The sequence below is a fragment of the Acinonyx jubatus genome, chromosome A1, assembly GCF_027475565.1.
Source record: "Acinonyx jubatus isolate Ajub_Pintada_27869175 chromosome A1, VMU_Ajub_asm_v1.0, whole genome shotgun sequence".
Lineage (NCBI taxonomy): Eukaryota > Metazoa > Chordata > Mammalia > Carnivora > Felidae > Acinonyx > Acinonyx jubatus.
In genome coordinates, this window is record NC_069380.1 from 168,794,036 (window position 1) to 169,082,393 (window position 288,358).

Consider the following 288,358-nt stretch of genomic DNA (forward strand, 5'->3'; position numbering starts at 1 on the left):
AGTGGCTTGAACAGAAATTTCTTGTCTTATAGTTCTAGAGGCTGGAAGTTCAAAGTCAAGGTTTCAGCAGGGTTGGTTTCTTTTGAGAGATGTGAGGAAGAATTTGTTCCATGAATCTCCCCTAGCTTCTGGTGGTCTACTGGCAACTTTTGGCATTCCTTGGCTTGTCGATGCATCACCTAGACCTCTACCTTCCTCCTCACACGACATTCTCCATGTATGCAAATCTGTGTCCAAATCTCCCCTTTCTATGAGAAACCAGTCATATTGAATCAGGGATCACCCTAATGACCTCATTTTAACTTGATTATCTCCATCCAAATTGATCATCTCCAAATAAGGTCACATTCTGACATACTAGGGTTCAAGTATAAAACATATCTTTTTTGGGAGGAACATAACTCAATCCATAAACAGCCACCATTAGGTTGAAAAGAGATTGTGCAGAGCATAGTAGCTAATAATTAAAACTAGATCTTAAGATTTAAATATATATAATAATATGTATTCAAATTTAATATATATTTATATGTAATATCTAAGTGAGTTCTTTGGGTACAATTCTCATGCTGGAAGTGATCAGATGGAAGACTAGAAGCCTATCAAGTATATGAGGAAACTCTTTACCACCAAAACCATAAACCTGGTCTACCAGAGCCCGACTATCTGAGCACAAAGCAAACTTAGGTAGCCAAACCTTCATCAGAAAAGAGCAAGATGTGAAAGTGTTTTTGTTTTTGTTTTTTTTAATTTTTTTTAAAGTTTATTTTGAGAGAGCAGAGGAGGGGCAGAGAGAGAGAGAGAGAGAGAGAGAGAGAGAGAGAGAGAGAATCCCAGGCATGCTCTGTGCTGTCAGTGCGGAGCCCTATGAGGGGCTCTAACCCACGAACCGTGGGATCATGACCTGAGCCAAAACCAAGGGTGGGACTCTTGACTGACTGAGCCAACCAGGTGCCCCGGATGTGGAAGTTTTATAGCCCCAAGAAAGGAAGACTCTCCGATGCCCAGGTCAGATGTGGTCCAGGAGTCTAATGGATAAGGAAGGACCTCCAAGAAAACAGAACCAGTAGTCATGGAGATGTGAAAGGAACCAGAGGCTTTTAGATAGGCTAACCTAGAAAATTATAGTAGTCTAGTACCAGGGCAGAGGTCCCTGAAATTCCCGCCCAGCATAATATTTTTATTATAGTTATCCTGGTCCTACTCTACCACTGGATAGTGTGTGTGTGTGTGTGTGTGTGTGTGTGTGTGTGGTGGTGGTGGTGGTGTCGTTGTTGTTGTTGAACATGGGGGGATAACTTACGTGCCACTTCTTGGGTCATGTGTCTACAGATAGCCAATCTGGGCTTGATGGAGAGGACTTTAAGTCATTCAGATATCCTGGCCTTTGAACTGGGTTCAATCTCTGGATGGAACTCTGAGGTCATAGCTCATAGGTAGGGTATGAATTATTCTGTTTGGGGAAAAGGGCGTTCACAGAGCTCAGGGATAAAATGGATAGTCTATGGCAGACTGCTAGCTGTCCTCCAATAGCTATTCTCCCCCTTTCTTTTAATCTATGGCAATAGAACCTCTGATTTTTTATCTGCACACAAGACAATATGAATAAAGACTATATTTACAAGCCTCCAAGTTCTGTTTATGAGTTAGTTTCTGCCAATCAGATGCTATCTTGAAATATTCAGAAGGCAAGAGGCAGTTAGAGGCAATGCACAGGTCTCCGCTTTGCCTGTAGTGGCTTCTTGATCAAGGAGGCTTTCCTGAACCTGGTGGAGGTAATGTAGTTTTACAGCTGGTAACCATAGCAGCAGCTTCCCAAATGGGCAGGTAGCTTCCTGAATATAGAAGAAGCAGTAGGTCCCATGGTGGCCCAGTTTTATGGTATAATCTCAGATTTGTTTTTGAGAGCTCAAACTATAACCTATTTTATCGGTCTTCCTTACAATTCTATAGGGCATTTCAGACTTTTCAGCAAATTCCTTGTATTTAAACTAGCAAAGAGATTATGTTACTGCAACTGAATGTGTCCAATACTGATTGAAATTTTATTTTTCTCATTTTATGGATGAAGAAACTAAGACTTAGAAACAATAGGAAACTGGTAAACCAGCTCTCTGTGGAGAAAGAAGTGCCCTCATTTGTAGCATTTGCCAGCATCTGTGGTAAACCACAGTAAACCACGACTGATTTCAAGTCTCTAAAACAAGTCTCTTAAAAACTTGTAGGCAAAACTGAAAATTTAACCATTGGCTTCCACAAGTGGGCTCCTGCTCGAACCAGCCACTGCTTATAGAATTTAAGTAACTTTCCCAAGGTACCAAATCAGTAAGTATTTAATGAAAAGATTTATTCCACCTGAAAAATCATTATATTTTATCGAGAGAATTTTGGGCTGCCAACTCAATACTAAACAGACATTTACAACACATGGTAGAAGTGGGTTCAATGTCTTCCCTTCAGACTTAGTTAATGAGCATTGAGACAGCAGTAGAGGAGTTTACAGTATTTTAAAAGCTTTTGATAGAATTTGGATGGGTAGTCATTACCAATACCATTACATGCACATGACAAAAAAATTAAACAACTTGAGACTGTCAAGGTTGCAGATGGGACTTCAGAGGGAGGGAAATAATTCATAAATTGATAAATTTAAAGTTGGTGCTCCTTAATCAAAACTACAATGAGATATCACCTCACACCTATCAGAATGGCTAAAATCAACCACGCAAGAAACAACGGGTGTTGGCAAGGATGTGGAAAAAGAGGAATACTCACACTGTTGCTGGGAATACAAACTGGCGCAGCCACTCTGAAAACAGTATGGAGTTTCCTCAAAAAGTTAAAACTAGAACTACCCTATGATCCAGCAATCGCACCACTAGGTATGTGCCCCAAAATAAAAAACACTAATTTAAAGGGATACACACACCCTGATGTTTATAGCAGCATTATCTTCAATAGCCAAATTATGGAAATACCCCAAGTGTCCGTGGACAGATGAATGGATAAAGAAGAAATGGCATAGATAGATAGATAGATAGTGAAATATTACTCAGCCATCAAAAAGAATGAAATCTTGCTGTTTGCAACAACATGAATGGAGCTAGAGAGTATTATGCTAAGTGAAATAAGTCAGTCAGAAAAGCAGATACCTTGTGATTTCATCGTATGTGAAATTTAAGAAACAAAACAAACAAGCAAAGGGGGGCAGAAGAGCGAGGCAAAGCAAGAAATAGACTTTTAATGATAAAGAACAAACTAGTTACCAGAAGGGAAATGGTGGGGAGGGAGGATGGGTTAAATAGGTGACCAGGATTAAGGAATGCGCTTGTGATGAGCAAGTGGGTGATATATGGAAGTGTTGAATCACTATATTGCACATGTGAAACGAATATTACGCTGTATGTTAACTAACTGCAGTTTAATAAAAGCTTTAAAAAATTGTTGGTGCTTCTTGACTCTTATGGGACTGAGTTTGTGGTTGAAGTAATTATACAACTAATCTACTAAAAATTTCCAGAAGACCACATGGTGACTGGAAGCCAGGTTTTCTTCAAGCACATTTTGATGATCATAGTATTGCTTTTTGACCTTAAATGAGAAGTAAAGAAACAGATAGTGTACTCGTTTTTTTTTTTTTGTTTTGTTTTGTTTTGTTTTGTTTTGTTTTTTTTAGGGAGTGTTGTGAGGAACTTTGGTGCTCAGTCTAATGAGCTGGACCTGGGCCTTTGGATGAAGCCTCCAGAGCTGTGATTGTGACAACTTGGCCAAGGCCAAGGCTTTTAGGGAAATGATCAAGAAAGAATTTAAAATGAGATGACCTATTTTATTTTTAAAAATTTGATAAAAGAGCTGAATCATCTGCTAAATTAAGAGATAAATTGTGTCAGTGTGCACAATAATGGATATTTCATACAGCTTAGCATTCCCAACATTGCAAGGTGAGAGTGGTAGGAAAGAGAAGTGGAAAGGAAAGGAGCTGGGATGAAGAAAGATGGGACTGGGAAGTTTAGACTTGGCTTTGTGTGTTCACTGAACACACCCGTCAAGCCCCTGCCCACTCCAGGCACTCAGGTAGAGGCACTGCAGGAGCCCACGGTCAGCTGGGTCCTCAAGGGTAATTGACAGGAAGGTGACTTCTCCTTCTCTGGGTCAAGTGACCCAATAGGTTTTGCTCTTAACCATTGCTAGCTAACAAATCAAAGTATAACAAGGTTACGGATAGGTCTCAAAATCTGTTGTTTCTTTATACGGTGAGGATATAATTCAAAAGGGCAAAACATTTTGAGGCTGAGAGAATTCCTTATAAAGTAATAGGGAGTTCTTTGAATCCTGTTCTCCCTTAGATATAATTGCCTAAGAAAATAGTTTCCCTAGTTTCCTCCTATCATCTATGAAGAAACCATTATTGAATGAGTAGAAAACATTACTGCTTGACAAGTGAGAACAAATGCTAAGAAAATGGATATTTTAAAGATAAATGTGAAGACAATTTTACCTAAAAATGCCACTACTTTAAAGATAGAGATTGAATTTCATTCTCACAAAATCGTCACTAAGTGTGATAGATTCTTTTGTTTTAATATTTCTTCCACCCATCCTGATGTCTCTGTTTCTTTGTCACCGCCAGAGCCTTATGTTTGTAGTATTGCATTTGAATCTTATTGGGATGGACCACATTTCCCTACTTCCAGTCCTTCTCAGCCCAAATCTATCCTCTCTACTACTTCCTGACTTACTTCCCTAAATCGCCGTTTTTATGAGGTCAATCCTCTTCTACAAACGAATGATCCACAATGTGATTTGTTAAAGCATTATGGAAATTTGTCCCAAATTTGATAGAACCGAGATGTCCAACAATAGAGGATTGTTAAATATAATTTGGTAGATCAATAAAATATTATGCAGTGATTATAGAAAATAATCATAGAAATGTTATAGAAAAACAATTATTGATCTGAAGAAATATTTGCACATTATTTAATATAAGGAAAAGCATGAAATAAGCTACCTATCAGTATGTACAAAGTCTATAAAAGAAAGTAAATACTATTTGACTCAAAATTTTTATTCCCTGTAATTTATCTAAGAAAGTAGAATGGGTGCAAAGATTCCAAGTTCATCTTCATCCAAGAATTGTTTTCAACAGTGCAAAAATCAAAAACAACCTACAAGTCCAAAAGCATGGGATTGAATTTCTGTTTGCAGTCAAGGTAGAGCAACAAAAGACATACAAAATATGTTCTCTGACCACTATGGAATTAAATTAGAAATCAATAACAGAGAGTTATGTGGACAAAATCTCAAATATATAAATTACATGCATTTACATAGCCCATGGGTCAAAAAAGAAATCAAAAAAGAAATTAGGAAAAATTTTAACTAAATAAAAATGAAAACATAGCATATGAAAATTTATGGTTACAGCCAAAGCAGTAATAAGAAAGAATATTTTTGCTCTCAATGCCTATTTTAAAAAGAAGAAAGATCTCGAGCCAATGACATCAATGTTCACCTTAAGAAACAAGGAAACTTTCAAATTCCCTAAAAGATACAAACTACCAAGATTATTCCAGAAGAAATAGACAATCCAAAGAGCCTTATGTCTTTTAAAGACATTGCATTTGGAGTTTTAAATCTTCCCACAAAGAAAATTCCATTCTCAGATGCATTTACTAGTGAATCCTCCCAAACATTTAAGGAAGAAAAAATATTTCAACACAAACTCTTCCAGAAAACTGAGTACTTCCCAGCTCAATCTATGAGGCCAGCATGACTATGATACCAGTACCTGAAAAATATGTTTTAAGAAAACTACAGAACAATATCGCTCATGAATGTGCAGATAACATTTCTTACCAAATTTTAACAAACCAAACCTAACACTATATTAAAATAATGCATCATGATCAAGTGGGGGTGTACCTCAGGGATACAAAGTTAGTTCAACATTTGAAAAACAAAACAATGTAAGTCACCATGTTAATAGACTAAACAACAATATGATCGTCTCAAAAGATGGAGAAAAATCATGTGACAAAATAACCAACATCTTATCCTGATTAAAAAAAAAAATCGCATACTGGAAATAGAAGAAATATCCTCAGCCTGGTGAAGAGCAGCTACAAAAACTACACCGTTAACATGATACTTAAAAGACAAAATTCTTTCCCCCAAGATGAGGAAACAAGCAAGGATGTCTGCTTTCACCATCTCTATTCAACATAGTCCTGGAGGTTTCAGCCAGTCATTCCAGGCAAGCAAGAGAAATAAAAGACACCCAGATGGGAGATGAAGAGGTAAAATTGTCTTTATTCACAAATGGCACAATCATCTATGTAGAAAATCTTGTGGAATCTATGTATTTACTAGAGCTAATAACTAATTTCAGCAAGTTTGGAAGGAGTGAGATCAATATACTGGCAACAAACAATTGGAAATTGAAATTAAAATAACAATACCATTTATGATACCATAAAAATATGAATTACCTAGAGATAAATATGAGAAAAAAATATGCAGGTCCCATACACTGCAAACTGCAAAACATACTGAGAGGAATTAAAGAACTCCTAAATAAATAGAGATAAATGCCATGGTTATGCATAAACACGGATAAAATATTAATTCTCCCCAATTTGATTTGATACTTATAATACAATCCCAATTAAAATCTCAACAGCCTTATTTGTACATTTTAATACTAATTCTAAAATGCATTTGGAAATGCAAAAGATATAGAATTGCCAAAACAACTCTGAAAAAGAACAAAGTTTGGCTAACCTCTGCTATCTGACTTCCAGTCTTAGTACAAAGTTACAATGATCAATATTGTGGTATTAGACAAGGGATACAGGAGTACTGATGCATAGGGGCACTTGTACCCCAATGTTTATAGCAGCACTCTCAACAATAGCCAAATTATGGAAAGAGCCTAAATGTCCATCAACTGATGAATGGATAAAGAAATTGTGGTTTATATATACAATGGAGTACTATGTGGCAATGAGAAAGAATGAAATATGGCCCTTTGTAGCAACGTGGATGGAACTGGAGAGTGTTATGCTAAGTGAAATAAGCCATACAGAGAAAGACAGATACCATATGGTTTCACTCTTATGTGGATCCTGAGAAACTTAACAGGAACCCATGGGGGAAGGGAAGGAAAAAAAAAGAGGTTAGAGTGGGAGAGAGCCAAAGCATAAGAGACTCTTAAAAACTGAGAACAAACTGAGGGTTGATGGGGGGCGGGAGGGAGGGGGGGTGGGCGATGGGTATTGAGGAGGGCACCTTTTGGGATGAGCACTGGGTGTTGTATGGAAACCAATTTGACAGTAAACTTCATATACTGAAAAAAAAAGTTTGTGGTATTAGAATCGAGAAAGACAAATAGATCAATACAATTGAGAGTCTAACTGAAGACCCACACATGTGTAGTTAATTGGTTTTCAACAAAGATGCAAAAGCAATTAAAAAATGTGAGATTGAGTAAATTATTTTGTAAAGGATGCAGTCATTAAATTTTGATGTAGAAATACATGTATCAGCATAACAAGATGTTCATGATATGTTAAGAGAAAACTTCAGGGTCTAAAACAGTTTGTAAATTATTATTCTATTTTTTTAATGGGCTCTATTTTTCCCAAAGGGATACATACATACATATACACACAAATATACACACACAATAAAAGTGATTGTTAATAATAGGAGCCTGGAATTGCTTATAATTTTACTTTTGCTTTCATGCTTCTATTTTATTTATTTATAATAGACATGTACAGTAATAAAAGGCAAAACCAAAACATTAGAATACTGTATATTCATTACATCAAATCCAATAACTTCTTTTTTTTTTAAAAATGTGTATGTGGTATAAAGACCGGAAGATATATTACAAATGTTACTAAAAGAGGTAAAGTTACAAATAGTCTTTTAGCTTTGCCTTTCTTGGTTTCCAATTATTCCACATTGGGCACACCTTGCCTTTGAAAAATTACAAAAGCCTTAAATATTATTTAAAAACTTCTCAATAATTCCCTATAACTACCTGACTCAAGATCTAAGTTCTTAATCTGCTGGTAAGATCCTCCATGGACAATTGGCCCAAACCGACCTTTCTGACTTTCCTCTCTTTCCTTGAACGTCCTCCTATTCCCCACTTTGTTCACCTGGTTCTGGTCGCTGCCCCCACCCTGCTTCATGTCCTCCATCGCATCACTGCCTCTGATCCTGCTGTCTCTTCTTACTCGGGCCATGCTCCCCCCCCCCCGCCCCTCCCCATGCCTTTCCACTTCACACCAACGTTTGAAGTTAAATTCCTGCTATCTCTGAAATTTCCGTAGAAATGCCTTTATCAAGTGCCAACCCTGGATTCCTATGGCACTCTGTCTTTCCCAAGCATTTGAAACTTAATCACAATCTAGTTAAAGGCATACCTAGCTTTACAGTAGTGGGGAGCCTCTCTGATTCCACAGTCCTATTGTACACATTTATCCTATGCTATATAGACTTAAGGTTCTGGAGCTGGACTGTTGGGCTTTAAATTTCGGCTTTACTGGTTAATAGGCGGTTGGTCTTGGGGAAAATTGTTCACTTCTCTTTATCTCCGTTTTCTCTTCTAAAAATTGGGTACAAGACAACTTAACTACATAGTTATTGTGGGGCCAATGAGTAGTTCTGAAAAGCATTAGAATATTGTCTGGAACATAGTAAGCACTCAGCAGATATTATTATTAAGGTGATTGTTATTATTGTCATCACAACCTCAGAATCAAGTCTCAGTTATATGTGTTGTTTCAGTAAACCCAGAAATATAAGGGCTTAGAAAGCATTATGAAATGACCCCTATATTTGGCCTTCTAATATTGAGTCTCTCCTTAATTTAAGATTTCTCATATTCTACCTGTCTCTAAGCCGTATTTAGATATAAAATAAAGTAAGGGAGGCATCTGGGTGGTTCAGTCGGTTAAACTTGGACTTCAGCTCAGGTTATGATCTCATGGTTCCTGAGTTCAAGCCCCACATCTGGTTCTGTGCTGACACCTTGGAGCCTGGAGCCTGCTTTGGATTCTATGTCTCCCTCTCTCTCTCTCTCTCTCTGTCCCTCCCCCACTCACATTCTGTCTGTCTCTCTCTCAAAAATAAACATAAAAAAAAAAAGAAAAGAAAATTAGAATTTAGAGCAAATGCTTAAAAATTAAAATCCTAACTGCAAAGCACAATTTTGGCCACTAGGTGGTGATAAAACACTATGGTTTTTTTAAAAAACCGGCAAGAAACTTCCACAAAGAAATGTTCTATATTTCACACTTACTTGCATTATTTCTAATTTTTCCCTCCTCAAATAGGGAGCAAGAAGAGAAATGGAACCAGGAGACAGAACTCTTTTTCTTAGAGACCAGGGCCTGGGTCCCAGGAGATAATCAGCATTTAGAATACCTCTCTAGTGGGCCGCACACCCACACAAGAAGCCTGGCAACAGTTATGTTCCATAAGAGGCACTGCTTGCCTAACCTGTGCACTCTAGACACAGGGAATTGATTTTTCCCCCACTGCATTGCTACCAAACAATAGGGGAAGATTTCAACTCCAACCTTCTTCTAAATAACTGTTCCGTGGGTAACAGCAATGCTGTGGTCTGATAGAGCAGGAAGACAAGGCAGAAGTGAGGTTTGATGCTGGATGTTGGGGAGACTATCAGTGACTCATCTGAGCAGCCTGTGCAAATTCAAGGAGAGGCCTATGTGCCTAGGGGTCAGTGCTCTAATTTACAAATACAAAATATTCCTAGTCTCTGTATCTGCAGGTCCTAAATTTTCAGATTTAAAGTTCAGAGGTTGTCCACCATATTTAAAGTTCTTGAATATATCCTCCCCGAGATGGCTGCCACCAGTCACTTCTTATAGCTCCTCTTTGTACTTACCAGAAGAATGTCTCTGTGGCTCTTGCTACTGCCTCTGCCTGCTATAGGTGTGGAGCGAGGGAGAGAATCACATTCTCTTCTCCTTTTATTAGCGGGGAGAGGGTGAAGGAAGAGTAACTTCCAGATTGAGGCCAAATCTTCAACTGGTCTAAACATGGACTCTATTCTTCTGTAACACTCTGAATGTTTTCTATGGAATTAACTTCTTAGGAGGATTACATTTTTTTTAATTGTGGTAAAACATACAAAACATTAAATTTGCCATTTTAATCATTTTTAGATATACAATCCAGTGGCATTAAGTAAGATTCCTCCAGGCTGGGGGAGAGAGAGTAGAAGAGCACAGGTGGGATTCTCAGAAGTGCGCCTAACTGCATCCTGTTGTTGCTGATGGCATAGAGATGGAAAATTTTCAAACACAAGTGCACAGAAGGTAGGGTGTAGGCAGAGAGGACTGTAGCCTCACATATGTAGCAAATATGGATAGATCTCCTCAAATATGTAGTAGAATGTGATGCTTCCAGCCCTTTGCCAGTGCTGTGTTCTCTGTCTGGGAAGGTTCTCCCTTCTTGACTTTCTATTGTCAGAGTAAAATTGCACCTGACAAAATTAAACAGGCAAAGGAGACTTATTCAAGACCATTAAACTGTACTCAAGGCAAGAAGGGAGAGAAACCAGAAGCTAGGCCTCAACTCCTCTCCACTGAAATAAAGGGTAGGAGGGATTTTGAGCATTGCACAGCTATTGGAAAAGTACTGGAGGACATTAGGGAGTGGTCGATCAGTGGGATGCGTCCAGCACATTGAGTCCTTGAGTTTGTGTTTTTCTCTGTGATTAGGCCACCTGTGTTTGCTAATTGGCACCAGGGAAGTTAGGATCCTACCTTCATAAAGAGACTGGGAGATAGGGGCTTTATTGTCATTGATGATTACATTTCAAAGAGGTGGTTCCCAGGTTCTTGAGAAAGACAGTCTTGGCCAAAAAACAAAAAACAAAACAAAACAAAAAACAACAACAAAAAAAAAATGGCAAGGGGATTTTAAGAAGATTTGTATCTCAAAGTGGTAGAGAAAGAACTTGCAGGTTTTCTAAAGTAAATGCTCTCAGAAAAGGAATCAGGGCCTAAAGTCATAGGCAAGTCTTTCTCAAGTTTAGCCAAGCTGAGGGGAAATATAAGGCCATCTCGGTCACTATTTATCTTTAAATTCCACTCTTTGTCACTGAAAATGCCACACATTTCCTGATTCTTTTTCTTTCCCCTATCCCAGTTTTTCACTCCAACATCTATAGAAATTCTGATTCTTGTTTGTACGTCCATCACATGGATATGGAACTGACCTGCAAGTATTGATTTATATATTTGAGTCAGGGGTAGCATCATTTTTCATCAGTTGGTATGATGATGATCACCTGGTTCTGGGAATACCAAATAAATAAATTAAAGTGAACTACATCTTACCATCTGGCACAGGCCATTCCAACCATTTTCACTGATTTGACCTTTCCATTAAACTGGCAAATTGCACGGCCAGTGCACTTGCTTTTCCTCTACCGATTCACCACATATGACTTGGTTTTTTGTTTGCTCGTTTTACTTTCCTTTTTGTTCATTTGAATACAGTGCACATGTCCTTACATTAAGTGACCAGAATTCTAATGTTATAACAATTGAGCACCGTTCAAAGACTGGATAATTTTTAGCCAAACTCACAGTTTGGGCAGTAAGTTTTCTACTTTCTCTATTAGTGACACTCATGGATGGTAAAACCAAAGGTGAACCTGATTTGATGGTCAACAAAAGGAAAAGAAAAATGAATTTGAGTAGCAAAATGGCCCTCAAATGCCCATCAGCTTAGAAACTGCCCCTCAGGTAGTTCTAACAGTGATTCTACATAGGCTGAGACTTTGTCTTTACACAGTGAGGGGAAGCCTTAAAGAAATGATTTGCACTGATGTCAAATTCTGTCTTCAAATGATTTTTCTAGTAAGAGGAAACATCGGTCTTTTGGTCTGAATTATCCAGAACTAGTGTCTGTTTTGATCAAATCTACCAGATAATTTCTAGTTAGCTCTTAGCAGTAATCCTATTTAGCCATCCAGATGGCTAAAAATGCCATGCCAATTGTCCTTTTACTTATTGTGTTGTTGACCAGACACAGCCTAACTATTACCTTGGATTTCAGTTGGCTCTCTCACACACAAAAACACGGAATATTACGTGTTTGTTGTTTTTACTGCAGCCAAGGGGTATGTCCTGCTCTGGACACTCACGTTAGACAGAGACAACTGTGGACCAACTGTTGGTGTTGGCCACTAGAGCAGCATTTTGTACACAGCACCACTAGGTTACTATATGGATCCCATTCACACGAAAGAGTTAATATGTTTCTAAAAATTCTTGGTTGCCAATTCACAGAAAGTTAATTATGTCCAGACCACCAGATGATAAGGAAATAATATCATGTACAAGTCTAATGATAAAGTGCATCCATACTTATTTTGCTCTGGCTAGAACATAAAAATTATCTGTAAATTAAAAGAGGATGGGATCTTTTGAGGTAAGCCATATTTCTTAAAATATGGGTCACTGTTTTGCAACTACCCCCACATCTCTCCATTTCTCCACTGCCTCATTTGTCTCAATTACAGTGTATTTTTCATATAATTATCTGATTTGTTCTCATGGATATTGACATGATATATATGCGAGGTTGAAAATCAGCTGCACAAGAAATACATATGAGAAGATGGACTCTCAACAAGGGAATATGAAAGATGGTTTTTCAGCACTTTTAGGGCTGAGGCTGGTGTAGTATATGCGAGAGGCTTGTTATTTATATTGGTTTTAAAAATATTTCCTCTTAAATATCTTCAGTATAGGGAAGAGAAAGAAGGGTACACATTTAGATGCTAAAAACCCCTCTGTCCTTAGGCAGCTGCCATTTTATTAATTTGGTGTGATCTTGGTCAGTAACGCGTTGCCACTAATACATTCTAAGTTTGTTTCATGATGTCTCATTTCTTTGGGTGTCCTTCATGTTTAAGATTTTTGTTTATACACATAGAGGTTGAGAATAATGTCATTAATAAATCTAGTTCTCTCATGAAAAAGGTCATGTCTCTGCAAGGCCATTGAATCAATTGATTACATTAGCTTTCTTTGCATTACATTCGATTCAGTTAAGGTAGCTCAAACTGCCACGCTTCTTTTCTCCTTCACAGGAGAAAGAATTATCTCAAGGAGATCATCATCATACTCTAGTTTTTCTCAAGGAGAAAGTTCATGGTACGCACATGGCAATCATTAAATAAAGGGGACAAAATTTAATACATTGGATATCAATCATAAAAAAAAATGTTAACAATAGCAATCTACTGTGAAAACAAAGTCCTTATTCATGGGTAAGAGAGCTAGTCTGGCTGAGAGATGTCACTTTTCTTTATGTCTGATTCCAGACAGATATATGAGAAAATCATTCCTCTTTTGAGCTGTGCCAGAATGGAAAGTTATTTCAAGACATTTGACCCATACTCATCAGTGCCCTCATCTATAAAATGGGAACAAAACCACTTCCCTCTTCAGGTTGATGTGAGAATTAAATGAGATTTTATATGAAGCACTTATGAAAAATGATTGCTGCATATTAAATTCTCAGTAAATACTAGCCATTATTACTCTTGTTATCAATTAAGAGCATGAGAAGAGAAATAAAATGTCCTTACACGATGCTTACTGGTGAACTATGGGAATCAGGGAACTGGGAAGGAGTTGTGGCTCCCTTAGCTCTCAAGGTGTCGGTGCATAATTTCTTCTTTCTTCTCCAGACATTCCCCCTTGGTTTTCCTCTTCTTGGAGAAACCCACAAAGGTGTTCCAACTTCTAAACCCCACTCTTATTTTCTTATTAAACACAAATCCCTAGCCCCCAGCCTGCTTTCCTCTTGGTAACTGCCCATTTTGTCCCTAGATGTTTTATTCCTTCTAATCTGCTAGAGTGCAGATATGGACTTGCCACCTCCTTCCTTCATTTCTGGCCTGAAAGAATGAGACACGTGCAATGATATGTAAGCATAGGAAGGACAGCATATGCAGGAAAATAAAAGTAGGTTAAAATGGCTTGCAGGAGAGTCGGGCAAGGGGAGAAGATAGAGGAGAGGGAAGGGGTCAGACCATGGAAGGCCTGCAAGGTTCTGCTAAGAAGCTGGGTTTTATCTTGAGAGCAACAGTGAGCCAATCAGGTATAATTTAATCCAGGAGGAACTGATCATATTTTCCTTTTATAATGAGGACTTGGGCGATAGCACTGAGAATGGGTTGGGAGGCCACATCATTTAAGAGAAATTATAAGAGCCTCTATAAAAGTTTTTGTAATGAGGATGAAGAAAAGAGACCATTACCATAAGATATTAAGAAGGCAGATTCACCAGGAGATCGTAACTTGTAGAAGGTAGAAAATAAGGGGCAGAGGGAGTCAAGGACTGCAGGGTTTCTGGCTTGGTTAGACTAAGTGAATGAGGGGCATAACACGAGGAGCCAGTTGTGGAGACAGAGAATAAGTTCAATTTGAGGTGCAGCTCATGGGTCAACCAGCAGTCATATCCTCTTGATGACCTCCTCCAACAATATCTAGTTTGAATTTGTGTCAAGAAATCTACTCTAAGACATTAATGATCTCGAAAGTCCTTAGGAAGCTTTGTCATACCTTGGGATATTGAGATTCCATTTATTTTTCCCAAATGTATTTGATTTTATTCCAATGAGAGTTGAAATGACAGGTTTGTAGAGCTGTAAGTCACCGTAAAGATCCCTTATTACCACCTTCACAGATGAGGAGATTGAGGCAGACAGAATCCCACAGCTGCTTTGTCAGACCTGGCTTCTGCCAGAAGTCGGTGCCTCCCTTCTCTTCCCTCTGTTCTTGCATGCTTTTCCTCTCTGGTTCCTAAAAGTGGAGAAATCTTCCTGACTGCTTGGGGGAACTTCTGCTAGGTCAGATGATCTTCTGGTAACATTGCCTGAAATCCAACACAATATATGCTTCCTGAATTTTCAGAATACTATATTTGGGGGGACAAGTATTATTCAAGTGAAGAGGTGAAGACTTCCAGCTGGATCTATAGGTCTGGAACTCAACTAAAAGTTATGAGCTGCAGGTGCTGGTTTGGGAATTATTAGTATATAAAGACAATAGAGGATAATGTGGAAGGGGAGCAGAAGGAAGTAAAAAGGAGGATCCTCGGAGGCACCAACGTTTCGAGGGAAAGGCAGAGCAAGAGGGAGAGCTGGAAACCAAGAGAGGAATGTTCACAAGCCATGGGATGAGATGATTTTAGGAAAGAAGGAGTGGTCATCCATGGTGAAAAGAATGGTTCTCATTTTGTCGAGAAACTTACACAGGTGTGGAAAATTAACAAAGATCATAGAGTAGGATATTGTGGAAGCTGATCTGTTTGAGGTTTTATTCAATTCAATACACATTTATTAGACCATTCCTCTCCTAACAGGGTGTTGGAGACAAATAAAATCTAGATATAGTTTCAGAGCTTGAGAAGCTTAAGATCTAAGATCAGACCCTGAAGTCAAATATAAATAAATGACTAATGAAAGATTCGTGTAAGAAAAAAATATATATTGGACTGAGCTCCTTGATTTTCATTTGAGAATTTATGTTTCTTTAGATAAAAGGCTCTGCTATGTCAAAAATATGACAAAAAGAGAGGAAAAATTAAATAGACTCTGCAATATCAATTTAGGAAAATAAAACAAGTCATGATATATTCCAGTCTGGGAATATAACACAATTTGATTTGTCATTTCATTATATAGTAGCAGATCTTGTGGACATTTAAATGCTTCCTCATTATGTGTATTAAAATGTTATATATAATTGTTATAATTTTTAAAGGGATTTTGAAAAAATTCTATAAACCAAACAATCTGTTTCTTCAGGGCCCATTTCTCTATTATTTATATTTCATCACATTTCTACAGTTTACACTGAAGAGCATTCAGATAGAAATCAAAGAACCCTATTATCAACTCAATTACCTCTTTGAAGAAACTGCTGAGGACATATACCAATTATTAGTACAGTGGGGAAGGAATGTAGAATCAAGAATTAGAAAACTGGGTTTTCAAAAAAAAAGAAAACTAGGTTTTCAGTCTCAACTCAATCACTTACTATTTGCATAATTTTGGGCAAGTCGCTCAACTGTACTGAATCTAAATGTTCTTATCTTATCTATAAAATGGTAATAATAGTAGAAATATTGTGTGGCTCTAATAAAGTATACAAAGCACTATATCAAATAAATATATGGGATTGCTTTTCGAACTATAAATTCCTGTACAAATATTTATCTTATTATCAATACTATTTCCTTGAGAGAAAGGTTAATATGAAAAAAATTTCTCTTTTAAATTTCTGCTTGAAGCTTAGAGATGCATATTTGTTTCAACGGTATTTCAATGGTGTATAAAATCACTGCAAGGGACACCTGGGTGGCTCAGTCGGTTAAGCATCCAACTTTGGCTCGGATCATATATCACGGTTCGTGAGTTCGAGCCCCGCATCAGGCTCTGTACTCACAACACAGCTCCAGATCCTCTGTCGCCCATTCTCTCTGCCCCCTCCCCCTGCCCCTTCATCACTTATTTGCATGCTCTCTCTTTCTCTCTCTCTCAAAAATAAATAAACATTGAACAACCAATCCCTCTTGGTAGTTAATGGAATAAAAATAGTCAATTAGAGCATTTTGCTGACCTTAGTGACCAGATATCACTCTTTGGCACTTGACTTTCATGGTAGATAAAAGAAATTAACTGACACTCAAATAAATCAGTTATATAACTGAGGTCTTGGAATTAAAAAAATGATTTCATATACAGGAATACATGAATATATGTACTGTACATATGAATATATGTCCTAGCTTAGATATATCTCTATATAGATAATATAGATGATATAGATAGGATATATTCTTATAGCATAATTACATCAATTTTCATCAATATTTTTTACCAGATCTTTTTGATTCAAGATAGCAATTGAAGAAAGAAACATGTGGATAAGAGAATAAAACTTTGAATAATTTTGAATATAGGCCACATATTTATCACAGAAGCACTGAATTGTGGAATTGGAAAGAATCTTAGATTTTGTATATTCATACCCTCCACAAGATTTCTTATCAGAAGTTTTCTGGCATCTGCTTGTGCATAGGAGAATAAGTATTCTGCAAGGTAACCTGTTCTTCTTTAAAAAATAATTTTTCTCTTCCATTTTTAAACAAAACTAGAGAAAATTCTTCTTTGTTCTAAGCTGAAATATCATCTTAATACCTCTCTAAATTTTTGTAGACACAGACACATTTTATGGGGCAAGAGCATCATTCATTCATTCATTGAACATTTTTTGCCAGTTATCAGCTGGCATTCATACAAATAGGCCCTGCTCTCAAGCCAGGTGCAGTCAAATTTGAGATAAAAGCAACTCAATTGTATGATTTTCTTCCAACACCAAATCCTCAACTTCATAGGAAAAGCTACAGAAAGATCTAATTGACTCTCCTCAAATACTTCTGAGTTGATTTTGCAATCAAGTCACTATCACATTTTCCTCTAACTTCCCCCAACCAAATATTGAGATAGCATAGGCATATCCAGAGGGTAGCAAGCAAACAAAATTTGTTATTCTTTCTCTTGGAGATTTTTCTCTAGCTGTCTATATACACAATAAAAAGTAAAATGGACAAAACCGTAATAATTGAAAATTCAGGAAGCATATATTGTGTCGTATTTCAGGCAATGTTACCAGAAGATCATCTGACCTAGCGGAAGTTCCCCCAAGCAGTCAGGAAGATTTCTCCACTTTTAGGAACCAGAGAGGAAAAGCATGCAAGAACAGAGGGAAGAGAAGGGAGGCACCGACTTCTGGCAGAAGCCAGGTCTGACAAAGCAGCTGTGAGATTTTGTCTGCCTCAATCTCCTCATCTGTGAAGGTGGTAATAAGGGATCTTTACGGTGACTTACAGCTCTACAAACCTGTCATTTCAACTCTCATTGGAATAAAATCAAATACATTTGGGAAAAATAAATGGAATCTCAATAGCCCAAGGTATGACAAAGCTTCCTAAGGACTTTCGAGATCATTAATGTCTTAGAGTAGATTTCTTGACACAAATTCAAACTAGATAATTGGAGCAGGTCTTGGAGAGGGCTGATTGCCAGAAGACCTGTGAGCTGCACCTGGGCATTGGGCGTTTGGAGGCTCCTCCCCCTCCCCTATGAAGACCGAACATTCTGCGCACCTTTCCCACAGTGGGAGCCATTTTCAAGGAGGCAGCCCGGAGACAGGAACGTGTTGTTGAGACCATGGGAATAGTAGATGTGACGGAACCCAACTGAGGACTCTATATAAACTTTGCACTTTAAAGTTCTGTCAGGCAAGTGCGGAGATTTACTCCTCTTGCCGCTGACCTACGCAGACGGTAAGTAAGCTCCCTTGCTTGATAACACGGCCACCTGCCAGTCTGGAGTGGCCTGCCCTTTTCCTTGCTCACTCCTTGCCCTGTGTGTACTAGAGGCTAGTTTACAAACCAATTCCGATTTCAGTTTTTACGGTGTATATTATACATGATTGCAACGTACAAGAAGCTGATAGTGTCCTTACACATTTGTTTCTCAGTTGATACAGAGTTGTGTTTGTTTTACTTATTAGCATATCTATGCTGTTTTATTATCTTGAGATTTTCAGTGACTTTGAGACTATGAGAAAAGCTAGAGAAAATATGGGAAAATGAGACATGTATTTGTGAAAGTACGTAATCACTGAATTAAAACTTACCATCCTATCTTTTGTGGTTATTTATCTTTAAAAAAAATGAGAAAAATATACTAAACCTTGTCTTCAGTCTTGAACATTTAACAATTTATGAAATGGTCTATTGGGTAAAAAAAAAATTTCCCTTGAGTTTTCATATTTAAGTGTATAAATGTTTACATAACCAATAAATAATTCACTGATGTGAAAGACTGAATTGCTTCTGTTATCTTTTTGGAGGACAATCATACAATTCTTTGAGGCTTTCAGGTCTTGAATCTTTTGTTACAATTTGTTAGTTTCCTTTTTATATCTGGGAGCTTTCATTAGCCAGCCAAGGACCAGCTTTCTGAATTTCTTTCCTTCTGACAACAGAGTTGGATCCGAAATCCTGCACAGTTTTGCCTGTTTGCTCATTGGCTGGGAAAACACATGGTCATAGACTGATTAAAACAAGACTTTTTGCAGAATGGGGTTGATTTTCCAAAGCGCAGTGATGCAGTTCCCCTCTGCTCCCCATCCCTACCATACTCTATTCGGGCTGGATTCATGAGAAGAAAATTATTCCGTAATTCTACACAGCACATGTTGAAGACATGAGCACTTATGGAAACAGCACGGCGGCAGGTGGGTGTAGTTTTTCCTTTTTTTCTTATTTTCTAAAATTTATTTTTTGGTAACGTTTATTTATTTTTTGAGAGAGAAAGAGAGCATGCACTAGCTGCTGGCGCAGGAGGGGCAGAGAGAGGGGGAGGTAGAATCCAAAGCAGGCTCCATGCTCTGAGCTGTCAGCACAGAGCCTGCTACAGGGCTCGAACTCACAAACTGTGAGATCATGACCTGAGCTGAAGTCAGACGCTTAACTGACTTAACTGACGCTTAACGCCACCCAGGTGCCTCTGTAGTTTTTTCTTCGTATCTCAGGCTTGCCAGTGACCTTGGGCAAGTCTCATAGCATCTTCGTTTCCATGTGGTTGAGCTTAACAGTATGAAGCTCCTTATGGTTCCTTCTTTTATTATGACTGGCCTATTTATTCAACTTTTGGTCATTTTCCCCAAAGAATAGCACTATTTTTAAATTTAACTTAGCTTCCAAAAATGATCATACAGTCAATTTGGCTTTTTTTTTCCTTTCGAAGTGGAATTTTATGAGATTTAACACCTGCGTAGATTCTTGTAACCACAACAGTGAGGAAACTGTACTATCCTATCATTCAAAAAATTCCCTTGAGCTGTCTTTTTATTCTCACACTCCCTAGCCTAGTCCCTGAAAATTGCTGTTGTGGTTTCTATCACTATAATTTTGTCTTTGAGAATGTCAGATAAGTAGAATCCTACAATGTAGTACCTTTTGAGAATGGCTTCTTTCACTCAGCATAATGCTTTTAAAATGTATTCAAGTTGTTATGTGTATCAGTAGTTTGTTTGGTCCTTGTCACTATCATAGTATCCTATTGTACGGATCTACCACAGTTTGTTTATGCCTGTGTTTGTGGGGAAATAGGTTCTACTTACATAAAAGGGTTAGAAAAAAGCTTAGGGCTTCTTATTTGCCCGAGGCTAGCTAGTGAGATATTGTAATGATATCACGAATAACTTGTTACATCACCTGCAGGAAATTACTTTCCATCTGGCACCAATGTACCTTGATCACAAACTCCACTTTCCCCCAGACCCTTTGCTTCTTACACACAGAAGTTCATGATTACTGTCTGATTGTTTTCTCCACGTTCATGTGTGTGAGATCTTGTTTTCTTGACATTCACTATGTAGGTAATATCTTGTGTGCTCAGTAAATACGGAGATGAAAGCCCTGTTTGGGGCTCTTGTCTCCTCCCAGACTTTAGCGCCTCTCATACTCAATTCTGTGTCTGGTCTCTTGCTGGACAAGAGAGAACTCCAGACCCAGTCTGAGACATGTGCTCATTGAAAAACATTGAGTAATTTCCAGTTATTAGCTGTTATAAATAAATCTATGAACAATGTTACAGGCTTTTGTGTGAATGTAAGTTTTTATTTCTGTAGGACAAATAGCAAGGAGTGGGGTTGCATGGTCAGTGGCAAGGGTATATTTAACTTTATATAAAACTCTGAAACCATTTTTCAGAATGGCTATACCATTTTGCATTCCTACAAGCAATATATGAAAGTTCTAGTTCTTTGTCACCACTTGGTGTTTTCAGTATTTTTTATTTTAGCCATTCTGATGGGTGTATCATGATGTCTAATTATGGTTTTGATTTGCATTTATCTAATGGCTGATGATGTTGAACATCTTTTCATGTGTTTATTTGCCATCCTTATATCCTCTTCGTTAAAGATTCTGTTCAAGTTCTTTGCACATTTTGTAATTGGGTGGTTTGCTTTCTTATGGCTGAGCTTTTGTAGTTTTTTTTTTTTTTATATATTCTGGATAAACAGCCTTTGTCAGATACATGATTTACAAATATTTCCTTACATCTATAACTTGTCTTTTCATTCTCTTGGCAGTTTCTTAAGCAGAGAAAAGTTTTTAATTTGAGGTCCAAACTATCAGTTTTCTTCTTTACAGACCCTATTTTGGTGTCCTTCGTAAGAACTCTTGGCCTAACACTAGGTCATTAAATTTTTCCCAAAGAAGATAACTTTAGAGAAATGAAATGCTATATGCATAAGGATATTCTTCGTGGCACACTGGTGAGTGGTGAGAATTAGAAATAATATCATAGTGCCACCAGAAAGCAATGGGCACATAAATTATGATGTCATCTGTGGCCCTTAGAAATACTTATGAAAACTGTGTAATACCACCACAGGGAAATAATTATGGTTTTAGTCAAAGTAAGACACAAATGGTGTGTGGCATATCCCACAGTTACAGAAAATAAACCAAACATTAATTAGAAAAGAGATAAAAAGGAAATACACTACAAATGTTAAAGATAGGTCAGAGTGACTCTGGGTAACTTCTTCAGTTCTTTCTACCTTTCTGTATTTCCTTGGTTTTCTTTAAATAGGTTTATGAAATACATCCAAAAATGAAACAATTTTAGTTAAAAATTAAGTCTTGACATTTTGTCTCTGGTGGGAGACCAAGCACTGTCGTTTACTGAATTGGACTGCTCTGCCCTGGAGGATCGGCCAACTGGCGGGGCAGATAGAAGCTTGAGGAGAAAGATCTTCTGGCCCTGGTTGGGGGGCAGTGGCCCCAGAGTTGAGGGGAGGGGATAGTAGGGGGAGGAGGAAGGGCGAGAAGAGAAGTTATGTTTTTTTGTTTTGTTTTCATTTGTTTTTTGTTTGTTGAGAGAGAGAGGGCACAAATGAATGAGAGGCAGAGAGAGAATCCCACAAGGGGGGGGGAGAGAGAGAGAAAGAGGGAGAGAGAGAGAAAGAGAGGGAGAGAGAGAGAAAGAGAGGGAGAGAGAGAGAAAGAGAGGGAGAGAGAGAGAAAGAGAGAGAGAGAGAGAGAAAGAGAGAGAGAGAGAGAAAGAGAGAGAGAGAGAGAAAGAGAGAGAGAGAGAGAGAGAGAGAGAGAGAGAAAGAGAGAGAGAGAGAAAGAGAGAGAGAGAGAGAGAGAGAAGAGAGAGAGAGAGAGAGAGAAAGAGAGAGAGAGAGAGAGAAAGAGAGAGAGAGAGAAAGAGAGAGAGAGAGAGAAAGAGAGAGAGAGAGAGAAAGAGAGAGAGAGAGAGAGAGAGAGAGAGAGAGAAAGAGAGAGAGAGAGAGAGAAAGAAGCAGGACTCGAGCTCACCTGAAGCGGAGCTAGAACTCAATCATGAGATCATCACCTGAGCCGAGGTCAGATGCTTAACGGTCTGAGCCACCCAGGTGCCCCAGAATCATGTTTGATAACACACGGGGACAGTGATTGTAGCCTGCATGCCAGCAAACTCCATTCTTACTTCTCTGTCCTATCTGCTGCCTAAATTTGCTATAAGCCAAGAGCTCTGGAAATAAGTGTAGATTCTTGTATGGATCATATTCAGCCACTTTTGAGGTCACTCTATGTGTCCGATCCTGTGCTTTGAAACACCAAGAGGAATAATGGACAGCCTCTGTGTCAGATACAGGACCTACCCTGTAGGCCCTCAAAATCCAATGATTCCATCTGCCATGGAACACAGGCGAGCCACTTGTACCACTGCAACAAAATAAGCCTTTCTCTGCTGGCGATGGCCTGCAGTTTTCAAAATTACCTTTCACTTAGTATCTTGCCTGATAGCCACATGACTCCCCTCTCCTCCTCTCCCTCCCTGAGCTGTAAAATTGTGGTGCGCTTTTTCTCTTAAACATGCTTGCTCCATTTCACTCCAGGGCACTGATGGTTCCCAAGGACATAGGTAATGACCATAGTGTTCTCCAGGAGGACGGGTGAAATCCTCATTGTGGATCAGGAACAGAACCCAGAGGCTTTATGGGCCTGTTTATCCCAGTGTTCCCCTCTCTACATGACAGTCTGAGCAAACTGAAAAGCCTCCATCCACCATGCCTGACAAAGTTAACTTGCTCTGAGTTCATCTTAAAATCATTAGAACTCACTTGAATACTTCACACAGGAAATGCAGACGCCACCTGCAGTGTCTAAGAGGAAGCAAAGCACAAAGGCACTGGAGCCAACAGGCAACCAAGTCTGTCACGATGGATTACAAGGTGCAGACCTCCCGCCAGAAGGAGGCACTCTGGGACATGACCTGTTGCTGCCTATACCCTGGTCCCTTGAACCTTGAAGATGGGCTGTGCTGACGAAAAAGGGAGGGACTTATTAGTTTTCTTTTCCATTCATGCTTGTTTTGAAAACATTACATGCCTTGCAGATTACATGATAATTATACTTAAGGGCTGCCAAGGCGCTTCAGGAATAATTATCATATGATTTGCAGGTTTTAGAGCTCATGGTAACACTTTAGTGCTGGGATGCTTTCTTTAGTCATTCACAGCAATTACCCTTCTCAAAAGTGCACTCACAATCTTAGATTGTTCCTTGAGCCCACTGAGAAGCCGAAGAGGCTAAATGAGATGTGTTCAAAGGAAGCAGGGGAATTTGGGGGACGTGATGCTCTACCATGGTCCTGACTGGAAGGCTGGCCAAATCCAAGCCTTTATGAGGGCCACGTGAAGTCCAAGATTTAATAAAAATGAACACCTGCTTGGGGGGGGGGGCGTTCTTAGAGTAGACACAAAAGTGCTTACTCCTTCCTTACTCTTCTATCACTATTCAAAGTGTGATTAAAAGTGGCAAGCCAGTGATTTTCACCATTTTACTGTAATTGTTCCCGATGTTTCTAACAAGGACCACCTAAGTGGTCAAGGCTTGAGAATTTTGCCCTCTCATCGGGTGAAGCTTTAGCTTATCATTCCTCTCCTGTGTGGCACCCTCTCCCCCTTTGGCACTGTAGACACCATCCTTCCCTGCTCGTGGTCCTATTTGTCTTTAATTTCTCTGCCACTTCCTTTTGAGCCATGCCAAGCTCCTGTGTGTGACATGTAGTAGGTGGTGGGTAGTTGTTTACTCTTATAGAATACTGCCCAGGAATTGTGCTGAAAGGGTATGCATTCATGCTCAAGAAGAGCGTGTGCCATGTTAGAGAATGGTGTCTGGTTACACGTAACTCATTTTTTCATCACCTAATCCCTACTTTACACCTGTTAAGTGACAGACGACAGGCTGGGCACTGGGGTCACAGCCAGGAACCAAATAAGTAGAAGCAGACAGAATTTCTGCCTTTGGGTAGCCTGGTCTAGTGGGAGATGCTGGTAAGTAAAAGACCATCAAAATAGAGCCTAGTAGGAGCTATTTCAGGGAAGCATAGGACCATGGGAGCACACGGGAGATGAACCAGCTCCTGCCTTGGAGGAGGAGAGTGGGCCTCCCCGACTTTGAGGCTGAGACTTGAAGGAAAATGAAGATTTGGAGAGGGTTATGAGGAAACAGTAAACATTTATGAAGAAAATTGCCTTCCAGTGAGCCTGGAGGTAAAAGCGAATTGGGAAGCTTTGAGGGAATGAAGGGGGAAAGCAAGGGAAGAGGCAAGTAAGGGGCAATGGATTCAGTGTCTTATGCATTTTTTTTTTTTAATGTTTGGGTGTTTATTTTGAGAGCGAGAAAATGCAAGTGGGGGAGGCATAGAGAGGAGGGAGAGAATCCCAAGCAGACTCTGTGCTGTCAGCACAGAGCCTGACAGGGGGCTTGAGCCCACGAACCCAGACGCCCCCAGGGTCTTGTGCTTTTAGGAGGGTTCGGGTGGATGTCCAAGCAGTGTGCAAGCAGTGTGTGTTCAGGACGCTTTGACAGGAAACTATAGGGTAACTTGTTATAGAAGGATCTCCTGGAATTGAGGAATGAATACACCAGTTCCGCCACGGTGAGGAGAGAGGAGAGTGTTTCTGGATGAGGTCTGATGAGTGAGGCTTTATAGAAAACACTGTGAATCTGCATAGTTGTGCCTTATGTGAGGCAACACGGTGGGGTAGATGTTTCCTTCCTTTGCAAGATCATTGATGAGATGCTCACAAGAGGGCGCCCTTGCAGAAGAAAGTCCTCTGTCATCCATTCACATCCTTTGTCCCAACTGACACCAGCAACCTGAGGAAATGAAGGCCCTCATAGGGGCCCCTCTGCAGGAACCGCCCCCCCCCGCCCCCGGATGACAACAGTGAATACACTGGCCCACTTAAATTCCTGTGCAGCTGAATCACAGGTGTGATTCCAAAACAAAAGATTCCTATTAGAAGCCCAGTGCTCTATTTTCTTACGTCCTATCATTTTTTAGGAGCCTCAGATTATTTATAATAGCTTTGATTAAATTCGTACTTACCACATAGGCAATGAGATACCTGTCTTTAGCATTTAGAAGGATTCAAGGTGAACCTTTTGGCTTCTTTCATTTTTACACCACACATATCACCATCAGGTCTTCTGTAAGACCAAGAAACTGTGTCTTATTTTAGGTGAAATACTACAGTCGCTTAGGCATCCCTAGTAATATGCCTGGCACCTTAAAGTCACTTGGTTTCTTAGTGATATAATCTTGGAATTTCAGCCCATTTCCTCAGGAAGTGCTATTAGCAGTACAGGATGCAGAATTTAGTCTAATGAGTAGATAACAATGTGGGTATTTTAAACCCAAGCCGTGTCTTGGAGGACTGCTTTAATATAAAACAATAAATGGACCGTTTTTTCCTTGCCTAGAGACCCCTTACTGGAAAGGCACTCCCCTGCCCCTAACAGGTGTGGACCTCGTAATACATGGTAGATATCATCTGACGTGGCCCCTCATGTGCACAGGCCCTTTCCAAGGCTCTAGGAGGGTCCTGGCAACTTTGTATTATAATTCTGTAATTTTTTTTCTTCAATGGGGCTCTCTAGATGATATAAATTTCAGGGTGTCCTGAAAAACCTTATTTCTATGAGGCCATTTTGATATCCATTCTTTCAGTGGCAGAGCACCTGTCAGCCCCTGTGGGATTGGACACATCCAGGACAATAGCGATTGTTTTAAATTGTACGCATTTCCACCAGCTTTTCTCCCCTGGTTGTTCTTTAAGGGGCTATTGTATCAAAGAGAAGGAAGGAAGTGACTAAGAAAAGGAAGTTATGCCGAAGTCATTTTAAAAGTGTATTTTTCAAATGATAAAAATTTTTCCCAAAGTAGGGGTTGCGGGCCACGCTACGGACAGTGTGGATGAAACGTGAATCTTTGAGGGGTTGAATTCCTTCTTGGCCCCACTCCTAGTCTTCGGCATACACGCTGCCCTTTGAGCTTTCATGAATTTTCCCAGTGTCCCCTCTGCATCCCCAAGCTCACTTAATTCATGGTCTGTCTGCCTCTCTCTTTCCTTTTTCCTCAGCCCCCAGAGATGTGCGTGCCTACTTTCTGCATTGCTGGCTTCATTTCCATCTTCGGCATGTGAGAGCCTCTGTGCTGGCTGCAGATATATTACCTCTGTTTTCCTGGAGTCCTTCCCATCCCTGCCTGTCTCGGACGGCTCCCTTCCACATTATTTTATTCTGTGTCATCAGCTAGCAAGGCTGATGGAGACAGTGAACTTAGCGTGCTTTTTGTCTATCCCCACCCAGAGAAATCACTTCCAATGGCATTTACTCTTTGCAGTGGGAAGGCAGGAAAGAATCCTGTTCTTCATGGTCTGAAGCCCACAGCCGCAGAAGCTGAGTTGTTATGAAAGTTCCAGCTTCAGGCAAAGAGGGGAAAGAGTGTAGGACACACCTAAATACAGGAATGCACACATGTGCACACACATTTAAACGTGCATCTGGTTTGCCCAGAAACTGATATGCACCTGGGTTCAAGCCCCAGGTTCAACCTCTTGCTACATGTTGGATATGTGCTTGTGAGGAGCCCATTTCCTTTTTTTTTTGACATTCAGTTAAGCTAAAAGCGAAAACAGCCATCTGTACTGCCTTTGATACAGTGGATTGCTAAAAGCTGTTCCCTGTCAGACCTCTTCTTCCAGCCTTGGCGAGGAGACACAGACACATAGGACACTTCTGTCATCCACATATGAAACACACAGATTTCAACAGTCATATGTCCCCTAAAAAATCAGGCTAAATGCTAAATTATCCCCAATGGCTGGCTTTTCTTCTGTGGCCATACCAGAGTGGAAGGCATAAATTTTACTTTCAGGTTTTGTGTTTTGTGTGTGTTTTGTTTTTCCCACTGAGGGCACCAGACATTCTCTCTGATCTTCAATTGTGTTCCATATTTTTTCATTAACACTTGCATTTAAGCAGCTCATTCTAATTCTTTCCGTTGTTCCTGTTCTGCGTGAACTATCTGCTGGCAGTTGCCATGCCAACTCCAAATCCTGGGGTCCTGCTGCTAGATCACAAGCTGCCATTAGCATATTTTTAATAGCACCTGATTGCCCTCCAAAGACCTTCTAGTAACTGAACTCCATTAGCTCAGAGTGTCACGAGACTTAACTGCGTATTTACGGACTGGATCAGGGAGAGAATATGCTGAGCTACACATCTAGTCTCCAAGCTTAGTTTCCATGAGTGCTAGGTTGGTTCCTTGGGCCTCATTCAAAAGGAAGATCATGTCAATTCGCGTCCATGTAGGTATCAACTTGCTTCCTGGAGCTGACTTTCCATAATATGGAATATCAGCATGACTCTCACACTTGTGGAAGCCTTCTCGCACTTACGTTGAGAAATCAGCTGCTCCCCACAGTTTAGGGACCTGGGCAGGGACGATGCTACCATCGTGTTCTTTCTAACTTAGACCAAACTGAATGGAGCAGGCAGTACTGATCAGAAATCAGTTTCTCTTCAAAAAAGAGTTAGAGAATAGTGAATTAGAAGTGTTTCAGTAATTAAGAGTTAAGGAGACAGATTATTTCAAAGTACATGGTTAAGAGCTTTTGAAATTAAGTTGCTTTGAAGTTCTGAAGACTCTCAGCAGCCAGTGAGCTAAGTAGAAGAATTTTGACACCTCAAGTGAAGACAAGAGGAAGTTTTGAATTGCTACTAAAATTTGAAGAAAGGAAAAAGGAGTTAAACTGTGGTTAAAAACGGTTTAGTGAAGAGGGACCTTGCAAACTCACGTGATTAGGGAGATGTGACAGATAAGGCAAATATATAAAGTGAGATGACTGGAAGATGAGGGAAGGGCAATGGGCACTTGGTATCCACACTGTAGAGATGTGTGACAAAGGACTGTGACAATCCAGGGTGCCCTGTCTAAAGTGAGTGCTTTCTCCTATAGGTGACCAGGAGGACCTTGTGTTGCCAAATCTTTAGGTAATTGAAGAAAAGTTAGTGATCTGCATTTTAGAGAGAGGGTGCAAGTGAGCGAGGGGCAGAAAGAGAGAGAGAAGTGGGGCTCACCCAAAGCAGGGCTTGCACTCACCCGATGTGGGACTTGAACTCACCAACCGTGAGATCATGACCTGAGCTGAAGTTAGATGCTTAACTGACTGAGCCACCCAGCCACCCCAGAAATATATATTTTTGATAAAATTTCCCATTTTGAAAATATCAAACGTGTAATAATCTGTCTTTAAAAACATTGGGCAATTCAACATGTATAGGGCAAAAATACCTCTTGTGTTGAATATAGTCCATGAGCTGCCAATTCACCACCCATTTAAAAAGAAGCCATTTTTTTAAAAAAAATTTTTTTTCAACGTTTATTTATTTTTGGGACAGAGAGAGACAGAGCATGAACGGGGGAGGGGCAGAGAGAGAGGGAGACACAGAATCGGAAACAGGCTCCAGGCTCTGAGCCATCAGCCCAGAGCCCGACGCGGGGCTCGAACCCATGGACCGTGAGATCGTGACCTGGCTGAAGCTAGACGCTTAACCGACTGCGCCACCCAGGTGCCCCAAAAGAAGCCATTTTTAATACTAGAACTAAGGTATTATTAAAATAATATGTCCAAATTACTAAGGAAATATACATATATACGTACGCATGTGTATACATATATATATAGTTTTTTTTTTTATGTTTATTTACTTTGAGAGAGAGTGTGTGCACACATGTGGCTGAGGGGCAGAAAGAGAGGGAGAGAGAGAATCCCAATGCAGGGCTTGATCTCTGAACCGAGAGATCATGACCTGAGCCAAAATCAAGAGTCAGATGCTTAACCACCTGAGCCATCCGGGCACCCTGAGGAACTCTATTTTGATGGGAATAATACTAAATGAGGTCCTATGTTAATCTGAATCCCCAGATAAGTTTTCATAAGTCTCAGTATTTAGTTCATATAATCAAGCATGTTGGAGGAATGGGAAGGACAGTGAGCACTGTTAGTTCAGAAGACAAAACATGGCTGGTACAGTCACAGAAGACTTCAAGGAAGAGGTAGAGTTTGATCTGTCTTTCAAAGGGTGGTTGGATTTGGAAAAACAGATGAGAGGGGACATTTTTCTGGGAAGAAGGCACAGTGGGACTATAAGTCCGAAGGAAGAAACTATGAGATGCTTTATTCTCTCCACTGAGCAGACAGAAACAGCACAGACCCAGTGCTGGGCACAATAAATAAATAAATACCAACTTGAAACAAAGAAAAACATTACTGCTTACTTAAAATCCTTAGCTTCCCATACTATGGATGAGAGGCATAAAAAATGGAATTTATCTTGGAATGTAGACTCAGGTATTTGAATAAGGTGCCTTAAAAACTGACAATCTGAACAGCATTGCATTAGTGCTCAGAGCACTTACTTAAATTATGTTCATGTGGATATAATTTCTCCCATTTTTTTTTTTAGAAGACTTGCATCTCTTCAGTTTTTTCATTCTATACACTGCCACTGTGTTCATAGGTCATAAGCCTAACTTTGAATTTCATTTGTAAGCCTGGGATCTCAAGCCTGGATTTTTTCCAAGAAGTTAAAAGTTTACTCGCCCCTGAGGTCAATTGGAGTTGCCTTCTTTGACACTTGTCACCTGTGGTCCTCAAAGGGCTTGGTGGTTTCAACATTAATTTGAGCAGATAAGATTAAATATTATAATAGTTTTACTACATAAGACCTTAGCTTTCTGTATAGTTTGATTACACATCTGTTGCTGCAGACCTACCTCCTACAGCCTTGCCGTGCAAAGTTACGGTGAGGGTGGGACTGTGCAGTTAGTTAATCTCCAATCAGGGCTGTCCAGAGGAGTCTGCAAGCGTGGGTGGGGGTTCTGCAAGGGTGCCAATGGAGGCTTGCCTAGGACTATCAGGAGACAGGAAGAAAGTTAATTAAAAGTCCAGTTAAGTTGACTCAAAAGATTAATAAATCAAAAAGTTCATCAGGCTGGAGGAGCTAAGTGGGACATGATCCAAAGGACCAAAGTGAGGGTCAGAAGTAGGATGACTGGAAACAAAGCCAACCCAGGAACTCACCCTGGGAATGCTGGGACAGTGCTCTGGCAACATCTTATGCACAGGTCAGTGAGCCCAGCTGGACAGAGCCCTTGCTCTGACAGCACCAGAGCCCGGATGGATCCTCATAATTTCTTGGGAAGGAAGCAGTATCGAGGCAAGTTTGAAGGCACCAGTTTTGAAGCATTGTTTTCCTGGTTTGTCAAGTGAGAGATGTGTGTTGATGTTCTCTTGTGTTTTTGTGAATGCTACTAACATTCTCTGACATCATCAGGATAAGGCACCTAAAGCATTAATCTTGTGTCTGTCCTGGAACCAGCCAGTTCTCCCTGAAACTTTGCAAATCTATCCCCAGTGAACATGCAGAACATCAATACTTATCTGCCAGGTGACATCTAAGGAGAGCTAACAGCTGGAGCCCAGCCCCCAAATACCTAATCCTTCCTTGACAGTGGAGGGCACCTTGGTCAGCACCTTCTGCAGGAAGGAAATGGCTGTGGAGAGTTCCTTTCCATATGCCCCCAGATCAGGCCCTCAAATCTGGGGAAATGCTTGCAACAGGAATGTGCCATCCAAAAAATCAAATACACCGATTAGACTAAAAGAAAGTGAGTATAGCACATGCCAAGTTTGCCTGTGGTCACATAAATGAGCCTTAGCTGTTTCCTGAAGATAGGAGCTGGAACTCTCATGGGTAAAGCTGACTGAGATCACACATTTCACCCTTGGCCTACTTTGTTTATCTCCAGACCACTGAAGCATTCAGTCTAGACCGTACAGTATTTCCAGTATCTCCTGTTACTTCTTTCCCAAGCATCTGGTTTTTCTCAGGCCCCACGTGACCCACCCTGCACAGCCTTGTGCTGGGATCCAAGAACTGACGAATGTCCCACTCGTGCTTGGGTCACTGAAGACATTTGTTGAAGTCTGTTGCCTGTCTTCTAAGGTGGCCCCTCACACGGCGGGTTTTCCTTCTGGACAGAGAATTTTGGGGTCCTTGGATATTCCTTTCTACTGACTTCAGAACTCAAGAAAGGGAATATCCAGGGAGCTCCTGTCCTAGGAACTCTGACTCCAGGCTTGACATCCTGGGAACTTCTTGGGTGAAAGCACTGAACCTCTTTGGGAAGGCCTCAGCTACCATACATATTGGCCTTCACATTGTTCATGTCCATTGTAGATGGAATGCATTATGTTCTTGCTTTTGTTCACTCTGCAGTGTTTAAAACCTTACCAATAAACAAGTATTTAATGAGCAGCTGCAATGTAACTGTGCTAAGTTAACTTCTTTAGTGAGAGCTTCTGATCTCAAGAAGCTTATCACCAAAGTGAAATGATAAAAATAATTCTTGTAAAGGAATATTGAGTAACATAAGGCAGAGTGTCATGAAGGCCCTAATTGTGAGTGGCGGACAAGGTCTGTGAACATGGAATTGAAAGGGAGAGCTATGGCTATGCTTTCAAGCAGAAACAGATTTATGGTAGGCTTATAGGATGGGTAGAAGCTGAACAGTGGATGGATAATGAAGACTTTTTATGCAAGAAAATTATCTGAATTCATTCAGATAGTAGAAAATAGTGAACTAGGTAAAGCATTGGACAATAGTCTAGGTTTATTTATTTATTATTTATTATTATTAGATTAGGTTTATTATGTTGCCTCACATCTTTTATTATCTTTTTATTTGGTACAAGAAAAGAAATAAGATTTCTATTTGATACAGATTCAAATAATCTAAGTCCCTATTTAACTCTGCCCTTTGGGTCCAAGGATGACATTCCTGATTCTCATGAACTTTGGCCAAAACACCATATGCTCCTTCAACATTACAACATTTTCTTTCAGCCAATAATTTTATATTATTGTGCTGGATGTTGTCTGCTTGTGATCAGATCCATTTCTACCCATGGCTTTTCCCAGTCCCTTTCATATAACTTTCATATAACATATGTTCCTTTTGTCTCATGAATGGTCTAGTCCGTTAAGATGCAATTCACATTCATATATGTAATTCACATTCATCTTGGGTTTCAAAAAGTCTTGGTGGCCTTTTATTAATCTATTTCAAAATATGAAACAATAAGCCACCAACAATTGACATCCAAAGGAGATATATTGGCAGCTTCAGGAGCTCCTGAGGCCAGAAACAGGCTCAGGAACTCCTTCACGGACCTATGAAGGGGCCAATGCAATCTCAGTGTTGAAGACAGGTGCCAAGAAAGATATCCATGATGGGAACAATGTCAGTATTTAGAACCAGACAGTGCTTCATATGGGTAATATAATCAGAACTGCAGGAGACAACACAGTTGGTCACAAGGAAGTTTGTGCAGACCTTTGCACTTGGACAATCTACCCTTAAAACATGTTTTGAGTTGTACCTGATGGTTCCAAGTTATGACCAAGCCTGTATCTCACACACGTTTGGGGTGAGTTCACTAAAGGATTAACACTGAGGCATGGCTATGAGAAAAGGGAAGAACAATTGTGTAAGTAAGCAACCATAGCTTTAACATGCCCAGTGGGGCTGTTTTTGGTTTTTGTTTTTGTTTTTTGTTGTTGTTGTTGTTGTTGTTTTATAAATAGAGGAGGATTTATTGGAAGGTGTTTGGAACTCCATTGTAGAGATACTGAATGTGCACAGTGGAACAGGATTTGGAGTTTGGAGTATGTATGAGAGCCAGATATTCTGGCCAAAGAGTGAGCAGTTTTGTCTCTCACAAGCAAAACAAATCCCATTGGGTACCATTTGTTCCTTGGCTACATTAGAAAATACTCCTAAAAGAGACAACACCTGAATTATTGGGACATTTATAGTATCCTTATTTTCACAAAGGGGGAAGCATGATTCTTTGATAAATGAACACAAATTTTATTTGATAAAATTTTAAAATGCTGGACCTGATTCTAGGAATGAGATATAAATGTCCTTTCAGTGTATATCCTGTTTAATTGCATTAAATGTTATTTAAGGTCTAGAACAAGTACACCCCCAAAGTGAGACATGTAAACCCCGAAAGTGAGTATCCTTTTGAGATGCAGCTTAGAGACTAGAAGACTTTGGGAGAGGTCTTCCTGGATAAGTAATACTGCCTTCATTCATTTGACTGCCAGGGATGAGTAGTGGAGAGAATAAGTAGTGGAGAGAATACACTGCATGGAATGAGTAGTGGAGAGAATAAGAAGCAAGGTGTACTTGATTCACTATATCAACAAGTATGTTTTGAGTCCTGCTATATGGTAGTCACTGTGATAGGGATTGAAGATACGGGGATGAGCAATCCTTGCTCTCAGCTTGCTCTCAGTGAATGGGTGGGAGGACAATAATTCAGAAAAGTACTTGTTTTGATATATATGATGAAGTGGAAATGCTTAGGAATGACTCTTCTGGAATTTGTGTAGCTATTGTGTGCGAGCTGTTGGGTTATGTCATAGGCCGTTTCCTTTAGGTAATGAACTCTAACTTATGAATTGAAGGAGGATTTAGAATTAGCCAAGGAATATTAAGGTATGGACTAAATTGCTCCACACTGCCTCAGACAATTTAGCATGCCACAGTTTCATGGATGGGAATAGACACGAGACTCCTAATTCAGAGACAAATGACTGTATGTTATTTTTGGCAGTAGCAGCAGTCAGAGTATCGGCATTGGCTCCTGTTACCTGAGTCCCAAATCTCTCAGGGCACCCTAAAAGGGGCAGGAGATACTTGTAACAGTGGACAGTTACTTTACAAGAGAGGAACCCCATATTTAGGAAACCAAATCTTTCATAATTGACATTACGTCCATCTGACTCTTACCCCAAAGGAAGACATTATCTTTATTATCCTGGATAGTTAACAGACTTGTCCTTCGCTCTGGATGGAGATACTATATCTTCTAAAGATGTTTGCAACACGATGTCCTTGAAAAGAAGGAAAAAAAAACCCACATTTGGAACAAAGGTAGTCAATGCCTTTGCTCACCAGATCAGCAGAAAAGTTAAATACATGGAGAATTATCTCTTAACATCTATCTCTGTCCTCTAGGGCAGGCATTGGCAAATTATGACCCACAGGCAAAATAACCCACCTCCTGTTTTTGTAAATAAAGTTTTATTGGCACACAGCTAAACACATTCATTTAAGTATTGTCTGTGGTGGCTTTAATGCTACAATGGCAGAGATAATTAGTTTCCATGCAGACCATATGACCTCTTCACAGAAAAAGTTTGCCAATCTCTGCTCTAGGATATGGTCATTCTCCACCTGACTGAAGTTGACTGGTGAGTACTACATCAACAATCCAGCTGTAGGGGGAGGGGAAAGAAGAAGAGCCAACAATTTATTTAAAGGATGTGACCCAGAAGTTGACTTCTATTCACTTCTCACTGGCCAGAACTTAGTTGCATGTTTTGTTAGGTGTCCCCAGACTTCTTGCTAGTGTTAGTGAGTCACTAGAAGTGTCAATAGGTCTCAGCATATAGCCTTATTCATGGCCAGGATTTATTACAATCAAAGCAGGTGTTCAGCATAACCCATATAAAATATATATAAAATATATATTAATATATATATTATAAAATATATATAATATATATAAAATTGCATTAAAATAATGCAATTTGGGCACAGTGAGCCACTCTTTACAGGGACTGGTGGCAACTCTCCTGACATCTGAGTTTCCAGATGCCAGCCAAGAGTCAGCTTACAGGGAGCCTTTCCAAGGGTAACTGACTTGGGTTCACACAAATGCCTACACTTGGGTGCAGTAGAAGCTGGGGAATATAGTCCAGATAAGATTCTGTGTGCCCAGCTAAAACTTGGGAGGTTTGATTACTGAAAGATGAAGAATAAATACCATAAATAATTAGTTTCTGTCACACAGTGGAAGAGGGGCCAAGTTAAAGTTCTCAGCCAGAGAACTGTTGACATTTTGGGCTGGATAATTCTTTATTGAGGGAGGCTGTCCTGTACGTGTCGGTGGTACCCCTCTCAATCCTGACAATCAAAAGTGTCTCCAAACGTTGCCAAATGTGCTTTGGGGTCAGAGACGTCTCAGTTCAGACAGATCCAAGCTAGTATGTGAAAGCCAGAGAGAGAGACACCAGGCCTTGTTCAGAAAAACTGTTACTTTGTTACAGTTTGAGAATAAATGAGAGATGGAAAGTAGCAAGAAAAAGGCTGAAGGTATAGGCTGGACCCAGGTAATAAAGAAGTTTGTGTGCCATAATAAGGGGTTTGGATTTTTTGAAGAATCACTGAAAGATTATGAAGAGCCACTGGAAGACATTTAAGCCAAGAATCATATTTGTATTTTCAGAAAACCAGTTTGACTTACATATGGAGAATTAATGAAAAGGCAAATAGTCTGGGATCAGAAAGACTAATGAGAAGGGTATTTCACTCACGCAGGTGAGAAATGTTGAGGAACGAAATGAAGTCATTGGCAGTTGAGAAGAATAAAAAGTGAAGGATCTGAGTGTGATAAGTAGAAGTTTTGCTTTGGGCCTCTGGGTAAGTAGATTACCATTCACAGAGCTAACAATGAAGATAAGAGAATAGTGGAAGGGGAGGAGTGATCAGATCTATTTTGGGTTTGCTGAGTTTGAAGTGACTGAATTTTCCAACAGAATAATCTGATATGATGGTCACTTAGTATATAGTGAATAGAATATACTGAGGAGATGAAACCTGCACATACAACCAACTGTTGTCAATATTTCTTTCCTACTGATTTTTTAAAACGCAAAGGCTTCCTTTCAAATGTACATAAAGTAACTCTTCTACTAAGCTTTTTAGATGAAGGGGGTGATTCCTTCATTCACAATTTATTCAGATGGGTTTCAAAATATTGCAAATTACTAGCTACCCAAACGTTTTCATTTCTTCCTGGACTAGGTGTCATTTCTTGGGCACAGTAAATATTTTGGCTTTAGTAACTTTTTGCTTTGAGAACTTGAATCTCCTGGCACTCGGTGTCTTCAAGTAGAAATAATCCTTGCAGAGACAGATATATAAAAACTTAGGTACAGATATAGAAACTACTATTCTGGGGTTAAAATGACTTAAGATGACATTTCGTACTAGTGACTACAATTTCCCCATCTTCAGTAGAAGGTATACTGTGTCTGGCAGAGTAGCTAAATTTGCATTCTCTCAGGCAAGACATGCACCATGTGATTGAAGAATTAGTTGGAGATTAGTTACTTTAATTAGTAATCAAGGCACAAGATACTGAACACAAGAGCACTGATTCTGAGCCCTTGCATACCTCAGTCCATAATAATAAGGGAAAGTTCTTCTGTACATTCCTTGCGGAGTTTAATATGAGAGTAAACAGTGGGATGAAATGCAGGTTCTAGTCTTTAATGACTTGAACACAGATGTTGCCGTTGACAGGAAAAGATATGTTGAGTGTTGTTTCTCCATTTGCTTAGCAAGATTTGACATGTGGTGAGCCAGAATAGAAATTTGAAGAGTTGAATCAAGATGTGTTGAGGGAACATTGGGTGAAAGCAGTGATGAGGGAAGCAAGTCTGGGTATAACAACATTATGCTGCAGACGGAAACTTTGTTTAAAAAAAAAAAAAACACAAAAAACTTCCCAGGATTGTCTGTTTGGATAAGCTAATTGGTAAATCCAGTTGCTCTTAGAAAAGAATTTTAAAAATCTATAGGATACATAGCCAGGATATCATAACTCTAAACAATGTCCATAGTCTATTTGTGTTTGTGTGTACAGTGATAAGTGCTTACAGATGGCTTACAGAAGTGCTTTAGCTGGGGGAAATAAAATCAGGTGATGGAGTATGGAGGAGGAGTTGTGCACTGGTCCCAAACTGCTAAGTTTTCTGAGGCTTTTTGATTCATAGTCCCTGTGGTTTCCAATACTGGCAAAGGCTAGGGAGTGTACCATAGGTTGGTTAACAAGTATAAGTATTCCATTCTATTAAGATAGGGATGGTAATATTTGTAGGTCTCTTCTTTGATCAAAGAAAATGGCCTGTTTAATAATGATACACGCATGGCACCATTTCAAGCATTAGAGTTTTGTCCCTAATATTGTCACATCTTAAGCATTCACCAGTTAGACTTTTTTTTTTTTTAACCTCCCCTAAGAGCCAGGATTTAATTTATTGCCATAAGATTCTCTTTTCCCACCAACCATCCTTGCTAATTCCTGAAGGTTTATTCATTACTTTTGAATTGTCTACCATGTCTTTCCCTCCTTTGTGGTTGTGTTCAAAACTAAAACAGGGTGAGGGCAGTGAAGTTTGATGCTCTTTGAGATCAGTCACCTGCCACTTAATGCAGTGGGGTGTGTTCATGCTGATACTTGCCAAAGCCAGTGCTCTGGACATCATGCCTGTCAAAATCCATATCCTGTTTTCAAATTAGCCTGTTGGATGGCATTTAAAAAACCTTATAAAGTCACTAAGCTACTAATAACTGATGTTCATGAGGTGGGTTACTCCTTTTCATATATATATATTCCTTTATTCTGTAAATAGTTATTAACCTTTATGCTAGGCATTGGGAACCTATGGATTTTGTCAGTCAGGGTCCTGAAGGGAAACAGATGGCACACTTAAGTTGGGTGATTTGAAGACAGTATCATAAAATGACTATTTACATATTATCAGTTGGATTGAGTTGAATCACAGAGAAAGGACATTGCAGCTTCCTGGGGCTGTTAATAGTGGTGGGCAAGTCATTGGCACCAGGAAGCAAGAAGAGGGGAGAGGAGACTGAGTCAGGGAGAGCTGTGGAGAGAAGGCCGATGTTAGGAAGCCATGACCTGCAGTAAAGGAATCTGACGGTCCTGATGACCTTGTGGGAACGGCATTGGGGAAAAATAAATGTCTCCCTCACCCTTTGAACGTTCATCTCCTTTTGGTGCCTTCTATCAGTTAAACCCCAGAGGACACTGCTGGTATTATCAATACAGATCAGCTTCTTAAGACACAGCGGTCTTGAGAATGCAGGGTTGTGGAGCTGGAGGGGCAAAGGAAGACACGTCACACACAAACGACAGGGATCTGTCCCAGGAGCCTACAACAGCACTTCCTACGCTTCAGCAGATCAGAGAATCACATGGAGACCTTGTTAAAATGCAGATTCTTGGGCCTTACCCTCCAGCATTTCCGATTCAGCAGATCTAGAGTGAGATGGGAAAATTAGCATTTCTAACACATTCCTGGTGTGGCCTGGGCCCCTATTCTATAGATCACATTTAGTGTAGCACTAATCGGACATTTTGAGGCAGGAAAATACCAAACCCTAACAAATGGATGTCTAATAGCAGAATGTCAGCTCTACTACAATAATTTAAAGATAATTTGCTACTTTTGTAGCACACTATTGTCAAATCTATTTTCAGGCAAGCTGATCTTGACTAGAAATCATCAAAGAAGAGCGTTTTGAATTTTCAAGTAGGAACGTAAGGATGGTCATGGGTTTAACTTTTCTCCTTATAGGTAAATCTTCCTCTCTAAAGAAGTTATTGCCTCATTCAGGATAAGCTCGAGACCTAGTATGCACAAATGCTAGCCTGTATAGGGACACCATAATTACTGTATACTGAATAGGTAGATATACTTTAAAACGTTTTAAGTAAAAGAGAATTGAAGTCAGATGACTTCATTTTTGACGTTCTGTAATTTTTGTAAGGGAACTTTCTAAGTTAAAAAAAAGAAAAAGAAAAAATCAAACAAAACTGCTCTAGTGAGTACATAGGACAAAACATGGGAAGTCCTCTTCCAAATATTCAAATTCCAAATAAAAGCCCAATTCTTTCTAATTTGCTACTCCTCCTTTAGCATTATTCCATGAAAGTAATGTATGGTTGACCAACAATGAGGGAAGTGGCTCTGAGATTAAATCATCAGGGAAGAGGAGCTGGCCTCTGACTACTGAGCAAGAGAGAATCAAAGCATTTGAATTGAAAATACCTGCTCAGATCAATCACTTAGAACATGCATAAACTGATGTTTCACTTCAAATGGTCTTCTTATTTCCCATGAGCTACTTCGAATTCTTCTCTGTATCAGTCAAGCTTTTTGTTAGAGTAGATTGAACTCATTGCCCTACTTCGTCATCTCCCATTTATTCTTGGCCCATTGACTTCTGATTCTCAACTCTTCCGAAACCTACATTGGCAGAAGTTAACTGTGCTCATCTGATCTCTCAGCAACACACAGGGCTGTGGACTGCTCCCTTGTGTCATTGGCTTCTGTGGCATTACTTTATCCTGTGTGCCTCCTACCTCCCTGATGATTCCTTCTTAAAATTCTGGTAAATCTGTCATGTCATGTTGCTCAGTCTCAATGCAGAGACTTTTCAGAGATGCCCAGAGCAACAGGTAAAAGCAACTTAGCCTTACATCCCTCAAAGAATATTAAAGGGAATCTGATTCACCACACTTACCAAAGACTCCTAGAATACTCATAAGTTTCCTTAAATCTTAAATCACACAGCTGATCTGGATCCTCTCATACCACAGTCTCCAAAATTCTCTTCTGGAGCTCTAGATGGGAGGTTCTTTTTCATCCATCTCTTTATTATATTGATTTGCTTGCCTTTTGTTTCTCTACTATTTTGGAAAGGGGAAGAAACAAGAAATGAGAGGCCAAATACAGGTTTCTTCTTAAAGCATGGATGAGAAATAGAGGAAAAGCCATGTAGAGGGGTGCTGACTCATACATGAGTACTTTTGTTCCACTACAGGCTTGTTCTCTTTAATTGACCCATCTTATCTGCCTTTCCCTGAAATGCTGGCATCCCCCCAAGTGTCCATGATTGCATTGCTTGTGATTCTAACTTTCTCTCTGAATGGGAATTGTAAACAGTTTTTCTCTTGTCCAGCAGATACTAGACATCTCCACTTGGATAAACTACAGACCCTTCAGTTCTCAGTGCAACTGCTGCTCCTTGATCAGTCCAGAGCAGTGGGCATCATGCTCAATCCACCCACCTCTCCCATATGCCATCTCAAATCAATCACTAAATCTTGGGGTATTCAGTTCTCAAAGTCTCTCAAATCCATTGTTTCTTCCTAGTCCCTAAGTTTTATCCTTACATATCTCCTGAACTGTTTCAGCAGTACCTTAAGCATTCTCCTGCCTGCAGACTAGCTCTCCTCAAACCAACTTCACTACTGACAAAGTGAAATATCTAAAATGCAAATCTTATTCTGTTATTTCATACTCACTATTTAAAGTGCAGTGTCTCCCTTTTACCTTTAAGATCTGGTCCTTTTTGATCTGAGCCCTACCTGCTTCTCTCTTTATGCTGCAGCTCTTCTGAAAGATTGGCACATTCCTCACCAACCATCTTCTATATTTTGGCTTGTTCCTTTCTCTCTGAACTGCCCTTTGCTCTCCATTAGTTAATGCTGGCTGATGACTTTACCCTATTAGACTGAACTAAGTGACCCACCTTGGTGTTCCTGATCCCACAGCATGGGAGTTATCACATAGTATTCTTATGTCTTTTTTGCCAATCTCTGAGGATGAATATCTCATAAGTGTTTTGAAGAATGTCAGAGGTGAAATCTAAGTTTGGTGAGAGGACAAATCACTGGAACTTAGGAGAACGTGGGCTCACATCCAAATTAATCATTAATCTGCTTTGAAATGTTGGACAAATCACTCCCCTTCACTGCTCCATCTTTCATAGAAGAAGCTTGGACCATATTATCATATCTACCATGCTGTCATTCCACTTTATACCTTCCCACATGTTTAGAGAGGATGTTCATTGATGTTCACACACTACCCTTTCTACTTTTCTCCTCATTGCTTTGCTTTCTTTTTTTTTAATTAATTTTTTTAATGTTCATTTTTGAGAAAGAGAGACAGAGCACGAGCAGAGGAAGGACAGAGAGTGAAGGAGACAGAATTGGAAGCAGGCTCCAGGCTCTGAGCTGTCAGTACAGAGCCCGATGCAGGGCTCGAACTCATGAGCCTTTGAGCTGTGCGATCATGACCTGAGTTGGAAGTTGGCCACTTAACCGACTGAGCCATCCAGGTGCCCTGACTTTGCTTTCTTTCTCCAGGTATTTATCTAAAATAGTTGTCTCAACCCTGGTTTCTCTGTGCCACTTTACAAGATGCAGATGGCTGGCCCTATCCCAAGGGATTCTGATTTTATTGGTCCAGTGTAGTACTCCAACATCAGTATTTTAAAAAAGCACTCTAGATAATTCCAATGGCAGTCAAGATTAGCAACTGTTAACATCATACAGTGGTTTTTTTTCCCCAAAGTTTGGTCCCTAGAGCAGTAGCATTAGCATCACTTGGAAAATTGTTAGAGATACAGATTCTCAGGCTCCTACTGAATTAGAAACTGTAGTATCTGTAGGTGATTCTGATAAACACAAAATCATGCTTCTCTTTGGATTCTTCCTTCCCATGCCCACTAAATAAGAGCTGGAGGTCACTACTGTAATTTCAGAGATAAATACCCCTGGTGTTCGTCTTTAAAGCTGTTCCACCAGACAACCAAAGTCAGCTTCAAAGGAGTTGTTTATGTCACCCTTACATCTTCCAAGGAGGGAGCCTTCTTGGCTGGATCAGAGTTAACATTTAAAAAATATATATGTTAGATTAGGGCATAGAGCAGAATGGAATTTATCTTCAGAGCAGTGAGACATATTTTTGGCTGAGATATAGGATGGGAGTAAAAATGAGGTGCAGATGTTGCCCAGAGAGGTAGGGCCCTTGGAAATAGGCCACCTGGAATTGGCTATGGTGTTGCCTTTCTCTCTCTCTCTGTCTCTCTCTCTCTCGTGTAAATCTCTAATTTTCAGCCCTTTCTCACAAGTCACCTGCAATGAAATATATGGTCTGGGTTGAGGTTACCAGTCAAACAACATCTAGAGAATTGAATATTTCTCCTAATTAATGTCCTAGGAAATAGAACACTGGTTTTAAAGCCACACAACTCGACTGCCTGAACTTGGATCAGCACTGATAATATTTCACTTTTTAAGTTTGTTTACACCATCCTTCTATCCTGTAAAGAGGGCTGCAGACAATGGCAGCAATGAACTAATTTCCTTACTGTCAATCCATTCAGTCCACATTACATGCAGTCACTCTCTTGTGGGGGCTAGATATCAATTCTATTCCTTTTTAATTTTCTTTTTTTAATTTTAGAGAGTATGAGCAGGAGAGAGGGGCAGGGAGAGGGGGTGGGGAGAGAGAGAAAGAGAAAGAGAGAGAGAACAAATATCCCAAGCAGGGTTCAAGGTCAGAGCATAGCCCAATGTGGGGCTCGATCCCATGACTGTGATCATGATCTCAGCTGAAACCCAGAGTTGGCCACTCAACCAACGAGCCACGGAGCCACCCCGAGATCAATTCCATTCTTAATTTTTACTTTTTATTTGTCCAAGCAATTGCTCATCCCTAAGTTATAGAGCTCTGGAAATGCATTTATTCAGAAATTAATTGGTTCTTGAACAAAATGTTTCTATTTGAAAGCAGCATATTTGTTTTATACTTATCACATTTTTAATTATACAGTTATTTATGTATTTATTTGTCTAACTTCCTTACGTAATGTAAGCTTCATTCAGGTAAGATCATGTCAGTTTGTTAACCACAGTATGGCCAGTATCTGGCACCTGGTAGGTACTCATTAAATATTTAATGAACTAAATACTGACTGGCTGCTTCAAGTGCAAAAGAGGGGAAGGAAAGGGTGCTTTTTAAGCAGACATGGCAGGCTCATAACCTATCCTGGTAAGGACAAATACAAATGAATAATAAGAGACTTAATCTTCCCTGTTGGAAATAAGGGAAGAAATTTTTGTGTCTTCCTTTTTCTCAGAGCATTTACCTTAGAAAAATTGTAATTATTTTCTCCTCTTTGAAATGTATATAAATTCTTAACAAAACAAAAACAAAAATTCTTTTTGAAAACTAGATAGGCCTGTTGTCAGCTTTATGACCAGGAATGTCTTTGTCAAGGACTTGGGATCCATCTCCTTGAAATGTACACATCAAGGGAGGTGGCACCCCAGTAGTCCAGTGTCTGTGGGAGGGTAGGAGCCTAATTTTGATGGGTGCTTTGTTCCAATTGCAAAACTGTTTCCCTTTATAAAGATATTAGAAATTTGTCTTTCGTCTGGATGAAGCCAATAGGCTAACACAGATGGTCACCCCACTTACAAGGTAAAGTTAGGGCTCACTCTGTGTGACAAATGGTGCTGTTCCCTTACTTGTGGACTAGTTATTATTTATCTTGAAAACATGTATTAATGGGTTGTATCTGCTTGGCTACCACAAGGATGAGAATTCTTCCTGTCCTTGTAGTCTCTTGGGGGATTGCCTGCGGTGCACATCACATTCTGGTTTAATGTTTCTTTAATAATAAAACTGTTTTCTGTCTCTGCTGCCTTTGTGAGGAGGTTTTCTAGGCTGTGAGAAGATTTTGTTTCCAGTGATAATTCCCCAACAGAGACAAGGGGCACCCAGTGGAGAATTTACAGGAGAGCAGGAATTATCTGTGTAGAAGAGGAAGAGTATTTCAGTCATGTGGAGAAGACCAGAGATGTCAGAAAGCACTAGTTGCAAGAGAGGTGCAGAGAAGAGCTAGGCACTGAAGAGCCTCTTAAGTTAGGTTAAGGGAGTTGGACTTTACCCTGAGGGAAATTGAATAATCAAGCTGGTGTCCTAATAGGATTTGCCTTTAGGAACCATAACTCTTGCTTGAAGAAGAGTTTGAAGAAAACGTGAAGAAAACATTGGAGAGAAGTATTCGTGAATATACGGAGATGAAGTTATGTGAGAGATTCAGTTATCAAGGTGGGTGATAATAAAACAGTAATAATAGTAATGATAATCTAGGTAACCACAACTAATACTTTCTTGAGCTAACCATGTGCTGGGCACTCTTTTCAGCCTTCACATGTATTGTCATTAATTGGTACAGCAACTCTGTGAGGCTTGTTGCATTACCATCTCTGTTTACAGTTGAGAAACATAAACAGATTAAATGACTTGCCCAAGGTAGCATGCGGTAGAGCTATAATGTAAACCCTGGCTCCAGGGACATTTCTCTTCTATTCTATACTCCTCCTGATGTCATAGTTTGGACAAGGATGGTGGCAGAATGAATATGTAAGGTGGATTGATTCAATATATATTTAGAAGATACAATAGACAGGACCTCAGTGTTAAATAGAGGCAGGGAATGGGCAAGTAGATGTTAAGGATGTCACCCAGTTTTTATTACAGTTGGTCTATTCACTGAGGCCAAAGTGCCAAAAACATGGCAGTTTGGGAAGAGAAGTTAAAGAATTTGAAGGGCATGCTGCATTGAGGAACCAGAGTGGAGATGTACAATGAAGCAGCTATTACAAAACTCTGAAACTCAGGGAAGACATCCCTGAGTACAAGGATGGCAACTGGGGTCATGAGAACAGACCAGAACACCTAAGGAGAGTGAGCCCAGTAAAGAGCCTGGATCAAATGCTTGTGGAACATCAAGAAGAGAAGAGTCACCCCCTTCGGAAATTAAGCAGATCTGTCAAAAGAGGTGTAGGAGAAACTATTTTGAGAGTGTGGTATTTTCACAACACAGAGAAAAAAGTCCCCAAAGGAGGTAGGGTCAGAAGTGTTAAGAACTGCCATAGAATCTGCTGTGGCTCAGAAAGAAATAAGTGAAGCTATGACCCTCCCTGCCAAACTTCAACCTGTCTGAACATGAATCTAACTCAGTTTTTGATGGAAGTTTCACATGGTAATGCTTCGATTCAATTTTTGCTTCATATGTGTAGACTGCTGTCATTTCCCCCCCAATGGTACACCATATTGCTTTCCTTCTGTGAGGCTAAGTATGCAAAATAAGACCTCACAAATCCTCCTGCTGCCTCAGGAGGAAAACACCAAAAATGAAGGCTGGCTCAGTAAGCAAACTGAGCGTTCCTTTCTATAAGAGCAAAACCCGCCGTTTTCACAGTCTCCCCCTAAAGGTCTGTAGAAGGATGCTATTCACTCTACAGCCTTCCGTTGTTTGTGACCCACATCTTTCTATTAATATAATTTCATTACTTAGCATTTTCCTTTGGAAGCAGGGTTAGGGTGATTTAATGATGTCTTCAGAGATTTTTTTAAAGTGGACCTGTGAATGGGATCCATGCTGAGTTGGGTTAGGCTAAGATGGAACCTATTATTTATGCCTGAAGATTTCAGGGAATGACTAAATAATGTTTTCATTCTGTGCGTCTGGGCAACTTAATTTCATTTTGTCCCCTGCCATTTGAAGATAGCTTTAGGGTTTTCTTTTCTTTTTCCCTCTATTCATTCTCTCCCAAAGTCTCCCCGCTCTCCTCCTACCCTCCCCACTATTGGATTGTTCATCTTTATTGGCTTGGAAACAGGGCTGCAATGTGATTTTCCACTTGGATTCTAGTGGAATGGAATTTTTAGAAGTTTTTCTATCTTCTGGCTACATGTGGGTGATGAGGAAAACTCTCTCCATCAAGGCTCAGAGGGCGTTACAATACTTAGCCGCCAGGAATAGTTGAGGTCTAGAGTTGAGGGCGCCTTAGCCAATATATAAAATAACACCAGAAATAAAAGAACAGACAAAATAAAAAAACTAGTGATGGGTCTTAAGGACTTGGAGACACCCTCTTTACCTCTTCCCTAGTTTGTCTTTATCAAGTCTTTCTTTATTGAGTCTTTATAGAAATGGACTAGTACTGGTTGGAATTCTGTGCAGGGCTCTGCCAATCCTATTTTAGCACTTGATGTGGGTAGTGATAGCTTGAGGTAAGATGTGAGATAATGAATGGGTTTTTCCTTAGTTTGATAACTTGGAGAAGTACCCGAGTTTGGTTGTAAATATCCATTCCCAGCTTTGCTATTGACTTGCTGAAATTTTAGTAAATTCTGTAGCCACTCTGAGTTTTGCTTTCTCCACCTCAGAGTACAAGCAGCATTCCCTCCTCTCCAGGGCACTGGCATGCTTTGAGTTGGTGGAAAGTAGAAGCTCTGTGTGCACGTTGGCTCTTGCATTTCCTTCCATTGCAGATTAGGCCCTAGCAAATATATTCTGTGAGAGAGAAATCTTGAAGGAGTGCAGGGAGTCATTGCTTCTAAATAAGTAACTGAGGAGAATTCCCCTTTAGCTAGAGAAGATGAAGAATTCTGAGATGTCCCTGAAGAGCTAGACTCAAGATGGCATTAAGGAGCGACAAGTAAGGCTTTCTGGAGATGAGTGGAATATGAGGTGGGGTAGAGGTACTCTAGGCTGTCTGGCTGTAGGACACTCATCTTCACTATATGCGAAGAGGGAAGGGAACCTACATTTCCTGAGCACTTTGTCCACACCAGGCACAGTGCTAGGCAGTTTTATGCACATGATCTGGTTTAAAAAGTGCTCAATGAGGCAAATACTATTACATAACTTTGCTTATGAGGAAACCAAAGCTCTGAAAGGTAATAAGACTTACTGATAGATACTTAGTTAATAAAGGACAGAGATGGAATTTGAACCTAAGTCTTTCTGAGTGTATAGTCCTTTTACTTTCCTGATATCCTGCTTCTGGCACCTGTTTCCTGCTCTGGCATTATAGGGTCAGGAAGGTCACTGCGGACCCTCCTCATCCTCTCCACACACTGGGCTCGGTTCTGACCCTGCTCCTGATCTCTGGAGGATGGGCACATGACCCAGGTCTGGCAGTGAGCCTCGGGAACCCTGTTGGCCACCATGATTAGATCAGGGTCAGACAGACAACACAATATAAAGCCAGCGAGTGTCAACTTCTAGGACTGAGAAAAAAGGTACCCTCTTTCTTTTGGAGTTGCTAAGCCTGTGGAACATAAACCTGGAGCTGCCGTTGAACACCTCTGCCAGCATGTAGAAACAGCCCATCTGAGAATCGTGTGAGCAGAGAGGAAAGAACAGAGGAGAGATGGATATTTGACATCAGCACCACCTGACCACCTCTTTTCTGCTGTGCCTGACCCTAGACCTACCCCAAAACTTTCCATTTGGTGAGCCAGTTTCCTGGCTTAAGAAAAACCTTACTAAGTTTTCTGTTGCTTGCAGCCAAAGAACCCTGACTAATGGGAGCATTAACAGAGGGAATTTTAAAAGGTACTTTCACTTTTTCTCATCTTTGGAAATGGGCAATATTGGGGAGATACTACACACCTTTGAAAGAGTTAAGTGGCCATGGAGCGCCATATTAGTTTCCTGTTGCTAACCTAACAGATTACCACAGACTTGGTGGCTAAAAACCAGATAACTTTATTGTGTTAGAGGTCTGTAGTTCAGAAGTTCAACACGGGACTCATGGGGCTTTTAAATTCAAGATGCCAACAGGGCTGTATTCCTTTCTGGAGGCTTTAGGGGAGAACCCATTCCCTTGTGTTGTCCAGTTTCTAGAGGTCACCTCCATTCTGTAGTGTGTGGTTCCCTTCCTCCATCTTCAAAGCCCACAACATTACTTCTGCAGTCACGCATCTTTCTCTGACTCTTCCCTTCTGCCTCTTTCCACTTTTAAGCACTCGGCAATCACATTGAACCCAAGATAAGGTCCCTATTTTAAGGTCGGCTGATGAGTAAACTTAATTTCACCTGTAATCTTATTTTCCCTGCTGCCATGCAAAGTAACATACAGGTTCTAGGCATTAGGATGTAGACATCTTTGGTGGAAGGCAGGGGGCATTATTCTGCCTACCACAGTGCATTCTCCTACCATAGCAAGCAACATGCTTTTTTGTGATTTCACATTTACTTGCCTGCTTTTCCAATAACCTGTGATCATTTCTTATTTCTGATTTTGTCCTAGTGCCTATCACAGAGCTTGTCCCATAGTCAGGGCCAATGAAAGTGTCTGGGTTTGGTTGCTGTAGAAAATCAAGGAAAGGGCAGTTAGACAAGGGGTAAAGAAAGGCTTTCTGGAAAATGATTTCTTTGTCATTGCTATATTTTTGGCATCCAACACTGTAGATTTTCAAAAAATATTTGGTGAGTGAATAAATAAATAAAGGTAGGATTTGAATTGGACCTTTTAAGATAGGTAGCAGTTGAGGCTTAGAATAAAAAATGTGTAAGGTGTGCCTGGGGCTCAGTGAAGGGAGGATGAAAGTAATAACTGGTGTAGTTATCGGGCAGAAGGAAAGACAGGGTGTTGGAACAGCCAGGGTCAGCCTGGGGAAGCAGCCTAAGGAGCAAAGGGCTTTTGTTCTCTGTATACACTGAGATATCCTCAGAGCCATTTCTCACCTTACCGGATGTCACATGCACTCCCTCCTTAGTGATCTCACTGGTCCCATCAATGCCATCAATATGCTAAGAGCTCCCAGATGTACATAATCTAGACCCAGCCTCTTGGACCTCCATATTCTCATATTCCAAGTGCCTATTTGACATTGCCATGCAACCTGAAAAGCATCTCAGAATTCACTTGTCCAGAAACAAATTCCTGATTTTCACCACTCCCACCCCAACATCAGCTTTCTTTCCCATCTTCCACATCTCAATAAATGAATATTCCAGTCTTTCAATTGCTTAGATGAAAGATGTTGGAGCCTGCTTTATCTCTCAGCCTACATTTAATTGATCAGTAGGTCCTACTGCTGTACCTTTAAGATATTTCCAAAATCTATTTCTCAATACCTCTGCCACTAAGCCTTAGTTTAGGCCATCATCATCTCTCAACCAGCACTACTGTAATGGCTTCCCCACTGGGCTCCCTTGTCTCACTATTTCCCCCTTATTCTCAATAAAGTAGCTAGAGTAATTCTTTTAAAATTCTAATGAGATCTCTGCTCCAAACCCCCCAGAGGTTCTGAGTCTCACTCTTGGAGTAAACACTAAAGGCCTTACAGCAGCCTACAAGAACCCACACTAGATGGCTTTGCCCTTTGCTCCTTCTCAGTCCCCATTGCCTACTGCCCTTTCATACACATCCAGCTACACTGGCCTCCTCGCTGATCCTGGAACACACCACATCTGCCTCTGCCTCAGGGCTTTGGTACCATTCAGTTCTCCCTACACACAGACTACTCCTTTCCCAGATATTCCCATGACTCATGCACACACTCATTCATTTCCTTCAAGTCTGCTACAATACTGACTTCCCAGGGGGGCATTCTTTCACAGCCCAATATACAATAGTAGTATTTCCTTCCTAGTGTTCCCTATTTCCCTGATCACAGGTTTTCATTCCCCACCCCCCACACCATTTGCCAACATCTGATTTGCTGTATATTTGTTTATATTGTGATCCCTCCACTAATAAATGTAACCTCCAAAATGGTACTGACTGCATTTTTTTTTCCAATTTATACTCAGTACCTAGAATAGTATCCAACACATAGTAGGAACTCAAAAAATACTTGTTGCCTGATAAAATATTTGTTTTTCCAAAAAACAGTGGAAAGTAGATGATGAAGAGTCACCTGGTCGTGGGCTTGGGAGAAAGAAGTTGGATATAGCCTGCAGGAGAATGAAAGAGAAGCCATGTTCTTGAATCTGGGAGTATGGGAAAGGAGAGACAGTGAAAGAGCTCCACAAATGGAAACCTCTTAGATGTGGTAGAATGAGTATAGGAAATGAAGGTGAAGGAAGTCTGATGACTTGATGAATTTTAGATTGGGAATTGGAAATGAGAGTGGGTACCCCTAAGAGAAAGATGTGTCTGGTACAGGGGGCCCTTTTGGAAGAGAACAGGAGGTCAGTTTCTGGCTAGGTTCCATTTGTCATGTCTACAAAACATTCCCATGGAGGCATCTCTCAGGAGAAAGGGCAGAGACTGGGCCTATATCTGCCTTTCTGCTGGGCTCCTCCCAGAAGCCCAAGGAGTCCGGCTTGTTGGAGGGGCAGGAGTCTCACGCGCTCCTTGTACCATAGTCTGATATTTGGGCAGCTGGATACCCAGCTTCATTTAGGGAATAACCAGAGGGGTGCCCTGCCTGAGGCAGCACACCTGGAGCTTGGCGTGCTGAGACAGACCAGACATGGGAGCTTCTAGTGAAGTGCCAAGAGGGAGGGCGGAAAAAACTAACCCAGCAAAGGCAGAATGAGAGTGTATGTTTAACTCTTTGTTTATTCATGTTGGTGAGAAAGTTTGGGATTTATCAGGATTTCTGAAGACAGGAAAGTACTATTTTATGGAAATTCCAACTGAATGATTGGAACCATCTGCAGTTTTCAGTCCACTGATACCTAGACTATGGTGGTAACCCTGACTGCTCAGGAATGTGCCACCTCATAAATCTTGCTTAAACACTTAATGCTCTCATGTTAGCCTAGCTGGGATTTCACTTAAGCTGTTTAACCAGTTAAATATTGGCAGAGTCCTGTTTTCCCTCCACTTGGTGAAGGAGATTAGTTGCCTCCTCCAGAGGGCTGGTGATATGAACAGAAAATTTCTGTCTCCCTGGGTGAGGACAACATGGCCTCCGCTAGGGAGGCTGTGGTGACTCAGGAGAAGGAGCTGGAACCCGAGGCCAGAGCAAGTCCTCGGATGCCAAGGAAAGACAAACCAATGAAGCAGAGCCCTGTCAGTTACCCAGTGAGCCTCACTGAGAGGATAACACTCCCCGGTGGCTTATCCCTTGACAGGTCATTGACTGACTTGCCAGTTCCCTTCAGGTACACTTTGGAAAATGGCAATGATTTATCCTTAACTTGGCACCTCTGAACCAACAGCTAAGAAAACCAAATTGCCTTCCTATTTAAAAGCACACACCTGTCTTCCTTCTTCGGTGCACTACATAGGAGGTGCTGGCTCTGATTTCTCTGCAGGGTGCCTCACACCTTTAGCCGCCTTTCTCTCCTTCAGTCCTGGAACAGGTGCTTGCTCTACCCTGGGTGGGTATGAATAGATTCCTAGTGTACATGTTGGCTTGTTCAGGTATTTACCCAAATTTCTGATTTTTTTTTTCCAGGAAAACAGAAGATTCTCATTTTTGCTTGATTGTTTTGCAGCCTCAAAGGGGAGATAACATAGCATCAATACCAGGGGATATGGCTTTCTTCCCTCCATTTGTCATGGTCACACTGACCACTGTGGTCTAAATCCTACTAAACTCTTAGATTTCTATTTCTATTTCTAACCCCTCTAACTTGCCCAGAGAGGTGAAACTGTGCTAAAGCAAGATAGCTGTGGCCTTTTGAGTCATACCTAGGACCGTATCCCTTTGAAGCCTTGCTTTCTATTGAGTCATTGCAATACACTGAACATGCTTCTCCATGACTCCAGTCTCATTCTCAGTCTTCGGTCATTTTCCTTTTCAGACTGATGTCTGTCAAAGGCATGCCCCTCCTGTCTCTCCCCTCCAGATACTAGCATCAGCTCTTTAACGAGAAGAAATACAGGAAAGAGATACAAATACAGGAAGAGCCCCTGCCCTCAAACAACCCAGAGGCAGTCCCTAAGACAAGGAGATACAAAGCCTGACAACCTTTTTAGCAAAGGAGAGATGGGAAAATATAGGGAGAAGCACTCAATTATCCTCACACAGGACAAAATCCACCTCTGCGTGTTACGTAGCCTCTTATAGATCATATCTCTACTACCCCATTTATAAGGTGGGGATCCCACAGGGTTGTTATAGGAGGTGAATATCATAGTTCCTCAAAGTGAAGAGGTCATTCTTCGTTCTTTCAAAAAATATTGAACAGCTATTTTATGATAAAGCACCAAGGAGAAAACAGTATGCTTGTATGGGATTGACATGCTAATTAGATGGTGAGCCTTTAGTAAAGAGAAGAAAGCATCCAGCCACATAGATTCAGGAGGAAGAGCATTTCTGGCAGAGGGCATAGCTAATGAACGCAAAGGCTTTAAGATGGAAACACGTTTTGCACCCCAGGAACGATAAAAGCTCCATTGTGACTGGAGCCTGTGGGTAAAAGTAAGAGTGGAGAGGGAAGCAGGGGTCAGCTCTTGTGAGACTTACAGGAGAAGGTAAATATTTGGACTTCACGTTAAATACCAAAGGAAGAGTAGCATGTTCTGGTTTACATTTTAAAAGATCACATTGTCTTCTTTATGTGAGGGATTGCGAGAGTGTCAGTAGGAAGATAGGATACGAAAATTGGAGTAAAAGACAGTCATTTAGGAATGGGGGCATGTGGCTTGGATTCTACATTTGGACTTTTCATTTCTGGACAGTAAAAGTTGAGTCTTAACTGGTTTCCAGTAGTGCGCTCAGAGTAAAGCATCTGCCCTTCTGGTCTCTATGAAGAGGTATTTGTGACCATTGTAAACATCCAATCTGTTTAGTCTGGATCACATAAGTCTGGTATCTTCATGGGTCTAAGTCATAGAAAAATTGTTTTCCAGAGCTGGTGAGAGGTCTCATGGTACATTCTTTGCCTCAGCCTGTCTACACTTAGACCCTTTCAGTCCAGGTGAATGGACCCTTTCAGTCCAGGTGAATTTAAAACAATGTAATAGCTTTATTGAGGTGTAACTTACATGCCACAAAATTTGCCTTTTTAAAGTGTAGAAGTCAGTGGTTTTTAGTATATTTACAGAGTCGTGCAGCCATCACCACAGTCTAATTTTAGAGTAGTTTCTATCCAAAAAGAAATCTTGTACCCATTAGTAGTCACTCTCCATTCCTCCTACTCTCTGCTCCAGACCTAGGCAACCGTCAACCTACTTTCTGTTTTCATTAATTTCTTTATTCTGTACATGTTATATGAAGGCAATCATAAAATATGTGGCCCTTCTGTGACTGGCTTCTTTCCCTTTGAACGATGTTTTCCAGGTTGATCCGTGTGGTTTGTATTGGTACTTCATTTCTTTTTATTGATGAATAACATTCTGTTGTATAGATACGCCACATGTTTGTTTATCCATTTGTCAGGTGATATTTGAATTGTTTCTATTATTTCTACTTTTTGACTATGATGAATAATGCTGCTATGAACATACGTGTACATGTTTTTGTGAGCGCATGTTTTCTCATGGGTGTATGTCTAGCAGTGGAATTGCTGGATCTTATGGTAATTCTGTGCTTAATTGCTTGAGGAACTACCAGACTGTTTTCCAAATGAATGTCTACTTTTGAAAATACTATATGCACAGTGCAAGGATGTCACCCTCGTCTCTAGTTGCATGGTTTTTTAACTTATTTCCTTGATCAGGAAGTTTTTCTTCACAATGAATCAAAAAACTTACTTTCTATATTTGAAAGTAATACCAAAAGCATCATCCTTTAGTTTCCTACAAATAAAGCAATACTGAATTCTTCAGCTTATTTTCTTCCCTTTAAATAATTTCTTATTTTGCCTAATTTTCTCCTCCTTTATAGATTCCTTCTTCATTTAAAATATAGAAATCAAGATCTGTGACCCTAACAAGAATCTTACCAGTGCCAGCAATTACAAAAAGATTGCTTTCATAGTAACAGCACGTACTGCTTTCTTGGTTACATATATAGTCTCTTTGACCCTCAGGTCTTTTTCTATCATACTTGTGTAGGTTGGGTTAATCTCTCTTCTATCTGTGGTTTTCCATATCTATGCATATGGCTTTACACGCCAGTGCTTGAAACTGGTGCTCATCTGGCCTCTGAAATTGAGGGTTTTTTTCTTGTCAACCTTAAACCTCTTACTCATTTCTCCATGTTGGTTTCATAGAACTAGCACGTATTTTTCAGAAGCTGGGAGAAGGGCCCCTTCCTCTAGACCCTACCTTGTCTTAAATTTTCAGCTCCTGGTGGGTTCTTCCCTCTTTTTAAAAAAAATTTATTATCATTATTATTATTTTTAGTGCTTATTCACTTTTGAGAGAGAGAGAGAGAGAGACAGCATGCGTGCACGCGCATGCAAGGTGGGGAGGGGCAGAGAGAAAGAGAGAGAGGGAGATACAGAATTCGAAGCAGGCTCCAGGCTCTGAGCAGCACGTAGCCCAACATGGGGCTCAAACTCATGAACCATGAGATCATGACCTGAGCCAAAGTCAGACGCTTAACCAACTGAGCCACCCAGGTGCCCTGGGTTCTTCCCTTTGAGATGAGGAAAACTGAATCTTACTATGTTGTTCAACATTGTAATTCTGCTTGGATCACAGCCCTTAATGAACAAATGCCTTCTATTTGGTCATCCATCCGTCATTCAATATATGGTTATTGAGAGTCGGGTACTGTTCTAGGTTCTGGGAAAATAGTAGTGAACAAAACAGACCAATACCTAGCACTCAAATAGTTTATATTCTAGTGAACGTTATATAATTTAAACATAGGCAAGCTTGATCCCTGAGATCTGGTCATTTAACAAGGAGTTTGTATTTTCTGTTGATATCCACCCCCTTTAAAAAAAAAAAAAAAAAAGGAAGCTGTAGAACAGAAGAATTACTTGTTCATAATCAGTCCCTGACAGGGCTAAAATAGATCCTAGGTCTTAGACTCCCAGTGTCCTTTGCACCACACGGTGCAAATGGAAAAAGTTTGAGGAGCCCCTTGAACTGACAAACATGCCATGAGTTAATGTGGCATTTCCTAGGTATGGAAACATTTATGAGATATTAGTAGAAATTTCTATAGACCTTAGAATTAAAGAACACAAGGAACATGAACATGAAGGATAGGAAAAATGAGAGGTGGTATTTGAAGACTTAAAAAAATTTTTTTTTTAATGTTTATTTATTTTTGAGAGAGACAGAGACAGAATGTGAGTGGGTTAGGGGCAGAGAGAGAGGGAGACACAGAATTGGAAGCAGGCTCCAGGCTCTGAGCTGGCAGCACAGAGTCTGATGTGGAGCTCGAACTCAGGAGCTGCGAGATCATGACCTGAGCTAAAGTTGGACGCTTCACCAACTGAGCCACCCAGGCACCTCTGAAAACTTTTTAAAACCAGACCCTCTTACTTGAGCAAGTTTCTGCAGTCAGATTTCCAAGTTACGGTAAACACTTTGAGCAAACATATATGACCCAGTGAATCTTACATGAACAGATTGCTTTTGTTTTCTTCAAGGGCCTGTGAAAGCTGCTTTCAGAGGGCAAGTCAGGCAGTGGCTTTTCCTGTTTTAATTTCAAGGTTCAGCATGTTATGTTCCCGGTGGCTTCCTATTTCTCCTTTCCCTCAGAGTTCAAGATTAACAGCAATTTTCCACCTTGAAAACAATGCAAACATTTCACCCCTATGGATTACAGTGAGGTTGGGTTCATTGAGCTGTGTGAACATCCGGGCTTTTATGAGGTAGTTTGGGCTTCTTCTCAAGGCTTCCCTTTAGATTGCACAAAGAGGTGGATTTTTCTCCTGCGGATGTGGGAAATAATTCCAAAATTATTTATTAGAAGCCCATGCTCAGAGTCAGACTCTCAAGGCTTCATATTTGGCAGCCTGGAACTCATTTTAATGTCTGCATTAAGATGACTTTGATGGCTGAGTATCATGAGACTTCCTTCATCCCTAAACCAAAAAATGTCATTGTTGGCTCCATGCTATTAAACTTGTGCCTCTGTCACTACGTCCTTTCCTTTCTAAACCTCAGAGAATGCACTGAGAAATCAATGGAGACAGAAAATACTAGAAAGAAGAATAATTATGTACCCTGAAAATGCAAGGTTTATTTTCTATGATAGAAAGAAACTAAAGGGGAAGCATCATGATGGTTTAAAAGTGAAACATTTACAAATTAAAGGCAAATTTGGAAATTTAAAAGACTGTTTGGAAAGAGATAAAAAAAAAATCTGGAGATCTTTATCCTTCCACCCTTTCCTAGAATACTTTTCTTTCCCAGTCACCTCACCTTCCTTTTCCGCCTGCACACACACCTCAACTTGCCAACAAATGCACTTACTAGTGGCAAGAAAGGATTCGGGCATTTCTCAAGTGAGGCAAAGGAAGATCTGGTCCTTTGTCTCTAGTATTTGATTCACAAGGTGTCCAAAAACTGAGGTGCTACAAATGGGAGCGTTTGTGAAATCCCTCTGTTTGCTTTTGTTTGCTTAGAGATGAAGCTTGTTACCTACAGCAATCCCAGCATTCAAAACCTCTGGTTTGAAGCTGTCACCCTGCTATACATGGCTTTTTGCTAGTTCTTCAAGCCATCTGGCAGCTATCTTCTTGTGGCCAATGAGATAATGTGAGATTCTTTTAAATTCTGTAAATATTTATTGAATACTTTGTGTTGGTTTTGTGCCTTTAGTGGCAACTTTTAAGAGATAAAAATATGTACTATGTTCTCTAACTTAAAGACACTCAGAGCTTTGGTCTTTTGAAAATGAACAGAAACGGGAACCCGATGAGTATTGGGACCTTACACTTATGGTCTCCATCAGAGACCATTAACTGATTAGAACATGGAGTTGTCAAAGGTAAACTATGTGTCTTTTACTAGGGACCAAGGGCCACCTGTGATAACTGTTAGATACCTGCACGTCCAATATGGGCTCTTCCCAACGGGCATAGTCAAATAAGCATCAGAATGTCTTAGGAACTTCCCAGGAGAATGGTGACTATTTTTCTTTGTTAGACTTGGAGGAACTAAGATGAATCAGAGTAGTTTTGGTATTATATCATGGTAAATACATGGCCATCACATGGTGATATCATGACTCTGCAAGAACCAAATTATATTCTCATCCATTACCCTTACTAGGCTCCTAGAGAAAAGCAGATTTACAATTAATAGGGGGGGGAAAACCTAACGCACAGCAGGTAATATAGAGAATAAAGCTGAGGCTCTATAGCCAGACTCTCTGGATTTGAATCCTGATTGTGCTACATACTAGCTGTAAGACCATGGACAGTTTTCTTAATCCATGCTATGCCTTGGTTATCTCATCTATAAAGCTAGAATTATAATGATGTCTGCCTCAGGGAGCTGTGAAGGTTAAATGAGTAAATACTTGGAAGTATTTTGAACAGTGTCTAGGCCATAGTAATGGCTTGATAAATGTTAGATCTTATTATAATAACTACCTTAAAAAAGTTAATTCAGGACCAATTAATGGAATATTACCCATGTTGAGAACTTAGAGCCCGGATGTATATATTTTTTTATTTTTTTTTTAATTTTCATTTTAATTACAGTCAGTTAACATGCAGTGTTATACTAGTTTTAGGCACACAATATAGTGATTCAACAATTCCATACATCATCTGGTGCTCATCACAAGTGCATTCCTTAATCCCTGTCACCTATTTCACTCCCTCCCTGCCCCCACTAACCATCAGTTTGTTTTCTATAATTAAGAGTCTGTTTCTTGGTTTGTGTCTCTCTCTGTCTCTTTTTCCCCTTTGCTCATTTGTTTTATTTCTTAAATTCCATATGAGTGAAATCATATATTTGTCTTTCTCTGACTTACTTCGCTTAGCATTATACTCTCTAGATCCATCCATGTCGTTGCAATGGCAAGATTTCATTCTTTTTTATAGCTGAATAGTTTTCCTGTGTGTGTGTGTGTGTGTGTGTGTGTGTGTGTGTGTGTGTGTGTGTGTGTGTATCACATCTTCTCTATTCATCAATCAATGGAAACTCAGGCTGCTTCCATAACTTGGGTATTGTAAATAATGCTGATATAAACATAGAGGTACACGTATCCTTGAATTAGTGTTTTTGTATTCTTTGGGTAAATACCCAGTAGAGCAGTTGTTGGATTGTAGGGTATTTCTATTTTTAACTTTTTGAGGAACCTCCATATTGTTTTCCAGAGCAGCTGCACCAGTTTGCATTCCCACCAACAGAGCACAAGTGTTCCTTTTCCTCCACATCCTCGCCAATACCTGTTGTTTCTTGTGTTGTTGATTTTAGCCATTCTGACAGGGTGTGAGGTGATAGCTCATTGTAGTTTAGATTTGAATTTCTCTGATGGTAAGTTATGATGAACATCTTTCCATGTGTCTGTTGGCTGTCCAGATGTCTTCTTTGCAGAAATGTCTGTTCATATGTTCTGCCCATTTTTTATTGGATTATTTGTTTTTTTGGGGTGTTGACTTTTAAAAGTTCTTTATATATTATGGATATTAACCCTTATTGAATATGTCATTTGCGGATTTCTTCTCCCATTCCATAGGTTGCCTTTTAGTTTTGTTGATTGTTTCCTTCACTGTGCAGAAGCTTTTTATTTTGATGTAGTTCCAATAGTTTATTTTTACTTTTATGTCCTTTCCCTCAGGAGACATATCTAGAAAAATGTTTCTATGGCCCATGTCAAAGAGGTTACTGCCTGTGTTCTTTTCTAGGATTTTTGTGGCTTCAGGTCTCACATTTATGTCTTTAATCCATTTTCAATTTATTTCTGTGTGTGATGTAAGGAAGTGGTCCAGTTCCATCTTCTTCATGTAGCTATCCACTTTTCCCAACACCGTTTGTTGAAAACAGTCTTTTTCCTGCTAGATTTTCTTTCCTGCTTTGTCAAAGATTAATTGACCATGTAGTTGTGGGCTTATTTCTGGATTTTCTGTGTGTCTATTTTTGCGTCAGTAACATGCTGTTTTGGTTACTACAGCTTTGTAATGTAACTTGAAGTCTGGAGTTGTGATGCCTCCAGGTTTGCTTTTCTTTTTCAATACTGCTTTGGTTGTACAGGGTCTTTGTGGTTCCATACAAATTTTCGAATTATTTGTTCTAGGTCTGCAAAAAATGTTGTTAGTATTTTGATAGGAATTGCATTAAATGTGTAGGTTGCTTTGGGAAGTATGAACATCTTAACAATATTTGTTCTTCCAAACCATGAGTGTGGAATGTCTTTTCATGACTTTGTGTCATATTCTATTTTTTTCATCAGTTTTTGAAAGTTTTCAGAGTACAGGTCGTTCACCTCTTTGGTTAGGTTTATTCCTAAGTATCTCAGTATTTTTGGTGCCATTGTAAATGGGACTGTTTTCTTCATTTCTCTTTCTGGTGCTTCACTGTTGGTATATAGATATGAAACAGATGTCTGTACATTGATTTTGTGTCCCGTGACTTTACTGAATTTATCAGTTCTTTTTTTTAATTTTTTTTTAACGTTTATTTATTTTTGAGACAGAGAGGGACAGAGCGTGAATAGGGGAGGGGCAGAGAGAGAGGGAGACCCAGAATCCGAAACAGGTTCCAGGTTCTGAGCTGTCAGCACAGAGCCCGACGCGGGGCTCGAACTCACGGACCGTGAGATCATGACCTGAGCTGAAGTTGGATGCTTAACTGACTGAGCCACCCAGGAGCCCCCTGAATTTATTAGTTCTAACAGCATTTTGGTACAGTATTTAAGGTTTTCTATATATAGTATCATGTCATCGGCAAAAGTGGAAGTTTTACTTCTTTACTGATTTGGATGCCTTTGTTTCTGTTTGTTGACTGATTGCTGTTGCTAGGACTTAATAGTACTATGTAAACAAAAGTGGTGAGAATGGACATCCTTGCCTTGCTCCTGACTTTAGGGGGGAAAGCCCTCAGTTTTTCCCCATTGAGGATGTTAGCTGTGGGATTTTCATATATGGCCTTTATTATGTTGAGGTATGTCCCCTCTGAACCTAGTTTGTTGAGAGTTTTTATTATGAATGGATGTTGTACTTTGTCAAATGTTTTTTTCTGCATCTTTTGAAATGATTGTAAGGTTCTTATCATTTCTATTATTGATGTGATAAATCTTGTGGTTTGATTTGTGAATATTGACCACCCTTGCAACCCAGGAATAAATCCCACTCAATTGTGATGAGTGTTTTTTAAATATATTGTTGGATTCTATTTGCTAGTATTTTATTGAGGATTTTTGTGTCTGTGTTCATCAGAACTATTGGCCTATAGTTCTCTTTTTTGTGGTGTTTTATCTTGTTTTGGTGTCAGGGTAATGCTGGCCTCATAGAATGAATTTGAAAGTTTTCCTGCCTTTTTAAGCTTTTTGGAATAGTTTGAGAAGAACAAGTATTAACTCCTCTTTATTTATTTTTTATTTTTTAAAAAATGTTTTTATTTATTTTTGAAACAGAGACAGAGCATGAGCAGGGGAGGGGCAGAGAGAGAGGGAGACACAGAACCTGAAACAGACTCCAGGCTCTGAGCTGTCAGCACAGAGCCCGATGTAGGGCTTTAATTCACAGACCATGAGATCATGACCTGAGCTGAAGTCAGACACTTAACCGACCGAGCCATCCAGTTGCCCCTACTCCTCTTTAAATGTTTGGTAGAATTCACCTGTGAAGCCATCTGGTCCTTTACTTTTGTTTGTTGGCAGTTTTTGATTACTGATTCAATTTCTTTGCTAGTAATAAGGCTGATCAAATTTTATCATTTGTCCTGTTTCAGTTTTGGTTAAGTTACATGTTTTCTTTTTCTTTCTTTTTTTTTAAATATAACTTATTGTCAAATTGGCTAACATACAGTGCGTAAAGTGTGCTCTTGGTTTTTGGGGTAGATTCCTGTGGTTCATCGCTTACATACAATATCCAGTGTTCATCTTAACAAGTGCCCTCCTCAATGCCCATCACCCATTTTCCCCTCTCCTCCACCCCTATCCACCCTCAGTTTATTTTCTGTAATTAAGAGTCTCTTATGGTTTGCCTCCCTCCCTCTCTGTTTGTAACTATTTTTTCCCCTCCCGTCCCCCATGGTCTTCTGTTAAGTTTCTCAAAATCCCCATATGAGTGAAAACATATGATATCTGTTCTTCTCTGACTGATTTACTTCACTCAGCGTATTACCTTCCAGTTCCATCCATGTTGCTGCAAATGGCATGATTTTATTCTTTCTCATTGCCAAATAGTATTCCATTGTATATATAAACCATATCTTCTTTATCCATTCATCAGTTGATGGACATTTAGGCTCTTTGCATAATCTGGCTATTGTTGAAAATGCTGCTATAAACATTGAGGTACACGTGCCCCTATGCATCAGCACTCCTGTATCCCTTGGATAAATTCCTAACAGTGCTATTGCTGGGTCGTAGGGTAGTTCTATTTTTAATTTTTTGAGGAATGTCTACATTGTTTTCCAGAGTGGCTGCACTAGTTTGCATTCCCACTAACAGTGCAAGAAGGTTCCCGTTTCTCCACATCCTTGCCTGCATCTGTAGTTTCCTGATTGGGTTCTTCAGAGATTCACACACTCTGACCAGTGTGAAGTGGTATCTCAGTGGGGCTTTGATTCGTGTTTCCCTGTTGATGAGTGGCATTGAGCATCTTTTCATGTGTCTGTTGGTCATCTTTTTAAAAGTGTCTATTCATGTCATCTGCCCATTTCTTCACTGGATTATTTTTTTTTCAGGTATGGAATTTAGTATGTTCTTTATAGATTTTGGAAACTAGCCCTTTATCTGATATGTCATTTGCAAATATCTTTTCCCATTCCATTGGTTGCCTTTTAGTTTTGTTGGTTGTTTCCTTTGGTGTGCAGAAGCTTTTTATCTTGATGAGCTCCCAGTAGTTCATTTTTGCTTTTAATTCCCTTGCCTTTGGATATGTATTGAATAAGAAATTGCTGCAGCTGAGGTCAAAGAGGTTGCCTACTTTCTCCTGTAGGGTTCTGATGGTTTCCTGTCTCTCATTTAGGTCTTTCATCCATTTTGAGTTTATTTTTGTGTATGGTGTAAGAAAGTGGCCTAGTTTCATTCTTCTGCATGTTGCTGTCCAGTTCTCCCAGCACCATTTGCTAAAGAGACTGTTTTTTTTTCCATTGGATGTTCTTTCCTGCTTTGTCAAAGATGAGTTGGCCATACATTTGTGGGTCCAGTTCTGGGTTCTCTATTCCATTGGTCTATGTGTCTGTTTTTATGCCAATACCATACTGTCTTGACGATTACAACTTTATAGTCAACGCTAACATCTGGGATTGTGATGCCTCCCCTTTGGCTTTCTTCTTCAATATTACTTTGGCTACTTGGGGTCTTTTGTGGTTCCATACAGATTTTAGGATTATTTGTTCTAGCTTTGAGAAGAATACCAGTGTAAATTTGTTTGGGATTGCGTTGGATGTGTAGATTGCTTTGGGTAGTATTGATATTTTAACAGTGTTTATTCTTCCAGTCTATTAGCATGGAATGTTTTTCCATTTCTTTGTGTCTTCTTCAATTTCCTTCATAAGATTTCTATAGTTTTCAGCATATGGATCTTTTACATCTTTGGTTAGGTTTATTCCTATGTATTTTATGATTCTTGGTGCAATTGTAAATGGGATCATTTTCTTAATTTATCTTTCTGTGGCTTCATTATTGGTGCATAGAAATGCAACCGATTTCTGTACATTGAATTTGTACCCTGTGACTTTGAATTCATGTATCAGTTCTAGCAGTCATTTGGTGGAGTCTTTTGGGTTTTCCATGTAGAGTATCATGTCATCTGCAAAAAGTGAAAGTTTGACTTCTTCTTTGCCAATTTGGATGCCTTTTATTTCATTTTGTTGTCTGATTGCTGATGCTAGATTTCCAACACTATGTTAAACAACAATGGACATCCCTGTAGTGTTCCTGATCTCAGGGAGAAAGCTCTCAGTTTTTCCCCATTGAGGATGATATTAGTTGTGGGCTTTTCATTTATGGCTTTTATGATGTTTAGGTATGTTCCTTCTGTCCTGACTTTCTTGAGAATTTTTATTAAGAAAACATTTTGTCAAATGCTTTTTCTGCATCTATTGACAGGATCATATGGTTCTTATCCTTTCTTTTATTAATGTGATGTATCACATTGATTGACTTGTGAATATTAAACCAGCCCTACAGCCCAGGAATGAATCCCACTTGATCATGGTGAATAATTCTTTTTATATGCTGTTGAATTCAATTTGCTAGTGTCTTGTTGAGAATTTTTGCATCCATGTTCATCAGGGATATTGGCATATAATTCTCCTTTTTTTGTGGGATCTCTGTCTGGTTTTGGAATCAAGGTAATGCTGGTTTCATAGAATGAGTCTGTAAGTTTTCCTTCCATTTCTATTTTTTGAAACAGCGTGGATAAGTATTAACTCTACTTTAAATGTCTGGTAGAATTCCCTTGGGAAGCCATCTGGTCCAGGACTCTTACTTGTTGGGAGATTTTAGATAGCTGATTCCATTTCTTCACTAGTTGTGGGTCTGTTCAAATTTTCTATATCTTCCTGTTTGAGTTTTGGTAGTGTGTGGGTGTTTAGGAATTTTTCCATTTCTTCCAGGTTGTCCAGTTTGTTGGCATATAATTTTTCATAGTATTCTCTGATAATTGTTTGTATTTCTGAGGGATTGGTTGTGATAAATCAATTTTCATTCTTGATTTTATCTAGTTGGGTCCTCTGTCTTCTCTTTTTGAGAAGTATGGCTAGGATTTATCAATTTTGTTTATTTTTTCAAAAAACCAGCTCTTAGTTTCATTGATATGTTCACCTGTTTTGTTTTGGTTTTTTTTGATTCTGTATTGTTTATTTCTGCTCTGACCTTTATTATTTCTCCTGCTGGGTTTGGGTTTCTTCGTTCTTCTGCTTCTAGCTCCTTTAGATGTGCTGTTAGATTTTGTATTGGGGATTTTTTTCTTATTTCTTGAGATAGGCCTGAATTTGCCATGTATTTTCCTCTTAGGACTGCCTTTGCTGCATCCCACAGGGTTTGGACTATAGTATTTTCATTTTCATTTGTTTCCATATATTTTTTAAATTTCTTCTTTAACTGCTTGGTTGACCCATTCATTCTTTAGTAGGATGTTCTTTAACCTCCATGCATTTGGAGGTTTTCCAAACTTTTTCCTGCAGTTGATCTCAAGTTTCATAGCATTGTGATCTGAAAGTGTGCATGGTATGATCTCAATTCTTTTATATTTATTGAGGTTTTTTTTGTGACCCAGTATGTAATATATCTTGGAGAATGTTCCATGTGCACTAGAGAAGAATGTGTATTCTGCTTTAGGATGAAAAGTTCTGAATATATCTGTCAAGTCCATCTCTTCCAGTGTATCATTCAGGGCCATTGTTTCTTTATGGATTGTCCGTCTAGATTATTTGTCCTTGCTGTAAGTGGAGTATTAAAGTCCCCTGCAATTACCATGTTCTTACCAATGAGATCACTTATGTTTGTGATTGTTTTATATATTTGGGTGCTCTCAAATTCAATGCATAAACATTTATAATTGTTAGCTCTTCTTGATGGATTGACTCTGTAATTATGATATAATGTCCTTCTTCATCTCTTGTTACAGACTTTAGTTTAAAATCTAGTTTGTCTGGGGGCGCCTGGGTGGCTCAGTCGGTTAAGGGGCCGACTTCAGCTCAGGTCATGATCTCGCGGTCTGTGAGTTCGAGCCCCGCGTTGGGCTCTGTGCTGACAGCTCGGAGCCTGGAGCCTGTTTTGGATTCTGTGTCTCCCTCTCTCTGACCCAGCTCCGTTCATGCTCTGTTTCTCTCTGTCTCAAAAATAAATAAACATTAAAAAAAAAAATTAAAAAAAAATAAAATCTAGTTTGTCTGATATAAGTATGGCTGCTGCAGCTTTCTTTTGACTTTCAGTAGCATGATAGATAGTTCTCCATCCCTCCCTTTGAATCTGAAGGTCCTTGGGTCTAAAATGGGTCTTTTGTAGACAGCAAATAGATGGGTCTTGTTTTTTTTTGTTTTTTGTTTTTTTTTTACCGATTCTGATACCCTATGTATTTTGATTGGAGCATTTAGTACATTTACATTCAATGTTATTATTGAAAGATACAGATTTAGAGCCATTGTGTTATCTGTAGGTTTTATGCTTGTAGTGATGTCTCTGGTCCTTTGTGGTCTTTGCAACATTCCACTCATAGAGTCCCCCTTAGGATCTCTTGTAGGGATCGTTTAGTGGTGATGAACTCCTTCAGTTTTTGTCTGGGAAAACCTTTATCTCTTCTATTCTGAATGACAGGCTTGCTGGATAAAGGATTCTTGGCTGCATATTTTTCCTATTCAACACATTGAAAATTTCCTTCCACTCCTTTCTGGCCTGCCAAGTTTCAGTAGATAGGTCTGCCACTACCTTATGTATCTACCCTTGTAGGTTAAGACATGTTTGTCCCTAGCTGCTTTCAGAATTCTCTCTTTATATTTGTATTTTGCCAGTTTCACTATGATATGTCTTGCAGAATATCGATTCGAGTTACATCTGAAGGGAGTTGTCTGTACCTCCTGGATTTCAACGCCTGTTTCTCAGCTATGATTTGTTGACCTACACCTTTGGCCCTTTTCTCTCCCTTCTTCTTCTTCTGGAACTCCTATTATATGGATATTATTCCGTTTCATTCAATCACTTAGTTCTCTAATTCTCCCCTTGTGGTCCAGAGTTTTTTTTATCTCTCTTTTTCTCAGCTTCATCTTTTTCCATAATTGTATCTTCTATTTCACTTATTCTCCCCTCTGGCTCTTCATTCCTCACTGTCATCACCTCCAGCTTATTTTGCACCTCATTTACAGCAGTTTTAAATTCATCATGACTATCGCTTAGTTCCTTGATCTCTGCAGCAATAGATTCTCTGCTGTCTTCTATGCTTTTTACAAGCCCAGCAATTAACCTTATGACTATTATTCTAAATTCTTTTTCAGTTATATTGTTTATATCTGTTTTGAGCAATTCTTTAGCTGTCATTTTTTCCTGGAATTTCTTTTGAGGAGAATTCTTCTGTTTTGTCATTTTGGCTAGTTTTCTGTCCTTTATGCATTTTAAAAGTTTGTTATGTGCCCTGCACCTGCGCATGCTACTATATTAAAGAGGGGTCATACAATGCCCAGGGCCTGGACCTTCAGGAGGTGTTTTTTGGAGTGTGTTATGTGCTCTCTGTTGTTGTGACTTTGGTTACTTTATCTCCCTACTCATAGTGATGTTTTGGACCATCCACCAGGTGTGCTTTGATTTGTTTGTTGAAGTAGCCCTGGAAAGGAAAAAACAAACAGAAAAACAAAAACAAAAAAACCCCCACAAAAACAAAAAGAAAAAAAACAAAAACACAGCTACAAGTAAACAACAGTTTGGAGGTGCTGATGAAAGAGGCCTTATCCCATACAAAGAGAGAAATTACTGGGGTGGGGAAAAAGTAAAGAAAAGAAAATTGACCAGAAAGAGAAACTATATGGCTTAATCCAGAGAGAGAGAAAGGAAAATAAAGAAGGAGGTGTAGAACATGTATAAAGAGAATAGATTAAATATGTCTGCTTAAGCAAACCAATAACCAGAATAACCAGACTAGAGGAGGGAAGAGATAAGGAGGAGAAAAGGAAGGAAGAATATATCTATATAATTAGAATTGTCTGAGACTTAAATCAGGCAATGCAACAGCGCTGGTCTGGAGGAGGGGCTGTCTGGTTGGTCAGTGTCAATCCTGCTCCAGTAGGTACGCAGTTACCAGGTGCGGAGGGGCCTGGTTTGGCGTAGGCAGATCCCACCTCCACTGTGGGCCCTGCTGTCCGTTCCCTGAAGCCCCACCTTGTTGGTGATGGGGAGAAAAATGGAGACACCCCAGTCTCTCCTCCACAGACCAGGTATCCCAAACCACTCTGTTCAGGCTGTCCCCACTGTGCTGTGGGTGCGAACAAGGCAGTTTGTCCCACTCCACCGACTCCCACACCTCCCTAGTGCTCAGCTAAGACTTAAACCCTGATGTCCTAAAGTTTCCCACTCCATGAGCCTCAGTTTTGGGGAAGTGCCACTCCATGCCACCTGATATATGATCTTTGGCTAGTGGGCGCAGGCAATCTTTGTCCTTTAAATGGTTATATACCTTCTTCTCACAGCACTCCAGGGAGGGGATTGCTTTCTCCCACTGTGGACTGCACCTCTAAACTAGGTACTAAGCCCTGGACTGGCTGTCCTCCTCCCTGGTGTGCAAACAGGGCAGCCAGCCTCAGTCGGGAGAAAACGCCACAATTAGAGGTTAGATCTTTTCCATCCTGGTCCATGGTTTTTCTCTTGTCCAGATACAGTCCTATGCTTCCTCCAGCCTCTCTTTCTCTTCCCTTTGTCTCTCCAAAGAAGGGGATCCCTCCCCTCCATTCCTCCGCCACCGATTTTATCTCTCCCAGTTCACAATCATGCACATATGACCTGCCCAGATTGTCTCAGTGGATCTCTGGAGGCATCTCTGTCACTTTGCCACCAGACTCTTGCAGTTCAAAGTCCTTTGGCCTCAACACTGCTGTGTTTGAGAGACGAGGGAACTTCAGATCCTACTTCTCCACCATGCTGGATCCCGCCCCCCCCCCCCCCCGGTTATATGTTTTCTAAGAGTTTATTCATTTCTTCTAGGTTGTCCAATTTGTTGACCTATAGTTTTTCATAATATTCTCTTATAATTGTTTGAATTTCTGTGGTGTTGGTTATTTCTCCTTTCTCATTTGTGATTTTGAGTCCTTTCTCTTTTTTTCTTGGTAAGTCTGGCTTGAGGTTTATGAATTTTACTGGTTTTTTCAAAGAACCAGCTCCTGGTTTCATTGATATGTTCCATTGTTTTGTTTGTTTTTTGTTTTGTCTTGTTTTGTTTTTAGTTTATATATTATTTATTTCTTCTCTAATCTTTATTATTTCCTCCTTTCTGCTGGTTTTAGGCTTCATTTGTTGTTCTTTTTCTGGCTCCTTTAGGTGTAAAGTTAGCTTGTTTATTTGAGGTTTTTCTTCTTGAAGTAAGTCTGTATTGTTCTATACTTCCCTCTTAAACCACTTTTGCTGCATCCCAAAGGTTTTGGACCATGTGTTTACTTTTTCATTTGTTACCATCTACTTTTCAATTTCTCCTTTTGTTTTCTGGTTGACCCACTCATTGTTTAGTAGCATGGTATTTAACCTCCATGTATTTGTGGTCTTTCTGTATTATTTCTTTTGGTTGACTTCTACTTTCATTCTCTTGTGATCAGAAAAGACGCATGGTATGACTTTGATCTTCTTGAATTTGTTGAGGCTTGTTTTGTGGCCTTATATGTGATATATACTGGAGAATGTTCCTTGTGAACTTGAAAAGAAAGTGTATTCTGCTGTTTTAGGATGGAATGTTCTGAATATATCCATTAAATCCATCTGGTCCAGTATGTCATTCAAAGCCAGTATTTTCTTGCTGATTTTCTGTTTAGATGATCTTTCCATTGATGTAAGTGAGGTGTTGAAGGCCCCTACTATTATTGTATTACTATTGATTAATTTCTTTATGTTTATTATTAACTGTTACATGTATTTAAGTTCTCATGTGTTGGATGCATTAATATTTGCAATTATTATATCTTCTTGTTGAATTGTCCCCTTTATTATTATACAGATCCTTCTTTGTCTCTTGTTACAGTGTTTATTTCAAAGTCTATTTTGTCCTATATAAGTATTGCTACTTTGGCTTTCTTTTGACATCCGTTTTCTTTTTTTTTTTTTTTTCATTAAATATACTTTATTGTCAGATTGGTTTCCATACAATACCCAGTGCTCATCCCAATAGGTGCCCTCCTCAATGCCCCTCACCCACTTTCCCCTCTCCCTCACCCCCCCATCAACCCTCAGTTTGTTCTCAGTATTTAAGTCTCTTATGGTTTGCCTCCCTCCCTCCCTGTAACTTCCCCCCCCTCCCTGTAACTTCCCCCCTTCCCCTCCCCCATGGTTCTCTGTTAAGTTTCTCAGGATCCCATATGAGTGAAAACATATGGTAACTGTCTTTCTCTGCCTGACTTATTTCACTTAGCATAATACCCTCCACCAAAAGTCTGCTAGAACTGATACATGAATTTGGCAAAGTTGCAGGGTACAAAATCAGTTGACATCCATTTTCATGATAGATGTTTCTCCATCCCCTCACTTTGAATTTGTAGGTGTCTTTAGGTTGAAAATGAGTCTCTTGTAGGCAGCATATAAGTGGGCCTTGTTTTTTTTTTAATCTATTCTTTCACTCTGTTTGGAGTATTTAGTCCATTTACCTTGAAAGTGATTATTGATAGGTATGTATTTATTGCCATTTTATTACTTGTTTTGTGGTTGTTTCTGAAGATTTTCACTGATCCTTTCTTGTCTTTATCTCTTTCATGGTTTTAGGATTACATTTAGGTATATATTTGGATTTTTTTCTGTTTATTTGCATGTTTTTTGTGGTTTTTGATGTATGGTTACTATTAAGTTTGTATGCAACGTCTTCTGCATATAGTGGTCTATATTAAGTTGATGGTTGTTTATGTTTGAACCTATTCCTTACTCCCCTCTTTCTCACATTTTAGGTATATGGTGTCATATTTTACATGCTTTTATTCTTAGAGTTCCTTGCCTGATTTTTTTTACAGAAATACTAATTTTTTTTTTTTTTTTTTACAGATTTTACTGTTTCCTGCCTTCATACTGTCTCTTTTGGTCTTTCCGCTCAAAGAGTCCCCTTTAATATTTCTTGCAGGACTGGTTTAGTGGTCATTAACTCCTTTAGTTTTTGTTTCAGAAATTCTTTCTGTCTCTGAGTGATATATATAGTGTCACTATATTCTGAATGATAACATTGCTGGATAGAGTATTTTTGGCTACTGATTTTTTTCCCTTCAGCACTTTGAATATACAAAGTAAAACTTTGGTTTGCAAGAATAATTCATTCTGGAAACCTGCTTGTAATCCAAAGCATTTGTATATCAAAGCGAATTTCCCCATAAGAAATAATAGAAACTCAGATGATTCATTCCACTGCCCAAAAATATTCTTATGAAAATGATCACAATGCTGTAAAATAATACAAAATAATAAATAAAATATAAAGAAAAATAAATAAACCTGCACTTCCCTTTGAAAACCTTCATGGCTGGTGTGAGAGAGAGAGAGGGGTTACTGTGTAGGATGACTTTCACTATCACTAATTGAATCACTGGTATCTATTGGTTTAATGGAAGCTTTTTCTTTTCATGCAGCTTTAACAACGAACTTATCCAATGACATTTGCTTTTGCATCCTTTTGAGAATTTCATGGAAATGTGACCTCGCATTGTTGTTAAACAGATTCATTACTCACACTGTTACAGCCTTATTCGGGTGGTGATTTTTCTACAAAATTTAGCACTTCTTCCCACATTTTACACATCTCCATAATCTCATTTAGAGTGAGGGATTTCTCTGCCTTTTCTTCCTCCTCCTCTGCAGATGAGATGCAGACATAGACTTCTTATAGAATCTTGCAGTTTGAGCCACTCACATACCTTGTTCATACTTCTCAATGGTTTCCTTCTTAACTTCCACCATAGTCATCTCCTTCTTAACACCTTTCTTTTCAACCTTATGCTGCATGGTGGTCATTGTATATGCTTACGTGGATGTTTAATATAGTACAGTATTAATAAACTCTTATTATATACTGTATTTAATGTCACTGGCAATAAAGCAGCAGAGGAAAGGATCTATATCTGCTGGCAGTCAGACCAAGAATGAAAGTAAGCATTCCTATACTTTTAAATGGAAAAGCAAAGGACTGTGCATAGGTGCTTTGAAGTGACCAAAAATACACCAGTGCCAGTTGTGGCCACCTTCTAACGTTCTAAAAAATCACTGATTTCTGCCAGACACCACAGCCTGACACCGAGCATCTGAGCATGGGAGACGATCACCCACAATCCTGCAGTGAGAGAGAGAGACAGAAGAACTATTGGCTCAGTTGTGAGGTTTGGCATCATGTACTACTCATATTGCAAGACATCACTCATTTGCCAAATTAAAATTTATTAGAAACCTTTGCTTGTCTTGTGGAACACTCACAGAACAAGTTACTCACAATCCGATGTTTTACTGTATATCATGCCCCTCCCTTCTGGCTTGGAAAGTTTCTGTTGAAAATCCCCTGATAGCCTTATAGGATTTCCCTTGTATGTTACTGTCTTCTTTTTTCTTGCTGCTTTTCAATTTTTTTTTCTTTACCACTATATTTTGCCAGTGTAATCACACTATGTCTTGGTGTGGAACTACTTTTATTGATTTGTGTTGTGTGGGGGGGTTCTCTGTGCCTCCTAGATCTGGATATCTGTTTTCTTAACCATATTAGGCAAATTTTCAGCTGTTTCCTCAAATACATTTTCTGCCCCCCTTTCTCTCTATTCTTCTGGGATTCCTTTAATACAAATGTTATTCCATTTGATGGAATGACTGAGTTCCCTAAGTCTATTATGATTTTGCATAATTCTTTTTTCTCTTTAGTTTGGCTTGATTACTTCCCATTACTCTGTCTTCTAGGTTATTAATTTGTTCCTCTACTTCCTCTAGTTTTCTGTTCATTGCATTATGTGTGTTTCTAATTACATTTATTGCACTCTTCATCTCTGATTTTTTTTTAATCTCTGTGTTAAGGGTCTCACGGATGTCCCTCATTCTTTTCTCAAGTTCAGTGAGTATCCTTAAGATCTTTGCTTTAAATATTCCCTCAGGCATATTACTTACACCTGTTTCACTTAGATCTGCATGGCCTTTCTGTTCTTTCATTTCAGACAAATTTCTCTGACTTCTCATTTTGTCTAAGTGTCTGTGCCTGTTTCTCCATGTTAGGAAAGTCAGCTATATCTCTTGTTCTTGAGGGCAATGACCGTATGAAGAGGAGGTCCTATAGTGCCCTGCTGTATAGTGTCCCCTGTTTCTCAGGACCTGGCACTGCAAGGAGTGTCTCCAATATGTGCTGCATGTGCTCTGCTTTTGTCTCCTGGCCACTTTATCCTGTAGGCCAGTCATCTGAGGAGGCTCTCTTTGACTGCTATGGGCAGTGTTTGGTCCCTGGCCTGAATGTGGCACATTTTAACTAGGTTTGCTCTGGTCTGTTTATGAAATGAAACCAGTTGCCACCACTGCCAGGACCAAAGCTCTACAAAACTCCAGTATCAGAGGGGTGGCTGGCTGGCTCTTTTGGTAGGGCATGTGACTCTTGATCTCAAGATCATGAGTTCAAGCCCCACATGGGGCATAGAACTTACTTAAAAATAGAGAAACAAACTGCATCCTGAATTTAAAAAAGAAAAACTCCAGGGTGCCTGGGTGGCTCAGTCAGTTAAGTGTCGGTTCAGGTCATGATCTCATGGTTTGTGAGTTCGAACCCGTGTCGGGTTCTGTATGGACAGCTCAAAGCCTGGAGCTTGCTTTGGATTCTGTGTCTCCCTCTCTCTCTGACTCTCCCCTGATCTCTCTCTCTTTCTCTCTCTCTCAAAAATAAATAAACGTTTAAAAAAAAAGGAAAAGGAAAAAAGAAAAACTGTTGCATCAGGAGATGCAGCGTGAGCATGGTTTCAGGCTGGTCTTCTAGGGGATGGGGCCTGCTGTGTTGGGATTGAGGGAAGCATGAGGGAGCATGGGGAATTAGGGATGGTTTAAGCAAGGTAGGTAGTGAGCATGGACACTGCACTGGTTCCCCCAGGTGGCCCTATGCATATGCTGAGGGGCAGGGGAATAAAATGGCGCTGGTCAGTTCCTTTGTTCCCATAGGGGTATCTCTGTAAACACTGCCTCTCTGGGCTCTGGGACATGCTCTGTGATGAGCAAATAACTTCCCCACTGTGTGCCCCAGGTACTTTTCAGAACACTATTTCCATGCTTATGTCTGTGCACTATTTGCCCTGTCTTTTCCCCAAGAGCGACCCCAGTGCTCTTTGAGTTTTATTTAAGCCAACCTCCGCTGGTTGCAAGAAGTCAGAAAATTCAGTCCCTCTTGCTTTCCAAGCCAGTTGTTGTGTATATTTTTTTCCCATGCATTCCTCTCTATGCTAATCTCTCTCCCTTCTCTGTTACTCCTCACTTCAGGGTTATGATCCATTTCTCTCCCAAACCACATCTCCATACTTCCTACCTGCTTCAGTGTGGCTTCCTCTCCTACCTTTAGTTGTGGAGTTTGTTCTGCCAGTCTTCAGGTGCTTTCTGGGTATCTAAGATGATTTGATAGCTGTATTCATAGTAGGAGGCAAGCTTAGGGTCCCCCTACTTTGCTGCCATCTTGCCCTGTAGAGCACAGATACATTGATGAAGGCCAGAGAAGTCAGAATTGGCTTTATGGAGATGGTAACTGAGCTCAGTTTTGTATATAGGTGGCACTTTCAAGGTGAGGGAATAGCACCTGCAGTGTCATACACATATGAATGATTTAAGCATTAAATATAAGGAGAAGGCTGAGAAATACATTCTCTCTGACAAGAGTCAGAGCTACAAGATCTTCAGGGCATAGCTGAGGAGAATGAACACTCATTGTTTAAAATTCCTTCAAAACTAGCTGAGCAGTGGCGAAGCAAGGTGACAGAATGAGTACATTGCAAAGTTGACAGAAAACAATGATAAAGACAGAATTAATTTATACTAATGCAAGAAAACAAGCACTGTAATTGAACAGAAATTTAGAAGAGTTACTATAATGTAAGGATTAGACTGTATAAATTAGACTTTAAGTTTCAAATAACAGAATTCACTCACTTTAAGCAGGAAAGAAATTTATTAGCAAGTAGTAACTATCTCCCAGAATGGCTAATGAAAAATAGGGTCAAACTGTAAAGTTACACAGTCCTAAATAATGCCCTATCATGTTGGTGCTTCTCTAGCTAAAAATTCCTGCCACCACTTCTCAGCACCTGTCACATTCAGTACTGGATAATGGAAGCACCATCACTGCCATCTTTGAAGATGGTGTAAGGCAGGGGCTGGCAGACTCATAGGCTGACAACATATTTCTGTAAGTGAAATTTTATTGGAACACAGTCATACCCACTAGTTTATATATTGTCTGCAGTTGCTTTTGTTCTATACCCAGAGTTGAAGTGGAGAGAGAGTTCATGTGGCCCACAAAGCTGAAATATTTACTATTTACCCTTTTATAGAATAAATTTTCCAACAATTGATTTAGATAACTTTCTTAGCCCTGAGAAAGAAAAGGGACTCAGCCCTAGAATAACAAATTAAACCATGGCATACCCTACCAGTCAGCCCATCCTCCTCTCCAACCAGACAGGCTATGATAAACAAGAGCAACTTTCATAGAAAAGTGAACAAGGGTCTTAAATGGAAAGAAGAGTGCTACTAATAATCATAAAGCCTTTGAAGAAAACTAAGTACAAAGGTACACACAAGATGAAATAACCCATAAGCAAAAGAGTTATTAGAACACATAGAAGAATCTCTCTCTCTCTCTCTCTCCTTAAATTTAAATCCAAGTTAGTTAACATATAGTGTAATAGTGATTTCAGGAATAGAATTTAGTGATTCAGCACTCACATATAACATCCAGTGCTCATCCCAACAAGTGTCCTTAATGCCCTTGACTCCTTTACCCCTTCCCTCCACCCAGTACCCTGCCAGAAACCCTCAGTTTGTTCTCTGTACTTAAGAGTCTCTTACAGTTTGTCTCCCTCTCTGTTTTTATCTTCTTTTTGCTTCCCTTCCCTATGTTCATCTGTTGTGTATCAAAAATTCCACATATGAGTGAAATCATAGGATATTTGTCTTTCTCTCACTGACTCATTTCGCTTAGCGTAATATACTCCAGTTTATCCCTGTTGCTGCAAATGGCAAGATTTCATTCTTTTTGATCTCTGAGTAATATTCCTTTGTGTGTGTGTGTGTGTGTGTGTGTGTGTGTGTGTGTGTGTGTGTATCTATATATATCTATATATCTCACATCTTTATCCATTCATCAGTCAATGGACATTTGGGCTCTTTCCATACTTTAGCTATTGTTGTTAGTGCTGCTGTAAACATTGGGGTGCATGTGCCCCTTCAAATAAGCGCTCCTATATCCTTTGAACAAATACCTAGTAGTGCAATTTCTGGGTTCTAGGGTAATTCTATTTTTAATTTTTTTGAGGAACCTCCATACTGTTTTCCAGAATGGCTGCTCCAGTTCACTTTCCCACCAGCAGTGCAAAAGTGTTCCTCTTTCTCCGCTTCCTCACCAACATCTTTTGTTGCCTGAGTTGTTCATTTTGGCTATTCTAACTGGTGTGAGGTGGTATCTCATTGTGGTTTTGATTTGTATTTCCCTAGTGATGACTGATGTTGAGCATCTTGTCATGTGTCTATTAGCCATCTGGATGTCTTGTTTGGAGAGGTGTGTATTCATATTTTTTGTCCATTTCTTCACTGGATTATTTGCTTTTTGCGTGTTGAGTTTGATAACTTTATAGATTTTTGGATACTAACCCTTTATCTGATATGTCATTTGTAAGTAGCTTACCCCATTCCACTGGTTGCCTTTTAGTTTTGCTGATTGTTTCCTTCACTGTGCCGACACATTTTATCTTGATGAGGTCCCAATAGCTCATTTTTGCTTTTGTTTCCCTTACCTCCAGAGACATGTCAAGTAAGAAGGTGCTGCAGCTGAGGTCAAAGAGGTTGTTGCCTGTTTGCTCCTCTAGGATTTTTATGGCTTTCTGTATTATGTTTACGTCTTTCATCCATTTTGAGTTTATTTTTGTGTATGGTGTAAGAAAGTGGTCCAGGTTCATTTACTTGCATGTTGCTGTCCAGCTTTCCCAACATCATTTGCTGAAGAGACTGTTTATTCCATTGGATATTCTTCCCTGCTTTGTCAAAGATTACTTGGCCATACTTTGATGGGTCCATTTCTGGGTTCTCTATTCTGTTCCATTGATCTGAGTGTCTGTTTTTGTGCCAGTACCATATTGTCTTGATGATTACAGCTTTGTAATACATCTTGAAGTCCGGAATTGTGATGCCTCCAGCTTGGTTTTCTTTTTCAGGATTGCTTTGGCTATTCAGAGTCTTTTCTGGTTCCATACAAATTTTAGGATTGTTCTAGCTGTGTGAATAATGCTGGTGTTATTTTTATAGGGATTGCATTGAATATATAGATTGCTTTGGGTGGTATTGACATTTTAACAATATTTGTTCTTCCAGTCCATGAGCATGGAATGTTTTTCCATTTCTTTTTGTCTTCTTCAATGTCTTTCATAAGCTTTCTATAGTTTTCAGTGTATAGACTTTTTCACCTCTTTGGTTAGGTTTATTCCTAAGTATTTTATGGTTTTTGGTGAAATTGTAAATGGGATCAATTCCTTGATTTCTCATTCTGTTGTTTCATTATTGGTGTATAGAAATACTACCAATTTCTGCATATTGATTTTGTATCCTGTGACTTTGCTGAATTCATTTATCAGTTCTAGCAGTTTTTTTGGTGGAGTCTTTGTGTTTTCCACATAGGATACTATGTCATCTGCAAAGAGTGAAAGTTTGACTTCCTCCTTGCCAACTTGGATGTCTTTCATTTCATTTTGTTGTCTGATTGCTAAGGCTAGGACTTCCAACACTATGTTGAATAACAGTGGTAAGAATGAACATCCTTGTTGTGTTCCTGACCCTAGGGGGAAAGCTTAGTTTTTCCCCACTGAGGATAATATTAGCTGTGGGTCTTTCTTATATAGCCTTTATGATCTTGAGTATGATCCTTCTATCACTACTTCCCTGAGGGTTTTTATCAAGAAGGGATGCTATATTTTGTCAAATGCTTTTTTTGTATCTATTGAGAGGATCATGTGGTTCTTATCATTTCTTTTATTAATATGATGTACCACATTGATTGATTTGCAGATATTGAACCAACCCTGCATCCCAGGAATAAATTCCACTTGATTGTGGTGAATTATTCTTTTAATGTATTGTTGGATCTGGGTTGCTAGTATTGTGTTGAGAATTTTCTCATCCATGTTCATCAGGGAAATTGGTCTGTAGTTCTCCTTTTTAGTGGGGTCTTTGGTTTTGGAATCAAAGTAATGCTGACCTCATTGAATGAGTTTGGAAGTTTGTTCCATTTCTATTTTTTTGGAACAGCTTCAAAAGAATAGTGTTAACTCTTCTTTAAATGTTTGGTAGAATTCCCCTGGGAAGCCATCTGGCTCTGGATTCTTTTTTGTTGGGAGAATTTTTATTATTGATTTAATTTCTTTACTGGTTATGGGTATGTTCACATATCTATTCTTTCACTTTTGGTAGTTTATATGTTTCTATGAATTTGTCCATTTCTTCCAGATTGCCCAATTTGTTGGCATATAATTGCTCATAATATTCTCTTATTATTGTTTCTATTTCTGTGGCATTGGTTGTAATCTTTCCTCTTTCATTTGTGATTTTATTTATTTGGGTCGTTCCTTTTTCTTTTTGATGAATCTGGCTAGAAGTTTATAAAGTTTTGTTAACTCTTTCAAATGACCAGCTCCTGGTTTCATTGATCTGTTCTATTCTTTTGATTCCGGTATCATTGATTTCTGCTCTAATCCTTATCATTTCCCTTCTGATGGTTGTGGGCTTTATTTGCTGCTCTTTTTCCAGCTTTTTTAGGTGTAAGGTTAGGTTGTGTATTTGAGATCTTTTTCTTTCTTTAGGAAGGCCTGGGTTGCTATATACTTCAGTCTTATGACTGCCTTTGCTGTATCCCAGAGGTTTTGGGCATTAGTGTTTATATTTTCATTGGCTTCCATGTACTTTATAATTTCTTCTTTAATTTCTTTTCTTGGTTAACCCATTCATCCTTTAGTAGGATGTTCTGTAATCTCCAAGTATTCATGGTCTTTCCAAATTCTTTCTCGTGGTCGATTTTGAGTTTCATAGTGTTGTGGTCTGAAAATATGCAAAGTGTGATCTCAGTCTTTTTGTACTTGTCAAGGGCTGATTTGTGACCCAGTATGTGATCTATTCCAGAGAATGTTCTGTGTGCACTAGAGAATAATGTGTATTCTGCTTTAGGATGAAATGTTCTGAATATATCTGTTAATTCCATCCACTCCAGTATGTCATTCAGAGCCATTGTTTCCTTGTAGATTTTCTGCTTACAAGATCTGTCACTTGCTGTAAGTGGGGTGTTGATGTCCCCTAGTATTATGGTATTATTATCAATGAGTTTCTTTACATTTGTGATTAATTGACTTATATATTTATGTCCACATTGGGAGCATAAATATTTACAATGGTTAGATTTTCTTGATGGATAAACCACTTAATTATGACATAATGCCCTTCTTGATCTCTTGTTACAATCTTTATTTTAAAACCTAGTTTGTCTGATATAACTATGGCTACTCTAGCTTTTGACGACCATTAACATGAAAGATGTTTCTCCATCCCCTTACTTTTAATCTGCAGGTCTAAAATTAGGGTCTTTGGGTCTAAAATTAGTCTCTTATAAGCAGCATATAGATGGGTCTTGTTTTCTTATCCATCCTAATATCCTGTGTCTTCTGATTGAAGCAGTTAGTCCATTGACATTTAAATTTTTTTTATGTTTATTTATTTTTGAGAAGAGAGAGACAGAGTATGAGCGGGAGAGGAGAGAGAAAGAGGGAGACACAGAATCTGAAACAGGCTCCACACTCTGAGATGGTCAGCACCCAGCCCGATGTGGGGCTTGAACTCATGGACCTTGAGATCATGACCTGAGCTGAAGTCTGATGCTTAACCGACTGAGCCACCCAGGTGCCCCTAGTTAGTCCATTGACGTTTAAAGTGAGTACTGAAAGATATGAATTTAGTGCCATTGTGTTGCTTGTAGAGTTGGTGTTGCTGGTGGTATCCTCTGGTCCTTTCCAGTCTTTGTTGTTTTTGATCTTTTTTGTTTTGTTTTTTCTGCGCTCAAAGAGTGGAGGAATTATCCTATGATTCAGATGTTATTCCTTTTTAATAAGTCACTGAGTTCTCTAAGTCTTGTATCATGCTCTTTTGCTTTTGTTTCTTTCTTTTTTTCTGCTTCATTATTCTCCATAGTTTTATCTTCTTTATCACTCATTCACTTCTCTGCTTTGTCCATCCTTGCCGTCATGGCACTCATTCAAGATTGCATCTTGAATTTTGCATTTTGTATTTCATCTTGATTAGCTTTTACTTCTTGTATCTCCACAGAAAGAGATTCTATGCTATTTTCAAACCCAGCTGGTATTCTTATTATCATGATTCTAAATTCTAGTTTAGACATCTTGCTTATATCTGTGTTGATTAAGCCCCTGGCTGTCATTTCTTCCTGTTTTTTATTTTGGGGTGAGTCCCTTAATTTTGTCATTTTGGAGGAAGAAAAAAAAATTAAAATTAAAATTAAAAACAAAACAAAAAATTAAACAAAGGAAGCTAGATCCTAGGTGTGTTTTGGTCTGGTTGTTGAAAGAAGCTTGATAGAATAGAGAAAAAAGGAAAATAAAAGGAAAAAAAGGTAAGAAAAAATTTAAAAACTAAAAAAAAATTATAGAATAAAACAGAATAAAATGAAATAAAGAAAATTAAATAGAATAAAAAATTTTAGATAAAAAGTAAAGTAAAATAAAATAAAATATAATATTCTCTTTCTGTATCCAAGAAAGAAAGAAGAAAACTATTTAAACAGAAACAGAATCAAAGAAAATGAACAAATAAACAAGCAAACAGAATGAAACCTGAATGAAGTTATATCCACTTTCCCCTAGTACTGAAAGTATGTAGCCCTCTATAGTCTATACACTAAGCAGGTGAAGTGACTTGTGCTGGTCTTCTGGAGGATGTACTTGGAGGGTGCAGTTGGGTGGGGCTTGGTGCAACAGCTTTGTTCTCTACTCCATTCTCCACTGCTTAGCTTACTGGGATGGATCAGTGTAGAGGTGGAAATGGCTTCACTTAGCTCTCTGGTATCTGGCACAGAAACTTTGCACTCTCACTGACCCACAGTCAAGCACCCCTCCTTTGTCTCAGACCTCTGTCTACTTCCTGCCTCTACTCTGTCCATTTCAAGCTATCTGCCTGCCAGTCTGCACCTTTCTCCAGAGTTTTATCTCAGATGGGGTTGTGTTTCAAAGCCCTGCACTTCAGAGATCCCACCGCTTGGAACCCCATCTGACTCTCTGCGGGAAGGTCTCACTGAGCAATGTCTGGGTGCTGGATTGCCCCAGAAAATGTATGTGTGATTGCACAGCAGCAGAGGTTCAGAGATTATGGCAAATTACAAAACACAGCTGTCATCAGGTTCCACTGCACTCTGGTGTCTTTTTCCCAATACCAGCAAACGTGGCTGCTCTCTGGGGTCCACTAGGACCTTTGCCTGTGAGGAGACCATATGGCCTTAACCAAATGCACTCCAAACAAGGGAACCACTTCTCCATGTATGGCACATGGACCCTTCAGACCCCGCTGCCTGCTCCTGGGGATTCACCCTGCTTCCTCACCAGAGCACTGCCAGATACTGGGCTCTGGAACTTCAGACTCTATGCTCCACTGTTTATAGAATCCTTGTGGTATTGAAACCCTCTCCTTTCTCCCCATCAGTGGTTTTGGGGAACAGGTTTCTTTTTCAGTCCCTGCAAGTGTTTTCACTCTTTCTCTTTCTCTCCAGCTACTTTTGGGGGAGTGCCTTTTTTTCAGGATCCCGATGCATCACACTCTCCCCTTTCTCTTTCTCTGTGCTCTCTCCACAAAAACGGCTCCCTACCCTCCATGGCTTTTCTCTCTCCCAATTCACCTCTCCATACCGTGTACCTGCCAAGTTCTGTGGCTCAAGTTATGCAGATTGTTGTGTTAATCCACAGATCACTTTCCTAGGTTTTCAAAATGGTTTGGTGCTGATCTAGCTGTGTTTCAGGAATGAGACCAGCTCAGGGTCTCCATGCTGCTCCACCATCTTAACTCCATGAAGAATATCTTAAAGTATGGTCAACATCTGTAGAAGTTTATATGAACGTATTATATCCAGGAAAAAAGACTTCATTACCCAAAAGAAGTGTGGAAATTGAAAAAAAATGTGATCATAAAAAATAGATGAATGCACATAGTGAGAAGGAGTAAAGATTCTTCCAGAAAACACTTCAAAATAGCAAAGATTTGGGAAGTATGAGAGAAAATTTAAGTGGTATCAAGGATAGATTAAAAGTTCCCATATTCATCCCAGAAGAGATTATATAAAGGTTGAGGTAGGTGGAGGGAAAACCTATAGGGATAGAAAGGATCTTCATATTACATAGTGAGCAAGTTGAGTGCTGAGCAGAATGAGTGGGAAAAATCTCTTGCTTATATACATTTTGGTAAAATGTAAGATACCAATAATATAAAATCTTAGAGAAGAGAATCTTTAAAACTTTCTTAGAATTAGAGCTAGAGGTAGCTCAACTAAATGAGCATCTACTTGGTATCAGATGTTCCACTGATACATTGAATCCTAGTATAATGAAGCATATATGAGAAAGAAGACATAATTATAGGTATAGATACAATTTTTTAATGTTTTTGTTGAGAGAGAGCATGAGTAGGGGACGGGCAGAAAGAAAGGGGGACAGAGGAACCCAAGTGGGCTCTGCACTGACCTCAGTGAGCCCAATATGGGGCTTGAACTTATGAGCTGTGAGATCATGACCTTAGCCAAATTGGACGCTCAACTGACTGAGCCACCCAGGTGAGCCTGGATGAAAATTTTAAATTACAAGAGCGTGTTATGTAAAAAAATCTATCTGAAATGAAAATTTTATAGAAAAGCAGTACCCAAATTGGCTAAGGAAGAGTTTAAATAAAAGGAAGAAAGTAAAAAAATCATGGAGAAGATATCCAAATATCTGTACTATAAAAGGCAACCAATTCCTTATCTTCCATAGGTGATAGCTGCCAAACTTTTCAAAAACACAAAATTTTTGTTTTAGAAACTATTACAAAGATAGAAAATAAAGGAAGGTTTCCTAAATTGGTCTAAGATTAGCATGACTCTTAGACCCAAACTAGAAAAAATTGGCATGGAAAGAGAAGGAAGTTTTAAGCAAATCTCATCTTGGAACAAAGATGCAAACCCTTATATAATAAAATAATAATTCTAAGAATATGTAAAATGATTAGTAACTCATGTTGTTTTATCACTCCATCTCCCCTCCTCTATTACTTAGAAGCAGTATTCTCTTCCATGTATTAGTTTGCTGTTTGGTGCTTTTAAGACTGTTTTTCACCTTCTCCTTTAGCTTTTTAGTTATTCTCCATAGAAAGTTTGGTCTAAATTCTATGGTCTACTGTTCCTACATATAGAGGCTCTGGAACTCTCATTTTTTGGGAAAAATAATTCAGTGTCCTGAAATATCAGATATACACATAAATTCTAAATGAAATGTAGTACTGGGGGGAAAATGAAGAGTCTTGTATATCATTGCCTGGGCCAAAGGTAGTCGTTAAGAAGAGAGGAGGAGGATTCTTTTCCTAAGCAAGACATAAAACTTATGCTATAAAAAAATAAAATTACTAAACTTGACCACATACAAATTTAGACTTTAAATATACATTAAGCTCATTGAAAATTGACAATTACAAATTTGAATTCCCTTGACAAAGGACATCATAAATAATGTTAAGGGAGGCAAAGAGACAAGGGAACATATTTGGACCCCATATAACGAAGAATGTTGTCATAATAGGAAAGGAGGATTTACAAACCAAAAAGAAAATTCCGAGGAACTAGTCTTCCATTCTAATGAGCCAAATTTATCAACAAGCAATTCATAGAACAAAAATGCATACTATGGATAAACTTAATATAATCAGCTTCACTAATCAGTGAGATGAAACCAGACTACAGATAAACTAGTGCTAGCATATGCTGCTGACAATAGCATAAAAATATATGTACCTTTAGGCAGCACTTTACCTCTGATTATCCTAAAAGATTCACACAAGCTTACAAAGATGTTTATTGGGAAATTTTCAGCACCCCTCGGTGCCTAAATAAAAGTTAAATATCCAAACTATGAAGTACTATGTAAGCTGTTATAAATATTGGGATAGATTTATATATGCTTCAGGGAAATATCACTATGAAAAAATATTAGGTAAAAAAAATAAGTTTGAGGACTTTTCTTTTTTGTTTATGTAAAAAAAATCCCATGTGTATTTGTGCATACATATTTATAAATGTAAAACAAAACTAGAAAAATGCACACCAAATTACTAGCAATGTCTGTGTGGAAGGCATTTCAGAGTTGAATGTGGGTGAGTGAGGACTTTCACATGTTTCCCTACATAATAATATATTCCTTGAATATTTAATAATGAACTGTGTTCATTTATTATTTATATATTAAAAGAAAAAAGTATGGTGCATAGACTATGAGATACAACTAAAGGAGCCTGAGCTTTGGAATCAAGCAAACTTAGCTTCTGTCATTCTGGCTTTTTCTTGCTGGTTCTTTGACTTTAGGCAAATCACTCAGGCTTTCTGAACCTTCATCTGAATTTAAAATGAGGGTAATAAAATAAAAGCATGTGTGTAAATGTCACATAGTGCTTTGCATGTAGTAGGTTCAGTAAAATTTGCTGTGTTCCTTCTCTTGGGGAATAGTGAAAAATAAATAAGGCAGAGGTAGAGAAGAGACCTCTTCTTCAAGACTTTGAAAGTGAGAAAGAATGACAGCCTTCATTTGGTAAGCAGAAGAGCCACTGTAAAATCTTGAATGGGAGAGTAACCTGATCCAAAAGATGTTTTAGGAAGATTAGTTTGGTGATTCTAAAGAGAACAACAAGTCCATTGGCATAGCTTTATCTCTTTTTCTGTGTAAATGGTGACACTGTAGAATTGGAAACCCTTAGGATGCATCATTTGTCCTTCATTGTCAGACATGACCTAGTGAGGATCTGGGCGAAAGGTCCCCAGAGAAGCCCATAGCTGTGCAAATTTATTTGATCCTCTTAAAATCAGCATTGTGGCTAAGGTCCAATGGAATCCATTTCTCTAATTGCTTTTCACCAGGATTGTCTATTTTTCTTTCCGAGTTCTAAGTTCCCACTGCAGATATTGAAGCACAACCAATTATTCCTTAGTAAGTTGAGGAAAACTTTAAAGGCAGACCTGGTTTAGTCCTAGCACAAAATTTTGTCATCACAAATACTCCAAAAAAGATTTCCCAAAGTTACAATAGACTTTATTTGCTTCTCTGGGAGATAACTGACATTCTGGAAGGATATTCTCCCATGATATGCCTTTGTCTTCATCTTCTCTGCACACCAGATATCGTCCTGTGTGAATCTCCAGATTTTTGTGGTACCAAACTAAGCTCAGCCTTGAGAAAGCAGAGAATAGATATTAACCTTTTTGGTGCTCAGTGTGCTATCAAGTCATGCCCCTGCCCATGTTAGTTTCCAAAGACTTAGAAATAAAGATTTTTGTAGCCACACAAATATCCTCCTCTTAAGGTAAAATTAACAATATTTGGCATCTATTCCAATGTTACCAGGCATGTTGAGAGGCAGGAAAATACATCCAATAATGAGGGAAAAAATAAGTTCATTGAAACTAACTCAGAAACAATACAGATGATGGAATTGGTAGTCACGGACATTAACAGAGTTTCCATAACACTATTCCATATATTCAACAGGCCAGAGGAAGGATTGAACATGCTAGGAGAGACATAGTACATTAAACCTGTAAATTCTAGAGATGGAAACTATAATGTCTGCGGCAAAAAAATATACTACATGGGATTGATTACATTTTCATTGCAGAAGAAAAGATTAATGAACTTAAAGGCATGGCAATATAAACTACCGAAAATGAAACAGACTGAAAAAGAACTTTAAAAAATGAAGAGAATATCAGTGAACTGAGGGACACCTTGGAGTAGCCAAAGATAAGTATAATTGGAATCTCTGAAGGAAAAATTAGGGAAGGGGACAGAAAAAATATTTGAAGTAATAATAGCTGAGAGTTTCTAAATTTGATGAAAATTATCACCCACAAATCTGAGAAGCTCAATACAGCTCACGCACAAGAAACACAAAGAAAATGACACCATGGCAAATCACAATCAAATTTCTTAAAACCAGTGGTAAAGAAATGCAGTACATTGCATATACATTGACGTACAGTGGTAAGGATGAGAGCAGATTTCTTATTTGAAACAATACAAGCTAGAAGACAATGGAGCAACGTTCAAAGTACTGAAAGAAAACAGCCTAGAATTCTTTATCCCACTAAAATATCTTGCAAAGGCAGAATAAGACTTTCCATGCATGTAAAACCTGAAATAAGTCACCACCAACAGATCCTCCCCATAACAAATAAGTCTTTGATGCAGAAACAAAATTATACCAGATGAAAACATAGATCTACACAAAGAAGTGGAAAGCGCCAGAAATGTTTACAGGAAATAAAGGGTATGTGGATATAAGTTCAACTACACCATGAAAAAGCAATCAGTGAAATCCAGAATATGGAATGTTTTTCAGATTGTCTCACTTAATTTCTTTAAGAAACAAAACAAACAAGTAAAAAAAAAGGCTAGAATGTGAACTAATATAGATTAAAAGAATTAAAGACAACTTCTATACTCCAACTAGAGCAGCTAAAATAAATTAAAAACACTGAAAATGCAAAATGGCCACAAAGATGTGATTCAACCCAAACTCTCATACATTGGTGGTGGGACTGTAAAAGGTACAAGCACTCAAGAAAACTCCTTAGTAGTTTATTTAGTTTAAGTTTACATACATCTTTCTGTATATGAACCAGCAATTACAATTCCAGCTATTTGCCCTAGAAAAATAAAATCTTAATCCACAAAAAGACTTCAAACTAGAAACAACCTGATCAATAGATAAATGGATAATGAAGCATGGTACCACCGTACAGTGGGATAATAACATAGCAGGATGGAACAACATATAATGAATGGAAGCAAAACCATGGATGAATCCCAAAAACATAGGCCAGAATCAAAAGGGGTATATACTTTATAGTAATATTCATAGGAATTTCTATAATACTCAAAGCCAATCTGTGAGCAGTAACTGCCTCTGCAGTAGGGTAGGAACTGACTGGGAAAGGACTTAAGAAAACTCTGGAGTGACCAAAATGTTCTATATCTTGATAAAGGTATGGGCAACACAAGTATATATATTTGTCAAAAATTAATTTAACTGTACGCTTAATATTTGTGCTTTTTTTTCAACGTTTTTTTTATTTTTTTTTATTTTTGGGACAGAGAGAGAGAGCATGAACAGGGGAGGGGCAGAGAGAGAGGGAGACACAGAATCGGAAACAGGCTCCAGGCTCTGAGCCATCAGCCCAGAGCCCGACGCGGGGCTCGAACTCACGGACCGCGAGATCGTGACCTGGCTGAAGTCAGACGCTTAACCGACTGCGCCACCCAGGCGCCCCTATGTGCTTTTTATTATGTAGAAATTACACCTCAATTTAAAAGAGGGGAGATTGAAAATAAAATACTTGTTTGACAAATGGGTGAGCACTATTTAGATCCTAATATAAAACAAAACCTAATACCAAAAAAAAAACCATTTTTTTAGATAGAGAAATAAAAAATAGATGGATGATATCAAAGAATTGTTGATAGTTTTTGTTTTTAACCAGGACAGAACTATCCTGGTTATATAAGAAAATGTCTTTTTTTTTTCCCCCTATCTGGAAAGTATTTGAGCAGGATAGCATGATACCAGGGATTCACTTTAAAATGCAAGCAATTTTTTTTATTATGAAATTTATTGTCATATTGGTTTCCATACAACACCCAGTGCTCATCCCAACAGGTACCCTCCTCAATGCCCATCACCCACTTTCCCCTCCCTCCCACCCCTATCAACCCTCAGTTTTTTCTCAGTTTTTAAGAGTCTCTTATAAAAAAGAGAGCCTCCCTCTCTTTTTTTTCCCCTTCCCCAATTTTAAAAAGCAAAGAGGGAAAAAAGAAGCACTAGATGAAGCAGGTATAGAAAAATGTTGATATTTGTTGAATCCAGGTAATGGGGTAATAGAGATTCATTAGAGTAAACTCAATTATGAGATATATATGTAGAATATATGTAGAATATACATAATAATACATACATAATGAAAAATGTAAAATGTCCTACAAAAATCTTCTAAAAAGAACGAAAAGCATGTTTTTAAAATGATTTGTATCAAGGGTGCCTGGGTGGCTCGGTCACTTAAACATCTGGCTCTTGATTTTGGCTCAGGTCATCATATCATGGTTCTTGGGTTCAAGACCCACATCAGGCTCTTTGCTGACAGTGCAGAGCCTGCTTGGGATTCTCTTGCTCTCCTCCTGTCTCTGTCTCTCCTGCGCACTTTGTCTCTCAGAATAAATAAATAAACTTAAAGAAATCTATTAAAATTATTTTTAACAAATGGAAACTGCAGTTTCCACCACCAGAGATCTTCAGATTTGATCCTTCAGTCCTAAACTAGTGTTGTACATGGACAAAAATGGACCTGTATTTTCTTTGGCCCTGTGTTGTTGCTAGTGAGGACTCCATTTCAGCTTATAGGCTCTTCATCAACTCATGTCTGTTGCTCAGGAGGGAAATCCCTCCCAGCTCTGTTCTTTTTAGTGGCACGAGTCACCTTCCCCTCTCCTCTGTATGTTGATGGTGGTTTTAACTCAGGATGATGTGAACTGAATTCAAGGGTAATTTCGCATTAGCTGTCGCCAGACTTTTTGATCGCACACCCTTATGAGTTACAAAAAATGGATGCACACCCCCAATATTGGTATACTTATTTATTTATAAATTTTACACACACATGCACACCAATGTTCTAATTTGGTTTGTACATGATAAAATATCATAAAATTGAAATTAAAATATGGGATAAAGATAAAATAAATACTTTAAAAAATTAAAAAAAAATTTTTTAATGTTTATTTTTGAGAGAGACAGAGTGTGAGCAGGGGAGGTGCAGAGAGAAAAGGAGGCACAGAATCCAAAGCAGGCTCCAGGCTCTGAGCTGTCAGCACAGAGCCCAACGTGGGGCTTGAACTCAGGGACTGTGAGATCATGATCTGAGCTGAAGTTGGACGCTCAACTGCCTGAACCACCCAGACGCCCCCCCCCCCCCAATTTTTTTTAATGTTTATTTTTGAGAGAGAGACACACACAGAGTGTGAGTGGGAGAGGGTCAGGGAGAGAGGGAGAATAGAATCTGAAGCAGGCTCCAGGCTCTAAGCTATCAGCACAGAGCCCAATGCGGGGCTTGAACCCATGAACCATGAGAGCATGACCTGAGGCGAAGTCAGACACTTAACCACCTGAGCCACTCAGGTGCTCCTAAAATAAATACTTTTAAAATTTTTCTTATTAATCTTAATAGTTTCATGATATCATTTGTCTCAAGAGGTTACCGTGACATTATCGAAAGACAATATCCACTTAAGGCAAGTGGATTATTATTTCATGATAGTACATAGGATTTGCCCTTTAGAAGGGCAGTTACCTCCGAATTTGGATGTGAGGAAAGCAGTGACTCTACAGAGCCAACGTGTTCCAAAGGAGAGCGCGCTGCCCTCCCGCACTGAGCATGATCTGAATCCTTCCTCTGTAAGGAGAGAGCCCTTCTCTGTGCTGCCACCTCACAGGACAGGGCTTGCTCCTCCTGTTCCACCACCCTTGCTTCAGGCTATCCATTTAGACTTTATTTCCTTGCCCGGTTATCCTAGTCTAGAATGTGATGGACGGGCTGTGCCGGATGCAATTCTCCCAGGGCTCCCTTTGTTCTCTGTATCTTCTTTCACCTTTGCAGCAACCTTGTCATTCTCTCTGCCTCCCCTCTTGAATTTTGCTGCCTTGTACTGTCACATCAAACTTGGCAAGATTCCATGTTACCCACACAAAAAGTCTCCTGTGTCTCGATGTGGCACACCATCTGCAAGCCCCACTTTATGTCCTGTGGCTTCCTCCTACAGTCACTAACTCACCTGCTCCCTTTTCTCAAACATTCAAGTCGCATCCCTCCATCCTACTTTTGTTCATGCTTTTTTCTGTCTGAAATGCCCTCTCCTCCTTACTTATTAATCCTTAGTTTAAAGTTCTAGTTTGGATACCAGTGCTCCCCAAGGCATTTTTGGACCATTCTGGCCTGTTATAGAATTCCTTCCTCTCCTACATGCCTAGAGTAGTTATTAATATTCTCTCCCATGTTGTGATTAGACCTCAATACTCCTTTTGCTTAATCTGGCACAGTGTAGATGCTAAATGAACAAATGAATGAGTAAGCGAGTGCATGATTTTGTGATCTGCCCTCCACTCTGGAGTGCCATTTGATCCTGATAGTTTTTTCTCAAAGGTCACATAGCAGCTAAACTGTGGGGATTAGGAAAATCTGCAAGGGTCATCATATTGTCTGAACTATGACAGTTCTGACTGGTCACGGCAACTGATTGCTAACCTCTCCCTGACCTCATTCCTCCTGCCAGGCTGTCTTGTACTGTCTGCCGTCCCTAGTAACACAGCTGCTTTTGTCTCTCACCCTGTCTCTCTGGTCTGCTTTCTGGTGCAGAGTAGGGGAAAGCAGGGCACCTTGGAGGCAGTGCTTGTCCATCCCTTAAGGACGAATCCAGTATCCACACCCACAGCAAAAGGGGACAGGACGAGAGGAGAGTGAAATGTTGACACTAGATGGCCAAGATCAGATTACTGAGGTCAGGAGCAGAATTACAGAAAGGAGTAGATACCAGTGTGAGCAGTATTGCCTGGGAAGGTGTGCTTGGACATTATGTGGAGGGGGAATCACGAAAGCCTAGATGTTCACTTGCTGGCTCTCAACTTGCTTCTAGGCACTGAGAGATGGATGATTTCCTTCTAGATATTTTTCCTACAAAGTGGACAGTGGCAGCAGTGGGTGGGGTGGTACTGAGTACCTGAGTAGGTTTTTCTTAGGGGAGATGTAAGAAAGACGATAGAATGTCTATCCAATAACTTAAGCATTCCATTAAAAAATAAACTACTTAAAGTAAGAGCATTCACGCCAAATACTAATTACCAGTGAATTTATTACAGCAGACCAATTTAGTGCTCCTAGGTTCCAACTGATGTTCTCTTTCCCTATTTTAACATTAAGTGGCTTTAAATGTTTAATGTAATGCTGAATTTCCTCAGTTTCTATTTTAAGTGTTTGTCAAGCATATGCCTTGTGTTCAAATTTGATAATATAAAGGACTGTTCTTTTACCAACTTTTCTGTGAATTCTATTATAATCTTCTTAAATGTAGACCCAAATGTGCTCTGGTAAATAGGTAAATATGGATTTTAGATCTGCTGTTTTAAAATGGGTAGGCATGTGAAGATAAGGCCACAGGATGGGAACATAGTCCCTAGATCAATATTTTGGCCTGGTGACCTACAAAGGGGGCAAATTTGAAGAAAGAGGAGAAAGACTTTGAGAGACTGTATCAGAAAGCAACGAGCAGCTAAGAATCTATCCACTAACTGGAAGATGCAGCTTGGCTAGAAAGAATTAAGGCAGGAGAAAAGTAGTGAATTAGGGGAAATCATGCAAGCAGGAAGGCCTGATGTAGCATGATAGGTAGTTTGGGAAGAATGTGGGCACAGTTAGCTGATGACGTTTAAAAAAAAAAAAGAGCTTGAGAGACAAAGCGCTAACATCTTGTGTGCGAGAGTGGTGTCAAACTGCAAACTGTGTCAAACATTGTCTCTGCGTATTTATTTATTTAAAGAGATTTTTTTAAATGTTTATTTACTTTTAAGAGACGGAGAGACAGAGTGTGAGTGGAGAAGGGGCAGACAGAGAGAGGGAGACAGAATCTGAAGCAGGCTCCAGCCTCGGAACTGTCTGCACAGAGCCTGATGCGGGGCTCAAACCCACCAGCCATGAGATCATGACCTGAGCCAAAGTCAGACGCTCAACCGACTGAACCACCCAGGTGCCCCTGTCTCTGCATATTTATAATTTCCTTGTCTATACTACCATATAGATAAAATATTTGTATTTTGTTTTATTTAAATATTTATTACTTTTGATTTCTTTTTTCCATTTAAAATAGTGTTTGTCCTCTAAATGACCTGACCATGGATATGCTGCAAAGGCACATAGAAAGCGTGGAGAGTGTAGAGAATGTGCCAGGAAAGAGCGAGCATACATAGAAAAGAGGGCAGGAAGCCTTTATGGACAGCCAAAAGAGAACTGTAGAGTGCATAACCATAGAGCTGCCTCCCAGGTCAAGGAACTGGACCCAGCCAGGGCCCAGAAGTTTCTCCATGTCCATTCATATCATGACCACATGCCCTCTCCTGAGTCCAGGAAGATAACATCTTAGAGTCTTTGAAAAGCTTAATGATTTTGCTTTTTACATTTCGGTTGATAATCTACCCTGAACAAATTTTTTGTGTGTGGGATGAGGTGCAGTTTCAACTTTTCTTTTCCTCATTTGGATACTCAGTTGTCCCAGTACCATTTATTCAAAAGCCTGTCTCCATTGCATTGCATCATCAGTTATCTGTCTCTAGACCCTGAATTTATTTATCCTATTGTAGGGAAACATTTTTAAAGTTCATTAATTGAAGCCTCTGATTTTCCCAGCTTCCCTCTCTTGAGCCTTTCCTATGTCTGAGGCTCACTCTCTAATTGACAGTCTTCATTTAGTCCTTGTGATAACCCCATGGGGTTCCTATTGTTATCCCTGGGTGATTAGAGGTTAAGTAAGTTGCCCAAGGGTACCCAGCTCCTGAGTAACAAAGCCAAGAGTCCAAAGTCTGTCCTCCTGCATTCTACTCTGAGGCCCAACACCTTCCACAGAGCTGACCTGTAATCCTGTCTCTGACCATTTCAGTCACAGTCTTTTAGATATCCTGCCTAAAACCTGCCTTGAACCATCCTGCCCTTCTAGACACTTAACTTGCTCTCTCTATCTGCATGGAGACGTGTCTGCTGATTGGATTTGAATTCTTTGTCTATTTAAAGAATCAAGTATCAGTCAGCCGCTCAGGCAGGCCGAGCCTCAGGCTCTCTGCCCTGTGCTCTTGCCAAGGGATCTTGGCGAGGTCTGGGGTTTTCCCAAAAGGGTTTGCTACTTGATACTCACTCTTCAGCCTAATTTTCAACCTGTGATGCTTTCCTGAGCCCATACAGGTAGTTGATTGTGCAGCTTTTCCTTTGTGTGCAAAGAATGTTCCGTCATCAGCCCAGATTTACTTTTCTCAAAGGTATCACTGAGAGATGGCAGCCTGTGGGGAACAGAGAGCTGATTGGAGGGTTGGAAATGGGTCCTCGGATTGACGTGCATTGCCTGGGTTGCCAAGCAGGGCTACATTTTCAAAAGGGATGATTATCCAAGGTCTGTTGCAGAGCTGAAATCTGGTTTATAAAAAAAGAAGAGGTTAGGGGCAATGCCATTCACACTGAGTTTGCCAAATCCTTAATCATGAAATATTCTCAGAATGTTGGCAATCACTTCTGGGTAACCCTGCTTACACAATAGTTCCCAAAGCTGCCAGAAACACTGGTATGAAATGCTTAAGTAAGGTCATTAAACAATGTGGGAGTTCACTGCCTTTCTCTGAAATATCTTACTGACTTTGAATACGATGAATTCAGATAATCTTTTCTACAAAAGCACACGTGTCAGAGCATGGATGCTGCTACCTTGTCCCATCCACGTGACATTGCCACATATCAATACCACCTCCTAGAGGTTGCATGAGGGATGACTACAACATATGGCTTTGTCGTTTAAATGCTTTACATTTCTTTTTCCTAAAGCTCCTCGTTTGGAAGGTATACAGTGGCTAAAGGCTGGCAGCGTTTTGGAAAGAATAGTTCAGGTTTTATCCTAGAATCTGTTCTGTGCCTGGTGGTCCCTCACCACACACCCTTAAACTTCCTGACAACCTGTCAACAACCAGATGACTTTAGCTCCTAGCACAGTGGTGCTTTCTGCTACAGACGGGGTGGACAATGTGAAGCCACTTGTTGGGTGTGCGATGACCATTCCCTGAGACTCAGAAGGATCCTCATTGTCTTGAGGCGTGGAATGTGCCTGTATTTATGGACCTTTTGTTCTACCAGACTCTTCACTCCCAGTCTGTAACATGAGGATGCTTTTGATACATCTCTTAACCTTTTCACACCTTTCTTTTTAAAACTTTTTGTCATTGGCAGTTGTCACACTATCTGTATGGGCTCCAAGAATGACCTCAGATGATGATGTAACTATAGGATTTATTTGTAAGGAATGATCTAGATTTCCTCATGGCAATTGCAGTTCTTGCATTGCAAGGTCCTTCTTCAAAATTGCCTGCAAGCTAAGTGTTTCTGTCAGAATCTTCCAGCACTAGAAAAAGCTGGGAGAATGAGGAGACTACTCAGTCAGTTCAATATATTCTGGACTTATGAGTAACTAGTTTCATGCAAAGGTGTTTCTCAAAGTCTGAATCTTTGCTAAGAGTCCCCAAAATTGCTGACACAGATTGCTTTACTATAAAGGGGCTCAGAAAAATCGGAGAAAACCTATAATGTATTTTGGAAGTGATCATCAACATATAGTATCTAAATTTATAGAGAATGTGTCGGCAGCAAGGAAATGGGCACTGATGAGAAAATCTAGAAAAATGCAAGTTATAGACAAGCAGTTGCTAAGTTGTTTGTCTCTTATTTGTTGGTTTGGGATGTGGTAGGTGAAAGTCCTGTTCTTACACTTGTACTTCTAAATAAAAATCTTTCTGGGAGCCTTAGGAAGTGAGAGAGAGAGAGAGAGAGAGAGAGAGAGAGAGAGAGAGAGAGAGAGAGACTCTGATATGTTCTAAGATAAATCAATAAAAGAAAAGGGCAATGTCTGGAAAACAGATTGAGGTAGTTAGGATGGCTGATGCTGCTTCCCTCCATCCCAGATTTGTGGTAGCTGAAACATGAAGCAAGGTGGAATCCAAAGAACAGCACGTGAAGCCAAGACTCAGCTGGTTGAGATAAGAAGCCAGATGGGGCCTTCCATCTCCCCCTCAGCCCACCCCTCAGATGACCATTTATAAGCACTTTTGAGAAGTCTCTCTTGGGCTCCTCTGAGTAGATTTAGGGCTGGCACCCTCCTTGTAAGTTCTCTTCTTTGGTGTGCCTACATCTTCATTACTCTGGTCCAACGTCCTGGTCTCTGTGGTGTGCAGTGAGTGTTTCAGTTAAGGCTTCCTTGGAACCTGGAGTTGTAATCGATATGATCTGGAAATTCCAAGAGGTAGAATTTGTATAGAATAGTACTGGTGTGGTGTTTTCCAGCTTACAAACTGTTTTCAAATCTGAGGTGGCAGTGGCTCTGTCTGTTTGGTCATAATTGTTTACACTCAACCACAGCCACATCCTGACACAGAATAGGTGCCAATAGTTGTTGAATCTGTGATGAACAAAGAAATCTATCATTTCACTTGACATCGTAATTATCCACTGAAGTAGCTAGGGCTGTTATCATCCATTCTCATTTCATACGTGACGAAATTGAGTCTCAGCAAAACTAAATCCTTCTGCTCTGGAAGTCAGGCTGCTAGATTGCTGCACTGGAACCATAACCCAGTTATTTTTATTCCAAATCCAGTGTTTCTTCTATACCAAAGAAAGAGAAACGGAGGAGGAGACTAACGGTAATTTGAGCCAGGCATCTAGGGAAGTGGATGGATTTCTAAATTTTTTTTATTGTTAGATAGGCTAGGGTTTCATTTACAGCCTGAAGCCAGTACGGATCTAGAGAGGTCAGCTGGAGGATGTTAGGGACTACAAAGAGAGAGGTTTCTTAGGGCTTGACCAGAGAGCTGACTACTCGTTTAGAAGGGATGATAAGAAGTAGGGTAGCTGTAAAAATTGAAAACAATTTGTGAGAAAAGGACTGCCAGGGCAAGGGATGGCGGTAGAGCCTAGGGGTTATAGTATGCAAGAATAATTACTATTCTCATATAAAAAGGATAAGGAGGACTGGCCCAGGGACTTGGGGGGCTTCAAAGGGTCAGAAGCTAGGGTGCTTTGAGAACTAGAGTTGATCTAGAACAAAGGCTGCAAATTAGAAAGTAATATAATTGGGTCTCGCAGAGAAAAGGTAGCATTTTTAATCAATGTGTCTCTATGGTGGAGCAATGATGCATAATAACATACTCTGTATTCCACAACTCCCCCCTCCCCCCATCCTGGAAATTCTAGAAAAGATAGAACCTGCAGCTGCTTTTGGAAGAACGGTAGCAAATGCCTGTCTTAGCTCCTGAAGGTCAGCTTGAGATCCCTGAGCCAGAGCACATCACATTTTCTTATCTTGCATCTCACCGTAACGGCTCCTTGTAAATTTCCAAAGACGCCTTCTTTGTGTCCCTAAACCAATCCAGACAGACAGTGTATTGAAATGGCAAGATCATCCAAAGAAAGCTAGGAAACATAGGTTGAGTCCTGGCTTTGCCAATAACATTGTGACCTTAGACAAGTCATTCATACTTCGTGGGCTTCACTATCCCCAACTGGAAATGAAAAGATTGACATAGATTCCATGTCCTAGAAGTTTCCTGAGTCTAACAATCTATGAAGCAAGGGAGAGAATCAGATGCAACATTTGTATTTACTTTTTTCATAGATAAGATTTTTAAAGGCGTGTTAAAAGGCTGTCAGGTCAGGCTGGTTTCCAGGTTCTGGTTGATTATGCTGGTGATTTATCAGGCTTACCTAATTACTATTCTCGTATAAAAACAAATGAACCTAATTTTGTTAATTTAGCTTACCGAGGAAACAAAGCAAATATTAATCACTTATAAAAATATCAGAATAAAGAGGAATAAGGGATTGACAACATCAGAGGCAAAGACTTTTTTTTTCCTTTTGAGAAATATGATCGAATACTGCCTTGAATTTTTAGTGCATAGTGTATGGGGAACACACTTGGCATGGTCATGCGGTGATACTTGGAGAGGATGAGAGCATTTTCAGAGAAAAAGCAATACTAACGTTTCTTCGAAAAAAATAATATTTCTTCAAAAGGCTGAATTTTGGTTGAAGGGGAGACTAAGAGAGATACTTTTAAATGCATAACTCATATTTGCTTTCCCTAAGCAAAGTTCCTGGGTGCAATATATGGCCAAAGATGTTGTTGGTACGCCTTTTGCAAGTATCAGCTGAGGGCAGTTGTTAATCAGATACGACCACCTCTGCAGGTTGAGAAGAAACAGTCTTCATGCAAGATGAAATTGAATGTTCTCCCAATATACTTTTCTTGTTATGTTTGCTTTCCTAGAGAAACATGTGTGTTCAGTGCATAGGATCAGGGGATCTAAAGTCAGACTACCTGTGATGTATCGTTTAGTAGGTGTGATGTGTCATTAGTTGCTGGGTGGCCTTGAGCAGGCTGTTTAATCTTGCCTCAGTTAACTTATCTCTAAAACAGAATTACAGTAGAATCTCAGTATAAAGAACAAATGAGCTGATGCACATAGATAGCTTGAAAGAATGCCTATTGAGTGCTACTGAGTAGCACTCTGTTACCTAGGGTAATTGTTCCTATTGCTACCTTTTATTCATATATAATAACTTGTGTGCCCAGGTGGAGGTGAGGAGTAGGTATTTGATTAGGTGTCATGATTGGGCACTGGCTGAGTAATGACTGTTAACATTGTCTGAACTGAAAGGCCCATAGTTTGGGCAGAGAAGTCCTGCTACTCCTTAACTACAGTTAAGTCATCTCCCATAGTCGGTAGTTGACTACACCTTGGTTTTCATTCTGATTGGGAATTATCTCTGTCCCCACTTCTCCCCATAATGAGAAAGGAGAGTTGACTGAGGACAACTTTATTATAATGATCAGTTAAGTAGCCTGAGATATAAAGGTGACATGTGTTCTGCCAGTTCTTCCAGAGGTATTGGAAACTGGATTAGAAATGAACGATCACGAAAGTTAACAGCTATACAGATACAGTTCACTCTAGAAAAAGGATATTCCAAGCTACTTCCACAGTTGTTTAGTTCTTCATAGATTTTTGACTCTAACAGGATAATCTTTGCCAATCATATGGCATCATCAATGCTTGAAATGAGAGAAACACCACACAGGGATAAATGGACTCAAGAGAATCAACATATTTTAATGCCTGTCAATATTGCCAAGAGGGAGTCAGACATTCGTTGCACAGTATCTTCTCTTTATACTTTTTAAATAGATCCACTGATGTATGGAATTTTTCTAATTTCAACTCTGTGTAAATAGAAAAGGATAACTGAGTTGGGCATGTTAAAGTAGCAGAGCATGCTTTATTCACCACTTTCTGAAAAGGAGAAATAGCCTCTGGTCTCTGCCTTTTCCTCTCTGACATCCTGGTAATTTTAGTATCCATAATTCAAATAATCACCACTAAGAACAAAGTTTAAGATTTGTTGTGTCTGTTTGGAAAACAATGAAGGGCTCTGATGTCATGATTAAAACAAATATTACTTTTGGCATTTTTATTTCCTGAACTGATTTCTTATTTGAACAAACACTGTTTTCTGGAACCTGGTAATTATGCACACAAACCCTAATTCATTTCTTTAGTCCTTGCTTAGGAACCAAACTTTGTTTGCAGAATTGCTCCACTCTTAACCGAGTAACGAACAATTTTATTTTGTGTTACTAAGGAGTGGGGGTGGTGGGGGGAGGGGTGGAGCAAGAGGATGGAAATGCAGGATGTGGGACTACAGGCTCCATGTAGCAGTGGACATTTTTCTTGGGTAATGACTTTAATAATCCTACCCTTGACAGAAAAGACAAGAAAGGAAATAAGGTTAATGGTTCTGAAATCTCTTTTTTTCCTCCTGAATTTCAGCAATTACTTTAGCTCTTGAAATTGGAGTCATCGCACTTCCTTTTGCCATTTTATCCTTAGAGGCAGAGATTGAAAACGCTTATTGTACTCAGCTGTGGATACCTGAATCAATGGTATTAAGTGGATGGTAGGTGGTTCTATGAGTTGGGATTAGGATCAGCAGCATATAACAGAAAAACCCAGAGTGGCAGTGACTTAATCAAGATAACTCTGTCTTGATTTTTGCTCACACAAAAGGACTACAAAGGGGAACAACCCAGAGGTGGTGAGGTGGCTCCACAGAGTCATCAGGATCCCAGGAACCTTTCAGGTCTCTGTATCACCATCCCTAGGCTGTGGTCCTTGTTCTTAAAAGCCCCAAGAGGTCTTCTGATTCTATCTGTGGACCAGACAACAAATGGAGAGACTCTTTTTTTTAAGGGCTTTCTCTTCCAGAACTGCATTTAACAGTTACATTTACATCTCCTTGATTGAAACTTAATGATAGAGCCAAAATTGGCTGCAGGAAAGGCTGAGAAATGTACCCAGGCAGGCAGTAATGTACGCAGCTAAAACTTAGTTTTCCTATGGCCACGAAACAGAACATAGATAATAGGAGGCAGCTAGCATTCTGTGCAGAATACTGCAGTACATTTATTCTGGAGGCCAATGGTAGAAATTGAAAAAATTCTGTGAAGAGGTGCTGGCCCAGCTCAGTTGGAAGAGCATGTGACTCTTGATCTCAAGGTCATGAGTTTGAGCCCCACATTGGGTATGAAGATTACTAAAACTAAAATAAACTTTAAAAAGAAATTTATTCTTGTGAAGAACACTATAACATGTGACTGAGTACATGTTATACTCTGACCGAGTACATAGGAAACACCTAATGGAAAGATATACCACATTAGTTTTTAACTAATAAACATTGAAATTAATTTAATTTAAATTAACACTTAAAATGAAAAAGAAAAGAATTTGTGAAATAATGCCTGACCTTTGAGGAACCTATGTTTCTGTTCTGTAAGTTTCCTAGTTCTATGGGTAATGTATGTCATCTATGCAGGTTATCAGGTTATATTATCAAGTTCATGTATTAATGAAGGACCTACAAAAAAACATTAGAGAAAGTGAACAACATAAGAGAATTAAGTCAGGATGTTATACTTCATGCTCTTCCCAGACTGCGCATCTGCTGACACTCAGGAAGTTACGTGCCGTGATATTGTGAGCATTGTGCACATATAGCCAGTTTCAGATTCCTTTGTGAACAAAAGACAAGGGTAAACGTAAAGAAAAGGACATTTTAGGTATAGGGAAGACCCATCTGCCTATCACAACCAAATAGATGGCTCTAGAACTGAGGCTCCGTTCATGAAAAAACCTTACTTCCTAGATGGCTTCAGAGAAAGCTTGTGTTGAGAATAATGCATCTGTGAAAAGCAGTTGTGCAGACCAATATGGTAAAAGTGAGCCCGTGAGTGAAGAGGCACAGGGCAAAACCCAAGATGAAGGCTGGGCTCCAGAGGAAAGGCATGCGGCGTGCCTGGTGAGGGTCTGGTTGAATGAAAGTCCCAGCCAAAATGCCAAGTGGAAGATTCCCATTGGCTGAGGGAGCTACTAGTTCCTGTCTCGTAGCAAGGTTAGTTTCAAAGCACCTTTCAGGATTTAGCAGAAAAGATGTGCAATTTATTCACCTCTTGCTCCAGAAATAGTTAAAGCAAGGATCATCTGTCAGTCCTTACAAGCCAAATAATGATTTTTTAAACAGAAGGCAGAATTTTAAACAAAGGGTAGAAACACAGACTCCCACTTTGCAGATCACAGAAAGGACACCTCTCTCAGAGTCTTTTGTTCTCTGCTTCAGCTGTAAGGAATCCCAGGTCAGGTCTACACCACATGTTGGTGAGAGTGGTCCAGTGGCCCTGGATAACCTGACTCATCTCAGGCATCCCTATGAAAAACACAGCCCTATTGACTTTACAGTTTTATTTAGTCTTACTCCAGGGGATGATGGCCCAGTATCTTTCACTGACCTGAGACAACCTCTTTGCAGCTGGAGCCTTGAGAAAATCCTCCATAAGCCCATTGGCAAGGACAGAAGTGGAATCATGAAAGAATTAGAAAAGTTCTCTTGTTTGAGATCCCAGTTTCCTCAGGTGGTTGAGTGGAAGCCAGATGGGCAGTGCTTATCCCGAGACCTGAGACACCCTAAAGCCCAGCCCAACAGCATTACTCCCCATGGTACAAAGAAAATGTTCTTGAGATTTAGACTATATATATTATTAACATTATCATGGGAGGCAGACACGCCCAAGTCTACCTCTAGATCTCAAACTTTTCCAATACAGTTTTTGGTTTCCCAGCCTGTTTTACTCTAATAACATGTCCACAATTAAAGAAGCTTGGTGTACTATGTCTCTTAAACTACCTCCATGTAGCTGGCCACAGGCAGTATCTGCCCATCCTCTTATTTCCCCTTGCAGGTTCCACCATGCTGTGTTTGGAACACTTACAAGTAGATGAGAGCCACCAGTAAGCCCCAGCAGAGAGAGATGAATGGGGATGAATGGGGATCTTCTTAGCTGTCTGGATGTATTCTTGTGGCCTTCAGTGAAAAGCCATGGAGCTCCATAAAAGGGAGAGAGGCAAGGCTCTTTAAACTATTTACGGATAATCATAATATTCATTAATTACCATCTATCTCTTGATGCTTAACCAGGTACTAAACTGACAACTAATACAGTGGTAAACAAAACAGACGGCCTTTCCTGTCACAGAGCTTACATTCTCATAGGGGAAACAAATTTTGAATAACAAAATTTGCAAGTAATTATTTAATTGAAGGTATTTTAAGTTGATACAAGAAAGTACCCAGTTTTACAGAGTGTATTTTAAAGGTACTGATCTAGGCTGTGGGTCAGGAAAGGCTTCCCTGAGGTGGTGTGGCTGTGTAACAAGGTTTAAGTTGATATTTGAAGGTTGACTAAGAATTAAGAAAGATGATACTCCCGGCAGAGGGAAAAGCATTGGTGAGGGCAAGGTAAAGGAAGAAACATGGTGATAAGAAAGAAAATGTGGTACATATATACAATGGAATATTATTCAACCATAAGGAAATCCTGCCATTTATGACAACGTGGATGGACTTTGAGGACATGATGCTAAGTTAAATAAGTCAGAGAAAGACAAATGACCTCACTTACATGTGGAATCTTAAAAAATGAACTCATAGATATGGAGAACAGATTGGTGGCTGTCAGAGTGGGAGGTGGGAGTGAGTGAGTAAAGTGGGTAAAGGTGGTCAAAAGGTACAAACTTACAGTTATAAGATAAATAAGTCCTGGGGATGTAATATACAGCGTGGTGACTATAGTTAATAATACTGTATTGTATATTTGCATGTTGCTAAGAAAATAGATCTTAAAAGTTCTCATCACAAGAAAAAAATCATAACTTTGTGTGGTAATACATGTTAACTAAACATTGTGGCAGCGTACACATATGTCAAATCATTATGTTTTGTACCTGAAACTAGTACAATGTTCTATATCAATTATATGTCAGTTGGAAGGAAGGGAGGGAGGGAGGGAGGGAAAAAGGAAGAACAAACAGTGATTCTGTACGACAGTGAGACTCCCTGTGTAGACCAAGGGGCCTGTCAGGCCATCTTAAGGATTTTCATATACCATGGATAAAGAAAGAGAAACTCACAAAAGCCTCTAGACAGGGAAAATAAAACCAAATAAATTCTCCCCCTTCTTGTTTCTTACTCCTTAGCTTCTTACTTGACATCTTTAGCCAACAAACTTCAAATCTTAGGGCCAACTAGGAAAAATCAAACCAAGTCTAAACCTTTGTGCAAAACTAAACTCTTAGGTGAGATGAATACCAAGAAAATGCACAAAAATATAAAAATTAAACTAATGTTTTCATATGACTAAATATATCTGTAATTCAGTAGATTTGGCCTTGTCACTTGAACTGATTTATCTCTAAAAACATATGCAGATATTTTAACCTTCTGAATTCTACACATTCATAGCTTTCTACAGAAAGCAGCAAGTACGTGCCAATTTTGAGTAGTAAAGGGAAAACCTATTTCCCTGCATCCAGAAATAACTTTATTAGGCATATAAGAATTCATTATTGGAAAAGTAAAGCATCCTTCTCTGCTGTCAAATTGGATACTGTTCTTTCACCCCGATGAAGAAGTATGAAGACATGGGATCGACCTACAGACATGAGAGTTTGGTACAAACATGTCCCCACAGAGAAAGACTTTCTTTCAACTATTAATTTACTTTAAAGTTCCTTAATTTCTCTTTCTGAACATGTAAGCACTTGAGACATAAAGAGTTTCTACTTCTTTCTCCAACTTCCATTTATCTAGAAGGTGTAGAAGTATTTTGCTTATTGTGATGTGGACTTCTAACCTCCAAATACCGCCCTTCCTCCTCCTGGCACACAGCTAGGCTACACTTGCAGCTGCTGTCAGGTGTGTGTTCCAGGCAATATTAGTGGAAGTTGTGTGGGCCATTTCTAGGCCTATCCATAAAAATTTCCATAAAATCCATAAAATTTCCAATGGGGCATCCTCTGTGCTCTTGTATTCTTTTTTTTTTTTTTTTTCAACGTTTATTTATTTTTGGGACAGAGAGAGACAGAGCATGAACGGGCGAGGGGCAGAGAGAGAGGGAGACACAGAATCAGAAACAGACTCCAGGCTCTGAGCCATCAGCCCAGAGCCCGACGCGGGGCTCAACTCACCGACCGCGAGATCGTGACCTGGCTGAAGTCGGACGCTTAACCGACTGCGCCACCCAGGCGCCCCTGTGCTCTTGTATTCTTTATCAACTTGAGGAAAATAAGCACAGTGGCCTTGAAACTTACATAATAAAGATGGTGAAGCCATAGGACGGTAGAGGCCTGGCTTCCTGCATCAAGGTTTGTACAACAGCACCTTCTCAGAGCTCTGACTTTGGATTCACTTTTTATTTCTGGAACTTGACTGTTTTTCTTTTCTGAGCTCTGCTATGATTTAAATTTTTATACTATATTTTGTTCACTATGTAATTGTATTAGGAGAACATTACACATCAGTTAGTTCAATCTACCATGTCACTGGAACCAGTACTATATTAGTAACATGTACATTATTGTTTCCTGAAGTAGCAAGACTGGTAATTTAGGAGGTAGTTTTGGATCTTGCAGTGCCTCTTGTCGTAGTTATAACCTATTGTGTTTCATGTGTTTATTACAAATGAACTCTGGTTGATTGTTGGATGACTTGGGTTTCTTATCCTCACAAATGCTGTGGGTTGGCCTCATCATAGGAAAGAGCTGACACTTTATGTGTCCCTACCCTGGGTGGGGAGGGGCATCTCCACTTCTAGTTACAACGCACCAGTGATTGTCTGACCTTCCCAAGTGGGATATAATCTCCAAAAATTGTAATGTGACTTGTTAACTTGCAAGAGAGGGAAAACTGCTCAAGAAATAGTGTAGGCACATAGGGAATAGGGCAGTCTGAAGGGTGATACAGCAAGGGAGGGGGGTGTATCACAGCAACTAGGAGTCAGACATCACAGATTCACCGCCTACTAGCAGTGTAATCTTGGGCAAGTTACTGAACCTTCTTGAATGTTAGTATTTGTATCTGTGAATAGAGAATGATAATATTAGCTATCTCATAAGTTGTTATTTGGGTAAGTGAGATAATATAGTAAATTCTTTGGAGCAAAACAAATACTGAATATATGTTAGATATTATTATTTGAAATTATTCTAGAGGTAAAGAGTAGGAAAAATGGCAAATGTGTGCCAGAAGCACCTAAAAAGGCACCTTGCCAGCTCTCCTTGGAGCTCCAGCCTGTTATTATCCAATTGTCCACTGCCTTTCTTAGCTGACTCTGGACTTTCACGTCCAGACCCCACTGTGGAATTAAGGGCTGTGAAAATCCACAAGATCATGGTGGCAAAACTGGGCCAACTCTTCTTCTCTTAGCCTCTCCACACCACTGTTTGGCATCAGTCACGACCAGTACTTTTTTAATGACTCAAAACCTCCATGATTCCATTTCTGGTATGAGGGACAGGGCTCACAAAGAAACTATGCTTCTGTGTTTCTTAGATACCTTCCAGAAGTCACTTTGAAAAGACCCATTCTTTTGTGTTGAAGAATAAATACCTTTTATCCTTTAATAGAGGCTGTTTTAATTGGACTTGACCATTGGTACCATTAAGTTCATAGTAGGTGCTCAATAAATGACAGCTATTACTATGACTAATATCTTTAGTCACCATGTTATCTATTTAAAGTCTTATATTCATTTCCAAAAGATTTCAAACATCCTGACAATAGTAGTTTTGTGTTTTGCCCAAATTTCATGAAGTTTTAAATTTTTAATACTAATGAGATTTATGAGTAACTCTCTGGCAGAAAATCTACAGCTTTTAACATCGCTAGTGTTAGAAAAATGACCTAATGCAAGATATAAAACTGAAAAGAAACAAGTGATCATTTTCAGAAGAAGCTACAAAAGTAGAACTAACGAAGGGGAAAAGAATTTCTGGTTATATAAGTGAGAGTATTTAGAGAAATGAGATATTGGGAATAGCATTTCTTATGTCTAAGTAGATGCGTTTTTGAACACTTATCCTATGGCCCTGCCTGGCCTCTCTGTCCTCCATTAGTACACTGAGTGGTCTTGGCTTGATGAAGACATGATCTCCCATCCAAGTTTCTTTGTTCTCTTCTCTCTTGGGCAGGCCCATTACATTAGAGAATGTAGAAAAGCCAAGTCAGAAACTGATCTCTGAACTGACGAGAGGAAACTGAACCTCCTCTTCATTTTTTCATTCCTATTAACTCAGTCACAAACACAAACATTTGCCCACATTCTTTGGGGCTCAAAGACAAGGAGCCAAGCCAGAAGGAAATGAGGCCATGGCCTTAGGAAGATATTTTTTTGTGTGTCTTTTCTCATTTCTCTTCTCGGATCTCTGAGTTTTGAGTGTGAGCTATAAAGAGAGAGATGGATTGTATTTAATCCCAGAAGGAAGGGCAATGGATAGGAAGGGGCAGGTGAAGCATTGGTTGGTATTGTAAGGGACTTTTTCAATAAGGTACGCTAGATAAATTCTTGTAGAGATTAATTTTAGGGTTTGTGAACAGCCCCACCCCACCCCCCATGGTGGGTAGTAAGTCAGCGAGTGAACCCCAGTTACAGTGACTTGCCCAAATTTCCACTAAAAGTGGAAGATTCCTTTCTGACTGACAGTGCTAAAGAATTATTGTTCCTAAACATGTCACACTGACATCTTGATATCCCATATTGATGTCATGCTATGTCTTGACATGACTTGATAGTGTAGTATTAGCCTTATATCTGTATTGCTAGTTGTGAACAACAGAAGCTTTCAAATTTATAAGATCCTAGAGATAAAGATGTTCTTCCTACTTAATAAAGCCGAACTAGGACTGACCTTTTCAGGTTGACTTCCATTCTACTCATTGCTGCTGCAATGTAGACAGAGGATAACTGGAATAAAGCCCACTGTAGCTGAATGCAAAAGGTTTTTGATCACATCTGTGGTTCCAGTGCTTTAGACAAAGATATAAAGAAGACGCTGGAACCCCTTGTGGTAGGACCAGCCCTGAACATGGTTTCAGACAAGTTCTACAAGGGCCTTCCTTATTGAAAAGGTAGTTAAGCATATTTCCACAAGAGACTTTGAAATATATTGATTCTGAAACTCCTTGGGCTTTCTTCTGCAGCATCCACCCTTGGACAATGAATGACTAATTAAGATTAATTTCTAGCTTACATAATGTCCCTCGCACAAGAATATGTTTGCACTCGAGAGTATTGACACTGGCAAATGGGGCCAGACTTTTGGCAGGTTTTTCAGATAAACGATGCCAAGCTGGCTAACTTCCTATATTTCTCTAGTCTTTTTTGGAAAATACCTAGAACACTTTCCAAGAAATTAGTTAAGATCAGTTGCAGTTTATTCTGGATAATACTGTGTTTATCGTTGCATAAGAATCTAAGTCAGGATCAGCTACCCTTTCAGACACAAGTCCCTTAATGCTGACAATAACACATGGGCTTTTTTGCCAAAGGCATGAAGTCGACCAGGGGTTCTAGGAGGAAATACAAATTCTATTTCTGGATGACTCAAACAGGCCATAATATCAGTACTAATTGTGAGGCTTTGAGGGGACTCTGGTATTAATAAGAGAAACAGTACTATCCAAATAATTTGGAAAGCTCAGTATTTCTCTGTGTCCATCTCTTTCCTGACTGGTGGAAGCAAGTATTCTGGGATGCACAGTTACTAACTAGTTATATTAAATTGTTCAGTGGGATGCAAAGTGCTCAGTGTTGATATCAAATCAAAGTTAAGCATTGATATCAAATTTCAGTAAAGCCAGGGTCAATCTAAATTTCCATAGAATGAATTTCACAGAACGAATTTCCAGTCCAACAACAATTTAATTATTATGATAATTTTGTTATTCAAGTTTCTAGTTGACAAGTTTTAAGAAGTTGACATTATGTTACAGGAATGATAATTGCTCAGTACTGTCAGCTACTAGATTGCTTCTACTGCTACTACACTGTAAATTTGCAATACCAAATAGTCACAAACTTCCCATTTAGGTTCATTGAGGAACAACATACATTATTTTGGACAGTCCTTCCAGTTTCAGATACTAATATTATCTAATAGTGGCTAATAGTGATGCTGTCACCCAGATATTAAATGTTCTTTTCGCGCTAGTAGTAATTCACTAAGGTAAGGACTTATCTTCCCTTATCACCTACCAGAAGATCTAATTTTACTGAAACAGTGCCAAACTGAAGCTTTGTGCACTGCTTAAGAAAATGTTGTCTGAGTGTTTTTAGAAATCAACTTAAAATTGTACATAAAAATAACAGTTTTCAGAGCCATCGTTGAGTAACTGCAGAATTTTCTACCTGCTAGAATTTTGACATGTGAAGTATGTAAGTAAATTTTCATTTTTTAAATATTTATTTATTTTTAATTCATATCCAAGTTAGTAGCATATAGTGCAATAGTGATTTCAAGAGTAGATTCTAGTAATCCATCCCCTATGTATAACACCCAGTGCTCATTCCAGCAACTGTCTTCTTTAATGCCTTACCCATTTAGCCCATCCCCCCACCCACAACCCCTCCAGCAAAGTAAATTTTCACTTTATGTCTAGAATGCTCCCCTATATTTGAAAGTGAATATTCAGCTTTAGTAACAAACTCAAGTCGTGTGTCCTGTTTAACTGTCATTACACTGATTAGGTTTGTTTATACCCTGGTGGTTCCTATTATCATGGATCATATTGTCCAAAATGCTAAAAACCATGGAGGCCTTCCAAAGGCTAAGGTTGAAGTCCAAATCAAAGAGCAGGTTTTGGTCAAATCTTTAGGTTGACATTAAACTATATAAGGTAGGGTCGTTTTCTTAATTTTTTGAAGCTTTATCTTCTTCATCTGAGAAGGAGGACACCACCTCTTCTTTCCACCTCTTATTAGATTGTTGTAAAGATAAGACCTAGATAGTAAAGTCCTTGATAAATGATAAAGGTCTATATATACACACGATGTGCTGTATATACACACAATTCTTAGTCATTACAGAAATGTTAGCACATCTTCTATTGTACCAGCAAAAGGACAAAGGCAGTGTGTTTGTATAATTGGTGTCTGTAGATGTTTTATTCCTCAAAATCTTCACGCCAGGAATCCCATCATTAAGCCATACTCAGTGTGTCCCTTTATTCCCCTGACATAACCCACTTCCAGCCCTGACTGCCTCATGCTTGGTCTAGATACTTAACCTCAGTAATGCTCTCCCTGTCTCCAGGCCCCTGTTCGCCATTCTGTCCAGAATGCCAGGACCATGTTCATCTTCCAACAGATTTTTATATGCCATCTTAAACTCAGGTGGTGCTCCCCATGGCTTACTAGATACAGTCTGAACCATCTGTAAAGTCCTTCACAATCTCAGTACAACTTAGACTCTTCCTACTCTCCCCCCCACCCTACCCCTCCTATTCCCTATGAGCCAGTCAAGCCAGTCTTGTTTTCCCTCCCTGTGACTTTACACATTTCAGAGTCAGCATCTCTCTCTATGTGTCTTTTACATAAAATGCCCTCTTCCTCCTCTCTTGCCTGTAGAAATCTTGGCTATCATTTCAGACCCATTTCACAGTCATCACTTACAACAGACTCTATAGGCACATATGTATACAAAACATACACATGTATAAACATATTTCTAACTATGTTTCATTCTAATTACATAAATAATACAGGCTTTTTAAAAATGAGTCAATATATAAAACTACAAGAAGGAAAATAGAAATTACTTGGACTGTCAGTCTTGAGACACAACCACCATGAACATTTTGGTGACTCTTTCTTGTTCTTCTTCGTATAGGAACGTATACACATTTATCTTGTTATCTTATATGATTCAGATAAAATTTTACCTGGTTTTTAAAATCATATTCAGTTTTATGTATAAATAAAGTTTGGTGTTTGTTTTGTGTTTTACATAGCTCCCTTCTCAACCTCTCCTTCTATTTCCCCTTATAAACTCACCTTAGGTAATCCATGTTAAAAACTTGTTGCATATTTTCCCGTACCTTTTTCTTGCATGCTATTGATTTTCAAAGTAGACTCATAAAAGCATGATAACATTTCTCCAAGTCACTTAATACAGAGTTAACCTATTAAAAATGAATCTATTTTCTTTGTTCACATAGCCACAAATAAATACAATTTTATATAAATTCATGCTTGTTCTCACAGTTAAGCTTTTTGGTGCCACCTTTATTTGCCATTCTCCCTCTTTCTTCCTTTTCTTGGTGGGGGGTGGCATGTATTCTCTTCCTCTAATTTATTCTCTTTGGTTACATAATATTATACACATGCCACACTTTATTTTACTATTTCCCTACTGATGACTTTCCATTTTGTTTCCACTTTTTTTGCAGAGACAGTACTACCATAAGAATGTGTGTGTGTGGGGGGGGGTGAATTCTTGCTTTTAATTTGACGGGTTAGATTCTAAGTTAAAGGAAATGTGCATTTCTAATTTTAGAAATTAGATTTCTAATTTCTAAATCTAGAAACTTAGAATTCATATTTTCATTAACAATGAATGTTTGAGAGTGCTGTCTCCTCATCTTTACAAATTAATCTGAGTCTTATCTGAGATTCAGTATGATCCTCTCTTTGCCACTTGGATTTGCACTTCCATGACTACTGTAAAGGAGGAGGAGATCTTCAAATGCAAAGTGATCATTTGCATTGCGCTTATGTGAATTGCCCATCCCTGTTTTTTGCTCACATTTGTATCAGGTTTATATTTTTCTAACCAAATTGTAAAAGCAACATGTATCTTATTGTGGTAGGTAGCCTTCTAAAGTGATTCCCAGTAAACTCCCATCCTGTTATTCATGCCCTGGTATAATCCCGTCCTATGAGTGTGGACTTTCTTCCGAAGATTAGTGTACAGCAGAAGTGATGTGATATCACTTCTGTGATCGGTTACAAAAGAACACGATTTCCATTTTGCTGGTATTCTCTCTGTGGCTGTTCTCATCTGTTTGCTCTGATGGAGAAAGCTACCTGGCACAGAGCTAAAGGGCAATAGCCCTTAAGAAACAGAGGCCCTGGGGCACCTGGGTGGCTCAGTCGGTTAAGCGTCCGACTTCGGCTCAGGTCATGATCTCACGGTCCGTGAGTTCAAGCCCCGCGTCAGGCTCTGTGCTGACAGCTTGGAGCCTGGAGCCTGTTTCAGATTCTGTGTCTCCCTCTGTCTCTGACCCTCCCCCATTCATGCTGTCTCTCCCTGTCTCAAAAATAAGTAAACGTTAAAAAAAATTAAAAAAAAAAAAAAAGGAAACAGAGACCCTTATTCCAAAGTCCTTAAGAAGTGAATCCTGCAAACATCCATATAAGGTTGGAAGAAGATCCTTTCCCATTCAAGCCTTCAGATGAACCTGTAGCCTGGCTAACATCTCACTTGCAGCCTATAGAAGACCCTGAAACAGAGGACCCAGTTAATTTGTGCCTGGGTTCCTAACCCACAGAAATGGAGAGTAAGAAGTATTGCTCCAAGATGCTAAGTTTTGGGGTTGTTTCTTTTGCAGAACTAGGTAATGAACATAATCGCATATACCACATTTTCTTCTGGATTATATATTGCAAATATTTTTTTCCTGATCATTAAGTTTTTTCTTGACTTTGTTTATGATATCTTTCTCCATACAGGATTAAATTTTTTTTAATTTTTTAACATTTATTCGTTTTTGAGAGACAGAGACAGAATGCGAGCAAGGGAGGGGCAGAGAGAGAGACACACAGAATATGAAGCAGGCTCCAGACTCCAAGCTGTCAGCACAGAGCCCAATGCGGGGCTCAAACTCACGAACCGCGAGATCATGACCCTGAGCTACCCAAGCACCCCTAAAATTTTTATATACCATGTTTTCTTTGATGGCTTTTAGATTTGATGAACTATGTAAGTATCTCTCCAATACCTATGCAGTATCTAGAGTCTGTTAAACATTTTCTAATACTTTTAATATTTTATTTTTAATTTAATTTAAAATTTTTAATTCCAGCATAGTTAACATACAGTGTTATATTAGTTTCAGGCGTGTAATTTAGTGGTTCAACAATTTAATATACTACTCAGTGCTTATCATGATGACTGTACTTTTAATCCCCATCACCTATTTCACCCATCCTCCTACCCACTTCCCCTCTTCATGTAACCATCAATTTGCTCTCTGTAGTTAAGGGTCTGTTTCTTGGTTTGTCTCTTTTTTTTTGTTCATTTGCTTTGTTTCTTAAGTTCCACATGTGTGTGAAATCATATGGTATTTGTCTTTCTCTGATTATTTCACTTAGCATTATACTCTAGCTCCATCCATGTTGTTCAAATGGCAAGATTCCCTTCTTTTTTATGGCTGAGTAATATTCCAAAGAGTGTGTGTGTGTGTGTGTGTGTGTGTGTGTGTGTGTGTCTGTGTATCACATCTTCTTTATTCATCTATCAGTAGACACTTTCACTTGCTTTTACATCCTGTCTATTGTAAATAATACTAGAGTAAACTTAGAGGTGTGTATATCATACTCTTTGGGTAAATACCCAGTACGGTGATTACTGGATCATATGGTAGTTCTATTTTTAATTTTTTGAGGACTCTTTATACTGTTGGTATTTACTTTGGAGTTAAAATTTTAAAACATCATTTAGGGATAATATGTAAGAAGGTCAACTTCAAGGTCTTCTCTTCCTACATCTCCATTTTTTAAATTAGAAGTAACACTGATTTTGTTATTGAATGACTACTGAATATGTTCTCCATTCATGGCAGAGTCTGAGTCTGTTAAATAGATTACACATTCTAGGACTGCAAAACATTTTTCTTCTAGAAAGATAAAGCCAACTGAAGTAATCCTGAAAGAAAGGAGTGACTGAGAATTTGAAATGTTTTATCTGTAAGATTCCAAAATAGAACCCTTATGTTATTAGATCATAATATTATTTCCTTATTTCACAAATATTTATCATGTCCATTCTACCTGCCAGGCACTGTACTCAGTCCTGGAGTTAAAGGGGTCGAGAAGACAGGCAGATATGTCTCCACCTTCATGGAATTTAGGTACATGCATTAAAGCAGTTATTACAAATGTGGTGAATGTTATAAGAGGGATGTATAGTGACAGCATGTGGCAAGGAACCCCAACAAAGACCCTGATGAAAAAGAGACATTTAGGCTGAGCAATAAAGGGTGAGTGAGTTAGTTACTTTTGAGGAGAGACCAAGCATGGCACAACTGAGGAACTGAACAGGAAAGATTGATGGGCTGGAGCCACTGGTGTAAGTGAGCAGCAAGGGCTGAGAGTGGTAAGGAGGGTGGTGAGCCCCATGTGGTAGAGAACTTTACACACAAATTAAGATGTTATCCTAGAGAAACAGAGAGCAATAGGAGGAGTTCAAGATTGAGAGTGTCATGGTGCGCCTGGGTGGCTCAGTAGGTTAAGCGTCCAACTTCAGCTTAGGTCATGACCTTACAGTTCGTGGGTTTGAGCCCTGCGTTGGGCTCTGTGCTGACAGCTCAGAGCCTGGAGCCTGTTTCAGATTCTGTGTCTCCCTCTCTCTTCGCTCCTCCCCCATTCATGCTCTGTCTCTCAAGAATAAATTAAAAAGTTAAGAAAAAAAAAAAGATTGAGAGTGTCATGATAAGATCTGTATTTTAGGAAAGTTATTCATGGTTTGGAGAATGGATTGGATCAGGAATTAATTAAATCAAGGAGACCACTTAGAAGGCTGAATAAGTCAAGTTTCAAATTTACAAATAGCTTTAGCTAAGTTTGGGTGGAAAGTGATATGATGTGACACTGGGCAGAGAGAATATGGGGTCAAAGGAGATTTTTATTTGTCTTTTGATTTATTTGATTTTACCACAGGAAAGGCTTGAGTATGATGGAAACAGCTAATTCAGAATAAATGCCAGAAGATACATAAAAAAGGAGGCAAACCAAAATTGACAGAGGCTAATAATCTGAATTTTCAATAAGATGATATTATTTAAATATGTGGCTACAATTTATTTAATGAGGACAGGGAAAAAACTGACCTTTCATGTGAAGGAAATGGCATACCTTTGAAGGAAATGGCCTACCCTATTTCCTATAAAATTCCAATTCAAAACAAGGGCTTTATTTGAGGCACTAAACATATAGCATTTAACTTACTTAGAACCGTCTTACATTTCAGAGTTTTTACTCAAAACTGGTCATTTGGTAATTCTAAGAATGGAAGTTAAGCATGTTAGCTTTAGGCTTTGTTCAAAATATGTTTTCAAGTTCTTTTTCCTGGATTTCCTGTTGGCAAAAAGGTTCCCAGTTGTTCTCTAGTTCTTGGTTTCTATTGTGATTTTTTAAATCAGATAACATGTTTAGTAGCATTTATTAGGTTTCCTAAAAGGTAGCATTACTCTGTAGTTTTAGTTGGTTGTGGCTAATGTAGACATTGGGTTGCAAAGTCCCAAGAGCAAAGTCATAATCATATTTTCTCAAGGTAATCCTTGAGAATCCTATACATCAAATGTAGAATAGTGTATGTGGTATGGTATATATGCTTCTCTATGCCAGTATGTAAATATACGTGTGTAAAATACATAGTGATATAGAGGACATATTAAAGTATACACATTAAAAACATAACTCTACCATATTTTAAATTATAGGATAGCAAGATAAGGAGAACAGAAGCATAAAAAAAAAAGGAAAACAATGATACTAAATACTCACCATGCATCCTTCATATTTTTGCCTGGCTCTGGTCGTAATAATGGTGACTCACCATGAGGACGGATGCTGACGATAACAATGAGTTCAGTGTCTGTGTGATGAAGAATGAGATAATAAAGATGGGTATTGGGAATATGGTAATCCCACTAACCCTAGGGATTTGTTTTCCTCCTATCTGACAACACTGTTGTAGGTCCACATGAGCAGTGAGGAGACCAGCCGGCAGAATTGTTCATACTATTTAAATTCTTACTTGCTCAGCTCTCATTTTTGTTCTTGCTCTCCCGTTGGTGGCTCATCTTCATTGATTTCACATAAGTCAAATACGCATTTATGCTTCTCCACTTTATTGGGTTTGAGGATTTCAGCTGACTCCAAAAAAATTGTCTACTGGTCAATTTCAGTGTGGTGGCAACACTATGGGGTTGTATCCTGCGATGGGATCATAAAAACTCACTTGTAGTAGATCAGAGTTGGAGGGGAATTTGCTTGTTTGCTGTTTTGTCTGGTTTTAACTTCCATTCGGTAGGAGGGGGACCAATTTATATTTTATGGTTATATATGAAAACCTGTATTAACTGGTACTGTAATTCTATAATGATTTATCCCAGGGATTTTCTTTTAACCTCTTACGAATTGGCATGCTAGGCTGCTGCTCAGGTGACTTGACTGGGTTTTTTTAGTTTTTTAAAATATTTATTAATTTTTGAGGGGGGGGAGGGGTAGAGAGCAAGGGAGACAGAGTCTGAAGCAGGCTCCAGGCTCTGAGCTGTCAGCACAGGGCCCAAGTTAGGGCTGGAACCCACGAACCATGAGATCATGACCTGAGCCGAAGTTGGATGCCCGACCAACTGAGCCACCCAGATGCCCCTCGTGTGACTTGACTTTTAATCCAGACCTGAAGATGGGGAAATGGTCCATGGAAGTTCCCTGAGACGTTGAGATATGATGTGATGGAAAACATCTGACCTCTCATAGGAGAAGGGGCTTCTTATCAAATGTAAGGAGCAAGGCAGGACAGGGACATGAAACAGATTGGTGTGGATATTTGAAGCATTCCAATTTGATGAGGTGGGTCAGAGAGCAGGAGCATGGTAAGAAGTCAAGGTGGAGATGGGAATATGAACTGACTAGGGAAATAGAAGATTACTAGGTTGTTCCATTTCAGGCACCCAGTGGAAGATAATACTTACATGGAGACAACAACCTGCCCAGTTGTGGGACTTTCTGTAGTAGAAGAGCAGCCTGGTTTAAGCACTGAGAAAGCCTTCATTTCAGGAAAAAAATATTTAGGAAGGACAGTATCAGAAACCCAAGGAGAGAACCAAATTACAAAACACTGAGAAGTTAAAACACGAAGGTAAGTTTGACAAAAAGTGAGAAATATACATTTCTAAGGCAGCAGGGCCAGGCCATAGGTGTTGAGGGTTTGGGAGTCCTGATCATGTGGATCCCAATGACCCTGAAGCTTCAGGTATTATTGTAATCAATAGACACTTAATTTTCTGGTGAATCAGTAATTCTTACAGCATATTTCCCCAGGTTGTTCCTATTGGAAATGTTAGCTATGAATTTTATCACCCCAAATAGTGGTTTCTGTTGTACTTTTTGAACACAGGAAAGGCTAAGCCATAACAGATTTCTTGAGGAGGAGGAGTCCCATTTCCTCATGGAAGCAGAGGGACCTGTAACGGGTGTCCATTTCCACTCTGTGCAGACTTTTCAGGAGTTAGTCAAACCCCAAGGAAGTTTCCAGGAAACAGCCATAGCTGTGTGACTCACCTAGCAAAAAACTGACGCCTGAACAGGAAGTCCTACCCCACAGCCGATGGTCAGTTTATTTTTAGTCAAGATTCAGGAAAGACAGGCAAAGAAGGCCCCATTCTTTCCTTGGTCACAGAGCATAGAGGTCAATAAAAATCTTGACTTTTACTGAATTTTAAGGGAGACCAGGAAAGCAGGCACTACCTCAGTTCTGACACTTACTTTCTGCGGGTCTTACAGAAAATTCTTTAGCTTAGAGGCTGAATGAAGCAATGGTTCTGTTTTCAATTTTTGTAGTCCTACTCCCTGAGCCAAGCACCATCAGCTCCATTTATTATAATAGCTATGTGGCCATGAGTGAGTTATTTAAGCTCTTTGTCCTGATTTACTCATCTATAAAAAACCACAAGAAATAGTATTGGTTGTGGGCACTCAAGGAGATAATATTTGCTGAGGCACAGTGCTTGGCACATAATAAGCATTTAGTGAAAGTTGTCTCTTGTGTGGGCCTGTTTTATCTTCTGTCAAGTGACGTTCGTAGACTAATATTCTTTCCAGCTCTGAAACTCTAAGATTCGGTGACAGAAAGGATTTTTGGTTAGTGTTATTATCCCACAGCTAGGATGAGCAAATGTCCTCTGTGAAGATCTGGGTAGTGGTGTTTTAGGCTTTGCACATCATACAGTCTTTATCGTGACTACTCGGCACTGACACCATAGTGTGAAAGAAGCCAGAGATAACACTTAAAAGAATGGGCACAACAGCTGTGTTTCAACAAAACATTATTTACAAAATGAAGTGTAGCCTAGATTTGGCCCACGGGAAGTAGTGTGCCGACCTCTGTTCTGTAGGATAAAAATATGTGGAGAAGAGAAGTGAAATGCAATTTGTGATGGAAAAAGAACACAGAAAATCGTGACCTGCAAACTCGTATAACCTTCTGCATATTTGTTTAGCTCAAAAACTTTTTTTTTTGTATTGAGCGTATGAAACAAAGCAGATGTTCTACAACAAAAGGTAGATAATGGAAAGATACTAAACAGCTTTCACAAGCTAAAATATTTATAAATATTGAACAGATATAAGTATGTAAAATGAGTGAAATGGAAAACAGTGAGTGGCCCAGAAATTCACATTTGCTACAATTTGAAAGAAAGCAAGAAGAAGGCAATCATGCAAAAAAGCATGAGAAGCCCAGGTTGTAGCAAAAAGCTAATGTTGTTTCATGAAGGAGACAGTTATGGATTAAACTGGCTTAAACACTTGCAGGGTGATTGCTCAACCTTCAAATCACATTCGATCTTATCTGGGTATCTGAATGTTACCAAGGCTGGGTTGTGGGCTATTTTCTTTATTAAGCTGACCCAGTGACGAGCCACTCAGCATTAGGCCTTGGTGGTATTGGGGTACCTTGACAAAGTGTAGGCAACTCTGTACCAGTCATGTAGTACCTGGGAACACAACTTGAAATTATGCTGAGGAAAGACAAGAATGCAATGAATAAGAAAGAGGACATGAAAGGAGCAAATGAAGAACTGCTAATGGAGCAATATAGATTTAGAGGCCACATCCCCCCCCCCCCCAGTTCCCCATCCCACCCCACCCCAGCATTCTCTGCGGGACAACACGGGAGATTACTACAGGGGCAGCGACTACCTGCCTGGGCACCTCTGAAGATGCCTCTGTGTCACAGCGACCTTTCGTCTTCCTTCCAGATCTCCCCCGATGGTTCTCTTAACTAGCGTTTACTAGTTTAAAAAAGAGCAAACCGGATGGTAATATTTGAGCAAAAACCTTACTGTCTGTATTTTTCCATCCTCTCATTTCAAGCATCCTAATACTTTGCTTGCATCAGGGATTTTGCACAACAGAAGACTTGATGTCAGTGGCCTTTCCTGTCTTTTGTGAAAGCTTAAACCCTCTGAAGAAATTATGCCAGGTGTTCCAGAGAGGGAAGAGAGAGAAGTGACTTTCAAGGTGGGTGAGATCTCCTGAGGCAGTGGAAGAAGGTGGAGGTCAGAGGGTCCCTCTAACATTAGGGATCACACACTGCTCCTTGACAGAAGTCTGAGGGAGGGATGAGACCCCTGGGACAGCTGCCGAGGACATGTAGGAAAGCTGGCTCTAGATTCAGGGGGCCCCGGCCTCACCTAAGCTTCCAGCACCCTGAGGGTGGCTGCTGGGGCTGGTGGCCCCCTTGGGACTGTGACAACAAGCATCTCAGCAGTAAGCAGCAAGGACAGTGGCCGGAGATCAGAGGGGCCACCCTGTTAATCGGGCAATGTATAAGTTCCTGCACAGGCCTTAAAGGTGGGGAGTCCCAGTAATGACTGGAATTTACGTTTCCCTACATCCTTGAGGGAGGGAGACCCAGAACAGATTTAAACCGATTTAAAGATATGAAGAAACATAACGATTCTTGCAAAATAGCTTCTGTGGGCTGATATTCATCTACCAGCAAATGTTTGGGAGTACGGGGTGGGAAGGAAGAGGGACTCTCATATTCTACTTGGCACCGTCCCTGGCTCAGAACTAGCAAGCTCCCCAAGGAGCAGATTAGGTGTGTGGAGGCAGCGTGACCGCAGAGGCTGAGAAAGAGCAGAGGGCTGCCTTATAAATCCTTCAGCGGGTAAATGAGTGCCCAGAAAAACAGAGAGAGTGGGTGGAGTAACATAATTGAAAACAGCTGATCTGCAAAGCAGGCCTAATTTTTTCTGAACTAAGAATGAGTAAAATGTCTTTTCAAGAACTGGGTGTAAAAATGGAACCAGGAGATAAAGAAAACCCACTATATTTAGTTGTTCACACACACGCACACACAGCTAATATAGTAGCCATGGACGCATTAAGAAAATCTTCTCTTGTACTTTTCATAACTTGTCTGTTTGACGACCCAGCATTTGAAAACTGGGGAACATAAGGTTTCCTGACCCATGGATAAGCTTTAAAAGCCAATGGGCCCAATCTCATTGGGAAGCATAACCACTCAGGAGGCTCAGCGTGGACTTCTAGCTGCAAAGGCTGTGCTTTCCTGAGAAAAGTACAAGAGAATGGAGAGGAGAGTGGGGACGCCACCCAACAGGCCAGGTTAGCTGGGTCAGCCCTGGCCATCTAGGTAGCTAGTGCCCTACGCTAACCTAACCTCCCATCCACTTTCTCCCCCAGCTCTTGTTTCAATGAGATCAAAGGGATCCAGGTAGCAAGTCACTGGCTTAATCGATAGATGTGGTGTAACCTTCATTGTTACTGTAAAATATTCCAGTCATATTCTGAGTACTAAATAATTCCCTCAGAGCGAGTTGCACGGCAGTAATTCAAACCGTATTCTCTGGCCCTGGAACTCATTCATTTACCTCCTTTTTGTCATGCTGCCTCCAGGAGCCCAGCAATTCCTTTTACCTGCATTCCATAGATGCAGCACCAGCTGTGGGCACCCATCCACTGAAGTCTGTTAATAACCACACAAGGTCAATAGTTTATTTTGAAATGTCACATAAAGGAGAGCAGAAATCACACAAAAGAAAAAGATTCCTTTTAGAAACAAACAATGAAGAGGCTCTAATAGTTAGCACCTGGGAAATATGATTTTACTTTTTTGTTTTGTTAGTATACTCATTATTAAGGTCCAGTCTGGGGTGGGGAGCCCAATAAGCTGGACAGACTTTGAGAAAAAGGATCCGGACAAAACCACTCATTTATTTTTATAAAATTGCATTCATTAAATGATAATGAGAGAAAACATCCATAAAGGTGAGAAGACAATAAAACACATCCTTTCTCTTTGAAGAATTATGCATCCCCAGTGCACAGGAATTAACCACTATCTGCAAATGTTTTATTGAATTTGCCTTTCTTTTTTTCCCCTGTACAAAAATTGATCACCACAAATGTGGTCTTGAAATCCCTGTGGTTTCTGAAATCCTATTCAAAAGGAGCATATATTTTCCTATTCCTGCAGTTTGAGCCACTCAACAACAGAGGAACTAAGTCAAATTATTTGATTTCTTTTTTTACAAAATTAGCATACTGGTAGATTAGCAAAATGCCATTGACATGGTCTATCTTTGTCCATTGGCTTAGTCATCCATCATTAAGCATTTAACGACCATCTAATGTGTCTGAAGCACTGGGAAAACAGACTTCAAGAAAACATTGGTCCCTGCCCACATGGAGCTGAATTTAGTAGAGTAGGGGGACAGATCAACAAAGCATCAGGATAATATTTCGAAATATTATGAGAACTCTTTTCCTTTCTCAGAAAATCTTGTTTTACCTTGTGGCCCTTTCGCCATTTAACCAGACCAAGAGACTAAAGCTGATTGCCCCAAAGAAGAAAAGACACACAAGAATCCAGCCAGAACAGAGTCCAATATCTGGCTGAGAATATAAAAAGAAAGCCTTTTAAAAGCTTTCATTTCTAAGAGCCTGGTGATTGGGGGAGGGATGAAGCTGGGGGTTCACTTTTGTTGTATTTATTTATTTTTGAATTCTAAAACCTTGCCTCTGACTCAGTAAAGCAAAGCCTGAAAAAGGAGCCAGTTTCTCCCTGGGAGCGGGGCAGACTGCACGATGACCCAAGCAGCAGCTTCCCAGCCTTGGAGGGGACTGAGACCTTTTCTGAGTTGGGGAAGGAGTTTTGAGAGGACAGAGAAAGGAGAGCTGGAGTGTTGAGATGCAAATGTGGGATTTGCCCAAACTGAGGGATGGAGGTGGAGGGTGCAGGAGCGTGCCTCCTAGAAACATTAGGGTCTAAGAATAGAAGGTACCCTGTTCCCATTTGGAGTAGCCATGCTGGTCTTCTCTTTGGCCATTGCCCATGTTCAACAATGTGTTAGATATTTTTATCATTCTTACTCTGGAGGGTTTCAGTGAGTTTTATTCAGGGGTGTCCCATGATGTGACCTGTAGTTCTGAAAGAAGTTTAGTGAGGATGAAGTGCATACACTGAAGGAGAAAGTTCCAGAGACATGAAGAGCAGCTTAGAGGCAGTTGCCCTGGCATAAGGGGCGAGTGGAGGAGACAGTCCAGTTCAGTAGTGGCAACACTTCACTGCTTTATACCAGTCTAATCTTCATACCAGTTTGCTTCTGAGGAAAGTGTGGGAGAGAGAGGGTCTGGGATTGCCCCAGTTTTCCAGCATAGCGGGCTAGATGGTGGTGCCATCAACCAATAGGCTCCTGAGCAGTAGGAGTGGCTGAGGAAGGCAGATGGTGAGTCTAGTTTTCATCCAGGCATGTTATGAGGCCTTAGGAAATCCTTGAGAAATTGGAGAAATGCCAACTGGTTGATACTGTGGTAAGTAGTATCTGAAGCTAGTGGAACGGGGGAGCCTGGGCGGCTCAGTGGGTTAAGTGTCCCACTCTTAATCTTGGCTCAGGTCATGATTTCACAGTTTGTGAGACTGAGTCCCATGTAGAGCTCCATGCTGGGGGTGGAGCCTGCTTAAGATTCTCCCTCTCTCTCTCCTTCTGCCCTTTCCTGTCTCTCTCTCTCAAAAAAAAAGAAAAGAAAGAAAGAAAGAAAGAAAGAAAGAAAGAAAGAAAGAAAGAAAGAAAGAAAAATGAAACTGGGTGTAACAAATGAACCCACTGTGCTTATTAATGGATCGTGATGATGTCTCTCAGGGGAGGTCTCTGGTGTTCTACCGGGGGGCTCTGCCCCTGGCATATTGTTTTTAAGAACTTGCATTTGGACACACAAGACCTACTCATCAAATTGGTATAGGATGCAAATTCTGAAGAAACAGCTATTACAATACATGACAGAATAAAAACTTCAGAGGGCTGAAGCAAGTGTCTGAAAATAACAGGATGACACTTAACAGAGTAAATATAAAGTCCTGCATTTAGGCTTAAAGCAAAGTGAACAGCACAATTAGAGGATGTTAAGGCCTGGCTTGGCAGCAGTTTCTCTAAACAATTGTGTGAGGGTTTTCGTTGGCTAAAAGTTACCGTGACTCAACAGTGTAATGTGGCCACTTAAAGGCAACCTTCTCTCGAGATGGGATGAAACAGAGCTGTGAAGCCCTGCTTCCTAGCAAGTTGCCTCAATTTTCCCAAGCTGAAACAATTTTTTGACAAGAAAAAGAAATAGTTTAAAGAAGCCACAGATTAAAAAAAACCAAGGCTTTTTGGTCACCCACTCCAAACGTGCTCAGACAGGAAACAGCTCCTAACTTGGTGACTCTATGTCCCTGATTGCGTCGTCACTCCGTCCAGCGGCAGCGAGGCGCTCGCTGAAGATCCACGTGCTCCCCTCCACTTCCCAGGGTCCTTTCGGTTCAGTTGGATCCATGTGATGGAGTTCTGGCAGGTAGGAATGCAAGGAGAAGTGATATGGTACCTTTGGTTCTTAAGTGTTGGTGTGCCTTCTCCGTCCGTGTCTATCACCCCTTGAAGGATGAACTTGGAATCTTGTGTTGAGATGCTGGCAGCACAACATGGACAGAGCCCAGACCCCTGAGTCACTGAATGTCAGCTCTGTTGACCCATGTGACTTCACATGGGTGAGAAATAAAATTTGATGGCTACCGAGCCCCTGAGATTTAGGGTTGTGTCTGTTGCTGCCTCTGCCATAACCTAACCCTAATAGTATTTATCCTTGAGCATCCCTGGTGTCTGCTGAGGTGTGTCAGTGGTCTGTAGCCATTATATTCCTCTGCAGGGAGCTTTAGGGAAACTCAGCCTGTGGCTGGCTCAGAGCCCTTTGATGGATTAATGCTGTAGTCACACACGGAAGGGATAGGTAATATGAATTTTAGGCATAGCTGGAAGAAACCACTGTTTTGATTTAGATAATAGCAAGGTAATTACCAATTTATACTAAAGTATAAAGGCATCCATTCATAAAATCCAATACATTTCTTGGGCTGTCTCATAGAATATTCTTATATACAATGGGGATTTTAACTGATGCTAGCCAAGGTCCCTTTCGGTTCTAAGAAGTAAAGCAGACATCATAAGTACTGGAAATCTTAGAGACCATCTATTGCTACCAAATGCCAGACTTTATGGATGAGGAAACCGAGCCCAAAAGAGGTTTTCATATTTGTCCCCAATTACAGGTCTCCTGAATTCTCTTTTCAATGCTTTTTTCCAGTATATTGCTTTAAAAATATTTTAAAACAAACCCACCAACCAACAACAGTAACAAAAAACCCTCCTGATTTTGCTCTTACCTTGTAGGTGAGCTAATTCCTTTCTCTTGGACCCATTCAATCTTTATGACTTCATGGAAGAGGAAGGGAAATGTTTCATCAGTAGCAGAGAGGGGGAACAAGGAATGTAGCAGAGGGGAAGAAGGGAGATTGGTGCAAGCATAATGCCTGCCTTATTCTCACAACTACCCGTGCCTTTCTTGGCCCCAGACCCCTGGCTCATTTTCCTTCAGACCCTCCTCCTAACCACACACAGACACACACTACAGAATCTGCCCAGAACAGGTTTCTTATCTTTATTTCATTCTTGTTTAAACTTAGTTTACTTAAAAATAAGTAAACTTACTTTTTTTTTTTTACTCCCAAATACTTACAAAAATTCTAGTTTATAATTTCAACCCCAGAATACTCTTATCTCCAGGATCTTTCCCTAGTCTTCACCCCCTAGTTTTAACCCTTTGCTGCAAATCTGGGGAAAAAAAGGAATCTGCCAGCTGATTCAAATGATGATCTTCTTAGAACCAGGGCAGCCAGCAGGTCACGTCAACACTTGTTAGGCTGTGTATCCATGATAGCCACTGACCAGCGCCATTGTGGGCCCAGCTTGTCCTTTGTTGAGGATTCCACTCATCACTGCCATTTTCTCTCTCTCACCCTCCTACCTATTTGTTAACTTCAGTTGGAAATCCCACAGAGTAACCAGCAGGTCCCCCTGGCCCCCTTCTTCTGTAGTCGACCCAGGTTTATGGGAAACCTAAGAATTTCTTGATTCACCTTTTACTTGATTCCGTAGGAAACCAGGGGAATGAGGAGTGACCATTGCCCTTTTGCCATTCACTACCCTTCTGTGCATCTCACCTAAGACCCATTCCAGTACTCCAGGAACACCACCTGCCACCATCCCGAAGCAGGGAGACACCAGCCTCCGCTTTATGCCATCTGCCCACATTTCACTAGGGAAGTCTTGGAAGAGCTCTGCCTTTGGGAAAGCAGATGTGCGTTGAATTGGACCTCCTTCCGCACAGGGAGGTGAGGTAGAGAGGGGTACTTACTGCGTCAATAATAACATCATCTACGTGTGCCCTATCACATGCCAACTGCATTTCAAACACTCTGCATACTCCCTCATTAATACCTCATAAGGAATCCAATGAAATGGGAAGTTTACAGAAGGTGACTTTTGGTGGTGGTTGTTTTACGGACACTAAGGTGGAAATATGGTGACGGCTGCTTCATGGGTTCTGCTGAAATGCCTGGTCTTCACATCCCTGGCAGAGGGTGTCCAGCTCCTTTTGTTTTCAGTTTAGAGCTGTCTCCAAAATTATCCATTTCTGCCAGTCAAGAATCTTGAAGGAGCAAGAAAGGGGGTGCTTGGGTGGCTCAGTGGGTTGAGCATCAGGCTCTTGATTGCAGCTCAGGTCACGATCTTGTGGTTCAGGAGACTGAGCGCCACATTGGACTCTGTGCTGACAGTGTGGAACCTACTTGGTCTTCTCTCTCCCTCCTTCCCTCTGTCCTTCCCTGGCTGTCCCTCTCTCAAAAAAAATAAAAACATTGAAGGAGCAAGAAAGGATCTTGCTGTGCACACCGTACTCTTCTGCTACAATTACCTTGGTGTTTACCATAGGAGGGTAACATGAATGCATGTGTGCATCTGTTTACATCTGTTGATCTTGCTTCTTAACTATAAAAGTAGTAGATAATATAGCAGCAAATTCAAACAACACAGGAATAGAACAAATAAAAACCAATCTTCTGCTGGTTAATTGCCTCACCCCTGCTTACGTTTAATGACTCTTATCAGTTTAGAATGTGTCTATGTGTTCTCTGTATATGGTGGGTTTTTTTAGTGTGTGTATACACATAGAGCTGTATTTGCTTTCATTTTTATAGAAATGAGATTATACAATGCATGTCTCTATATATATGCACACATATGCTATATATGTGTGTGTATTTTTCTGAGTCTTTATTTCTCATTTAACGTATTACTATGTCAGGACATTTAGATCTGCCACATCATTTTGGTGGCTCCATAATATTCCTGGGTATGAATGTTCTATGATTCGTCTCTTTTCTCATCGATGGTCTTTGGGTTGCTTGTAATTTGTTGCTGTTACAATAACATCACAATGTGCATGGGTGCGTGCACACACACACACACACACACACACACACACATCTTTCCCTCTAGACTCAAAACGTTTCTGAAATAGAGTCTTGTAAGTGGGACTGCTTGGTTGGAAAATATGTTTGTTTTAAATTTGCTAAATTCTGCCAAATTGTCTTTCAAAAATGTCATACCAATTAACACACCCATTAATAGAATATAAAGGGGCTTATCTTCTTATCCTCTTAGAAACACTATATGTCATCAAAATATTTTTAAATTTTGCCAACTTAAAAAAAAAGAGAACTCATTTGTTTCAATTTAAATTACTGTAACTGTTAGTTTGAGTATTTTTCAAAGGTTATTGTCCGTTTGTAATTTTCTGCCGTAAAATGCCTCCTTTTATCGTTTGCCCATTTCCCCCTCCCCTTCGGTTTTTTATACTGCTTTGTAGGAGCATTTTAGCCATGATGGACATTAACTCTTTGCCTTTTGTATGTGTTGCAAATATTTTCCCACAGTCCTCATTTGACTTTTAAATGCGTTCATGTGAACTGATTTTGCCAAGTAGAGGTTTTGGCTTCTTAATCATTCCAATCTGTCAGCCTTTTCCTTTATGGTTTCTGGGCCTCCTGTTAGCCATAGACGGTTCTCCCACTCCAGGTTTGTGAAGATAGGGAGAGTGTGCTTACTTAGAGCCTGAGATGATTAAATTCAAAGAGGCAACAGTAACATAATTGATGGGATGCCAAGGAAAATCGCCCTGAGCCCAGGGAGGAATTCGCCTGGCCCACATTTCCCCTCCACTGTACTTTTCCAGCCTGTGGTTATTTGTTATGCCTCCAGGCAGCCCTGACTTTCCACTAAGTTCGCCTCCTTCCTCCCTCATTCCTGTGCAGAGAGCTGTTGGTTTTCTGTTTTTGCTTTTGGTTTCCTAGTCTGTTCTTGGCAATAGGGGGGCTCCATTTACCTGTAGGTCTCCCATCCTGAGACTGCATGCAACATGACTGGTTACATTTTCATCTTCCTGCACCCCTTTCTACCCCCTCCCCCCCCCCCGCCCCCACTACTTCCCGGAGTGAGCGAGCAAGGCAGACAAAAGCAGCTATTTGACACATCTGCCCTGGGTTGGCTCCATTCCAATGGGAAAGTTTGATGTTGCAAGCTTTTAAAAGTCACTCGCATTTCCCTGATTTACAATCATACAGGCTTCCTTGACTTCCTTCTAATTCAATAAGGACAAAGAAAGCAAGCTGAGTTTGCTGCTGCTTAGGTCCTGGGGGAACCAGCCCCAGGCAAGGAGATGACATAAGAGTCATTGTCTTGGGCCCCTTTCCTTCCTCCAGGGCTGCCCTTTTTCTCTTGGCTCAGGGTGCTCTTTCTGGGCATAGTCGGCTGTAAAGTTTCTCTCCCTAGTGAGGTCAACCACAAGCCAATGAAAAGCACTATCTTAGGATTTTTGCCCCACCATAGTCTTTGTCGGTGTCCTGACATCAGTCAGGTACATTCCTAAAACATACTGAGTAAAAGCAGCGTGTCTGCTATGCAAATGTGGCTCCACCACAGCCACATTTCATCTGCCATGTTGAAATCCTCCTGTGCAGACATCTTGGACCCACCCCCTCTCTCCAGTTTTCCAGGTATTTCTGGGGACAGGAGGAATGCAGGAGATGGGGGACGAAGCCCAAGGGCTAGGATTTCAGTGAGCAAGCCTGGGAGGCATCTGGCCAGGACCTCTGGACTCCCAGCCCGGGGGAGGGCCTGCCTCCTCACTCCTGCCTTGGGGGAACACTACTTGCCATCTAGCCTTTGCTGGCACAGAGCAAGAGATTGTGGACACTTCCAGCATCTCCTTTTGCCTCGGTTACCCATGCTTTTGGATTGTTTTCTCCTGTAATCCTAAGCATTGCTTTTAAGAATAAAACAAGGTTTTAGTCTACACATTTGAAAACATTATCCTCCTGGAAACTCTCAAAACTCCCAGAAAGAATGAAAAGGAAGCTATGTGGATATTTAAGTGAATTAATAAGTTCCCAGCACTTAGGAAGCCCTGGCTATATGTCAGCTTTTCTCATTCTCATTATCAGGACTGCTTTCACTATGCAGAAGGAGGCCATCTGCAGGTAGAGTCAGCGATGAGTGAGGGGCAGAGAGCTGATTCTGCAGTCCACGTCTCACGGACTATGGAGTCTGCTCCTATCAGCCACATTTATGTTTAGGAAGCATATGAGGTTTTCAACTAGTGAGGTTCCCAGCAGCTTGAAGGATGCTAATATCTTGATGTTTCCCCCTGGGGCCTGGATGATGGTCAAATAATTCAGGGGGGAGAAAAGAACTTTTATCAACATAAAATACTGAAGAGAGATTAGAAAAATTGAGAGAGTCGAAGGGAAAGATGGGAGGGACTGACTTCTTAGCTGATCCTGGAGCGAAGAAAGGTCATTGGTCTAGAAACTCCTGAGAGGCGTGTTTCTCATTTGCACAGAGGCTTTTCTGAGATTGTCCTGATTTGGGATATTCTGTCCCTTCAAGAAATACAGACAAGGGTTCTGATATTTAAATTAGAAAGCACGACCACCATATGTCTCCTTAGGCACAGAAAAAAAAAATGTCTAAATGATGCATGATTCTCTCTGTTCAACATGCATTGTACATCTCATATGCTCAAAATATTTTGAAGTTTCCCTTCACCAAAAGAAGTAGAAAAGCAGCAGCTCGGTGGTGCACAAGTTGTTGAGAACGCATTTCAACCAGAGGGTGCTGTCGCCTCTGTGGCTTCGTGCCTCGCGCTCACACACAGGGCTTCCTCTGTTTGGGGTGCCAGGAACCCTGCTAGGGATCCAAGTTTTCAAGGCTAATGAAGATGATTTAGATGTGACGTCTGAAAGGGCTGCGTGGCATAAGGCCTTCCCTGTATGAAATCCTGGCACAGCTGCGTGGAGAAATGCGAGTGGGCGGGGCCGACGGGGATGCGAGAAGGCTCTGGTGCCATCCTCAGCCGGGCTGGCCCTGAAGAGGAGTTAGAGAACGTAACTACTGTTTTGTCTTAACTCTATCAATTTAATCTTTTCTTTTTTTTTTTTTTAAACGCTCCATTTTAAATAGTTGGCAAGTCATCCAATAAAACGTGTCTCTCTGCCTAAGTAGTGAGATTTACTTTTTAAGATGCAGAATTTATGATCACGGGGTTAGCAAGAGACGGCACAATGACTGGAACAAATGGCCGCTGATCACGTGGTGAATCAAATAAACTTGAGCCTTAGGACAGTAGGTGGACTGTGATCTAATCACTCTTCATGAACCGTCAGGAACACCTGAATCATTCCAGGTGGAACACTCTAGAACATATATTCATTGGCCATGCCTTTAGTATAAATACTCACCAGCCACTGAGGAACCTTCCAACACAGTAAGAGCAACACAATAGGCTGTTCTTATCCAATGGAGGCAAAAATAAAAAGATGTGTGGCCTTTCATCTTGTGTCTTTGCTCTCAAGCCTGACCTTTAACCCTCTTCAGAGATGGACGAGCCCAGTACAGTCCCTCATGCCCCCTGAGCTCAGCTTATAGGTCTGAGATCCTGACCTAACAGTTGAACTTCTCATTCTTAATGATTTCCTTAGGTTTCTTTCTGTAGAAGAAGCACACTAAAGGCTCTGCAGTAATGAGGAGCATGATTGCATAGCTACTATTCTAGCCTCACCAAGCTGATTCCTAAGATCAAGGTGGCAATTTTAAACCTTGCTGTATTTTTCCTGATGATGATGTTAATGCTCTTTACAGAGTTAAGAATGATCTGAACTGATTTAAACCTTTTGAGGCTTGCTGCCTTTGCACGAAAGCCTGTAATGACATGCTCAGAGTACATAAAGAGTCACCATTCTTGGTATTTTGGAGGAATCCCAGCAGGAAGAGCCTCACTCATGTGTCTGCTCATTCCTTCAACACCGTGGCCTAAGGACCTGACAGCACAGGAGGAAAACGTTCTCTATTTTAACAGATGCTCAGAGGAGTGTACCCTTGCAGTTAAGCCCTTAATTTCCTACTATGTTACATTAGTGATTTTCTAGAAAGGCACCCTTTCTAGATTTTGAATAAATTAGGACAGTTAAGAAGTGCTTTATTATACACTAAGCACCATATATTCATGTTCTCTTTTACTTCTCACAGAAATCTTATGAGGTTGCTTTATTTTTCTCCCCATATCATGGTTGAGAAAATGAGGTATAATATAGAGAGGTTAAGTAGCTTTTCCAAAGTCACAGAGCAGTAAGTCGCAACATTGGGACTCTGTCAGAGATATGTCCAACAATAAAGTTCATGCTCCACTGAGTCTCTTTTTAGGGGATTTATTTACAAAGAACTTCCTCACATGTACTTCAAAACAGCCCCATACACAAGATATTATTACCTTCATCTTACAGACAAAACTAAGGTCAAGACATCCACTTAAGTCAATTAGTTTTTTAAGTAAATCATTTTTAAATGCCAAACAATCATATGAACCATTAGAAACTCTTAAATATGATATTTTTCACATGGCATATAATTTAAATATTCATCCCCTAAGAAAATGTTAGTGTTTAATTTTAACATAAAAGTTTGCCAGCTGCCTTTCTGGATAGAGATGCCAGGTTTAACAAATAAAAATACAGAACGCCTAGTTAAATTTGAATTTCAGATAAACAGTAAATGATTTTCATGGGGCACTTATGCTAAAAAAAGTATTCATTGTTTATCTGAAATTCAAATTTAACCGGGCACCCTGAATTTTATCTGGCAACCCTATTTCTGGAGATCTGTTTAATGTGCAATAAATAAGGGTACTTAAAGCCAGTTGGAAAAGATTAGAAAACGATTCCTTTATCATCAGCTGTGTTTGTACCAGGCACATAACTGTGGAAGGTGGCTACCTAGCAGCTATGCAGCTTTGTGGTCTGGTTTCTGCCCTCCAGGAGTTTATGGTGCCAGTCATTGTCAGTGTAAAAAGAGTAATAAGTTGGGGCACCTGGGTGGCTCTGTTGGTTGAGCATCTGACTCTTGATTTTGGCTCAGGTCTCACAGTTTGTGGGTTCGAGCCCCACATCAGGCTCTGCGCTGACATTTTCGAACCTGCTTGGGATTCTCATTCTCTCTCTCTCTCTCTCTCTCTCGCTCGCTCGCTCGCTCTCTGTCCCTCCCCAACTTTTGCGTGTACTTTCTCCTCTCTCTCTCTCTCAAATAAACAAATGTTAAAAAAATTTTTTTAAATATTTAAAAAAAGGATGATACGTTGATGATTCTGTTATATGCTTTTAGTTCTTACTACTAAAATTTAATCATAGGAATTGCCACTTGTGTAGCATTTGATGATTTGTGCTAATTTAAGATTCACAAAATCTTATGATGAGTATTCCCAATTCACAGATGGAGAAAAAGACTAAAATGTCATGTTTCTCAACAGCAGGTTGGTCGCGGAGGTGGACCATAGGGAGGGTGCTGCCAGATAGAAATAATGTGCTGCCTTTTGGGCCACTTTTATGATGGCACCAGATACTGGAGCCCCAGATGACATGGAAGGTGATGACACTTCAAGGAAGTGTCTTCAGGTTGGCCTTGGGCCCCTCAGATTCTGTTAATGTAGCAGTCAGGATTGTCTCAGGTGAACAACCTGGAAGGCAAGTTTGTTGTAAGCAAAAGTAATCCAGGAAAAGCCCAGACCCTATAGGGGTGGTCTGGCCCCCACCTAGGTCACATTTCTCTAAGTGGCTATGATTGTTAATTTCATGAGTCACCTTGACCAGGCTGCAGGTTCTCAGATATTTGGTCAAACATTATTCTGGGTGTTTCTGTGAGGGTGTCTTTGGGTGAGTTTAATTTTTAAGTCAATAGACTGATAAAGCAGATTGCCTTCCCTAAGGCTGGTGGACCGCATCTAATCAGATGAAGGCTTGAATAGAATCTACAACCGAACTGCTGACATTTCCTCAAATGAGAGAAAATTCCTCCTGCCTGATGGTCTTTGAGCTAGAGAATCATTTCCACTGCCTCCCGCCTTTGGACCTGAAGTGAAACATCTACTCTTCTTGGATCTCAAGCCTGTTGGCCTTTGAACTAGAGCTATACTGTGAGCTCTCAGTCTCCAGCTTTGTCTACCACAGACCGTGGGACTTGTCAGCCCCCATAATCACATGAGCCAGTTCCTCATAACAAATCTCTCTTTCTGTCTGTCTCTGTCTCTCCCTCTCCCTCCCTCATTCATTCTCTCTCTCTCTCTCTCTCTCTCTCTCTATATATATATATGTATACATATATATATACACACACACACATACACATATATACCTCTTACTCTGTTTCTCTGGAGAATTTTTAACATTCCAGTGGAGACCCATATCACTACCTCTAGATCTGATAGGGAAAGCAGATGGGTGTTCCTTCTTAAAAAACCCAACGTTGGCTTATTCCACAGTAGCTCGCCTTGTCCTGCCCTTATTACTGCAGTCAAGAAAAGTGACATTTCAGGATAGTTCAGGGAGCCATCTATCCACGTCAAAGGTTTTCAGACATTATTTTTATCAAGTTTTTTTTTTCTAAGCTTACCGAGAATCTCAATATACAGATTAAAAGGGGGATCAACTTTGATGAAATTAACAGCCCTGGGGCAGGGTAGTATGGCATTGAGCTCCACTCCTGTACTGGTAACTCCTTGCTCGAAACCTCTTCACTTTTTTTTTCATCATGTGGAATAGAACTTCATTCTGTTTATCTTTCAACATCTTTTTCTTCTTGAAAAAAAAATTTATTATACGAGTTACAAATACTTACTGTAGAAACTATAGCTGTGCTCGAATAAAAGCAAGAATTACCCATTATCTAAAATGCTACCACAAGCAAAAACTACTGTTTTCATATTTCTGCATTGTTAACACATGCACAAATAAATACCTGCATATTCACATTTATATTTGCATAGTATACATAGACCAAAGCCCTTCTGAAACAATTCCTTTCAGAACAATTAGCCATAGAGAATTAGAATGCATCCTTTCATCAGGAAGTGGTGGAGTAAAATTTATATGGACTAATGACACTTTCACCTCTTTAAGCTGACTTTTGATTACACACACCAGAGCCTTTATATACAGATGAGTGCTATCCTTTTCCTAACAGTTACCTAGTGAGACTCGAAATTCCAGTAATGATGAAAAAAAAATATTTTAGAATGTCTAGAGTCCTCAGTACATTTTTCTGGGTATTTCTAGTTGCAGCAAATCTGTATTCTTTAGGAGTGAATAGAATGTCTGAAATACGATGGGTAGATCATCTTCAAGGGACGTTTTGGAAGAGTACTGAGGGCCGTCCTTTCGCTGTCCAGAGAACCTCTCCAGTTTTTGCTCCTGCTTCTTGCCTCCACATGCCATCCCTCTTGTCTGGTTCCCTAACAGCTGTGCTCCCTTCAGTCTGTGCTCTTAACATACTTTTCTTCCTCATCTGTGGAAAACATACTCCTGTTTTGAGCCAGTGGTTCTCAAACATCAGTGTGCATCAGAATCACTCAGATTCTGATTCGCTAAACCGTAGGTGGGCAGGGCTGCACTCCTGGAGTTTCTGATGCAGTAGGTCTGCAGGAGGGATGAAAAATTTGCATTTCTAACACATTCCCAGGAGATGCTGATCCGGGGATCACGCCTGGAAGCACTGCTCTGCAGGGCTTCTCCAGTGTTGTGTCTGTAATCATCAAGTGTCTTGTTAAGTGCAGGGCCTAGTTCAGGAGGTCTGGGGTGAATCCTGAGGTTCTGCTTTTATAACAAGCTCCCAGGGTCCCCACTTTGAGCATCATGATTGTGAGGCTCAGCTCAGATTAGCCCTAGTTGTTTTGGGAGGCAGAGGGCCCACTTTCCTTCTTCATGTCGGTGGTTCCCAAACTTGTCTGCACACTGAACTCAGACAACTTGGGAGAACTCCAGTGCTTCCTGGTGCCTGTATCCCATCGCAGAGATTGCGGTTGATCTGATGTATGGCCTGGGCTTTGGGATTTTTAAAGATCCCCAAGTGGCTCTAATAGGTAAACAAGCTGAGGAGCCACTGCTCTAAACACTCAAGGTACCTCCCATGCCTCCATGATATTTTCATTATAGGTCCTCTCTGTTTGCTTATTTTTGTCTTTGCTTTTGTCTAATCTGCCCTGCCAGCTCATTAACCCCCCGAAGGGAGGGATGGAGTCTTTGTTTCCCTCACAGTGTTTTACATGCACTAGTGATTAGTGTTTGTTGAATAAACAAACAAATGACAAAAATCAAAATCAAAATGAATATGTCTAAGACATTTCCCAGGCCACCGGCCCTCAGTAGAGTAGGATCTCTCAAAAAGCCCTTTATCTAAAGTAATTTGTCTGATTTTTCTCAGAATAGGCTTATAGGAACTGCTTCTCTTTACATGTTCAACTTTCTGACCTTTTGCCTTATGAATTCCATCAAGAAACTTCTCCGATACAGGTTTTATTTTACAGTTGATTTTTTTCACTTGCTACCATGGGCAAGGAATCTTGCCCAATGACTTTGTTCACTTGCACAATGCCGGATCCAGGGACATATGCCTGCCAGCTCCTGGGGCTCTAAAAGCGGGTGCAGGGACCACCCCAACATGTGCACTGAACCTTTCCCACAGGGGAGCTCCTTTCTTCATATGCACGGGACCTGGAGCATTAGGGTGTGGCCTTCCCGCCCTTGCTGAGGGAGCTCCTCCAGGGGCTCGAAAAGATGGGCTCACTTTTCTTTGCTATCGCATTCTTCTCTTCCAGACCTCTCAGCAGCTGCAAATGTAGCTGAGTCAGCCAAGTGTAGGCAGCTGAAACCCACGTCTCAAGGTCCTGTGTCTTGTGATAGAGTGACCACTTCTGTGGGTTTGTGACAACAAGCATGGTTTCTTACAGTCCAGTGGCTCTGTAGTCCCATCTGGAAAGGGCAGAGTTTCTTCACACTGCATTTATTCTCAGAGAGCTAGTAAGTCTTATACTCACCCTCTGTGCTCATGGCGACTGCAGTGAGTTCCAGGTCCTCAGGCTGCTTCCTAATGTTCCGAACAGATTTGTTGGAAGTCCCATCGCTGTACCTAACCCAAGAACGGTGCTGAGGCCCTGCGGCAATGCATGAGTTAGGAGAGAAGTTAGCTGCTCATAACAGAAAACCAAATTCCCACTTAAACAAGTAGGATTTATCTTGTTTTTCCTCATCTAACAAGACTTTGCTAATGCTGCAACTCAAAATACCATTAGGAGCAAGTCCCCTTCTATTTTCTGCTCTACTCTCCTTAATAAGAAGACATTATGGTTTCCTGGTTCCAGAATGAATGCTACAGCTGTGTAGTTCATGTCCTTAATTCTAGACAGAAAGAATAAGGAAGAGGGAGGCATCATTCCTTTCCATAATTTGCAAGAAACTGAGCTGATGTTACAAGGCTCCCCAGGGCTGCAAGAGAGTCACATAAAGAGTATTTTTATTTGGGCATGGGGCCAATTTACCCCTTTGGCATGGTACCTTGAGCCCACCATATTTTTAGGAACCTAAACAAATCTTAGTTTCACTTCCTTTTAGAATCCGAAGTAAAAAAGAATGTAATAAATATGAATAATAATAAATCCAGTCTGGATTGTATTTGTCTCCATACCAATGCAGTTGTAAGAGAGTTTTAGTTTTAGTTTTTCAGTGGAGAAGGGGGCCACAAAGGCAACAGCCCCTAAGGACTGTGACAGTTGTATATGGCTCAGATTGGGATAATCACGTTGTATTCCAGACTGGAATGATGCCGCCCCAGCACTGGAATGTCTTTGTTCCCTCACCTTGAAACCAGGCCTCTTAAGATTATGAGCATTAAAAAACCAATACACATAAATGATAAAAATAATTACGCTGTGTCTACCAGATAGATATCAGCCACTAGAAATATCCTTTAGTGTTGGTGAGTTTTTCTGAATGGCCTATGAGAACATGTTTTTCTTTGAAATAAGATGCTGTTGTGCAACATGAAATTTCTTGACATCATTTTCCGACCCAAGAGTCTTAGTAGCTTCAACCTTTGGTTGCCTGTTGTTTATCATTGCCCGATCTGCAAATTCCTTTTCTTAATGTTTTGTCAGTCAACTGGGTATTGCTTAGACCAGCGACTGCCACAGGGTATATGCTTCCCAATTACCTGTGTACCTGCACAGTCTGCCACCTTGGCCCTTCCCCGAAAGACCATTTAAGGAGGAGTCAGGCTAGTGATTCCTGTATTTTCATTTGTGGTTACAAAAGAATGGGTTTTTCTTCTCCGCAAACATTTGGCTGCCAGCTGCCAGCTGCCAGAAGTACCACTTATGAGCCGTTTGGAAGAGCTGCCGGTCCTTAATGGTTTCCAAACGATATTTAAAATGGATCGTGTGGTTGAATGTCATTTCTGTTCTCTTAGCACCTCAAAGTTCCGTGCCCAAAACATTGTACAGAGAGCACCTACCATGTAACCTGTCCCCAAAGAGGAGGCTTTAGTTAACAATACTAATGCAGAACCCTAGAAGCAGAGACAGTATCTTATTCTACTTGGTATCTCCACAGCACAATGTACAGAGTGGCCTCTCTAGTCTCTCACCGAATCCCGGTCCAAATGAATTAAATTACCGACCTAAGAGAAGTTGACCCTAAAACCATTTTACATTTCCAAAACCGATGGAGGATATTAGGTTTTCCTGGGAAAAACAAACTGTCAGTACTTACGATCTTGGCTAAGAGCAATGCCAATAACCAATTAAATACCATTAGCATCATGGTCTCCTAGACAAAAGGGTATCCGTAGAATCAGCTTAAAATGAAAAAAGTAAAGAGAGTAAAGTTTCAAAAGAAAAAAAGCTTTCTGAGAAGCGAGATTAATGGGCAAAATGCTTCACCGTCTAAACCTAGTTTCTTCATCTAGAAAATGGGGTAATATTAGCTACTTCAGAGTAGGTTGTGATGAAGATACTCAAGATAATGTTTGTTGGGGTGCCTGGGTGGCTCGGTCGGTTAAGCGTCCGACTTTGGCTCAGGTCATGATCTCATGGTTTGTGAGTTGGAGCCCTGCATCGGGCTCTGTGCTGACCGCTCAGAGCCTGGAGCCTGTTTCAGATTCTGTGTCTCCCTCTCTCTCTGACCCTCCCCCGTTCATGCTCTGTCTCTCTCTGTCTCCAAAATATTGTAAAGCAATAATGCCACGTCTGTCACATCGTGAGACCCAGATAGGTGGCGCCTCTATTGTTACTGTTGCTGTTGTTCTTACGGTGCAGTGCAGTTACCAGTCTGGGTCCGGAAATTTATCTATGGTTGTCACCACTGTGGTAGGGGTATTGGGAGATGATAGTTGGGAAAGAAGAATATTAGAAAAGCACGTACTCTTGAGTGAAGTCTCTCCTTACCCTAAATGTTCTTCTTCCGTGCAGAAAGATTTTTTTTCTTACTAGTTCACAACTACCAACCACTGTGAAGAAAGTGTTTGAGAAAGCAATAACCAGAGGCATGATTCTTTAGCTCTCTACCAAACCAAGGAATGGAGTCTCTTGCATACCAAAGACGTTTTGTGATCTTTTAAAAGCTAATTTTAAATTAATTAATTTAACGAACCATCTCCTGTGTAACTGCTCCTTTTAGTTACACAACTGTTTACCAGATTTTGAAAAATGAAACACAAGGACTGTGAGGTTGTCTTATTGTGGGTGAGCCCACACTCTGTCAGTGGCAACGGGTGTGTACTCTGGAGGGTGGAGATTTCCCCCTGCCAGCCATCCAGGGCATATTAGAAGTCATTCCTTTATCCTGTCTCCAAGGCGATTCCCTTTTCTTAGGAATGAGATGACGTTGGAGGCCTCAGTGCTGGCTGAAGGAGAGCAAGGTCAGTCTTCTTGTGCATAGAGGTACGGTGGTCCCTGCATGGCAGCTCAGGGCCAAGATAACCTATGGAAGAGCCCAGTTGGAAGTCCCTAGGATGGGAGTCTAATAGATATTCTGTCTAGAAGCTAGTTTTGAATCTTTGTGTTTTTTGCATGATTATTGCCTAACAGCTTATACTTTGATAATTCTTTGTTAAACGTTGCTACACAGTCTTAGCTGGTACTTGGAGGAATAGCCAGTATCCATGTGGGAGGATCCAATGTTCCTACTTAGGGAGGAAGCAAGTTAGGAGATGGTAAAAGATGAATGGCTAATAAACAAGGAATGTCATTCAGAGCAAGAAGACTGGCCGAGGGGTACAGGGATCACCAAATTGTTTAATGAAACATGAAAACATTCCTAAGTGAATTCTCAAAAATTTAGTAAGGGAGGTAGGGTGGATAAGAATCTGGTAATACCAGACCTCCACATAACACAGAATGGGATTCTAGACTATCAACGTGTTTGTTTATGGTCATTGTTTTTTTTTAAATGAAAGAATTGCCCAAAAAGCTAGAGAGTTTGCCAACATTGGAGTTACATTAGTTTGCTAGGGCTGCCATAACAAAACACTACAGACTGGGTGGCCTAAAGGACAGTTTATTTGCTCCCAATTTTGGATGCTAGAAGTCTGAGATCAAGGTGTGGGCAGGACTCGTTTCTCCTGAGGCCTCTCTCCTTGGCTTGCAGATGTCTGCCTTCTCCCTGTGTTCTCACATGGCCTTTTTTCTGCACACCAACGTATGTGGTGTCTCCTGCTTTTCTTGTAAATACGTCAGTCCTTTGAATTAGGGCCCAGCCTAATGGCCTCATAATCACTCTCTAAGACCTTGTCTCCAAACGCAGTCCTATTCTGCTGGTGTGCTGGGAGCTAAGGCCTCAATATAGGAATTTGGGAGGGACACAATTCAGGGGTTAATACGTATGTCAAAATGCAATAACATCTAGGTCCTACAGTCTAGAAAAATAAAACAAGGAGATGCAGTTGACATCAGTGTCAGGGTAATAGCCTTCCTCCTCTTTACTCTGATCCCCTCTCTTGTCTGCAAAGCATGGCATCATTTTTAACTGGTGGTTTTTCTGAGAACCCTAGGCTGTGTCCTAAATGCTAACTTTCTAGAAGGTTTTAACAGACAGCTCTCCATCAGGGATCAGTGAAATGGTGTGGTGGAAAGGACCACAGGGCTAAACTCATGAAATGAACAAAGCCTCCGGTCTCCAGGCCCAGCAGTAAGACCTTGGCTAACAGACAAGCTGTGGTGTGCAAATCTGCTTTCTGCATTTGACTTCCCAGCCACCTCTGGGGTGTCCAGTACTTGATTCAAACACACTCAAGACGAAGCACTCAAATGCTTGCTGAACATTTCTTTGGCCGGTTTCCAGAGCTTCATTCTTCTTGTTAATGGTGACAGAGAAAATTACACAAGGTATCCATGATGTTTGATTTGCTACTTGCCTCACAGTTTACTTCAAAGTTCCCTCAGAGTTTTCTGAATTTTACTTTCTAGAACAAATATTACTGGCATAGACATCAAGCATGCCCATGCAATTATTCCTAATGGTTGTGGTAAGCAAGTTCTGGATTTTCAGGTCAGGAGCAATCTGTGTTTTAGCAATTAGCAACTAATGGCCATGCAGTAATAAGTTTAGTTGGCACAGGCTTATTTCTCCAATTCCCTGAGTCAACAATGACAATAGCACCAATGAAGTGCAAATATGAGCATGTTCCTGTTGAGTTTCCTCCCTTAGCTCTCATCCTTACCTGGTAATACAACGTGGCATCGCCCCAGGTTCTCCTTTGGTTTCCATGACTGAAGATGACATCTGAGGAGACTTATCTGATTAATCAAATCATAACGTTAGACAGGAGCCCAAGAAACTGTTCAGTTAAATCTTCCAGGAAAGCTTCAATGCAACCAAACCATCAGAGTTTTCCAGGGCAGAAAGGGAGTGTTTCCTGTATATTTCGCTGTCAGAAAGGTTTCCTGTGTCAGTCACTCCCTTGCCAGTGTCTGAACTTGAATTAACTCTAACTCCCACCATGTCTCCTGACTGATATCCAGTCTCAGGAAAAGGCCTGGTGTTCCAACATTTTGCCAGAAAATACACAAACTGAACTCTGAACGGTGACCCTACGTTACCCTTGAAATCTTGATTTCCAGCATTAGTCATGGCCATGTTAGAAGGGCACTTAGCCTATGGCTGATCTAAAAGTTCTTGCTTAATCAATGACTCATATGGTCAATCCCTTGAAATCTGGAGATTAATGCTGGTGGTCATAAGTGTGAATTTCCAGGGAAACCCTTTGCAATTATTTTGAAGCCCAGTTGTTTTTCTTTCGTGTTAGAAATTTGGCTGTTGCTTATTTTGGGCTATTTGCTTATCACTTTGTTATCTCTTTGTGTTGATGATCAAACCATACTTTGTTATGTTCCTTTCTTTCTGTGGTCTCCCATTTTGCTTTCTTTACATCTTCAACAAAGACCAATATTTTTAAGGATTCCACCCGCCCAAGTGGCAGCTTAGCAATGGTATCAGCCAGTTCTGGTTCTGCAACCCAGCCTGTGCTTTTGGCCAAATGGGAAGTGCAGTTTGTTCCGTGATCTGCTGTTTGCAAAAAAGAAACCACGGCATAGTGACAAGTGGCCAAGGAAGGACTTGGGCTATACAATATTGCATGTTAAAACCCTGGGTTTCTGGGCATAGAAAGTAGAAATGCTTTCAGAGCCATTGGCATAGTTAAACTGTATCCCCCGCCACTGACACACCTAGCCCAGCTCAGACCCTTATTGTGTAGGTGAGGAAACCGAGTCCCAGAGACATGTGGTCATTTGCCGGAATTCATGTAGGTCACTGTTGGAAAGTTGTGTCTATAACTTGGGTCCCCTGACTTCCAGCTCATTGTTTATGACATTATACTGTGTGGCTGTCAAGGGCTTTTTCACCATCCTTCACCTACAGTGCCACCCTAAACCTCAAAACTGTCCAAGTCAGCTTGCTGCATGCAAAATAAAATAACATGTCTGAGTACATGAGCTGTGCAGCCAAAAAACCTGAGTATAATCTCCTCTCCACTCAAGAATCGTCCATTTCCTCACCAGCCAGCGCTGGTGACTTTGCACCCTCATTCTACAGAGAACAAAAGAATATAAAAACCAAACCATACTACTGGTCTCGTCAAATTCCTTCAGTGTTTCCCTACAGGAGTTCAAACCCCTTGCCTCAGTACTAGAGGCGGCCCTTAGCCTGCCCTAAACCTCCCTACTTCCTTTCTGCTCACTCGCTCCTCACCCTGTTTGTCCCTGTCATTGCTGTATTCTTGCCCTCCCCCCACCACCCCCCCACTATCCTGTTCCCCTTGACCAAAGTGCCCATCCTATGCTATTCTTCACTGAATTCTAAACCTCAAAGACCCAAATTCTTTTTCCCAGGTTTTGCTCAAGAGGGATCCCTTCCACATCCTCGCTGACATCGTGTAAGCACTCCCTGAACCCAGAGTATATAAGGTCTGGTATTGTCTTTTGTATGCACATCACCCAGGTTTCTCCTTTCTTAAAGGCTCTCATGCTTTTTCATGCCTACTGAACACACCTTGCCTCACCCTTCTTACCTCTGCACCTTTGCCCACACTGTTCTCTTGCTTGGAATTCTATTTCTCATTTTTGCCTACTAGAATCTTATGTGCATATCAAAGTTGAGCTGAAATACCAACCTCCATGAAACGTTCTCTAATATTTTGTATTCTAAGGCTGCTGTAACAAATTACTACAAACTTAGTGGCTTAAAACAACACAAATTTATAATTCTGGAAGTCAAGAGTCTAAAATGGCTTTCACAATCAAAGTATCAGGTCTGTGTGTTTTCCAGAGGCTCTAGAGGAGAATCCATTTCTTTGCCTTTTTCATCTTCTAGAAACTCGTGGCATCCCTTGCCTTGTGGCCCCCTTTTCCATCTTCACAGCCAGCAGAGTAGCATCTTGAAATACCTCTCTGCTTCTGGAATGACACTGCATTCCCTGTCTGAACTTCCTGCTTCCCTCTTCTGAGTACCCTTGTGATGACATTGGGACCACCTGGATATTCCAAGAAACCTCCCACCACAATATCCCTAAATTAATCACATCTTCAAGGTCCCTTTTACCACGTAAAGTAATCCTCTTTAGGTTAGGATAAACTCTTTGAGAGCAAAGACTGTGTCTTGTCTTTATATTCTGAATCAGAGCCCCAAGCTCAGCCAGTAAAGCTCTACTACTGAGAAGTGCTTCTTTGGCTTGAAAGTCAGGCCACAGAGATATTTGCCTTCTTTGCAGCTGACTGACTCGTGTTCCAGAACAGTTGGGCTGTACACGAGGCCCTGTGAACTCTGGGCCCTGTGAATTCCAGGCTTACAGCTCCACATGGTGTGATGTATTCATGAGGTGTGATGTAGCATCTCAGCACATAGAGTGGCTTAGCATGATGTATCTACACAGAGAAAACCTACTAAAATACACCTGAACTCTCATATTTTCTGTTGGTAGCTATATAAATTATTGCAGTTTCTCTCGGGAATGGTTTGGCAACAGATTTGAACATTTTAATTGTGCATATCCTTTTTCCTTATGATTTCATTTCAAGGAACATTCCAACCTTTCTCTCCCACGGTGATGCCCACACATGGGCACAAAGATTATTTACACAATTATGTTCATTGTAGAAGTATCTATAGCAATGGATAATTGGAAACAATGTAAAAGTCTATCAGTATGGTACTAGTTATTAAATTATGGTATAGTAACAAAAAGGGGGTAGTAAGCAGACATTCAGACAAGAGGGAGGTTCATAAACTAGCATGGAAAATGTTCACAACATGTTGTTAAATTAAAAAAAAAACAAGTTGCATACAGTACATCTATAACTGTTTGGCTTTTGAAAACAAAATCATAATATACATACAATAATATATATATAATAGAAATACCTGGAAGATAAAGACATTATCTCTTGGGTCTGTGATTTTGGAACGTTTTCACCTTCTCTGAGTATTTGAACATGATTTTACAGTTACAGTTTGCTTCTATTGTTGGAAAAAGGGAAAGAAGCCTATTTCTGAAAAATACAGCAACAGATGCTACGTGAATCCTGCAAATGAGAGAGGTCAGTAATGGGCAGTTGGTTAGAGACCAAGGCATTTTTTTTTTCCAGAGGAAATGGAAAGCCAAGAAGGAGGTGGTACCCCTTGTTAAATTTCCTGAAATCAACTGCTTTACATTTTCTCTCTCCTCCACAATGTGACAGTAGTCACATAAAAATGTTTCTTAGTGACATTAGGATGTCACAATTCTACTACTCTCTACATCTGACCCTTTTCAGTGTTTCTGCAGCTCGACAGTAAGCTTAAGGAGATCTTCCAGAATTCCCAGGATGAGGAGGGAGAAAACATTCCTTATTGTTACTGAATTGCTAACTGTCCTATACCAGTTCGATCATTCACTTGAATCTGAGGTTTTTCTTAGTATGTTTGTTTATTTGTTTATTTGCTTTGTGAATAATGATAGATAATTTTGATAGGTAATATTTAGAAGTGGGTGAGATTAGTTACTTCCTGACAAAGTCACTGTCAACAGTTCATACAATCTGAAATGCCAGCTCTCTGTCTTTCGTGTAATCTGACCATACTTTTTGTGGAGAAATCTCTAGATAGGACAATATTTGAGTGGCAGAAATCTGTAGCTCTGAAGGAAGAGCTGGCTCCCAAGACTTACAGGACTGTCACAAGGGCAAAGGCTTACAGTTTCAAAGCAGCTTAGCAGAACCTAACAAAACACTGAAGAGAAAAAAGCTGGAGACACAGACATGCCTGGGTTCAAATATTGGCTGTCTCCATATGCTAATTTTGGTATGTTACATATTCACTTTTGCTTCCATTTATTTATCTGTAAGGCAAGGGTAATAAAAAAACATGCTATTGGAATTAAAGGAAATAATGCATATAACTGTACACAGTAGCCAATAGACAACATTCATTAAATATAAACTATTGTTGTCATTGTTTTGTGTGGTTCCAGGGGGAGAACTAGAATTTATCGGTGAGAATCAGAAATAGGAAAATAGTGAGTCAACTCAAAAAAAGTTTTCTGGCAATTATAAGTATTATAAAAATAGATTAAGCTATCTTTTGCAGAAATAAATTCCCATCAAGGGCAGTATCCAAGAAGAAGCTATCTGAGGTCTTATCAGAGATTTATTTATCTAAGGCTTCGGGAGCGTTTCCTGCTCAGGGTAGAAGACTGGATGTAGGGAGTTCTCTTCGCTTCTCTGCAATACACAGATCCTATAATATTGGCCCATTTTCTTTCCTCGTAGGTATGGTTTAGATGTGATTATCCATGTGTAGTCACAGGAGGGTTCTCTTGTCTTTTACAGATTGAGAAGGCTGGTCTGTAGCGACCACTTTTTCTTCATTTCTTACTCTGTGCCCTTGTCCTGAAAACCAGTCAGGAGCCCTTCACAGCATCTGTATTTGTTACAAGTAGCATAAATCATTTTCTGCTTTCACATTTCTTCAGGCTCATACACATTTCACCAGTCGGACATTTCCCATTTCTTGATTTACGTCCATAGTCATAAACATCTTCAAACAACCCTAGCCCCATATTTGTTCTAAAAGATAGGTCTCTGTTGAAACAATAGGACCTTGGTTCTGGAATTAAAATTGCACCCTGGGCTATCTCTCTAGCTCTAGCTTTCTGTCATTTGTATTTTTATGCCATTTGGTTCTTGCATAATTTTTGTGTATTTATCGGCCCCCCTGGCTCCTTTTTTCCACCAGGAAAGGCTACATGCAGCTCTTTATTCTTGAGCCCCTCCACCTCCACCTCCATCTCCACCCCCATCCCTGTACTATTGCTTTCTGTACAGAAATTGTTTGCTGACTTCACCCAGACTTAAATTCTGCCTTGTCTGGGCCTTACCTCTGACCTCTAGCTGTGCCTGCTCATCCTGTCCATTCCTTGGTTGTATTTCACCTCAGGATTCCCCTAATGCCCAAAGCTGCCGCTTTGGGTGTAACTTTTACTGTAACTTTTAAACTTTTAAACTTTTAAACTTCTGTCGCTTTTACTGTAACTTTTAAAAAATTAGAATCAATTTTTAACCAGTTCATAATGTTTCCTGTGCCCATTGCTTCATGCGTGAAGAGTCAGAGGCACCCCTTGGTCCTTGATGAATAGACTAATCATAAAATGATATAAATAATTTATAAACATTAAAAATGTTCACCCTCACTGGACACTTGTTGGGACAAGCACTGGGTGTTATATGTAAGTGATGAATCACTAAATTCTCCTGAAATCATTATTACACTATATGTTAACTAACTGGGATTTAAATAATTTAAAAAATGTTCACCCACACTATTGTAAAATAGAAAATAGAGGCAATGAGGTACTACTTCTCACCTATGAAATCAGAGGAGATTGCAAACTAGGTATGCGCTGCAAGCCTGATGGGGGTGTCCTAGGGCAGACAGACTACCCTATTGATCAAGGGTGATTTGGTACAGACTCTTGGGAAAGCACTTTGGCAAAATATAAAAGGAAACACGACAGATACACACAGAGCTTTTGGAGCATAAAGGTTCGTCCCAGCATTATTTAGAGTGTGAAAAATAAGAAACAATATTAATGTCCAATGTAGGTAATAGGTAAGGTTTGTCACAACTGAGTGTTTTGCAGACATTCAATTCTGAAATCATGGTAGATTCACATGCAGTTGTCAGAAATAAAATAGAGAGTTCCCATGTACACTTACTTTACCCAGTTTTTCCAGTGATATCTTGTAAAACTCTAGCACAATATCGCAGTCAGGATATTGGCATTGATACAGTCAAGATGCAGAATATCTCTGTCACTGCAAGGATCATTCATGTGGAGTTTTCATACCCTCCCTCCTGCCCACACCCCCTCTTCAGCCCCTAGCAACCACTAATCTGTCCTGTTTGTATATGTTTGGCATTTTTGCACTGAGCAGAGTTCTCTGGAGATTCATCTGGGTTGTTGCATGCATCAATAATGCATGTCTTTTTATTGCTGAGTAGTATTCCATGATAGGGATATACACAGTCTGGTTAGCTAAGCCATCGAAAGACATCTGGGGTGTTTGTAGTTTGGGGCTGTTATAAGTCAAGCTGCTGTAAACATTCACACGTAGGCTTTCACATGAACATAACTTTTTGTTTCTCTGGGGTAAATACCCAGGAATGCAATTGCTAGGTCCTATGTCAGTTGTGTGTTTAGTTTTTTAAGAAACTGCCAAACTGTTTTTCAGAGGAGTGTACATTTTTGCGTTCCTGCCAATGAAGTATGAGTGAGCCAGTTCTTCCTAACATCCGCAGCCGTCGTGTGACTATTTTTTAGTTTATATTCTGATAGGTCTAGTGAAGTCTCATTGTGGTTTTCATGTGCATTTCCCTAGTGGCTAATGATGTCGAGTACCTTTGTGTCTTATTAGCTGTCAGTATGTTTTCCACATTGAAATGTCTCTTTGTGCCTTGTGCCATTTTCTAATTGGATTGTTTTCTTACCATTAAATTTTTTAAAACTTGAGATATAATTAATGAATGAAACTCATCTCTTTAAGGTGTGTAATTCAGTAGTTTTTAGTGTGTTCAAAAGATTGTGTAACCATCACATTTTATGTTGATCACCCTAAAAAGAAAGCCCACATCTGTTAGCAATCAATCTCCATTCTCTCCTTCCTTGGTTCCTGACAACTTCTAATCTACTTTCTATTTCTATAGATTTGTCCACTCCGGACATTTAATAACAAACGGAATCATACAATATGTGGCCTTTTGTGACTGGCTTCTTTTACTTGACATATTGTTTTATTTTTTTTAGCATTTTTTAAATGTTTGTTTACTTTTGAGAGAGAGAGAGAGAGAGAGAGAGAAACAGAGTGTGAGTGGGGGAGGGGCAGAGAGAGAGGGAGACACAGAATCCAAAGCAGGCCCCAGGGTCTGAGCTGTCAGCACGGGACCCGACATGAGGCTTGAACTTGTGAACCAGGAGGTCATGACCTGAGCCGAAGTTGGATGCTTACCCGACAGAGACACCCAGGCACCCCTACTGGACGTAATGTTTTCAAGGTTCAACCTTATTGTAGCATTTATCAGTGCTTCATTCCTTTTTATGGCTGCATAATATTACACTGTGTGGATAAACCACATTTTTTTAGCTATTTATCAGTTGAGGGACATTTAAGTTGCTTCCACTTTGGGGCTAATACGAATAGCGCTGCTATGTATGTTTGTATCCAAGTTTTTATGCGCACCTATTTTCAATTCTTTGGGCATATTTCTAGGAGTGGAATTGCTGAGTCATATGCTAAATCCATGTTTTAACTTTTTAAAGAAACTGCCAAACTGTTTTCCAAAGCTGCTGCCCCACTTGACGTTCCCCCAACAGTGTATGAGTGTGTAGGAAATGTAACGATTTCAGGAAAAGGCTCTGCCATCTTAGATAAAACATTTCTTTCTGGGCAGTGAATTATCCCTCAGCTGAACTACTGATCTTGACCGCGCAGTGCTGCAGAGGGTCCATATGTTTAGTGATATAAATGATAGCCCCTCAGGCGTCCTACACACAATGAGCAAGGACTCTTTCATACCCTTTCCCAGGGCCTGCCACCACAATTTTCACATGTCCCTCTGAGCTAATCATCCTCCTTCAGGAGAACTCCCATCAAATACTCCCTCATTATCACATCTGACAAAGCATATCCTAGCTGTTAATGACAAATGAAAGAGTTCTAGTCACCCCTCTCTCCTAGAAAGCAGTACCCCTTAGTTCTGTAGGGAACATCTGCTTTTCAGAAACTAGTGTTGGCATTTTAAGGCGTGAGCCAGCAGGGAGATCACCCCTGCAGGGGCCTGAGGAGGCACTCTTGCTTGCTACCCTCTCCCAGAAAGCCAGCCCCTTAGGCACGAACAGCTCAAGCAAAGAGCAGGAGGTGGTCTAGGGCCTCTGAAAAAGAAGGGGGCTGACTCCCTCCATCTCAGGGGCGATGGGAACAGCACTGTGGTGAGGAGCATAGTGGAAACTCTGTGCAGGACTGGGTGGCTCCCTACAGCTGTTAGGCAGGAACCAGGACTCCCACTTTCTCAGCTTAGCTGTGTCATAGGGGAAGTCTCTGCCACGGACCCTATCATTTCTGAAAAGAAGCTGGGTCAGCTATGAACAAGCGTTCTTGGCCCGAGGGCATTAGGGGTGGTGAGAGGTACAGAAAATGGATCACAGGGATGCTGGCTGAAGGAACTGAGGCAGTTTGGCCTGGAGGAGAAACAGGGAAGGGGAGCAGGACGTGAGAGGCTGCTGTGCTGAAGGAGGAGCCCACTTAGTCTGTGCAGCTCTGAGAGCCCAGCTAGGACCAAAGGGTGGGTGGAAAGTAATGGAAGGCGTTGGGCTCAGAAAGGTTCCAACTAATAATTAAAGCTGCCCAACTCGAAGGAATCAGCAAATTAATGCATTCTTCAAATTCTCTATTCCATGAGGCTTTCACGTAGCCACATGGGTCTCTCAGTGACATAGCTAAGCTGTGCATTAATGGGACTGTGCATTGTGTGAGGGAAGAGATTAATTTCGTACTGCTTCCAGTAGCTATGCTCAGGGGTGAGCCTAATGGACACACGCAATAAAATAAACGGTGACCCCCTTTTTCTGCCCTGATTCCAGAGCTGCTTGCTGCTCTTTGGGCTTTCCCCCAGGAGTGCTGGGGTCTCCGGGACTAAAAGGCTGGGAGTCTGCTCTACAAGCCCACGTCTCTTACCATCCCACCCCCTCCTCCTGTGACCGTTAACCCAGCTCTTTTGGATATCCTGGATAGAGATAGAATGACATGTTTGGAAGAATCTGGGGGAATAGGATTTTACCACTAAAGAGATTTGACCTTGTGAGGGAATTAAATAAAGGCTCTAAGAAGAATTGCCAGTCTCTACAGACTCATGGAATTTGCAGCTCAGGAAGGTTGATGTCTAGGCTCTCCCCCATGTGGTTGGTTAGTGCCTCAGTAGACCATCCATCGATAGGCAATCTGAATCTTTTGCTTCCCCGTCAAAATTTTTTGGTGCTATGTCTTATCAGGGTTTTACTCTCTGCAGTGCCTTAAGTTCATGGCCAGCTACTTTAAAGGCTTCCATCAGAACAATGGGGGAATTCAGGTATTGTGGCGGGGTGAGAAGAATTTCTGGCCAAGAGTGAGTTCCTCAAAATAACAGTGAATAGGTAGTTTTCTAGCTCAGAGGTTTTCAAACTTTTTGGTTCTTATACTAAGAGAATCTTAGTAAAGTGTGTATCATCATGCAATTTTAAGTTAATAAAGTTTTTCTTCATAAGTTTAAATATTTTCAAAGGGTATAATTGGGAACATATTATAAATGTTAACATTTTAAAATAAAAGTTGTATTTTTTTTGGTAAGTGTATGTAATCAAATCTAAACAAGGCAATTGATAATCTGTCATTCTATTTTTAAAAACAAACTTACTTAACTTGCAGAAATTTGACTTCTTTTCTCCTTGAACTCAAATTTTCATTCCATTTGTCCTCCAAAATTTTACTTTTAATATAATTTTTGTTTAAAAGGTTTTATTAATTACACATTTACCTTTAATAAAAATGTATCTAAATTAAAATTTTTAACTTTTATGTTCTGTGACCATAAAACTCTAAGCATTAAAAAAAAATCTGTGTGACTGGGGTACCTGGGTGGCTCAGTCGGTTAAGTGTCTGACTTTGGCTCCAGTCATGATCTTACGGTTCGTGAGTTCAAGCCCCACATAGGGCTCTGTGCTGACAGCTCAGAGCCTGGATCCAGCTTCAAATTCTGTGTGTCCCTCTCTCTCTGCCCCTCCCCTGATCATGCTATGTCTCTCTCTTTCAAAAATAGACATTAAAAAAAAATCTGTGTGATTGAATTATCACGATTAGCAATACACTACTGATTAAAACAACATGAATACATTATACTAATTAATAAATACAAAAAAAGCAAATGCATCGCTTGATCTATTGCAAATGCATCACTTGATGAGATGAACTTTCTTCAGTTAGTTCATGTATCTGTAGAGGAATAGTATTCATTGCTAGAAGGAGATGGGTCAACTTCAATTCTATTTCTATTTTTTGGTGTTTATAGATGTAAACTGCAGGAATTTAAAGTATTTTATTATAGCAATGCAATTCAATAATTTTAATTTCTGTGTCAGATGCCAAAATTCATCTACTGCAAAACATATTTTTAATCTTCCATCACCTGACAACTTGATTAGGTTCTTCTTCGTTTTTCTTACAAGCGGTGAATTGGAAAGCACGTGACTTGCAAAGAGCTTTGTTCTTGTCATTAGCATAATTCACTTTCTTAATTTATGGGAAGTACACCAAAAGAGCTCTGCTAAGACTTATCACTGTTTTTATGCTGTTAACACTTTCACTTAGACTCACCTTTTAAAATTCTGTGTCTTCAGAAAAGATAGGAAAAACAGGTACATTATTCATTTCATTACACTTTTGCCAAAATAATGCCTTTTGATAAAACGCTTCGACCTATTTTTTGCTTTAAGCATGTTACTATTACTCGAGGGCTGCAAATTCAGCTCCTTCACAGAAAATGTCTGTCACAAACCTTATTGGCAGAACGAGGCTTTGTTGCCAAACCAAGTAGCCAACTCAGATATGCTTTCTGTCAGAAAAAACTTTGACTTCGCTTTTCAATTCACATGGCCGTTTTGAAGATTATTATACAAATCAGTGAAGATTAAAAGCATATCTTGTGAAACTGATCACTGAAGACAAATATTAAAATTATAAAGATCTAATATAATTATTCCATGTTTAAGTTATTAAAATAGGACAATCAAAAGACTCTTTTTCATAGAAAGTAAGAACAGTGATAAAAGGCATGGTAGATCTCTGGTAAAACCGTATATTAAACACTGCTGACTGGCTTTGGAGAAGAAGAACTAGTATAAAAATCAGAACTACCACAGTGATGTACAAAGGTCCTAGGCTACTAATCAGTCTGGCAGCACATAATTTTTTTGTTAGGAAAAAAATATTAAACATCTTATTAAGATAGAGTCTGATGAGAATGGACTATAACTGAAATGAATACTTTATGTTATGGTTTGATGCAACAGGTTTTGACAACTGTATTAACTAACACGCATCAAACCTGAAAACGCACAGGAAAGTTTATCCTTGGTTTTATCCACTTTATCTTGTAAAAACCAATGGTATTCCCTAAAGCCTCTCTAGTTACATTGAAAATAGTCAGCATTGCAAACCTGTGTTGCTTTAGCTGCCCTAAGTTGCTTTTCTTCCCAGTTAAGATATATCCTAGGGATGAGTAAGGAGAACTGTGGAAAATAATTGTTTACGAGTACGTGAAGAGGCCATTTTTGGTATTCCATGTCTCTGACTGATTTTCTCCATGCTTCATTCTCTCAGGGCTCTCCCTCAAAAGCAAGGGGTTCTTTGACAAGAGAGTAAGGATGTGGAAGAGGAAATGGTATGATATAAAAATTGTTACTATTTCTGTCACTCCACTTTACCATATGTATCTGAATTCTAAAAAAACATATAAGCATCCAAACACCTTATTTCTGTTTTTCTAATGTATCACTTTTAACATGTGTTTAAGAAGGGGAAGCCAAAAGTTCTATGGATTTGTGATTAAAGGAACATTTAAAGGACCACAAAGATTCCATTAAAGGAAATGTTCTCTTTGCCACATCTGGAGATTTGTGGTCATATTAAGGGCAATGTGTTATATTAAGATTTGGAATAGGTGAAACTTATATCTTCATTTTTAGAATGTGGGGAAAGGGCTAATATGAATACAGACTGATTCTCAGTAGATCAATTTTAGTAAAAAGCATGATAGGTTTAGGGGATTTGGAAATTAATTCCCTTAGAACTATCCATGAGCATATACTCCTTGGAAACACTTCACATGCCCTGAAGCACACATACCCTAGTTTAAAAATCATGAACTTATCAGACCCCTGTGTAGTCTAACCTGACCCAGTCCAAGATTTTTTTTTTTTTTTTTTTAACCATGGTCTTCTCAGTCACTGAGGCAGGGTCATCAGAAGTTTAAAAGAGGACCTGGGAGTGCAGATGGGACGGCAGCAGCCCCTGTTCTGGGAACAGTAAAGGGAAGCCTGTTCCCAGTCTGGTGTTCATATAGAACTGCATGCTCCTCAGCTACCAAACTAAAAGGTCTCAGAAGGTTCCCTGGCCCTTTGTTGGTGAATAAGCACATCACCATTCCCTGAAACCAGGGATTTGTGTTGCAAACCCACAAGCCAACGGTGGCAGGCACGTAGTATAAGAAAAGAAGAGGTTATGAGCACTGGATCTTGGAGGGGTAGTGGCCAAGAGGGCCAGAGGTGGCCCTCCAACCCCTCTGTTGCCAGATCTTCCAGTTTTCAAGGGAAGACAAAAAGCTGCATTTTCACATAAAATCTTCCAATTTGTAAATGCTGGCGATTTAACGTTTTTATAAAACACCCAGCAGGCAAAACAAGTCTACAGGTCCTATCTGATCCATGGCTGTTGGTTAGCTATCTCTGCCCAAAGGTGACATGGTTGTTTGCCTCCAAAGAGAGAACAGAGTGGTTCCTAATCAGATTTTGTTTCCCGCATGGACTCCAGCTAGCGCACTAGTTTTTTACCTCTGCCTCAGCAGTTATTAACCCTTAGCTTAGCAAGTCATAGCTGGGTCCCGAAGGTTTCAAGTGAAGCGAATCTTTCAAGCTTCATGGAGGCTGAGAGAGTTGTCATCAGCAAACTGAAGTCCACTGAGTTGAATAGAACTTTAGACATCATTTATTCTAGCTTTCCTGTTTTTACAGTCTCCAAATCTTCCAATACAGGTCCAATAGAATAGAATAGACTTCTAATCTTCCAATAGAAGTCCAATACATTCTCCAAATCTTCCCTTCGGGGGTGACAATACTAGTCTTAATAAATGGAGGCTATGCAATCCCAATATTACAGTTCTTGGATGCTATCCTTAGACACCTTCAATCTGGAAAGTTGAAACTTCTCTCTGGAACTCTGAAGACTGTAAAAACCTCTTCAGTGAAAGTAGCTATGATTCTATTTCAACCTTCTCACTTGCAACCCCTGGCTTACAATTACCCTGAGTGCTTTAACTTCAGATGGTATGCTGCTTTTAAAATGTGGCCATAAACTCTTTAATATTTTTCTCCTTAGGAGGTAGAGCATAATTTCCTCCCTGTGATTGTGGGCTATATTTGGTGACTTGCTTCTAATGAATAGAATATGATAGATGATAGTGACTTCTGAGAATAGGTCACAGGCATTGTGGCTCGCTCCCAGCTCTCGAATTACTTGCTCTAGGGGAAGCCAGAGGTCATGAGGACACTTAAGTAGCCTTGTGTGGAGGCCCGTGAGTGGAGGAACAGAGTTCTCCTGCCAACAGAGGATTCTCCAGCCCTAGTCAAGCCTTCAGACGACTGCAGCTTGGTAACATCTTGACGGCAAGCTCATGAGATCCTGAGCCGGAAGCACTGGCTCAATTGTTCCTGACTAGAATCTGTGAGGTGAGAAAAGTTTGTTGTTCCAGGATGCAGGGTGTGGATGTCATGTGTTACGTGGCAATAGATAACTAATAGAGATGGGCATAAAGCAGCCTGGGCCGTACCCCCTCCATGGCCGGCCTCATCACTTCTGTTTCCCCTTTAGCAAGGGCAGGGAGACAAGATGGATCCCCTCCCAGCTGTGATAACATACAGGTGATGGGAAGCTGTTGGGCAAGGAAAATGGCAGTTGTTCATAAGGTGGAAGGTAATTAAGTTTAAGGAGGACTTCTCTTATGTTCAGAAATAGGAACCTCTGGATGAAATTACCAAAAAAGGTAGTGGTAGCTCCGTTTTAAGACTTTTCTTTCAGATTGGACAAATTCTGAGTACATGGAAGGCAGCTGGGATTTAGTTCTGCCCTAAGCCTCCTTTATCTTAATAAAAGTTGAGGGTAAATAGGACACTTCACCGAAATCTGAGATGTGCATTAATTTCAAAAGTAACTCCCCAGTGTAAAAGTCCTTCCTGACACACACATGTCAAGACTCGAGATTTCTCAGAGAGCATCGGATTGCCTCTCCAGAAACTGATCACCCAGTTTGGGGCAAGGTCACCTTCTGCCCCTCTCCCTTCTCTCTGGCCTTTATCTCAGAGGCCTGTTCCTTAGCCTCTGTTCAGGTGAAAGTCAAGTGTCTGAACCCAGCCAGCCACTTTTGCACCTTGTGGTAAGGCAATGAAGTTTCACTGTCATTGGAAGGAGAAGAGAGCAGCTGTGTTTCTCATACAGGGAGAGGATGAACCCCCTGAATTTCTGGGTTTCAGGGTCACAGGAGACCTCCAGGAGTTGTGATGCCATTTTACCATGTGCTAGATTCCAGGTAGCTGGACCCCTATGAATTAGTGACTTAAAATCGTGTCTCAAATTTGTATCTTCTTCCAAGCATAAGCCTTTTATCTGTGTATTAAGTGCAAATATGCCATGAAGACGTGAGGGCTGGTATCTTTGGGATAAAGAATGCCATAAGGTAGGTCTTAATGGCGAGGAGTAAGAAAGAGTAAGTTTTGAGGTGTGTGGGAGTACCCTGAAAGGGGAAAGAAAAAGTGTAGAAATAAAAAGGGTCTTGGTTTAATTCTTCTTTGTATCCAGAGGCAGCTTTCCAAAACCATCCCGACAAGCCACTGCCTCACCCCTCATCTCGTAAAACCTTCAGAAGGGAACGCACATGAAAGGCAGACCAGATTCTATCTCTTTCCAGATTTGCCCTTCGGTCTACTTTCGGGGCTCTGAGAACACATGAATTAACATGAACCAGGGAAAGCATTCAAAAGTAGTCCTCTCCAATGATGAGCCAAGCCAGTTACCTTACAGCTTGCATATTTATTGAACAAAGACTACTAAAATAGCTAAAATACACTGGGTACTTGTGAGTGCATCAGTAAAGATCACATTGTTACAAAAGCCTGCATTTTCAGCAGCGCACAACTGCAACTCTACATAAATGCCACAGATGCAGAATACTGTTTTCTTGCTCTATTTACACAGCTGATATACCTATTCTAACAAAGGAGGGAGGAGGAAAATGCACAAGAAACTCAGGCCAGTGGGGGAGCAAGAAGAGAAAGAAGAAGTTACATGCATCATCTGTGTTAACAGTCAGAAGCATGACAGGGCGGGACAGAGCCTGCCTTGTCAAAGGAAGAGCTACAAGACAGTTATATAAAAATTAAGGTGGGCTTTCAGACTGGCTAACACAACAACAATCCATGAGAAGATGGTATTGTCTGATTTTATTTTTGTTTATCCATTTCATTGGGAGCAAGGACAAAAATGTAAAATCTACACCTTGCTTCTCAAAACTGCCGGAAAAGAGTGATCTGCCTTTTAAAAAAATTTTTTTTTATAGATAGGTTTTCCAACTTGACTTTTGGGAACGGTGTAATTTGCATATACCTACTCAGATGCCAGTGTTTTGGATTTTTTTCTGGAGGGCATGTATTTTAAAAGTTTGCCCTTCCCCACCCCCCCCCCCCATATCCTTTCAAACAAAAAGAACCAAAAGAGACACCTAAAAATGCCTGTCAAATTATTGCTTGTCTTTCTCTAAGCTAGGCAGGCGAGGCTACCGGAAAGAAGAGATTTGGTAAGTAAGTTACAGTTTTGTGATTGCTCCCGCTCCACTGACTGCATGTCCATGAGCGCCAGCCAATGAGACGTGAGTCTCTTACTCTCTCTGGTAGCATTCGCCAACCTACCACGCTGAAGAAGAAAGCCACACTGAAGACACGAGGAAAACAAGTCAATCCGGTCTAGAGAACAACATTCAGGGAAACAGAGTACCAACACCTTCTTAGAACATGGAAATAAAATATAACTCCGTCAGAGCTACCTCGCCAAGGAGCATGTTGAAAGTCCAAAATAGCACCATTCATCAGTGTCTCAGGTCCTGTGGCAGCATCTCGGTCACTTACCACAAGGAAACAATGAGTTTCAAACTACTTCTATACATCAAAAGAGTACATGGATAAAATATAGAGATATACAGACAATTGATGAACATAAACTACTAGGCTTGTTACATCTAAATGAAAAAAAAAATGGGGACTCTCAGCCTCTGCAAGAAGCAGTAGGGAGCTGTGTGAGTGAAAAGGCAGGAGTGGACCGGTTGTGTGACAGCAGAGGGAGTCTGAGTTGTGGAAGACATCGTCATCGAGAACCAGGCCTGAAGGCCCACCTGTAAGGGTTGTAAACGTGGATTCACAGTGTGAAATTCTGAGCGTTTTCACTTGAGTCAGAATGATTAAAAACTGGTTTGATGATACCTATTTGTCCACTGTAAATTCTCTAAAGCAAGGCTCAGAGTCCCATAGTTTCTTCTTATACTTGATGATTTACACAGAAAAAAATCCCATATATGATACCATGACCTCATCAATACCCATACACCATATGTAATACAAATGGAGGTGTTAACGATTAAAAAGAGTGGAGGTAACTGATGCCTGGGGAGTGGAGTTCACTGCTGCCAAGTGGAGTCAGGGAGGCAGCCTCAATCTTGTCATCCTTCTTGCGGTTCACCTCCTTGGGGACAGGAAGGCTTCCCTGAAAAGCAGGTGGACCCATACACAAACAGATGGACACACACACACACACACACACACACACACAAAAGGCACTTAGTCATGCTTGTGAAACCATTTGAAATTTTTTGCCTCTCCCTCCCGCCTTTTATCCTTGAACTCCCGATGTTTTGCAGAGTTTACATATTAAACACAGTTCACCTGAATGTAAATATTAGGTCTGTGGGGGCATGAAGTAATTAAACACTAGCTGCCTTGGCTTCAGTAGAATCAAGTGCTTCTCTGATGGCTGTGCCCAGCCATGTGGGAGGCAGCATTCCCCAGAGTCAGGTTTCTGAGGACAGTTTCTAGTATCAGACAGGGCCCAACATGAGGTTGGGTAAGAGGTGCTCATGAGCGTTAATACATTTTGCTTAAAGCATTCAATGGCTGTGGAGGTGGGTAATTGCCTGTTTGACAACATATAATAAAAAAATGTTTAAAAGAATATCACAGCTTGTACAGATGTAATTTATGTATGGTTCATTCTCTGAACACCTGGCCCAGTCCATGTGGGTCTGATAATCAGAATCACAAGCGGTACCAAAGGTGGGAGTGGGAAAGAGGGAGACAGTGTGAAACCCAGGCCAGGAGAGAGTGAGATCAGTGAGTTTGGCCTGGGGCTATTCTAAATCTGTCCTCACAAGCCTGATAAGTGAGGTGTTTGTGCTTCTGTCTAGAATAATCCAACTGCAATGTGACTGATGCTCCATCAAGCACCCGCGAGGAGAAGCTCTCCATCATAACCAAACAGCAAGAGGGCAGGTCAAGGAAGCCCATTTGCCCAAGGTGTAATTGAAAAATACAGGGCTAACCCTGTATGCCCCAATCAGATACGAAAATAGTGATTTGACAACAGTCTGTCTGTCAGCCAAACCATTAATTGCTGTAGTTGTCTCAGGTACATTATCCAATATGGTTTTAAGAGATTTTTTTTTTCCCTTTTTGCTCAGGTGACATATTCCAATAGGACATTTATAACAAGCTATTTTGACTGGATATGAGTAAAGTAATAATCTTGCTCTGAGGTCTGTAAATTATGGCATTTGAATTTCTTTTTAAGAAGAATTCAGAAGTCAGGGACTTTAAAACAACCTGAAATTGAATAAATGTTTTCAGCAGCCCCAGGATGAACTAAATGTAATAGATAATTTAGCTTTAATAAGTCTTATTTACTGTATAGATTTTTCATGTTAAACATCTGGTATGCCTAAATTTGGGTTTAAAAATTTCAGACTCTGCGAGCATACTACATTTCCGGGTGTATAGAAAATCCACTCAGTATGTACTTCAGTGTTCCAGTCTTAGACTGTGATTTAGAAGTTGTTTTGGCACAACTAAATAGCAACAGGACAAAATCAGAAAATTGAATTAAAATATAATTACCACTCACACACAATTAAGGATCTAGGTAAGTTTCCAAAATCATTATATTGGGCAGTCTTTTACAGTTGTGAAAATAAATTTAATCATGACTTTTTGGCATACAACCCCAAGATTTTTTTAAAAAATCCACTATAATCCTGGTGCTTTTAAAGTGTGTGTTCTTGCTCCTCTATCAGCCATCAGCACGTTTCAAGATATGGAAGACTTAGGTTTTGGATAAATGAAGAATTCAATGGCTGCTAATTATCACAGGCCAGGAAGGAAATCAAAAGTTCTTAAGTGTTATTTCACTCAACTGCACTCTATACGTGACTGGCCTTAAAGTTGCTTACTTTAGTTCATACTTCGTTCGTTAATATAGAGTGAATATATAGAACATTTGTCTCTACGTAAGTCTCTGTCTTACTGATCTTTTACCTCCATGGAAAATACACAGCAAAACCAAATGAAGAGTTGGGTGGGATTCTGGGTAATTTGGGGAGAGGTCTTTCCAGACCAAAAAATACGAAGGAGATTATTTCAGATTTGAAAGTACCATTTTTACTGTTTTTTTCTCTTCTGAGCCCCCCCCCCCAAACATTTATGTCTTCTTTAATTTTTCATGTTCTGAGTGCCTACTGTGGCTTGAGTACTCAGATTTTAAGGCTACCAAGATTAAAACAGAGGCAGAAACAGTCCCTGTCCATCCTGCCCTTCGGCAACTTGCTGTATAGGAGATACCCAAGTGACTGGACATTGCAAGGAAGTGGCGGTAAGCCATGCAGGCAGGTGTGCTAGCAAAGCACCCTGAGGGACCACAACCCAACAAGCCTAGGGGGAGAGAAGCTCCTGGGGAGAAAAAGTTCTGCACATCCTCCCTTTGGAGGCTGGAATTTACTAGATTTTAGCCCTTAATCCCTGTCCCTCATTTTTTGAAAAAAAGAATAAAGTCTGCACCCACTGAAGCAACTGTAGGCTTCTGCAGCAAGGGAAGACTACAATGTAGTCTTATTTCTCCAGAAGTTAGGCCTTGTAAGAATTCAGGCAAAACTAATCCTATCTTCCTCCATTATCCAGCACATAGTGGCTCCCAAGGACTGAGGATCTTCAGCAATCTAGAAGGCTGGAGAAGCAGGAACAGATGTGTCCAGTGACTTCCACAGACCAGTGCTCCTGGATGCTCCTGTGGCTCATCTACCTCAAGCTGGGTGGTCCCTCTCTGCTGAGGACTGTTACTGTATGAATCCCCCAATTAGTCATGTGGCTCGGATCAAGTAAGTCAAAATTATTTTTCTCTATTATGCAAAGATATGCTTTTCTACAAAGAAAGGCTTGGGAAGGACAAATATGCTTAAAGCACTCTTCACATATGAAGAGAGGAAAGAGATGAACAGAAGACCTGAATCTCAGGATTCATTGTGCCAACCTCCTGGAGGATGCCTCAATGGAGGCAAGGCCGATGACCTGGATGGGCCTTCTAAGAAAAAGGGAGGCATTGTTGACCTCATTGAAGAACTTGCCTAGTCTTGTCACTCTGGTTGATGTCACCAGTATCAAGGACTTCTGGACGGCTGAATGGGACAGAAATAATGAAAACACTATACTCTCTTCACCCCTTCCATTATCATGTCTTACCCTCAGCTGCTCGGACGAATTATGCCCTGAGCTTCTCAGTAAAGGATGTCGAGAGTTACACTACTGCTGTTGGTAAGGTGACGGTGTGGCAGTGTGGTAGGGTTGTGTTGAGGCGGTATGGTGCAGGGGCTGTGCTAGGGGGGTGGTTGAGTGGTAGGTGGTGGTGGGGAGGTAGTCTGGTGAGGTGGGGTGTGTGTGTGTCGTAAGTAAAGCTCCAGTACACTAGCTCACCTCCATCCCAGCTCTATAAGACAGCACAAGTGTAGCTAGAGCATGGCCAGAATCATTTTGTTCACCCACTTTCCTAATAGTGGTTTCACTCTGCACCGTCAGAAGTTCTCTGAAAGACTAAAAGTGATTTAGAACTGTTTTCTCTTAATGCAAACTGCCAGTTGACACAATCTCTTCAAGTTCTGCCTGTCAGTAAAAGGGAACTGCTGCAACCATTTAGTATAAGTAAGAATTTCTCAAACATTAAAAAGTCAATAAGATCTGGGAAGGCCTCACCATTTGTCAATTACACTTATGAAACTTTTAAATGGAAATTTTATTTTCAGTGCACTTTTTCTTTCTTAATTGCAAAATCAACAGGTCAGTGGTAAAAAGTACAGTCCTCCTCCTTAAGGTCAAATTGATATTTACCTTAACAGGAAAGTCCAAAGGTATCTACCCTAAAAACTGTTGCTGTTGGAAATGGTGCTAAAATCCAAAATGTAAATCTGACAGATTTTCTTAAGGCAGAAAATTGTCATACCTAAGATGTCAGAACAATGAAAGCATGTTTGTAGAAAATATTTTTAGGCCTAAAAATTAGAAGAAAGAAAAATAATAGTTTTTTACATTCCTTCTGTTTTGTTTCTTGGGGCATTTCATCAGACATTTGGGCACTATTACCAGACAAAAGTGTCATCATCTTCTACCTTGAAGATATTTTTCAGTTTAATCACCATACAGGAGTTTATCTACCCAAGTATGGAACAAATTGAAAACCTGTAAAATGTACATTGGATAAATTGATTCCACGATTCTTATATGATATATATAAGAACCTTATATATATATATATATATATATATATATACACACACACACACATATAATACATATACACACATATTAGTATATTTTATTTCCAAAGTTATAACAGTATCATGTCAATGGATTATTATTGTAGACTAGATGGATATTAAAAAAGACACTGATTTTTTTTAATTGCCTTGAAGTTGAAAAAAAAAGTTAACAAAATGGTAGGTAGGGATCTTACCTTAGGAAGCCTTCCCTCCATTTCCTTATTTGGAAATGGTTCTTGACTGACCCAGACAGAGAGCTCTGGGTAATAAACCTACAGAGACATAAAAGCACACACATTCAAATTAAAAACAGCATCCACTCTGAAACCACACGGTATCAGCTTCATGGGCTCAATCCCCCTCAGTGTCACTTATTTCCTGATGACAACCTGGAGCACTGGGGAAGCCCATCACCTCTTTCAGACTGTTGTGTGCTTCCAAATGTATACTGCACCCAGGAGAGTTCTGGCTCAGTGTCTCCCAGGACTAAGTCCCAACAGAACAAAGATGTCAGTGTTACCTTTAGCATGCTAAATGGCAGCCTTATGACATGACTGGCTGAGCAAACTAAGGTACTGGGGAGGCCTAACTTTCAAAGCAACCTATGATAAGTATGCTTGCAAAACTCCGTGAGATAAATGTGCCACACACCCATAAAACACTGTTAGGGGTTATTCTGATAATTGATTATAAAGTTCAACATTATGCACAAAGCATGAGGGCAGGAACAAGCGGCCTGCATTCTCCCAAGGTCCATGTGGCCCCTGGCAACACTGTCCCGTGCCTGAAAGTAGCAAAGTGTCCAAGAGAGAGGCAGGGAGATGGGCAGCATCGCCATGAATGACTCAGAGTATAGCAGCTGATGAATCTGGGGGTGGGGGCAGAGCTGGGACAAGGTGGAGAGCGTGAGTCAAACTGAGTAATTCTTCTCTAAATATACAGAGGGTATTATCATAAGAAGGTTGCTGACCAGCTGTTCTCCATCTCTGGGAAAGACAGGAGTAGGGGGTTAGGAATTAAATTACAACATGGATTTAGGTCAGCTATAAGGAAGGACTTGGCATAAGAATTGTTAAATTACTGAAAGAATTTAAAGAAGAAAAACTGTGAAATTTCCTTCAAGAAATTTAGAAACAGAATCTAACAGCCATCTGCCAGAGTTAATTCACATTTGATATAGCCTGGCTTGAAGGGAGGGGAGAGGACGGGAGAAAATTAGATAAGATTCCCTCCAGATCTGATTCACTAAATGCTCTAAATAAGCCTCACATTTAATAAATAATATTGAGAATCACATCTCACTACTAGGTTAACAAGCAGAGGTAACATCTTTGGTTTTGGAAGCAGAGATGTGGTAGCCTAGTCACTGGGCTAAGTGTAATGTTTTCAGTGTCCCAGGTAATCCGCTTGGTCAGGGGGCCTGAGGTAGGAGCAGTGGATGGCTGTGTTAATTCTTTTGGGGTAGTTTAACAGTAACCATCTTTGCCATACTCCAGTAACGTTTATGGCACATCCCAGTTAGTTTTGCATATATCACCCTAATATATCCTGACAATAAACCTGTAAATAGGTCTTCTCATTTCAGAGATGAGAAAAAAAACTCAAAAAGGTCATCCACTTGCCCAAAGCCACAAGTGAGTGGAGGATAGGACATGAACTAAAACTAGATTTCCAGATTCTAAACGTCAGTTCTTCCCACTACCCCGATGCCCTCAAATCACCCCAGAATGCAAATTGCCTATCACCTCTCTTGTACCTTAAATATTTGAGAGCTCATCCTGCAAGAACTGGACCTATTTTCGTACTTTGGACAGGTCTACTTTCTGGGCCACGTGGTTCCCCCAGCCTGAACCTCCTTTCTTTTGTTCAGCTTTCCCCTCCTGTGCTCAGATCCTTCTGGGAGAATTCTACCACCTGCCTCATTTGGGACAGACAAGTCACCCCTGACACTCCCTCTAACCGGGAATGGGGAAAGACCACAAAATTGCAATCTAAAATATATAAGCTTTTTTTAGGGCTTAAAACAATGTCACAGCATACAAAGTACCAATTAGTGCTTAATTTAAGGAGATTCCCAACTGGAATCAACTGTAGATTCACTTAATATAAATATAAAATAACATTTTTACATTACTACCTTTAAAAACAGGCTTTAAGTACAATTTCAAATATTACACATATAGCAAGAAATGAAGTTCCATTGCAAACCAAAAATGTTGACACAAATACATGTAAAAACTTAGGCACACGGACACTATGAGAAGTAATATCAAGTAAATGTTATGTCTGTGTTCTTGAGCTTTTCTGTGACACTCCATCTTAACAAAATGACACTGCTTCCGCATTTAACTTCCCAGGTTCAAAGCATCACTATGAAAGCCGCTCAAGTCCAATCTGCAGGGATAAATAGCTTGCCTCATAAATCATTTTGCTTGTTACTTTTACAATTTGTTTTTTCTAAGAACTTTCCTTTTTTTTTTTTAATAAAAACAATGATTTTTTTTTTTTTTTTTTTTTTTTTTGCCAAAGAACTCAGGAACATGAGTATCTGATAGTAAAACCCACAACTAAGGAAACTTCCTCCCCTAACCCAAATTGGTCCTTTTGAAACATATTTAATTTAGCCACGGATTGACCAAGGGCATTTTTTAGTGTTTGAATCATAAAGTAATCTTTGTATTCTTTAGGAAAAAGAAATGTCACTTTGGCCTTGTGGTAAATTCTTCCAGTCTCCTTGAGACTCAGAACTTCAAGCCAAAAATGGCAGGGATAGAGAAATCTTAGTTACATTCTTAAAACTTGCTTGGTTGGTCTCTAAGAACTCAGCATACCCCTGGCTATAGCATCTAAAGTGGATATTTAACCTTTTTTGGATTTGGAAAAAGTTGGTAGATTACTGGAAATACACTACCTACATTACAGCTTGGTTCTTTTTCATACTAGTGGTGTTTTGAGACTCTAAAACAAAGGACTTAAGGGAAAAGATCTAGGACGACCATTACCCTTGCTTTCAAATACCTCAGAGTGCCTTTGCCCATGCATGCATTCACTTCAAGTATGGGAAGCACCTGCAGTGTGCCAGGACACTGCTAGATTCTAGGGATTGCAAGAAGAGAAATACAGTTCCTGCCTCTTAGGAGCGCAAATCTAGTTGTGCCGACGGTGGGGGGTGGGCGGGTGGGGGGGCTTGATGACAGACCTTCAAAAAAGATCATTTCATAGAAGGGTGTTCTACGGGCCGAATTGTGCATCCCTCACATACAAAATTCCTGTCAGAAACCTACCCCCCAGTTGGAATGTGGGTATGTTTGGAGATAGGGTTTTTAAAGAGGCAGTTAAGTTAAAATGAGTTCATCAGGGTGGGCCCTAACCCAATAAAACTGGTGTCTTTATCAGGAGGAAATGAGGACACGGACACACATAGAGGAAAGACCACGTGAGGACACATCGACAAGCCAAGGAAACAGCCTCAGAAGAAACCAGCCTTGCCGACAGGTTGACCTCAGAGTTCCAGACTCCAGAACTGTGGGAAAACAAACTTCTGTTGGTTAAGCCACCTAATCCTTGGTACTCTGTCTTGACAGCCCTAGCAAATTAATAGTGTGCTTTAAGTGCAATTAACAAAAACGTATAGGTTATGTCAAATACAACAGTTGTTGGAACCCGTCTCCACAGGCTAAAGAAACAAAACCAACACTCAGCAAACCATCCAGTTGTGCTGTCATCAGAGGAAATGGGGATGGCAGTGAGCAGATCTGGGAGGGCATCCAACGGTTACCAGACACAAGCCAAGGAAGATAGTGGGTTCAGGGTAAGGATGTAATGAGGTCCATGTGGGAAAGCACCCGATGGCCAGGAGGTCTCAACTGCAGCTCTCAGTGGCCATAATAGCAATAGCACAGGCTGCTGTACCCAGTCTTTTACCTGGTTCTGAATATCAGGTGCTGGTAATATATGGGTCAGAAAACAGAGGTAAGTTGATCTGTCTTCCTGAAGCCCATCTGTTCCTGCTGGACCCTAACCCTGTTCATTCTTTTTGGTCCTGGTCAGCTGATGCTCCAAAGGTGGACACATGGCTTCAACTCATTCTATTCATTCAGTTTTCTGAATTCAAGTTCATGTTTTTCATGAAGGCCAATTAATCGAATTTTTTCTTTTTTAAACTTCATTGAGTTCTCTGTTGTTGGTAGTGGTTTACATCTCAGAAATGTAAGCGTTCTGAGTAATACACATGGCAGTACAAAACTATTGTTTTTTTTTTAATTTTTTTTCAACGTTTATTTATTTTTGGGACAGAGAGAGACAGAGCATGAACGGGGGAGGGGCAGAGAGAGAGAGGGAGCACAGAATTGGAAACAGGCTCCAGGCTCTGAGCCATCAGCCCAGAGCCCGACGCGGGGCTCGAACCCACGGACCGCGAGATCGTGACCTGGCTGAAGTCGGACGCTTAACCGACTGCGCCACCCAGGCGCCCCCAAAACTATTGTTTTATTAAACAAGTAAACCAAAGTTTGCCATAATCTTCCCAATAGAAGACTGCGTTCTTTTATCAAGAAGATACATATTCTTTTAAATTATTCTATATATTCCATACCTATTCTTTTAAATTATTCTATATATTCCATATATAAAATAGTTGTTTGCTCTTGCTCAAGCAAAATCCTCAAAACCCTCTGGAATACTATTCTTCCAGAAGTCAGGAATCAGAGAAACAAGCCATATCCTCAACAATTAAGAAAACCTGAGTGTTTGAGAAAATACAGAGGCAAGGAAAATTTTACTGTTTTAAACTGGAGAACATACAAAAGTTTTGCTTGAATTCTGGGAAAGGCTGAGTGTTCATGCTTGTCACTGAATATATTATTACTTGGTATCCAGATTAGAAAAATAAAATGTGGGGGGAGTCAGAGACAACTCCTGCAAGGTCCTAAAACCACACAAACTAGATTATCATTTAAATTCTTTAAACCTCTCCTAAGCTTTTCATTTAAAATCTTGCAGCATGTTTTCCAATAGTATGGTCCACACACAGAATCAAACAAATTGACATGTTTCCTGGTTCTAAATTTGTATTTTCCTCTCTTCACTTCTCTCTTTAGCAGTAGCTCTTTGAAGAGCCTGTTATAGGAGAATGACCCTCAAAGGAAGGTTCATGGCCATTTCAGAGCCTGAACATCACATATGTATATGGAGCTTACTTATTAATTGGTTAACATACCTTCTTAGCAACCTGCTATGAAGATGTTGCATGGCTTGGTTGTTAATGACCACAATTATTCTATCCTTGGTGGAGTTCTGTGTGCTTAAGGAATGCACACACATGGCCCTTTTATGACTTAACAAGGACAGGTGCCCACCCCCTGCAATTAGGAAAACAGACCAAGGCAGCAGGTGTCCAACCTGCATAATTAATTCTTCAAACAGCAAAGTAGCATATTTCGTAATCTCTGCCAACTAAACAGTATGTGTGTGTGTCTGCGTGTGTACATGTTCTGTTCCGACTAATTGGCTGGGAGGTCATGAAAGCGGGTACTGTATTACAAGGAGAATTTATATGCATATACATGTACTTCATTTCTGCAGATACCTTTTGAAGTGGTGCTGTTAAGAATCTCCCTCAAAAGCTAGTCTGCTCCCAGGTGTTGTTGGCCATGTGAGAGGGCAGGATGTAAACTGAAACCATAAATGAGTTACAAGGATCATTTTCTCTGAACAGCATTACATCAAAGATCAGATGGTGCCAAAAGATGATGCACTCAGCTCCCTCTCTCTAGAGACCTAGTCTTAGCGATCCGCCTAACCCTGCGAGTGCTGTCTGGAGATGGAGCACACCATGGAGGAAATGCCCTGCAACCAGAAGACAGATAAAAAGACAGAACACTGGGCCATTCAGATAACATATGTCACCTGTGCGCACTCTGGAAAGCAGAGTAAGTGTTAGTTGGTGCCCAAGTTGGCAAACATTCTTGTTTGGGAACTAAATGAAACATGCAGCCACCTAAATGCCACACACACACACAGAAGCTGGCTGCGGTAACAATGGGTAATTACAGAGAAAGCATTGCAAACACCTGACTATTGCACTCAGCCATAAGTGCCGTCCTGCTAGAAAGGAAACCAGGACCTTTTAGGGCACTGCTGTATTACAGCACCTGCTGACACTCTCAGCTTTTCTGTGGCCTGACAAGTTCTTAACCTGTAGAAACAGGGGTAGAGGAGACAACTGGGTCTCAAGGAACAAGATGATGAGAGCTCACACTGGCTAAGCCCACTGGCATGAGCTTTGCTTTGGGTGCGTGTGTCCACTATGGGCACGGAAAACGTCCACGTTTTATTCCCATGCAGCGTGTTACTACCTGTTACAGGCAGGCGAGAGATTTAGAATTCTTTACTTTGTGAGTTGGGGTGTCTGAGACAAGCTGTGTAGACTTTCATAGTAGAATTCTTTAAATTCACTCTGCTCGTCATGAAGCCATCTTGAGAGGCCGCTGATGAATATGTGGGAACCTGACAGCTGTGGAATTTTATTTCTAGATTTCAAGGAGGCAGAGAAAGGAAAAGGAAATCTCCTCGCTGGCAACAAAACGAAAGTGTTTACATGTGAAATTAATCGTCAGCGCAAAGAGCTTTCCCAGTCACTCTGTTCCACAATATAATATGCTGCTTGTTTAGCTGCTGAGTCTTTAAAATTTTGATTTCTAAGAATAATAGCAAAGACTTTCGAGAGGAGCCACGAATCAAGTCGGGAGCAAGCCACAAAAGGTTAACACAATGATCCAACTTTGCTTTGCCACCACTATCTGAGACTGTTGTGTGATTTTTCAGGCTTTGATGGTGCCTGGTTTAAGGCAGGCTGCAGCGGCAGCTGGCTAATTTGAGCGTGGTGAACACCGAGGTCAGCTGCAAACGTGTGTTGCGCAAACTCCTCCTCTCACCCCTGCCTCATTCCTTTCCAACAGGAACATGCTCAGCACAAAGCAATCCACCTAAAGACTCCATAAATCCAAAAAAGGGAGTTACTGATCGAGGAATTCTCAGATTTCTGCCAAGGCACCCTCCCCTGGGCTGGAGGTCAGCCTGGTACAGTAATCCGAGCCAAACTGTGGACTGGACTCAAGGAATTAAGTTGAATGCTTCAAATCTTGACTTTTAATGGACGATTTTTCTTTTCGGTGATGAAGACAAAACAAAGTACAAACAGCTGATAACAGCCCAAAGTAAACCAGAAGAGTAAGTACGAGAACAAAGCTTGGACACAAATCTCATAAGGGATATCTAAGGAGAGATTTTTCCAAACAAAGGGAAAAAATAAAGCAGCTTTTTAAAGCTCTGGTTTGAGATTAAGCAGTTTGTGAATGAACAATAAGAAAGTAAAGGCCACAAAACAAGATATTTGCTCTTTTCAGCAGAAAAAAAAAAATACTGGCCTTTGTTAACTAGCAGCAAAACAAAAAAAAAGGGGGCCCCTCAGGCATTTAAGCACAGCATAAGTTTTTCCTTGACCCCATGACCTCAACAAATATGTTAATAAAATCTTTTACCTCCCTGGAGTGGAACCAGACTAAATATTTACTTAACACGTTGGGTTTCTAAGTCTGGACCACCTTATTCCTTCATACAAATTGGGTTTTACTTGTAATCAGAAACACTATATTTTGCAATGTTTCTCCTACTTTTAAGATGAAAGATGAGAAGGGAGGGGAAGAAGAAAAAGAAGGAAGGCCCCAGGGGTGGGGGGAGAAAGGGAGAAAAAGAAGAAAACTATACTGCGCTCACTATGACAAAGGGCACTTCTGAATTTCTGCATGGTATTTTCTGTCACAAACGAGGGTAATGCTGCTGATATGCTTTCCAATATCAGACATCTGGAGCTAGCAGGACTTTTTCCAAGCACATTCCAAGGTTAATAGGAAACATCTCGTCTTGCTTTTATTAGCTGGTTTAAGTAATGTTAGGTATGCTGAGTTTCACCTTCAAATAACTATAAGAAGTCTGATTTCTACTCACCAAGAATGCCATTTTTTCTTTCCTCTTGTCCCAAAGTATTTACTACTCACGAAAACCTTATGAAAATTTTCACCAACATAAAAGTCCTCCAAAATCAGTTTCTTTTGTTAAAGGCTTCAAAGACTAGTATTTTTTTTTTTTTATCTAGACCTAAGAATTTTGGACTTTTCTTGCTCTAGGTGGATGATGAGATAGCCAGTTGCTTTTGAGGAGTTTGTGGAAATATCAAAGCATTCCTTTTGCTGACAAGTTCAAGACTGAGTTTTCCAGAAACTGTGCATTTTGTCCCCAAGTGCTCATTCCCAAAGAAATCACTCACTCTTCCCATCGGTGTGCCCTCTTCTACTGGCAACTGCAAATAAATCCCCCAGCCCAAGCCACTCTGCAGCTTCACGCTTGCCCCGCACTGCCTTGGTCATTTAAAGACTGCTACCTCTTCAACAGCATCATAACAGATCACCAAATTTGGAGGGAAAAAGTCATTTCTATTGCAAGAGGCTATAATTAAAAGTAGTTTAAATCAGATGCTAGCTGATTGTCTTATAAGTTTGGCTTTTAAAAAAGGAAAAATACAGTCAGATCTGTACCCACATGCTGTAAGTGCTCAGGTCACAGAGAGGCCACTAAGAAGTTTCCATAACCTGTCCTCTGCGAAAACTGGCAAAAAACTAAAAGTACCAGAGGATAAGAGTAAGATTAGGATGGATGTGCCCCCGTGCACCACCTGGATTTTCAACCTCACTGGCAGGAGGCATGGTCTGATTTAGGAGGGATGAGGGCTCAGTCAGGCAGTACCGTGGGAAGCAAACAAGACCCAAAGGGGCGGCCACCCACCCAAACTGATGTAGGGTTTCGGGGCTGGGAGTCACCGAAGACACACATACATCAAGAGTGTGAAGGTTACTGCAAACGGAAGAGGAATGCCAACTTGGGAGGCAAAATTACCTCACTTATATTCTAATGGACATGAAAAAGGTAGTATTAGAAACTCAAGGGGTGCCTGGGTGGCTCAGTAGGTTGAGCGTCCAACTTCAGCCCAGGTCATGATCTCAAGGTTTGTGAGTTCGAGTCCTGCATCGGTCTCTGTGCTAACAGCTTAGAGCCTGCAGCCTGTTTCGGATTCTGTGTCTTCTTCTCTCTCAGCCCCTCCCCAACTCATGCTCTGTCTCTCTCTCTCTCAAAAATAAACATTACCAAAAAAATTAAAACAAAACAAAGAAACTCAGGCCTTGATTCTAAGTCCTGACTACCTTCTCCAACAACACAATACTTTGACCTCATGTTTTTGGGGTTTTTTTCCCCCTCAGTCTCTCTTCCCTTGTAAACCAATCATTAAAACTTGACTTCTCCAAAGGAAGAGAACTATGAACAATACACAGGAGTTGCTGGAACCCACACAGGGAGAGTATGTAAATCTGGAGACCCCAGTTTTCTGTGGAAATGCACACACGGGTTCACTATAATGTCTTTAGGCATGTTTCCCAGGTGTGCTTATTTAATCCTCGGTGTGGTTCCAAGGACGAAATTCACCAATACATCACAGTGCCGCAACAGGTTGAGGCACACGCGTAAGGGGATCTGGACTGGCTGCCATTTCCATCATCCTCATCATTTTACAGATGAGAATACTGAGGGAGACACATCAGGGAGCCTGCCCACAGAACCCAGCAGTAGAGAAGGCAGGATGCAACCCAGCCTCTCCTCTCATAGAATACTGTCTGTCGACATGGACCTCCTCTGCCAGTTCCCCAGGGCCACCTAGAGTGCCGACATAAGCTCCCCCGAGTGCCAGGGCCGGTTTTCAATACCCCAAGTACAGGAGGCGCTGAGCATCTCTGCTTAGTGCCCTAATGCTGAATTTCTGACACCTAATATCAAGAGGCATTTTCTCAAAAATATTTGTTGCTCTGCTGTGTTGCCCTTCAAAAATAACTTACCTAAAAACCAATTAGCACTGTCTGAGGGCAGAGAGGGTTTGCTCTCCAGTATCCATGTGTTGCCACAGTCTGAGGAAAGACTGCTTTTAGACCAGCAGCTCTGGCTTGGTTACGTTAAGACTTTGGATCTAATTAAACCCAAGCTACACTGGTCATCACACTTTTGTCTTTTTTCAATTTTCCGTGGGAGGAAATGTTTAGAACAAAACAAGTATCTAGCAATGGCTGCAGCTAATTACAAAGGGCATTTACTGAGAAACCAAATTGTTTTAATATGACCCCCAAATGAACTCTCAAACAACTTCGCAGAGGGCCTAGCAATGTACAGTCTAATTCAGAAGATCTTTCTTTCGTCAAATGTATTTGAAACCATGTTCACCGTAACTTTGCTTTCCAATATTTCAATTTAAAAACAAACTGCTTAAAGGAGAATTAAAACCTTATCTTTATCAATGATCTTCAAATATACAAACCATATATAGTTGACCCTTTAACAACATGGGGTTCAGAGGCACCAACGGCTTGTGCAAAAATCTGTGTGCAATTTTTAACCCCCCCCCAAACTTAACAGCCATAATTAACACATTTCATATGTCATATGTACTATATGCTGCATTCTCGCAATAAAGGAAGCTAGAGAAAAGGAAATGTTATTAAGAAAATCACAAGGAAAATACATTTACTGTCCTGTATCTATAAAAAATCTGCATGTAAGTGGACCGGCACAGTTCAAACCTGTGTTGTTCAAGGGTCAACTCTACTACATAAAAATATGAAATCATCCTAGTGGAGGAAGAAACACTCATCAGCCCAGAGAGACAGTGTATAAACTACTAAGAATGGTAATTCAAGAAAGAGAAACAAATTTAACCTGACTCTGTTTGGAAACATTTAATTAATGCAGAAGAAATGCAGATATTCCTAAAGTCAGAAAAATGGAAAAACAGAGACGGGGTAACAAGCCAATTAGCTATTATCATCATGAAGGCACTAAAGAGCAAATAACAAAGCAGGTGATCCTCAGATTACACTGATGCAATGTATTCCATCCCACTCAAAAATACAGCGTCCCTCTGGCTTTGTCTAAACAGTGTAAGAACAGCTGATAAAAATTCACAATAATCAGATGAATTGCTCTAGGATGCCAAAGAACAAATTTAATTGAATCCCTGATTGAATTGATTGTGACAGTGTAGACAGTTAAGCTTCATATAATAAAATTAAAACTTTAAAAGCAGTCATCATGAAAAAAAAAGGAAAAAGAATATGCTTAATAAAGATGAAAAGATGTGGAGACTTGGCTCCCAGACCTTGATAACAAGATCAGAACAATTTAAGATTCTATTATCAAGAAGTGAGCAAAATATGCAAGGGCCTGGGGCATTTCATGATGTATGATTAGACCCAAGTCTCCACAGGGCAGCATGAAATGGACACTCAGTTATGGTCCAGAGCATCCAGGCTTCAGAAACAGTCAAATCCACTTAAGGAAGGATCAAAATTATGAACATGAGGACTCAGAGAAGATGTGGGCACAATTTCTGATGCTGTATTAACTGAACTGGTTGGGTATATAATCTCAATTATCCAACCAATTAATCAAAAAATATTTGCTGTGTCCTTAATTTTGGTGAGGTATTCACTATTTGGTAGGTAGCTTTCAATCCTATAGAATGAACATCTTACCAAGAGTACATCCCATTACTTTGGGCTGGAAGTGCCAAAGCAGCAAGCACATTTCTTCAAAAGAGTTTTGGTTTTTTTTTTTTTTTTTTCCATTGGAACTAAGCCATCAAATCCTGGGGTGTCTGTGCAGGAAAGGACTGGACTTGTAATTAAGTCCTGTTTTCAAAACTGAATTCTCTGAACCATACAACAACTGGAAGTCCCTGATAGTGCATGTTTCAAAGAGTGGTTCCTTTCCCTGCCCACTCTTCATTCCTTCAGCCAGCATTCACCGAGTCCCCCACAATGCAGCAGGCACTGGGCTAAGTGTTCAGCCATGTGCTGCCAAACCCACACAGCACACTGACAGGCTAAGATTCAGCAAATGCCTGGCAAAACAAGAACAGACTTTCAGATCATGATCCCAGTAAGCCTTCTGGGTAACTTTCACTACCATCATTTAATGAAGGGCATGAAACAGTACTTCTTGGAAAAGTACTTAGTAGCAATCCCTTACTTGGGTCATGTTTATTCCTATCTTAGTAAGTTTTATCCATCTGACTACCAACTCTAGCTTTCCTTGACAGTTCTGAATGTCGGTTGCCTAAGATGCAGTATCTTCTCCTAATTTCTCTTCTTTCCTGTCCAAGAACAGGTTTTCCATCCGACACTGACTTTATCCAACAAAAGCGTCCTCAAAATGCCTGGACCCACTTTGAACACAACAACTTTTGTAGATTTCTCCCTGTTCAGCCACCAGACTGCAGTACTTTTCCCCGCTGGAATTGTATCAAACGCAGTTCAGACAGGAAGGCTGTTACCTGCCCCAGTAATCAAAGGACAGTGGCGTGTGATGGTGATCTGAGTACCGGTTGGAGTGGAGAAGGGAGAGGAGCTAGAACTGGACAACCACACCAGAACTTCTGTGCACATTATGAATCTCCCTCTTGTTTTAATTACTTTTTGGTAGGAGTCTTTGGCTCATATTATTACTGGCAATGACTGCTGAGCTATTCTCCCTTTCTTTCCAATCAATGGCTCTGGTTCCCAATTTCAGCTTAAAAGGGGCAAACAGACCTTCCTTTCATTGGCCACGTTCTCTTATGTATCTTCTCTTTCTCCTTTTCAAACACGAGTCCCATTTGTATTTCTGTCTATGAAAGTAAGGATGAATGCTGAACAAGCACAGCCTAAAGTCAAGGGCTTCAAAACATCTCCAGCTAGATAATCCTAACACTTTTAAGGCACAACGTTAAAATGGGAGCCACTCGAAGGTAATAATAGGCCATGATTATATTTATGAAGATTTCATTACCTTGTGAAACCAAAGCTGATTATGCTTTACCATCATGACCGCCTCAGTCAGGTTGCTGAGACACAAACTGTGGACCTGCTAGAAAAACAGCATTAATAACCCAGCACATAATGGCTCTCCACAGCAATGTTGCAGATGAGACGGGTGACTCTACCCTGAGAGGAGATTCCTCTTTCAGCAGGCCATTCCAAGTGAACTTTTTGGACTCTTTTAGGACCTCTTCCGTCAAAAGAAGTATAAAAGAAAGGAGCACCAAATGTAGGAGTTGTTCCTGTACTGTGTGTAGGTTTCACTTAGCTATCCCCCTACCTCCCTACCACCGAGCTACCTTTAATGATTATTGCGAGGAGCTTTTCAGTAGTAAATTCAAAATCTACCTGTACTCATCTCATTTCCTGGGCCATAAATTTTATAACCTGAGCTGTCACAATTCTGCAGAGTATTAGGCTGTTACTAGCTATAAATCTCAAGGTGAGTCGCCTGGTTCTGCCCAGAAATAACAGATCTCCATGTTTCCCCAACTACTGACTCATTCATTTATTCCACAGACATTTATTGATCACTAAGGATGTGCCAGATCCTGGATAGGTACTGAAGCAACAATCAGACTGGTTCAGAGACATGGGATCTCTGACATAATGTCCCTAATGTCCCATTAGGACATGTCAATGAAAGTTAGGGTTTCCTTCCACTGTGCAGAAAGAGAATGCCAGTCAACTTCACTAGCTGTTCTAGAGTTCCCTCTCAGTGATGAAACTTTTCCACATCTGAATTCACCATCCTGACTAGAGAGGAAAAGGAAACAAAACAAAACAAAACACAAGGCATCACAGTCTCAACTGCTACCAAAGAGAGAGGTGATGATGCCCATGTACTAGTGGTCAGTGTTCTTGTTTCAAGTTTACAGACCTGGAGGGTAGAAAAACAGATGGGCAGAAATAAACCAGCCAATAAGTAGAATGTTGTGTGATGACTGTAGAGAGAAAGCATGAGATTATTCCTACTGGATATGCAGGGGTGAGTTTCGTAGAGGAGCTGTTATTTAAACTCAGTCTTGAAGAATGGCTTTATTCTGTCAGAAGGAGCCTTCTTTCTAGGATTGAGTAAGCAAAGGCACAGAGGGACTCCTGGGGTATGTTTAGAGTAAGAAGTGCCTGGTTCCTCTAGGAAAATATATTCCATTGTGGCCAGAAATAAGATTCGTTTACATGGTTCCTGACATGACTGCCCACTGACAGAAACTAAATTTATGAAGGTCTAAACACAGAAATTAAAAAATAAATTATTTAAAAGTATGAGGTGAGAGTAGGCATAAAGAATTCAAGGAATGACGTTTACCTATGTTACTTTTACCAAGAGAATCAGGTAAGTCCAGCCTCATCTGAAGGGACTAAAAGAATTAGTGAAGTCATTTCACATTGAAAATCTTGAAGCTGATGTAGTCTAAGCTACGAGTCTAGGCTGTAACCAGAAGAAATTCAAGGAAAATCCTTCTCAGTCTTGGCTTTCCCCAACTTCTGTGTGTCATGTGATGAGATTCCCTTCAAATGGTCACTAGACTATTGACCAACTTAGTAACAGCCTGTAGGCCTCAAACTGTAAACAATTTTATGATGATGATGTCAGTGTTGGCTTGAATTTTGAGTAAGTATGTCTGACTAATCAGGAAGAAGTGGAAAGAGGGAACCAACCGGGTACATGTGGTTACAACTGATTAGCACGTGGCTCCACCCAGTTAGCCTCATGAAGGGAAGTGTGGTGCCTCCTCTCAGGCAGCAGTAACGCCCTCTCCGGCCACATGGGCGCTAATGAACCTGCTGTAATTGGCCAGTGGAAGTGGTGCTACCTTCTCAATAGAAAGGGGTTAACAGTGCTCCCTTCTTCTTTCCCAATTCCTTGTAGCTAGGGGCCAGCCTTCTCTCCACCACTCCACCCCAGCCTGAGGACAGGGAGATGCAACAACAAAATAAGCTACCATCTAGCCAGGAGTATATAGAAGTGTGTGTTCCTTTCTGTTGGGCACAATCAAAAGGCAAAGAAGCGGACAGGTTGGAACCCGAGTGATGGCCTTGGGCCAACTCTAAGATGCTGGCTTGGTGGCTTCCTATAGCTTAGCACATCAAGTCCTTGGCTTCTAGATCTAGTTTGCGCGGTCTGCGCTTGATGGCACAGAGGCCCTAAACAGGACAGTCTCTACTGTGTACAAATGCATCGTGCTTACTCTTGCAAGCATATGTTTCTAATGTATTCCCTTCATCTGGAATACGCTTCTCTCTCATCTAAATCTATCCAAATATTCTTAGTTCTTCATTCACTTAATAATTATTAAGAACTAGTGTTAAGCCCTAGGGATAAAAGCTTAAGAAGGCATGACACCTGCTGTCAAGGAGCAAATAGTCCACTCCTAGGTTTTCAGTTGAGTGCCAACTCCAACCAATTATTAACAGAACTCTATACTGAGGATTCTGAAATCCGATTCAGGCTGAATAATAATAATGGGTATATCAAGCTTGATTAGCAATGTCTGCCACATGGGTAGCAGGAGTTCGTGATAGCATGCATGCCATATACTTGCCATCTCTGGGTCTGGCTTAATTTCTACCTCCTTAAAAAAAATGTCCCCTACAATCCCCATTCCCCAGTGTTCAACAGTATCATTCTTCTGCATCTTACAATTTAGAACTAGATTCTATTGCATTACATTAAATTTGTCACACATGTTAGCCTTCTTTCCACAACTAAAATCTAAGCTGACTGAGGGCACAGGTCAAGTGTGCATCTTCTGTAATGCAAAGAACCAAGCACAAATAAAATGCTCAAAAAATACTTGTTCAGTTGACATGGGAATAGATGCACAATCGCACCAAGAACTTTTCTCATTTTCTTCAGTAGTCTCTAGTCATGGCACCTTTGTGTTCTCGAGGTCATTTCCATAATATCACAGAATCTGATTATAAAGTGGGGGATTTAAAGTTCCAGTACTGGGATCAAAGCTCCTCCTGGATCCTGGAGGGGATTTTTATGGCTACAGGAAAAGTTACTGTTAGCTCTAAGTTACCACAGCTGGATCAAACCTAGCATATCACCAGGTTGATCAGAGTGTGGCTCCAAAGCTGGTAAATGTGAGCAATTGCAAGCCACTCTCTTTTGGCAAGTGGCTTTCTGGACTAACCACAATTTTTTTCTCTTGTTAGTAAATAATAGAAAATGACTGACTGTGAAAACTAAAATTATATTCACTTCAACTTCCTACCTCTTAAGAAGAAGGTAAGGGTACAAGTTACTTCCAGATCACCAAAACTAAACATGATTAAGTCTTAAGGATGAATTTTTAAAAGTCCAACCCAATATTTATTGAACTTCTAACACATATTTAAAACTTTATTAAGTGCTCTATGTGAAATTTATAAACCCTCTGGGAGCCTGTAATTTATTTGGTCAATGAAAGAAATGAGTATGATCCAACCAACCAATAATGCAGGAGAGTATAATCTAGTGTTACACCCAGGTTAACACCATGTCATGGCTACTAATAAGTGAATTGATATTTAGAATTTAGTTGAGAGCCATGTTAATGCTTAAATCCCAAACCATTAGAGCTGCTAAACCATTAGCTGCTGCTAATCATGCCCTCACAGATCAATTTCAGGGTCACTGCTATTTTTTAAACCAGTAAGATAGAAATCTTTGAAGCTGTCCCTACCTGCAAAATATGTCTAGAAATACCCATTTCAGATAAATTTAGACCCAATAAGTGGTATTTTTAGCAACCATGATTTCTACAGATGTGGGCTGAGATTTATGGTTAATCTGTTTTCCAGTTCAAAGCAAAGGAGCAGTTTAAAATTGGAATCTTTTAATATATCGTGATCAACCAAGATGACATAGTCCAAGTACATTCAATACATTTTCCTCAGGTATATTCAAATTGGATTTGCGGATATGATTTCCTTATCCCTAGTCTTTTCCCGTAGAACAAAGGAATTACACAGATAATTCAGGCAAATCCTTCCCACTCCTACACCACTCCAGGAACATTCTGAATAACCAAGATGAATCAGATGAAATCAAGCTTTTTGTTTTGTTTTAAGCGTAATTATTCTGATAACTATGTCAGTGCTCCATTTCACTTTGGCTGTGAGGATAAGACCTTAGGAGACTTTTCAGCCAGGAACAGCACTAAGGAAAAACATGTGGAAGACCAAGGGAGCCGGTATTTCACCTCAGGGCTCCCCATCCCCAGTGTGGATGAATACTTAAGGTATAACGCTTGTAATCTAGAGGTTCCTCATCTAATTTAGTGAAGTATTCACATTTTAGAAGTTTATTTTTCTACTTCAGAAGTACTCATTTCAGGATTTCAAATAAAATGAATGTCTTTAGTATTTGATGATGATCTGCTTTACATACAAGTTTTTAAGAATTCCATCAGGTTAAAATAGAGTGAGACTCTAAATAACTGTTTATTCAAAGATTTCTGCTCAAATGCCTTCTACCTGAATTATCTATATAACTCAAGATGAAGCTGGGCTGGGGTTAAAGCCGGATAGATCATCCCTACTGTCCTAATTCCCCAAACAATCCCCAATCTCCCCCTTACAGTGCGCTGGAAGGCCTTGTGTATAATAGCACCAGATAAAATTACCCTCCTAGGTACTCTTCAGCAACTCCACAATCAACTGAGCAACCTATAAATTTACATTCCAAAGCCCAATGGCACAGCGACCAATAGTACCTCATTCCTCCTCAATCTTTGTCTTTCTCCTTTAAATAAGAAAACCTTATGTTAATGGGGAGATTATTGAAAGAGTCTCCTTGTAAGCCATGAATGCCACTTCACAGACTGTACAAAAAGCAGAGCTCTATGAACAGTACAATAGAGTCAACTCATCTTTGTGAAAAGCTCAGCATCAGCCTTACAGAGAACTTAAATAGTTCCAATTCCTAGATCTCTATTAAAACATAATGAGTCCATGCTTATGCCACTGTGAGTCCATGCACACACATATGCAAAGGCAAGTTTACTGCACAGAGGGTAGTCATATTGTAAATCGGGACTTAACCTTGACATTGGATTACATTATTTTTTCAAGCTATTCAAGATCATCTGCTCATTCTGAAGTATTTTCTTCTCATTGATGTATCTGAAGCAAGTACCTTTAAAATAAAACACCTAAATACCAAAAACCCATACAAAATGTATCTTAGATGTTCAAATTTAGCAAAAAGCCAAATATAAATTACCGAAAATCTCTGCAGACTTGCAATATCTTGTTAATTGCAAAAATAAATAAATAAATAAATAAATAAAATAAAATAAAATGAAATAAAACAAAACAGGCAACTGGAAAAAAATGCACATGAACCAGATAACCTAAAAAGTTTGGGAAGGAGTTATTGAAAAGAACACTCTGGTCAACTAAGACACAGCAAAGTAAACTCAAAATTGCACCTTTGACAGTACTCCTGAGTTGTATAACAATATATTTTAACTATGTAAATGGTGCCCCCAGAATTGCCCTCAGAGAGTCCCCTACACAGAATACACTGTGATCAGTGCCTAGGAGAGTTAACAAAGTGGTTGTATTTTTCTGGTAATGCAAAGACACTCTAGGAGTCTTGAGTGTCTTGAAATTATTGTTGTGAAACATCATTTTAGGGTATATGTAAAATGTCCAGATACTGAATCGTTCTGTTTTGAATTCTGAAGTCTACCTGTAATTTTGTACCCTGGAATGAGCTGATTATAAATTTGTATTTGGCATAAGCCCTTAACTAAACCAGATAAATACACTGAAATTAGATCCTCTTTAGTGTTTTAAATTATGTAAATGGAAATACATGTTTAACAGAAAAGGCATGTTCATATATTTTGCAGAGGTGGCCAGGTATTAAATCTGCTGCTTCCCTAGAAGAAGTTTCCATTGTACGTAGGCTAAGTCTTCAGGTAAGCTAGTTACAGAGATCAGCAAAGTAATTCCAGTTCTAATCAAGGAAAGAAAATAACTCCATTTTGCCAAAAAGGATAAAAGGAGGTACAAGATGCCTCTAATAAGTTTTTTAAAGAATAGAATGAAACTTTTTTTTTTTTAACATTAATAGGTGCAGAGACTTTGAAGGGCTCAGGCTACCCAGAATAAGCAAATTGTTAGAAAGTTACTTGGAATCACCCACAGACAATAACTGTCGGTGGTTTCATTTCAGGCAATGGGCTTGTGCCAAAAGGGACTGACATCTTGATGAAAGGGTCACCAAAAAGTTGTGAGAATTTTTCCATGAGTAAAAATCCTTCCAAGAGCAACACACTGTGATTTCTCATTCTGCCACCATACATAAAGGACAACTGTAAGAAATTAACAACATGTAATAATAATTCAGATTTACTCTTCTGCACTCAAATTGTTCCAACTTTCATTCTCGGCTTTGGCACACACGCTTGCCTTTCACGAAGCTCATTCCACTCACTAATACAGAAACACGGTATTTACTCTTTGAGCCTGACCTATAGTCAGTTTTTGACCTACAGTCAGGTCTGCTGGTTTTGGCAGAGTCAGTGGTCAAATTTATGTTTAACCAAACTGGTCACCTGACATATTACAGCATATGTGAACCTTTGTGGTCTGTCCACCTATGGTGGCACAGAGGGTAAGACTCTGGATAAAAAGCGACAAGACAAAGTGATGCGGCCAGTCTCAGTAAAAGAAAAATAAACAAAAATACTGTGCGGCGGTTCATTTTATTACCATCCTAGCACTCTATGACAGTGGCTAATTGGAACTTAATAGGAAGTTGGGAACCATTTGCACAAAACCTGCTGATCAGTTTACTTTTCTGTTCATCCCTTTTGCCCGTCCACCTCAAGTTCCTTAATTTGGTCACTATCCGCTAAGTCCGAGCAAGAGCTACTTTCCACAAGGCTTTGCCACCCACCTGTTGAACTGACAGGTGAGGCACACACAAAAAATAGAGAGCTTACTTGCTAATAGGATTCAAACAACTCATTTAATTGCTCTGATTCATTCTTCTCCCTGGAAGCTTATACTTGGGTTGTTCTCAAAGAAAACACCAAGTATATCAGATTTAATTTTGATTCATTAAATTCCACCCTCGATTAAAAAAAAAAAATAAAACCTGAAACTAAATTTGGAAATCACACATTCTGAGTGGCAGAAAGGTGTTTTAAACAGTGGAGACATCTGCAGTAGGACATGTACTTAAAAGTTGCCTGACATTTCGATTATTTTCTTCGCAGTCCAATCTTATTTCCAAGGAGGAAATTTTTCATAGAAGATCAGTATACTTATTCAGCTGTTTTTAATGTGTATTTCATCTGTTTCGCTCTTTCCACAGTCATCCAAAATGAAACTGCCTTCTGTGTGTATCACAATGCTTGTCACAAATAGTCACCCTTTCATTCAGAGGTAATGTGCTTGACTTCTGAAACGGAGCAGATGCCTCTGAGAAGTGAAGTTATACATCAACAAAAAGTATCAAGGCTAATTATATCTGAGATACAATAGGCAGGGTATATGAAGGTAAAACAAAGTCCAAGCTCTTCACATATATTGCTCTTAAGGAGAGCAGACTGTCCAGGTGTTTGATGAGCAGGACACGGACCCCTACTCTGAGGGTGACTTCTGGTGAGCTCTAAAATAGGACCCATTGCTTTGTTTGAGCCCTACGACTGCCACCTCCCTCCATGCATGTCACAACACACCACTCTTCTTAAAGAACAGAACGGTTTCTGTTGTTCAAGTTAAATAAATCTTTGCTTCTGAAAGAGGAATTTCAGTTTCTGTTCAAAATGACTGCAAATCAAAAAGATCTAATTCACCACATCCAATTCATATCAATTGCTGCACTGCAAAGCTCCCACATGCCGGACGGAGAAAGACCCCTTTAAAGGTCAAATGGGGTAGGAACAATAAGGGGTTGAGGCGGGATGAAGGTGTGTGGTTGATATTTATATGAAATCAAGACACGAGAACCTACTGACAATTGCCTCTGATGACCCATTCTTACCATTTTGAGAATCGTAACAGTCTTGGCCTTGCACCCTCCCTCTCTTCAGTCCAGGGAGATCAACCTGCAAAATATGTTTAAATACAGAAGACAAATCGCCTCACCGCAGGTCAGGAAATGAAAAATGCCGGTTTAGAGGTTACAGACAAATAACCATTTTCTGTGGTTAAGATAAGTTACATGCAAATTATTGTAACCACTGGGGCTTCTCAGAGAGCTTTCCAAGGGTCTATAGGCTTAAATAGGGGACAAAGAAATTCCTGGTACCTGGCTCTGCAGAGTCCTGGGCTATTCTTAGTGTTTGGTTCCTCTTTAAATTGCCGGAGTTCAAAAGGTTTAGTAACTTAAAAGTAGAACCAAGCGATAAAAATAGATTGTTTTCTGGCTGCTCTTTGTTCCCAGACATACTACTGGCAGTATATTTGCAATCAAGACAGCAGAATAGGAATCAGCCTTCCACCGTGTAGTGTAATGCCTCAGAGTGGGTATTTTTGGAAATGGCACTGCATTACATAACCTTCCGTGTCTTCAAAAAAAAAAAAAAAACTACACTGGGGGGGGGGGAGTCAGGAATATACACCATTATGCCCTTCTCTTTATACCAAATAAACATTAATGTACATGCTGCAGTGATTTTCCTCTCCACCTTTATGTCGTCAGAACACGGTTCTTTTGTTAACATAAGTTATGGCAAAAATTAAGATGAATGGAAAAACTAAAAGTTCTCAAACAGGGTATCATAAGCTCTTAGAGTTTTCCTATAATGTTATTATAGATACACATAAATGCAAATCAGATTGTTATCATCATCATCCAGCAAAAAGCAGTCATGTATTTTTAAACCCTCCCTCCCCCAAAGTTCAACTGCTTTATAAGAAAATGCAGAAAAAGTGTTGCAAGATCGAATGCCTGAGAAGACCCTTGGCGGCGGCAGCAGCGCTGAGAGAGTAATAAAGTGTATGGATGGAGGGATACAAATTCATTTAATAAAGGGGGTGGGGGTGCATGCACCAAAGTGCATCTAATGCAAAGAAACAAACCAGTCCCTAAGAATGCTATATGAGCAAGAAGAACAAAAATTAACCATACCAACAAGCAAAAAACCCCACCCCTTCCCAAAAGAATTCTCCCTCTCAACTTGTGCATTTAAAAAAAAAAAAAAAGCTCAAGTTAAATTCCAGCCTTAATGCACCAGGACCAAAATGCCAGAATTTCTTCAAGGTACACGCTTCAGCTCTTTAAAATTTAGAGGGAAGAAGCATGAACTCTGCAGGGTTGAAGGGTCCAGCTAAGAGCAATGGCAAGAAACCGACACAAAAGAGAAAGCAGCGCTCCCGGCCGGGGATGGGAAGGCATATACTTACAGACAAAAGCCCCGCTCCCTGTTCACTCTCTCCTCTCTACACCTGAAACACAAATGTGGATGAAAAAGGGCATCATGCTAGAAAGACAGCTGGGAGGGGGAGGGGGAGGGGAGGGGGAGGGGACAGGGGTGGAGGAAGAGGAGAGAGGAGGGGGAAGGGAAACAAAACCCAGACCGGCTTCACTTCCAAGAAGTACAGCCGTGGAAAAAGGAGGGGAAGGTCTCCCTGCCTCGCGCGCTCTCTCTCCAAGAGTGTGTGTGTGTGTGTGTGTGTGTGTGTGTGTGTGTGTCTTTCTCTAAGAGTCTCAGTCTCTCTCTCTCCTCTCTCTCTCTCCCGCTCTCTGCTGCCAGTGTGCTAGTGAACAATGAGCTAATTCTGATGGGGCTGGCGCTGCGCCAGCGCCCCAGCCTTGCTGCCACTGTGCGGCCGCAACGGAGCCAGACTGCTTACTCTGCAGGAATCGGCGACTCGGGGCCCCGTCGGCGAGCGGCCAGCAAGCGCGCCCCGGCACCCCGCACCCGAGCACCCCGCCGCCCCTACTGCTTCTGCCGGGCCCCTGGGGGACAAAAGGGCCCGCAGACCGGTGCGCCGCCCCGGCCCCGCCCCGGAGCACGGCGCACACACACCCCGGCCCAGCCTCTCCCGCCCCCCGGCGGGCTTCTCCGCCTCGACGTGCGGTTGCTTTTCAGACAAATAAGGAGGCGGAGGAGGCGGTTTGGGGGCGCGCCAGGCGTGAAGGCGGCCAGGGCGCTGCACAGCCCGGCAGGCCGCCAGGCCGCGGGGAGAGGCGGCGCGGCCCGTACTGTAATAATAAACCTGCAGCAGAGGGCATCTGAGGGAAAGAGGACGGCGACGGGGCGGCAGCCGCCTTCCCTTTTATGTGCCTGTCCCGAGCGAAGCAGAAAATGGTGCCCGCGGAGGCGCGCGCGCGCGCGCACACACACACACACACACACACACACACACACACACACACACAGCGGCGCAGCATGCATTTGCGCACGCCCCCCCCGGGTCTGCCCCGCAGCCCTGCCAGGGCCGCGTGCCCGCCCCAGCCCGCAGGAAGCCCGGGGTCGGAAGCACCCCCAAGGCCCGGCCCAGAGGCCCCAGTGGCTGCGCGCGCACACTCGGGCACACACACGTGTGCACACGGCCATAGGTGCGCGGACAGCCGTGAGCCGCGACCTGGTGTGATCGGCCCGAGACACACTCCCCTCTTGCTCCTTTTTCCTTGCAGGATTTAGCCTATTCCCGCTGCTCCTCGCCCTAAAATTATACTTTTTAAAATTGGAGATTGCTTTTTTAAAAAGTGCTTTGTGTTTGATTTTTTTTTAAAAAAATTGGTTTATTTAAAATCTGTCTTCATAGTAGTGTAACAGCTCAAAATTTTGCTACAACTTGGTTTTGTTGCCAACAAAACAGGATATCATTTTATGGTAAATGTCAGATGTTAGAGGGAAAGATTATTTCCTAATTAAATTGCTTTGCCAAGAAAAAAAGATATAAAAGATCATAACGTCTTCTAAATTCACCATCCACATTTTACTTCTAATCACTGAAAGCAATGTTTTCCCATCATAGCAGTCAGGAAAGGTGAGGGGGGAAGGGGAGAGGGAGAATTTACAAAAACATGTTTATAGATTGTCTTAAATCAAAAAAATAAATTTTGGGGGGGTACAGAAATAGCATACCTTAAAAAGCAATATTTTACACTATTATAAAGAAAAAATTCTCTATAAGCTTTTTGCCAGCACTATAGATCTCCTTTCACACTACAAAAACCACTGCAGCAACAAGTATTTCTTGATCTGACAGTAGGTGTAACATTTAAGGGGCCAGCTAGGAGTTTTCCTGAATTAATCTAAAACGTCACATTTTTCCTGCAAAAAAAACTTACCTTGGAGCCATTGCTAGGAACAAAGGCAAGACACAAAACTCAACAAACTTCCCTAAATGCCTTCAGGGCCAGTGTTCACCAGTGTTCACCAGGGAAATGGTCTGAAGAGTAAGTGGGGAGGTGAGAGTGGGCAGAAACCTGGGGGCTGCTTCTGTAGGTCCGAGCCCCAAGAGGCTAGTCAAGGGCACCTCAACATTGAGATCTTTGACCTCAGAGTCAGGTTCAAAAAGAAATCCAAGAAGACACTGCCACATCAACCAAAAATCTATCCCAGAGAGATATGTTCAAAAGTTATTTCTTCAAGAAAACATATACACACACATACATACATACACACTGACTTTTGTATTTATACAAAGCTTCCCTAAGATGGCCTTTAAAAACACAGGGAAATTTGGGATTTATTATGTTAATTTTTCTTCATTGTAGCCACAAATATTTGGGTGACATAGTTTTTTGTGTGTGTTTGTTTTTCTGTTTTTTTAAGAAATAAGAACACTGGGTCAGAATCATAGTCTATTTACTGTGTTCCAGAAAATGGTTATAATCCAACTATCCAAGAAACATTCTTGAGTCCTTCTGGGTAGAGGAGACTGTACTAACCACTAGGGACATAAAGGGACTCACAGCATGCCACCTCATTCAGGCAATGTAGCATTCAGGAAATGTCTTAGTGCTCCAGGGGAGCACCCTCTGCCCTGCGCCCATCTGCCCTACAGGTTGTAGGGTAGACCCACTCTCCTGAAATATCTTTTTAATCATCATACCCCCTTGCTCCATTATAGGATAAAGACCACACTTTAGCCTTCTACTCAACTCTCACCACAATGTGACCACAATCCAACTTTCTAGCTTTATCATCCTCATCTGTCTCTTTCCCAGTTATAGGAGTCCTTTGATTCAGTCTGATTACTTAGGGCATTTATTTATCCCTAGATCATTCAGGAAGCAAAGTCACACAAAGACTGACTTAAACCAGGGTGTCTCCACCTCAGTGCTATTGACTTCTGGTGCTGCATAATTTTTTGATGGGGCCAAGGTGCAAGGTGGAGGAAGTAGGGATATCCTGTTCCTTGTAGGATGTTCAGTGGCATCTCTGGCCTCCACCAATCAGATGCCAGTAGTGTGACAACCGAATTTGTGTCCAGACATTGTCAAATGTTCCTTGAAGGGGCAAAGTTCCCCTTGTTGAGAACCATTGTCTCAAATGATCAAATCCATGGGTTGAGATGGGAGAGGTGGCCTCCCCTGAGTCACGTGGACTACATGCAAAAGAGACAGAGACCTGAACAAAAGCAAGGTTCTCTTAGGAAAGAGGAAAAAGAAGTAAGCAATGTCCTTACCTTCATGGAATCTATGGTCTGGGGTGAGGGGTGGAGACACAACCACAGCCAAACTTACAGTGCAGTGTAATAAGGACAATTGCAGAGCTCTGCACCAGGGTACACTGTGAGAATGAATAAAGCCTCCTTTCTCAATCAGACTGGGGTTTAAAAGAAAGTTTTGTAACGGAGGTGATGCTTAAACTGAACTTGTAAAGAATGAATAAAAGCCAGCAAACTCAAGAAGGGGGAAAGGGACATTTGGGGTAGAGGCAGGGGCACATTGTGAGCTAAGGAATTTAATCAGTGCCTGGTGACAGCCAGGTGATACCAGAAAATAAGAATCCCGGGTCAGAAGCTGACCCCTGTGTTCTGTCCCTTACATGAATGTGAATGCCAAAAAAGAGTCCATCCATCATAGGATTTGGTCAAAAGGAGAAGGTACTTTAGATACAGGGTCTTTCTTCCACCTCCCTTAGATAGACAAAATATATCTTCATATTTTCAAATGTAACTCAAATATATATTCTGGCAATTTTATTTTCAGTCTGTGTCATTCACTGCTTCTGGTAACAAGTTCCATGAATTGAGCTCTGTGCAAAAGGCTGCATGTAAAGTGGTTAGAAAAACAAGTGGTTAGAGCCAGCTCTATGTGACCCTGAAGAAGTTATTTAACCTTTTAGTCTCTGTTTCTTCATTCTTCAACTGCAATTTATATGGTGGTACCAGAGTGCCGTGTTATGTGAAACTGCATACTGTACTAGGTAGCCTTACACACATGGAAGTAATGGGTATTAAGGTAACTTTCTAGAATAAAACTTATGCACCATATCTTCTCTGAGCTTCACCTCCACTCCCCCTCTGCTCAGCCTCAATGATGTGTGGCTCCCCAGTGAGTGATTCTGCAGCATGACTCTTGGACTTTTTCACTTGCTGTTCTGCCACCACAATGCCCCTTTCCCTTTCTTCAACATTTCCTGCTCCTTCTTCATAAATGTAGGTTATGTATCACTTCTTTTAGGAAACTTGCTTGCAACCACTGGCCCAATTTAGAAAGGAGTCTTTGTGCTCAGAGCTCTCCACGGCCTTTATCACACTGTTGTAACTTTGGCTTTATTTTCCTGTCTTCACCACCAGACTGTAAATTCCATGAAGGAACAGACTGTAGTAGACGTTTTTGGTTACTTGCCTAACATGCATTGTCTCTTTCCTTCTCCTTTTTTTTTTCAAGTTTTTATTTAAATTCTAGTTACTTGACATATAGCATAATGTTGGTTTTAGGAATAGAATTTAGTGATTCATCACTTACATATGACACCCAGTGCTCATCACAAAAAGTGCCTTCCTTAATGCTCATCACCCATTTAACTCATCCCCCACCCATCTCCCTTCATCAACCCTCTGTTTGTTTTCTATAGTTAAGAATTTCTTATGGTTTGCTTCCTTCTTTTTTCTTCCTTCCCCTATCTCTATCTATTTTGTTTCTTAAATCCCACATGTGAGTGAAATCATATGGTATTTATCTTTCTCTTTATTCTAGCTTACCATAATATACTCTAGCTCCATCTATATCATTGCAAATGGCAAGATTTCATTCTTCTTGATGGCTGAGTAATATTCCTTTAGGTATGTGTGTGTGTGTGTGTGTGTGTGTGTGTGTGTGTGTGTGTACTACGTACTACATCTTCTTTATATGCATCAGTTGATAGACAGTTGGATTCTCTCCATAGTTTGGCTATTGTTGATAATATTGCTATAAACATCGGGGTGCATGTGTCCCTTCCAATCAGTATTTTTGTATCCTTTGGGTAAATACCTAGTAGTGCAATTGCTGGGTTGTAGGGTAGTTCTATTTTTAACTTTTTGAGGAACCTCCATACTGTTTTCCAGAGTAACTGTACCAGTTTGCATTCCCAACAACAGTGTTAGAAGTTTCCTCTTTCTCCACAACCTCACCAACATCTGCTGCTTCCTGTGTTAATTTTAGCCATTCTGACAGGTGTGAGGTGCTATCTCATTGTAATCTTGATTTGTATGTCCCTGATGATGAGTGATGTTGAATATCTTTTCAAGTGTTTGTTAGCCATGCAGGTGCCTTCTTTGGAAAAATGTCTATTCATATCTTCTGTCCATTTATTAACTAGATTATTTGTTCTTTGGGTCCTCTTCCTCTTTGTTAATGAAATCCTGTCTTGTCCTAGTCTCCATCCTTTCTACCTTAGAGCCCTCAAGTTCCAGGGAAGGTGATCCTGAGGAGTAGATCCTAATTATTTTAGCCCATTACTGAATTAAGCTGTTTGGCTCTGATAATGGGCTAGAGATGAGCATGTGACCGAAGTTCAACCAATCATACTGAAAGGAAAGAATTATAGTACATGCTTGAACTAAGAAATTTGAATCCTATGCTTAAAGCAATATACAACTATTGAACACATTTAATCTGAACATGACGTGAACAGGTATTTTTTTTCCTAGAAAGATTATTCTTAGAGCAATTCAGAGGATGTATTTGGGTATGAAGAAGGTAAAGAATTGAAGTGAGATCAATTAGGAGACTATTATAGTAATCTAGGTGAGTAATCATGAATGGCTCATGGGAAAGAAGAAGAGAGAAGGAGTCAAGTTACATTATGGAGGTAGGGTTACATTATGAATTGCAGGGGTCCTTGGGGGCTTGATGGAGTACTACAGATTAACTGGAGAAAAGAGTCTAAGGTGATCCCAGACTTCTGACTCTGTGATTGCTTGGATGATCGTGCTTCTTCCTAAAACAGAAAATACTAGAAGAAGAGTGGATTTGGGAGGAGAAGGGGGTGATAATGAGCTCAGTTTTGTATCTGCTGAATGTAGAACCCACATAGTCAATTTTCCAACAGCAAGCCTTGAGTAATTTTCTTATCATTTCCCTTTTCTTCGTGCTTCCTTCCTAGGATGGGTTGAATTGTGTCCCCTCTATGTTGAAGTAATAATGCCCAGCACCTCAGAATGTGACTGTATTTGGGGACAGGGTCTTGAAATAGGTAGTTAGGGTAAAATGAAGTCATAAGGGGAGCCCTAATCCAATGTGACTTGTGTCCTGTAAGAAGAGGAGATAAGGACATAGACACACATGGGGAAGACCCTGTGAAAACATAGGGAGAAGACAGCCATCTACCAGCCAGGGAGAAACCAGCTTTGCTGACCTCAAAAGAAACCAGCCTTGCTGACACCCTAACCTCTAGAACTGTGAGAAAATGAATTTCTGTTGTTTCAGCCACCCACTCTGTAGTACTTTGCTATGGCAGCCCTAGCAAACTAATACACCTTCCCTGCACTGAACATTCAGAAGGGTAGAGGATTCATTATATTTCTATTCGTTATGAGATTTAGGGTATTGTAAGATGTAAAGTCCAAGAAATATGTTGAAGCTGAAGAAGTAATATGTCTCCAAGGGCAAGGCTGTGTCTAAATCTAGAAAGTCACATTAAATAGGTATCTGAAAGTTGCCATTGTGGAGGCTCCTCTGAAATTCAGGGTCCGTGGTTCTCAGATCAGCATTCCAAAACGCATAAGGAAACCTATTTACAATTTCAACCCTGTCTACTTGCAAGTTTCCAGCTGTATTTACACAGCTGCTGAAGGCAGCGCAGATGAGAAGGATTCTCCACTTCACCACTTAGAAACCCACACTGAGAATAGTTCAGAAAACGCCTTCATATTTGAGAATTCACTAAGTCTCAGGAAGGAACACAAAACATCAAGAATTAAGCCACTGACATGGGGACTTTGGCAATGAAAGGAGGAAAAATAGTGTAAATTTAGCAAAGTATGAAATACAAACTTAAAAGTGAATACAGGATGACTTATAACCTATGTCACTCTATAAAACATAACAATGAACATAGTATTCAAAAGATAAAGGACAAGGACACCTGGGTGGCTGAGTTAGTTAAGCATCTGACTCTTGATTTCAGCACAGGTCATGATCTCATAGTCGTGAGATCAAGCCCCGCATTGGGCTCTGCACTGGGCATGGAGGCTGCTTAAGAGACTCTCTCTCCCTCTCCCTCTGCCCCTCTCCCCAGCTCGCTCGCTCTCTCTCTCTCTCTCTCTCTCTCTCTCAATTAAAAAATAAAAAAATAAAGGACAAACATAGGAGGTGAGCATCTTCTGAAAACCATGGCACCCTCAATCTTGTATTTTGTCCAACATCTGGAAATAATTGAAAATCCCTGGAAAAGTCAAGTGAGCCCTCCTGGAGGTGAGGAACAAGCTAGCTGTTGCAGAAACAAAGAGATAAATGGAAGGAACGTCTCAAAGGAAGATTTATCCAGATTATCCCACCAGGCAAAACAGACCATATGAAACACATTTTAAAAATTAGCCTTCTGCTTGCCTTAAAAGTTATCTGAATGGTGATGCAAAACTTTAAAAATAATACCGGTGGTGAATGCTGTTCCAAAAACAGGTAAAAGGAAACTATTTTAAAATCCCAATGTGTGTGCACCCGTGTGTGTGTGTGTGTGTGTGTGTGTGTGTGTGTTAGCTAATTACCCTTAACAAAGAAGAATGTTTTTTTTCCGTGGGAAATTCTGAATTTTAAAACTGATTAAAGTAATCAATGAGTATTCTCCACAGCACTAGGGAAGTACAGAATTGTGCTCTAAGAAACTGACAAACTATATACTATTACATGATATGAAGGTGGTGTTTATCATTCAAGAGGTAGAGTAACAAAATGTCCCTAGATGTAAATATCCCTTGATCTTGTGCTGTGTTTACAACATTCTGTACATACTAGCTCTCATTTTGAAATTAACTCAAGCACCTTGTGAGCTGAGCAAAATTCTGTCCCATTCTCCAGACTTTAATAGAGCCTGAGATACCCAGGATTAGAGTTTAGGGCACCCTCACTGAGGCACCTTCCTCACCTGACCACTCACTGGAGACGAAAGGAGGAGACTGACCAAAGAGAGAAACAGCTGATTGGAAGACAGAAGACTCTTTGCCTTTAGAATGAACTTCTGCTTTTCAAAATTTGGGGTAATGTACCTCTTCTCCTTGTGGATGCAGTCAAGAAGGTAAGCCCTTGTCAGAAGCTTCAGATACAGATTCCCCCGGAATTCATAGAAATACACATGCAAAGAATAATGAAGGTGCTTAGGCTTAACTAATAATATCACACATATTTGTTGTACTTTTAAAACATATATACATAAGATTGGGGAATAGGTAGCAAAAACAAAGGGAGTCACTTAGGATCACAGCTCAGTTAGCAACATTGATTAGCCTGTCTAAATCATGACTAGATTGCATTACTTTTCGCTGAAAGCCCACCGTTTTACAGAACATAGCATTTGAAACAAGCATAGCTCATGTGCAGGCAGTTGGCTTATGTAGTCCTTATATCGATTCTGTGACATTCTCATCTCACAGATGAAAAACTGAGGTAGAGAGAGGGTAAGCCCTCCGCTCAGCACAGTGTAAATAGTACAGCTGGGACTTGAACCCAGATCAGATGGACACTGGTTAGTCCTTCACTCTTCGACTTCCCCTAATTTTTTGGCCATACTCTCTGGCTTCCTCTCTCATGTTTTCACAGACACGTCTTCCTTCTTCTACCCCATACATTTTTGTGATTTACAGAAATGAGATGGTTCTTCAGGCAGAACAGTTTGTTGAAATGGCACCTAAACTGTCTCTAAAACAGCTTGTGATCCTCTGAGGTGATCAATTTATTTCAAAAATGGTTTTGAATGACACCATGTGCTAGTTACTCCACTCCATACTGGTAATGACAAACTGTCAGGAAACACCCCTGAAAAACCAAGATTCTCTTCCCCCCTTCCACACACATGTATTCATTTACATACACACCTATTATTATAGCTCCTTTTAAAAGTGCACACATATCATGACTTCATGCTCACCTTGGTTTTGGCCTTGTATGTAGCCCTTTCGTTCTAAATTCAACACCTTACTGGAGTTAGAAAAGGTGTCCTAATCATTTCTTTTAAACCGTGTAAAGTTTTATTTTTGTAGATCCTCAAAGGCATTATAATAAAATAGTGAGAATTTGACTCTGTGATTAGGAAAGCCCATGAGACTTCCCTGAGAATTCTGAGAATGTGCACTTGAGAAGCTGAAATCAGGACAGTTCCAGGACAAATTGCCAGGTTTTCTTTTGCATGGACTTGCCTAAGTTTGCACCAAAAGGTCAGCGCCTTAAAGCACTGTAATGTCTCAACTGTACCCTGAAGAACTGAAAGGGTAAGACACCTCAGCTCCTCACTAAAGAGAGAAATCTTCAGGCAATCGAGAACACAAGTGTAGAAGGGCGTGCCAGGTGGTGCTCTGTTATCCTCCCCAACACTGAATCCGCCCAGGACAGACATCTGAAAACTTCTCTTCTTGGGTCTGCCTCCCTCATTGTCTACTGGGTATTTTCAGCCTTGTCTCTCCCCCTGGACTTCTGTTGCTTCTTCCCCAAAACCTCAAGTTCAAATGAGCAGTCCATTGATTTCTCCTCCATGGAGTTGGGTGCTTTTCTAGTTTGAATGGGAGACAAGAGCCAAAGGCTCAGGAAAGGGGTGAATAAGTGCCTTTTCCTGGAAGAGTCTGATGAGGGGCAGAGGTTACATTTCTTTCTGTCATAAATCCTTTGGGTGGTAATTCTTCACTGGTTGTTAAGTTCACAAACTTTTTCATTCCTCTGTCAACAAATTTACAGTTTTGCAGTTTTAAATGTCCTGAATTCTTTCTGTCCACTTTCCACAAATTGCAATTTACTTTAACATCTACCCTACTCCAGGGATTTAAGGGTACACAGGAACAGAGCCTCTGTTGGTGATATACCATCACATCCTTGGGAATCTAAGCAGTCAACAATTTTGATGCTTCAACTTGAGTTAGGCTACACAGAGATTAGACAGAACTGTATTTTTGTAACATATATGAAAGGAAGATTTTATGAGACAAATTAATGAGATAAAGATTTAACCTTCCAAAAGCCTAGCTCACTGTTTTAAAGACTAGCTTCAGCACATTTTCCATAATTTTCATAAAATGTGCTGTAAACTACAAAAAAAGAACCTATTTATTAAAGTAGTCCCTGAAGGATCTATGCTTAGGAGTAGTTAGCACACTGGCAACTCTCTTGGTGGCCTCACAAGGTAAAAAGTAGCAGAAATCTCCATCTCCTATACAGACCTAGCTCTTTTGACTAAGTGTCCCTGACGCATCCCTACCTGAATGTCCCATGGGCATCATAAACTCACCTTATCCCAACCTGAAATTATCATTTTCTTCAAAGTCTTTGAATAGCTTCAGTTCTCTGTTTATGCAAATGGTCACAGCTCCATGCATTCAACTCACTCTAGGTGGAAACCTTCTTCAACTCACTGTTCTGATCAGTCTCTGGTTGGTGTTAATCCTTTATCTTAAACAGCACCCTTCAAGCCTCAAGTAAAACATGACCTCCTGTGTGGAGCTTCCCTGATGGTGCCTGTGATACCTCATGGCACTGTTCATTTGACTAAGTATTTGTTGAGCACCTTCTTATTGGGCACAAAGGAAAGTGCTAAGCACTGGAGCTAGAACAGTGAACAAGACAGACCCTGGCACTGTCCTAATGGAACTTAATTCTACAGTCACAATCACAATTCATGATGCAAATCGACAAATTATAAGATAAAGAAAAAAATGTTTTAAATGATGTGCCAAAGAATGGCTGGGGGCAGGGTGGGGGAAAGGATATTTAGGGAAGGTGTCTTGGAGCTGACACTTGAGCTATAAGACCTGCAAAATGAGATGGAGCCAGTAACTGAAAGACATAGATGGTGAGCATTCTATCAGAGGGGAGGAAGGCAAGTGCAAAGGTACTGTGGCATCAATCTATGGGGTATTTAAGGCATAAGAAGAGTGTGATTGAGATCATATGGCTGGAGTGTAATGAGTAAGAGAAAAGAGTAGTGAAGATGAGATCAGAAAGGCAGGCATTCTTCTAGTTTAGCACATATCACATTGTATTGCCCCTCCCCCACTCACGCTCTGTCTCTCTCTGTCTCAGAAATAAACATTAAAAAAAATTTTTTTAAATAGAGTTTCAAGAGTCTAATAAGTTCACAATAACGAAGTTTTACTAAATGTTTGTGCCATCATCAATATTCAACTTCAAAGATGCACAGAATTTGTGGAGAATTATACAAACTATGGTTTCCCTCCTTAGGTTATCAAGGCATATCTTAACTTTAAATTTTTTTAATGTTTTATTTATTTTTGAGAGAGAGACAGACAGACAGACAGACAGGCCATGAGTGAGGGAGGGGCAGAGAGAGAGGGAGACACAGAATCCGAAGCAGGCTCCAGGCTCTGAGCTGTCAGTACAGAGCCCGACATGGGGCTTGAACTCACAAACTGTGAAGATCATGATCTGAGCCAAACGTGGGTGCCCAACCAACTGAGCCACCCAGTCACCCCAAGGCATGCTTAACTTTAGAATTTATTTGAGGCATTATAATTATTTTTTTAATCCTTAACCATACCAAACTCAAGTATGATTTAGTGCCAAAGTTGAAGTTGAGTTGATGCTAATCTGACTGGATGTCAGGAAGAAAAGATAATGAATTATTCCCAATCCCCTCTCCCTGGGCAAGCAAGAGAAAAAAGTGGGACAGCTTGACTTGAATGACTTCTTTCAAAATATTTTCCAAAGCTCATGCACAGAACCATTTTTCTCCCAGGAAAGAAACATTCAATACGGAAAATTTTGGTTTTGCTTGAAGAACAAAAAAGTCTTCAAACTTCTATCTCTCATCCATGTTAATGCCTTGTTTTCTTTTCCTCTAGCTGTTAGGGGAATAGCACCGATGCTTCATTTAGAGAGAATGAAATGATGCAGACTGCATGTAAGCGGTAGGTAAAGACACATGAGGGGGGACATAAGTCATAAGAGGGGCAGCTACTAATGTATATGTTTTTAGACGTTCTGTGTTAGCACATTCACCTGCATAATCTCCCTTAAACTTCCACAAATTCTTTGAGTTAGACATTCTTTAACTGATTCTAACAGATTTTAATACATTTTAACAGATACGGGATTACTGAGTAAACAATTTGCCTGAGAGCACACACAGTTACTAAATGACAAGAGACAGGATTTGAAAGCAGGACTGACTGGCCAGAAGCTTCATTCTCTTTGACACACAACTTTTATACACACAAACATGCATACATATGCATGCACAAGTGAATATATATTCCTTACATAGCTATATCTGCCAACGGAAAATTTAGAAGCAGGGTTTTATCGTGCCATCAAAATTTAGTATTTCCCCATCCTTCTAATGTAAACCAAAAATTACACCCCAGTCCCTAAGAACATGCTGCACGACTTCAGTTTTAGCTCAACAATTGAAGCAAACGAACCAGGATTACAGAATGATTTAAAAATATCTATCTGTTGTTACAATAGCTTAGTTATGAAGGCCACTGTAAAATGTCACCATTAAAGGATAGGTTTTAGAGGAAATGGAATTATTAGGAATTCCATGGTCTGTAAGACAAGGAGTTTGGACTAGAAGTGTCTCCAAATCCCTTCTGGTTCTAACATTGTAAAAATCCTATGACTTTAAAGCTTGGAATGGAATGGTTGCGTGAAAATTTACAAATGGGATCTCCTGCTTAAATGCATTTCTTTAGTTGCCCTCCAACTGTGCTGACTTGTAAAACTATCATCTCACTTGCACTCTACTTGGTCAAGGGTCTCTCTTTTGCACTCCTGGTAAATAGTCAGAGGTGATGGATGGAGAGTGAGCCTACTTGGTCTGGCTCCACATCTAGGAAAAGGTGAAAAGCCTCAGTGTTAGCAACCATCTCTTCCAGCTTCTCACTGAACACGGGGACAAGGATGCCTCTGGGTCTTTATGGGAACTGGAAATGCAGCTTTGACTGTGGGGCAGTATGTTTTCCATAAAGAACATAACTGGAATCACCTTAGATTCAGCACCTGAAAGATGTTGTTTTCCTGAAATGTTCCTTTTCATGAATCCTCCTTACTACGTATTATTAATCAGCTTAGCATAAATGATGCTGAATTTCACAGCATGAAGGTTTAGATGAGGTAATGTTACCTTGTTACTAATGGTTACTGCTGCTTAGTTTCTCTTAAATAGCAGAATGTTGATATTCAAATGATTTATTTTAGATTCTATGTTCAGCTGTATTCAACTAAAGTCAACATAGTATTGATAATTCCAGAATTTTCCTCTATATAAACACACTTTCTGTCAACTATTAAGCACGTTCATACATTATCTATATGTCCTCAGTTGCAGGTTACAACAGACAGTAAAGCGGGCAAATTATAGTGCGTATAATTTTCATTTGATTCTATCAGTATTTGTTTAAAAACAATTTAGGAAGCTACCATATGCCCAGCACTGTACCATGTTCTTAGATTCAAGATGAATCCTCTGCTCAAGAAAGGTGCAGCCTAGTCGGGTGGACAGAATTATAAACATACATAAAGACACTAGTCAGTATCTACTTCTCTGAAACAAGTGTAACAAAATGGTATTTGGAGGTTACTCATTAGTCCTTGACCACACAAAAAACGGTAACGATGTATTATTTTTATTTCATTCAGATCAAGAAGTGGGAGCTGAAGTATTAGTCAAAAGCTCTTTGCTCAAGATATTTGGGAATAACTATTTATTCCACTGAGAATATTTCACATAATATCTTCAGTGAATTTATTCGGAAAGGGTGAGAATCTGTCCTTTTCAGTTTTCCAACAAAGATCAATAAGAATTTGCCTCTGGGTAAATTGTGATCAAAATTTTCATGCCAAGATGTCTCTTTGCTCTTTACCAAGAAGACCCATAACCAAAGATAAGGTTAGAAATGATCTAAAGTTCTTCCCCTATCACAAGAGGATATCTCTTTGTTCAAAAATATGTTGCCTTCTACAGAGTACTTAATATTCTAAAAACCCCAAAGTGCTTGGGGCAACCCCAAAGGTGAGCTTAGACCAAAAGACATAGAACCACACTCCTGAACCAGGCAGGCCCTTCACCTCTAGGCCATAGGGAAAAGGTGATGAAGAGCCCCTTGTGTTTTTTTCTACTCTGTTCTTCTAGGAAACAAGTTCTTGATTCAGTATATATTCCTGGAATTTACTCTGAAGCCTCAAAGACGAAGAGCTCTAAAAACATCATTCAACTAACCAGTATTCAGTTGGTTCTCCTTGCACTGCGTGCCTAGAATTGTGCTAGATGCTATGGATGAGAGGGAGGGAGAGGGAAAGAGAAGGGGAGGAGGAGGAGGAGGAGGAGGAGGAGGAGGAGGAGGAGGAGGAGGAGGAGGAAGTACAGAGGAAAAGAATAAACAGAGGGTAGATTAATGGTCCCCCAAAGATGTCTATGTCCTATCCCCACAACCTCTGAATATATGACCTTACATGGTAAAGGGGACTCTGCAAATGTAATTAAAGTAATAGACCCTAAAAGAGGAATATTATCCTAGATTATTCAGTTGTGCCCACCTAATCACATGTGCCTATAAAAGCAAAGAAACTCCTCCAGGTGCGGCAAAAAGGGATGCCACAGAAGGGGGCATTCTGAGAGACTGAAAATGTGACAAGTCAATGCACTGTGGTGGGCTTGAAGAAGGAGGGGCAATAATGCGGGAGTGCAGGTGGCCTCAAGATGCTGAGAGATGCTTCCGGCTGACAGCCAACATGGAAACAAGGGCCTCAGTTCTATGAACTCAAAGAAGTGAATCTGCCAACAACCTGGAAAGCCTGGAGATGGATTCACCCGCAGAGCCTTCAGAAAGGAATACAGCCTACTGACATCCTGGTTTCTGTCTTACAAGAATCCAATCAGAGGATTCAGCTGAGCTGTGATGATCTGGACTTCTAAGCCATAGAACGTTGAGATAAAAGAATGAGTGTCCTTATAACTGCTAAATTTGTGATAATTTGTAATGGCACCAATGGAAAACTGATACAAATAATAAATGGTTCCCAGCTGCAAAGAATCTGATGGGGGAGAAAGTGAGTAAATGTCAAGCTTATAATACTATGATTTTAATAGAAGGGGTCAGTGAATAAGGCAAAATCATCCTTATGAATGAGATCAATAGTTTTGAGCATCTCCATGATATCACCTTAGGTCTCTGTCTATATACCAGTCCTCATTTTGAGGTCATTTTATGAGATCCTCTAAGCAGATCAAGTCTTTGGGCATAGTGGTTAGTGCCTACCAATCTATCTGTGACTTATAGGCTGTCCTAGGGTTGTGTGAGCAATCTGATCATCACATATAAAACATTTCAGGGGCGCCTGGGTGGCTCAGTAGGTTCATCATCTGACTTTGGATCAGGTCATGATGCCATGGTTCATGAGTTCGAGCCCTGCATCAGGCCCTGTGCTGACAGCTCAGAGCCTAGAGCCTGCTTCAGATTCTGTTTCCCTCTCTCTCTGCCCCCTCCCCCGCCCACACTCTCCCTCCCTCCGTCTCTCTCTCTCACAAAAATCAATAAACATTAAAAATTTTTTTGAACACATCAAAGTTGAACAAATGACTCTAACATAGAATATTACTAAGAATGTAACTTGCCTTTTGCTTTCTTGAAAAAACTAAGATAGCAACCATACTTATGTTTTATATGCAGGCTTCCTTTTAATTCTCTAGAGTGTGCATTAGGGCAAGATTATTTTTAATAATCCAGAGAGTGAATTTACAGCATAAATTATTGACTAATAATGATCAAGACACATCTTGTGGGTGGTGAAAGAAAAAGTAGACAAGGGCTTTGTAAAATATGCTTTGGAAACCTGGTGTAAAGAAAACATCCCAAATTATTCTCTCAATTATTAATAGAGATAGAAGACTAGTAACAATCTGGGGGAAATATTCTCATATCACAGAGAAAGGTCTCATTTTTTTTTATTATCCAAAGAGCTCCCATAAATCAACAAAGGACCAACAACTCTATAAAATAATAGATTAGGTGTATTAAAAGAGAAATTCTGGAAAAGGAAATACAAATGCTTTTAAACTTTTGAGAAGAGACTCAAAGACTCTCAAATTAAAACTACAAAGAAACATGATTTATACATATTGGACAGACATGTTCAAACATTTGCTGATTTACTGTGGCCATGTGTATGAGGTGAAACAGTGTCAGATTTTGCCAGAGGTGCACATGCTAGTTGAAAACACTTTGGAGACAAATCACTTCTGGACCTTTTGCCTACGATCAAGTGGAGACAATTTATTCATATCCACTAGAGAGTTCTCTAATGTTTACTTATTTGAGAGAGAGAGAGAGAGCACGCGTGCATGTGCACAAGTGGGGGAGGGACAGAGAGAGGGAGACAGAGGATACCAAGTGGGCTTTGTGCTGACAGCAGCGAGCCCAATGCAAGGCTCAAACTCATGAACCTTGAGATCATGACCTGAGCCAAAGTTGGACACTTAACCAACTGAGCCACCTAGGCACCCCTATTTCATATTTACCAACGTTAATAATGCACATATCCCTCTGTCCAGCAACTTTACTTCTTACACTTGTATACGTGAAAAGTGATCTATGCACAAGGATAATATTTGGGACGCACTTTATAAAAGCGAATGTTTGGAAACAACTTACATTTCTGTTATCAGTGGGCTAGTTTAAATAAATCATGGAAAATCCACTGAATACTGTACAGCAGTTAAAGAGAATGAACAAACTTGGAATAACCATTTTGTAAAACTGTTTGGCTATGTTTCCTAAAGCTAATGAAAGGGCAACCTCATAACCTAGTCTGCACTTAGATAAATACCCAAGATAAATGAATACCTGTATCCACTAAAAGATATGCATAAGTCTGTCTATAGCAGCTTTAATCAAAATAATCCCAAACTAAAAACAATCCAGGTGTCCATCAACAGGAGAATGAGTAAATAAATAGTGATCTATTCATATAATGGTATAATACTCAGCAATAAAAATAAATTGATACATGTGACAACATGGAAAATCTTTCCAACATGTTGAGGGAAAGAAGGAAAATACAGATATGGTTTCATGTATATGAAGTTTCAAAACAGGCAAAACTAATTGTAATGATAGAAGTTAGAGTAGAAGTTGCCTCTGGTGGCATGGGGGAGCATTCTAAAATGATGGGAATGTTCTGTATCATGATCTGAATTGTGGTTGCATGAATGTATACATAAAATTCTTCCTGATGCACACTTAAGACTGATGCACTTTATACACTTTCTGATTTATGTTTCACTTCAATAAAAACCTAAAAGAGGAAGAATAGGGAAAAACATGAGGATGAGTAAGAGGACAGCATACTTATACATATCTGTGTATTTAATTTATACGCTAGATTATTAAGTGAAAGCATTTCTCAACTAGAGTTCCTCATCTGAACCACAACACATAGATGAGTCTTTATAACTTTTTCCTCAAATCTCCCAAGTATGGTACATAATACTGTTCCTGAGGCCTAGGAGAAATGTTAATTTATTACATGCCATGGATACCTTCATGTGCCAGAACTTAACTTTCTCAAGGAATCCTAGCTGAGAATGTTTACATATGCTACATTTTGTGTTGTTTTTAAAAAATATATGTTTATCACAAAAAACAAATAGTGATTGTCTGGGGCAGGAACTAGGTAGGTCATTTCTAGCTATTATGACCAATTGTACAATTTGAATTGTATACTATGTGCATGTAAACACACAGATTTCTAGATGGGGCCATTGGAGTGTAAGAGAGCTGGGATACTTAGGAATAAATGTATGCTTGTATGTTAACAAAGAAATATATGCTAGCCACATTTTGCAGCAAAAAATGTTTTAGGCTCAAGTTTTAAATCCAAAATGCTGTTTTTATTACTTTGAATAATCTAAGAAAGAAAAAATAAGAATTTTGATGGCAAAGTGTATGATTGAAGATTTCCAAACTTCCAGAAATTGTAGATGTAGAGGAAAAAAAGAAATTTTTCAGGGGCATAATTAAAGTATGGCAAGGTTCCAGTAATATTCTACTAGCAGTTTGGGTCTCTTCTTCCCACCTAGCCCAACTGTCATCTGATGGCCTGTGTGATGGCTTATGTGAAATAGTTGATGATTGAGATAAATAGGGGAGGGGAGGCTCAGCAATTTGACTGTTTTCCTGGTAATTTTAAAGGCTAGACAGCAAAATATCAAAATAGCTCCTGGTTTGCTGGTGGGTCAAGGTAAGTAAAGCCAAAGAAAGACAAAGAAACTGAAGCCTGATGGCAGACAGTATTGGATTTTCTAGAGACCAATTTAACACGCATGTGCACGCACATACATTCACTCCCAGAAATGGGAGTGGTCTTGGTGAGCAGATGCAAGTCATGTTCCAGTCTCCAGCCAACACACCAGGCTCTTGATATACCAGGAAAGTCGCACCAGAATTCCCAGATACATTTGTAATAATGGAGATAACAGTAACTACTATAGAATAAGAACTATGAGATTTATTGAGCACATCAAGGCATGTGCCAAGTGCTTCAGGTACACTATATTGTTAAACCCTCAGAGCATCCCATTGCAGTAATGATGCTGTTATCCTCATACTACAAATGAGGAAACAGACTCAATGAGTTTAAGTAGCTTGCTTAATAGTTGAGTGTGGAACCTACTTCCTTTCCCCTGAGCCATATCCTGTTTGTGTATTACATGGCTCAGCATCAGTCAGTTCTCTGAGTTCCTTATGTCAAGAATTACGCATGCAGCTTTACACAGAGCCCAGCTCCTTATTTATTTCATCATGATGTAGGTTTTTTCCACAATCCATTACATTTCTTAATTTGCTAATGCATTTGACCCCATTTCTCGAAATGGGCACTAATTTCTTAGAAATACTTTACAAATTTGTTTTTATTTGTTTGCCTGTTTGTTTTGCTGTGACACTCATCCTCAGGAGCAGATAGAGATTTCTTAAAAAAGGCTGACAAGTAGCATATTCTTTAGCATCTTGCAAAGCCCTGTGATGGAGCCCTCTCAAATAAAGTTTGTTGTTCGAGTGTTAATAAATGTAAAATACCTTTAGAGCTACTTCAATAGCGCATTGTTTCTGGAGAAAGCTCTTTGATTATCTAGGATAAGTTCACAATGGCAACATCTCCTTCAGTATTAAAATATGTTTTTATCCTTTTAATGGTCCTAGACTATCAGGGAGGAACATCATTTACACTATATGGAAACTCCTTGATTTAAAATCCTTCACTGCTTACAGCATATATGTCCAGAAAATATTAGATAAGTAAATTAATGAAAAGAGGAATATCTTTCCATTTTCCTTCTCAGATTCTGTGTAGAATAATCTCTGTTCGCTTGGTTGCAAAGTGGTTGAATAGGGTCAGTTTATTGTTTCGTTGTGGTATCTCTCAGCCAGCCCAGGGGCAAGAGGAGTAATCAGACTTCTCAAGGACCTGGAAGCAGGAACTAGATGGCTTTGGGGAACCAGATTTCTTTCTCTAGTTCTGGAAGCTAAATACATTGTATCCGCGTCAAATCTTTTAGCATCTACTTTGGGCTTCTGCCTCAGCTGACAAGTTTGCTCTGCCTTGCTCAGATTTTTTGAGCTATTATCTTTTAGTCCTGTCCCATTGTTCTGCAGAAACCATCTGATTGCATTAGTCCAAGCCAGTGGGTACCATGATCCATTCAGCTGCAGGCAGATGTGTGGGATGACAGGGTACCCACCCTCTCAGCAGGGCTGTGGGAGTGGAGAGGAATGAGCCCAGGGAGACTTGCTAAGAGGATCAGGGGAGCAGTGAGGACCTGACTATGGTGAAGAGAGTTACAATTTGTAATATAGCTGCCATGTGGGAAGCAATAGTCTTCCAGAATCTGCCTATTTAGGGATGATGCAGAGAGCATCTTTATCATATTTAGATGTTTCCATAAAGGCCTCTCTTGAGTCAATCTATTTCTGAAAGTTCACAGGATTTAAGGATAGGCTTTGGAATTGGGCTATAGGAGAGAGGACAAAAGTGGGATTTACCTATTTGATTTAGATTTTAATGGAGACTTGAAGGCTTCTAGATTGTAGGATGATTTTTGCCTCAGAAGCTCTGTGCTTAGGCATATTTATAATGTCTGAGGCTGGAGCTCTCCCTGAATGTTTTGGAAATCAGAAATGGAAAACTTAAGTGGATAGTGCTGGCTGCAATTCAATGCATGCTAGTGCAATGCAGAGGGGGGAATGTTATTTAAAACCACAACTGAATGTAGCAACTTCTGCCTTTTCCATGGAGAAGACAGGGGTGGGAATAGGGAATAATTCATACAGCTGAAGGATTGAATCTCTTCACTGCTCCTTCCCCTCACACAAGGAGGTGGAGGAGGGAGAAAAGGTGAGGCTGAGATTTAGACGGCCTGTGTGGTTTAGCAGAATACATTAGTGGGTCTTTGCACAGACAGAGTCTATCTCCTGAGTGCAGGGTATGGAGATTCAGTGCAGCCAAGGTGAAATACTACTTTTTATGAGAAAATGGAAGGTATTTTAAAGTTTTTACTCCTGAGAGGGAAGAGGCAGACAAAGAAACAGGGAAATAGGGAGAGAGGAAAGCCCTGGAACACAGCAAAGGGTCCATAGAGCTTTTCAAATTAGGGGTTTCCAATGTTCTATTTTGAGCGATTTGTTTGGCTACAGTGAAAGTCCCATCCATTACTGCAAGTGTCAGTCAAGTCAGCTACATGGAGAAGACTATGAGTGTTTTTATTTGTGAGAGTTTGGTGGGGTGTATTTCTTTGTGTGTGTATATCATGGAGGGAGGCTGGATTTCAAGTCTTCTAAGTGGTAGAGAATAGGAGAGAGCATATAAAACAGACTATTCATTAATGGAACTAACTCAGTAAAAGCAAGAGCTAAGGGTCATCAGTGATGGAAAGCTTTTCAATACCTCACTATTGCTTCCTGTAGGAACCTTTACTGTGCAAAGAAGGCCACACCAGTGTATCGCCCTTTTTTTTTTTTTTTACAATGTGACACTGACACATCGCCATCAAGGATAGAGCCTATGATTCTTCTCCCTGAATCTGCTGGATCCTTATGAGTACCTCAATCAATAAATAAGGTGGAAGTGATGCTGCATGACTTCTGAGGCTAGGTCAAAGAAGGCAATGCAGCTTCCACCTGTCTCTTGCTTTCTCTCAGGATGCCTGCCCTTGGAACCACACCTCCATATGTGAGGAAGCCCATGCATTATAGAAAGACCATGTGTGTATATTCTAACCAGCAGCTCAGCTATGCACCCAACCAACTTCAACTCCTAAAAATGTAGGCAAACAAGCCTCTGATGATTCCTGTTCTCAGTCTTCAAGTTTTCCAGCTTTAAAGCCCATACATTGGGCAGCAGTGGTAAGCCATCTATGTTATATCCTACTCAGGAGCTATAAGAAATAATCAATAATTATTGTTTTAAGCCACTAAGTTTTAGGGAAATTTGTTATGCTACATTAGATAAATAATATATCCTCACTCCCAGAATCCCCAGAAGAAAACTTACAAGTTTGTGATGAAATTTGGACTAATTCTACTTGAAGCTTAAAGAATTGGGTCATATCTGTTTTCATAGCACTTGCTAGATCTCAAGTACTATTCTTTGCACTTCAAGAGTCCTGTACCCTGAAATAAAAAGGATATCAGGGCATAAAAGGGATGATCTGAATGTTTGACTCCCCACAAAATTCATTTTTTGAAATCCTAACCTCTAAAGTTAATGGTATTAGGAGGTGGGGCCTTTGGGAAGTACTTAAGTCATGAGGGTGGAGCCATCACGAATGGGATTAGTGTCTCATACAACAGGCTTTGGAGAGATCCCTGGGGCCTTCTACCACACTGCAACAAGAAGTCTGCAAACCAGAAGAGAACTCTCACCCAACCATGCTGGCGTCCTGATCTCAGACTTTCAGCCCCCAGGACCGTGAGAAATAAATTCCTGTTGTGTATAAGCCACCCTGTCTGTGGTATTTTGTTATAGCAGCCTGAACATACTAAGACAGGAGGGGAGTTATTTCATCTTTTAGGAATAAAAAGGCACACTCCAAAAATGGTCAAGGAGAAAACAAGTGGCTCAATACACTAAAGAATTAATTCCTCCAGTTTCAGCTACTTACTAACCATGTTACTGGAAAACTACTTTGGTTTTTGTCTCATTTTCTTCACCTGTAAATCCAGCTAATCCATGTTTATAATTATAAGGATTTCTAGAGAATATGCATACAGTGTTTAGCATAGCATCTGACACAGAATAAGCAATCTATAAATACTAGCTATTGTTATTAGTAATATGCTTAGCATAGTACCTAACACTAGGTAATGGCTTAATAAATGGTAGATGCAATTATTGTAGTACTCCAAATACTTGGAGCTAATGCTACTCCATATCACTAAATTCTGCCTTCCTATTTCCATGGCTATATCCCTGGAATTTCCATATGAAGAGGACAGAAAGTTCCGTAGTATATTGAATGAACTATACCAGTATGATTAGTAAGCACACAATAAAATTGAACTCATTCAAAGTGTCCTAACCTAAAGCAATTTGTTTGTTAACTACCAGCCTAAAAAGGCATTGAGTCATCTCTACATGTGTTGGAGTATAAATGGCAATCCTTAGAGATGTGATCATATATTGTGCCAACCTTGGAACATATTCATAACTTGGAGAATCTGTGTTTCAAATTAGACTCTTACATTTTGAGTAGTTAATTCCATTTACGCTTAACTATATGAAACTTTTGACTCTTCTGCAAAATAGAGCTGAAAATAGCTTCTCTGGGCATCTGATAGTTCTAAATTAACTCTATAAATAACATTTTGATGAGTAAAGCAGAGAAAAGCCAGAAATTTTCCATAATATACACAACAAGTGGAAAATTCAACTAAGTGGGTGTAGGAAAACAAAGAACCACATGGTATTTTTTTAATAGAGACCTTTTTTCAGACTTTGGGTGAACTCACAGTAGGAAGGCCTCATTGTTCTACAGTATCAGCAGGAAACAATCCCCAAACTGTAGGTGACAGACACTTCAACACACTTACCAACTACATAACTGGTCATAATTTCTCCACCTAAAATCTTCATGCTAATTGTTCCCCCTTGAGATGGAGCAGCGAAGATGCACTGGCTCCCTGAGGCAACTCAGCTATATTGTTTAAATTCTTATTTTATTTTGCAATATGGAATTTCAATTTCCTTAAGAGGTTAAAAATCTTTCCAAGATAACTTTATATATTCTTCAAGTTGGGGAAAAATATACATTAGGAGATGACTTAGCTCAAATACTCAAACCAATTTGTTGTTGTTTACCTTAACTTTACCAGCCAGGCGGCTACAACAAAATTAAAGAATTAGCTAAGATGTATGTTGGAGATGCAATCAGTTTTGCCAAAAAAATGTCTCAATGTGTACAAATTCGTACACATTTTCACAAAGCCTAACAAATCGGTTTTGAAACACATGAGGTTGACTAAGGTAGAAAATTGTCAAGCTAAACTTTTTCATTTTTAAAATTGTTTCAACTTACCTAGTATAATTGAAGTACATTAAAGCGCACATATGTAAAGTGTACAATTTGAACAATCTTAGCATATGTATGTACCTATGAAATCATCACCAGAATCAGGATAATCATCATCTCCATCACCCCTAAAAGTTAACCTGTGACCCTTTGTAAAGCTTCCCTCCTTCTACTCCTACCCACAAACAACCACAGATCTCCTTTCTGTCACTACAGATTATTTTGCATTGTTTAGAATTCTATTTAAATGGAATCCTAGGGTATGTGCTCTTTTCTCCCTGCCTTCTTTCACTCAGCATGATTTTGAGATTCATCCATATTGTTAGATACATCAACAGTTCTTTCCTTTTTATTACTGAGTAATAAATATTACATTATGTAAATAAAACACAATTAGATTATTCATTTACCTATTGGTAGACATTAGGGTTGCTTCCGGTTTGGGGCAATTACAAATTGAGCTGCTTTGAATATCTGTGTACAAGTCTTTGTGTAGACACAGGTTTTGTTTTTCCTGGGTAAATACTAAGGATTAGAAGTGCTGGGTCATAGGGTAGATGGAAGTTTAACTCTTTAACAAACTGAGGGTTGATGGAGGGAGGTGGATATGGGATGGGCTAAATGGGTGATGGGCATTGAGAGTACTTGTTGTGAGGAACACTGGGTGTTATATGTAAGTGATGAATCAATAAATTCAGTTCCTGAAACCAATATTACATTATATGTTAACTAACTAGAATTTAAATAAGAATTTGGAAGAAAAAAAAAAACTAAACCTGGAGTACTGGAAAGCTCCAGCTGCTCCACATCTTTGTCAACACTTGGTATGATCAAAGTTTTAAAAATTTTACCCATTCTAATGGGTGTGTAGTGGTACCCATTGTATTTGCATTTCACTGATGGCTAATAATGTTCAGCATCTTTTCATATGCTTATTGGTCATTCCTGTATCTTCTTTTGTGATCAAATCTTTCGATCCATTTTCTTACTAGGTTGTTTGTTTTGTTTTAGGCTTAATAGTCTTTAGATATATAGAGCAAGTCCCTTGTCTGATATATCTGTGGGCAAACGTTTTCTCTCAGTCTTTTCCTTTTCAACTTAAGAAGATCAAAAATGTTTTTTATTTTGGTGAAGTCCAATATATATTTTTTCATTTATGGTTACAATTTTTGGATTCAATCTAAGAAAACTTTGCCTACTCCAAGGTCACAAAGATTTTCTTCTAGAAGTTTTATAGTTTGAGGTTTTACATATTGGTCTATGATATATTTTGCTTTAATTTTTGTGTATAGAATAAGGTAAAGATCAATGCCTCCACCCCACTGCCCAAACGTTAACAAGCACAATTTCTTGAATGGACATTTGTTTCTTCATCAAACTGCCTTGGTTTCTTTGTCAAATATCAATGACCATATATATATAAGTCTACTCTGGACCCTTTCTATTTATCTCTATTGTCAGTACTTTCACCAATACAAAAATGTCTTTATTACTATAGCTTTAGAATGAGTCCTTAAATCTGGTAGGATAAGTCTTCCAACTTTACCTTTATTATTTTTTTTAATGCTTTATTTATTTTTGAGAGAGAGAGAGAGAGAGAGAGAGAGAGCGAGCATGAGTCGGGGAGGGTCAGAGAAAGAGGAACAGAGGATCTAAAGCAGGCTCTGGGCTGAGAGCAGGGAGCCCGATGCGGAGTTTGAACTCATGAACCAAGCATGAGATCATAACCTGGGCTGAGATCAGATGCTCAACCAACTGAACCACTCAGGCGCCCTATCAAATTTACCTTTACAAATATTTGAAGGGGCACCTGGGTGGCTCAGTTGGTTAAGCATCAAATTTACCTTTAAAAAAATTTGCATTTGTTATTCTGGTCTTTTGCATTTCCACATGAATTTTAGAATCAGTTTGTCTATCTCTACAAAATTAAACTGCTGGAATTTTCACTTGACTACATTAAATCTATACATTAATTTGGTTAAAATTGCAAATTGAGTCTTTTGATGCATGAACGTGGTATATCTTTCCATTCATTTATGTTGTCTTTAATTTCTCTCAGTGACATTTTCTAGTTTCCAGTGTTTAAATATTAGACTTTTTTTGTTCAGTTTATTCCTAAAAACAAATTTCTGCTGAAAAGTTTGGTTTTCCTATTGTTTGCAGATGGCACATAAGAATACAATTCATTTTTTTGTATATTTACCTTGCATCCTGGGATCTTGATGAATTAATTAGTTCTAATTCTAGCCAGTTTTCAGGTTCCCTAGGGTTTTTTGTAGCAATCATTTCTACCGATAGGGATACTTTTAAATCTTCCTTTCTGACCTTTATGCATTTTGTGTATTTTTCTTGCCTTAATTCACTGGATAAGACATCCAGAACTGTGCTTTACAGAAATGACGAAAAGTAGGCACCCTTGCATTGTTTCTGATGTCAAGGGGGAAACAATCAGTTCTTCAACATTTAAGTATGACATTAGCTGTAATTTGTTTGTTTTTTTCATGGATATTCTTTATCCATTTGAGGAAATTCCTTACTAATCCTAGTTTGCTGAACATTTTTTATGCTGACTGGGTGTTGAATTTTGCCAAGCATACAAACATCTATTAAATTGATATATGGGTTTTCTCCTTCATTCTAGTAATATAACCACTTGGAGGAATTTCCAAATTTTGTGATTTCATTTGTATAAATATCTGTTTACCTTTAGATGGAGGCTGTAATTTTGTCATATTTATATTCTTAAACTTAGCACCTTGTGCATGACCAATAAATTGTTTGTTGAATGGCTGAATAAATGAATTAATGACACTAGACATATCAAGTAGGTGTTGGCTTATATTTCCGTTTAGCAATGATAAAATCTTCCTATCCAAGTAGCGGTGAACTCAGTAATCTTCCTGGCCAACATAAATTTAAGATAAGGCAATATTTTTTTTCTCATGTAAAATCCAATTGATATGTATGTGCGGTGGGGGGTAGATGACAGAAGGGAGGGCTCTGCTTCACAAAAAATTCAGGAACTCAAACCGATAGAAGGTTTGCCATCTTCAACATGTGACTCTCAATGCTCTCCTGAGCAATATACCCAACCGGTAGGCTGGGGAAGTAGGAAAGAATGTCACATTGGGTGTGTGTGTGTTTGTTTGTTTTTTACAAGCTATGCCTATAAGTGCTATGTTTAATTTTTATTCATATTTCACTGGTCAGAACTCTGTATATGAGCTCACGTAGGTGCAAGGGAGGTTGGGAATGTAGTTTGTTTCCCTGCAAAATTACAGTAAAGAAGAGCAGCATGAATTTTTGGTGGACAGTTAGTTACTCCTGCCTTGAGAAACAAAAAAAAAAAGTTGTATTTATTAAGCACCCATTGAAGGTCAGGTAGCAGGCTACATACCTGTACACTACACTACCTTTGGTTTACTATAATGTAGCATTCTTCAGACTGTGTCCAACAGGGCAGTGAAGTCTTGCTCCACTGATGCTCTTTGAAAGAAAGGTTTTTCGTGGTCGATTAAGTTGAGGAAATGTTAAGTCAAACATGTCTAAACAAGTTCTTTCCTGCAGGACTTCTCAGAACCTTCAATATACTGGTATACATTTGTCTCTCCAAGAATGCACAGAATGTGAAGCATTTCCAAACCTTATTTGGTTGTAAATTACCTATGAAGACAATGGGACTTGGTTTGAGAAATATTAAGGCAATGGTATATAATAATAATAAAATAAATGATAATAATAAAATAAAAAGTTATATTTTTCAGCATTGCTAGCTGTCACTCATTCCACTCATTTTTATAAAGAATGTACAATGATATCTGGCACAAAATTACTTTCCACAAAATCAGGCTGGGTGTGCCTGGGAAAAGGAGAAACTGTTCCATCCAAGAGAAGGCTTGTATACACAGGGCTCCTCTGGTGCCATCATCGGGTTTGGAGTTACAAAGTCACTGAGTGTCTTGCCTAGAGAGGACATCAGATCTGTATATGAACTACAACCAGAATCTGTGTTCCATTTTCCTGGAGGGAAAGAAGAGGACGTGTTCTCAGCTAGTAATCCATCACTGGGACCTTGTTTCACTTCTTCCTTTAATATAGATTCTTTGGACCGCAAAATATCCATTATGATTTTCTTCATTAACAAGAAACATGGCATTGTTAAACAGAGAGACGTTGATCTCAGACATGACTCATTTCTATCTTAAAGTGAATAATCATTACTCCAAGTTTTGCAAGCTACTGTTGGTAAAAAACACATGCATGCCATGGTAACTTCACAATTTATATGTAAGAAGTGGCTTGGAGTAGTGAGTTGGTGGGAGAAGAAAGAGGTCTTGAAGCTGTGTTTGTCTAGCACATTTTATCAGATAGGGAAAATATCAATTATCAACAGCAGTGAATGGGAGGTGAGGGGGATGAGAGAGGCAACTCTGGGGCAGGAGTGAGGTTTGAAGCATTCCTACATCTTCCTGAGTCCTTATAGTTTATAAATAAGCTATTAGAAGGAGATAGATAGGTAGAGGGAAGAAGATGCAGAGAGAGGGTGAGGGCAGGGCAAAAGCTAGAGAGAAAAATGAAGGAAGATCACTATTTTTCATCGAGTTGTCTAGGAGCCAGAAAAGGCCACCTTGTCCAATTTCCTCTAAAAGAGCCCCATCTTTCATTAATGTTCATTCAGCTTCTGATTGTTTACTTCTAACAACAAGGTGCTTATGTTAACTGTTCTCAAAGCAGCTCATTTGATTTTAAACAATTCTAATCCTTAGAGGGTCCTTTCTTATTTGCTAAATTATCTGTCCTCTGTGCTTACTTTCATTTATTGGTTCTAGCTCTACTCCCCTCCTGGCCTCCTAAATGTATGGAAACCAATTTGACAATAAATTTCATATATTGAAAAAATAAATAAATAAAATAACTTTTTAAGAAAAGTCTTTAACATGATTGCCTTAAACATTTAAAGATCCTTGGTACCAACTTACTGTTGTCCTCAAATACCACCAAGTCTGTCACATGTTCCTCAGGTACAATGATTTGGGAAACCTTCTTTGTTCTTGTCACTTCCCTCTGCATACATGTCAGGTTTCAATGCCTTTCTTAAAATTCAGTATGAAGTAAAGAAAATCAATGTACAATGCAGAACTAATGCCATTGCATCTAAAGGTGGCACTTTCAGGGAACTATGATTTTTAAAGACTTGACAAATGTTAATCTCCCTAGCAGGGGGAAATGATCAGAATTTTGCATATCAGAGTGGACTACATGGAGCCAGCAGCAGCCGTTAGACCTGTCAGTTTAGGAAATGTCTCTGTCTTATATTCTCAGCCCTGCTGGATATGTCCTCACTGGGCTTACTCCCAAGTCCCAGCCAGTAGTATCCTCTGCTCTAGGTCCCCACGCCCACTCCTCACTTGACACTGGTATTCTTCACTTGACACTGGTATTCCTCAGTGGTCTTAGTAAAAAACATTCTGAAGCCACACATATACTTCAACTCCAATGCCCAATAGTGTGTGTGTGTGTGTGTGTGTGTGACAAAGAGAGAGCACGAATTATTATTACTACACAAATAATTTGCTTTAGACCAAGGTGTGAAGAAACTACTTGTTTCTCTGGACAAATATATTACTTTTTAATTGACAATAAGAAATTCACATTTAATTGATTGCTTAGAGCCCATTCTATGACCCAGGTTTTGTAATTATACAAGCTCTTATGGCCAGCATGAATGCATCCTTACCTGCCTCCTGATAGTCTCATTCTCCTAGTCAAACTTTTTATTTTTTAATTTATATTGTCTTGTTTAGAGTCTGATATACTGCCCTAGATATCCTGTTAGAATGAGATAGACCATAATTAAATAACCAACTAACCCAGTTGTTTAATATTTTTGGAAAAAGTTTAACATATATGTTGTTACCAACATCTTAGAATTAAAAGAAAACTATTATAAAGATTGTGTAAATTAAACTTGGGTATACAATAAAAAAATAAATGGCCTGATTTCCCACAAAAGGTCTTCACAGGCCAGATAACAATTGGATTCTACTCTTACAGCACCCACATGGAAAAAGGGCAAAGCAGTTTTCTCTGAGATACTTCACTTATATAAATACTGTCTACTGTATTCTGAAAAGAGAGATGACTAGATGCGACAGAACCAGTAGAAAACACATTCTGCCAATCTTTCAGCATGTGAGTAAGAGAAAGAAGACAGGAGAAAAGACCAAAGAAAGGAGAAAATAGGAAGAAATTATTTGAATGCAATGAATATACAAAATTCAGTTCTACTGGTGATTCAACCATAACTTAGTTTTCTGTGTGTTATTTATACAGTGGATGGCAATTGACTCAATTGGCATATATTAAAGCCACATCAGAATGTGAACATTCCTTTGTGATAATGTTTCTTGTTATATCTAGTTTTTCTAGCTCTTCCAAGTTGAACATTACCATACAAAGAATACAAACAGGTCTTTGGAAAGGAAAGGGGCCATGTTGTACTGGTTAACAATTATAACCAGGCATGTGAAATGACAGAGCTCTCCCCAAGCCACTCACTCAAGTTGAGTGCTATGAATTCAAATAAAATATGGGCGGTTCCCAAATGAATTCTCTTTTTCCTTATTTTGAGAAGTGTCAGGTTTTAGGAACTCTCCTCATTCTTTTGTGTAATGCTTTATACTTAATGAATGCTAAGGAAAGTTGATGAGTGAATGTCTACTGTAAAAAGCTTCTAAGATCTAAGTGTAATCTATAGCCTCTTTAATAAACAAAAGAATTAAAGTTTTCATTAGCCAGCTTAAGTATCTTTGATTAAAGTAGTATAATAATGACTTCTATAAGGAGACACTGATATTCTACTGTGTTGTGTCTCTATTTTGCTCTTCTTAAATCTTTCTACTTTGTATAAGTAGATGGGGAAGTACAGATGGATGATTATTAAATGAATACAAAAAAATAAATAAAATGAAGATGTCAGTGGCCAGGGAGTGGACTGGCTACCTCATGGTTATATTCTATTCATGACTGCTGATTCCTGTAAGAAACTTCAAGGTGATTTTGCTGACACTGCTTCACAAGGAAGCCCTGCACGGCAGAATGTAGTGGAAACTTGGCCTTCATTTGGCAAATTCAAGCTGTGTGGACAATCAATCTGAATTATTCTGAACCATTTCCCTTGACACCAAAATTTTTCCACGGTTGCTTGAATCACCCTTTTGATTAGATTTTGCCTCTTTTTTATAGTCTGTGAATTTTAAAAAAATGTATTTAATTTGTCCAAATTACATAGGAAGTAAAATTTCTATTACTATTAATAATCAAATCAGAGAATTTATATCCTTTAACCCTGAAATCTAGCCACTTATGTATTTAAGAAACTATTCATGCATTGAAATATACTGAGTACTTTGAGAATACATTGCTTTTGTAAAATTTAGCTAATTCGTCCAGGAATAACTAATTAAATAGGTAAACAATATACAAATGACAGTCATAACAGGTATTTTAAAATCAACTGAAAACATGTAGAACATATGGAATAAATGGATATTTATTAATCTCCAAGCATAGCTTAGCAAACAACTTATGAGGAATATGCTTTTCATTGTTCCCATGTTGGAGGTAGAACTACTGAGGCAAAGCCAGGTGTTTAAACAGGAAAGCCCGAATTAACCACCATGTTAGTTTCCTATTGCAGCTGTAATAAATTACCACAAACTTAAAACCATACAAATATATTATCTCACAGTTCTGGAAATCAGAAGCCCAACAAGACTTTCACTGGGCTGAGATCAAGGCTTGCATTCCTTTTGGAGGCTGTAAGGGAGAGTGTGTTTTCCTGCCATTTCTAGCTTTTATTTTTTTTTAAGTTTATTTATTTACTGAGTGAGTGAGAGACAGAGAGAGAGAGAGGGAGAGAGAGAGAGAATGAGCAGGGGAAGGGCAGAGAAGACAGAGAGAGAGAGAGAGAGAGAGAGAGAGAGAGAGAGCGCATCCCAATTAGGCTCCAAGCTGTCAACACAGAGCCTGACGCAGGGCTCCAACTCAAGAACTGTGAGATCATGACCTGAGGTGAAATCAAGAGTTGGCCACTTAATCGACTGAGCCACCCAGGTGCCCCTGCCCTTTCTAGCTCTTAGAAGTCTGCGTTCCTTGGGTCACGGCCTCTTCCTCTATCTTCAATGCCTCAGCATAGTATCTTCAAGTTTTTCTTTCTCTCTCCCTCCTTCTCTCTCACCTCTAGCTTTTGTCCTCACATCTCTTTTCTCAGATTCTTCTGCCTCCTTCTTTCATCTTCTGGGGACTTATGTGATTATTATGAGTCTACATGATAACCCAGAATCATCTCCCTATCTTAAAATCCTTAAGTCCTACTTTTGCATGTAAAATGACATATTCACAGGTTCTGGGAATTAGGATATGGACATCTTTGAGGGACATTTATTCTACCACAAGTGCTGTATTGGTTGGCATCCCAAAGTCACTGAACCAAGAAGGAAGAGCCAAGACTCAGGTCTTCTGCTTCTTTACATAATTCTTATTTTTCATCAAATTGTGAAACAGACATTACAAGGACAGTCATGACAAAGGGAAAATATTTTTAAAGAAACGTCTGCTTGAAGCTTTCACTGGTGTCACAGTCTGGCTCAGTAAATATTTAGTGAATGAATGAATAACTGCTAAGAGCTGACTCACTTGACTTAGTCAATCAAACAGTCAGGATATAATGACCACTTATTAATCACCTAATATTTGTATATAACCTGTAGGTAACACAAAGGGACTTGTGGCATTTTTCCTGCTCTCAAGAAGCTTAAAATCACATTGTGGAGACACTTTTACCTTGCACAAAACCACTAAACAACTACCAAGCCAGTAAATGAGATCTAAATTGTATTTAGGGTTGCTGTTCCTGCTGTAAAAATGGGTAATAGAAGGCAAATGTGAAGAATTCATAGTACCCATACTGCTAAGAGGAATAGTAGAGTCTTGGGAATGAAAATAAAACATGACTGTAGTGTACACAAATACAAACAAATAAAAGTAAACAACTTACTAGTGGAAAATACACGTGGCCTGTGGGACAAATTAGAGAAGAAAATTGAGATTCAACAATTCATTCATTCAACAAATATATTTATTGAGTAACTATTATGTGCCAGGAACGATGCAAGTGCTGGAGAAAAAATACTGAAAACTTACAGCTTGCATTTACACTGCAGCATTTCCTTTTCTTGCAATTGCCTTTTCTGCTTATGCCTTAAAATTGATGGAGGAATACTGGCCCCATCACTAGCCTATAAGAAATATGAACACTTTTAGGATCAGGCTTAGATATACCAGAATTTAGAGAAGAAAAGACAATTTGAACAACAGACCAGACCTTACAGGTATCATGTTCTGCATGGGCTGTCTTCCCTTGAATTTATGGAGTCCATCATTTAAATATGCACTTTCTGATACTAAATATAAAGCTGATAATCTTGCTGGAGTTTGTAGAGTCTCTGGAGCTAAACTGGGAAGGCCAGCAGACAGGGTTGCTGGGTTGCAGGGTCTCACATGTCAAATGAGTTCAAAAGTGTGCCAGTTTTATCTTCAAATGAAATGAGTCCACTAAATGAGATAATTGAAATGTGAGAACTGGGAGCGGCCTCAAAGAATCATAAAAGCCTTCCAACTGCAAAGGCCCTGATGAGGATGGTGTTTTTATCCTCTATAGAAAAACTGGTTTTCTTTGAAAACTGAGTGTACCAGCATGAAGTAAGTTTTAGACAATTCAATAGAACACATTTATGGAAGGAGAGTAGACTTTAAGTAAGAGGAAAACAAATGTGTAGAAAGTACAGAATGTAAAAACTGTTAGGAAAGACCACCAAGTCTACAAGAACCAAGAACTCATTCATATTTTAGCCCTCACACATTGTTATTATTTGGGACTTTATACTAAGCACAGATTACTGGGAATTAATTAGATAATTATACCATTTCCCACCTTAAATTTAGTGACCTAACCTGGATATTTTGACCTAAAAATTATCATTATAATCGTTATTGGAAAAGGATACTATACTTCCTTTGGTAGAGCTGGAGTTTGAGTGACAGGTCAAATTTAATTTTAACAAACATGATTAAAGTAAACTCCTGCTTTTTTAAGACCATAGAGAAATAGGCAATTAAATTGTTTAAGCCATAGACTTTCTAGAAATGAAATAAAAAATCTTTGAAAATGGATTATATAATTCCATACCTTGGTCAATATAGAGTTCTATAGCTATTTTAACATTTCCTGGGAGATTTGGCATTATCATTGTTAAATTCCATGTGGGATTGATGGGTGTTAAAGAAGACTTTTTGCCCTGAGATGGTTGATTCTATTATACAATCCCTTTAACATCTTTCTTCGTTTCCTCCCTCTGTTGTAGTCTTGCTGTTTATACGGCCTACATTTCTCATATGCTCCTAATCTACTCTTGTAATGTATATACAAATGTTTGCAACAAAGTCTGAGATTGGTTCCATTTCCCCCATTAAGGAACAAAATACTTGGATTTAATACCAGTTATTTCTGACTTAAGGTTGTCCAAGACTATAGTCACATATCTCTGGTTATATAAACTCTGAACCAGGTAAAGGGTGATGTTATTTACTTGGAAAATTATTTGTAAATAAAATGTTTCTAAGACTTAGCCAGAAGTCCACTTCTCTAGGGTAAAGGTAGATATGATGAAATTTAGAAGAATTTTGTCTTTTTCTTAGAACTTGTTGGTAATGGAATTTTATATTTAATGAAATATAATTTAAAAAGTAATAAGCATGCAGAAAAATTACTGGCATTTTCATTGTTTAAGGTATTTTATTAGAACTGAGGATCAATGCTTTGGATAATATTTGCTGTAAGCCAGTGATTGTTATTTAGGGGTCCATATTAGAATCACCAACAGGGCAGGCTTCCTAGACATACCACCTCTGCAGACCCACAGGATCACCTGAACTTAAAAGGGCCCCACACTTGGTTTAATGTTCTGCTGATGCCGTCTTGAATTTTTTTTTTTAATTTATTCATTTTGAGAGAGAAAGAGAGAGAGAGAGAGACAGAGAATCCCAAGTAGGCTCTGCAATGTCAATGCAGAGCTTGCCACAGGGCTCGATCTCATCAACCATGAGATCATGACCTGAGCTGAAACCAAGAGTCAGACGCTTAACTGACTGAACCACCCCAAGCGCCCCACCATCTTGAAATTCTTAATAATTTCATCTTACAACCTGTGTTTTGTAAATGAAGTCCTATGGAACAACAGAGCATGTGCATGACATGTATATCTACAGTCATCCCTTGCTTCCCCTTTCACCTACAACGTTCATGGTGGCCCAAGAGCATAGAATTCTGGAGTTCATGGGAGTTCAGAAGGCTCAAAGTAGATATTACTGGGGAGATATATTTAGACAAAATCTCCTTCCAACCCAGGCAACCTTTCCACAAAGGTAGATGAGGAAAAAAACATTTTCATTATTGAATAAGCATTCAACCATAATGTGATCTGTATCACAGGCAATCTACTGAAGAGATTGTGAAGACAGAAATTTCGCTCTTTTATAGAGCCAAGCAGAGATAACTCATTATCACACGTGTTCTCAAGATAATCGATAACTAGTCCTCAAGTAAGAGGACTTCACAGTACCATTTGTCACACATGGCTCATCCTAAATGCACCTGGAAATTGGGGTGACCATTTTGCTAGCTAAATGGCTTTATCCAAAGGAAAAATAAACTTCTCATATCCTTACCAAAGGAGGTAGTTTTTGATTGATTCCGGGTTCCTACCCTCCCATAGAAACTGGGATATACGGGCATTACCTTCCCTGATGACTACATTGCAATTGACGGTTCTCAGGTCTGTGAGAAAGACATTCCTGGGGTCCTTAAGCTAGCAAAAGAATTACTTAGTTTTTAAAGATTTACATACATTTGAGACAGAAAGAACTCTCAATTATAATATTTCTAAAGTAAATGCTCTAAGAAAAGAGGGGAGAGGAGACTCTCTTTCCATATTTTCAACAGGGAAATTCAAGCCTCCTATTTTTAAATGTGCATTTGCCTTCACACTATGACTGAGGTGAGGGTGCTAGGGTGATGAAAGCCCCCAGAGACTACTTTTGTGTTCGTCCCCACACTTGCTTTTAATGCAGAAAGAAGGCCATGGTGACCAAGGAATCATACCATTTCCTCTCTTACTTGTGTTACTTCCCTGAACTCACCAAACACTTACTCAAAATAATGACAGAAAAGGAAAAAGAGAAGGCTTCTCCTAAGTGCTTTTCCTTCTGACTTTTCTTTACTCTTGAATAAGTGGAAGGTAGAGAGAGTTGGTAGAATGTGGGCATACCAGAACTGAAATAAAAACAGTTCAGTTAGCCTGTGAGTTTTCCACTATTCTGATAAGAAAAGAACATAAGCATGCATGAGCTACAGAGTATGAATTGCATAATTTCAGTGGTATCACATAGCACTTAAATCATCTTATATATGCACTTATATATGCATCTATATGCATCTTATATATGCACTTAAAACCGGCACTGTACAATATAAAGATGAACAATAAAATTCATCCTAAAAACTCAAAATTTTACTCTGTTAAAAATAACAACACTAAATGGCAAGTACAAAATATCATGACAAGTTGAATGGGATATAATGGAAGGAGAGGGAAAAGGCTTTTTTCCCCACTGCTTTTTGAGCAAGGGGCCCTGCATTTCTCTTTTGCATAGGATCCTGCCAATCATGCAGCTAGCTCTGATCACTGGTGGAGCTTGAAAAAATAAAGTTCTCTGATTATGTATTCAGACCTATGGAATCAAAATCTCCAGGCAGAGGGCCCAGACATTTGTGTTTTTTTAATTTAAATGTAAAATAGAGGATTCTGGTGAGTATCTCTGATTAAGAACCACTACTATAGGCTTTAAGGAGAAGACGGTGCTGCCTGGAGTAGTCAGAAAAGGCTTAATGAAGAATAATTTGAAAAGAACCTTGAAGGAAAAATAAGATTTAGTTGAGTGTAAGTTTAAGTAGGATGCTATTAAGGCTAAGAACACAATGAACAAAAAACATTAAAGATGTGTCAAATAGAGTGTTAGAAAGGACAGGGAGAAAATTTGTCATGGGCAAAAGAAATAGGTGAATGATCAAGCATGTGACCCCCAAGATTGTTAAAGCCTTTTTGTTGGAAATATTGAAGAGCATGGTATGTTCCTAAGGAATGGACTTGGTGCCTTATGCAGGAAAGAGTATTGAAATGAGAAATGAGAAGCAGGAAAGAGAGTGAGCATGACATTGCAGAGCTCTCTACAAGAGAGATGACAGGGTCTACAACAGCACAGTACTTTCTAAAATACAGTTTAGCAAATGTACAAAATAACAAACTAATGATATGAAAATGTCAACTCAAATGCACCCCACTTCCTGGAAATTATCCAAAGCAAACTGGCATGTCCTTCAGCACAAGTAAAAGGACCAAGATTATTAAAAAATATATCATGTATTTTTTTAAGTTAGAATTTTACATCCAAACTTACTTAATGTGTATGGAAACATAATTTCATCATTCTGTTTTCTGAAAATGCAAAACATCCTGCAGAATATTTAGTGGATTGCAAGGGACTTTAGGCTCCATAGGTGGCCCTTCCAGCAGACTGTGACAATGACCTTAAGAATGAAGTTGAAATAACAGAAGCAAGAAATAAGAAGGGGAAAAAAAAAAATCACAGAATTTGTTGACTGATCGTAAATGACTAAGGAACACTGGAGTCAAAACTGGGGAACATGGTGTTGCCAAAGACACAAACTGGGATCTCAAATTGGTTCTGCTTTTGGATAAGGTGAGTTCAATATAGCTGTGGAGCAAGTTAACAGATATGAACAAGTGCCACTGATACCAACCACAGAGTCATGTTGAGAGGTAAAAATATTACTTGGGTAAAGTCTAATGATAGGGATTTTATTTTATCTGGATGGGAAATAGTAAAGTCTAATGATAGGGATTTTATTTTATCTGGATGGGAAATGGTAAAGTCTAATGATAGGGATTTTATTTTATCTGGATGGGAAATGAAGTTGTGATAGTCAATGAACCCTCCCGAGGAGAAGCTTTAGATGGAGCACATCTTGATAAAAACTGACAGAGGTGATTATCAAAGGTAGAGAAAACTAATTCAGAGAGGTTTCAAAAAAGTCTAGATTGATGTAGTCACAGGAACCAATGGAATATTTTGTCTAAAATGCACATCATACTACACAGTAAATTGCTGTCTCTGAATTCTGTACACATCTTTGCAATGATCTCCTTTCCTGATCCTCTTTATCTGCTTCCTTTTAATTACATGCTCATTTTGATAATATTCTAATGTTTGGGGTTCTCCCTTTGTAAGCAATATTAAGTTTATCTTCTGTTGCTCAAAGCATTTATGTTGATGCAAGTACAAAAACAAGGTTGCATTTTAAATGCCTATTAATATTTATTATTGTCACAAAGAAAGAATATTCAGCATTATTAATAGACCTATCATCTAAAAATCCCCTGATGTATTATCAGTTCTATTTCCTGATAGAATTTTTCAATGTCATTTTATGTTGTGTCCCTCACAGAGACTAGTGTTAAAATTTGGAAGGGGAAAGATACAAAATCATGCATAGACACAAAAGATAAAATATATAGGAATAAACTTAAGATATGTGCAAGGCTTCCTCAGTAACACAAAAATATATTTGAATAAGTAGAAAGATATTTCTTTTTCTTGAATAAGATGAATAAATATCAAAGATTAATTTATAATGTAACCCCAATAAAACTAGTAAACTCCCCCCATCCTTGAACTAACAAACTGATTCCAAACTTGCTTTCTGGAGTAGCCAGGACAGGCTTAATGAAGGATTTGAGATGAGATAAGAGAAAAATAAGAGAAATGAAGGAAGGACTAGTCCATTAGAAATGTTAACAGACATCTCCAGAATTAAAGCAGCATGGTACTACCCATGAATGCTTAGTTAGAACCACAGATCAGAAAAAAAAAAATCCAGAAAGAGATGACATATGGAAATGTAGTATATGGTGAAGGTGGCATCTTAAAACATTGGGAACAGAGAGACTTTTTAACAAATGATTTGGAATAACTGGATAACAAGCTGGAAAAAGACACTATACCTCACCTACACAAGAATAAACTGATAATTAAATGTCAAAATAAAATGAAATGAAACCATAAAAGGACTAGAAGAAAACACAGGTAAATTCTTTTATGACCTAAGTGGAGGGAAAACTGTCTATTACTTAAAATCCAGATGTAATAAAAGAAACAAGTGACACTTGTGGACTACACTAAACAACAATACAATCCTTTTCCATGGCAGAAAAACACCATAAGCAAAATCAAAATAAATACAAATTGCTAAGCAACATTTGCATCAGGTAGTACAGGTAAAAAGTTACTTTCCCTAATATGGCACCGAATTCTAAAAGGTAGAGGAGAAAAAGAGCAAAGATAGATAGGTGATAGATAGGTGATAGATAGACAGATAGATAGATAAATAGATAATTTCTACAAATTTGTGTATATATATATGCTTATACATATATATGCTTATACATGTTTATACATGTTTATTCTTATACATGCTTATACATATATATGCTTATACATGTTTATACATGTTTATTATTTATACATGTTTATATATATTAGAAAATAGGGCACACAAAATGAGCAGACATGAAAGTCATATAGAAAGAGCTCATGAACATAAGAAAAATGTTCAACTTCACTTGTAATAAGACAAATGCAGTTTAAACGGAGAAACCATTTTTCACCTATCAAGTTGGCAAAACTTTAGAAGCTTAACAATACAGATGCAGTGGCCCTCCCACTCATCACTGGTGGGAATGCAAAATTGTACAACTGCTCTGGAGGGAAAAAAGCTCTATAGAAATTTATTCTTCAAACTAGCAATCCCACATCTAGAATTTCCCCCTAAATTTATACCTACAACAATACAGAAAAAAAATATGCATGAGGTTATTCATCCCATGTTTGTTATAGCTAGATACTGAAAACAAACTAAATGCCCATACACTGGAGACAGCTGGATAAACTACGATACAGCCACATGATGAAGTATTATGTAGTGTTTAAAAATAGTGAGGAAGATCTATATTAACCTGTATGAAGTAATTTTTAGAACATATGGTTAACTGAATAAAGTAAGGTGCAAAATAGAATATGTGATATATATGAGAGAAAGAATATGTGTGTGTGTATGTCTGTGTGGGAAGAATAATCAATCTAATGAAATCTGTTAAGTCTAAAAAGAAATCTATTATATATAGGGAATCTGTAAGGAACAGACTGGAAGCTATAGCAAGTGGGATAGGATTTCACTAATCATCTCATTTTATATAATTTTAATTTTTGGACCATGTTAATATTTTATATATTAATTTTGTAACGTTTATTCATTTTCCAGAGACAGAGAGAAACAGAGTGCAAGCGGGAGAGGAGCAGAGAGAAACAGAGACACAGAATCTGAAGCAGGCTCCAGGCTCTGAACTGTCAGCACAGAGCCCGATGCGGGGCTTGAACCCACAGACCGCGAGATCATGACCCGAGCTGAAGTCAGCCACTTAACCGAATGAGCCACCCAGGCGTCCCGATATTTTATATATTAAATAATAGGGTTAAATAAATTATGGGGATTCAAAATTTAATGCAAACAGAATCAAATGAACCTAACTATGTATCAAATAGATAACATAACCACACAGAAGGAAAAAAAAAAGAATCAAGTAACTTCTGAAATATGGGCTCCCTGACTGATAGATGTACTGGTGAGGCCACAGCATCATTCATGTAGTATTCCTGAGAAGAACTATGTGCCCTGAAAGCAATCATGAAGAAACAATCTGACAAATCAAAATTGAAGAACAATCGCAAAACAACTGGTATGGGATCTTCAAAAAGTGTAAAAGGCAGGAGAGTTGTTCTAGATAAAAAGGAGACTGAAGTGACATGACAATGAAATCTAATACATGCTCTTAAGTGGATGCCAGATTAAAAAAAAAAAAAAAAACAAGTATAAAGTTCCTTATTGGGACAGTTGATGAAATCAAAATTAGAACTGTGTATTAGATAGTGGTATTGTATAAATACCAAATATCTTGGTATTTGTTTTTATAGGATTTGTCCTTTTTTTTTTTTTTAACAGATACACATTCATCTATTTGGGATGAACTGTTACAAGGCCTATAATGAGTTCTCAAATGCTTTAGCAAATAAACAAATTAATGATCGAATGGAAAATGCATGTTTGTTACAGAGGTAGAGAAGAAAAGGAGAGACTGAGCAAATGTGACAAATGTTAACAATTGGTGATTCTAGGAGAAGGTGTATGAGCATTACTGTATTATGCTTTTTTCATTCTGTAGGTTTGAAACTTTCCAAAATAAATAGCTGGGAGTAGGGGAAGAAGAACATGCATAGGCCTATTCATTAGGGACAGGAATAGCTATGTAAATCTACTCCTATCCCACCCCTTGCTTCCTTGGGTCAAAGAATACACATATCCAACTATCACTATGGATGGGTACTGCTACCTCTGTTGACGTAGCCTTGAAGACAGAGTTACATTCTGTGTTGTCCCAGAGTACTTCCATACAGGGAGAGAGAGGGAGATTCATGTGCTAAGCTTCGTCAAGAAGGATGATCAGCCTACTGCAGAGAAGGCATAGACCTCCAGTGCTCTTCATTGAGGGATAACAGATTTACAATCATAATGTCCATATTCTGCTATAGCAAAGCGTGAGGAGTGAGAAAGGAAAAAATACTTTCTCACCAAGTGTTACTGGTGGGGGGTGGAGGTGTAAATTACCCAGCATATTTGTTATAACCACCAGCCTTGGAGATCAATTTAGCCTTGAATTCTTGGTCCAACATGGGAAGGACACTGAGTATCTAATTCAGGCCTTCTAGCCCTGACTATTTGGATTCTGGTGCCAATCCAAAAGTTTGTCCTTTTTATTTTATGTTTTTTAATTTTTTTAAAAAAATTTTCAAGGGAGTAACCAGTTCTTCTCTATTGTAAGTTTGAATAGGTCCTTTGGATCCTGCCCCTAGAAATGGACCAAACTGTGGAATGTGTCACAGACCTGACATAAACTTAAATGCATGAGGAGGTTGGTGTGTTTTAGTAACATGTGTCTGGTGTGGGAACAAGACCCCCAGAGATCATGCTTCCTGAAACAGAGACCTGCCTGCCTTGGTCCTTCCTAGACCTCCAGGGAGAGCCAGATTTGATGTGGCTTTTGGCTAGAGGAGAGGGAACAGACTGTGCTGGGGAATTGGCTACTTGGAAAGTCTATTTTAAAAAAAAATGTGGGCTGGCAAATTTTGATGTCTTTACAAGGCTGCATGTAAGACAATTAAACCTAATTTATCTTAAAAAATAGCTTCACGTATCTGACTACAGATGTCAGCTAAAATAAAATAAAATAAAGACATAAAATCCTAAACAAAATCTCATACCTCTTCGTTGTTGACTCAATGTTAACAACTGGAAAGTCAGAGATGCTTTATTTCAGGCCGAATTTTAGTACAGACTCTCTTATAAGATGGGGAAAAAATCACTAACTTTATTACATCCCATCAGGTTATTCAATCATTGGAGAATAACAATCCTAACCTTTCTTTCAGATGACTCTTAGGAATGACTAATAAACATGAAGGAATCTTGCCTGGAAGTTACCAAATATTATGTAAATGTGTATTGATTAAAACAATTCAACCAATTTTGTCATATTATACGGGTTTAAACTCTATGCAACGTATTTTCTTTTAAAAATCTCTGATTTTTTTTAAACAAGGAAATTATCACTTTTAAGGCAGCAATTTTTAAAGATGATTTTTAGAAAAATAATAGCAGGTGGAAATAAATTTTATTAGAGAGGACTGAAATAACTGAGTGAAAGTTATTTGTATGACTAGAAGCCCCAAAGAAAATGAAAGAGTTCTTAAAAAAAAAAAAGATTTGAAGGACAATTTGAAAACATTTGCAACATTCCTTACAACATACATTTTATAAGTTAAAAAAAAATTTTCCCACATAAAAAGCAGTTCCATCAGTGAAGTTAATCCACTGAGATAATGCTTAAAAGAGGAACATCTCGTATTTATAACAAAACAAAACTCTTTCTTCCCAAGTATTCAATTAAATAAGGTGTAAATGCGGTTTTCCCTCTTGGAGCAAAGAGAGACTTTTTCTCCTGTTTCAATAGTTCTGTACTCACTCTTGCCTCTGGACATATGCATCCGGTCTTCCTGCTGCCTAGAGCAAGAATCATCTCTCTTTTCTTTACCTGGCTAGCCTTTAGTTATATAGAAGAATGCCACTAAAATTTTACGTCTCTGACACTCAAGATCCTGTTAGCCTCCCCTCCGATGAGCCACCATTATCTCAGCTCCTCTCTCATTCAGAGTATTTCCTGTACTTCTTATAATTGCTCCTCTGCCCTCCCGAGGGTGCTGTCATTCTCCACTAGGGAGGGGCATGTCTGTCATTCAGTCATATCTCCAGCTCCCAGCACAGATCAGAACACGTGGTGTTTAAAACCAAACCAAAAACAGTCTTCTCAAGCACTCGGGTTCATCAGGCAGAACTGCTTCGCACTGTTCTTTTTTGTTCAGCGGTTAAGTCTTTCTGCCGAAACTGAATGCCCATCTTTTTCCTCCCAAACTCCTCCTTTGCTTGGATAGTTTCCATTTAGCCCACAGGCCTCAATTTTGATAATATTCCCCTTTAGGAAATGAAACTTTCCTTGAACTTCTGGTCAGGGTTTCATACCTTCTTATGGGCTACCCTAACATGCTACGCTTTTCCTGTGATAGTGTTACTATTCAGATTTTAATTGCCACAGTGCTTTTCTGTGTCTTGCATCAGAATGTAAGCACCGTGATGGCAGGGACCATACCACGTTATTAGCCTTTATATTTCTAGAATGTACACGTAGTATGCACTTAAGAAATATTTATTAAGTAGTATTATGTTATTATGATTATTTTATAATTACAGTTACAAATGACTCCCTTTTCCTCAGCTTCTCTTTCTCTGTGCTTTGTACCACTGCCAGGATGGCCTTTGTTAAATTCTGCCCTCATCAATGTACTGTTTGAAATCCGTTAATGCCACTTAGTCTACTACATAACGAAACTTGTACTTGCATGTCTAGACGTTAAGGCACTTAAAAAAATTTTTTTTAATTTTAATTTCAGTATAGTTAATGTAATGAGATATCACCTCACACCTGGCAGAATGGCTAAAATCAAAAACATAAGAAATAACAAGTGTTGGTAAGGATGTGGAGAAAAGGGAACCCTTATACACTGTCAGTGGCATTGCAAACTGGTCTAGGTACTGTGGAAAACAGTATGGAGGTTCCTCAAAAGGTTAAAGTACTTTTTAATATGGTTTCTTCCTACCATTCTCCCTTTAGGTCCCTCCACTTCTTTTCTTTGTGTGTTTTTACTGTTTTATTTATTTTTGAGAGAAAGCACGAGTGGGAAAGGGACAGGGAGAGCAGAACAGATGATCCGAAGCAGGCTCTGCTGACAGCAGTGAGCCTGATGCAGGGCTCAAACTCACAAACCGTGAGATCATGACCTGAGGTGAAGTCGGATGCTCAACCAACTGAGCCACCCAGGCGCCCCTAGGTCCCTCCACTTCTATCTTCCACTTGAGTTAGGCCAATCACCTTAGTCTAGGATTTATAGGATTCTGGACAAAACTGTACATTCATTTGTGATTCTGTGATTTACTTTTAGTCCAACCCTAAAAATGTCTCCTACATCCACAGTTCCCACTCTATGTGGTGTTTTTACCATAGCCCCTCCTCCAAGGAGTCTTATTTATAAGAGTCACAACATTGATATGCATAAATTTTGCCACCTTGCTGACTGGCCCAAGTGTGTGTGTGTGTGTGTGTGTGTGTGTGTGTATGTGCACGTGTGCATGCTTGTGACTGTGTGTGTGTTCATGGTGGGGTGTGTGGTCATGTGTTCATACATGTGTGTTCATGACTGATAAAATAACAGCCAGCCTCTAGATGAGCTAGAATCTATGAATCTAACTGTGGGTAACTTCTGAATAATATGGACAGTAGTGATCTAGGAACCAATCAGACCAATCTCCTAGCAAAATCTGAACAAGGTATTAGTTAGCCAGATAAACATCCAGACATAGATACAAGCAGATTAAGAGAGAAAGAGACTCAGCGAGGGAATAGTAGGTCCATAGGAGAAAAGCAGGCAATAAGCCATGTGTGCAGAGCCTCTGAGGCAATAGAAGCTGTGAATAAAAAGAAGCAAAGAACTATGCAGAATAGAATGTGAGGTGGTTGGTAGCAGTTGAAAATCAGGAATTAACGACCCTTTGCTGGTGTAGAGCAACAGCATAACCAGGTCACAAGTGCTGTACTGGACTGTGAATCACCTTTCAGTTCCTGACCCATAAGCCAGTCTCCACAAAATCAAACTGTACAACTCATTTCATTTCCATAATGCTCAATATGTAGCCAGCATGTCCTGTTCTAACAATCATGCACTTGATTTAATATAGCCTGAGTGAATCTCTGTTACTGAAAAACTCTGGAAAACTTTGCAGTTTCATTTTGCCTTTATAAAACAGTTAAATTCAATTTCTTTTGGAGGAATTCCATAAGAAAGAATTAATGTTGAACATGTAGAGCACAGTATAGCCCCTGTGTTGTATAGTTTCTGGTACTGAAATTTTGTGAGCTGCACCATCACTGCAAAGAATGAATGAGCATCTTGCTTTGCTAAAAATGGTTTCTTCTTAACAAGTTTCATGCATATTGAGTCTTTTATTTATTTTTTGTACAAAATTGTTACTGAATTGTGTGAGCACTATAATTATGTTTCAACGTTGACAGGTAAGATTGAATGTTAACTGAAGTGATTCTTTCAAGTGCGTTACAAGTACTGCATACTTATTGAAAATTACTTGGCTTATCTGGTCAATACTCTGTAAATTAATTGAGGGAATTGATTCTTGGTGTTCATTGGGGAAAGAAAGCCAAGCAGCCTTAACATGAAATAATTGTAGAGTAGAAAACCATACATTGTTGAGAGAAACATTGTAATAGTGTGAAATGAACACTGGACCTGTGCCCTTTAACCTTTGCTGCTTTTTTCTCCCCTAACTTCAGATCCCTCTAAGTACCATTTCCCTCTCTATCCATTATGCATTCAAAATGCCTCACTTCAACTGCTCGCTTGCCATCAGTCCTAAGTTCTCTGTTCCCCTGAACTTTTGCTTACTATTCTGCAAGACCCAGACTCAAAATAACTCTTCTAGATTTTGCCTCACCTGTTACTGGAATTTTGAACACCACTAAGAAAATAAAACAACTGTGAAGATACGTGCCATTGCACATGTGTTGTTTATAACCTCAGCTTAGTAATATCTTTATGGGCTTGATCAATTGTCACTCTTACTCTCCTCACAGAGAAGTCAAGATTGGATTCTTTTTTTTGAGTCTTCCATCTCAGACCTCATCTCTTTCAACAAGGACGTTGCTATCCCTTTCATACACGTATATTCAAAATAGAAAGCTTTAGGCACGCAATTCTTCCTGCAAGTTACCTACAGCGGCACCTGTCTCAGCTTTCTGTGCCATCTCAAAGGCTGGGAAGTATCAAAGTACAAGTTCATCCAGAAGGGAAGGGCTTCCAAACAAAAGGATTTAAGAGTAGGACAAATATCTACAGGGATATTTATTCTTCTGTTGACATTAGTGAAGATTTTGTTCCGAGTTACCAGTGCTAAACTGAGGCTCTGACCTGCTTGTGATTTTTATTAGCTCCAAATCACTGGGATTATCATAAAGGGTTTTGTTTTCTATACAATGATGAATAACTAGAATGAGAGTCAGTAATCTGATCCTTTTTTTAGTCTTATCCTCCCTGATGCCTGGTCCCAGAGTAGAAATGATGAGTTCACAAAAGGTAAATATAATTAAAAAAAAAAAAAGAAAGACTAATATTCTTCAATTAGATTAAATTGGGTTCAGTTTATTTCATCACAATTTGATCCCTGAAATTTTTCTGCAAAATCCTACAGTAAAGTAAGATACTATGGCTTAGTTATTTTTAATATTTACTTTGACCTAAGCAAAGGCCATGAAATATTATCTTTGAAAATCAAAATGCTTTAAAATAATAGGTATTCATTAACTTATTCATTTAATATAGCTAAAAAGGGAAAATGAAGGAAAATTCCTTTGGTATTACTGTTAACACAAACCAAGCTTCAATTCTACATTATAATCAACATATTCAATTCATTTAAGCTGATGACTTAAAAATGATAGATTTTTTTAGTTTTGTAAAACAAATCTTTTGGGGCGCCTGGGTGGCTCAGTCGGTTAAGCATCCGACTTCGGCTCAGGTCATGATCTCACGGTCCGTGAGTTCGAGCCCTGCGTCAGGCTCTGTGCTGACAGCTCAGAGCCTGGAGCCTGCTTCGGATTCTGTGACTCCTTCTCTCTCTGACCCTCCCCCATTTATGCTCTGTCTCTCTCTGTCTCAAAAATAAATAAACACTAAAAAACAAAAACAAAAACAAAAACAAATCTTTCATCTTTACCTCCCTTCTCTAAGAAGTCATATCCATGCCCAGCACTTTGGATCCTTAACATTCTCGAGGGCCTTATTTCTAGATTGTATAACTCAAAGCTAGCATTTCTATATAATGTAAACGGTAGCTCTAATACAGGAATGATGGTCACTGCATTGTCATCATTACTATATGCATATGTACTTATGTACTAGATGTTGAGTAATTACCACACTTATAGTATTAGTAATACAATAGCTTACCTTGAACTTTGCATGTGAGTCGATTTCTTGAGAGAGTATGATTCATCTTCATTTTGTGGGTGAGAACCTGAAGATTTGACCCATTAAGTAATTTGGCAGCAGTTAATAGCTAGCACACTGTTGAGTCAGATTTTAACCTAGGCCAGCCTAGCCCTAAAAACTAGCTTTTAGTTACTACACTGTCTTTCATCCCATAGGGACTTTACTATTCGTGTTCACATGCAGAATGCATATCATTTGACCTTGATAGTCAACATTATGAAGTAGGTATTATCATCTTCATTTCAAAAAGTAAAATCCTGAGGCCCAGGGAGGTTAAGTGACTTTCCCAAAGTATTTAGCTGGTAGGATTAGCCTCCTGATGGCCATTCCACCTATAGACTTCTCTATCAAACATTCTTCAAGGCACATAGCATGTATGGCTACAGGCATAAAGAAGTTTCTTATTGTAAATTTCAATAAATAATCTTGATAACATTTAAAATATTTTTTTTCCAAAATTAGCTATCCTCACAGTTTTGTTTGAGGATAAATTATGCATCAAACTCTGATAGTAATAACAGGTTAAAAATTAGAACTGATCATTTATGTTCTCATGTGTCATCTCCATTTGATTTTCTAGATACTCCCATATATTTTTCTTCCTTTATTTTAACCTCCAGTTTTAGAACATATCCATAGCCTTAAAACCAATTTCTGTAAAAAATGAGCATTGTCCAAAGTGTACTTTATAGATGATCATATTATGTGATATATGGATCATATTCTTTTTAGTAATTGACCTCTCTGAAAGGAGCTGGTTGTTATGGTTACCACAGGGAGAAAGTAAGAGAGAAGGAGAGAGAGGAAGAGAGAGAGAGGGAGAGAGGTCACTTTGCAACAATGTATTGCAGAGTTTTGTTTTGAGTGATCATGTTAACAATTTCCTGGCTGACTTACCTCACCATCCTCTCAGGAAACAGAGAACTGATATGCATAAGCATGGGAAATTGGAAATACTATTTCTTAATTCTTTTGGTATCTGATATATTCCAGGTTCCATAGATGTGGAATCTGCCTTTCCTGTGCTTTTGTGTGTATACCCTTAAATAACTTTTATAAGAGTTCTGAACACACATTAACAATTATAGTACTAAATTGTAAATGTTGGATAAAGAAGGGAGAATCTTAACAACTTCAGTCAGTTTTTCTTTGTTACAGTGAGTGGTTTTTCTCTGGTTAGGATTCTGTGGAAGACTGATAGTCATATGCAGATCAAAAAGCATGAGTTTCAGTTATGCAAATATAATCTCCTTACGCTATTTGGTATGTTTACTTGGAACATTGAACACCTGCAGATATGATCAGTAAAAGAAAAGAAAAATTATTCAAAGGCAATTAATTCTCTGACTTATATCTTTATACAAATTTTCAAATGTTTAATCAAGACACAAGGAACAAACATTCAAATAAGGTTTCTTACTCTTCCTTGTATCAGGATATATTATGGGATATAATAAAGTAAAAATGATTACCATTCCAAGAGCTTAATACTAAACAAAAGGCAAAGACAGAAAAATACTTTTCCTCTCCACTGCCTTCTGTAACTTTATTTTTAATTGATTTCTGCTCATCTTTTGAGAAATATTGGGATTAAAGTGCTCCTCTGGCCTAGAAATTTACTATCTGCCATTCATTGACTTGCCACAGAACAGATATTTGTTGAGTAGCTACTATGTACCAGACAGTACTAGCTACTTTGCACGAATTTTTTAGGTATTGGTGTTCAACCACCACTTCATTATCTGCTGGAAAAGACTGAGATTAATGGCCAAAGAGATTTGGAAAGACTAAAGGAAATGGTGGTATGTATAAAGAATTGGAAGGGCAGATTCCTCTAGGGGTTAATGAGAGGAAATGGGTTGGACTGTGGGCCCTAGGATGCTGGTAAGTATGTGGTAGGAACTTGGGAATATTGAGTATAAAAGGAGTAATAAAGAGGCTTTGAAGTCAGTATAGAGAGTATGGAGATTATTGAAAGGAATGGAAATAAAGTGGTAAACTAGTGAGAAAAAAAAATGGAGTGCAGAATACAAAAGGAACTAAAGCTACAGGAAGGGATTTGGACCTATCAAGGAAACTTAAAGAAGTCAATCCAATAATCAGTTCAGTTTTGCCCTTGACCATTTGCCAAATACTAAACTGGAAGGGTTGGGGCAGTGAGCAAACTTGGAAAGAAACCAAACAGAAACCTGTTACACCATAGATTATAGGCTACAGAGACAAGAATTTCAGCCCAGGATCTATCAAGGAAGATATGGCTGGTTAGAAATCCAGGCTTTCAGTTGACAGTTGAGAATCCAGTTAAGTCTGTAATCTAGTAGTAAAAGAAACTTGGAAATTGATGAGTCTAAAACTTAGGTCATCTCCATATTTTATTGGATTGAAATAATCATTTTACTCTAATTTTCCTCCAGAAGAAAAGTAAATCTTCTCTGTAGAGAGATAAAACTATATACAATCTATGTAATTTTACCAAAAGCCTTGGTTGTTACTCAAAGAAATTTACAAGGCATGCAAGGATTATTGTATGATTTTTTTTCAAACTATTATAAGTATGTTGAAGAAAACGGAAAATTAATTTTTCACCAGAGAAAGTATGAAAAACCAAATGGAAATTCTAAAAGTGAAAAATACAATCACTGAAATAAGGGAAGTAAAGGCTGGGTTTGGGAGAAGTTTAGAACATAGTTACATAGAAGATGGATCAGTTAGGGACTCCTGAATGACTCAGTTGGTTGAGTGTCTGACTCTTGATTTTGGCTTAATTCGTGATCCCAGGGTCCTGGATATGAGCCCCACGTTAGGCTCTGCACTGAGCATGGAGCCTGCTTAAGATGAATTCCCTCTCTCTCTCTCTCTCTCTCACACACACACACGTACACACACACACACACACACACACACACAAGATGAATCAGTTAAAAGAGATCCAAACTGAAGCACACACAGAAAAAGGAGCAGAAAATATGCATCCGGCCACAGATCCAAGATTTATAAACCCCAAGCAAGATAAGGTCCAAGAAAACCCCATCTTCTCACTATGGAGTGAAACTGCTGAAGATTAAAGACAAAGAAAATAATCTTGAAAGCAGCTAGAGGGAAAAAAGACACACGGTCTTCAAAGGGACAATAATAAGACAAACAACATTATTTACAACAGCCAAGACATAGAAACAGCCTAAATGCCCACTGACAAATGAATGCATAAAGAAATTATGATGTATACATATGCAATGGAATACAACTCAGCAGTAAAAAAGAAGGAAATCCTGCCATTTGCAACAACATGGAAGGACCATGAGGGTATTATGCTAATTGACATAAATCAGAGAAAGACAAATGTTGTATGAATCTCACTAATACGTGAAATCTAGAAACAAACAGAAGAGATCTAATTTGTGGTTTCCAGAAAAGGCAGAGAGCAGGCGGGTGGGGAACTAGATGAAGGTGACAAAAAGGTATCAATTTCCAATTAGAAGATAAATAATAATAATAATAAATAAATTATAGGGATGTCATGTACAATGTGATAACTACAGTTAACACTGCTATATGATATATTTGAAAATTTCTAACAGTAAATCCTGAAAGTTTTTATCACAAGGAGAAAACTTTTTTTGTATTTATATGAGGTGGTGGATATCACTTATTGTGGTAATTATTTCATGGTATAAGTCATTATGTTGTACACCTTAAATTTATACAGTGCTCAATTATAATTATGTCAATTATATCTCATTACAATTGAAAGAAAGAGGAATCCTATAATCAGTAAAAAGATTCACCAAAAAGATTATTTTTTAAATCTCTTAAAAATATTTCTTTCAAAAAGAATTTTAGAATAAAAAATAGAGACTTTTCAAAAAAATATAAACTGAAAGAATTCATTGCCAACAGGCCCACATAGAAAGAAAGAAATACCAAAAGATTTCTTTAGGCAACAGGAAAATAATCCTGGATGGAGGCAGAGTATTGCATGAAAGAATGAAGAGCTCCAGAAAGAGTAAAGAAGATTGATTAAATGAATATACAAGTTTAAACCAATGTTAGTAATGTCTAGTGACATTAAAATTATATACACTATAAATACATAGCAATAATAGTAAAAAGGTGAAAGTTTGGAAATGGATTTGAAGTACTATTAGGTCCTTTTATTGTCTGAGAGGTGCTAAAATTACTATCTTATAATAGACTCTATTAAGTCAAAATGTCTTTCATAATACATACAGTACACTAAAGTAATAAAAAATGTACAGTCTGTAAACTAACAAAAGGAAAGCGGAGAAAAAAATTGTTGACTAATCCAAAAGAAAGCAAGAAAGAAGAAAAAACTGATAATACTCAAGAATAGTAAGGTGACAGATTTAAAGTGAAGGTGTTATAATTCCATTAAATGTAAATGGTCTAAATATTTCCAATTAAACATCTAAGATTCTCAGACTTTATAAAAATAAAATATTACCATAACAATCAGAAAATTTGAAAATAAAAGGATGGAAAGAGATATACCATGAAAACACTAAAAATAGTTGAAGTAGTTATATTAATATCAAGTACAGATTTAAGATAGTATTACTAGAAATAAAAGGGACAAAATTTATTCTTTAGAAATATCAATTAAGCTTGAAAATATTACATTTCTAGATCTTTACATAATTAAAAGACTACCCACAAACTATTAAAAAACATGACCAGAAATAAAAGAATAGGTAAATATATCATAATGGATGGAAATTTTATACACATGTGATCTTCCACATACTTAAAATATTTCCTATTTAAACATAAATTACAGAGTGTGATCAGTCTTCCTTCATTGTTTTATTAAAAGATTATAGGAAAGCTTAATTTCCTGCTGAATGTTATTAGATAAGCTGTAGAAACTTTATGATAAAAGTTGTCAAGGATTAAAATGGATTATTGAGAAAAGATGAAAAAAATAGTCATTTGAAGGTGACGTCTGAGGACAAGAGAAGTCTAAATCTATAACAGCATTCTAGAAATAGATGTAGGAATGAATTTGACCACAAGTTTCCAAACTTGGCCATGCTGCAAAAACAACTGGGTAACTTTAAAAAATATGTATAGACATATATTTGGGTCCCAACCTTTCAGATCCCGATTAGTAGGTCTGGAGTCCATGTTTTTGAAAGCTCTCTAGAGGATCCTGATATCCAGTTAGGACTGAGAACCAAGAGATCAGATGTTAGCCTTAGACACAGGACTTCTGCCCTGCAGTACTTCAGAAAACACCATGCACACAGCCCATGACTGGCACCTCCTGGAGTTGTGCAGTGTGGCAGTCCTGTTAGACTAGCATGCATTCTCTGTTATATTATCTTTATATTCCTGATTAGGACACTGAGAAATTATGAGATCTAATGACTCATTCAAGACTGAAATATGAAGTGTAGCTTCAGATACATTTTTAGTTCCATTTTGTCATATCCCCTTCTTTTAAAAAAGTCATCTCCTTTCTTTGGCTTAAATGAGTTACTTAAATCATGCATGTGTATAGGAAAAAAGAAAAACTTACAAATGTATTCTAAAACAGATTTAATGTAATCCTAGTTAAAGTCACTAATGTAATCATATTTAGGGATACACTTATACTTCTAAATCTGAATCCAAATATGTGAAACAAATCAAGAACAAGTATTTAAGAATGGAAAACATCAAAGAAATTTCTTGACAAAAACAAATGCCAAGTTACTCTATTTAAACGTCTGTTATTGGTATTTCTTAGCTGAGCCTTTTTTTTTAAACATATCAAAACAGGAAGCAAGTAGGGCAGAAATGTAACTCTAGTTCCATGTTTCCTTTTATCCCTTTCTCTCCTCATCTAATTTATTCAGCATCATAGTGCTAGCTCTGGTACTGGAAGCTGCTTCTTTAGCTACATTTTGCCTTCCCTACTTGCCTGGCTATGGCTTAGGACTCAGAAGACGCTGTTTACAGGAGAAAGGGTGTTGAGATCATTTTTGGAGGGTGCAGAATGATCCCACATTGCAGCAATATTATGTAGATTATGATGCTTTCTAAATGGCACCAACAGCCTCTTCTACTATGAAAACACTTGGAATATTTTCTGTATATATTTTTTAAATGCACCTTTGTTTTTTAAAACTCAATTAATTTGAAAATTGGTTAATCAAATTTTGTATTAGCAAGAGTTGCCTATGTATCAATCAACACATATAGAAGCATAGGCAAATTCCAGTTAGGATGGATTAGCTTGTTTCAGACCAACTTCCCCATTGAAAATAACTAGAAAATCTGGAAAAAATGGACATGAGCTCTTTGAAGGCAACAGAGAACTATTAATGTAGTAAAGACTTGAGAGTACAAGATTTTGGAGGGAGGGGATGGGTAGAATAGTAAGCCCAACATTTGGTGTTACTTTTCCCTTAACGTATTCACAAACTTACAGTGGACAGCTGAGAGGCTGGGAAACTGGAGGGAGTAACAGACACAGAGAGGAACTGGGATTGAGGAGCAGAACAGTTGAGACTGTAGAGCTTAGGAGTTTCACAGAAGTGGGGAGACAAAAACTAGAGTAAGGCTTACAAAAGAGGAAAGGCCATAGCAAACACTCCCAGACTATCAGTCAAGATCCCTGAAAGGCTACATGCTAGAAGCAAGACTCAATGGAAATAACCAGTCCTTACAAGGACTGAAACACAGCTTCCTATCTGTTTCCTATCAGACTGGATTAAGGTGATCTGCCCTTACTCTGACTGCCTACCAAAATCTAACGTAAATACTCTCCATGGGAACATAAAATCATACAGAGCCTGAAATTCTCTCTACAACTTTCATAGACATTGTCTACCATCTAATAATGATGATTAAAAACAAAACAAAACAAAACATGCCAGGCATACCAAGTGACAAGATCAAATAATCAAAATCAAAAGGAAAAATATTGATGATGGAAACTTATCCATAGGACATCCAGAAATTATAGTTATGAAACCAGCTTTAAAATACTTGCCATTAAGATGCACAAAAAATAGATGACAAGATGGACATCACGGATAGAGAAAAACAAATTAAGTAAAAATCATAAAACTGAAAATTGTGTGTTCACATATATCCCCATCTTTCTATCTACTACTCAATCTAGCTCTGTCCCCTCATGATTATAATTAGCCTAAATTCTGACTTCAATTAAAGCACTCATGTATATGTTTCTTTTATTTTTCTCTAACATATTTTTTTCTCTAAGGAAGAAGAATATTTAATTGTCAAAATAGAATGCTAGAAACAGTTCAATAAAAGCATTATGTATACCATGTATGTTTAATGTGTCATGTTATTAAATTGATAATCAGACATATATAAAACTATTCATTAACCAGATCATTTATAATTCCATTATTAATGAAAAATGTTATTTATTTGAGCTGAGCTCTCTTTACAAGATTGTAGTCTAATTTGTCTATCAGTCACAGATAAAGTTTTTGAGTTTCAAAATATCACTTAATTTTATGGTTTTAAATTTCCTAGGAGGAGTCCGGAGTAATTCAATATGTTCTCTGAGTAAAAAATCTCAGGTTGTTATTTAATCTAATAAAATCATTTCTCTGTGAAGTCAGATGACAAACAGGAACAAAATCAATAATGTCCTTAATAGATGTTTTCTAGTTACAAATGTATTTTTAAGTATTTTATGAGTTTATTTTTAGGGTGTCATGTATCTGTACATATAAATCAACACATACATACATATAAATATTTACTTTTAAAATTGGCTAATAGATTAGTGAAGTGAATGCTCATTTTCTAGAAATTCTGAGGGGCCACAGGTGGAGGTAGCAATTAGGGAAAAAGGGAAAAGAAATAATAATTAATATCTAGACCCTGTAAAGTAGGTATTATTTCTTCCATTATGCAACGATGTGAAGAGAAATTAAGTAACATGATCAGAGCCACAGAACTAGTAAATGGCAGCACTAGAATGCAAACACAGTTCTATTTGATTTCCAAGCCTATGTTCTTTGCAGTATACTGTGCTTTCTATATACAGAAACAGCTGGATGGGAAGATTTATGTTGAAATTGGTGAACATATAATCCTTTTAGGGAGTTAACAAAGTTTTTATGTGAAGTCTGTTACACTCCGTATTTGAGTATAGCCAGATAGTTCATCAAAGCTGGATCTCGTATTTCAAAGGTGTATAGAATTCTATACATAATTTTTGCACCTGCTATTTACAGTCTTCTCCAGGTAAGTTTAGCACACAGTGTTCCAGTTATATACCCTTGAGTGCATAGCGTATATATTAGTTGAAATAAATCAATTCCATGAAATAGACAAGGAATAAGATAAGTCTTTATGTAAAATGCTATGAATAGTTCAACAAATGCATTACAAATATTATTTATTTTCGCATGTATGTTGTGCTTGAGCTAATTCGTAATCAGTAAAGAGATGTAAGTCTCCTCATTAACTGTTTCCTATCTTGGTCAGAGTTGAGGACAATGATGTTGTATTACAGGTAAGAAGTATGTATATTACAAAGTTATCATGCAGAATCTAATTTCTCTTTGCGCTAAACAGCTTTATTATTCTATTATACATGCTCATGAATATTAATGTTAGATCCTTTGACACTTAATGGACAAAAAATAAAGCCCAGAGCTCCTGTGTGTTTTCACAAGAGACCCAGTCAGCAATGCTCACATTGAAGCAAGTTACTCATTTGTTTCTCCCTCTTATTCTCAGTTGCAAATAGTTTGAGGAGTATTTGGGGTAGGAGATTAGGACAGGGTCACAGCTACAACCTTTGACCCCATTATTTCCTTTATCTCCCTATGTTTTTTCCATTTTAACTCCACAATTTCAACATTTTTTTATTCTTTTTGTGTGTAACGTATATCTCTGTTTCTAGAATATGCTAAAGAATAGGAAATATGTATGTGATCGGTTCACATACAGAGACACATGCAGCATTCTTGATAACAAGCAATAGAGAACACTCTGATTTGTTGAAACAGAGGGATTTTTGGTAGTTCACCAATCTCTAGGAGAGCTAGAGAAGCAGGCTCAGATATTACCTAGCCAGGAACAAAGAAGTTAGGAAAAATGCCCAGTTCATGCCATAGACTGTTGTAGTAAACCAATGCAACTGCAGCCCGAAACATAGTGCTGAGCATGCTTGCATATGAACACCACAACTTCTACCACAGTAATTCCGGAAGAACCAGCCTCTAATTCCACTGTGCATGTCAAAACTATTTTCTTTCCAAGGCCAGGTTCTTAAGGTTCTCATTTTAATATTCAAGTCTCCTCCAGAGCCAACTGATTGGTGGCACCTAGGTCACATGGGCACATTCTGATTGCAAGGGAGTATGGAATTCTAACCCTTAGCTTTCCAGCCTCTTTAGTGGAAGGCAGAAAACTGGAAAAGGATTGAAATGTATACTGAATGAGTCCATCTTCAAAATACATTCCAATACCCAATCAGTATTTGTTGGATTTCTTTTACAGTACTTAGGATTTATTTTCTTATTTTAACCTGTATTCTTATGCACTAGAATGAAAATAGAAAATGTATAGTTTCTTGAAAGCTGATTTTCATTGCTTGTTAGTAGCTGGCTTTCCCATGCTCAGTGGGAAAATGTCATGATTGATATTATCTTCCTTATATATTGAACGATCATTACCACTCTAAATATGTAAATGTAATAGAGCTTCACTACTGGAAAAATGGGTACTACTGCATCATAGTTATCAATGTAAGAGATGTACACTTTTGGTTTGCTTCCTACATATATTTGTAGTTTCGGGTCAGGGAACCTTGAAGGTCAATATGTTTGCCACCAGAAGGGGTGTGATGGGATGCTAAAATTGTTCTTAATTCCACTTCCATAATACTTAGCATGAAGACAAGGGTCACTGGCAGAGTCAAAGATGTTTTACAAGATGGCCACTTGATGCCTAAGATACTGAAAAATCAAGCTACTTCTCCAAAGTGACAAGGTTTTCCATTTACTATCCTTTTCTAGAGTATGGCCATGTCAGTTGACCTTCAAATACTATGCATCTTCTAGAGATTCAGTACAGTGCCAAGCTCATAAGAAGTATGTTTTGCAAGGAGGTACTTTCAGAAAACATTTCAAATAGTGCTTCCATAAGTATATTTTGTTTTTATCGGTAACTTGACACAAAATATCTATTTCCTTTGGATATTTATTTTTTAGACAATAGGTGAAGAGAAAAGTTGACATGTACATATGTGCGGGTGGGGGGAGATGTGCTGTATTTGGTCACATAGTAAGAATATTATAGAAAAAATGCAGTTAATAAACTATGACCTACACATCTCTTAAAAAAATACACAAACATTCAATTTCCTAAAACAATGTTCACCTGCTGTCCCTTGGATGACTTCAGCTTAATTTCACACTTAATAACCTTAAAGATTAGAGTGCTTAATTAACAGCAGTTACTGCTGATTGCTTTGGAAATGAAAAATGGATATCTAATATAAAGTAATTAATATTATACTTGATGGATTGGTGTTATTATTCACAATAATCCAGAGTCTTGGGCCCTAATCTATAACATGATAAAATGAAATACTTATTGCTTTAAGGAAACAAACTGGGGTATCATAAAGATATTAATGCATTCAACAGATATTGAATAAGTGCCTCCTATATGCCAAGGACTGTAGTAGGCAGTGGGGCTACCGTAATCAATAAGACAAGTTCCCTCCAGAAGGTCACAGTCTGGTGGACAATACAGGCATAGACACTGTTCTAATATGGCATCATAATCAATGTGCATATGATACTATGGGAGCACAGACTGCTGGTTAGAGAGCTGTATGGAGGGGAAGACAGCTGGGCTTGAACCAAGTAGTTTTCCAGGCAAAGACAAAGTCATTCAAGGCAAGGAAATAAAGGCAAACTGGCATGAAAGGGGATGGTGTATTTTGGGAAAAACATGTAATTCTGTGTGGCTAGAACATTGGGTACATGTTGGAGAGACACAGGGATGAGGTTGCAAAGCAGACTGTGTCCTGCTCATGAAGAACGTTAAATGTCATGCAAAAGAGTTCAGACTCTCCTTTTGCAAAGGGAGCCCAAAGGAGAGTTTTCAAGCAGTGTAGTGACATAATCAGATTTATATTTCATAAATGGAACTCTGGCAGCCACATGGAGGAGGAATTGGCAGGGGAAAAGCCTGGAGTCAGGGAAACTAGCTAAGACTCTATTTCAGAAGACCAAATGAGAGATGATTATCTTGAACCTGTTCCTCAAAGATAGTCTGACACCCACTGGCCCATAGAGACAATGTTTCTTGATACTTCTGTCTTCTTTCCAATTTCCACCCCCATGTATCAAGTTTCCTTTGGGTTTTGACCTTTGATTCCAGATTCTGTCCCTTTACATCCATTCTTTCTGGCTTCTAAGCTTAGTTCTCCCATCAAAATTCTTGCCTCACAATGAACAAACTCAGAGAAAAGACCCAGTAACTACCTAGTGTCTGACCTCGTGAGTCCAGACCTTACCTGAACTTGACTCCTTACTTGAACACCCCATTCATCTTGCTAATCCTCTTTGTTAGAGGACAAAGGATCTGAGTGTTAAATATCTACTTAATTTGTCCAACCCATTCCTGCCCCTTTAAACTCAGCTACCTCACCCACATACTAAGCCACAGGCTACACAAACCCCCATGGGAAATCATAGGTAAGTTGCTGATACTACGTATATTAGCTCCTGCTGCCCTGGATTGAATTTACAATGCTGTGGAAGGTAACTCACTAGAGGATGAGAAATTTATGAGAATCTAGATAAATTCTTATGATCAGACTTAGAAAACTCTACTAAATCTTATGTCAAAATCAGGTGAAAACTTAAGAGATGTTATCAAGACAATCAAATGCCCAGATCAAGATGGACTGCTTAAAAAAAAAAAAAAAAGTGCCAAAGAATCAAGCCCAAGTCAGGCAAAGGATAGTAATCTCACATCCCATGCCAGAAAACAATGTGACTGTCACTGCTGGGCCAAAAGGTATCCAAAGCTGAAATAGATGGTGTCACTCATGTGGATCTCATCTTCTGATACAGAGCACTAGGCAGGCCCAAAATATAAGAAGTTCATTTGATTGACCCATGAGCCACCACCACAACACTCTAATCTGAAAGTTAATACAAAGATGTATTTACTGACAGAGCCATTCTCTCCCTCCATGCCCCTGATCTCTCCTTTTCCCTCTAGCCTAAGCTACTTCAAGAGAAAGTAACAGGGCTGTGGCCAAGATCACTTTGTCTCCAATGGTTAGATATATCCATTTAAGTATGCTGGGAAATTTTAGGGAGGAAGAAGGACTCAAACTTTTATGGCTCTGTTGGATATAGGTACCCAGTTCACCATCCTACCAATCCTATGAGGAGTGGGGCATTAGGACTCTACTGATAAGGATTGGTAGGACTCACAGAGGAGAAGGGAAACTAATGTGACTTTATGGGTGGTGCCTTTTGGACCAATTCAATGTACTGCTATTGCTGCTTCCACATCTGAAACTACAATAAGAACTGATATGTCATATGCTTGTACTTCCCAGTTTCTCAAATGCCAGAAGGAATTCTGATCAGGAAGAGTAAAGAAATGCAGGTGAAACACATAAATTGCTATTCAACCATCTCTCAAGCCCATCCCAAGTATGGCCCAATGACCTTAAAGGCCCATTTGAGCTGCAAGTCTCTGTGCCCGATGATTTTGCCTACTGAAGCCTGTGGCAAAGGGTACCTTCACCTGGAAGCTTCCACCTAGAAGCACCCCTGTGGTTCTGGATTCATCATTTCCCTGACAAGCTACTGGCTAGATCCTTTTTGAAAAGCAGCTATTAGCTTGCTACTGGTATCTTGTTGACACTGAACATCTGACCCACAGAGGTCTTATAACTCTCCAGACTGATTATCCCATTTGAAGGTGGGTTGACACAGACTCAGTGACTAAGAACATATGAATGGTACATCAAGCCTCACATATCAAACCATAATGGTATATTCAAGAACACAGCCAGCCTTGCCCAAGCAGGATTTTGGCTTCATACAAAGAAATGGCAACTGCCTTCCTGAGGTAAACTTTATTCCCAACTATACTGCCTAAAGCAAAGCCACTAGCTCGGTGGAATCTTCAATGCACAGAGGCTCCCCTAAATGACTGGGTCTGGTTCGATGATGACTCAGCTAAGCTAAAACCAAATGGTGTTCCCTATGCTGCTGTGATTCTTCAATCTCAGTGCCATTAATGCAGAACCAAAAATGGACATGGTCACTATCCTCAATGCTTGGGACTCAAGCCTTTTCTTACAGTTTTGACCATTCTTCCCTTTCAGGAACCATGTTTTATGTTTATTCACTCTTGGGCTATTGCCAATGACTTAGCTGTTTTGTCAAACATCTGGGTCACTCATAGAGAAACCCACAGTAAGGGCTTGCTCTTTGATGAGACAAACTAGAGTCAAGCTGCTAGTGGAGCCTGCACCAATCAGACTGCTACTACTTCTGTGTACATGTGTGATCTTACTAGATATGGCAATACGCCCACCATCATAGACTGAACAAAAAAGAACATTTTATTCTGAAGCCAAGGTTACTATTGCATGCTCAAGTCATGACTCTTGACAAAGGTTGACCTGTTTGTCAAGGTGAAGGAAGCCACACCATATATACAAATGGACTCCATCTGTTCCTTGCAAACTGACTACATTGGACCTTTTATTCCCTCTTGGGGCTCTTGGTGATTCCTCTCTTCTGCTGACACTTTTATAGATTCCTGTGTTACTACTATTCCAGTCTCATCAGCCAACTCTGGTCACACCCCTGTGGTTCTTGAAACAAATCTGTGTCATGTTTTCAGTTTTTCAGAGTCTGACAATACATGACTTTTATTGGAAAAGAAAAACACTCAACAATGAGCTAGTTGTCGAAGTATTTGATGGGCCTTTCACTCTCTCTACCATCCAAAGATGTTCTGTATGGTCGAGTGTTGGAGTGACCTTCTCAGAAAACAACCCCAAAAGACTTATGGCTACCTGTCTCATCTCCTGTTCCATGCACTTTATCAAGGGAGTTTGTTCACTAAATGTGGCTGTCACCAGAAGGGAATCATCGTCTTTCAGACATTTCCTGGGTAATAATCAGGAAGAAAGGGGCAGACTGTTATGCAGATCTATTTTGAAAACTTGGGATTTCATCCTGACTATTCCTCAACATGACAACTTTTCTTTCCCTTAATGGCAACCTCAGGGCAACCTGGTTGGTACACCCTCTTGGCAGCAGCCAGACAAAGAGGCCTAGTAAATTCAAACTTAATTCTGGTGCCACCATCTGATTCTCTTTTGGATTTGATGGTTCTAGATCATAAGGATAATGGCCACCTGGTTGAGTACACTGCTTGTCAAGTGGCCCATGCAGGCCAAAGTGGTGGACATAAAGCATTTCTGTAAGTTTTAGAAGTCTTTACTTTCTTGCATTAAAACCCTCTATATGAAAATTCTAAGGGTAAGGAAGGTATGATTTGGAATAAGGTCAATTTCTGGATTTTTTTCTACTGGAATGAGGCATACTCATTCTTTGGCAATGGAAGGATAGCCACAACCCTCACCCCAGGAAAATGAATACCTTAGACCTTGGTAGGTACAGGAGAAAGAGGGACATTAGTGATCTTCATCTTTCGGAACCACTCTGGAGCCTTCCTTAGGAAGGAAAATGTCCTAGTACAGCTCACCATGACTGCTGGAAGCATTTTACATTTAACTAGCTGCTCGGTCTGCCATTCCCCACCAGATGGTTCTGACCTTGATTTAGTTACCATTCCTTTCACCTCACTAAGAAATCTCAAAAACAGCAGAGGAAGGTCCCAGCAAAATACTTTCTGGTACCTTCAGATCCTTTAACCACTCCCATTGCCATAGCCAATACTCAATAATTTCATGGGTTGGACAAATGCCACATTGGTGGTGCCACGGACAAATAGACCAAGGTGAAATCCCTCAGGCAGTTTTTCTAAAAGCAAGGATTAGACTCAATTACTGTAAGTACACTTGGAACCCTAAGCTGGCTAGGAGGGCACACTGGAGGTACTATCAACCTGTGCCTGACAAAAGTAGGTCTCACTTGGTGGGCCCAGTGATTGTAAACAACATTTATACAACATGTACTTCTTTGTGGAAACCAGGAAAAAACTTGCATACCTTCCTAAAACACAATGTTTTGCACCTTAGAGATGGTCAAAAGAGACCTGAAAGTGTTTAAAGAAACACCACCTCTAGATCATGTAGCCTTCAGACAACTGTGAAGATCTCTCCAAAATAAGGTTATTTTTAGTTTCTCAGGGAAAATTCTCAAGAGGGACAACTGACTTGCTATTTATTGGCAGCCTCAGGATGTTTTCTCTACAATGGGGATCTTTCAATTATAAAATACAATGCAAAAAGTTCCACCTGACTTTAGTTGTACTGATCAATGAAACCATTTTGGCACTAGAAGGCATTTGGGTCAGTCTCAATTCATAGGCCAGAATTGGTGTGGATGACAGACTTGTCCTAGACTTCCTTCCTCCCTGCAGGTCAAGATGAAATATGTCCAATCACTAATACATTCTGCTGTACCTGGTCTAATGCCTCAGGCTTAACAATTTAAGGAGAAACCACCTGACTTTCTATAGCAGACAGGAGTGGTTTATAGGATTTATAAAGCTAGGTGAGTCTGAGACCCTGGGGGCACAACTCAAGTTAGTGCCGCAGGACATCCTCATCCTGTTCCTGGAAGTCCTAATGATATTAGCTTTAATTAAATGCTTTATACAACTACTTGACAAATTTGGTCCCAGCTGGTCTCAATCAGATTAATCAGAGTAGTTGATGGAGTGGCACACTCATGGGAAAATTCACCAGAAGCCAAGGCAGTATAGAAATGCAGTCTAGGTATTAGTGGGAGACACTATTCTGTGGGTTTCAAAATGTCTTGTGAGCAGATTTACTATCTTTGCTTCAGATTATCTTTTCCAGGATAATTGTATATGTTTATATAGGAGACAGCCTTGGAAGATAGAGATACTATCTCCCTCTAGAGAAAGAGCAGGCAGCCTTACTGCTTATTATGAAAGATTTAAACTCCTGGGGTGCCTGGGTGTCTCAATGGGTTAAGTGTAAACTCTTGATTTCTGCTCAGGTCATGATCTCACAATTTGTGGGTTCAAACCCTAGATTGGGCTCTGTGCTAGCAGTGTGGAGCCTGCTTAGAATTCTCTCTCTCCCTTTCTCTGCCCACCTCTCTCCCTCTCTCAAAATAAATAAACTTAAAAAAAAAAGATTTAAATTCACTAGACTTTGAGTTCCTCCTCTATTACACCAACCCACTGTGAAGGCAGATGTCACCTGGTCTTCTGTGTGGCCTTCCACCTGTGGGATTAGTGCCAGAGATGATACTCTGGCCACTGCTATTGCCGTAAGTGATAAGTCCTTTGACCCTAACCCACAAGTTTCATGTCTTCTGTACCCAACCATGGAGCTAACTCATAAGATCACAAGTATGGTAAAATTTCAGACCCTTCACAGTTCTTAACAGCTACATCATGGCAATTTGGCAGATTCATTACCAAACACTGTGACACTCATTAATTATGTCATTGATCTCCCTGATCCTTCCAAAAGTAGAACCAGGCATCCTGTAGTTGAAGAACCAAGACATAAAATAGTTATTTTCAACTAAAATACTTTAAGTGTCAGGAAAGATTGACAGCAGGTCATAGATCAATGTAAGGAAATGACAAATGTGAGAATATCTGGAAGCATATCCAAGCTATTAAACTATTTTATAGTACCATGATACATTCCAGCTGTTGCAGTCATCCCTTTCCCTCTTCACGTACTTTTTCTATTTATGCATATACTTAGCATAATCAAGTTGAAAGGTATTGAGTAAAATATCGGGAAACCTGAGCTCAGGTACTGGTTTTGCCAATTACTGGCTATGGGACCTTGGACAGGTTACCTCCCACTACTCTGGACTCAGATTCTTCATCTTTAAAATTGAATTAGGGTGGGCAAAATGAATGGGTTTTGCTAGACAATTTTAAATAATTTTTCCCTAGTTCTTATTTCCAATGAACACTAGAATTTGTAGCCAAGATGGATAATTATTAGGTTTTTTTTTCCTTTTTGTTTTAGCAAAAGGTTCTGACACTGGAATAACGATTTTCACAACCATCTACTTGTCTTTGCCCTTGTGAGCAAGATCTGTTTTAACCCTCCTTGAATTAGGGTTTACATTCCAAGGAGGTACCTCCTGTGAAATGAAAGAGAGGAACATTCTTTGAACAGAAGGTCTTTTCATTTGCTGCCTTCACCACACACAGCCATCTTTCCTTTGGCCAGCATACTACATAAACAGGAAAGTTAGTTGATTTCCTATTCAATACATGACACAACCTTGCCAAGGTCATGTTGTCCTTGCCAGAGCTGCTACAGGAGGAGCACACCCATTGGCTTGGACTACCATAGGGTTTTTCCTGGGCATAGTACAGTAGCTATAGATAATGAGATAGTTAGTGTCATTTGTTCATTCATTTGTCTATTCAGTTAAAGCTTTTAGGACCTACTACAGCCAGCCACTGGGGATACACATATTATTAATAGGATCTTGAACCTTTCCACAAGGACCCCACAATCATTTGAGGGAGGCAGCTCTGACAACAGGTACAAGACAGCTGATACTAGATGAAATTACAGCAGGAAAGAACGACCAGCTCTTCTGTGGGAGTCTTAGAAGGCTTCCCAGAGGGAATGCTTTAGCTGAGACTGAGAGGCAAAGGATGAGGTAAAGAATGAGTGGATATTCAATCAAAGGAAAGAACTATAAAAGCAAGTAAGAGAAGTGAACCAAAAGAGGTTCAGATATTTCAGTACAGCTGGAACATAGCTTTAGGGGTGCAAGTAACAGGAGGTGAAGATGGAAAGGCAGGTTAGGAGTTTGCAAACAAGAAGGGAAGGGGGGAGGGGCTTAAAGGTTTGAAACACTTGATCCTATCTATATGTTGAGTAGAAGAGTGAATGGAATGGCTAAAGATAAAGGAAGGGAGATTGCTGAATTAAGATCCCAGGGAAATTAGGAGATGGTTTCGAGACAGAAGATGAGTGTAAAGGCTAGTCTGAGATTAAAAAGGGGTCTCTTCCCATTAGAAAGACACACAAAGAGAAAATAGATAAAGATGAGAATAAATTTGATACAGAAGTGTGGAAAGCCAAGACCATAAGCATCCTGGTCCAGAGCTGGGTAGGAGATAAGGTTCCTGCAGTCTGGATGGTCAGCAATTCATATGCTTATTCATTCGGTCCTTCCTTCCTTCCTCCATTCAAAAATGTTTACTGAATACAGAAATACAATGATGGGATCCTTATCCTCCTTCCCAAGAATTTACAATCTCATTCAGATAAAAGAACACAAACCATGGTAGGTAGTAGCTTCTTAGTGTATGACTAGAACAAATAATGAATAAATTAATAAATCCCACAAAAAAGGCTGAGATGAAATAGAATAGAAAAAGAAAGGGATATTTTTAGGTGTGTATGGGCCCTGAGGGATGGGTGGATCTGAATATACACAGACTGCTAGGGGTTGGAAGGGTCATTTAAGCAAAAGGAACACATGAGCAAAATTCTGGAGGTAGAAAAGGTAGGAGCTAACACGGGGAATAGCAAATGTATCCTTAGGAATGTGCAACAAAATAAAATTTGGAGCTAATAACAGAAGCCTTTCTTTCTTTATGTTTCCTTTGGCACTCTACATCAAAATTAGTGTTATTTATTGCCTTGGGCAGGAGAAAAAACACCTGAAAGAGTAGAAATGTGTGGTGAGGAAGACAACCCCTTGAACTTTTAAGAGCCTCAGAGTTGAGGAAGAGAACATCCTAAATTTTCTTCTGTCCCAGGAGGGGTTGGCATTGGTTGTCAATGCATCACTAGACCCAGAAATTCCCAGCAGCTGGGAGAGAGAGGACACAGAGTGGTCTACAAAGACCTGGTGACAAAGGAACAGACAGAGCATGGACATGTTAGTTGTGGGTTCCACTGAAAAAAGGTATCCCGTGTTTTGCAAAACTTTGGCATCTCATAAGTAAAGAAGACATCAGTTTCTGGAATGAAACACTCCTTCTACCCTAAACCCCAAGTCTGTACCATCTTTGGAAAAAGGAAAGGATTGAGGGAAAGGAAACAGGCCTAAATTTGATTGTATATTAACCCAATCAAAGCTAAGAAGAATCCAGAAGGGACAAAGTTTATTTGACTGGAAAGCTTTTCTGACATCAGTGGAAATTCAGGTTGCTTATAGGAATATAAAATTCCATTTTTTTACCCCTAAGTTTATGACTAGGAAATTTAGTTAGCATTACAAGTAAATAAAGAAAAATCATGACTCTAAGCATAAGATCTTGGTTTCTAAATACATTTCCTAATACAAGGAGCCAGAGCTTTTGGAGAAATGATTGATTTAAAATCTGAGCAGGAGAGTACAAGGTGAGTCTGGGATATATGACTGTGTCAGAAAGCAAGAGAGCTTTCTAGGATTGATGAGATTGTGTCAAAAGGACACTGGAACCATATTGAAGGGGCTCCCATGGCCCAAGGTGTGAAAATTCAAGCATCAAAAAGAATTATGGCTGAAGTTGATTGAAAGATATTCTGTATATGAAAATACAACCCATGAGTTTATAATGATATTCAAGAAAGAGAAACCAATAGAAAAGTAATTTGTCATCATTTGTGATGGATATTAAATCAATTCCTTACTTTGAAAATTGCTTATTAAAGCAAAGAGCTAATTTAGCCCACCTTTCCAATGAGCATTCACAATAACCAAATGCCCTGGGTTAAATAGGAAAACTTTATAGAATAATGACAGTTATGTCTAAGGAATGCCAAAATTGGACATCAGCTACTTTACAATTTCTGATCAAATGATTTACTCAAGCAAGGATTATTAATTGCTGTTGAGACCATTTGGTAAATTGTTGGTAAGAAACTGGACATTCTTACTGTGGCAAATTAACACGATGTGAATTATTTTCTGGTCATGAAGAGAAAAAATGTAATTTTATCATGGAAAAATCAGAGGGTTATCTCCTCGATCCAGTGGTCAGACTCTAAATCACTAATAGTGTACAGGATGATAATTTCTACTTCCATATGAAGTATCTCTACAATGTAATCTTGCTGGGAGGGTTCAACTTTAGTCTGATAAAATCTGTGCAGCCTACTTTCTCAATTACAGAAAATACAGAGCCTTGAGCAGAGCTACCCAAAAGAAATAAAATGTTGTCACATATTTCTTTTTAATTTTATCTAGTAAGCATACTTTAAAAAGGTAAAATGACACAGTAAAATTAGCTTTAGTAATTAATACATTTAATCTAGCCCAACATATATAAAATACTGTCATTTCAATGTGCAATTGATAATAAAAATAATGATTATCAATAATAATAAAAATTAATGAGATAATTTACATTCTTTTTGTTTGTACCAGATCTTCTAAATTTATGTGGATTTTACACTGCAGCACACCTCAACTCAGACTAACTACATTTCAAATGCTCAATAGCTAGTGGTTGCCATACTGGACAGCACAGGACTAGAGGAATAAGTTAAACAACACTGTGATGGTTAGTTTTATGTGTCAACTTGGCAAGGCTACATAGTACCTAGTTGTCAACCAAAAACTAATGTAGGTATTGCTGTGGAGATATTTGATAGATGTGGTTAACATCTACAATCACTTGACTTTAAGGAAAGGAGATTATTCTTGATAACGTGGGTGGGCCTCATCTAATCAGTTGAAAGGCATGAAAATCAAAACTGAGGTTTCCTTGAGGAGGAAGCTCCCACCTGAGAGTTTCTAGCCTGCCAGCTTGTCCTATAGATTTCATATCTGCCAGCCCCCACAATTCTGCAAATCAATTCCTTGAGGTGCATCACACACACACACACACACACACACACACACACACAGATATCTATAAAATATCTATATACAATCTATGTTTACATCTATACATATTACAAATGAGCTCTCAAGGACATATTGGAGACAACTGGAAAATTCTGAATATGGACTTAAATAATTAAGGAGGCACTGTCAATTTTGATGAGGTGGGATATTATAAATGTATCAATGGAGGAGAATGTCCGTATTTTTTAGAGATGTTTTCTGAAGTATTTAGGAATGAGATATCATCAGAGACGATGGCTCTACATTATACTCTGTTGACTAAATTTACATGAAATCATATACTTCAGTAAAATGAAGAAAATATACCTAGCCCTCATCCTCAATGACATATATTACGTTATCTGTAGCATAACAAGTATTTGTTAACAAAGTTTTAGCTTAACATTTAATAGAGTTTTACGGAATGATCAATTGATTTAAAAAAATTAAATAGGACGCAATCTAAAGCATGATGCAGTTAACTCACAAGCTGGGGGGCCAGGAGGCACTATACTTCCTGAGTGTGGAGGCCAATGACCAGAGTCATAGGACACCATGTGGATGATTTAAAATGTGAGTTTTTCCCATTTTTCCCATGTGTCCATATGACTGACATCCAGGGAGAGACACCACGCCTCAGAATGACTCTTTCAAATTAGCTATCAAACCAATATTTTGGTTTTCTGTATGGTTTCTTAAGAGTGCACATGTCCTGGCCAAGTTACAGTATGTTCTTACCAAAATTTTCCCATACAACTAAAATGACAAGATATTTTTCCTTCCTTTCCTGTCATTAAATTGTAATGAAATGTTGATGGCCTTGCTCTTATAGTTACCATCATCACTATGGTGATACTGTATACATTTCAAAAGAAGAAAACCATAGCAGTCCAGTGTATAACATTATTTTATAAAGGTCCTCTATCAGAAGTAGAAGGCAAATTTGTTTTGCCAATCTAAATGCTGAATAAATAACTGTGTACCTACTATGTACTTAGTTCAGTGTGGCCTGGAACAATAATCTTCCTGTTACGCGCACAATTTAATCTACTTGATAGTTTGCATGGCATTCCTGCAAAGCTTTTTTACGAGAGTGACCCTATTTGAATCTCCTGCAACTCTGGAGAGTTGGAAGGTTAGGTACTAACTCCATTTTGTGAAGTAAGACTGTGGCAAACACTACCAGGTGCCTACCCACCACTCCTTCATTCCGCCATCCCATCTTCATTGCTGACAAAAGCCTGACTGTGTTTGAGAGAGAAACTGTTCTGCCTCAGTCTAGGTTCTTGTTTCCACCAGCCCTGCTGCTGGGGGTAAGTGCTACAGTTCAGACTCATGACTCATAAAAAAGAAATCTGCTGGGGTTTCTGGGACATCTTTGTTTGCATGTTTGTTGGTTCTTGCTTGAAGGAACCGACACAGCTATCTCTGTCCTCCACTCTCCTTCCTGCCTTGCATGTGGATGTGAGGACGGGAGCTGCCATAGCCATTATGTGACCAGGAAGGAAAGGCCAAAAAACAAAAAACAAAAGAACCCAGAAATATTTGTTCAGCAGCTTACTTCTGGACTTTGTTGTGTAAAAATATAGACTGTTATGTGATTAAAAGGCTACAGCTGAATTGTGTGTTACGTACAGCCAAATGGATTCCTAGCTGAGACTGAGAACTAAATGTTTAAAAATTACATTTCCAAGGTCACAAAATCTATAAGGGGCACAGATAAGACAACTTAAGGCAACTACTCTTTACACTTTCCAAAAATAGTCAATAGTCAATAACACTTGTTCGTTCAATAGTCAATAACACTTTGCCCAGTGTTTACGAATGGCCAGTGTGTGGAGTTGACACAGATGAATAGGACACAATACTTCTACTTGATTCAAGCCAAGTCTCAAACATGTAAACAACTGTAGATAGTAGACACGTTATAGGAACAACTATGTAGACCAAACCAGGCCAAATCCAGTTTGTGACCTCTGATGTAGATGATACTTGGGCAAGACGTTGAATATAAAGAGATGTGCCAAATAGAAAGGAGAAAAATGTCATTTAGGCTTAAAGTACAGAAGAAAGGGTGGAGCTAGAAATTATTTTGTATAGTTTCTGTGTACTTGAACTTGAGTTTCTCCTGAAAAGTGGAGTCTGAGACCATAGCTTGCATGCATGTAATTTATTCTGAGATGTAACCCAGGGAATAGGGGTAGAATCTGGGAAGAATGAAGCAAAAACAGGGGAAAAGCCAATACAAGGGTGAATTATCAAGTGAGACCCCACTTTGCTGGGACTCTTCGAGGATACACAGAATGATCTACCCCAGGGCTGGAAATGGGAATGCTAAACCTTAGCTCTTATCCTCCACAGGTCAAGGGTTGCCCCATGTTAACTATTGTGTACTTTCAAGTTTACACATGTGCTAATGTCAAGAAAGTTCTCAACAGCATCCTTGCCTTCCTTCCAGAAAAGTCCTGGGGTGGAAAGCAAGAAATAAGAGGAATAGCTGAAATGCAATACTGTTAAGTTACACCGATAGGAAGCTGGTCTCTGCAGCTGAAATAAAAGGTTCACCAACAGAATCTGAGGCCTGGCACAAAACGGAGTTTGATACTCCGTGATATGGTTATAGTGGAAGAGACAATGTTTGGAGAAGAAAGAGAAAGGTAGACAGGGATTTGGTAAGAATAGGCCTTAAATTCTTTTAATGTTTTATTTTCAAGTAATCTCTACACCCAACGGGGATTAAATTCACAACCCTGAGAGGAAGAGTCACATGCTCTACCAACAGAACCAGCCAGGCATCCCAAAGCCTTGAATTCTTATAGGAGGTTCTTAATACTGGAGTTCTTCATCCTCCTTAGGGTACACCACTGAATCGTATGCGGAGGATTGTTTATGTGAATGTGGGTATGCATTTTTTCTTAGCGGGAGGTCTTAGAGTTTCTGAGGGCTCAGTTATCCAGAATAGGTTAGAAACTCCTGCACTGAGTAATAACCAGAGTAGAGATAAGAAAGTATTGGGTTGGAGTTCACATTTCAATTTTTTCTAATTGGTAATGTTTCATGCTTCTTGAAGGTATAGTTTAGAAGGCTAATGTCAAAGATGTGCTTAGCCTCTCTGGTTAGCACTCTGAGATGGATCTCTGAAACACGCAGGGGTCTCTAAATGGAAAACTGTGGTGTGATCATATTGTTGCTCTTAAACATCACTGCTAAGTGCTGATCATTTGCAGACTTCTATATATCATCTCATTTTATTTTTACATGATTTCTGTAATAGTTAATGATAGCATTAGTGCTAGTTTCTGCCTAACTGAACTCTTAATGCTCTTGTTACTGAAATGTCTTAATATTTTCCTTTTTCTAGGGAAAAATATATCCATGCCCCAAACTTATGGTTGAAATTGAGGTGCTAGATGGTTGTCTAGAGGAGATATTACATTCTTTCCAAGCCAAGAATTACAAGGTGTACTGTTAGATGCACCAATGAGCTGTATATAAGTGCACGGATGAGCTTAGAAGTCAAGTTGGAAATAGCCAAAGTTACTTGAGTTTCCCTGGGGAAGAACTCCAAGCATGTCCCAATAGGTACAACACAGACACGCTTCACCCTTACTGAAGCCTCTCTCTCTTCCTCAGCTGAGTGCATTTTCTTTTTCAGTTGCAAATTAGCTTGCATTAGTAGGACAATGTTGTTCAAACACCACAGATGTTAAAACTCTAGAATTACACTGAGGGCCACAAGATGTTTACCCAAGGGAGGACAGAAGCAGAAGAACAGGGGAACTGAGATTAGCTGAGGGACAATGAGTCACAGCATCCCTCCCACCCTCCCTCTTTGGGCATTCACTAACTGAGAAGGGCAAGAGTAGATATTCAAATTATTTATGTTGTTGTCATCACTCTTTGCTGAGCTACTTGAATTTACATAAGTTAAGTGGAAGTCTGAGTGACTCCTTAGATTTAGAAAGAGTATTAACAGCTAACACTTACTAAACAAGCAAGGCACACTACACATTTTAATGAATTTAAGCCACTCTAAGGGGGAAGTGCTATTATTATCATCATTCTATAGATGGGGAGGGTGAGGTGCAGAAAGGTAAGGTAACTTGCCTGTGCAGGTGCATACCTAGTAAATGGAAAGTGGGTACTGTGCCAGACAGACTGGTTGTAGAATCTGTGTCCTTGACCAGACCCTGGTGTGTATGAATGTTGGGGGAGGGGCAGTAGAAAGAGAGGACTCCATTTTTCTTACCATAAAGTTTTTGAACAGGTTGGGAATAACTACTTTAATACAATTTGACTGCACAGATGAGGAAACCTAGACAAAATGAGGTGCCTGGTACAACCATTGTGGGATTAAAAGGCATGGTAAAATGTGTGGTGGCTCAAAAGATATCCACATCCTAGTCCCCAAAATCTATGAATGTTGCCTCGTGTCGTAAGATGGGATTTGCGATATCATTATATTTAAAAATCTTGAAAGGGGGCTATTACCCTGGACTATCCATATGGGCTCTAAGTGTTATCATGAGGGTCCTTATGAGAGGGAGGCAAGAAGGTCAAAGGAATAAGAGAAGTAGGAGATGAGATCATGGAAGCAAGAAGGTGGAGTGATGTGAGTTAAGGAAGGCAGGAAGCCTCCAGGAGATTGAAAATGCAAGGAAACCGATTCTTCCTTAGAGCCTCCAGAAAGAACCAGCCCTTGACTTAGCCCTGTGGAGCAAATTTTGTACTTCTGATCTCTAGAACTTTAAGAGAACACATTTGTGTTGTTTCAAGCCACTAAATTGTTGGTAACTTATTACAGCAGCCATAGGCAACTTAATAGAGGGTTTCTTGCTGTTATTATGTTTTGGTTAAACAGTTTGCTTGACCTCTGTTACATCACATTCATATTCTGAGTTACATTAACTTGAGAAGAATAAAACTTTCTTTCTTTTAAAAGATACACTACAGTTCTTTCACTAATTCAAGTTTACCTTCCCCCTGATTCTTCCTGGTAACTGATATTTTAGTGTTCTTCCCTATGACTCTTCGACTATACAGTTCAATAAGAGGATACACAAATCGCCTGGGTTGATTCCCCGGATGTGACATTTCTTTCATTAGCTAACCAAGCCTAATGCCTATTTAAAGCTATTTGTATGGAATTTAAGAGAACCTGATTAGAAACCAAAATGTGTTTATTCATATTCATGGTTCATTCATTGATGCACTAATTAAGCTAATGTTTTATTAAGCATCCACCAAATGTCATAAAGTCAAGCAAAAAGACTTAGGGGACCAAATAATAAGACAAGTGATACCTGATTCCAGAGGCTTCTCAGCCATGAGACAGACGTGGTCTCTTCAGTTTCATGAGGCTACTGATATATTTTTAAAAATGAAGATATGACAAGCATGTTTTGTTTTCCATGTTAAATATTTATATGCAACAAACAAATGCTTTTTATACACATAAAACAATGTGACATAATTATGCCCTGCATGTAATAATGATGAGATTTATACACTATACTATCTCAAAGTGCTCTGCAAAGCAATGTGGTACAGTAATGGACCTAAGTTTCAAGTTATATAATGAATGCCAGCTGGTTCTAATCCTGTCACTGTGTCCCTGACTCTTTGTATATGCTTGTTTGCAGACAAGGTCAGTTTCTAAATTTGCTGCCCTTTGTGAATGTGATGCCTGGGACAAATATTCCTGCATAACCCCAGTTATTTACTATCAAATTAGAATAAATTGCACAGTCACCAGTCATATAGTTAAGTGTATGCAGATACAATTCAAAGTTTCTATTCATATCTATAAACTAGTCAAAACCACAGATTCCATCAACTTTGAGGGGAAATATACATGTATCTTTCTAGGTCCTCCATTCCAAAACATTCCTGGAGGACATTTGCTGGTGGATCTTCCAGCATTGCCAAAGACTTAAGACCAAACAAGTTTTAGGGAAGGTTCTGCCTGGGGAAAGCTCTGGCCCTGAGATTCAGCAAGCCTCAAGAGACTGGGTCTGGAGGGTTTGGGTCTGCCCAAATCCCTCCCTTGAAAAGAATATTATAACTATTATAAGCTGACGAATGTTTGGCTTACAGTTTTGATATCTGAGTCCAAATACTGATGACAAGGAGAAAAATACAATTAAAAGACATTTTAAATTCTTAGTTTGCCATAAATTTAAAAGTTAGTGAGCTCTTTGTTTCACATAAACTATTTTTAGATTCAGTTGGCAGGCCATATGGATGTATTTCTAGTTCTTTATTTCTAGTACGGTTTTATTAAAAAACACAGATTAACGCTAGAGCTTTCAAATTAGTTCAGATTTCAGTGCTAGCCATTTAGATGCTCCCAAGATGCTTTCAACACTCTCATTTGCCCACATGGAGAGAAAAATCTTTTTCTCTCCCGGTAGCACCTTGGAACCACACCTGCCTGTTTAAAATCAGGCATACAAAAGAGGAAATGCTGATAGATTTGGTGCTGTCTAGACAAGTATACTGATGTGCCATGTTGGGCTGGTGGTTGCCATGGTAATGAGCAAATAAGCTCTTACACTCTGCTAAATAGTGGGTTGTGGATGCCTCCTTTACAATAGGCAATTTTCCCTCCCTTGAAATGGGGATTGCCAAAAACAATCCGCCTAACTCTGAGACATGGAATCATGACATCCAACAATGTTTTAGGTTATAAGATGAATGCTGCACTCTAATGTTCCTTGTCAAAGTAATCCATTTTCTTTGCCATTTGTCAGCATATTAACAAGTTCCTCATTATGTAGCAGAGGGGACTGAGTCTAAGAAACTGTAAGTGGGCAGGAAATTCAAAGTGTTTTCACTTGCTTCTCTAAATAACAGCTTTGGAGTCTTTCACTCATTAGAGTTGTGCCTTTCTTTCATTCAGTCAATACTTGTAAATTTCCCACTCTGTACCAGGCCTTGCACTAGCCGCTGGGTGTACTAATTTGGATAAGGGGCTACCTTTTTCCTCAGGTTGCTGATGGTTTAGTGGGTAACACAGAGAAACCAAGCATTCCAAGGCAGATTTGAGTAAGTGGGACATGTAACATGGAGGATGCTTCTGGAACACGTAGATATGGCACAGAACTCTGTCCTGGAAAGTCAAGGAAAGCACCCTGGTGCATAATATTTAGTCTGAAGGAAGGTAGGAGGATTCCAAACAAAATGGAGAAAAGCATACCAAGAAGAGGAAACAGGAGCTTCACACCCCAGGGGACAGGATATTAACACTGCATTCCACTCAACACTAGAAATTGAGGGAGAAATGTGGGTTGTAATAGGCTGTGTGAGGGAGAGGAGTCAGGAGAGGTGAATCTTCACAGGTAGGTGAGGTTCTAATCATGAGAGCCTAGCTATGTTCAGAGTTTTGGACTTTATCCTGAAAGTACTGAGGAGTCAATGAAGTGTTCAAGCAGAGGAGTGACACTTTAGAAAAGTATTTCTAATTGCAGCACGGACAATGGGTTGGAAAGACAGTAAGGCTGGAGGCAAGAAGAAAAATTAAATAGGCTTTTGTAGTAGCCAACAGCTCGTCAAATTTAAGGGTCTCTTCTGAATTATTATCCTTTCTATTCATGGTGAAGACTGTTAAATGGCCAACCTAGTATCTATGCTTCCCCTTTTATACAGTAAATAGTTAAAATTCAATAGGACACATGGCTGCCCAGCTGAAGATTTAAATTTCCCAGATGCCCTTGTAGCCAGGTGTGGCCATGGAATCTAAATTGATTTGTGTAGCTTCCAAGGCAGGCCTTTCCCATTCCCCTTTTCTTCCTTCCTGCAGGCTTGAATACAGATGTGACAGCAGGAACTGCAGGAACTCACTGAGACTATGAGAAGGAAGCCTAGTGTCTTGGGTCAGTCTGTTCTAATGAAGTACCACAGACTAGGTGGCTTATTAACAACAGAAATTTATTCCTCACAGTCCTGGAGTCTGACAGTCCCAGATCAGGGTGCCAGCACGGTCGGGTTCTGGTGAGAGCCCTTTTCATGTTGCAGACTCTTGTCTTCTTGTTGTAACCTCACATGGTGGAAAGGGGGCAAAAGAGCTATCTGGGGTCCCCTTAATAAGGGCTCTAATCCTGAATTATCTATTACCTAATCACTCCCCAAAGGCCCCACCTCCTAATACCATCACATGAGGGGTTAGGATTTCAACTTATCAATATTGGGGTGGGAGGGGGGCAGACACAAACATTCAGTCTACCTCACCCAGTGTTAGGAGGCAGAGCAATTAAACAAAATGAGCCTGGGACTCTGATGATTGTGGAATCACCAGACCTGCCCTGAAACATTTCATGGTGCCATTTAGAATTCTCTGTTATAGAATCTCAGCCAGTATCCTAACTAATAACACTGTCTTAATGTCATCTGACAGTTTGGGGAGCTAGTCATTTTTCCTATAAACTGTTTACTGCCTCGTCTTCATGGCAGATCCTTATCTATTTACCTAATCTGTCTATCATCTCTGTTCTTCCCTTCTCTGACTACTGTCCATGTAGTCGCTTTCTTGGATTCTCTTTGTCTTTCTACCTCCTATTTTATGTAGGATTTAAGGTTCTGTTCTACACTTCTCCACCGGGGGACTCATGATTTTATTCAGTGCAAAAGACTTCCAATTTTGTATTTTAGCCTGATCTTTGGCTACACTAATATTTTCAGAAGCCTGCAGCACATTTCCATTTATGTCTGCAGATACCATTTGCAAATCAACATGTCCCCTCACCCACATGGTTCTGTTTCCCAGGCCAGTCATTTCTTCCCAAGGCAGTGTCACTTTTTCCCCTATTCTGTCAGCCCTCAAGTCTTATGACTCACTTGAACTGCTTCTCCTCTCCTTCATCTCTCATCTCTAACCTGTCCCTAAACTTTTTTGCTTTGGTTTGTCTCAAAAAATTTTGTATTTGGTCTTGTCACCATTGTTGCCACTATTTAATTGGGTCTTTATGGCCAGGCCTCCAACTTCCATTCTTATCCTTTACTATCCTGTCCTGAATAGGTAACACTTGAACAATTTCTTAAATTACTGTTTTTCCCTTTCCTTCCTCAAGAAAGGAGGATAGAGGGTGTCTAGGTTTTATCACCCTGGTCCCAAACCTGTGTCCTGAGAAAGAGCATAATGCAATAAAATGAACGAGAGCTTTAAGTGTCTAAGAGAATAGGGAGTGAATTACTAATCTATTGATCACTGGGTGTGTGATCTTGAGAAAATTTATTTGCCACTCGAAGCTTAAATAGTCACATGTATAAAATAGAGACGGTGAGAATCCATATCTGAAGATTATTGAGACTCAAATGGGTAAGTGATCCTTATTTTGATGTTGTCACCAGCAAGACCCTAAGAGCTGGCCTTTACTGCTCACCTGCTTGTACTTACTAACTTCTGTCATACACTTCCCCTAAGATCTTCTTTCTAACTTCCCTCTTAACTCAGGCAAATGAAACCCAAAACTATCCCCCAGGCGATGGAGACTGACTGCCCTGACAAAAATCTCCCTGGGCCCAGACCACCCAGGCCAGGCTAAACCTGACTCAAGTCTGCACAGATGGACCATAGAGTGACCAATGAATGGCCTACAATTACCTTTACCTTATTATATTACTCAAATCTCTGCCCAAGGAGGATCTCAGTTTCATTTATGTAACATACAATGTATGTGTAGACATGTTTCACTTAAGGTACACGTGAGATCTCCTGCCCACCTCTACATAGGATGCTTGAGCTTTCCTATCTAGATACTCATCCTAACCTTAAACAAAAGGAATCCATTCACCCTCTCTGGGGGAGTCACGTCTTTGGAAGCCATTCACTGTGATCTCCTTTTTTGCTGCAAATAAAAGTTTTCTTTGTGTGACAACTCAACCTGGTGCGGTTTCTGACTCACCAGGGAGCAAACTCACATTGGTTTGGTTACAGTGTCTGGCACATGAAAGTTGTCATTAAATGTCATTTCCCTTTGGAGCCACTATAGTCTAGTGCTACTCTATCCATCACATCTAAGATCCACTTTTTTTCTGCCTCATTTAGTCTGGCTGTGCTCAGTCCCATCTCTTTGCCTCTGTTCTACCCATAAGAGATGTATTTTCCTTATTTTAATTCCACAAATATTTATGGATAATGTTTTATGTACCAGGCATTGTTTCAGCCACTTCCTTAAATCCTACTCATCCTTTTTGTTGTAGTCAAGTTCCATGAAGCCTCTGCAGATACACTGGTGACCCCAACAGAATGTTCTTCTCTCTGAACTGCTATTGTCCTAACTCTACTGCACCTGGTTGTTCTCTAGTTGTTTTCTGGCCATTTCCTCGCATAGTCTATAAGCTAGTAGAGTGTTGGAGAATTTATTAATTAAACCCCTTCCCATTTCCAGCTTGGTATCTCTTCCTTAATAGGAATCAATGACAAATACTGTTGCCTAAAAAATTAATTTTACTCTAATGTCTATGGCTTATAAAGGAAATCTCTTTAATTACTCAGCTCTAACTTAAAAAAAAAAAAAAGTTACAGCCATACTAGCGGGTTATACAAGTCATTATTACCTGGCTACATAAGTATGCCAGAGACTTTAGAACTATCTTTTTAGCCTTTTCCCCCCAAACTGAATATTTGTGATAAAGACTTAATGTCCTGCAAAACATGAATCCATTTCCTAAGGATTTCTTCCTCTGGAGAAGTCAGGCAATCTGCTAATGAGCTTTCAGTCAGGAGACAGGAGCTCTAGAGATACCCTGGGGGATGGGCTGTCAACAGATTTTTTTCTCCAAGTGGTGGGTGGAAGGTGAGAGAGAGAGAATTGAGGCAATGTTGTATAATTTCTCCACCTTCACATGTATAATCTCTTTTTCTGTATCTTTTGCTGCCATGCCAAAGCCCTGTAGGGCACCTTATCATAATGTTATGCGACTGACCTATAGCTTCCTCAGGCTTTCTTCACAACGTTCTGACCTGGGGGGCAGTTGTGAATATTGGCATGAACTCAAAGGCTAGAGATGTGTAGCATCTTAGAGTTTGTCAGACCTACTGTCACCCTGGCTTGTCATCACCTCTCTTGGGAATTTGAATTTACTTCAATTGAAACAAAAAGATATTTATGAAGTACCTATTATGAGCAAAGCATGCTCTGGAAAAGTATCAAGTCAGGAGTCCTGGGTTCTGGTTCTATCCTACCACTCCCGTTGGGACCTTGAGAAAACCCTTTCCATTTGGGGGCCATATTTACTTTACTAGTAAATTCGGAGATCCTTCTTTAAAATACTATGTTCTGTGATGCAGTTAGTGTCATTGTTTTTGTGGTGTGCAAATAGGACATTAAGACATTACAGTCAGGCATCAAGAACATGTGCTCTGGACTCAGATCACCAAGGTTCAAATACTGGCTCCACTTTTTTAGTCATTGTGTGCCCCTGAGCAACTCACTAAACTTCTCTGTGCCTAGATCCCTCATTGTAGACATAATAGAGTGCCTCCCCTCAGAGGTCTGTAGTAAAAACTGAAGGACAAATAAAGAACTTGATACAAAGGGGCATGAAGAAGCTGCCTGGGGGTGACGGGAGCATTCTTTATCTTGTTTGTGGTGGTGGCTATACTACTGCACACATTTATTAAAATTCATAGAACTAGACCCAAAAAGGTGAATTTACCTTAAAAGACCCCAACTTATAAATAAAGGCCTGCTGTATTATTCCAACTATAGAATATTCTGGAAAAGGTAAAGCTATAGAGATAGTACAAAAATCAGTTGTTGTCAGGGATTTGGGGATGGGGAGGCAGGGATGGATAGGTGGAGCATAAGGGATTTTTAGGGTAGTGAAACTATGCTGTACGATACTGCGACAGTAGACACAGGTCATTATACGGTTCTCAAAACCCGCAGAAAGTACAACACAAAGAGTCAACCCTAATGTAAGCTGTAGACTTTAGGTAATAATAATGGGTCAGGTTGGGTTCATTGATGATAACAAATGTACCACATGAATCCAAGATGTTAACGATACGGACATGTGTGAAATCCCCTTAGTTTCCACTCAAACTTTCTGTAAACCTGAAACTATCCTAAAAAATAAAATCTATTAACTTGTTTTTAAAAAGGTCTTTCACGGAAACAAGCACTAAGTTAGTTACTATTACTATTCCTTCCTTTGAAAACAACAACAAAGGATTTCTTTCTTAAAACCATGCCAAGGCACCTGGGCCTGGGCTACCCCTTGCAGGGGGAACGGAGCACATAGATGGGCAACAAAGAGCAGCCCCTCCCAATGCAAACTTCGTAAATACTGATTTTTTTAAAGGTGAATATAAACTCATCAATATCTCCTCTCTGAGCGTCTAAGGCCTGAACTGCACGGAAGCTGCTCTTTTCTCCTGAGCTGCTCATGTTCTCCATGATTCAGCCACAGATGCTCTTTCTCATTTCGTGATTGTGTCTGCTATTTTACCAAGGCACTGAAGACATGGAACAGCCAATTAAATATCATCACATTTTCAGTGCCCTTGGGAAAGCCATACAGGAAACAGACTGTGTTTATATCTCACACCTCTGGGGAGGCTGCATAAGCTGAAAGCAATGTAGGATTTTTCCTTCTCTTTATTCTCAAAGAAGAATTAAAAACAAAAATCCAAGCCACACAGCCACCCAAAACAAACAAAAAAATAGTTTCAAATATAGAAACACTCTCCATGATGAATATGCATGTGGAAAAATTGTCCTAAAGTCTGTGAAAAATCTTACCGAAGCCTGTTTCATCTGAGGGGCTCAGCAGCTTTTGTTGCTCTGGGCTATTGGAGCACATACGCCAAGTTCACCCCAGCAAGAGCATGGGACCAACCCCGCTTGCGCTCTGCTGGGCAGTCCCTTGCAGGGTCACCTGCCAACGGAACCCCGGTTGATGAGCTCACAGTGAGAAGTCTACGTGCTCCCTAGTCAGAGCCTTGTATCTCAGGCTCACTGTGATAAGGACTCTCTGGGGACCATATACACACTACATAACCTCCATGAGCTTCACGTGCTTCACTGGTAAGGCATGCGGATTAGACTAGAAAATCTCTAGGGTGCCTTCCAGCCCCATCATCCTTTGATTCCTAATTCCTACTGGGGGTTTCTCCCAATCTGGAATACTACATTAAAATGTTTATAATCATTAATTATAATGATTATATAATGATTATATATAATTATATAATGATTAATAATCATCTATCTATCCATCTATCAATTTCTATTTTTAATTTTATAAGACATGAAAATGGAAACAAAAGCAAAAAAAAAAGCAAAAAACAAACAAACAAACAAACAAAAAAAAACAACACCTCACTTAACATGTAAGGCCAGAATCCTTTTGATTACCATCTCCATTACCTTCCTTTCCACCCCTTCCCAGAAATAACCACTGTTATTACTCTGCTTGCAGTCTTCCAGAACTTTTCACACCCCTATAGATGCATAGAAAAATAGGCAGGATTGTTTTCGGGTGTTTTACATAAATCATACCACTTTGTTTCATTCCGCAATTTGCTTTATCACTCAATAACAGGTCTTAAAGATCTCTCCATAATATGCCTCATTCTTTTTTAATAGCTAGGTGTCATTCCACAATATGAGGACTGCTGCTTATTCATCCATCCCCTTACTGGTAGGTATATAGGTCACTGCATTTTTTCACTAATACAAAAAATGGTACAACCAATGCCTGCTGGTACATGAGTGAGTGCATTTCTCTAAGCTGGATATTAATAAATGGAATTGCTGAATTCATTAATTACTGCTTATTTTAATATGTACAACTAAATTGTTTCAGAAAGTGTCTGTACCAAATAACACACCCATAGGGGATCCATTTTCATGGTGCCATATGGAATTATGGCTAAAAGCACAGGATCTGAAGACAGACTGCATGCATTCACCCTTGTACCACCACTAATAGCTCAGGACCTTGGTCAAGGTAATTTCTCTGTAGCTCAGTTTCCATGTATGTGAAATAGGAACAAAGCATTATCTTCATGACCAGTGGTTTTGAGGATTATTAGCACAGTTGCTGGCACATAGTAACTACTCCATGCTAGCTTTAATCATCATCACTTAAAAAAATTTTTTTTTACATTTATTTATTTTTGAGAGACAGAGAGAGACAGAGCATGAGCAGGGGAGGGGCAGAGAGAGAGGGAGACACGGAATCAGAAGCAGGCTCCAGGCTCCAAGCTGTCAGCACACAGCCCAATGCAGGGCTTGAACCCACAAACCGTGAGATCATGACCCGAGCCAAAGTCGGATGCTCAACTGACTGAGCCACCCAGGTACCCCCATCATCATTTTTACTAAAGCTTTGGTTTGAGATGCTTCAAGCTTCTTTACCGAATGGGTAGGCCTTCCCACCTCCCAAATCACTCCATGAGTCAGGATTTTTCCAGACCCAGAGGTTAAATGCCTGCTGGGCTCATTTAACTCACACTTCTGATTCCTTCTCTGAAGTGAAGCCAGCAGGGCCCTGACTGACAGGCCGCCAGTGCCTGTTTGTACAACAGTTTTTGCTAATGTAAATAGCTAAATGCAAACTGCAACATCTAAGAACCTTCAGGGGATTTGAGGACATTCTTGGAGGAGGCTGATTTCATTAATATTACAGAAGCAGAACACCTTGGACACAGGCCACCCTGACCCCACATGCAAGGCCATCCCTGGGGTATGAATGAGGACAAATTGTACAGGACCACTCCTCCCCAGTGGTGCTTTTATGCAGGTAAAACCAGGCTATAATGAATGCCAAAGGCAGCTTGGAGGGGAAAAGAAAGGTGAAAGAAAACTATTTGCAACTGTAAAGATGTTTGTAAATAGACATAAGTCTTGTTTCCTCTACCCTATGTTTTGAAACAGACCTGAATGACAACAGATTATAGATGAGCCAGCTTTGGTTAATTTGCTGAACACCAGCCGGAGAGGTCCCTCTCAGTCTGTGTGTCTGTCTGTCTGTCTGTCTGTCTCTCTCTCTGGTTGTATGCTAGTCCTCTTACCGTGGAGGGAGGAGGAAGCAAGGTAGAGGATCTGGGGTGTTTCTACTTAGGGTCCTGTCTGCCCACATAGACAATGCCTCCAGAGATCTAGCTGTGCTGTCCCTGTTTTCAAGTGAATATAAAATATGAACATAGTTTTTTTTTTTTTAACCTATCTTTACAGAAAAATATACTGACGTCCAAAGAGTTAAGTTCACACAGAGAGTGTCAAAGCCACAATAAGACCTAAGTGTCTTGTTTTACAGCCCAATGCCCTTTCCATACATAAAAGACAACTAAAAGCAAATCCACAACCTTATATTGAGGCTCCTAAGGCATGAATTCATTCTTGGACAGTTGCCTTGAACTTTGGTCTTTCATAAAAAGTACTGTGAAGCAGTATGGTGGGTGATTAAGAACAAAAATTGGGACTATCGCCAACTTCACTCAATTCCAGAGCCCACACTCTTAACTGCTTTCCACACTGCCTTTACTAACAGGAACACAGTACACCCTTAGCTCAACTATCTGATGACCTGTCAGTGCCTACTGGTACCCAAAGAATCACCATGTTGATTGTCAAGGCATCTAAATTTGCCTATTTTATGGCATCAAAATGACAAAAATGAAATGGATTGAAAGATTTTGTCCAGAGTTATCAAAAGAACATTTAAACTTAAGTCTTTATCTTCTTTTCAGCTTCCTTGCGACAAAAAAGGAGATGATAAGTATAGGCATTGTTTGATTGATTGACTGTACTTTCAATATACAGCTGTTGTCAACTGTGTGGTACATTGTGTTTGTAAGTTTGATACCAACTTCTATATTTCTTAATTTTAAGTTCTTTTGTTTCTGTATGTTTCAATTTAATCTCTTCCTAATTTTTCTATTTATAGAAACATGCTAGTTAAATATTGCTGCATGTTGATAAAACACAGATGTAATAGGAAATTTCCACAGAATTCAAAGAGCATGTGCTGGATTTCCAAATGGAAGCTGGCCTGCACATTTTCTTGGAAAGCAGGGTTGGGAGTGCCAAGAGTAAGCATGGAAGTCTTTAGATGAAAGTGACTGCTTGTCACCCCTACACTGTGGGACATAGAGGTCACTACATCAGAAGTTTACCTGGGGAGGAACTAGACCAGGCACTGGGGCCACTGAGTGCAAAGCTGTGTGGTACTGGCTTCACTAAAAGCATAAGGAACACTCATTACAGACTAGAGAATCAAATCTCAGTTGCTAACACAATGGATAGTTGTTCAGTGCAGATTACAGTTCTCCTTCTCTGAACTTTGACCTTAAAATCAGTATCACATAACTTAGCATTTAGTGAAAAATTGAGCATATACTCAATACTCCCTGAATCAAACTCTAGTAGCTTCATAGGATTTGGTTTTACCAACCAAATAAGCCTTAAGCCTCTTGAGTGTGTGGATCACATGTTATTCTAACCTTAGCCAGGTGTTAGGGGGCTGGGTGTAGGGCAGGCAAGCAATAAAAATATCTGATTACTGGGGCACCTGGGTGGCTCAGTCAGTTAAGTGTCTGACTTCAGCTCAGGTCACGATCTCACGGTTTGTGAGTTCGAACCCTGGGTCGGGCTCTGTGCTGACAGCTCAAGAGCCTGGAGCCTATTTGATTCTGTGCCTCCCTCTCTCTCTATCCCTCCCCGACTAGTGCTCGGTCTCTCAAAAATAAATGAATGTAAAAAAAAATCTGTTTACTAAATTGTCTTTCTTGGGACAAAAGGAATTCCTTGAGCTGGTTTCTGTTCACTACACTCTGAAATATAAACTCCATGAATAGATGCATTTTTGGCTGTCTTGTTCATCACTAGATCCCCAGTTACTAGAAAAGTGAATAGAACATAGTAAGAACTCAATAAAATATGTGTTGAATGGAAAAATAAATGAATGCAAGTGTGGTTTTTCATTGTCCCCTGGATGGCAGCAGAGACGAAATGGTAGCACAGAAAAGCAACAGGAAATGGCCACAGCCATTGCCCCAAGTAGCAGCCCTTCCAATGCCGAGCCTGAAATCAACTGAAAAGTACATTAAAAATGACCCTTGTGACCCTCTACTATTTGAATCTACTTTAGAACATTTTAAAACACTCCTTTCAGGCTGCAACACCTAAAAATGAGAAAATGACTTAGAGCAATGGCTCTCAAGAGAGGTCCTTGGAAACAGCATTAGCACCACCGAAAACTTGTTAAAAATCACATTTTCAAGCATTACATCAGAACTACTGAATCATAAATTTTGGAGGTAGGCCAGCAATAATAATAATTTATTATTATTATTATTTTGGAAAGAGAGAAAAACCAGGGAGAGGCAGAGGGAGGAAGGTCAGGAGGGAGGGAGAGAGAGAGAAACAGAGAGAAAGAGAGAGAGAGAATCTTAAGCAGGCTCCATGATCAGCATGGAGCCCAACACAGGGCTTGATCCCACAACCCTGGGATCATGACATGAGCTGAAATCAAGAGTCAGATGTTCAAATGACTGAGCCACTCAGGCACTCCAGCAATCTGTGTTTTAATAGGTTCTACAGGTGAGTCCAATCATGCTAAAGTTTGAGAATTACTGACCTAGAAGTCCATGGTCCTTGTTCATGTAGCCCCCACTCCCAACCCCATCCCCGGACCCTCCACCAGTCTCCACAAAGTGAGGTTCCTCTCAATTTTATTCCTTTTTATGTCTATCTACATGATCTGGATTTTCTGCAACCTAGGTCTTTCCAACCAAGTCCAGGTTGCCTGGTCTAGTCTCATTCTCTATGTCCCAAGAGCATCTGGTCCAGCTTTTGTCTGTGAGGAACAGGGTAACACTCATAAAGGGACTCTAGAAAAAAAGCTTTAGCAAAGTTTCTAAGAATTTGGGAGCTAGTAGGGACTTTGGGAATCTTAAGTTCTGAATCATTTGTTTTGCACATGAGGAAAATGAATCTCAAAGACACTAAATAATTTAGCCAAGACCAAAGACAGTTAAAAGATTAGAATTCAATCTGGTCATGTAGATTAGCCTTCCCCACCATTACTGCAAAATGCCCTACATACCCTTATATTTACACTTATGATGTATATTTCTAGAGCATCCAACACCAACAAGAGTACACAGAAGAACGTTTTTTTGTCATAATGTTTCTCACAAAAAACTCCATCTTCATTCCCATTTCCCACGAAGAAACCTTCAACAAAGTAAAAGGCCACATATGGATGACCAGCCAAAGGACTGGTCTTGAAAAATAAATGACCAACTTTGGACAAAATATCCTAAACATCTGCAGCTCTGGGGGTCAGTTCTGCTGCCTACATGCTTCTGACAACATAGCTGACAGAGAATGTGAATTCTTGGGGCTGAAAGTAGTTAAAGAGGTCATTTTGAATGCTTCAAATTATAGCATACTAAGCATCTCCCTTATCTCTCACCCACAAAAAAAGCCCTTATCTGAGAAAGAGTCATTTTGAGCAAAGATTTTAGTCTTTAGCTGTTAGAGACTAAAAAAGGGACTCCACAGTACTAGGTAGACACTAGTTCTGGCTAGCCAAAGAAAATCTCAGGCACAATTGAAATGTTGCAGCTTAAGATCTATCCACAGAAAGGGAAATGCTAACAAGTTTAGACAGGAGAAATTGCTTTCAGAATAAAAAGTTTTGCCAAGGAAAAAAGCATATTTGAGTCAGAGATGAGAATATGCCAGGCAGCTGTGTCCCACAGCATCTCCTCTTGCTGTTTAGTATAAATTAGGAAACTGAAGCTCCTTAGAGGCCACGGGGAATGAAGCTAGGAAGACAGGTCTTAAAAGGGCAATGCTAATGAACCCATAGATCTGCTAGGGATCCAGAACCAGGCACAGCCTTTCCCCTGCTGGCTCACCCCTCTCCCACCCTGCCATACCTGTTGGTATTTATTTTTCCAAGGACTGCAAGAGGAGGTCAAGCCCGGCCATGCTGAAAACAGAATGGTTCCAGGAATCTTGCTGAGAAGTCCAAAAATATCTACCATCCCACAGGCAACTTTATCTGCCCAGTATTTTTTAATCAGGTCATCCGACTACTAACAGTGCCTGGTAATTTTTCTTGGGGCAGTGAACATAAACCTAAACTAATTCAGGATAATGTTGTACATGTTTATTAGTATTCTTACTTCTTATCAGTTTGGATCTATAGGCTCACCAAATTTTCTTTCAGATTTCAGGTCTTTAGGCTCATTTACAGGACAGACCAATACTCGGGAGCCTTACTTTTGATTCTCCTATTACATGCAAGTTGCATAATCATGTTGTAAGTGAAAAATGATGTTGTAATGAAATCCTTCTAGGACTTCCAGGAATAAACTTTCTTAAATGGGGTCCAAGATGAAATAGCCTTACACTAAATTCAAGGCTTATAGCAACTATTTCAAGGCACCAGTGTGAGAGTGTGTGCACTTGGGAAATAGGAGACACTCCCTTTGAGTTCTCTGTGTCCACAAATAATGCCACTGTCTTCTGCAGGCTACACTGAAAACCTTGGCATCCCCTTGGACTGCCTCTTCCCATCACTTATATCCAACATTTCACCAAGACCTATCATGTGTTTCCTTGAAATATTTCTTTCATTTATACCTTCTTGTCCATTCTATTTGCACTTTAGTCCTGGGTCTCATCAGATAGTGCTTAGATTACTGCATAAATCTCCTAGCTAGCTTCCCAGATTCCAGCCTCTCCCTCCTTTAATCTGTCATAAATTCAGCTTCCAATCTATATAGAATGGAAAAATCTTTTTTGCCAATTTTTAGAGCAATATATAACAAGGTTCATATTTTATATTTTAAACAGTATTTCTTGTTCTTCATCCAACATACAATAGACATCATTTTTAAAAAAGCATAGTGAAAAATTGTTGTCTTAGGAAGGAATGAGATAATTCAGATGAAACATCCTTATGTATTCAGAAACATTATACCAATGTAAAGAATTAAAGAAAAAAGTCTTTCAGAAACACTTGAGAAACATTTGTAACAGGCTTATGCATAATTTTACGGTTCACTGTTTATAAAAACTGTCAACAATCAATGCTCCAGATATTGGATCAAGATGGTGCTCTGAGAACACACTTTTGCCCTAAATACCTAAACGTGACAGAAAAGAATCTGAAAATCCTGAAAATAAAGAAAAATCACAAAATGATTAGGAATCCCTGAAGAAAACCAACTAGAAAGGAATAATGGATAAAACCACAGCCTAGAATGCATTTAGAAGAGAACTGCTCTTAGAGTGGAAAATATCAAAGGCACCTGAAGCTCAGAGACTTCAGGTACAGAGATTAGGAAGTGTTCCTGTTAGAACTGCCTTGGTGGTAGCTTTGGATTCTGCTTTTGGAATAGCCAAATGTGTCGTGTTCCTTCTCTAACTTCTGTGTGGGCTAAGTGGTGGCTACAAAGGTCTTTGCCCCCAGGCTAATGCATGGGATTCTTGGGTAAGAAAGATGTGGCAGTGACTCTGGTGGCTATTTGATACGTAAGGGGGAATGCTTGTGCTAATAACAAGGAGAAATCGATGCCACATACCTAGAATACTCAAGGCAAGCATAATTTCAGTGAAGTCTTTGATTTACCTGGAGCTAATTAAGCTCCATTCTTTTCTGTGCCTATTTTGTATCTTCTACAGATCTCCCTTATATCAATTATTATATTGAATCATATTTGATAACAGAAAGAGGCAATAACAAATATAAATGTCATTTTATGATTAGATTTCAGGCCTATGAGAACACAGCAGCTTTTGTATCGCTATAGAATACAACTCAAAATACTTTTCTTTGGGTTTTCTTAGACTCTAGTCTAATAGGACAGCCATGGCTTATAATCAATTAAAGACAGACATAAAACTACCCATTGCATAATTATTTGCTTATAATTGCCACAAGTAAACAACAAAGAGAGCAAAAATCAAGAGACCAAGTGTAGCTCATCTAATCCCAACACAGAGTAGGTTTGCTAAGGTAATCAGGAGGCTAGATTATCTGAGGCATTAGAAGACATATTAAATATCTTGATATTGATTCCAACAGCAAGGCCCTTGAAAGTTTTCAATCAGGGATTGATACGATCTTATTTTCAATTATAAAAGATCACATTGGGTTATGGGTAGAAAGAGAGTCAAGAGAAGCAAGAATGAACCCTAGCAGGCCAGTTAAAAAGCTGTGGTAGTTGGGTGCCTGGGTGGCCCAGTTGGTTAAGCGTCTGACTTCAGCTCAGATCATGCTCTCAAGGCTTGGTGAGTTTGAGCCCTTTATGGGGCTGTCTGCCATCAGCACAGAGCCTGCTTGGCTCAGAGTCATATTGTTCACTGCTCTCTCTGTCCCTCCCCCACTAGCTCTTGCTCTCTCTCTCTGTCTCTCTCTCAAAAAATAAAAAAAAACAAAACATTAAAAAAAAAGCAGTGGTGGTATTCAGGTGAAAGTGGTGGTGGTTAGGGGCAGAATGATGGTAGTAGAAATAGATAAAGTTGAAAAACATAAAGAATAAGAATTAAAATCAAGGCAATTTGGTGATGGAATAGATGTAGAGAGTGAATGAGAGAGAATGATCTCCTGGTCTCTCTTTGGTGGTAGTGCCATTCATGGAAGTATACTACACTAGAAGGAAAAAAGAGACTGAGTTCAGTTTTTTATGTGCTGAAGGTGAGATCCCCATAAAACATCCAAATGGAGAGGTTGAAGTAGGAAGTTAAGTTGCTGGATACCCAGGCTTGGAAGTCAGAAAAAAGGTCTGTGCTGAAAGTATACATTTGGAAATTGTCCTTTTCCAGAAGATTGAAGACTTGAGCATAGATAATTTTGCTTAGAGAGAATATTAGTAAGAAAAAAAGAAAGTCTAGAACTAAACCTTAAGAAACTAGCACCTAAAGTTTGAGGCTAGGAGGATGAGACAATAAGTCTGAGAAATGGTAGCCAGAGAAGTGAGAAACTATGAGAGTGCAGTCTCACTGAATCGAGGGACAGTGATTTCAAGAAGCAATCATAATTAATGTCAATTGGTGATGAGAAGCTGAATAAGATAAAGACCTTTCCAATGATCTGCTATTCCTATCTAAAATGGCTCAGACACACGGCCAGCAAGCTGGTGCTAGCTTTCAACTGGAAACTCAGTTGGGACTGTCACTGGAATCCTCAGTTCTTCTCCATAAGGACCACTCTATGAGCACTGTTTGGGTTTCTTCACACCATGGCAACCTGCTCCAACAGCAAGTGTTCTAACATATAGGAAGTCTCTTAGGGTATGAGCTTAGAGAATGGCACAATATGTCTACTATATTCTATTGGTCAAGCAGTCATATTGTTCACCAAGATTTGATGGTCTGGGACATAGACCGCAATTTTTGAAAGACGATTGTCAGAGAAATCATGGCAGTTTTAGTCTAACATAGACATCAATATTTGACATATACAATCTATTCATTACAACATGATTTATAAACAGAAAAGATTGGATATAACCTAAACAATCATCATTAGGATCCTAGTTAAGTAAATTTATTTAAATTTATAAAATAAAATACTAGGTACCCATGAAAAAACAATGGAGATACTTTTAATACATTATGGAAATTTTAGTATGAGATGTTATTGGGTTAAAAAAGCAAGAATAGAACAGTTTGCATAGTGTGTTAGCATTTATGTAAAAGGAGGGAAATAGAATGCATTTGTACTTACTTGTATATGCATAAAACATCCAGAACATGCATACTCAAAGCATTATATCACCGCCAACAGAGCAAAACTTAGTTGTTGGGTGGGGGGAAAATCTTAATATTTGTATACATAAAGCACAGTTACATAGTGCAAAATCAGATATACACTATATCTGCATATTAAACTTTGGGTTTTAATATTTTTTAATATTTAATAACTTTGGGTTTAAAATTTTTCCTCATTTAATCAGGAAAAAAAATGTCTTCAAAGGCTGCTTGGTGGATTGATGATGAAAAAAGTTTGCGAAACATTGATCTAGGATATAAAGAAATGAGTCTAAACGGTTGTCTGAAAGGGTAGACATAGGTCACTGAAGTAAGAAAGCAATGAGAATGAGCATGTTTAAGTTGTACTCTTTCATATTGTTTGATATTAAAAACATGGGAAGATGATATCTACAAAAATTTAAATTAAAAATAAAATGTAAAAGGAGGTTATCCTTTTTATTTAATCATAAAATATCACTGAATAGGAGCTCTTTTAGCAAAAATCACAGTATATACAAATCCTACGCTAAAAAGTCTACTCTGGGCAAGGAATTAATAAATTTCGCTTAGTTATCTTGAATATTCAAAAGGGAGGCTGGTAAAGTGACACTTTATGCCAAACTTTAAAAGTCAGTTATTATGATTATATATTCAAGGGAAACAGTTTTGAAAGACAGGTTAGTGTACGTACCTGTTTCATTGTGAATGGATAGAAAGTGTGTTCTCATCCAAGGGGTGTGAGGGACCACTGGAGTTTTCTCAATGCTGAAGTGTTTCCTTCTTTTTTTTTTTTTTTAAAGATTTTATTTTTAAGTAACCTGTACACTGAATGTGGGGCTCAAACTCACAACCCCAAGACCAAGAGTTGCATACTTCACTGACTGCACCATCCAGGCGCCCTTAAAGTGTTCCCTTCTTCACACTCCAGGATTAGAGGAGCAGCTCTAAGATCTCGAGAGGTTAATACAATAGGAATAATAAAAGTCCTTAGCAACATATAGATTTGGGAAAAAATCTTTTAACATGTACCAATGGCACAATTTATGCTACAAAGGAATGTGGCCATGGAGAATGTTGGGCAATTTTCCTGTTGTTTGGCTTACCCATATAGAAAACTGGCGGAATAAACATGTCCTTGCTGTAATCTGTGATCCTTACCACTGAAAATCCACAGTAGGATTGTAGCTCTTCAATTGCTAAGGTCACCAGGGAAGGAGCAACATTAGACTTAACTCTGATATGTGGATGGCAGTATGTAATACTGGGAGCTGGACCATGTCCTAGAGGGAATCAGCCTCACCCAGTGTTGTAAGTAGCAGCCCACAACACAGGCCACATGGTGCTATGTTGCCACCAGGACAGAGTGAAATGATAAGAAATTTGGAAGCAGTGAACGCTTATGACTTAGCCTAATACTGGCCTTGCAAAATAGTGGCTATTTTGTTATCAGAGTTCCTATCTTCTTCCAAAGATCCCAGTTGATACTGATGAAGCTAACTTAATTGCATAGAAATTCCACAGAGATTACATGGACACAAAGCCCTGAAAATACAAAGCACACATAGACCACCCATCATTTTCCAGATTTACACCCAGGTCACTTTATGTGCAGCTCTAATCACAACTGTCTTTTAGAAAAGACTGAATACATGTGGTGCAGCCTAAACCGTAAGTTCTGTTCAACAATGTATACAAGCTAATGCTGAAAAGCACTATGGGGATACATAGCCACTCCCAGCCAACTTTGGATGCACTCCATTGCCTTGAAATACAGAGCTCTCTTGTGGGTTTCTCTATGGACACTCAACTAGGAGTTGTTAGAAAGAGAATGGCGGGCTGCCATAACAAAATACCATACATTGGATGGTTTAAACAACAGAAATTTATTTCCTCACAATTTGGAGCCTTGAGGTCTGAGATGAGATGAGGTCAGAATGATCCAGTTCTGGTGAGAGCCCTCTTCCTGGCTTGCAGATGGCTGCCTTCTTGCTGTGTGCTCACGTGGCCTTTACTCAGTGCATTCAGAGAGAGGGAGTGGGGAAGCAAGGCAGCAAGGAAGCAAGGCAGCAAGGGAGCAAGGGAGCAAGAGATCTTCCTCTTCTAGTAAGACTACCAATCCTAATCATATTGGATTAGCTAACCTTTATGACCTCTTAAAATTTTTTTAATGTTTATTTATTTTTGAGAGAGAGAGAGAAAGAATGAGAGAATGAGTGGAGGATGGGCAGGGAGAGAGAGACACAGAATCTGAAGCAGGCTCCAGGCTCTGAGCTGTTAGCACAGAGCGCAATGCAGGGGTCAAACTCAAGGACCATGAGATCATGACCTGAGCTGAAGTTGGACACCCAACTAACTGAGCCACCCAGGTGTCCCCCTCTGTGCCCTCTTTTAATCTTAATTAACCACCTAAAAGCCCTATCTTCAATTACAGTCACATTAGAGGTTAAGGTTTCAATACGTGCATTTGGGGGAGGAGGAGGCAGTTTCACAATTCAGACTATAGCACCTATAAGCATAGATAAGAAATATTTAAATATCAGCAAGAAGGTGGGCCTGGCTGGCTCAATCAGAAGAACATGCGACTCTTCATCTTGGGGTTGTAAGTTTGAGCCTCAGGGTGGGTGTAACCATCACTTAAAATAAATAAACTTATAAATAAACTCATAAATAAATAGATAAATATCAGCAAGCAAATTGCTTATTAGGGAGGTTAAGAATCACAACAGAAGAACTTGAGAAATGGAGCCATCTATTCAGAAAACAAAACATGGCACCCTTATCTAATACTGCATGCCCCTCTATTGGTAAATATACATCTTGGCCCTGTGCCAAAGGCTTTTTTTTCCAATTGAAGTAAAATCCACGTAACAAAAATCACCATTTAATCCATGTCTAAGTGCATAATTCAGTGACTTCCAGTACTTTCACAAGGTTGTGCAACCATCTAACCCCAAAACATTTTTATTACTCAAAAAAGAAACCCTATACCTGTTAAGTGGTCACTTTCCATTCCCTCTATGCCCAGTCCCTGACACTGGTCTTCTAAAGTTCAGGAAAGAAAGTTATGAAGAGGTGCTAGTTCTTCTCTCCACTGAGGAAAAAAAAAATAATGATGCTACTGAAAAAACTACTGGTACCACTAACCCAGAGTTTAACATAGAAATTGAGGCTTTGTCTTAATTCATCAAGGAAAGGACAACTTTACAGAAACATGGAGCCCAAGATCATAGAGAGGATCTCAGTTTCCAGTTTATCTCCAAATATTACATGAAACAGCTTAAAAAAAGTTATAGATATCATGTCCTCATACACCCTCCTCAACAAAGAAGCAGATTTTATGTTGAAATACATTTAGGAAATTCTAAGTTAAACTGTTAACAGATTTCTTTGCCAAGCAAACAAGATGAATAGAGTATGGTCAGGGAGATTTTGGTTTTTGTTTTAATTATCAGTGTAGAACACCAGTTACAACCTGGCGTGTTTTTTTTTTTTTTCACAACAAATGGACCAAAATCAGAGATGGATTTTATTTTTCAAAGAAGTCGAACCAATAATATATTACTTGCAAATTTCATACATAGTGTATAGACTTCTAGCTTCACTTAAAAATACTGGGTTAAGTGACAACTCTGGGCCCTTATCACTATTGGCAACAATTGGGTAGAGACGAGAGACAATTGCTGTTTTTAGAAGTATTATGCATGTCCAACTTTACCACAGTCCCCATTGAGTCCACTTCTTTCAGGTGTTAGCTTCTTAACCCCTGATGGCACTTGAATTTGCTTTTTCTGTTGCAGAACAGCCTCTACAGACAGAGGTACATTCTTTTAACCACACTTCAAGCACAAAGCCTCTAAATGGCAGGCAGATGTGAAGCATCATCCAATTTTTTACCACAATCTCAAACCTCCAATACTCAACACGAATGGTGGGTAGTACGCCTATGGATCTAGCGACTAGATTGCAAAGTACAAAGTTTTTGAGTGGTGGGCCAATGACTAATTCTATTTTGAAAGGTATACAGAAATTTCTGCCTGAGTGGCAACTGGTCATTGCATATTGGTCTCATTGTAGGTACACAGAAGCTCACTTAGAATTCAAAAAAAAAAAAAAATTGTGGGAGCCATGAGATGGGAACAATATAAGCAATAGCAAATAGTTTACAAAAATGAGTGTCTTTGCATATGTATGTCTCTCTCATGTAGACACAAATATAGATACTGGTACTATAGATATAGGTACAGTTAAAGAATCTACATACTCATACTAGTTAAGGAGAGATCGTTTACCAACATCAGAAGAAGCAAGTGAAGCATAGAGGCTTATCAAAATTGCACATCTGCTCAGCGGTAGGACAGTAACTAGAATTTCCTTACATTCCATTTGTTGACATACTGCTGGAAACTATTCTCAAGTTATTTCAAATACACATATTTCTGACCACCCCATTTAAATAAAAAAGCAATGACTTTATCAAAATTATTTTATGTACCTTTCAACTCTAAGACTGAAAAGTATAGCTATTCTTCCGTTAATAATTGTTAACCAAGTTTTAACTGAATATCCCAAGGTTTTGTCAGCGGTTGCATGCCATGCTATAATTTGTCTTATTGTTTATGACTATAAAACATGTTATTCATGTTAAATAGTGTAGGTCATCTAGTATAATCACATGGAGAGGAAGAACAAATTGAATCACAAGGATTCTTCTTAGGAGGAGCAACGGCTTTGTTTGGGAGGGATATACTTTGAGAAGTTCTAGGAAGCCAAGAGTAAGACCCTAAGAGCAAAAGAATCAGCCTAAAGTTGACTAAATGCAAAAAATGTTTTCTGTGGGTGAATTTCTTTTTTTTAAGTTTATTTATTTCTTTTGAGAGAAAAAGAGCATTAGCAGAGGAGAGGCAGAGGAGGGGTGGCGGGGGAGAGAGAGAGTGAGAGAGAATCCCAAGCAGGCTCTGTGCTGACGGCTCAAAACCATGAACCATGAGATCACGACCTGAGCCGAAACCAAGAGACTGATGCTTAAGTGACTGAGCTACCCAGATGCCCCTGTGAGTGAATTTCTTGATGGAGAAATATATATGTGCAGCTGAGTTGATGTAGCACAAAAAAGAACACATTAAAATATCTGTGATTTACTTTAAACTTCTTAAGCATAGAAACTGTGATACTGTGTATATGCCAGTCAATTCAAACTTCAACTCTGAGGTAAACTATTGACCTAAAAATGCATCATGCAGGGTAGTTAGCTAGCTTGTTCCTAAAGCTCTCCTTATCTCCATCAACATCTGAGGCTTTTAGCATGACACTGATAATTAGCACATCAAAAATGGATTTTCTTTGGTGAAATTAAAAGCTTAAATAGCATGATGAATTTTTGAAAATGGACTTCATTGGTGAAATTAAAAGGTCATTATATGTGAATTGGTTGAGATATTGCATGAACAAGTATTATTGGTTAAACTGTGTCCCCTAAAAGCACATGTTGATGTTTTAACCCCCAGTACCTCAGAAGGTAAACTTATTTGGAAATAGGATTGCTGCAGATGTAATCAGATAAGATAAAGTCATGCTCAAGTTAGGAGGGCCGTTGCCAAAAATGACTGATGTTCTTTAAAAAGAAGAGAGAGAATCCTACACAGGTAGACTGCCATGTGATGATGGAGGCAGAGACTGGAATTATACAGCTATAAACCAAGGAATGCCATGCATTGAAGGCTACCACCAGAACAGGCAAAGATTCTACCCAGAGTCTCACAAATAGCACAGCCCTGTTGACATCTGGATTTTGAACTTCTAGTGTCCAGAAGTATGACAGAATATATTTCTGTTGATTTCAGATATCCAATTTGTGATACTTTATTACTTTGAAACTAATACACAAGATATAAGATTCTGGAGAGGATCCTACCCTGCACCCTTAGGGATGGAATCTATATTAGTCAGGGTTCTCCAGAGAAAGAAATCTAATAGGAAGTGTGTGTGTGTGTGTGTGTGTGTGTGTGTGTGTGTGTGTCTCAATGTATGTGTTACAAAATTTTATTATAAGGAATTGGCTCATGGAGTTGTGAAGTTTGGCAAGTCCCAAGATCTGCAAGGTGAGACAGCAAGTTGGAGACCCATGAGAACTCGTAGTGTAGTTCCAGTCTGAAGGCTAACAGACACAAAACACAGAAAGAGTCAATGTTTCCATTCTAGTCCAAAGGCAGGGAAAAAAAAAATGTCTAAATTTGAAAGGCAGTGAAGCAGGAATAATTCTTTCTTACTTAGGGGAGAGTCAACCTTTTTCTTCCATTCAGTCCTTCAAATGATTTGATGAGTTGTACCCACATTATGGAGGGAATCTTCTCTACTCAATCTACCAATCTATGTTAAGATGTTACTGTCATATGAAAACACCATCACAGAAACACTCAGAATAATATCTGACCAAATATCTGGGCACCTTGTGGCCCATTCAAGTTGACACATAAAGTTAACTTTCACAGCATTCTAGTTTGATCTCTAAGAAGTCTGGTGTCCCACCATTAGTTTAGGAGGATTAATGGTTACCTGGGACACCTGTAAAGGTAATAGAATCTTGTCTCTGAAACATGGTCATATCTGCCTAAGTGAACCTTTTGTACAAGGTGTGGTTGAAGCACCTGAAAGGACAAAGTATTAGAACTTGCTAAATTATGCATTTATTAACAGTGTTGGCCCACTATACTAATGAGCGTCTGTTTAATAAATGTTCATTTTTGTGGCAGAATTTGAGGTGAGACTTATTTTCATTTATCCTGATAGCAAGTTTTGGGAGAAAGTGGTTAACCCTCATAATTCTCAAACGTTTCTGTGTCACAGTAACTACCAAAAAGAATGTAAAAGTTGTACATGACTAAATCCCTGAGAAGGGCTTTAGCTCTACATAGGCTGAGAAACTGTCAGCATTCCAGCCATTTTCACTTGATTCCAGGGATAAAGCATTCCCAGCTGGTATTTAGGTCATGTTACTCATTTAACCGCAATGTGACCTTGGGCTATTACTGTTTCTAAGCCTTAGTTTGGTCACTTGTAAAATGGGGAAAATAAAAGTACCCACCTCAAGTAGTAATGTGAAAATTAGATATAATAATTCATGTAACATATTTATTTTAATGCCTGTCACATTTTAAGCACTTATTACAAGTTGCCATTATTATTATTAGTCTTAAATGATGTTTGACAGGCAAGAAAAATAACTGAAGAGAGATAAATGAGAATGATGATAAAAGGGACGGAGAGACTAAGAGATGGATTCATTTTCTATCGTCACTGTAACAAACTACCACAAATTCAGCGGCTAAAACAAACACAGATTTATTATCTTATAGATATATAGGCCCGAAGTCTATATAGATCACAAATCTTTAGAGGAAGACTTCTGAGAACTACACAGAGCTAGGACTAAGGAGAGAGACACTTCTCCCTCCAAAAATACCCATTCTGAGTGACTTGTGAAGTGTGGCTACCTGGTACCTTATAGCCCATTTTTAGACCTATCTCAGTGTAGCCTGGCTTCTGGCCACTTGTCACAGAGCAGAGTGCCTCAAAGAGTGCTCTCTTCAACACTTTCTACTAAAAAACTGATTTTAAAAGGATGATTCAGGGGTGCCTGGGTGGCTCAGTCGGTTAAATGTCCAACTCTTGATTTCGGCTTGGGTCATGGTCTCATAGTTTTGAGAGCGAGCCCCATGGCAGGCTCCATGCTGGGTGTGGAGTCTGCCTAAGGTGTGTTCTCTCTCTCTCTCTCTCTCTCTCTCTCTCTCTCTCTCTCTCTCTCCCTCCCTCCCTCCCTCCCTCTGCCCCACCCCAACTCACATGTGCTCCCTCCCTCTCTCTTCCTCTCTCTCTAAACAAACAAACAAACAAACAAACAAACAAAGGATGATTCAGATGGATTCAGCACACCAGTTCTAAAACAATAATGTCTTTCTATTTTTGGGTTGACTAGATTGTTTGAAATCACATTATTCAAAGAGCTGTACTTGAAATACTGTTAAAATGTCCATACTACCCAAAGCAATCTACAGATTTAATGCAGTCCCTATCAAAATACCAACAGCATTTTTCACAGAACTAGAGTAAACAATCCTAAAATTTATATGGAACCACAGAAGACCCTGAGTAGCCAAATCAATCCTGAAAAAGAAGAATAAAAAGGGAGGTATCACAATCCCAGTTTTCAAGATATTCTACAAAGCTGTAGTCATCAAGACAGTATGGTACTGGCACAAAAATAGACACATAGATCAATGGAACAGAATAGAGAGCCCAGAAATAAACCCACAATTAAATGATCAATTAATCTATGACAAAAGAGGCAAAAATATGCAAGGAGAAAAAGATAGTCTCTTCAACAAATGATGCTGGGAAAACTGGACAGCTACATGCAAAAGAATGAAACTGGACCACTTTCTCACACCATACACAAAAATAATCTCAAAATGGATTAAACACTTAAATATGAGACCTAAAACCATAAAAATCCTGCATAGAGCACAGGCAGTAGTTTCTCGGACATTGGCCATAGCAACATTTTTCTAGATATGTCTCCTGAGGCAAGGGAAACAAAAGCAAAAATAAACTATTGGGACTACATCAAAATAAAAAGCTTCTGCACAGCAAAGGAAACAATAAAACTAAAAGACAACCTATGGAATGGGAGAAGATATTTGCAAATGACATATCTGATAAAGGATTAGTATCCAAAATATATAAAAACCATAATAAAACTCAATACCCCCAAAAAACCAATATCATTCAATTTAAAAATGGGCAGAAGATATGAACAAACATTTCTCTAAAGAAGACATCCAGATGGCCGACAGACACACGAAAAGATGTTCAGCATTACTCATCATCAGGGAAATGCAAATCAAAACCACAATGAGATATCACTTCACATCTGTCAGAGTGGCTAAAATAAAAAACACAAGAAACAAGAAGTGTTCGTGAGGATATGGAGAAAAAGGAACCCTTGTGCACTATTGGTGGGAATGCAACCTGGTGCAGCCTCTGTGGAAAACATTATGGAGGTTTCTCACAAAATTAAAAACAGAATTACCCTATGATCCAGTAATTCCACTACTGAGTGTTTACCTAAAGAATATGAAAACACTAATTAGAAAAGATATATGTACTCTTATGTTTATTGCAGCATTATTTATAATAGCCGAATTATGGAAGCAACCCAAGTGTCCATCAATAGATGAATGGACAAAGAAGATATGGTACATATATAATGGAATATTATTCAGCCATAAAAAATGAAATCTTGCTATTTGCAACAACATGGATGGATCTGGAGATTATACTGCTAAGTGAAATAAGTCAGAGAGAAATGTGTACCATATGATTTCACTCATATGTGGGATTTAATAAAACAAATGGGCAAAGAAAGAAAAGAGACAAATAAAAAATCAGATTCTTAACGATAGAAAACAGATAGTTACTAGAGGGGATGTGGGAGAGGGAAAGTTTAAATAGGTGAAGAAATTAAAAGAGTTCACTTATCATGACGAGCACTCAGTAATGTATAGAATTGTTGAATCACTACATTATACACCTGAAACTAACACTGTATGTTAACTATGCTGGAACTAAAATTTTTTTTAATTATTTTTAATTAGGAAGGAAGGAAGGAGATGTACTTTTGACTAGCAACTCTGTTAAATGCAAAAATGACAGGTAAAGGGAAACAATTAACATTTACCAGTCACTCATCTCTTGAGCAAGACACTGGTTATATCAGAACCTTTTCAGAGTCTACGTTTATAAGGAGAATCATGGATAATAAGCAAAAGTAAGGGTGAGCAGCACTTCCCTTAAAAGTAAAATCAGAAGTACGTAAGACAAATTTCACCTACTTCAAAATTTTGCCAAGGGATAATTTTTCCCTCATTTTGTGACTTTCTTTGCTATAAAAATCCTTAAAATTTTCTCTTCCTAAAATTCCCCTTAACTATTCAATTTTAAAGTACTACTTTTCCTAAAAGCATCCTTTAATAATAGGCCTTATAAGACAAATAGAAAAAGAGATAAAAAATGCTTTCCACTAGATCAGGAGCTGTCATTTAAAATAAGAATTGCCCCTATTACATTTTGCTGAGAGAATCACTTTTCAGAAATGTATCTGAAAAAGAAAATTTAGATAAGCAGGAAAGCTTGTGGATTCCACCACTCAGAATATCCACAATAACTTACAAATGGCTTTTGGATGCCAAGCTTTGCCAGCTAAAATTCCTTGATTTTTAAGCTTACTCCCAGTCCTTTTTCCCCTCAGTGTATCTCCTTACATTATAGATAAAATATTATGATTCAGAAGAAAATCATGTTACCATCATCTTAACTCTGATTATACTTCTATTTGGAAGAGGTAATTTCCACTTGATTACTTCTTCTTTCAGGTATACTTTCAATGGCCACTGGAAATGATGGGGCTTGAACTGAGAGTGAGGCCTGGGTACCTGTTTTTTAACTCTCTTCCACTTGGCCAGGAATCCCAAGGCACTTCAGAATGGCAGGTGTTTGGTTTCCAACCACATACAATTCCCACACATGGTCTGTTGGGCAGTTAGCACCAAACCTGTCCACTTCCCCAAATAAAACAAAACACAATCCACCAACACAATGAGAAACTAGTAAATATCATTCTTTCACTTAAAATATGCCTCCAGCTATAAAACTTGTGAGGTTAACAAGGCTTATGATAGTAAGGAGTGAAGAACAACAGAGACTCTCCAGTTTGTTCAAATTTATAATATTAACCAGATTTCATTATTTATGTATTCATCATATAGTACTTACTATCTGCCAGGCACTGTTCTAAGTGTTTTACAAACATTAACTCAGTTAATCCTTATGAGAAACCTGTGAGGAAGGAAATATTATTTAATTCATTTTACAAATGAAGAAGCTACCATACAGAAAAGTTAAATACCTTATCTCAAATCACAAATCTGGTAAGTGGTAGAACCAGGATATAAACCCAAGCAGTCTGTGCTCTTAACCATTACACTAAGTTGATTTTCATTCTCTAATAATAAAATAGTGGCATATTTTGTACAATGCCAATTACTGAATTCACCATCTTTCCTCAGAACTTGCTTGTACTACCATGTTGCTGATTCTGGTTACTGGTACAACCCGTCTAATCCTTCTAAGCTAAGCCAGATACCCTCTTCTTAATTACCTACACCTAATCTGATACTATCATCTATCAATTCTGGGTGGTTTTTCTTTTTTTAAGTTTGTTTATTTTATTTTGAGAGAGAGCAAGCATTCAGGAGGGGGAGAGAGAGAGGGAGAGAGAAAGAGTCCCAAGCAGGCTCCGAACTGTTAGCACAGAGCCCGATGCTCTGGTTTGAACTCACAAACCATAGATCATGACCTAAACAGAAATCAAGAGATTAACTGACTGTGCTTAACCTACTGAGCCACCCAGGTGGCCCTATCAATTCTGTTTCTTTCAGATCTCTCAGTCTGTCCTATTTTCTCTGTTTCTTCTGCTATGGCCTCATTAGCTCTTCTTGGACCCTGAGGAGGCTCCATGGCCACCCTGCCATGTTTTCCACATCTTAGCCATTCTCTCCAATCACTGTAAAAACAAAACCTAATGGTGCTGCTCTGGCTTATGACAACCCTCTCACAACTTCCTATCCTCTGAACCAGTAACTCTCAAAGAAAGTGTTTCTCTATGACCCGCAAACGTATTCGTTGCTTGAAAGATCTCTTAAAATTTAGGGTTTGTAGCTGCTGCCCCAGCCCTACTGAGTCAGAATTTCTGGAGATGGGGCCTAGGAGTCTGAATTTTAGTAATGCCTTCAGAAGACTTTCATATGCACTGAAGTTAGAGATCTACCGCCTAAATTCAGGGTACAAAGGTCTCCTATGACTGGGTCCTTGCCCATTCTCCCCTCTCCCCTGTCCCGCTCACTGTAACCTCCAGCAGTCCGCAGTCGTGCCGCGGCTCTGCTATGTCTTTGCACGGTCTCTGTGCATTCAGCCGCCTGTCTGCTCTGTCTCGTGAGCTCTGGCCATCTTCTGAAGCACGTCTCCTGCATAACCTATTCCATGAGGCCTTCCTTGAATACACCCTATTAAGCAAATTCATCATTTCCTCCCTTTCTCCATTCACCCCAGCACACCTTCCAGATGGCACTGTAGCTGTTTGTTTACCTGTCTGCCTCTCCTGCCGCACTGTGAACTCCTTGGGGGATCAAACCTGTCTTTTTCGGATTTAACCCCCACTACTACCAGAGAGCCTGGAACACAGAGATACTGACCAATCTTTGCTGAATTAATTCTCTCGAGTTTACAAAGTTCCACGAAACAGCTAACTCCACATCAGGACAAAAGCAGCAGGAGTGGGTATCTTTAGAGGTGACATTTGTGTCGAGAAATGAAGCATCCTCACAGACCACATTCAGGTCATCCTTTTCCTGCCTAAAGCCAAAAAAGGCCTATGAAACCTTCCCCACTGCCATACTCAGGATCCATCAAGGTGAAATTCTTGGCAAAGTTGTGTTTATCACAGGTTTTTTTTTCTGTGCAGTAGAAATTTTAGACAGAAATTAAAATAATGTTAGAAATATAAGTCTGTGCAATTAGCATAGAAAGCCTGCTCTTCGGAAACACACTTGGAGCCACTGAAGGCAGGGAGGCTGGAATTTGTATTAATTAGGCTGCTTTTGTAAATACATGACAGGAACCAACTAGAACTAGCATAGTGTTGGGGTGCCTGGGTGGCTCAGTTGGTTAAGCGTCCGACTTCGGCTCAGGTCATGATCTTGTGGTTCGTGAGTTTGAGCCCCGCATCGGGCTCTGTGCTGACAGCTCAGAGACTGGAGCCTGCTTTGGATTCTGTGTCTTCCTCTCTTTGTCCCTCCCCTGCTCATGCTCTGTCTCCGTCTCTCAAAAATGGATAAACGTTAAAAAAAAATTTTTTTTAAATAAAAAAAAAAAAGAACTAGCATAATGAAAAGGAAAATCTTATTTGTAATGATACCAGAGAATTTAACAAAACTCAGCCTTAAGAATGCAAAGGGACTGAAGATGAGGGATAATTTGGACCAAGGACCTGAACACTGCTGGGAATCTTCCCGCTCCTCAGCTTGGCTCCATTCATCACTCGTTACACGTGATGGAAAGCATGGCTGATAGAACTCCTGAGTTTTAGATCTCATAGTTGTAGACTCTAAAGAGATACTGAATAAATCTCAGAGAAGATTTATGGCCTGAAGACCAAGCTGAGTCAATGACCAAGTTCCCCCTGGCCAACCCAGTGTGACCAGGGGCACAAGCAGAGCCATACTGGAATATGGTGACCTAGTTATGGCTATGTGAAAGGGAGAGAGAAGTGGAGTGGTGTCCCTTAGGTGTCCACCACAGGGAGTAACTTCACTGATACTGGAAGCAAAGAGGATAGTTTAAATTATGGGTAACTCTGGTTGGAGATATGGAATGGGGACAACTGAACAAGAAGACCCAGGCCAAGACTTAGCCAGAGACCATGTCAAAATGTCCCCTGGTAAAGGCCACGGTGAGTAATTGACTATTAAGCCCAAGGTTATCTGTATATTATTTATCATTTGCTGCTCTGCCTGTTAATGTTAAATATTAATATGCTAAATAAGAAGTTTATTTTATAGTTTTAGCTTTTAGCTAATCTTTGTAAAGACCTAAGTAAAGAAACCTGTTAGAAGAGAGCAAACAGATGCAGAAAACAGCAGGAGACTTAGAACCCCACAAGCTTCCCACTTGAGTGCCTCTATCATGCACAGGCTCTGTGACTGTGAAGGTTCTGACTGTCTCTGAGCCTTAGATATTCCATATGTTCTTCCTGATCATGACACCTTGTTCATGTGTTTTATGTTATTTGGCCTAAGCTGTAATTACTCAATCAGCAAATATCCTTGATCCCTCACTATGTGCCAGACACTGTTCTAGTAACCTTGGATAAAGCATTGAAGAAAATAAATCTCTCTGCTCTATGGAGCTTACACTCCGGAGGAGAAAATAGTTAATAAATACACAAAGTTTTAATATGTTGAAAAGTAAGCAATAGTAAGGATGGATTCAAACCACAGAATGGATGGTATTATTAGAAAATATATGTCTGTATAACTGAAGGCAAGTATGATGTCTCTGTCTCTTTGTTGCCTCTGTATATCCAGTAGTTAGTCCAGTGTGTTAGATGCTAAATGGGTATTTGTGGGAATTGTGAAGGATGAAGAGAATAACATGAAAGCGACTAATTCCAATGTACTAGCAAGTACGTATATCAGTCTTCTCAGGCTACCATAACAAAATACTGTAGCCTGAGTGGCTTGCAGATGGCAACCTTCTTGCTGTGTCCTCACATGATCATGCCTCTGTCTTTGGGTGTTCTTGGTGTATCATGTGTCCAAATTTCCTCTTCTTGTAAGGATACCAGCCATCTCGGATTAGGGCCCACTCTAAAGACCTCATTTTAGCTTAAACAACTCTTTAAAAACTTTATTTCTAACTGTAGTCACATTCTGAGGTCCTGGGATTGGCAACTTCAACATATGAATCCAGGAGAGGGGAACTGTGGACACATTTCAACCCCTAACATCAGGAACACAAACCTTTTAGACCTTTAGTTACATTATTTTATTTGGTGTTCACAGCAGCTTTTAACATAGCAAGGAGACTCGTATTACCATTACCTCCAGTATACAGATAAGACAATTGTGGGTAATAGAATCATGACTCCAAATCAAGTGTTCAGTCCCCAAGATCACAAGACCTACAAGCTGTCACTTCCACTCATCCCATGAGATAGACTTATGAGCTGCAGAAGTCCAATTTGGGCAAAGCAGAGTAGTACTGCAGTGGGACAACCACCCTGAACAATGTGGAATCGTTACCTGTACTTTGGACACTTTAATGAGTATAAAGAATGGGAAAAGGGAGGTTAAGTGCCTTGAAATGTAGCTGAATACCTTGTCATCTGGGGTTTGCTTGGCTATTTTCCACTTTCACTTGGTTCAAATCCAACCAAAGACGTCCCTGACAGGTTATACCCAGAAAACTCCAATTTTAAAAAGTGCTGACATGACCATGGGCATTGCTTTTGGGATGTAGGCAGACCTGATAGCAAAGCATTCACCTTTTTATAAGGTCCTGCTCTAGTTTTTTTCCAAGTACAAATCAGATTTAACCCTCTCATAGCCACCTAGTTGAGTGGCCCAGGGAACAAAATTCTGAGTACTTGATGGCAGTATTCCCAGAGGTGTCTTGTTAGAGCAATCACAAAACCACCTAAAATCAAAGGGAAAGTCCTGTCAAATGACTACTGAAACTGTTTTACTTTGTAGGACTTAACATTGGCATGGTTTGTCGTAGTACTCAAGAAAATCAGTAACCTTGGAATAGAATCCCTATGCCTATTGGCGAGGGTTAGCTAAGACAACAGGCCTTTGGTTCCAGAAATATTGTCATGCTTTGGGGTGAAAGTCAGTCTACTGCCTCTAAATTATGAAACAACGATGACTGCCAACGCCTACCTTTAGTTTTCCTTTTAGTCTGTGTCCCACTTCTTAGGTAATGCGTTTCAATGACAAGTTTATGGCCAATTGCACACAGCTTAACATCAACGGGAATGTCTT

At 39.5% G+C, this 288,358-nt stretch overlaps 1 protein-coding gene and 3 long non-coding RNA genes across 8 annotated transcripts; 2 read left to right on the plus strand and 2 right to left on the minus strand.

The window, feature by feature from the left end:
* Positions 1-18,171: 18,171 nt before the first annotated feature.
* On the plus strand, positions 18,172-162,363 carry LOC113603343 (uncharacterized). Of its 3 annotated transcripts, XR_008300061.1 has the most exons (8): positions 111,457-111,547; positions 114,370-114,561; positions 116,821-116,942; positions 136,044-136,108; positions 136,837-136,912; positions 151,548-151,750; positions 157,289-157,485; positions 162,313-162,363. It is a non-coding gene; the product is annotated as an uncharacterized LOC113603343 (long non-coding RNA). The 3 variants fall into 3 exon arrangements; XR_003424915.2 differs by lacking the exons at positions 136,044-136,108; positions 136,837-136,912; XR_008300059.1 differs by lacking the exons at positions 111,457-111,547; positions 114,370-114,561; positions 116,821-116,942; ... (1 more) ...; positions 136,837-136,912; positions 151,548-151,750 and adding exons at positions 18,172-18,417; positions 19,125-19,376.
* Positions 34,669-40,137, minus strand: LOC113603346 (uncharacterized). The gene is made up of 3 exons (XR_003424917.2): positions 39,971-40,137; positions 38,417-38,539; positions 34,669-34,851 (listed from the first exon to the last, which is right to left on the minus strand). It is a non-coding gene; the product is annotated as an uncharacterized LOC113603346 (long non-coding RNA).
* Positions 153,088-181,379, minus strand: NREP (neuronal regeneration related protein). Its single transcript, XM_015073016.3, has 4 exons — positions 181,227-181,379; positions 179,863-179,926; positions 159,111-159,188; positions 153,088-154,829 (listed from the first exon to the last, which is right to left on the minus strand). Exons 2-4 carry the CDS (start codon positions 179,863-179,865, stop codon positions 154,704-154,706), a joined length of 207 nt encoding a protein of 68 aa, XP_014928502.1. The 5' UTR covers positions 179,866-179,926; positions 181,227-181,379; the 3' UTR covers positions 153,088-154,703.
* Positions 162,362-177,160, plus strand: LOC113593070 (uncharacterized). Of its 3 annotated transcripts, XR_008300056.1 has the most exons (4): positions 162,362-162,483; positions 162,592-162,727; positions 164,633-164,846; positions 165,451-170,459. It is a non-coding gene; the product is annotated as an uncharacterized LOC113593070 (long non-coding RNA). The 3 variants fall into 3 exon arrangements; XR_008300058.1 differs by having other exon boundaries at positions 162,368-162,727; positions 164,500-164,846; positions 165,451-177,160; XR_008300051.1 differs by having other exon boundaries at positions 162,368-162,727.
* Positions 181,380-288,358: the final 106,979 nt, after the last annotated feature.

Coding starts and splice junctions, on each gene's coding strand:
- NREP (XM_015073016.3), bottom strand. Junction 154,830..159,110: donor TGGAGGGAAGGCTTCCTAAG/GTAAGATCCCTA, acceptor CCTGCTTTTCAG/GGAAGCCTTCCTGTCCCCAA.